This window comes from Trachypithecus francoisi, unplaced genomic scaffold, assembly GCF_009764315.1.
Source record: "Trachypithecus francoisi isolate TF-2019V2 unplaced genomic scaffold, Tfra_2.0 Lachesis_group18, whole genome shotgun sequence".
Lineage (NCBI taxonomy): Eukaryota > Metazoa > Chordata > Mammalia > Primates > Cercopithecidae > Trachypithecus > Trachypithecus francoisi.
Window position 1 is genome coordinate 70,528,946 of NW_022681463.1, and position 288,358 is coordinate 70,817,303.

General features: G+C 40.8%; 1 protein-coding gene and 1 pseudogene across 4 annotated transcripts; both read right to left on the reverse strand.

The window, feature by feature from the left end:
- Positions 1-16,022: 16,022 nt before the first annotated feature.
- Positions 16,023-226,576, reverse strand: LRCH1 (leucine rich repeats and calponin homology domain containing 1). Of its 4 annotated transcripts, none has more exons than XM_033176922.1 (20): positions 226,207-226,576; positions 126,993-127,137; positions 108,768-108,894; positions 96,355-96,460; positions 92,002-92,138; positions 90,064-90,191; positions 88,855-88,918; positions 78,944-79,049; positions 76,568-76,692; positions 72,204-72,271; positions 69,996-70,082; positions 66,115-66,204; positions 65,968-66,004; positions 59,137-59,190; positions 58,380-58,452; positions 55,304-55,408; positions 47,135-47,244; positions 40,613-40,750; positions 35,338-35,415; positions 16,023-18,549 (listed from the first exon to the last, which is right to left on the reverse strand). In XM_033176922.1, exons 1-20 carry the CDS (start codon positions 226,541-226,543, stop codon positions 18,439-18,441), a joined length of 2,226 nt encoding a protein of 741 aa, XP_033032813.1. In that variant the 5' UTR covers positions 226,544-226,576; the 3' UTR covers positions 16,023-18,438. The 4 variants fall into 4 exon arrangements, with proteins under 4 accessions (XP_033032813.1, XP_033032815.1, XP_033032812.1 ...); XM_033176921.1 differs by lacking the exon at positions 16,023-18,549 and adding an exon at positions 25,264-27,413; XM_033176924.1 differs by lacking the exon at positions 55,304-55,408.
- A 46,436-nt stretch (positions 226,577-273,012) lies between these two features.
- On the reverse strand, positions 273,013-273,331 carry LOC117063448 (annotated as a pseudogene).
- Between the last annotated feature and the right edge of the window lie 15,027 nt (positions 273,332-288,358).

Below are 288,358 nucleotides of genomic sequence, written 5' to 3' on the forward strand. Positions count from 1 at the left end.
GCATGGTAAATGCAAAACATTTAAATATTCATTAAGTAATTGCTGATGAAATAGCTAATGTTGGTAAAGAGAAAGACCTTTAGTTAAAACACAGAAATGACTGTTGAGGATAATAAACCAATACATGTGAGCTTGCCTTTTTGTGCTGCAAATGCTGGCCTGGGGAGGGATGAGTCCTTATCAATGCCTAAATGTAACATAAGTTTCCCCAACTAGAAAGAGTTCAATCTCAGTGTCTCTTATATTGTAAGGTTCCATCTCAGTGACCTAGGTTATTAATAATAAATAACCTAAACATTAACTCCCAATGCATGTTTAGAGTGTTTCTAGAAGTCACCTGACAATCAGGTATAAAAGGAGGTAAAGGAATCTGACATTTCCTGGGTTATGTTCAATGTAAAACCCTTGTGAAGATTATGTTCTTGAAGAAACATAATACTGTAAAACTACTACCATCAAGAGTGAAAGGACAAGCCACAAAGTAGATGCAGATGCTTGCAGTACATATATCTGACAAATAACTTGTATCTAGAATGCATGAAGAACCCTCACAAATTCTTAAAAACATAAAATTTGGCAAAAAAAAATTTGTACTTAACAAAATAGGACAAGTATAGCTAAATGCATGAAAATGTGCTTAATAAGACTGGGGAACTATGAATAAAAACTACAATGAAATGAAACTACACACCTACCTGAATGGCTAAAGTTCAGAAAATGGAAAATCCCACATGTTGATAAGGATACATGGTGACCTGAATTATACCGCTAATAAGGTGCACACTGGCAGGGTCCGCCAAAGTCTAGTTTAACCTTAGCAAACTGCTAAGGTCTAGTGAGGCTTCAGACCCTACTTGGCACATCTCCTATAACCTTTAAATGCATGTTTCTGTACTTAACAGGAACATTATGGTTATATGAGAATATTTAGAGCAACACCATTCATGATAGCCAAAATCTAGAAATAACCTGAATGTCCATCTATAACAGAATTAGTACAATTGGAGCATATTCATACAATGGAATATTCTACATGAATAAAATGAACACTATACCTGTATGCAGCAACATGGATGGGGTCTCAGCCATAATCTGAAGTGAAAGAATCCTGACACCAAATTATGTGCTATATAAATAACTTGGTGCCATTTTGTATCAGATTCTAGGCCAGGCAAAATTGATTCATATTGAAGTCAGGAGGTGTTACACATAGCAAGGCAATGGAGGGGGCTGGTGGGGGCCATTCTGAGGGAGAGGCAATTGGAGCATGGCAGGAGAGAGTACTAGTGATGCTATCTTTCTTCATCCAGTTGCTTGCTACATGAGCATGTCCACTGAAAATTCATCAGGCCATGCACGTAAAATTTATAAACTTTTTAATATGTGTTATAGTTCAATAAAGTTTACATTAAAAGTATATTAAGTAGTTACGCTGTGAAGATCATAAATATACTACTGCATGAAGAATGTAAAAACCCTGATGTTATTACAAACAATACTTATCTTGGGGAATACAATTTTCAGTGGCTGCATCATTTATCAATTCAAGTAATATTGTATCTCAAACCACTTAGAAGTGAAGGTGATGTGAAAAGTTGCTGCAAAAAGTGGCTGTAGGCTGAGCACGGTGGCTCACATCTGTTATCCCAGCACTTTGGCAAGCCAAGGTGGGTGGATCACTTGAGGTCAGGAGTTTGAGACCTGCGCAGCCAACATGGCAAAACCCTGTCTCTAATAAAAATACAAAAATTAGCCGGGTGTGGTGGCAGGCGCCTGTAATCCCAGCTACTCAGGAGACTGAGGCAGGAGAATCGTTTGAACTTGGGAGGCAAAGGTTGCAGTGAGCTGGGATCGCACCACTGCACTCCAGCCTGGGCAACGAAGTGAGACTCTATCCCCCTCCCCCCACCAAAAAAATGGCTGTAGTGATGTTAGTGATATTAACGATGCAAATGAGTTAAGATAAAACCATGTCATAAAATCTTACAACAGAATATTTAATATTTCCAAGCTGACATCTCTCAAATATTTTTAAAGTATACATATAAAAACTGTGACAAGTAGGCATGAATTATATATTTTAAAATGTATAAATGTATTCGAATTAGTCAAACTTTTGGATGTTATCATTAGAAAAATGCAGATCCAGACCAGGTGCTGTGACTCACACCTGTAATCCCAGCACTTTGGGAGGCCGAGGTAGGCAGATCACAAGGTCAGGAGTTTGAGACCAGCCTGGCCAACATGGTGAAACCCCATCTCTACTAAAAATACAAAAATTAGCCTGGCATGGTGGCAGGTGCCTGTAATCTCAACTACTCGGGAGGCTGAGGCAGAAGAATCGCTTGAACCCAGGAGGCAGAGGTTGCAGTGAGCTGAGATCGTGCCACTACACTCCAACCTGGGCGACACGGCGAGACTCCATCTCAAAAAAAAAAAAAGAAAAGAAAAAAGAAAAAGAAAAAGAAAAATACAGATCCTCTCATGTTCAAGGTTGTCTTGTATTTAGGTACACTGGGTATATATAGTATGTAACAGATTACATTGTTTTATCAAACTTCTGAAATGAAAGCCACTTTAAAACAGCCAGATTTTTTTTTTAAGCTTTCATTTTTGAAGCCTAGTCTCCAATAATCTGAAGAATTGGGGGTTCGGATGAAGAAACGAAATGTCACCGTTGGTGTTCCAGTGATGGAGATAGCAACAGCAGTAGCTAAGAAGACACTGGCAGAGGTTACCGGGGGGAGAGTGGGGGGCAAGTAAAGATGCAGCAGTGGCCACAGCAGCACAGGGGACCGGGACATAAGAAGCATCCACTTCAGTTGAGATGGAGGACGAAGTGTTAGAACCAGTAAGAGTTTCGTAAAGTGGCTAGAAATAATATATCTCAAAATTAGTAATTTTTCTATAAGTCTATGTTTAACAAAAATTATTTTTAAATGATCCTATTCACAGCAGCAACAAAAAACTACCTAGAAAGAATTCAAACGAGAATTGTGTAAGACCTCTAGTAAATAAAGCAAGTCTTAAACAAATGGAAAGCAGTATCATATTAATGGAAGAAAACTCTCAATATTGTAAGGCTACAAACGTACCCTACATTAATCTACAAATGCGATATAATCTTAATCAAAATCTCAAAGTTGTTCATGGAACTTGACGGGCTAATTATAAAATTTATATGGAAGAATATGCCAAGACAGCTTGAGAGAGAACAAATTGCTCTGCCAGTTGTCAAGACAGATTATAAGGCTGTGATAATTAAAACTGGTTTGGACTCAGAAGAGTTCAATCCATCAGAAAAGTCCTGCCACAGACCCACACAGAAATTTGGTGTATGTTAATGGCAATGTCTCAAATCAGTGAGGAAAGCATGGGTCTTTCTGTAAATGGTGCTTCCAAATTATTTCTCGGCAGCTTTGTGGAGAAAGATATACAAAAGGAGGCCTGTGTAAAGGCGTGCATTGCAGGCTTGTTTGTAATAAATATGAAAACAACCCCAAACATTTAAGAATAAAAGTAAGTTGGTGAAAAAAATCACATAATTTGACACTGTTTACATTTTCACAAGCCATAAAAACAATATGTATTTTTCTATAGGTACAAATATATTTCATGGGAAAAGTTCTGAATGGAAATAATGAGTTACTTCTGGGAAAGAGGAGGAGGGCACCAGAGTTGAGAATAACAGCCAGAAAATCTTTATTTTTGGTGGATGATATCATTTTTACAGAAAAAGTTATTCATGTATATTTTCAGTTGTAAAATGTTAATTTTAAACACTAATGTTTATTTAGTAAGTGTTGAAAATCGGAAAGAACAGTGCTTACACTCATCTGTGCCAAGGTCCAGAAACACATCTTCATGCTTCTTACTTTGTTTGTATTTCTGAGAACTTAAGTTCTGGTTCAAAAACACATTGGAATTAAAAAAAAAAAAAAATAGAATTAACATAGCTTACTGTGTGAATAATGAGACTTTCAGGAGAAGAAAGCCTTGTAAGGTCCTGCCTCCCAAAGGTACTTCAGAAAGGTCATTGCATCTTTCAAAGGCCAATTCCTCACTGGAAAGCAGAGTAAATAAACAAAAACTCCTACACTAACTCCCAGGGCTGTGTAGCATGACAAGATACCCATATGAAATCTCTGTCATCTTATCCAGATGTTAGTGACTAGATGCATTCGGGCCACTGAACTTCAAAGTGACCCATGCCGTCCTTCAGGAGTGTGCAAGACCATCCAATGGACTGGATTAGAGCTTCTGTCTATATTTACTTTTATTTCATCCTCTCATGTTAAAATTTCTATTTTTGTGCATGTCTTATAATATACATAGCATATTGGGATGCTAATGTATACAATTATAAATTAAAAGTCATATATTATGGGCGTGTGTGGCAAATGTGCCTCCCAAATTTCTTTTTAAACTTACTTTTTAAACCACAACTTTTTTTTTTTTTTTGAAACAGAGTCTCGCTCTGTCGCCCAGGCTGGGGTGCAGTGGCCGGATCGCAGCTCACTGCAATCTCCGCCTCCCGGGTTCACGCCATTCTCCTGCCTCAGCCTCCCGAGTAGCTGAGACTACAGGCGCCTGCCACCTTGCCCGGCTAGTTTTTTTTTGTATTTTTTAGTAGAGACGGGGTTTCACCATGTTAGCCAGGATGGAACCACAACTTTTTGAGTAAGCAGAGACAACATTGTGAGCACCAACACACAGAATATCTATTGCGCTATTAAGTTTCTACTCTGCCAGTACCAAGAATGGTTGGCTATAGAAATAAATATTTTCCTCAAAGAGAGAACATAGTTTGTAAGTTTCTCATCCTTTCATAGCCCTGCTAGTCCAAGAGAAAATGTCTTTTGGTCATCAGAGATTTTTTTTTTTAATTAAAGGAATCCATACTCTTGTATTTGGCTCAACTCTGGGACTCCAATCCGTGACCAGTGAATTTTCGATTTTATTTGTGTCTCTTTGGCACCAAGTGGCAGCCTCTGTCTCTAACACCACTTAATGAGCTTCACTTTCTGGTGGTAGTACATAAAGAAAATAGAGTCCTAGCACTTTCTTTTTTGGATGATAATGGTATACTCAATTAGCCAAATAAAGTAACATTTTCATCTTATTGGGCTTATTGGAAAAATTCAAACATCCCTAAAAATGAGGCATGGGGCTGGAAAATGGGTGAGGCAAGAGACTTTTTTTTTTTCCAATTTATCCCAGATATTATTTCAAGCATTCTGGTTTTGCAGTGTATGATTGTGTGTGTGTGTGTGCATTTAAATCCTGCATTTAGAGTTGTAATATTGACCCTAGGCTGTTCAGGTGGTTGATTGAAGGCAGATTGCCTTATTGGTCATTACTGGTTCAATGGGATTAATATTCCTGAAAGAGGAAAGCCTTTTCTTTTTGGGGCTCTTCTGAAAACATCTGAGTAAAAACACTGCCACCCAGTGTTTCTTTTTGGAGAAGTACAATAAATATACCATGCACGCTTAAAAAGTTTTCTAAAAAGGATGAAGAGTATATCACCCATTTTCTTAGTTATATTCAAATAAGGCCTGACAGACTACAGAACATACCCTGCTTTAAATGTAAAACAGTCTGGGCTCAGTGGCCCCCAACTGCAATCCCAGCACTTTGGGAGACTGAGGCAGGAGGGTTGCTTAAACAGGAATTTGAGACCAGCCAGGGTAACAGTGAGACACTGTCTCTACAAAAAATAGAAAAAAAAAATTAGCTGGGTATGGTGGCGTGTGCCTATAGTCCCAGCTACCTAGGAGGTTGAGGTGGGAGGACTGCTTGAGCCCAGGAGGTCAAGGCTGCAGTGAGCCACAATTGCACAACGGCACTCCAGCCTGGGTAACAGAAAAAGACCCTGTTTCAAAAATAAAAATCAAATATTCCAGCCCATATCATGCTACATAATGCAGAGAGGCTATCCCAGATGTTGGAATGACTGATTTTCAAGCATGAATTCTAAGACAATCCTGCAAATATTCCAGACTTATGTAGTCATTCTGACCTGGATCATGGCAAAAAGACCAGGCTAAGGGCTTTGTCACCATTTGAATCCTTCCTCAACCTTTCTGCCGCAGTCACAGTCGTTCTCATCCAGCCCTCAAGAAGTGCTCTCTAGGCCGGGCACCGTGGTTCACACCCATAATCCCAGCACTTTGGGAGGCCAAGGCAGGTGGATCACTTGAGGTCAGGAGTTCGAGACCAGCCTGGCCAACACTGTGAAATCCCGTCTCCACTAAAAATACAAAAATTAGCTGGGCATGGGGGTGAACGTCTGTAATCCCAGCTACTGGGGAGGCTGAGGCAGGAGAATCACTTGAACCCAGGAGGCAGAAGTTGCAGTGAGCTGAGATCGCACCAGCCTGAGCAACAGAGCAAGGCTCCAACTCAAAAAAAAAAACCAAAAAAAGTGTTCTCCAGTACAGTTCAAAGCAGCCTTAGGTAGCAGCTCCCTCTTACAGGGTCCACATCTGGAGAAACCTGTCCTCCCGCCTGGTCTCTTTGCCCTGCCACCCCATAGGCGGTGCATTTGTCCACCTCTCCTCTTCTACCCTCCTCATTCCCAGGGGAGGGGAAGGTGGGCAAATGCAGAGCATTCCAACATCTTTCTCTGAAAGTTTCTGGCCTCCTCACCTCTTCTTGTATTTTTCATAGAGCCTGTTGGACAGAAGTGGGATTTGCACCCTCTTTGCGATGAACAAGCACCTTGTTTTGGAAGGTGGTGGAACAGAGCGCCTATTATTTTGGGACCTCTGCTATAACCATAACATCGTTTTACACACATAAGTAAAAGAGAGCTAATGGCAGTAGGACCTACATCCCAGGGTCATAGAGGATCAAATGAAATAACCCAAATAAAGCCTTGAGCTATTTACTCATCTTTTTTTAGTTATTAGATATTTGGTCAGTGATGTGGTAAATAGAGCAAGAGGTTACAGCATCATCGTTAAAAGTGTGGGCTCCAAGACAAACTCCAGGAGTTGAATCCCAACTATGCCACTTAGTATTCATGACATCTTGAACAACTGACCTCCCTGTGCGATGGGGATGATTGTAGATGCTATCTCACAGGGTTGTTGTAAGAGTTACAGGCATTGCTACCTGTACACCTCCTGAACAGTGCCAATTAGGTAGTAGCCACTCGTATGACTCAGGGTTCTCCAGAGAAACAAGATCAATAGGATATATATATAGAGAGAGAGAGAGAGAGATGGATGACAGGGGATTTGTTAGACAGATTGGCTCGTGTGACTGTGGAGGCTGAGGAGTTCCACAATATGCCATCTGAGAGCTGGAGAACCAGAGGAGCTGGTAGTGTGGCTCAATCCAAGTCTGAAGGTCTGAGAAGCAGGGAAGCCAATGGTGTCGCTCTCAGTCAGACGCCAGAGACTGGGAACCTGGGGGACTGCAGGTGCAAGTCTTGGGGTCCAATTGTAATGTAGCTCCTATTGTCATTTTCTCTCTTTTACTTCTGTGTGGAAAAGGATGTTATGTTGGGTCTCCTTCTATCCTAGTTCTAGCAGGGGGCTGGAGAACTTGGAGTTCTGGAGAACAGGAGAAGCGGGTGCCCCAGCTTCAGGAGAAACAGAGAATCCACCTTTCCTCTGCCTTTCTGTTCTATCTGAGCCCTCAGTCGGTTGGGTGGTGCCCGCCCTCATTGGTGAGAGCAGGTTTTATTTACTCAGTTCACTGACCCAAAGGCCAGTCTCCTCCTGGAAACGCCCTCACAGACGCACCCAGAGCTGACGCCTTACCAGTTATCTGGGCCTCTCTTCATCGAGTCAAGTTAACACCTAAAATCAACCATCACACCCTTTGATAAGCATTGGGTATTGTATTTAGTTTTCTTCATCACTTATATCCATGACTTCCCTTATTTAGATTCTTATAAGAAAAATGAAGTATTGTGGGGTCTTTTCATGCTCTTTCCCCATTGAAATTAGTATTTGTCTAATATGAGCTCGATAAAAGAGGTTTGTTGAGAAATGAACATTAAAATGCAGACACAGATTATTTTTTCAGGGGTACCAAGGTGGAAGACATAATCTGGAGGGGATGGGAAAAAAACTCACCAAAAAGGAGACATTGTCTTGAAGGCCAGGTAGCACTTCATGAAGTCAAGTAGAGGTGAGTGGGTATTCCAAGCAGCAGGCATAGCACAGGGAACAAAGACATGGGAGCACCTGGAAAGAGGAGCCTGCAGTGGCTGCAGCAGAGGGTGTTAGCAGTAGAACAGGAACAGTCTGGGAAGGGCAAGCATGGCACCAAAATCACTTGTGTGAGTAATAGTAAAGTGCTGAATATGTTTCCAGTAGGAAAGAGACATGATAAGACTTGCTTTTGCCTCTCTCCTTCCTTCCTTCCTTCCTTCCTTCCTTCCTTCCTTCCTTCCCTCCTTCCCTCCCTCCCTCCCTCCCTCCCTCCCTCCCTCCCTCCTTCCTTCCTTCCTTCCTTCCTTCCTTCCTTCCTTCCTTCGAGTCTTGCTCTGTCACCCAGGCTGGACTGCAGTGGCACGATCTCGGCTCACTGCAAGCTCCGCCTCCCAGGTTCACGCCATTCTCCTGCCTCAGTCTCCCGAGTAGCTGGGACTACAGGCACCCGCCACCACGCCCGGGTAGTTTTCTGTATATTTAGTAGAGACGGGGTTTCACCATGTTAACCAGGATGGTCTCGATCTCCTGACCTTGTGATCCACCCGCCTTGGCCTCCCGAAGTGCTGGGGTTACAGGCGTGAGCCACCGCGCCCGAACAAGACTTGCTTTTTCTAAATATTGTAGCAGCAGAGAAGGGAGAAAGAAGAGGAGGGAGACAAGGTGACAAACGAGTCATTGACTACTTACCCAGGGTGAGCCGATGAGGGCAGGCACTAAGGTAGCAGGGAGGAAGAGGAGATGCTGGGGCTGAGAGATATTTCTGAGGGAGGATCCACGGGGCTTAGTGACGGACTGGAAAGGACAGGAACACATCAGTGATCATCCTGACAGGCATCCTGATAGATCAACCTGATAGGTTGGGGAAGTTCTCCTGGATGATATCCTGCAGAGTGTTTTCCAGCTTGGTTCCATTCTCCCCGTCACTTTCAGGTACACCAATCAGACGTAGATTTGGTCTTTTCACATAGTCCCATATTTCTTGGAGGCTTTGTTGGTTTCTTTTTACTCTTTTTTTCTCTAAATTTCTCTTCTCGCTTCATTTCATTCAATTGATCTTCAATCACTGATACCCTTTCTTCCAGTTGATTGAATTGGCTACTGAAGCTTGTGCATTCATCATGCAGTTCTTGCACCATAGTTTTCAGCCTGGCCAGCATTTTCTTTCTATTTTTGTTTTGTTTTGCTTTTCAGCAATCCCTACCCTAAATTAGACATTAATATCATTAACGTATAGCCAATGTTTGTTTGGATATGCACACAGTTACACGTTTATCTTTTGGCCACTGATTTTTTTTTTGGGGGGGGGGTAGGGTTAGAACTTCCTTCTCCCTGAAATACATCATTCAGTGAAAGTGTGTTGATAGTGAATTAAGTTTTTGTCTCAAAATATTAAGTAATTTTCTCTCAGTTCTTTCTTTTCTTTCTCTTTTTTTCTTTCTTTCTTTTCTTTCCTTTCCTTTCTTCTTTCTCCTTCCTTCTTTTTCTTTCCCCTTCCTTTCTTCCTCCCTCCCTCTCTCTCTTTCCTTTTCTCCTTCCTTCCTTCTTTCTTCTCTTTCATTTCTTCTTTCTTTCTTTCCCTTCCTTCCTTTTCTTTCTTCCCTTTCTTTCCTTTTTTCTTTTTCTTTCTCCTTCCTTCCTTCCTCCCTCCTCCCTCTTTCTTTCCTTCTTTATTTTCTTCCTTCCTTTCCTTTTCTTCCCTTTTTTCTTTTCCTTCTTTCTTCTTTCTTTCTCCTTCCTTCCATCCTCCCTCCCTCTCTCTCCTTTCTTTCCTTTTTTTTTTTTTTTTTTTTTTTGAGACGGAGTCTTGCTCTGTCGCCCAGGCTGGAGTGCAGTGGCCTGATCTCCACTCACTGCAAGCTCCGCCTCCCAGGTTCACGCCATTCTCCTGCCTCAGCCTCCCGAGTAGCTGGGACTACAGGTGCCCGCCACAGCGCCCGGCTAATTTTTGTATTTTTGGTAGAGACGGGGTTTCATCGTGTTAGTCAGGATGGTCTCGATCTCCTGACCTCGTGATCCACCTGTCTCAGCCTCCCAAAGTGCTGAGATTACAGGCGTGAGCCACCGCGCCCGGCTCCTTCTTTCTTTTTTCCTTCCTTCCTTCTTCTTTTTCATTCTTTTTCTCTTTCTGTTCTTTTTTTTCTTTCTTTTCTTTCTTTCTTTCCTTTCGAGACTGAGTCTCACTGTATCACCCAAGCTTGAGTGCAGTGGCACAATCTCAGCTCACTGCAACTCCTGCGCCAGGGTTCAAGTGATTCTCTTTCCTCAGCCTCCCAAGTAGCTGAGATTACAGGTGCACGCCACCACACCCGGCTAATTTTTGTATTTTTAGTAGAGACAGGGTTTCACCATCTTGGCCAGGCTAGTCTCAAACTCCTGACCTTTAGTGATCCACCTGCCTTGGTCTCCCAAAGTGCTGGGAGTATAGGTGTGAGCCACCACTCCAGGCTTCTCTCAGCACTTTAAACAGATTATCATTGATAGGCTTCTGATTGTACTGCTGAGAGATCTGCTGCCGTACTTTTTTCCCCCATAGGTAATCTGTCCTTGCTTTTAGAATTGTCTTTATCTGCAGTTTTAGCTCCCTCTTTAGAGACTGTAGGGCGTTCCCTAATTTTCTTATGATAAACAAAACATTAAAATAAGCATGTATTTTATTACACATTTCTAGGCGTGTTGTTGAGGGAAGTTTTCTTTGTGTGTGTGTGTGTAAATACGTCAGTTCTCTCTTGGGAGCTTGGCTGGGATACCTCTGTGGTATGAGACATACTGTGCCACTTCCCAGAGCTTTCTGCAGGGTGGGGCTTCAGTCACTCCCTGTGGAGCTGGTTTAGGAACACACCCTCTACTGGTCATCTTCTCTTTCCTGTAGTACCTCCTCACTCCACTGCTGGCTCCCAGTGCCCCTCAAAGACCTAAGGGCCCATGTCTTTATTTTAGGTCTGTATACTTGTAAAGGAAGCCTCTAAAATACTCTGTCAGTGCCTTTCCAGGGAACTCCACCTTTCCCTATAGTAAACAATACTACCCAGTGGGGGATTGGGGGTTTGCAGGGAATTTATAAAATCTAATATTAACAAGAAAAAAGGTCAATATGTAAAGTTGTAGTATGTAAAAATATATAAGATGTCTCAAAGAAAATATCTCAAAGCTTTAATCATTCCCTATAAGGTGGAATTCTGGACAATTTTCCCCAACTTCTTTTATACCTGCCAAAGTTACTATATTAAGCATGCATCACTTTGATAAACAGGGATAAGATTCCAAGATAAAAAAACAATATAGTAATATTGAATTAAATTCAAGGAGAGAAATGGCATTGAAAGTAGAGGCTGCAACTAGAAAATCTAGAAGAAATGGATAATTTCCTGGACACTTACACTCTCCCAAGACTAAACCAGGAAGAAGTTGAATCCCTGAATAGACCAATAGCAGGCTCTGAAATTGAGGCAACAATTAATAGCCTACCCACCAAAAAAAGTCCAGGACCAGATGGATTCACAGCTGAATTCTACCAGAGGTACAAGGAGGAGCTGGTACCAGTCCTTCTGAAACTATTCCAATCAACAGAAAAAGAGGGAATCCTCCCTAACTCATTTTATGAGGCCAACATCATCCTGATACCAAAGCCTGGCAGAGACACAACAAAAAAAGAGAATTTTAGACCAATATCCCTGATGAACATCGATGCAAAAATTCTCAATAAAATACTGGCAAACCAGATTCAGCAGCACATCAAAAAGCTTATCCACCATGATCAAGTGGGCTTCATCCCTGGGATGCAAGGCTGGTTCAACATTCGCAAATCAATAAACGTAATCCAGCATATAAACAGAACCAAAGACAAGAACCACATGATTATCTCAATAGATGCAGAAAAGGCTTTTGACAAAATTCAACAGCCCTTTATGCTAAAAACGCTCAATAAATTCGGTATTGATGGAACGTACCTCAAAATAATAAGAGCTATTTATGACAAACCCACAGCTAATATCATACTGAATGGGCAAAAACTGGAAAAATTCCCTTTGAAAACTGGCACAAGACAGGGATGCCCTCTCTCACCACTCCTATTCAACATAGTGTTGGAAGTTCTGGCTAGGGCAATCAGGCAAGAGAAAGAAATCAAGGGTATCCAGTTAGGAAAAGAAGAAGTCAAATTGTCCCTGTTTGCAGATGACATGATTGTATATTTAGAAAACCCCATTGTCTCAGCCCAAAATCTCCTTAAGCTGATAAACAACTTCAGCAAAGTCTCAGGATACAAAATTAATGTGCAAAAATCACAAGCATTCTTATACACCAGTAACAGACAAGCAGAGAGCCAAATCAGGAATGAACTTCCATTCACAATTGCTTCAAAGAGAATAAAATACCTAGGAATCCAGCTTACAAGGGATGTAAAGGACCTCTTCAAGGAGAACTACAAACCACTGCTCAGTGAAATCAAAGAGGACACAAACAAATGGAAGAACATACCATGCTCATGGATAGGAAGAATCAATATCGTGAAAATGGCCATACTGCCCAAGGTGATTTATAGATTCAATGCCATCCCCATCAAGCTACCAATGACTTTCTTCACAGAATTCGAAAAAACTGCTTTAAAGTTCATATGGAACCAAAAAAGAGCCTGCATTGCCAAGACAATCCTAAGTCAAAAGGACAAAGCTGGAAGCGTCACGCTACCTGACTTCAAACTATACTACAAGGCTACAGTAACCAAAACAGCATGGTACTGGTACCAAAACAGAGCTATAGACCAATGGAACAGAACAGAGTCCTCAGAAATAATACCATACATCTACAGCCATCTGATCTTTGACAAACCTGAGAGAAACAAGAAATGGGGAAAGGATTCCCTATTTAATAAATGGTGCTGGGAAAATTGGCTAGCCATAAGTAGAAAGCTGAAACTGGATCCTTTCCTTACCCCTTATACGAAGATTAATTCAAGATGGATTAGAGACTTAAATGTTAGACCTAATACCATAAAAACCCTAGAAGAAAATCTAGGTAGTACCATTCAGGACATAGGCATGGGCAAGGACTTCATGTCTAAAACACCAAAAGCAACGGCAGCAAAAGCCAAAATTGACAAATGGGATCTCATTAAACTAAAGAGCTTTTGCACAGCTAAAGAAACTACCATCAGAGTGAACAGGCAACCTACAGAATGGGAGAAAATTTTTGCAACCTACTCATCTGACAAAGGGCTAATATCCAGAATCTACAAAGAACTCAAACAAATATACAAGAAAAAAACAAACAACCCCATCAAAAAGTGGGGAAAGGATATGAACAGACATTTCTCAAAAGAAGACATCCGTACAGCCAACAGACACGTGAAAAAATGCTCATCATCACTCGCCATCAGAGAAATGCAAATCAAAACCACAATGAGATACCATCTCACACCAGTTAGAATGGCAATCATTAAGAAGTCAGGAAACAACAGGTGTTGGAGAGGATGTGGAGAAATAGGAACACTTTTACACTGTTGGTGGGATTGTAAACTAGTTCAACCATTATGAAAAACAGTATGGCGATTCCTCAAGGATCTAGAACTAGATGTACCATATGACCCAGCCGTCCCACTACTGGGTATATACCCAAAGGATTATAAATTACTCTACTACAAAGACACATGCACACGTATGTTTATTGCGGCACTATTCACAATAGCAAAGACTTGGAATCAACCCAAATGTCCATCTGTGACAGACTGGATTAAGAAAATGTGGCACATATATACCATGGAATACTATGCAGCCATAAAAAAGGATGAGCTTGCGTCCTTTGTAGGGACATGGATGCAGCTGGAAACCATCATTCTTAGCAAACTATCACAAGAACAGAAAACCAAACACCGTATGTTCTCACTCATAGGTGGGAACTGAACAATGAGATCACTTGGACTCGGGAAGGGGAACATCACACACCAGGGCCTATCATGGGGAGGGGGGAGGAGGGAGGGATTGCATTGGGGAGTTATACATGATATAAATGACGAATTGATGGGTGCTGACGAGTTGATGGGTGCAGCACACCAACATGGCATAAGTATACATATGTAACAAACCTGCACGTTATGCACATGTACCCTAGAACTTAAAGTATAATTAAAAAAAAAAAAAAGAAAGTAGACGCTGCTTCTTCAGTAAATCCCTTTTATCCTGCTTTGTGGTTTGGCCTTGATACGTTTTAGCATTCAAACTAGTCCAGACAGACTCGGTTGATCAGGTTTTAGCATGTGAATGTGCTTGCTTTTCTAGGTTTAAACATTCTAATAATTGCCCAGGAATTTTTTTTGACTTTAGGAACTTCAATTGAGTCAACTCTGCTGGGAAGTCCTTCTGTGCAGTGAGGGTACAGACCTGACCTAGCTGATCCTCTACCAGGTGGGCAGCGCTATGTGTGGGCCACAAACTCTTGTGGTATATGAGGCAGGAATAGTTCCTACTCCTAGGAGTATGTGGTGTTAAGTGGACAGTCCCTTGGTGTCCACTACAAATCTCTTCCTTACAGGGTTATGTAAGTTTTTGAGTTAATGTACGTAAAGTTTAATTCACCTCTTCAGTGGACACTGCTGCACTGTTCTAGGCATTGGCGAATCAGCAAAGAACAAAACAGACAAGCAGCCTTGTTCTAATGGGGCACACAGTTGAGATATAACACTTGACCCACAGTAGCTACTCAATAAATTACACATCTCCCTGTTGCTCCAGCAAGTTTAAGATGGAAAGTGTCTGTGAAGAGCTGGACTTCTGTAATATGTAGAAGGACAACTAAGATTTTGGGATTTGGCACAGTTGCAGCACCTCAAAGGAAAACACCATGAGCTATGTATAGAGTGTCCTAACTCAATAAGAGAGGATCTTAAATGCAACAACGGCCCTGACACTGCTCCCTAAAGGCCCTGCTCAGGCTAGCGGTATCTGGTCTGTGTATATTTTATGTGGGGTGGGATGAGAACATGGAAATGATCTGTTACTATTTTCACTTGAATTTCTCAAGGCAGCTGCTCTCTACCCAAGGTAGGCTAGCCATGTAGGGAAAACAAGACTGGCCCAGATCTAGTGGTGTAATTGAGGCTACCACTTCATTCTCTGGGTGTCAGATATCACAGTTGAGAAGGGAGGCCCAGATTCTGTGGTTTTTACAACATGGGCCAACGAATCTTAAGTGTTCTCAAATATGCCCAAAAAACAGGTAGTCATCACCTGAACCCCAAATCCATCATAGCAAATTTGCTACTCCTGTTATAAGTTTTAGTTTAGGAGGAAAATGAAAAGAGTATCGTGAGGGGTGTGTGTGTGTATCGACAGATAGCTGGAGTCATTCTTCTGATAGCTATACATGAATATACAGTCATGTATCACATACCACCACTTTGGTCAATGATGAACTAAATATACAACAGTGGTCTCCTAAGATTATATAATACCATATTTTTACTGTACCTTTCCTATGCTCAACTATGTTTAGATACACAAATACTAACCATTGTGTTACAACAGCCTACATTATTCAGTATAGTATCATGCTGCACAGGTTTGTGTCCTGGGAGCAACAGGCCACATAGCCTAGGTGTGTGGTGGGCTATACTACTAAGTGTGTAAATACACTCTATGATGTTTGCACAATGATGGAATCACCTAATGACACATTTATCAGATTGTTGTCACATGATGCATTACTATATATTCTTTCTCCATACACACATACATACATATAACATATACATATGTGCACATATACATATATATACATTACATGATTTTGTGTGTGTGTGTGTGTGTGTGTGTGTGACCAGGGTCAACCTTTTTGATGGGTAAGTCAATCACAAAGTGGTTTGTACAAATCTGAAGTTTTAATGGCTGTTAAATAATAAAGGAAGGATATTTGTACTATATACATTCTGTCCACTGATGGTACTGTCGGCTGGCCATGCATTTTATTGCACATATAAACAGTGTACAAGGATCTTAAAGACGTCTTAGCCATACACGGACTGCATTTAAAAGAAAAAAAAGCAATTTTACAGAAGACTGAAGCCATTTACATTACACAGCCAACTTCAAGAAAATAATAAAAATTAATATCAAAAGAAATACTTTAATTTTGAAAAAAAGTCTCTCGAAACAATGATTACAGAGCTTCATGCCACCATATATACACGTAAAAAAATATTTCAGGACCCCGCATTCTGAATGCCCGTGAAGGTGCAGCAGGCTAAATTCCTACTTATATAGTCAACTTTTGAATGTTGCTTAAATTGTATACACTCTTTGTCCAAAATGTTTCTTTACATCATTATGCTATTTGACAAAACAGGTATTTGTGCAGTACAGAAAAATACTAAAATACATTTTAAGTTAGGTTAAAGTGCACAGTACATCTGATAGGAAATAACTGCTAGCTGCCAATCCAAATTTCTGTTTTCAGAAACCTCCCCCCATCTTCCCAAGAGCAGAGGGCAGCCGTTGTCTTGGTTGATGTTGGTCTGTGCTGACTGCACACTGAATCGTCCTCCTGGTGGTGTCTTTTCTCTTGCGTCCCCCTCTACATTTGTCTTACAAACTGTGGCTGCTGCTGCTCTAAAAACTTCTAATGGCTTTTCAAGGAGGTGAAAGTGCAGTCAGCATTCGCAAGACTTAGAAAGGTTAATTACTGGGACAGCTGTGATTGCAGCGTGAGTGCGCATGTCTGGAACTGCCTGCAGAAGGCTGCCATGTTCTGTGAAGCCATCTGTGAATCTCTGAGAGCAGCATGGGTTCCATTCCTTGGCTGGTTCTTCTCTAGTCCTATTTTGTTGCACTTGCTCCCTCCTCAGCCACTCAGCCTCACAAACTCCACTTACTGCACCCTCCCCTTAGCCTGCCTTGGTGGTACTGCCCACAGGCTCACAATGACTCACTTCTGAGGTTTCACACCAGAGACTGTGAATCTTGCAGGATTTTACAGACTACTTGGAAAACCACCAACCACCAAATTAAAATAAAATAAGCACATCTCAAAATCATTTCCTCTTTTAAAACTGGCAGTTGTAAGAAGTGCTGGTTTCCTGATTCAGGTCCTATGTGCCTTAAGTAATTTCTGATACTCAGTCGAAGCTTCCCTTCAAATCCTTTTTGGTTCAACAATCAACTTTTTATCATCTCCACTTTCCTATACCATTTCTTCATTATCTACCTTTGGTGCAAAGCTCTCTTTAATGTAACCCAAGTTACAGTGCAAAAGTATACTTCAAGACACATGATGCTAACACTTATTTCTTTGTGTTAAAACGTGAATGTTTTGTGCATAGCAAAAGAAGTATGAATCCAAAAAATAATTGTTCACATTTTATCTTCAAGTTTAATATGTCTTTTTTTTTTTTCCATCACAGCTATTTACAAATAACTTTGGGGTGCTCTCTTGATTTTAGTCAGTTTGTTATACTGGGGGAAGAGGGCTGCTGGAATGTAGGAAACTGGATGGAATGCAGAAATATAAATAAGACCAACGTTCCACAAACCAAAGTGTCAATACTGCATCCCCAGAAAAGTTGTGTCCCAAAAGCACCTGTTTTTTGCTTTTTTTTTTTCTTGGAATCATATACACCAGAAACATGATTACTGAGACCTAAACTACCGCACACCAAAGAGGATAGAAAATAACTCAATATTTATAATATTAAAATAAAGTGTTTAACCACAAAAAAGCAGTAATAAAATAGTTTCCTAATTTACAATTTGCATCCAAAGGATGAATAACAACTCACTAATAAATAATATTTATATAAATATTTTGTATGTCGAAAATAGTTTTTTAAAAGGCAATGGTCTCAAGAAACTTCTTGAAAAATTTGGTGGTGAAAAACCTGATTGTGCCCCCCTCCCCCCTCGACTAAATACATGATGAGTTTGGTTTTAATAAAATGAATGCATCTTGCTGCAAAACGGTTGTGCTTGGCATTTTGGTAATGGCAGTTGGTGAGTGTGGAAAGGATGAAGGAGGGTGGAAAAGGCATTGATGTGCTGCTCAGTTTTTTCTTTTTCTCCAGCTCCCTCTCTGGTTTCAAGATAAATACCTGTCAAGTCTTAAAGTCGGAGGTCGGCTCTGAAAGGTAGAAAATCCTCCCTTAGACTGAAAATTGTTTCAATGTAACTGGAGTCAGTGAAGTGACAGGCAGTGGGTGGCAGAGAGGGTTAAACAGGTGCCTGGAGCAGAGTTCAGGATCCTGGATGAGAGCAGAGTCTGAGCCCCCAGTGGAGAACGGGTAGTTTCATGTGAATAGAGCCTTCGTTATGGTGATGTCTAGTAATGCTTGAATGGTAATGCCCACTTTGACCAGGCCTTTTTCTTCAAGAATGTGGTGGGGTAGACATAGCTTTTCCTAAAAGGAAAAAGAATAAAACATCAATGTTTAGATGACAGTACTCTCATCATAAAATCCTGCTACATCATTGATGAAAGTTAGGCTGAACACTCTGTAGTATGCCTGTTTGATCACCTAAGCCAAGTTCCTTCCTTTGCTTTCAACCCACTGCAAAGACCTTCTCTATGTTTGCAGAGAAAATGATTTTTCACACATGCAGATTGTTTCAAAAAGGCTCCTAATCACCATGAAGTCTGCAGATCTAAATATTTAAGAAAGCTTTACACTAAATAACTTGAGCTAGAGTCAGAGAACACACATCAAGAATATAATAGCTTCTATTCTTATAAAGCAAAATTGCAAATAGCCCCTGACACATTTTAAAGGCACTCAAATATTCATTTGTATCGACCACACATTGTTATACTGACCATAGACCTTCATTTAGTTCATTTTACTTCCTGTGACCTCTGAAATCCAGGCAAGTGGGTAGACTGGCAGCCTTTCTTCGTGGTTTATGAACAGTCTTTATAAATTGGTAATTATAACTACAGTCCCTTTCAAGACTCTTTCATAAAACTGTCAAAAGCACAAATGTCCTGCTACTCTCTCATGTTGCATTTTTGCTCTTGGGAAATGTCCAGGACATACTATTTAAGAAAAACAATATGCGTGAGTCACTTCTTCTGTGTAGAGCCTTTCATGCTCCACAAACCAGTTTACAGAATAACACAATGAAGTAATTTTCCACCATTGTTACTTCACCCTGGTCTGATATCATTCAAGGGAGCTTCTTCCAGGGTGTGTCTCCTTGGCTGGGAAAAGACACCACAGCAAATATTCTCTTATCTGCTTGAGGACAGTGTGTTTTCCACAGCCCAATGTTTGCTTTTTCTTTTTTCTTTTGACAGGTAAAAAAAAAAAAAATGCATTTATTTATGGTGTCCAACATGATATTTTGATAAAAGTATACATTGTGGAATGGCTAAGTCAAGCTAATTATCATATCCATTCTCTCAGATACTTATTTTTTTGGTAAGAACACTTAAAATCGAGTCTGTTCTCAATTTTCAAGTACAAAATACATTATGATGAACTATAGTCACCATTTTGTATCCTTTGACCAATATCTTCCTATCCCAACCTCCCTACCCAACCCCTGGTAACCACCATTCTCCTCTCTGCTTTTGTGAATTCAACTGTTTTAGATTCCACATATTAGTGAGGTCATGCAGTATTTGTCCTTCAGTGCCTGGCTTATTTTACTTAGCATAATATCCTCTAGGTTCATCTATGTTGTTGCAAATGACAGGATTTCCTTCTTTTTAAGGCTGAGTGGCGCTGTTTCGAAGGAGAATTTCAGTGGGATCTGCATCCAGCCCTAGGTGATGGACTCATTGTTCAGCAGGAAGCCAATTGGTGTGCTCTGCAAGGAAGGGCTTCCTTTCACGTGACGCTTGCTTGAGGAACCAGATCTTCTTGCTGCCTCAATGCACAACTCTCCAAAAATTACCACAGACACAGGCACTCTGGGCTTTAAAGACTTTCAAAGGACATGCCATGACATCTCCAATAACTTGTTCCACTGTCTCAAATGTCAGTGGGTCTCACTCTCTCACCATCTTACTTCCCTACCTTGTAGCAAATTCAGAGAACCTCAGACTTTAACCTAGGCCTTAACAGATGGCCCCATGTCAACAGAAGACAGTTGATTCTTTAAACAACAATTTTAACCGTGATTTCATGTCACTGCTGTGTATCAAACTAGGATTATCTTGTCAATGGCATATCAGGTGAGCATGCAAGTTCATGCTGCCTGGCAATTTATTAGCCAAGTATCAACCTGAGAAAGGATGGGGGAGTTCTGACTGAGTTGTGAGCTGTGAGCCAGGCTGTTAATGATGGTGCCTCCTTTTGTGACATGGTGAGGGATGTCTGTGGCCAGATGACAGTGTCCAGCCTCCCCTGGCACCATCTCCCATGGGCTTGTGAAATCACTTGAATCTGGCATTTCATTGTTAAGGCAGGTTCCCAAGGGCAACGACATGTCTTCCTCATTCTATTGGCTCTGACAGCACCCAAGTCAACATCTGGCTTTGCAGGAAATTGTAAATGGCTGTTAAGTACAGTTAAGCTCCTGGTACCAGGTATTACTTGGGAAAAGTAAGTCTTCACTTCATACCATATGTTAAAATCAATTTGAAATGAAATAAAGAGTTGGATGTTAAAAAAAAAAAAAAACTACAACACCCCTCCCAATAACATAAAGATGAATATTTAGTACTTTTTTCTGATAAATGGATGGGGAAGGATTTTCTAAGCTAAAAAAAGCATTATGAAAAAGTCACAAAGGAAAAGAGCAAAATAATTGATTACCTAAATATTTCAAGTTTCCATGTGTTAAAAAAAGAAACCTGATTAATGAGAAGATAAGTAACACTTAAAAAAAAAGTGTTTGCATCAAATTACAAAGGAAACAATGTGCGTGGTGGCTCATGCCTGTAATCTAAGTACTTTGGGAGGCTGAGGCTGGAAGATCACTTGAGGCCAAGAGTTCAAGACTAACCTGGTCAACATAGTGAGATCCCCATTTTTTCAAAACAAAGAAAATCAACTGGGCATGGTGGTGTGCACCTGTGGTCCCAGCTACTTGGGAGGCTGAGGTGGGAGGATCATTTGAGCCCAGGAATTTGAGGCTGTAGTGAGCTATGAGTGTGCCACTGCACTCCAGCCAGGGCAATAGAGCCTTGCCCCATCTCAAAAAAAAAAAAAATTACAAAGCATTTTATATGACACATAAGCTCAACAAATCAGCAGGAAAAACACTAAGAAATTAATAGACCACTGGGCAAGGAATGTGAATAGAAATTTTTGAATGAGGGATTTGCTTCAGGCAATGTAGCAAGACATTTTGCTTTTCAACCTCAGCGTTTAGTTATGTGTAGTCTAGAATGTGCCTGAATTCTAGCACTAGTATTTCCATAGAGCCTAATTTCTGTGAACAACACAGCTTATATGGAGCAAGGTGTCCTATCCTATATCCTGAAAAGACAGTGGCATGTGTCCTCCAATGAGGCACTGACCCCAGTGCCTGATGAGCAGTGGCTCCAGTGGCCTGCAGGGTTCAGAGCTGAGGGCCATGCGAGGGAAAGGCTGGGGGCTCCACAGAAACAGGGATGGAGAGGTATCGAGGCCCCAGCCTCCTGCCAATAGGACATTTGGACACTTCACAGACTGAGTTAGGTGAAGGGCACCCTCTTTCCCAGGCCCTTGTTTTTTCAAGCAGTGTTTCTCGCCTTCACGGTCTCCACATTCCAAGCCAGGTGCAGAGTCCAAGATCCTCCCTCCTGCTTGTATGGCTAGTGATGAGGAGTAAACAGAAGACATAAAAAGATAGTCCTCGAATTCTTCCTGCCTCTTTTCAGATCTCCTGAGGAAGCCCAGAAGTGCCCTCAGATTACTTTGCTGAGGTTGAAGGAATGTAAGAAGACTTGCACAGCAAAATAGAAACCTTATACAAGCAAGGCCGTTCTGGTTATTCTATTACAGGATTGGAATGAAGACTCTGGTGGGAATTACACCTTGAGGTGCTGGCTGGAAGGATGGCCAAGGGGAGGCTTCCAACCAGGAGGCGTCCCAAGAAGGGGTCAGGGCCATTGCCATCACACCAGCCAGGACACTGCATCTCCCAGAGTGGGGATCCTTGAAGTGTGCACAGAAGCTGGAATTAGGAAGGAATCATGGTAGGTTTACAGCTGGATGAGAAATGACTCAGAAGAGAAGGGCCCTCTAAGGATCAGGCAGGTAAAGTGGCCCTTTCAGCCGGCCCCTTGTTCATAACGGACTTACAGCAGAGACAGCTGTACCTTTAGATTGACTTGAAATGAATTTAAGTTGCACTGTTATAGGATCCCAGAGATTTTTGTGGAGAACATGACTGCAGACTTTTAGTTTGCCCATGAACTTTTTTTGTTGGGTTTCTTTTTAAAGTACCAAGCAGAGTCATGAAGTAGTCTCCTGCATAAAAATAATGCTTCTGACCACCTTTGAAGAACTCATGCTTCAAGTTACTTCTCCAATGGTAGAATCTATTAGGTTCACCCATATTGCCTCATCCACCCTTCTGAGCCACAGCAAAAGAAGTTGGAAAAGACAACAAGCCATAAAGACTAAACGTTAACTTTCAAAAACTTCTGGGCTACCTCCTACATGCCTGGCACCAACACTACAGATTTGCATTGGTGATTTCTTTATGATAACCCTGCAAGACAGACATTAATATCTCCATTTCACTGATGAGAAAACTAAGACAGAGACAGAGTTCAAGTAACTTTTTGACATTAAACAGCTGGTAAGTCCTGGAACCAGGGTTTGAACCACATGTATCTTAGAGCCAGGGCTCTTTCCATAACACTATGCCTCTTCCCATAAATCCCTTACTTAATGGGTGAATATGTTAGGTCTGTGGTCATGATATAGGAAGAGGTCCCATGGCCCCTGGAGTGTTTTGATGGCAAGTCCCATCAACTTCAATGTCAGGTGGGACCAACGAATCCTCAATTTAGTGTCAGGGTTAGCTCTGCCACTCAGCTCATCTTATCCTGGCAGAAAACACCTGGTGGGAACAGGATGAGCTGTCACTGCCTGGCTCTCCTCCTTCTATAGTTTCTTATGATCCTAAGGAGATACACACTTACTTCTAAGCCAGCCACTAGCCTAAAATGGCATCATCCCACCAGCATATTTCATTTTCTTCAGGCTCCTTCTTATATATAAAGTCCTGGCACTACATTGTTTGAGCCTTAAAACTATCTGTGCGTTACTTTAATGTATGAGAGCTTTAAGTTCCTGCATCAGTTTCTTCAGTGTGAAATGCAGACCATCCAACATCTTACAGAGATTTCTTGTTGCTCCTCCCTGGATTATTTACTTTGCAACCATGCTACCGTCTAGTCCATCCTCTCCCTAGAAAACTTCATTCTCTACACACACATATGCCTCAACCCTAGTCCCTCTCCCCTCCCCATTCCACCTGGCTATTCCTACAACTTCACTAAGTCTCGGTGGAAACACCAGCATCCCAGGGTGTGTTCATGGTCCCCTATTCCCCATCAGGGTCAGGTCTCTCTTCCAGAATCCTGTACCTGTTCCACCACAGGTCCTTATCACCTGAATTCCTCTTTACTTGTCTAAGGACCCACTAGATCAAGGGTTAGCAAACTATGGCCTGCAGGCTAATCCAGCCCGCAGCCAGTTTTTGTAAATAAAGTTTTATTGGCACACAGTCACACCCATTTTTGATGTATCGTCTACGGCTGCATTTATGGTACACAAGCAGAACTGGGTAATCCCAACAGAATCTGCATGGCTCAAAAAGCCTAAAATGTTTCCTCTAGGCCCTTTACGAAACAAGCTTGGAGACTCCTTGTATAGCCTCTAAGCTTTTTGAGGACCAGGTTATGTGTCCCGGTAACTTTTTTATCCCCAGGGCCTTGCAGAGATTGCTCATTCAGTATTTATGGAATGAATGAATGAACACAAAAATGAACAAAGTTGCAGTCAAAAGCCAGGAAACTAGACTCTGACCATCTTAAAGAAGAAAAAAAGGGCACATTCTATATACCAAATTGATTGTTTATTGAGAACTAATTTTGAAATATGCAGCCTAATTTTTAAAAATCAAGTCTTCTGAAATAAAATCATATTAAAGTATTTGTCACCTAATCCAAAACAACTTTCAGTTTCCTAAAATTTTAAAATATCATCCCTACTTTTTCCCCATAGGCAAAGGCAAAAATCTCTTTGTCCTTATGACTCATTCAGGCATCTACATGGGTTTTTGAGAGAGAACCCAGCTCACCACGCACTAGTTTTAATTTCTTACAAACAAATAGCAGCAGGCTATCAAGTGCCTTTATTTATCTCTCTCATTGATGAAATTTATACTCAATTGCCATACATTGTAGTTCTGCAGGGCCCCTTTCCACCAGCCCCATTTCGTAAGTGTCTCCCCCTAAAAATAACAAACCAGAAATCCACAAATAGAAAAGATGATTAGAAATTAGGTGTCACACATTTTGGAAATTCTCACATTGAGTGGAGAGTTGCCACCAGTTGGAGAAACTGGAGAAAGAGAATACAACTGGCTATTTCAAAAACAAAATATAAATAGACACTTGGCTCCTTTTATCTGACATTGGAAGGGAATACTGAAAAAATGGTCTTTCTTGTGAGGAGGAGATTTAGTAAGCACAGTAAACCACTCAATGACATCCCTACTTCTCAGACTCTAAGGAGGTCAGCCAGGTATCCCCAGTGAAGCTGCAAGGGCAGGCATCTGCAGGCATCCAGTTAGCATATGGGCTGGTGCACGGGTACCTTGGAGAAAAACCACAGAGAAGCTTAATATTCTGATTAGAAATTAATGGTTTGGCAATGGACAGAACAGTTCATTCAAATTTTTGCCTAAAGGACTAAATTAATTGTGTTCTGCTAGTTACCATACTACTAATGAAAAAATATCATCCAATAAATCCCAAGAAGTGCAGCGCATTAGAGTACAGACAAATTAATGACACAAAAAAATCAAAGTGTGTCCAAAGAATACTTTGGATGCCAGAATTAAAATATAAACATCTTTTAATTTGTCTTTAACATGTTTTAATTGAACTGTCAACACTGAAAATTAAATTAAATCTACTCTTACATGACTGTCCTACTCAGTTTTTGTTGATATTATTTTAAGGTGGCAACCCAGTAATTTTTTTTTTTTTCCCATTTTCTCACCAGAAAGAAGGGAAAAACCACCACAGTGGTGACCATTAAAGAGAAGCCTCAATGCACTGCAGAGCTGGATGGGAATTCTGAGAGCTCATGAATACATGTATCAATGGGCTGATAAAAACTTGGAATAATCACCCACAATGTGTTTATTAGGCAATTTATGGCTCAGGGTGCTCATTAGACATTGTACAAAGGGATTTTATTGTGTTACAGATTGAAGAGTACAAGATAGCACCAAAAGTAATTCAGTACATCTGTGGGTTATTCATATACAACTGAGGTTAATTAGATAACTTCCACATACCCTGTATTTCACCAATCAACACAAAGTCAGCAGGAAAAAAAACACTCACATAACTCAAGATATTGTCATGTAAGGAATGTTTCCTTTTAGCAAATCTGATCTGACTTAGTAGCAAGGAATCTTTATAAATATATTCTTCTAACTATGTGGGTCTTCTATATTTTCAAGTCCCCTGGATTCATGAAAATGTTCAGAAAAATAAGATTTTCTTCTTAGTAGCCATCTATGAGGGCTGTTTGCATCTTAATAAACTAGAAATTTATCTTGAGGAAGCGAAGTCCATCATCTCCCCAAACTAAGAAACAGGATTTGGCAAACAGCATGTAAAATAAGGAGGCTGCCTTGACGTTGGAACAAGGCCCTCTCATATTATACAAAGATACCCCTGAATCCAGGGACATTCTGGCTAAGATAAAATCCTTTTTTTCCTTTTAAATGCAAACTGATCACATTGCTCCAAATGCAGATATAGTTACTATATAATCCTTTGAGCTGAGTTAAAAATAAAGCAGTCTGCTAGTCAAATGTCAGTGAAAATCAAGGCTCAATGAACATTTCAAATAATCAGAGAAACTACCTTCTTCTAAAATGAGAGCAATCTTCTTCTCGACTCCTGCCGTCATAACCCCAGCCCCAGGACCAAGAATGTTCCAAGGCTCATGGCTTTATTTGAAAATGAATAGAGTCGAATCTGTCACATTCTGGACCGGCAGTTATTATGTGATGTGGAAAAAAGCAACAATCCGTTCCATTGTTCAAAAATAGAAATCTCTCTGGAAAACGCTTTTCTAGGAGCCTCAAGAAAAGACCTAACAAGGAGTTAAGCAGCAAAAAACTGGTGTTTAAGTGGCTCCTCCACATGAGGCTCTAACAGCAACGACACCACCTTCCCCAGAGTGGGCTCTTCTGCGCAGGGCAGAGGGGCTTGCCAGGGTGGAAGTTGGTGGCGACACTGCCCAGTGCCCTTCGCGGCTCCTTTTTTAGGAAATTAGGAGGAATCCAATCGAATGGCAATCAAGACAGTGTGTGTGCTTGTAGACGTCCAAATAGTATTTCCAACTTGGACAATAGTGGTATTATTAAAGCTTTGTATAGATCGAGTTGGGCCAAAATGTTAGTTTTCTGTCTGCCTTGCAAGGTGGCCCCTATACAGCTCAACGGCCCAGACCTGAATTAGAATTCTAGTTCAATACTGACCCAGAGGAAAGACTTCCATATGCTAAAACCCTGTCCTCAACACTCCTGTCTGGAATCCTCCTCCCCTCTGCCCAGGGCAGCAGCTCACCGGGAGAGAGAGGAGGAACTGTGTGGCACTGCTGCTGGCACTATGTGAATGAGGAAGCATGCGGTGTGCATATACTCTGCAGTCGTCACTGTTTTTCAGTAAGTGAGAGGAATTATACTCAACTGTATTCTACAAAGTTTGTGCTTCTGGAAAATCTGATTTGGTAACGTTCAGCTTCAAACCTCGAGAGACTACTGAAGACATGACAGGGATGGAAGTTTGCAAGGCAAAGGATCAAAGGGAGGAAGGACCCTGCAAAGGTTGAGGGCGACAGAGAACAGCGTTTGGATGCACGTGCAGACGTTATGCGGACAGAGCATTCCAGTGGTAAGTGATATAGACCAGCACTATAAAGAGAATATGGACAAGACAGAAGCCTATAAGGTCCCTGGAGCGGAGGGCAGAAGTTGGTGGTGGGGCTTTCTCCCCGAGTGCCAGCAGAGTGTCAACAGTCTTTCGAATGTGACGAAAATCCAACTGCAGGATGTCATACGGAGAGCAGAGGTCAGCCTATTCCGAGGGCAGCCATTAGAACAGAAAGAGACAGTGCATACAATTAAAAATACACGGAGGAACAGCTAGAAAGAAGCACACATTTTTGGTTACTAGCAAATGGCAGGAGTAACCCCTTATTTCAAGCAGGTAAGACCCTTTCATCATCAAAGATTTTTAAATCCATTATAATAGGAGAATAGTAGAATACCTATTTTGTGCCAATGGGTCAAAGAAATCCTTCACCCACAATCTGGCCACAGAGGAACGGCATATTCTGCAATTTACACATCATTCTGCCATTCACAGTTTTTTTTTTTTTTTTTTTTTGAGACGGAGTCTCGCTCTGTCGCCCAGGCTGGAGTGCAGTGGCCGGATCTCAGCTCACTGCAAGCTCCGCCTCCTGGGTTTACGCCATTCTCCTGCCTCAGCCTCCCGAGTAGCTGGGACTACAGGCGCCGCCACCTCGCCCGGCTAGTTTTTGTATTTTTTAGTAGAGATGGGGTTTCACCGTGTTAGCCAGGATGGTCTCGATCTCCTGACCTCGTGATCCACCCGTCTCGGCCTCCCAAAGTGCTGGGATTACAGGCTTGAGCCACCGCGCCCGGCCCACACAGTTTTTAATAGTCAAAGGATCATGTGCTCACCAGTGGCATAAAAATAAGAGATTTTCACTTAGGACATTTAAACTTAACCTTACTAAAGGAAAAACTATAAAGCTGACAATGTAATCCCCATCCTTCCTCTTCATTCTCTTAGTGCATCTTTTACCCTGGTCTATGTAGACTTGGATATAAAGTAGTTCTCTCTGAAAGTTAACAGACACATTTAATTTTTTTTTCATTTTACGCTTGTTGATAAACTCTGGGGAATGCTAGCTCTAAGTATGTCCCTACATGTGTCAGAAAGTACATTACATTTCATATTTTTGCAACAACACATTAACCAAAAGTCTAGGGAAGGCTTCTTGGATGTGTAGTGAGAGTACAGAGTAAAAGTACACCCCTACATGGAGTTATTATGTAAACTGCTTCACTACTAAACAGGTTTATTGGGGCAGGGGGAGTAGACCTCTGTGTTTTATCTACTCAACAGTCACCATGTAAGGAAGCAGAACACCTATTTCTCAGCTAACTGCAAACTAAGAGGCTCAGTTTTCTGCATTGACTTTCAGCAGCCTATTGCTGTCAGAAAGCAAACAATTGTCTCATATGCTAAATTCCTGAACCAGAAATGACCATAGTTTAAAATTAACAGGAATTATAATTGATATATTAGCAAGAAAGAAAAGCTGTGGTTTTGTTTTCAAATTAAACAAAGATTGAAAATATGTGTGATCTATTTCATAAATGCAATTTTATTTACAAATTGGGTGAGGCATTTAAGACAAATGTTACATATATTTTACATACTTTGCTACAATTTTGTTCTCTATTTTGGCCTGACTGCTAAGAAGCTATACATCATGGAGCAACTGAAAGATATTTCTAAGTTAGAAGTTTTGCCTCACTTGTGTCTGAAGTTAGCTCGATACCCTCAGTTAAGTAGGAATACTACAAAATTAGGTTGGTTGAATAAGATTAAAAACATTCTAATTTTCTTTTATTAATGAAGTTAGAGATACTCTTAACAAAATATTTTTAAGATGAATAAATCATGTTATATGTATTCAGATGTTGCATCTTTTCTCAGTGGATCTGGAGAAATCAAGCTATCACTGTTAGAGTTCTCCCAAGAATGAAAACAGCTACACATAAATTGGATTTCACTGGGAGACAGATGCTGCTCATGGATTAATAGATGAGGAAACATCTAAGAAAAGTTTTCTATTGCAATAAGAATTTTCTATTGCAATGTTGAGCTTGACCAGGGAAATCCAAGCAAAGCAGTCATAAGACAGAAGGCTGATAGGCGAACTGAAATGTGATTTTCACAAAACTAGTATTTTCATGTTAAAAGCAGACGATTCTGTCTTCAGCAAGTATTTCAATCCATTTCCCAGAACTCTAAGGAGCATGTCTGGTCTGCTCTCTGGCAGCACCATCAGACAACTAGAGTCAGATCAACTTTGCAGTTTTCAGTGTACACTCCTCATGGGGGCAGGCAACACACACCATTGTTCTCATACAGGAAAAAATTTCGTGATGCCACAGACTCTGGGCTTAATTAAAGTGGGTGAGACCTAGAGTGACAGCCTATAGTGGTTAATTTAAATTAAATCACAATCTCTAAAGAAAAAGGAATGGATCTAAGACTGTCAGGTAGGTAAAAATCGGAAGCACCATGATGAATGTGTGTAGTGTGAGCTGCTGTGGCCATCTGAGAACTGCTCTCTGATTCAACCCTATGTCACACAGCCAACACTCACATTTCAGCCCTTGAAATGGCGCCATGAAGCAAACCTGGGCTGAAATTCCTAATTTCTGACCTGGGAGGTTCTGCCCTTTGTGCTTTCCAAAATTTAGCCTTACTGAGAGGGACGCAGAGATTATACTTTATTTCTTTATGAAAATTAAAATTGGAAAATGCTAAAAAGAAAGGAAATTTAAAGAGGCAAAATTTCACCATGTGTTTACAGAGCATTTGTAATCACTGCAAGGCATTTATAAAACACAGTTAATTCACTAGAGTCCCCAGAGGCAAGTGTGGATGCTAGTGCCCTAATTATAGTAAACAAAAGTCACAATCAACAAAGGTTAAGAAATTCACTTAGGTTGCACACAACCAGAGTGTGTGGCTGACATTACTACTGGATCAGGTTCCCCAAATGCTATGGACACAAAGAGAAATGTAGATAGATCAGGCAGTTCAGGGTGTACTACAGTCTAAATTCTAAGGGCTAAACATATCTAGGCAGAAGTTTTATTTAAAACTTTGGAATGTACTTTACTAATATAATTTTAATATAAAAAGTCAATATGCTTACAAAGTATTTTTTAATCTAAAATATCTTAATACAAGAATGTTCATCATCATTCTGCAATATTTAAAGCCATAATTCAGCAATGAGGTATAATTTGGCAGGCAGAGGAGAGAGGTGGGGAAGGATTTCCAGTCTTCTCCAAATATATGACAACTAATTGCCAGTTTTATGGACTTAGAGAAAGCTAAATAGGAATAGCTTAGAAATCAGTTGCACCCTTTATAGCTAGAAAAGAGCCAGATTGGCTGTTTTCAATAAATTATGAATTTAAAAGTTGATGTTAATAAAACAATAAACCTGTCTGATTATTCACCCTTAGAATTAACCAACATAAATGGAAAATTAAAATAAATCTAGTAATAAGAATCTCATCCTTCCACAAAGTGTAGTTATGATTTAAATTAACACTAAAGTCATTGACTTGGGGAAGAAAAAGAGGTGTAAGGCTCAGAGAAGATAAGGGACCCATTTCTCTTATTCTTAAGATTAAAACAAAAACACAGTAGCTTCCATGTATAGATTGCCTTTCAAAAACAAAAACCTCAATCAGTGGTATGTGTAATTTCCTAAACCCTCACAACAGGTGTAAAGTGGGAACGGTATTACGACTTTCATATATAAAACCTTTAACACAAAAAATGCAAATATGAAAGTTACAAAAGATAAGGAAAACTCAGCCATAATTCCACTTACATTGACACAATCATCATTAGCATCTGAATGTACTTTAGGGTTTTAAAACTCCCTTTGGCTGACGCAGAAGCTCAAGGATGCCAAGTGACCTGCCCTTGTGCATGTGGAATGAAAACTTTCTGCTTCCTCCAGCACTCTGAGCTGCCCAGATAGGCAGGAAGGAGCCCTAAGCTGTCAAGGAGTCTACCACTGTCAGTTGAGTTGCTGCCTTTAATCTTCTTCTCTATCTTTTCTCTGGAAACAGTAAAGAAGATGAAAGGCTGAACATATACACAACAGAGTACATTTCTATTCTAACTCCCCTCATCTAAAGAGGGCAAGTCTGTTAAATTAAGGACCTCAAGCCTGACAGAAGTTTGAGACCAAAGTTACCTATGTAACACGGAGTAGAAAAATTTCCCTGGTGAACCAAATACATCTCTATTTCCTAATTTTTTGATGCTTCATAAATTAGATTTCTCTCAACCTGAGAGAATACTAATCAGAGCCCTAAAATATCCCTAAATTTGGATCCATTTGAAAACCTCCAACAGTCAACCATGAACTGTACCAACGATGAACATGTAGCCAATCTGCTACATAGAGGTTAGAGGTCAGGAATCTCCAAGAGCACTCAGAAAAGTCAAAGGAAGCCCCAGTGTGTCCATTAAGAGCCTCAGGGGGTCAAGGCCTAATTGGAGTCAGATTCTTAGGTGATGCAAAAAAGATATCCCAAAGAATTTGGAAGCCCACCAAGGCCTGTCTTCAAGACCAAGTTGATGCTTGCACTAGAGGTCGAAGACAGCTGCAGAGTCTGACCACTAAGCATCAACACCACAAAGAGATGTGGGATGGTATGTAATGCCGCTTATAATCCTGAATGTAGCCAATGTGAAAATGTTGCATTTACGCCTCAGCCACACCAGAACTACTGTCTTCTACCCTGTTGTAAAAAGTGGGCTTAAAATACCACCAAGGGCTGGGCACAGTGGCTCATGTCCATAATCCCAACATTTTGGGAGGCAAAGGTGGGAGGGTGTCTTGAGCCTAGGAGTTCGAGACCAGCTTGAGTAACATAGTGAGACCTCGTCTTAAAAAATCATAATACATTTTTTAAAATGTCATGGAGGGATAGTCTTACCCATCAACCTTTACGATTTATTCAGTGAATTTAGATAGTATACTGCCTAACCTGCATAGATACATTTCCTGGATATTAGAGAAACTACAGAGTGGTTCCAGCTGCGGAAGTACAGAGAAGTGTGTCATGAACCATGACCCACCCTGGAGCAAATGCCTGGGACTGTGTTTATGGGGACTTCTAAAGAAAATCATTTATTATTCTTTCCATCCCATTTTCTTACTTTACATGTAATAGTTTAACTAAATCTGCTCAGCTACTGTATTCCATCTATATGAACGTGAAAAGATTATACAAACTGCTGACCATGACTTTGGTTTGTAGTTTCAAACTGTGATTTTATTACATAGGACAACAAGTTTTAGGCTTAAGAACACAGCTGTGACTTTTCAGTATCTACAGGATGATTTATCATCGTCAATTAGATATTTAGCTTCTAAAATGCAGAACTCAAGATCTCTGTGGCTTGTGTGTGGTTAGATAAGTTATAGAGAAGTAGAAAAAGCTGGCAAATTAGAGGGAGGTAACAACACTGACTACTAGGAAATCAATGAGTATTTTATTTCTCAAATATTAAGCTTGATGCAACAAGAAAAAGTAATGATATGGGTCCTCTTTTTTTTTAGGTCTTTAAAAATGTCTTTTAAAATGTCTAATTGTAGATGGAGAATTTCTGCAAGTGGTCTCGTGATATAATGATCTTTTTAGTGTAAATCATCAATTATACTGTGCCACATACACACTCAGACATCATTCCCTCCTAGGTAGTGAAGGAAGTATAAATATCTAAGGTGGGGTGGGGAAGTCATTTGGTCCCTCAACTTAGTGTCGTATTTCTAAGGTAAAAACATTTCACGTACTCTATGAGATGAAAACATGTTGTTTTGAGTATACAGGAAAATGCCAATTGCCTTGCAATAGGAATTTCTGATTTGTTACTAAATATTCTTTACTTACTTTAACATTCTCATTAAACAAGTTCAACTGTTAATACACTTTTTGTCTAGTAGCAGTGAATTTAAATTCTAGTCACCAGTAAAATGCTATTGGATTATCCATCAGGATAGATATATATGTGTACACACACACACAGCAAACTTGAAAATCACCTTGGCCAGGCGCGGTGGCCCATGCCTGTAATCCTAGCATTTTGGGAGGCTGAGGCAGGCGGATCACCTGAGGTCGGGAGTTCGCAACCAGCCTGGCCAACATAGTAAACTCTGTCTCTACTAAAAATACAAAAATATAGCCGGGCATGGTAGTGCACACTTGTAATCCCAGCTAGCCAGGAGGCTGGGTCAGGAGAATCGCTTGAACCCGGGAAGTGGAGGTTGCAGTGAGCCAAGATCGTGCCACTGCACTCCTCCAGCCTGGCCAGGCGACAGAGTGAGACTCTGTCTCAAAAAAAAAAAAAAGTAAAAGAAAAAAAAGAAAAAGAAAAAAAAGAAAATCACCTCAAGCCTTAAAAATAATTCCAAAAATATACTAAATGATACTAAACATAGTTAAATGGGACACTGCCAGAAAAAGATCACTTACTGCCTTCTTGGGAGTTATAAATTGTACATTAGTGCCAGGGGCATCTTGAGAAATGATGATAAATTTTGCTCTGGATTTTTATGGTAATTTAATTTCCTTTTCTCCACTTTAAAAGGAAATCTTAATTACCAATCTTTACTCACAATAATTGGTTAAGCGCATTTCCATTTTATTTTATATTACTGTAAGCCAAAAAAAAATTGATGAGATTTAAAAACCACAGGGGGTTAGGTCATAACCTAATGACCTAAAGCACTGATGAGGTGCTTTCTAGCACAGACATGAATAATTTATCATCTGAAGCTTGCCTGAGAGTTTTGATTCACACATGGGAAATTTTACTAGCCCATGACAGAATCGAATCATTAGAAAAGGTATGCAAGTGCGTTCACATACATATTCAAAGCCAAGAAATGTATAGGCAATATTAAAATGTACACACACAACAGACACGCAGATTATAACATTGCTGAAAGCAGAATAGATCACAAAGACAGTCCATTATATAAAATTCACACTCTTTATAAAATAAATTTGTAAGCTTCCTTGTATTGCTATAGCTCTGACTTAGACATGTTTTAAATAATGCTCTTCCTCAAATAAGATGAGAAGCCTACCACTATCCCCCACCTCTGAATCCCACCAAGCTGAAAGAAAGGAAGAAAGGACAAAAAAAGGAAGGAATGATGGAGAGAGAAAGGGAAAGGGAAAAAAGCCTTATGCCAATCTCAGTAATTCCTATCACTGAGTAGAATTATATTGAAATATAATTCTTTATATACTCAAAAACAGTATCTCGTGTATTTTTTAAATTGCTTTATCCCTGGGATATTAAGAAAGAAGAAACCATAAGAAATAAACTTCTATCAATTTCTGTTTATCACAATAAGGATAAACTTCTCAATTTATAAAGCTACTCCATATTCTGAGTGGATTACTTCATGTCTGCCTAAGAAATCAGTTTATGTTGCTAAAAGCAAAGTCTTTAACAGCCCGCAGCCATCTGCCTGAGGCTGAGGCTGGGTCTGAGGTCGGAGAGAGAAAAAATAGCAAACTACATGTAATTGAACTGCCTATTGGGCTCAAAGCAAACTGAAGACAAAAATGAAATGCAAATAATTAACAAACCGTAAAGCAACACACAAACACTGCTATCATTAATGAAAATGATTAGTACTAATAACAATAACCATAATATTTCCAATGTTGATTTTTTTAATCCACATATGGAAAATACAGCTACAGGGAATGATAATCAACAATCAGTAGGTCTTTGCTTAAGAGCCTGGGATAAGAAAACCATCAGCTCCAAAATTCTACTCTATGAAACCTGAGAGAAGATTCACTTGCAGCCTCAGCAACTTCTGTCCTTAAGAGAATCAAGCGGATTAAAAATTTTTTTTCAAGTCTGAAATTTCACACTTACTTCAAAATCTTACATTATTTTACTTTCTCCTCAGAATTGAACATATTGCATAGTCATTTTAATTTCAGTGCAATAGAGTAATTTAGATTAAAAGTTTATATAATTTATTCAATATTATTTCTCAAGAAAGGTTGAGACAAAAAGGCAAGTGCAAAGCTTTGCATCGATTCAATGGTTCAAATTCATATATTAAATAAAATTTTTACTAGAACACAGTTATATGAAGTAAGTTTGATTTTACCTCTGGTACTCCTAATTTTCGGCATGCTTCCAGAAAGTTTTCCACATTTCTTCTGCATTTGGCCATGCTAAGTTTGGGCTATAAATGCAAATATACAGAAATAATGTATTATTAAAAGAGAAACCATTTTGATAACATGTTAAATTTTAAACTTTCTAAATGGCACAAGCAATACATGTTTATTGGAGAAAAAGAAGATAACACATAAGCAAATAGAAGAAAACAAAATATCACCCAGAAACATCCATCTTAGATTAAAAACTGTTGATATTTTAGATTATATTCTTCCAGACATTGTGTTCATATATGCATACATATACATATATGCCTGTGTATATATAGATGTATGTATATTATGTATATACACTGATGCATATGTATGCAAAATTTTCTGCATACATATGTATATATGTGTATGTTTATACTGTTTATATATATGCACATACACACGTATATATAGTTTTTATGGGATCATACTGTTGTGTAACCTGTTTTAGTTTGCCTGAAGCACACCATAAACATCACCTTCTCCATCAACAAATATATTTGTATATAAAGGGTTTAAATTCACTAGACCAATTAACCTCCTTCCCACCAAAGCCATGGATATAGAGGCAATATCACGGTAAACGCCACTGAAAATGGTGGATGCTCAGGACTTAACCAAAAGCTTCTCACAATTGTATTAACCTTGGCCTCTGAGGTATGGGGTGGGTAACAGGCACATTTCACATATATACTACACTTTTTTACATGGTATGTTTTGAACACTTTGCTGCTAAATTGTAATATTCCTCTACTATTTTCCTTAGGAAAGAAAGCAAGAAGCATGACTGATTCCAACAGGGTAGGCAGAGGAGCCACAGTGATAAAGACTGGCCTCATCCTGCTAATGTGAGAATGACGGGATTCATTCCATCTTACAGGAGCACAAAGCAACTATCCCCAAAATCTAATTGTACATCATTTACTCAATACAAAAAGAAAAGCCCTGCTAAAACAGAAAGCAAGCCTGTTGTCCTGTGAAACAATGTAAGTTGAAAGCTAAACAAATATTCTCCATCTTGATTAGGGAGGAAGTCACGTCCCTCACATGGGTCCTGCAAAGTCGCCAGCAGCTGCTTGGCTGGTTTTGCCCAACCCCTGGCATGTCTCAGGACAAGGCCACTGCATGAAGCCTTGTGCAAACAGAAGGAGCAGACCTGAGGAACACGACATGAAGATAACAGAATGGTCATGGACCTGGCACATAAGGTACCAAGAGGCATTTCATCATGCCGAGACCCCAGCGTTTGTCTCTGATTGTTTGGGCCCGTTATCTTCCTTCATTTACTTAGGATTTAGGTGAGTCTTTTCTGAAACTCCAAAGATGCCCAACATCATTCCAAATACTTAGGTCAGCCCCAAAGAAGTTAACGGAGACTGTGTTTCAAGCTACAGAAAGATAATTCTCCCTCTTTGGGAGTGAGGGAGGGCGTCTTCGAAGACTGTTGCCTAGCTTCAGGTAGAAAAGTACCTGTGACAAACGCAATGGTTAAAGCTTCAACCTCACCACTGGTCCAATAATGAAAAATTACACCAATTTTACCAATTGGAATGCCAATATTTTGCTTATCAAATTGTCAGAGACTGAAAAAAATTATTTTTCTAAGGAACGGTCTTTAAGCATATTGACAATGATAGTGATTTTGTTCACTACTATATTCCCTCAGTTTGGCATAAAAAATGGACAACATTAGTTTCACGAACGAAGAATTAGAATGCTTTTGTTGGCCGGGCGCAGTGGCTCAAGCCTGTAATCCCAGCACTTTGGGAGGCCGAGACGGGCGGATCACGAGGTCAGGAGGTCGAGACCATCCTGGCTAACATGGTGAAACCCCGTCTCTACTAAAAAAAATACAAAAAACTAGCCGGGCGAGGTGGCGGGCACCTGTAGTCCCAGCTACTCGGGAGGCTGAGGCAGGAGAATGGCGTAAACCCCGGAGGTGGAGCTTGCAGTGAGCTGAGATCCAGCCACTGCACTCCAGCCTGGGCGACAGAGCGAGACTCCGTCTCAAAAAAAAAAAAAAAAAAAAAGAATGCTTTTGTTGGTGATAATACTGGTAGAAAAGATGCTCTCATCCACTCCTGCTGGCAGACACAGTTGCATTTATTGCTTTACTACATACGGGTCAGACACCAAACTTGGTGCTAAAGATACAACTGTGAAGCCAAAGACAAAATCTCCAGGCTCACTTACCTCTAGAGCAGCTGGAAATATTAGGAAGCTAAAGGAAAGTACAGTATAATACAGGATAGTTCTTAATTGTGATGGGGTAGGCGTGACGGAAAATGAATAAAGGAAGAAACCCAGTCCTAAGGGGTTAAGAATGGTTTGTTTTCTGGATGCTGAAATACAGAAGGAAAGGGAGCTAGAGATGCTGAACAACCAAGGAGATCTGGGGGGCAGGTGGGACGTGGCTTTCTAGGCATAGGGAGCTGCCTGTGCTGAGCCTGGGGCGAACAGCAACGGCACAGAAGAAAGAAGGAAAGCAGGTTCCACGGCTACAGCATGGCTGGGCCTGGTCCAAAAGGGCATCAAGATGCTTGGTGAAGAATTTTTGATAATTGGACATTTAGAAGTGGATATTTAGAAAACAAACTGCATTTCTAAAAAGGAAAACTACAATACAATAAAATAGGCTAAAATATGTTATAGTTAGTAAATTAGGCATTTATGAAGAATTTTAGGCTGGGCACTGTGGCTCACACCTATAATCCTAGCATTTTGGGAGGCTGAGGGGGGGCAGATCACTTGAGGTCAGGAGTTCGAGACTAGCCTGGCCAATATGGTGAAAACCCATTTCTACTAAAAATACAAAAATTAGCTGGGCGTGGTGATGGGCACCTGTAATCCCAGCTACTCAAGAGGCTGAGGCATGCCTGAACCCCGGGGGCAGAGGTTGCAGTGAGCCAAGATCATGCCACTGCACTCCTGCCTGGGCAACAGAGGAGACTCCATCTCCAAAAAAAAAAAAAAAAGAGAATTTTAATGACATGGGGAAATATTTAGGTTTCAATAATACATTTTAAAAATTAATAGACTATACGAGAAGCTCACAATTTAAAAAAACAACTTAATTTTACCCCCCCCCCAAAAAAAAGGCTTCTAGTAAAGAAGACATAATGGCAAAAGCAACAGTGATTGGTTTTGGGTAGGAAAATAAAGAATGATTGTTTTCTTTTGCTTTCCTTTATTTTCTCTTTTTCACAAGTCACTCATTGTTTCCTATTACTTGTTTAATTTTAAAATTTTTATTTAAAAAAAGCAAAAAGGTGAAAACCAAAAGATTTCTAAAACAATGTAGCATTTTTCCTGAAGATAAAGGTAAATGGGTACACAATTCATAATGTCCTCTTACATCTTGTAAAACGATCATTATACATTGAAATTGCAGGCTCAGGTCTGTTGTGTCTGTCTCATAATTTGGGAAAAATTATTGAGAATCTGGCCCAAGGCTCAGACGACTTTATGGCAGTTTGGACCTCATTTGTAAAAGATACTGGAGGGTTTCATATTGGATCATGGAACAGAATTTATTGTCCTACATGAAGGCTGCTAGAGGTAGATTTGAAAAAGAAGATAAATTGGTCTTTTTGTCCCCACTATGTTTCTGAGGCTAAAAAAGTGATTGAACCTTTGAAAGAAAAAATATCTTCAATATGATAGATAAGAAACTAAGATGAAATAAGGTCATTGGCTAATTTTTCCTTCTGTCAAGAGAAAAGAAATCATGCCACTGTGAGGCACTCCTGGGGACGGGAGAGGGCAGAGGAGCTTCACGTGAGCTTCAGCCCAACACACTAAGCCTCTGACATTTTATGAACATTGCACTTTTAGGGGGCTCCAAATTTCGAAAACTTGCCATACAAACACTAATGATAATAATGGCTTACATACATGTGTATATTACATCAAGTATCTTATTTCATACTTGCAAGAACATTTCCATTATAGAGAAGAGCAAATCAAGTTCAAGAGAGGATTGCCCAAAGTTGCATAGCCTTTAGAATTTTAATCCAAACCTTACATTCTTAACCTCTAAATTCTTCTGCCTCTCCTAACAAACAGCAAAAAGGGTGAGCAGAGATTCTTTTTTCTCTATTTGTATAAATCCTGTGTAGGTTTCAAGGACAAGTTTATCTGTGATTCCTCCACTTTCATCTGAACAACCATAAAACTGACTCTTTGGCTCTCTTCTAGTTCAAAACATGCTGTGATATCTAGGAAGAGAACCCTGAGTGCAGGCTCTATCTCCTCTACAGCAGAGATGAGGATTTAGGGGGCATTAAGGAGTCTCATTCATGTTCCCCTCCCCACTATGTCCCCCGCATCACCAATGAGTCCTTGAGTGCAGGGACTGATCAAGAAATTGTTGAAGTCATGACTGCTAACCAACCCCTTGACAGGTTATTCATAATATTTTTTATAGAACTCACATCTTTTCAGGGCTATCCTAAAATCCTCAATGACGAATAGAGGAAAAAGATTCAATTTAGAAGAGAAGTTACCAACTAAAAGAAGCTTTCTGAAAGACTTGTCACTGTTTAAATAACCCCTTGGGAAAAAGAAATTTTTATGTTCCTATAGTCTTAAAGTTAGCACCTTGATCAGTCAATCATTAATTTCTTTTTCTTTATTTTTTTTATTTTTCTTTTGAGACAGGGTCTCACTCTGTCTCCAGGCTGGATTGAAGTGGCACAATCATGGCTCACTACAGCCTTGAACTTCTGGGCTCAAGCAATCCTCCCACCTCAGTCTCCCGAGTTGCTGGGACCACAGGTGGGTGCCACCATATCCAGCTAACTTTTGTATTTTTCATATTTTTGTATTGTGTAGTTTTCTATTTTTTTCCAGAGGCAGAACCCCGTCTTTACAAAAAAATACAACTCCTGAGCACAAGTGATCCACCTACCTTGGCCTCCCAAAGTGCTGGGTTTACAGGCGTAAGCCACCATGCCCGCCCAGTAAGTTATTTAAAGTGATTTGCTTGATATTGAAATAAAATTGTTTCTGTCATTTATATATTTATTTTAAAATAGTCTCTCATTTTACAGTGAAAATGTTGCTTCATTCAGAGCCACTCTTTCACTCCTTTTCCGCCTTATAATGGTTTGGGGCCCAACGGAAAAGATTTGAGCAAGGTCCTACTGACACCATTGACATCCTAAACCAACAACAGTGACCCCTAAAAGTCTGTTTTATATCAGTTAGTTTCCCTTTGGTGTTACTTACAACTGCTGGTGACGGGACATGGATGCTTGCAACCGACCGTGGGCGGATGTGGTTGACCAGATGGCAGAGGACAACACCATCCATGAGTGCTGCCCCCAGGTCTTCATGTAGACTGACCTTCAATCTCATCTCAATGCTCTGTTGGGGAAATCAGAAGGAAGTCAGTTGCTATGAACACTGAGGTAACTGTGGGTAAAATACATTCATGGGTATTTATGAACTGAGGCACTAATTTCATTATGGGAAATTAGGATAACAATACCTAGAAAACAATGACATTATTTAACTGTTTCCAAACAGTATCAAAATCCCTCTTTATAAAAACAAATATAGGTGAGTGTAAACTTTTTAATAAACGGAATGAATGGAATAATGGAATCACTTTTTGAGTGTGATAAATAAAAACCAAATCTGACTGGTTCAGGCAGTCTGCATGGGGCAGAAGAGGGATTAAGAAATGTTTTTCTCTGGCTAGCCACTGCGCCTGGCCAGAGAAAAACATTTCTTAATCCCTCTTCTGCCCCATGCAGGGATTACAGGCCCAGTGGCCAAAGTGCCTGTAATCCCAGCACTTTGGGAGGGCAGATCACCTGAGGTCAGGAGTTCAAGGCCAGCTGGCCAACATGGTGAAACCCTGTCTCTACTAAAAACACAAAAATTAGCCAGGCATGGTGGCAGGTGCCTGTAATCACAGCTACTTGGGAGGCTGAGGCAGGAGAATCACTTGAACCCGGGAGGCGGAGGTTGCAGTGAGATAAGATCACGCCACTGCAGTCTAGCCTGGACAACAGAAAAAAAAAATGCTTTTCTCTTGGACAAGGCGTGGTGGTTCACGCCTGTAACCCCAACAGTTTGAGAGGCCGAGGTGGGCGGATCCCTGAGCTCAGGAGTTTGAGACCAGCCTGGGCAGCACGGCGAGACCCTGTCTCTACCAAAAATACAAAAAATTAGCAGGGCGGAGTTATGTGCACGTGTGGTCCCAGCTACTTGGGGGACTGAGGTGGGAGGATGTCTTGAGTCCAGGAGGTGGAGGCTGCAGTGAGCCAAGATCATGCCTTGGCACTCCAACCTGGTTGACAGAGTGAGATCCTGTCTCAAAAAAAAAAAAAAAAGAAAAGAAAGAAAGAAACGCTTTTCTTTTCTCTTAGACTATTTTTAATTGATAAATCCATTTTTGTTTTTTTTTGTTTTTTTTTGTTTTTTTTGAGACGGAGTCTCGCTCTGTCGCCCGGACTGGAGTGCAGTGGCCAGATCTCAGCTCACTGCAAGCTCTGCCTCCTGGGTTTACGCCATTCTCCTGCCTCAGCCTCCCGAGTAGCTGGGACTACAGGCGCCAGCCACCTCGCCTGGCTAGTTTTTGTATTTTTAGTAGAGACGGGGTTTCAGCGTATTAGCCAGGATGGTCTCGATCTCCTGACCTCGTGATCCGCCCGTCTCGGCCTCCCAAAGTGCTGGGATTACAGGCTTGAGCCACCGCGCCCGGCCTTTTGTTCTTCTTTTAAAAAATTTAACTTTTGGTTTTTGAGATAATTCTAGATTCATACGCAATTGTAAGAACTAATACAGAGAGGTTCCATGTACCCTTTGCCCAATTTCCTTCAATAGTAACAACTTTCAAAATAACCAGAATATTGACATTGACAAAGTCAAGATGCACAAACATTCCCACCAGCACAAAGATCCCTCGTGTTGCCCTTTTATTGACACATCCTCCTAGCTACTCGGAAGGCTGAGGCAGGAGAATCGCTTGAACCCAGGAGGCAGAGGTTGCAGTGAGTCAAGATTGCGCCACCGCACTCCAGCCTGGATGATAAAGCAACACTCTGTCTCAAAAAAGAAAATAAATTATAGACACATCCCCTTCCTTCCCACCCCGAAGTTCCTCTTCTACCTTGATCCTATTCTCCTTTCCTTCTGGGCCTCCCATGACATGAATGCTGGATCATTTATTACACTTCCACAGGTCTCGAGGCTCTCCGTCCACTGATTTTTCAATCTGTTTTCTCTCTGTTGTTCAGATTAGATGATTTCTGTTGTTCTCTCTTCTAGTTTCATTCCAGTGCTTTCCTTTATCATCTCCATTCTGCTGTGGAGCCCATCCACTGGGCTTTTTATTTTCAATAATGTATTTTTTAGCTCTCAATTTCCATTTGGTTTTTCTTTATGTCTTCTATGTATTTGCGGAGATTTTCTAGTTCTCTGCTGGGGTATTCTTTTCCTTTCCTTTGACCATGTGCATCGTTGTTCATTGAAGCATTTTCATCATGGCTGGTTTAAAAATATCTGTCGGCCGGCGGGGTGGCTCAAACCTGTAATCCCAGCACTTTGGGAGGCCGAGACGGGTGGATCACGAGGTCAGGAGATCCAGACCATCCTGGCCTACACGGTGAAACTCCGTCTCTACTAAAAAATACAAAAAACTAGCCGGGCGAGATGGCAGGCGCCTGTAGTCCCAGCTACTCGGGAGGCTGAGGCAGGGGAATGGCGTAAACCCGGAAGGCGGAGCTTGCAGTGAGCCGAGATCGCGCCACTGCACTCCAGCCTGGGCGACAGAGCGAGACTCCGTCTCAAAAAATAAAATAAAATAAAACAAAAATATCTGTCAAATAGTTCTAACATCTCTGCTGTGTTAGTGATGTCAGCTGTAGATTGTTTGAGATCTTCCTCGTCCTTGGAATGATGAGGGATTTGCAACGGAAACCTGGATATTTTTGTATTATGAGACTCTGGATCCTATTTAAATGTTTTAGTTGTTTTTTTTTTTTTTTTTGACACTGCTCTAGCAGGGGAAGGTGGCTGCTGCCACCTTGTTACTGCCAGGTGAATGTAGGCATCTGGGTTTCCCACTGGGTGTCAACTGGCCAGGGAGTAGGGGTAGGGGAAGGTGCCTCCTTACTGCTGAGTGGATGTGGGAATCCAGGATTCCCATGTGGTCTCTACTGAAACTCTGGGAGCAGATGAGCTTCCTTACTGACCAGTGGGGATGAAATTTCTGGCTCCTGGCTTGGTCTTCTCTGACACCATCCCAGCAAGGGGAGAAGTCTCACCTGACTCAGCCCTTGCTGGTGTGGGTGATGGGGGGACCACAGTATTTCCTGTGGTGTTCAGCTGCAGCAGCACATTTACGGTCTAAAACTTTTCTGTCTTGCTGGGCTGTCCCTTTCCTGGTTATTTGGTTAGAGAAAGTCGGCTTTTATGGTTGTTTTTCTAAAGTCTGTGCCCATTACTGTTTCTGGGTTCTCAGCGACTTCAGCTCCAAGCCTGGATACATGAGGCAAAAAGAAAGTCCCCTAGAGCTCACCACTATGGCGTCCCTCAAGTCTCAAGGACCCTAATCAGTCTGTCTTCTCTTTACCTTCCAGAATGTTCTTATGTTTGTTTCATTTATGTCTAGGGGTTTTAGGTGTACTTAGTGGGAAAAATAGGGAAAAGTATGCCTACTCCATCCTCTTCGAAGCAGAAGGAGACAAATCAATTTTCAGACCTTAACTAGGCCTTTTGCAACAAAAACTCCTCTTTTTTTTAAATTATACTTTAAGTTGTAGGGTACATGTGCACAACCTGCAGGTTTGTTACATATGTATACATGTGCCATGTTGGTGTGCTGTACCCATTAACTTGTCATTTACATTAGATATATCTCCTAATGCTATCCCTCCCCACTTCCCCCACCCCACGACAGGCCCCATTGTGTGATGTTCGCCTTCCTGTGTCCAAGTGTTCTCATTGTTCTGGATAACAGCCTATGAAACGATGACTTGATTTGGTGATTTTAATAAATGAAAACTTGAAAACAGTGCATGTAATAGTGTTATATAAATTTCTTTCAGAAGTGTCCTGTGTGTGGACAATTTTTTTAGGTACTCTTTCAGGCTCTAATTTTATATCACTAAATTAAGCCATAAAATGATCACTATGACCCATGCTTAAGATAAAATTGTAAGATATCACTCCCTACGGGGCATATCTCAGCTTCTGATCTTATTTGCATAGATTTTATAAAGTTCACCTTCCCAGTTTACATTACATCCAGATGGTCCCGGCAAATGACAGAGGTTTGACTTTCTCTTTGTGTTTGCTGAATCACCCCAGTGGCTTCAAGTGGTGGTAAGAGTTTTTTTGTTTTCTTTTTAAAATTACTTCCTCCTGACTCTTTGCTAAACCATATAAAAAGTATCATCTGCTCTAACAAAGAGGCTGACCTATCCCAATTTAATTTAATCTGAATTTTGTTTCTAGGGCTCACTGCTCATTTGTAGAACTCATCGCTCTCTGAAACTGTGTGTTTATTTGGTTCTGTCTTATTTACTGTCTCTCCCCAGTAGATTATAAGCTTTGGAACAGCAGAGACCTTTTTGTTCTCTCCTACATCCATTACCTAGAATACAGCCTGGTAGAGAGTGACAGTCAATACATATTTTGCTAATGAAAGAAGATTTAACATCGAATCTACCTCCTCCAAGAATCTTTCTTTCTTTTTTGAAAAAATTTATTTTAGATTCAGGGGGTACATGTGCAGGTCTGTTACATGGGTGTATTGTGTGATATTGAGGTTTAGGCTTCTAATAATCCTGTCACCTAAGCAGTGAACATAGTACCCAATAGGTAGTTTTTCAACCCTCACCCCCTGTCTCTCCCCTTTTGGAATTCCCAGAGTTTATTGTTTCCATCTTTGTGTCCATGGATACCCAGTGTTTAACTCCCCCTTATAAATGAGAACGTGGTCTTTGGTTTTCTGTTTCTGTATTAATTTGCTTAAAGTGGCCTCCAGTTGCATCCATGTTGCTACAAAGGACATGATTTCGTTCTTTTTTATGGCTGTGTAGTATTGCATGGTGTATATGTACCACATTTTCTTTATCCAATCCACTGTTGATGGGAGCCTGAGTTGATCCCACGTCTTTGTTTCTGTGAATAGTGCTGTGATGGACATATGAGTGCAGGTGTCTTTTTGGTAGAACAATGTATTTTTCTCTGGGTATATACCCAGTCAACGGGATTGCAGCACTGAATGGTTGTTCTACTATTAGTCAAGAAGCTTTCTTAGACTCTTTTAGTTCATAGTTATGACACTTCTTTTTGAACATTAAAAACTCATGCAGCAATTCATAATGTGCTGTCTTCAATAGCTATTACCAATATTTTCTTCCTTGGTGATTGACTCCTATACTGTTATTTAACCTTCCATATATTTAGGTATGATCTTCCTAACCTGACAAAAAGACCATGCAGGTAGACAAATACCTACAGAGTGCCCACTGGGAACTAAGAAATATGACAAGGAATAAGACAGCCATGGTCCCCGCCATCTCCAAGTTTAAGCTTCAGTGACACCCAGCACAAGACTTCCTCTTTGGTAGAAACTCAAATGATTTGCCTATTAGAAAACTGAGTTAAAATCTCTGGTCGGTTTGGGGTATAAAGTGAGGATAACTATAAACATTTTTAAATTAATGTAATACTGCCGGGCACAGTGGCATGTGCCTATAATTTATGCCAAGCTACTTGGGAGGCTGAGGCCAGAGGATTACTTCAGCCCAAAAGTTCAAGGCTGCAGTGAGCTATGATCATACCATTGGACTCTAGTCTGGGCAACAGAGAGAGGCCCTGTCTCTTAAAAATTAAAAATTGGGTTGGGTGCGGTAGCTCATGCCTGTAATCCCAACACTTTTCTACTAAAAATACAAAAAATTAGCTGAGTGTGGTGGTGCACACCTGTAATCTCAATTATTCAGGAGGCTGAGGTGGGAGGATTGCTTGAGCCCAGAAAGCACAGGTTGCAGTGAGCCGAGATCATGCGACTGCACTCCAGCCTGGGTGACAGAGTGAGACTTTGTCTCAAAAAAATACACAAATAAAAATAAAAAATGAAAATTAATTTAATATTATTAAGTAAATAAATGACAGGGCATTAAACTATGCCTGAATTGAAATAGTGCCAGCATTTATATGTATGTATATATTTTTTATTTACTACTATCTCATATATTCCTCACAAAACTCCACTAAGGTCAATTGGAACCATTCTTTTTTTTTCTCTAAGAGACAAGGTCTCACTGTTGTCACCCAGGTTGAACTGAAGTGGTACAATCATAAATCACTGCAGCCTCCCATTTCTGGGCTCAACAGATCCTCTCACCTCAGCCTCCTGAGTAGCTGGGATTACAGGCATATGCCACCACGCCCAGCTAATTTTTGTATTTTTAGTAGAGATGGGGTTCACCATGTTGCCCATACTGGTCTCGAACTCCTGGACTTAAGTGATTAGCCTACCTTCACCTTCCAAAGTTCTGCAATTACAGGCATGAGACAATGTGCCTGGCCAAACCATTTTTTTTAGTACATAAAGAAACAGACTCAGCATGGTTAAGTGGCTTGCCCGACATCCAGCAGTCAGTAAATGACCTGGCTAGATTTGAAATTAGGACTGCTTGCAATGTTTCAAAGTCTATTTCTTAAAAATATAGAATGTTGCTTAAATTCTGAAAATTCTCCTTCAGTCACATAACATTTCTTGGGTACCTCACGAAGTTGTTCCACCAGCTCTTTCTCTTCTCTCATCTGCTCCATTTTCCTCCGGATTGTAAACTGTGGGTCTATAGATTCCAAATTTCTCTGAGGTCTTAGAAACACTATAATAGAAAGGGAAAAATGCCTTCATGTAGTGCCTTGTCACATAGGGCTATTCATATTAAAATCAAACAGTATTTTAATTTATCCAAAATAATTCATTTACCACTCAAAGAAACAAAGAAATTCCAAATCCACAAGAAAAGCCTGGCTCAAGTATTTTAAAAGAGACTACATTTTAAATTATACTAGGTTGAGTGGACTAACAAGCTGTATTTTTTGGTGATAATAAACTGAATCCAGGGCAAGGTCTGGGTCATTGGGACCGTTCCAAGTCGCTGATCTGACAGATGTCCTACTTCACTCATCTTCCCACTGTTTTCATTCTAAGTTTTTATTTATACTCAATCCTTTCATTAAATTCAGATAATTTATTTCAAATAAGGCTCTAGAATTGTTGTACGTATTTAAAAAAGCACAAGTTAATGTTTTTGTTGGCATCAAGTTTTTCATAAGCCTGAGTTAAGAACTAAGTGATGATTACATATTTGAGGGTGCGGTGGAAAAATTCTGCCTTCTAGACTGTCACTGACAGACTATCTAAAAAGTCAGCTCTTTGGAGACGAGGAAGGACTCCTTTTAGGAAGCCTGTCAAGATGAGAAGTAGCTGAAGAGCTCATCGTTGGCTTCAGGTTCTTGAAGTTACAACCTCCAAGAACAGTAACAGCGATGCTCCCTCTGAAATGAGCTGAGGAAACACATGCCCTTCGCTCTGAAGGAAAACATCTTGTAGACACCGATCAAGAAGGTAAACCATGTGCTATGTATTGGAGAATGACTACAGCAAGAGTTTTAATTAATTTTTTAATGATCCAAAGCCCAGGGCAGATTTAAACTTGAATTTTTTTCTTCCTAGAGATTTTTATCCTTGCACATAAGACGGAAGAAAGAGCTGTTCAGAGCCTTGGTTCCCCCATCCCATAGACTTTCAGATTGAGGTAGGGAGGGAAAGTCTCTTAGAAAATTCTGGGCAGAGAACTCCAATGTTAGAAATCCATACCACATAGAAGGCTGCACGGCGTACTGCAATTGCAGAAGTTTCAATCATGATCATTTGAACGATGCTGAATAAGAAAGAACGTGTAATTTTTATTCTACCCTGACATACATTTCCTGTGGACCACTTTAGAAACTATTTCAATATTTCAGATTCCTAGAAATTAAATATGATTTACAAATTGAATACTTTGGATACAAAGACTTGAGTCCACTCGGTGTAACCAAAAGTCCTGTGCTCGCCTAACTACAATATTTTAATTTCCATTTGTGCCTTTGAACATGCATTTTCTTTCTCACATCTCAGTATTTTCTTTCTAAATTAGTTCTAAGATACTTGAATTCACATTCTGATGCTCTATGGAAGACGAGAAAGTTGACATATCTGAAATCGTCGACTTAGAGTTAATGGAGAAAGAGGATGATTTAAGGTACACAAGGCCTGTCGCCTTCTGGAATCTCAGAGAGGAGTCAGCTTGTGGCCTGAGGCCTCTGCTGGAAGCCACTGAGGGAAATCACAGGCAAAGGACACCAAAGGCAGTCACAGGAGGACTGTCACCAAGTCCCACAAAACCCAAACCTCACAGGACGTAGAACCAATTGCCTAAAAAGTAAAGCCAAGGTCAGTAAAAGGACAGAGTGACCAGGCAGGGAAAGATGACAAGTTCACAGAGAAAAGGAACTGAGGAAAACTCTGACAAATTAGGACTCATGGAAGAAACTGGAGAATGCATCACATTTTACACCATTTCAAGCAAAACCAAAACAGAAATATACAAAAAATGTAAAATCTAGAACTAATTTGCACCACCAAATTTACCAAAAAAAGGTCAAGAAATGCAGATACAGTTGGATAATACATATATATGCCAGCAAGGGGCGCCTCAACACCGTTTAAACAAATCAAATGTTTTCTTTGGAGCTGTTATTTTCCTTTGCCTTTTTTCTGGGGGGTAATCTTATCTAATAATATTTTCAATATGTTTTTATTGGCAGATTTCAATCTGAATATGAAACTATCAGGAAGTGAAATGAACCGTGAGCTTTTGTTCAACACCACATTGCCTTATTAGAGCCCTATGTAAGATACCAGGATAACGAGATGGTGTCTGGGTTTTACTTTCCTGGCATCATTTTTAAATTTTGCATTCCTTTGTATCTTAAAAATGTAACATGCATGCATGGGCATTTGCTCTATGAATGTTAAGCAATCAAAAGTGTTTTAAAAACCAACTCAAATGTATTTTTTTTAAATGAACACTTCAAATACACACAAAACTATCAGAAATAATGACTATATCACTATTAGTTTTCTAAATGTATTCATTACTATGACATACAAGAGAGCTTAAGGCAATCTCTTTAGGCTCATAGTAAATCTACCAAGTACAAAAGTGCTTGGTTATTTTGCTGGGTTTGTTACAACAGAATAGCTTTACTGGAACCATTAAAGTACCTCTGATTAAATTACCTACAGTTTTTTCTTTTCTTTCAAGTCCTATTTAATAAATCCAGTGACCAGCCTGGGTCCAGGCTTCAGGAAATTGATCTACAAAAGAATTATTCTGCTTTTCCTTAATTTCTTTTTTTTTTTTTTTTTTTTTGAGACCGAGTCTCGCTCTGTCGCCCAGGCTGGAGTGCAGTGGCAGGATCTCAGCTCACTGCAAACTCTGCCTCCCGGGTTCCCGCCATTCTTCTGCCTCAGCCTCCCGAGTAGCTGGGACTACAGGCGCCCACCACCTCGCCCGGCTAGTTTTTTGTATTTTTTAGTAGAGACGGGGTTTTATTGGGTTAACCAGGATGGTCTCGATCTCCTGACCTCGTGATCCGCCCGTCTCGGCCTCCCAAAGTGCTGGGATTACAGGCTTGAGCCACCGCGCCCGGCCACCTTAATTTCATATCACTAAATTTCAAGAGCTCCTTTACTTAATCCAGAGGAATAAAAGTTTAACTTGAGGTCATGAGACAATATTAAGAAGCAGCCCCCACTATGAGCAAATCTTTTCAAGTAAAATGCTCCTGTGACTGCTGAAGTGTAAATAAGAAAAAAGATGGGTGAGAGAGCAGAGTGAGTGTGTGTTATGAGTGTGTTGAAAGAGATGAAGAGGTGGTGATTGGTTTTGGGGGGTGGGGGGGCGGGTGGAGGGACACAGTCTCACTCTGTTGCCCAGGCTGGAGTGCAGTGGTACGATCTCAGCTCACTGCAACCTCAACCACCTGGCTCACGTGATTCTCCCATCTCAGTCTCCTGAGTAGCTGGGACCACAGGCCTACACCACCATGCCTGGCTAAGTTTTGTGTTTTTAGTAGAGGTGGAGTTTTGCCATGTTGCCCAGGCTGGTCTGGAACTCCTGGACTCAAGTGACCTACCTGCCTCAGACTCCCAAAGTGCTGGGATTATAGGTGTGAGCCACGGCACCTGGCCAAGGTAGGCAATTTAAGATGAAGGAAAAAAATAAGTTCTGCTTAAATTAAGCCTATAGTTTAATTTACTGTATGTTGTATAAATAACATTTATTTTTATTTTGTTTTGAGATGGAGTCTCACTCTGTCGCCCAGGCTGGAGTGCAGTGGCATGATCTCAGCTCGCTGCAAACTCCGCCTCACAGGTTCAAGCGATTCTCCTGCCTCAACTCCCCAAATAGCTGGGATTACAGGTGCCCGCTACCACGCCTGGCTAAATTTTGTATTTTTAGTAGAGACAGGGTTTCACCATGTTGACCAGGCTGGTCTTGAACTCCTGACCTCAAGTGACCCACCTGCCTCAGCCTCCCAAAGTCCTGGGAATTCAGGCATGAGCCACTGCATCCAGCATAAATAACATTTAAAGAACAGAAAAGATTTGCACATATACGTAATTTATTTAGCAGAAGAGATTAAGCATGGAATCTGCAGGGTATAATGAAATGCTTATGTAGAATATCAAATTCATCCTCACAGATATCGGTCAGATTCCACTGATCTTTCCATTATTTTCTGCCTTTTCCTTCACTCTTTTCCCCATCCTCATCTCTGAGCTGGGAGTAGTAATCTCTGTCTTCTGTGAGCATATAAAATTATTTTATCTGTGTCTCTCCCATGGCACTCACCACTTTCTGTCTTACAATAGAGTGATATTTTGCTCCATTATGGATCTGTAAACGTTTATGTCTGTTTCCAACTTGTACCCTCTACTCCTGCCCCACAAAGCAGTGAGTGGGGCAGAATGAGTTTGTTGAATGAGTAAACGAAACAAGTGTTTCAAACACTCCCTCATTTAAAGCTCAGTCTATTTGGAGAGTGTCCTTGCAAAGATTATTCTATCCCGATAATCAGTCACCCGAGGTTTTCCTCTTATGAATAATCTCCTAAACTTAGTTTCCAGGTCTGAATGCATTAGACTCTGAAATAAATGTTACATGAAAGCAGAGAGATTTTGGCTGTCTCTTTCAGAGCTGCATCCATAGTGATGAGCATCGTGCGTAGCACATAATAGGCACTCAGCAGATATTTAAGGATGTGTACAAGAAACCATTTACGTACTTGTGAGAACATCTTTGAGTTAAGCAAACAAAGAAAGCCCTGTGCTCTAAAAATTGCCGAAATGCACTTTCTCATTTAATTATTGCATGAAATGCACTCTTCATATAAGAAATACTTATACCTAAATTTAACTCAATGAGAGGAGATTCCTTCTCTGTGGAAACATGAAGTTTTAAAATTTAGCTCTCAACTTTTCTTTGGAAGTTAAGAACCTGAACTGGACATGATTTTTAAGATAGACAAACTCAAAGGCAGCAATATCTTGGCTTTGAAAAAATATCACGAACTTTAGATCCAGGCTACTATGAATCAGAATTCTCACTAGCTGATTCATTCATTCCCTTCTGGTGCCTAAAATTGAACCGGACACATTCTGTGTCCTCAAAATGCTCACATTTCTTCTCTATGGTCTTAGACAATTTACTTAACCCAGTGACTTTCAACCTGACTTGAACACCACATAACATCACATAAGAAGTAAAACAAATGACCAGTGCTTAGACTCAATGCTATACCAAATAAATTAGCATTTCTGACTACGAGGCCTAAGTGGCTATAGTTTTACAAAACGCCCAGGTGATTCTAATATAAAACCAGAGTCGAGAGCCACTAAAATGCCTCTTATATCCTCAGTTTCTTCATTTTTCTAATGGGAAAAATAATACCTATAGTGCAAGATTACTGTAAAAAATTAAGGAAAATATCTGCAAATTGGTACAAGATACATGGTTACTTCAGACACGAATGTAAACTGGTCCATTCATCCATTCTCTGGTGATAAAGATTAATTTTCAATAAGTATAAAGTAGCACCTACAAATTCACTGCAAATGAAAGAGCAAAAATTACCCCAAAGAAGACAGATATGGTTTTTAACTTCAAAGTGAAGTGAAGAGGAAAGATTCAATAAGAGGACACAGAGCAGTGGGAAAAGCAGAAGTTAAACCATCAGGTTAAAAACAGAGGTTAAAGCTGTCCCATCCAGCTCCGGGGGTGCCCAGACAACCCTACAGACAAACTTCCACATCCTCCTTCATCCACCTCATGGGGCAGAACTTTGAGGACTTGGAGAACTCAAACTCTCAAGGACCTTCTACCCAGGTTGCCAATTTAAAAATATCTGTTTGAAGAATAAGTTTTAGAGAAATGGGGAATTTAAAATGAGATAGAATGGGAATAAAATATTTGAAAGAATTTAAATAAAAGGATAATTTTATATAAAGCAAGACAGTGAGCAAGGTTAAAAAAAGGATAACTTTACCAAAAATAATAACTAAAAAGTATAAATAAAAGTCAAGTTACATTATGTTAGGTTGAGCTGGTAATAAGATGATGTTTATTTATAAAGGTTATTTACAAAGATAGCAGCCAATATTGAATAATGGAGAAAATATGAGGAAACAAAACTGATGTAATCAGCTTTGAAATGCCAAGAGAGGCCCCTGAGTAGGATCTTCTGCTTAAGAGGAACCAGTAAGAACAACATAAAAAGTAATCTGTGTTCCTTTCCCAACATTAGCTCATAGACTTGTGAACATACAGTGCAGCTTCTTTAACTAAAAAAAAAAAAAAGCATTAGAAAATGTATTCAATCACAGGTCAAAGTTAAGAACAAAGAGAATGAAGATAAACATAAAAGTCAGATCTGGGAAGCTAAACAAATATTTGTAAAGACTATTGCTGTACAGAAAATTTTCTGTTGCTCAGGGCATAATAGAGACAAACTGCAAATACGAAAAAATGACAATCTTCAAACATCTGACATGATCGACTGAATCATGAGTATTGAAAATGATGGCTTTATTATTATTGCGGTACAGCATAACAGCTGCATGTGAATTCCTGGAATTTTTACTCATAGAAAAAATAATTTAATAACTATTACAAGGTTATTTTATTTTTAGAAAGACTTCTACAATGACTATTTTCTACGGAAATTTAAGGATTTTTAATCAAATGAAGGCAGCCTGAATGTAGACGCAACAGAGATGATTCCAGAGTTAGGAACCCTGGTGCGGCTTCACCTCCACCTCAACCCCACAGTGTGACCCAGGCGGCTCACCTCACCTTTCTGGTTTTAGCCTGTTCATCTATAAAGACAGTAATTCTACTGCTACATAAGAAGTCTAATTGTTTCCCAGCTTTTAAAAATAAAAAGTCCTTTGGTTTCAGATATCATTCCTAAGGAAATACCAAACCACACATAAATCTTTCATTCTAGGCTTTATTTCCTTTAAATAACATTAGGCCCATAAATAGCTATACTTTCTGAAAAACAAAAATGCCTCCCCTCCATTAGAAAAAAACTTAAGTAAAGAAAAAGTTTATCAAGAAAGTTTCCATTTAGCCCTCTTCAACTTCCAAAATTTAAAACCGGATGGTATTATAAGGAGGGCCATTTGTTTCATAACTCTTGTTTTTTAATCCTATTTATTTTCAGTTTAAAAATTTAGAAATCTATGAAATATTAAATTCCTTTTATAACTACTCTGCCAAAGTATACATTGTCCTTCTCCATAAGGAAATTGTAGAAGCATTTTTGGTTGAATTTTAACCAGAAATCACAGCAAGTGTCTTAAATATATATATATTTCTAGGTATTACATATAACATACTTAGATGAAAAGAGAAATATTATCAGAAAACGTATCTTCCCATTGTATCTGCATTGTGGCTATACCCTGTACCTCACTACTCTTCCCTATAAATCACATTCTCTGTTTCATTTAAATTGACTGCAATCATTTTGTATTCTGAAGTAAAATGTTTAAAATTTGAAGATTTCAAAAACTAGAATGAAATTAGACTAGAATGGAGATGAAGATATATGTGGCATGTAGATCTAAATAATTATATTTTATTATAATCTCTTAGGCTACATAAGATTTAAAATTAAAAGATATCCACATGAATACTAGCTGAGTATCCTCGATTTTTTATTTACACATTTGATTCTCCGGCCAAGTTACTATCCTTGAATGTCAAAAAGATGAACTTATACTCAAGAAGGTATCAAAAGTCAAAACATGCCAATAATTTGGAAAAAAGAAGGCAAATGATTTATCTTCATTTTTAGAAATTTCTCCACATTAACATTATTTTCAATGTAATACTCTAGGATCAGCCATGCTACATTTTAATTACCTTAGATTACACAGTAAGCATAAATAATAAAATATCACACTCTAAAACCATTTAGTTCAGATGCAGGAACAAGCAAAGATAAATCCAAATGTGCAAACCCCAAATCTTTGTAAACAAGCAAACAAACCAAAAAACCCAAGCAGAAAAGGGTAGAGAAGAAAGTATTATAATGCCTACCCCAAATCCAGAATAGTCAAGTTAACTAAACTGGAGTTTGACAAACCGCTAGAGAACAATCCACATGCACTTTTCTGGACTTTACTTTCCAGGCTTATACATTATTTCTCGTACCAAGCATGCAGGTCAATATACGCTATCTTCAGCTGCACAGAGATGAATGTTCAGTATACGCATTGGCTTATTAATGAGAACATTGGAGAATAGGTACAAAGCCACCTACCATTGTCACTGTCTCCTTCAGATGGAACACTGTAGCTAGAGCTGTCCCATGTCTGTGCCTGTGTAAGTGTGTTGAAGGAGATAGGAGGAAGAATGAGGGCTGGGTCTGCAGGGGAGCCAGAGAGCCAGTCCGCGTACAGTTGCACAAGGACCAGGAAAAACCAAAGGGGCAGCAGCATTTCACAAATGGCATAGGGTTTGCATGGAAATGAAGAGTGGATTTCATTTATATGGGGTTTAATTTCAAATGCACAATATAGGAGAATGAAAGATGGTGCATGGAATAAAAAGAATGATAAAAACTGAGTGTTAGTACCCATCAATCATACACTTTGCATGCAGTTCATATTGTTAATCTTAACAGTTCTGCAAGCCCACAGACTTAAGAGGACTAATGAATCAGGTCAGAGGAAAGAAAGGGTACCCAAAGGTTAGGTAGATAAAAAGGCAAAAGACCTGCCAGATACCTTTCTCAAAGACTTTCTAAAAAACTAACAAAATGCGATTCACACACAAAAATATTGGTGACATAGAATAAAACTTAATATGTGTAAATATATCCATTATTTAGAAATAAAACTATTATAGAATCGTCATTTACCATTAGTGATTTTTTTTCTGCAAAGCAATGTCAACTTTCTTTTTAAAGACATCTGTAGGTCTATTGGCATGCTTTATAGATAGCTGAATCTAGCTAATTCTTTTCTCAATCCTGGACATACCTCTCAATACTGTTTTCAATATTGCTCAGTTAAAAAACAAAAGACAAAAAATGTTGGAGACTAGTACAGTCTATTTAACAACACATCCAATTAACCAACAGAGATCAATCAATTTCAAGAACTTCTGAGTTGGTCACTTATGAAATGATAACAACTCTTATTTTTGCACTAAATATCCATATGGCAATTTCATATTTAGGAAATATCTATATTATTTTTTATTCAATCATAAGGCAGGGTCAGTAAAATAAAGGGATATAGTTCTAGACATAAATATTTGGGTATGTGCAGTTGTCTTCGTTTGGGAGGAAAACCCAGAAAGAAATGAAAGAAACTGTCAAACTGTCAGCCTACTCTAAGTTCTTATTTCAACTTGCTAATTTAAGCAGTCTGGTTTTATTTATAACACAGAATCACATAAATCCACATACTTTCAAAATAAAAATCAATTGGCTTTAAGCATTCTAAAGCTACTCGATCAAAAATGGTTTCTATCTTTTAAAACTATATGCTTTCCAGTTAAGATTACTGTATATATTACTTTCCAGAAAATGTGAAAAATACATTTAAGCATATATACTATAATATTTTAAAATTATTAAATCAAATGAAAAAAATCTCCGTACATAATGCAACTTTTATAAAGTTCCAACATGTCACTTGATGATCCTGAAGATAAATAGCATTATTTACAGCAACCAAACTCCATAGAGCTTTCAACAACAAGAACAATTTCCACATTGGTTAGTCAGCATTATAGAAAGGCTGGAAGCTTGAAGAGGAAATTAACTTTGCTTTCTGCTATTCAAAATAAAAGCTCCATTTATTTTTCACTGCTACAAAGAATGTGAAATGGTTTAACAGCCCTAGTACAATGTAAACCCGAACTGTAATAAGTTCAGTTTGGACTCTATAAAAAGAATAAAAAAGTCACCAAAATAATTCTACAATTCCAAGTTATATATTCAACAGAATATTATTCTCTGAAGATCCATTCAATTTTGATTCGCTCAATTATACCATACTTTTAAATTGTGTAAAACTGACTGTGAGGATTAGGAGATAGTCTGCAGCTCAACATGAGGTCCTCAGTGCGTAAAGTCAGTCTCCTGGCGGGTCGTCACTGAAGGCACAGATGCGGTGTGCCTGGACTCACCTCCATTCCTCCCAGGACACACCTGAGACCATGGAAATGAAAACCCAGCCAAGGGCCTCCGCCCAGAACTGATCACATTTGCTTAGTTCCAAACATGAGAAGACCAGCCATTTGAGTTTTATTTCATGTAAAATTTGGCTCTCCATAAAACACTCACTAACCCTTGTCACAGTCAAGCACTTTCTCAAATGGCTTTTTTTCCTACGGCCTATTCAAACTGCCAGGAAACCATTACACCTGGCCGATTGTCACCCATCAATCAACCTGCCCCAAGAATGAAAAACATTTCCTTTATTAAAGAATCATCTTTGTTTTTCCTATGGGTGCCTTTTTGCAAAATATACACATGTATAACCTCTACTGTTGTCAAAATGCTTTGCTGGAGAATTCAAGAACATCTGAGTTCTCTACCAGCTTTAAGAGCTGTCTGAATTCTTTATTAGCACTTGCTTAAAAGCATGAGTAATAAGTGTAGACTAAATACCAAAGAGTCAAAAACATTAAAACAAAGAAAGACCTAAAAGAAGGAAGATTAGCAACAGAACTTCAAATAATTGGAGAAATCAGAAGAATCCATTTTTTCTATACAGAGTGCTTTCTTTTCAAAAGCAACCATTATTTTGTACATTGCTATAATTTACTTTTGTGAATAAACTAATAACAAACTAAAATAAAATTGGTAATATAAGCAGAATGCTTTCTCAAAAGACTTTTTAAAAAGTAACTCCTGACCACTCATGCAAGCCTTGAAATGACCACTCTGTTATGTGAGTAAACACACAGAACCTACCAGACTCAGAAAGCAAATGAGGATGTCTCAGAAAGGAGTCACTTTTCCAGAGGCAGGCTGCCCCTTAACTCAGCCGAGCACCAGGAACCACTGGGGCCAAAGGGCAGCTATTTTATCTTCCTTAGGTAAAAAAAAATCAATAGAGTATTTCGTCCCCGCTTACAAGCTCCCACCTTTTTTTTCTTTGCTCTGATTCAAACGAAGATAGGTTATCCACTACTGAGAACACAGACTTAGCTGATTCACTGAAAACAAAGCTACAAACTCTGGCCTCCCCTAGCTGTAGATGCCAGCATTTCAGCTCAGCAGAACTGACAACGATGTGCACATTGATAATGTATACACTTAAAAGGCTCAAGAGAAAGCAATGAGTTACTTAGTGTAAGAATGGGCTGAGGTTTTCATTTACCTGATCGAGGCTTCAGGCCAAATGGAGTTGTGTTGTTTGTGGTAGGAGAGACTGCAGGGGAGTTCTCTCTAATCTGTGGTATTGGAAGGAGAGGAAATTAGGAAAAAAATAAAAGAAAAAAAGAATAAAACAGAAGAAGAACTACGTATGGTTTTCTATGTTCAAGGATTGTAACAAAACTAACTCCCTTTTCACATTTGCTGCTGTGTGATGAAGTCCTGGCTTAAAAAAAATAAATCACCTTGTAAAGATGTTAAGTGGCATAATCAACAGAATGTTGTTTTAGAGTGACCCACTCAATTTGTTTTGCCCATTTTAAGAACATTTTACAATTATGTGACACTGGCAATCCTCTTGCACAGGTGTGTGCGTGGGTGCATGCACACACACACATATATCCACTTACATTCAAAAGAGGGCACATCTGATGAGGAAACAGATAAGACTGAACTCAGTAATACTGAATCACACACTGAATCATTTATGGAGAACAAGACATTCTAAATGTTGCCTATTTAAGTGATCTTCATTCTTGTAAAGATGTTCCCACATTTGGTTTTTAAAAATATATCTCATAAAAATAAATACTTAATTATGAATAGGACCAGATAAAGCTATGATAGCCAATGAGAGTTAGACAGATTCCCCTGAAGACTCAATTAATTAATCACGTCTTAGATTATATATTTCTGTAAAAGATATTCCAATCCAGCCATCAAGAAACACCTCACCTTCCATGAATCTTCAAGAAACTTACCTCATTTGGAGAATACTGGCTCCCATTACTCTGTAATGTTAGATCACTTTGCACCTTAAAAAAGAAGAAAAAAGCATGGTATGTTCCATTAGACTGCGAGACTGTTGAGGCAAGAACTGCATCTTTCTTACTGCCATCATGTCCCCAGTCCATGGGTACACAATGTATATCTGTTGAATTAGTTAGTGTGTTCAGTAGCTAGGTAGACCATACTCCTATGTTCTGAAAACATGCAGCTGTATTCATAGAAAAATACATCTAAAGTATTATACAAACTAAGATAAAGAATTTCCCAGAGCAAGGAGTTCACTCCAAAATATCTGTGGATGTCAGCTTACCTTGCTAGGTGACCAAGCTGCCTGCTGGTTCCCATCCTCATTTTAATTATGGTTTTTAGAAATGGCTCAAGGTAGTACTTCCTAAATATGCAGAATCACATTGGGAGCATTCAATAAATACACGTCTAGACCCCAAATTAACTGGGCAAATCTCATGTTGTCAGTTCAACATCAGATTACTTTGGCAACTACTGGTTAAGAGAAAAAATTATAAATTTTTTTTCTGTCATAAAATGTGCAGGATTTATAACTGGTCGTGGAGAAAAGTCAGATGACATCCTGATTTCCAGCAGGAATGACTGGGTAGATGGTAGCATCACTGAATACCACAGAGAATACAGGAGCAGTTTAAGAAGAAATTGATAGTTATCAGTTTAGCTATGTAGAGAAAGAGAAATTTGTGGGGCATGGAGATAAAATCTGACTACTGGGGTATGGGGGGAACTTGAGGCATGAGCTACAGGTTTTGAAGTCATTATTATATATGGGGTGCCTGAGTCCACAAGGTGACCAGATGGTCCAGAGAGACAGTGTAGAAGTTGAGGAACAGTGGCTAAGAGCAAAATCTTATAAAACCAGCATGAAAGGGACACATAGAAACAAGTGGCCCACAAGGGACACACTCTAGTTTCTTACCCAGATCTGCCTTCTTTATAAGGTAGTCAAGAACCCCCTGATCCTCCCTGATAAAAAATTGGGTGTTAGCTTATATAAACACCTTCATATATGCCACCAAATTATTGTACATTTAAGATGCCTGTTCCTATTCACTGTTGAGGAGTGCTATTTACAAACCTTCCCACCTTTGACACAAATCCAAGAGGAAACCATACTTTTAGAATAAAATGTCACCTGCTAACAAGTAACTTCAGGTTTGATTCTTTCTATAAGCTCTTTCCTCTAGTTTGCCCTATCATCTCCCAGACTCTTCCCCGTTCGATATTATTTATGTATGAGCCATGCAATTTGCAATTCTTCCTGCATGGATGACAGTGCCACCCACACTTGATGTGGACAGTCACCTAAAGTATGTTTAAAGTCAGATCACGTGATGTGCCACCAATTACAAACTGCTTCATAATCTCGGCCTCCCTTTTCCGTGTGGCTCACACAGAGCTGATTCCCCACAGCCACGTTGTCTTGCTCAACATGGCCTCCTGGCTACAGGGCCAAACACCAAAATGCCCAAAGTCTAAGTTTACTTTCCACTCCTTAAACTCTACCCCTTCCCCAGTGTCCCTGAGCACCTAAAACAAGCTCAGGACTGCAGACCATCTTATTTCTTCTGTAAATTTTTCAACATCTAAATCTTCTTACTCCCACATTTAAAAGAAAGTAATTAAAGTGAGGGCAACTTCACAGCCTTCATCTTCCAGTCCTTTACACAAAAACAAGGCCGAATCTAGCACAGGCACTCAACAAATACTGGCGAATTAATACAAGGCTATGATGAAAGATGTTACTTTCTGCTTGAGACAGAAGAAAGAATATAAAAAAACCATATCATAAGTAAAGATCATATTTTAGCTCTACATAATCCTTATCACTGGCCCTGTGAATTCACCACTCTCTTTTCTTTTCCTTGTGACTTCCTTTTTCCATCAAAGCCAGCTATTCCCCCTCCCTTTTTAAAATCATAGAGATGTGTCTCCCAAGGACAGATAATTGACCTACAGAAGGAAAACAAGGAGTGAGAATTCCTTATGCCAAATACTCCTCCTTCAACCAAAAAAGAAAAGAAAAAAAAACCTTATGTTAAAATAACACAAAACATTGTAAGTTGGAGATAGAATAAAAGTATCTTTTTTTTTTTTTTGAGGTTTTCTGTCCTCGAGGGACTCCCGAAATCATGGACACAGGTATATATGCATTTTTAAAACTATGAGAGTGAAAGTTCAGACATTTTAAGTAGCATGCTAAAATAAAGGTGCTAAGGAAGCTTGGACCTGGTACATTCTGTGAGTACAGAGGAGTAATACAATCTGCCCAAATAGAGCAGAAAATTCACTCTGGAGGCAAGGGTGCAGTAGCTGGCTGGGAGGCCCTCATAGCACTGAGCACAGAGCCTATGCAGAGCTGTAGCTCGACACCTATGGGCTTAATGGCCTTGGCTGATGGAACAAACAGACTCATCATTAGAGGGAAAGCTGGGCTGGCCCAACTGACCAAATGATTGATATATGACTTGGAAGTCAAGTTTCCTACTTTAGGAGGATATTAGGCTTTTCCACATAATATAATGGTAGCAAGCATGGTTAAACTTCAGGAAAAACCCATGAAGTTTTATGAGCATGTGGAAAAGTGTCAGATGATTTTCAAGTTAGACAAGCACAAGGAAATGAATTTAGAGGAACTTAATATACACCTTACCTAAACAATAGAGTGTTTGCAGCTATCAGTTAAGACCCAGAGATCTGTACATCAAATAAGCAGGACACTGAAATTTTGCTTACCAAAGCCTAATCCTTATCATTTAATTTCCTATCTCTTTCTCTTTCTTCTTCCCTCCCTTCCAGGAATCCTCACTAACTACTCACTGAGTTCCAGGTACAGCTGGGTCCCACTTCGAGTGAGAATGCTAAGTGTTTGTGCTATGCAATGAGAAAGACAAACAACAGGAGAAATAAAGAGGAGATCAATAAGTAGAAATCCATTCTGAAAATCTAGAACTGACTGCAAAGATATAGTTCACCTTTGCTGATGGGAAAATGGGAGGAAGCTCTACATAAAACAGTCTTGGGCTGATATTAAGGAAATGTGACATTTAAACATTCTTTCCCAAAACACCAAAATGTTTAATATCAGTAGCAATTTCTAATAACCATTGGAATTGGGTGGTTAGTAAATCAGTGCATGTATTGGTATTAGATTAAAAGATGGGATGAGACTAGGTGCGGTGGCTCATGCCTGTAACCCCAGCACTTTGGGAGGCTGAGGCAGGTGGATCACCTGAGGTCAGGAGTTTGAGACCAGCCTGGCCAACATGACGAAACTCTGTCTCTACTAAAAGCACAAAAATTAGCCGGGCATGGTGGCAGGCGCCTGTAATCCCAGCTACTCAGGAGGCTGAGGCAGGAGAATTGCTTGAACCTGGTAAGTGGAGGTTGCAGTGAGCTGAGATTGTGCCACTGCATTCAACCTGGGCAACAAGAACGAGACTCTGTCTCAAAAAAAAAAAAAAAAATTACAATAAATTTAAAAGAAGATGGGATGAAAACTAGACCTAGACAAAACTATGAACTGGGCTCAGTCTATATTTAGTATATACCCATCCCTTATTCCTTCCATACCCATTCACATTATTGGAAGCATTGCTCATGCACACATAAGTATCATGGCTGCTCCTCTTCTGCCAAGATCTGCTCTGAAGAAAAGGTTTGATGCAATCAGGCACCTCTAAGGTCTGTAAGCATGACAAGACTTAGTGTTGCCACTAGTCTACAGCATGAAGACGCAATATACTGCAGCAGGAAAGCAGGGCCAAGCCTTTTACATGTAAGTGACCTGGCCAGTCACTTGATCTTGAGCTTCAAATCCTGCATCGCCACTCAGGTGTGATAACTCCCACTTTTCGCTTATACCTTACCTAGAATGTAAACTCGTAAGTGTAGGAGCCCTGTGTCTTTAATGCTACTTTCTCAGTGTCCAGCGTGGTGCTTGAGACACGGGAGGCAATCGACGAATATTTGTTGAAGAAATGAAATAACGGTAACTTATGTAATATACAAGGCACATGGTCTGGCATGTAGCAATACTTCCTTTTTTTAAAAAAAGTCAGGAATTATACATTTTAGAAGACAAAATTATTGGAATGGCCATCCAATTGTGTATTAAAAATGTACGGGATATATCTTTATTCTAGAAGTTTTGTGTCTTTCTTGTGCTCCTGAAATCATGTAAACAGGTGGCCATCTATTTTACTAGAGTCAAAAGTGGGTCTGCAGCTGGATGCTAAGATGGTCTTGAACTATCTCATCACAGACTGCTTGTTAGCTGCAATGAAAAAATAAAACAGCAATTACACAGTGGAGAAATGGAGTCATATCTTGATTGGGTGATCAAATTAACATCACCAAAGACGGACAGATGGATCTAGTGTGGCACCAAATGTAATGCCCTGAGATGGTCACAACATTACCTGTGCAGTATTCTAAATCAGAATGCAGAAGTTCAAACTAATCATGAGGAAACATTAAGACAGACACAAAATGAGGAACATTATATTAAAAAGGAGGAGGTTTGTGTTCCTCAAAATTTCCAGGCCATAAAAATCAAAGAAAGGTCATGGAAATGTTCCAGATAAAAGAAGGTTATAGACACTTGACAATAAAATGCAGTACCTGCAACTAGATTGGATCTTACACTGAAAGGAAAAAAATGCTCTGAAGAGCATCATTAGATCAACTGACAAATTTGGAGGATGGATGATAGATTAGATGAAAATATGTTATCAACATGAATTTATGAAGATGATAACTGAAATTGTGTAAGATAAAAATCCATATTCATAGAAAATACACACTAAAATGATTAGGGATAAAGGACTACGGTATGTGAAACTTACTTTCAGAAAAAGAATCGTGTGTGTTTCAGAAAAAGAACTGTGTGTATAGAGAGAGAGAGAGAGAACAAATATAACAAATGTGATAAAATGTTAATAGTAAATCTAATTTTACAAGATTATTTTTGCAAGCTTTTGTAGAACATTGCAAATTTTTTTTACAATCTTTAATAAGTTTAAAATTATTTTCACTTGATTACAGGTGGCTCACACCTGTAATCCCAGCACTTTGAGAGGTTGAGGAGGAAGGATCGCTTGAAACCAGCAGTTTGAGACTAACCTGGGCAACAAAGCGAGATCTTATCTCTACAAAAAAATAAAATTTAATTTAAAAAATTATTTCCAGATAAGAAGCTAAAAAAGAGGTTAAGTCTGCACAGAACCAAAATCAACCTCAAAGGAAGAACTTGATGAAATGGGTTCAGGGGAGACTGCAAATAAAAGACTTCCAATGTCCCACTATCAGGTAATTCAATGATGCCTCTACCCAGGGAAGAAGTGGTACAGTAATTCTGTTTAAAGACCACACCAATAACAATAATAGAGAAGCAAGCTAATAACTAACATTTAGGTACTCTGTATTAGGTGACATTTTCTGAATCAAAATTCCTAATTCGATCTTTACAATAGGTATTATGATCCCAGTTACAGTAATGAATGTTGAGAGAGGTTAATTAAGTTCCCCACAGTTAGCCAGTCTTTGAGATGGGACTGACACCTAATATAATTCCAAGTCACTGCACTTAACAATGAAACCACACTCTCTAGCAACATGGCTCTTCCTTTTATAGTGACACTTTCTTTTTCCTTATTTCTTTAACACAGAGACAAAGTTAAGAGTGTGAAACCACTTTACTATAATACATGTGCAAACCCCTCAGTGGGGCATCAACTGTTGGTACAAAATCTTGGTACCTAAATTAGCCATCCTAAATCCATTCAGGAAACGGGTTGTAACCTATGTTCCACTCCCAGATCGCCAGCCCAAACTTATCTCTCTCTGACTGGGGTTTTGAGACATTCTAAGACATTTGAGACATTCTAAGCTCATCTCTAGTTTTATGTCAAAACTGCTTTCTTTACAGCCACCCACATTTTACTCCATGTAACTCTACCGAACCCATCCTTAACCTGTCTTCAAATATCCCCACCAGTTTCTCTTTATGATATTCTTTTAATCCTCCTCGACATTCCCAAATCATTTTTTTTTTTTTTTTTTTTTTTGAGACGGAGTCTTGCTCTGTTGCCGGGGCTAGAGTGCAGTGGCCGGATCTCAGCTCGCTGCAAGCTCCGCCTCCCGGGTTTAAGCCATTCTCCTGCCTCAGCCTCCAGAGTAGCTGGGGCTACAGGCGCCCGCCACCTCGCCCGGCTTGTTTTTTTTTTTTTTGTATTTTTAGTAGAGACGGAGTTTCACCGTGTTAGCCAGGATGGTCTCGATCTCCTGACCTCGTGATCCGCCCGTCTCGGCCTCCCAAAGTGCTGGGATTACAGGCTTGAGCCACCGCGCCCGGCCTTTATTCTTATCTTTCAGGTGTTTTCTAGCTAATTTCCATCTGGCCAATTCCCAGATTTTTTCGTGGCTCTAAAATCTACATTGAATGGTCCTCCTCCAGGTTCCGACACACAGGCAGATTCCCTATGTACTTTAGTTGCCATCGCTTGACTCAGCAAGATGATCTGAGGTAAAAAAATCTACAGAATCTAATAGAAATAGTCAACTCTCATCTTTAACAGAGGGTGAGGTATAGTAGAAAAGCAGAACTAAAGAGGCAAACGTACAAACAAGTTGAAAAATGTGTCCCGAACAAATCTGAATATTGGCCTCATTAATAAAGATGTTTCACTCCCTGACAAATCTTTACATAATGTGGTGGCCACTATTCCACGGCAAAATATTGCACAGAGTTCTGGTGAATCCACCAGCAGCCTTACCTCACACACCGGAGATGTTTCCAGCTGTATTTGACCACTGTGGGAACAAGGAAAGAAAAAAAAAGATATAAAGTGAAATTTAAAGCATAAAAATGTCAATGTATTATAAAAAGAGAAAATATAATTTGTTATAAAAGGTAAGCATACTTCAGTGCAGAATCTTGTAATTCTAAGGCTTCTGCTGATGCCATAGGATATAGGTTTAAAACACTTATCTCTGTAATATCTGTGCTCAATCTAAACAGTAGGAAAAAAAGATATTAGTAAATTTATTAAACTTTTATTTTTAATAAATTCTATTGGTCTTATTCAGTTCAAATTTTTAATTTACTAAAAAGTTATGTTTATCTTTAGGATTAAGTGAGGAAAAGTCTACGATGGAAATTTCAAAGTGCATGATATTTTCCCACCATATGCCAAAATACAATATTCCACCTGCTACTGGTAATACAATCCAACTTGTTTGTAATATAATAGTAATTTCTAATAAAATCAAATTTTTCAGAGGTAGTATAGCATATACTTAATTTTATTTTAGAACGTTACGAATTTACAGAAGCAAGTCAAGTTGCTGAGAGTATTATAGTGTATGTACCATTGGCATTTGGTTTTAATAGGGAGATATACATTGTATCTCTCACTTAAAAAAATCACAAGCAATTTGATACGCATTTTTACTTCTGAAATAGTCTCACATAGTTTCTAAATTTCTGCTATTTTAAGACATGAAGTTTTTTTTTTCTTAAAGACCTATAAAGCCAGGAATTTCTGTAAGTTATAGAAAAGTTATAAAGTCATTTTAAACAGGGGTGAGTTTATATTATAGAGGCCTGTGAAAATGTTGCCGAACTAACAATCAGAAGGCCTTGAGAGAAGAAGCCAAGATAAAGAGAGCAGCAATGGCCAACTACATTTTCTGACACATAAAAGGTAAACTTTTAAAATTTAATCCTATAATCAATGGCTTCACTACAAGAGAAAAACATTCCTGGATCTATGAAATGTGAGATCAAAGAAAAAACACAATGTGTATGTAAACGTTTTTATTACTAATATTCAGTCCCAAAGCAGTTAGAAATAAATGACATGTTGAAGTGTCCTTTCTGTATCAGAAACAAAACCAGGGCTCTTCATGACTATGATACTGGCTCACAGAAATACTGTAAAATTAGATGTCATATTACAAAAATTATTTCAGGATACATAACAATGATCTAAAGCAGCCAAAGTAGTGGATTATTTTAGAAAGACAATGAAATTCACACAAAATTTTACAACATAATATTTTAAAATAGTGCTCCATAAAGATGCGAATCAAGTATCACTTGGAAGGTTAGTTGGGACTGTTTTCTTCCACTATCTTAATATATTTCCTTCCATCTTATTTCCTTCTTAAAATCCATCTTAATATATTTCCTTCCAGTTTTTCTAAATTTCCTGCACAACTGGTACCTAATTCTATCTATATAATTGGGATCAAACATTGTGCGTTTTTACATACTTTTACAAAGTTATACACTTTTTTAAAAGTATAAAAGCCTTCTATGATATCACTAGAAACTTTAAAAAACATTATATTGGCCATATCACATTCCATCTTATCAATGAGTATAATATACTTAAAGTATCCCCAAATTGTTAGATAATTTCTTGTTCCAAATATTTGCTATTAAAAATACCTATCCCTCATTCTCTACCGCAAATTGTTCATGTCTTCTTGTTTCTTAGGATAAGTTCTTAGATTTGACTCCAAAGTTTTATATAGGTTTCCAGACTTGGTTACATACTAAGTTACTTCTGGAACGGTTTTGCCAATTTACTTCTCTACCAGCAGTTTATGTATTATTTCAAATCCTCATAACCCTAAAAGGTAGGTACTTGTCACCCCATCTTATAGATAAGAAATGGGATGCAGAGAAGTCATATAACTTACCCAAGTTAACTGATGCTGCAGCTATGTTTAAAAAGTTTCTAGCTAATTCAAAGTCTGTTCTTTCCACAAGCCACCCTACTTCCTGATTCATTATCATGAATACATACACACGTACACATGCCTACATGTACTTGCATGTATGAACAACCATACACATGAATGCATACACATAAACACACATCCTTTCACTAACTGCCCTGGCTCAGGATGTAGAATTCAGCTCTTTGAACATACCTTGATTAGGTGCCTATGCCATGAGCCAACTATAAGGGAGAATTAACATGAATAATCATGTTTAAACACCATCATTGCCTCCCTCTAAATATAAAATAAAATCTCAGCTCCTTAACAGCATCCAAAGCCGTTGCCTGCATCATTCTACACTGTCTCTGGTGATTCTCAGTCCTGGCTGCTCATCAGAAGCACTGGCTGACTCCAGTCCCCAAAGGAAGTACCTGGTGTCTGTTCTGAAAAAGTTCCTCAAGTGATACTGCAGCACACTAGGATGGAGAGCCTCTGTTCTGCCTGAGATTTCCCCGACCTGGCTCCATTCATTCTGACCTTCATGTCTTTACCTAGGCTTTTCATTCAATCCAGAATTTCTCTTTATCTTGAAACTGGCAGTCATTAAAGGTCCAGGCCATTATCCTATCCTTCAGGAAGACCAGTCCACCCATCTCCCCTTTTCCTGAGGTTGGGCACTTGCTCAAATCTATCATTTTTATCTCCACTTGAAGCAACTGAATCAATTACAGTTATTTATTTATTTATTTTTTATTATTATTTTTTTCAGACACAGTTTCACTCTGTCACCCAGGCTGGAGTGTGGTGGTGCGATCTTGGCTCGCTGCAACCTCTGCCTCCTGGACTCAAGTGATTCTCCCACTTCAGCCTCTTGAAGTAGCTGGGATTACAGGTGCGCGCCACCATGCCCAGCTAATTTCTGTATTATTAGTAGAGACAGGGTTTCACCATGTTGGCCAGGCTGGTCTCGAACTCCTGGCCTCAAGTGTTCTGCCTGCCTTGGCCTTCCAAAGTGCCAGGATCACAGGCGTGAGCCACCGTGTCTGGCCCAATTACACTTATAAATAACTGCTCAAGGCAATCTCTATCTATTCTAGTTTAAATTCTCAGAAGGCAAGAGCTGTGTCTTGTCCATCTTTGCATCCCCCAAGGTACACACTGCAGATCTTCCCATACTCCAAGCACTCAATCAATGTCTGCAGAATTGAAATGCTTTTCAAATCAATTGCAAAGGATTTCCAGTTGTACTAAACTGATCTGCCACTATTCTTTCAGGGCCAGAAATCATAGGTGGTATATTCTCATTAGCATTCTGGGATACACTAACCACCGTTTTCATAAATTTGCAGAACCCAGCTGGGATTGCTGCAGTGTGATTCCCATGTTCATCGTATAGTAAGACCACATCAGTTTACCAAGTCCTCTAATTCTCTAGAGATCATGAAGTTATTACCTGATAAATGAAACCTGCTATTGTTTAGCTGAAAAATATTTTGTCCATGGGAATTCCATTACCATTAGTTAAGAAAAAGAAAAATATTATCCACATATCCACTGCATGTGGTACCTATTATTGATCAAGGCAAATTCAGATTTAAAAATTATCCTGTATCCCAAATCTTTAGAAATATATTCTTCAGTTAACATATATTTGGCACTACCCCAGATAAATATACTACTACTTGATATACCAATTCTTTCCTTTTTGGAAAACGTTTTCTTTGTATTTTTTATAAATCAGGGGTTTAAACTTTAAGCAATATAAAATATGTACTTTTACCATATTTTTGTTTTCTAAGAATTATACCAAAAATTCCCATATGAATTTCATGAGGGATGAATGAACTCAATAAAGGGTGGTGAAAGGAGAAATTGATCTCACTCTCTCCAGAAGTTTGACTCTTTTACTTTTGCATCTTGGGAAAACAGGCAATAAACATGACTTTTCTTTGTTAGTAGCTGGACTGGGCCAAAATTATTTGTGTAGGTATTTTAGGAATGTAGACAATGTACTCAATACATTAGTATGCATTATTTACACACGAAACCTGGACCGAGGAGACATACATACCCATTGGGATCTTGCAGCAAATCTACCGCTTCTCTCAGCTGCTCGATCATTGCTATATCCATGTCCTGATCTTTGGATGAACTTATTCTGTAACATGAAACCAAGCATAAGAATGAAAATGATCAGCCAGGCATGGTGGCTCACACCTGTAATCCCAGCACTTTGGGAGGCCGAGGCAGGTGGAACACGAGGTCAGGAGATCGAGACCATCCTGGCTAACACGGTAAAACCCTGTCTCTACCAAAATTACAAAAAATTAGCTGGGCATGGTGGCGGGCGCCTGTAGTCCCAGGTACTCGGGAGGCTGAGGCGAATGGCGTGAACCCGGGAGGCGGAGCTTGCAGTGAGCCGAGATCGTGCCACTGCACTCCAGCCTGGGCGACAGAGTGAGACTCCGCCTCAAAAAAAAAAAGAAAAAAGAATGAAAATGATCAATACAACATGAATATCATCTAATTTCTTAAAAAGCAAACTTATAAAAATCCATCTAACATATAAAAATGATTTTGACAGATTCAGTGCTATGGTGAACATGTGTTTGTACCTTGTGGGGTGGGATGCCAGAGCATGGTGCAAAGAGCCCCTGAGTAGGGGAAGCCCAGCTCTGCTGCAAAGCAGCTCACATAAGATGTTTATGCCTGTGCACCCCTAACGGCTCCTGTGCACAGTCAGGCAATGGCCTAGATGAGAGGCTCTCACAGTTGTGCTTTACTGGGTTCTAGGAGGGTTCATGAGGGGGATCAGATGGATGAGTCTGTACTACTTCTGGGCCTTCCAACTCCCGTTCAACCAGTTTGATTACTTTAATGCATATAGGGTTTCAGTGTGGGACAGTGGTTCTCAGTCCAAACTCTAGATGCAGCAAAATCATCTGTGGAGCTTAAAAACCATGCCAGGCCCTATACGTCCAAGTGGGTCTGACTAGGGGTTCAGGATTTTATAAAGCTCTACAGATAATCCTGGTTTACAGCCAGGGTTGAAAGCACTACGTATAAGATTGAGAATGGAGTTTCCAAAACTGTATATAGTTTAAAAACAGCTGCCTCTTTCCCTATGCTTCTCTGATTGTATAACCAAGTTAGGCCTCCGTGGCTCTCAGTAGCATATCCAGTGAGTAGCTGGTAATACAGACAGTGACCAGAGAGGAACTTCCCAATGTTTTTAAAGGGCAAGAGAAATTTGATCATAGCAAGCCCTTCCTGCTACAGAATGTAAGTCAATGACTTTCTGTAAGGAGAAAAGTTTTAACAATGGGATAAATCCTCACTAAGAAGAAAAACCCTACAAGGTATGATGGAGTCCACACCTGCCTCCCAGATGATAGAAATAAAAATCCTGGGAACAAAAACTATACTCTATACCACATAGTCCAAACTCGATTTCCCTGGACACGGTTCATTGTCTGATGGGATCACACACCCCCTCCCCTGTAAATCTTGCTAAATAAATATGTATACATATTTAATTATAATGTATTTAATTATAATATATAATATATATTTAATTATAACATATAAATAATATAAATAAATATGTATACATATTTATTTAGCAAGTAGAGTAGAAGGATTATCTGTCTGGTACAAGATTCCTTGGGTTCAAATGCTGGCCCTCTGTGACCCTGCAGCAAGATAATCAATCTCTCTGTGCCTCAGTTTTGTCATCTGTGAAATGGGGGACAAGAACAGAACTTATCTGTTGGGAGTGTTGTAAAGATGAAATGAGTTAAGGCCTGTGAAGTATTTAGGACAATGCCTGGCACATGATGTTGAATAAATGCTAGCCCTGGCAGTTGGAAGTCTTGGGACCAGAAGTCTATGGTGTTCTCAGATCTTGAAGGTGATGACTTGGGGTAAAGAAGGAGATCAGAGCTACAGGTCACTTCAGGTCCAGCTGTTGGCTTCTTCAGGCAATTGTATAGACAGGAGAACCTCCCATCTAGAAATTCTAGCTAATTCTCTGAATCACATGACTACCCACAGCCTCAAAACAAATAAGACTCAAGGCCAAGGAAGAGGTTTGTACTGCCCAATATCATGACAAAAAGCATCGGACAGAGAAAAACTGGTAACTTCTTATCAATATTGTAAGAATATTAGTGTGCCCACAGAAAAGCAGGTCAAAATTCTATCACAACAGAACTGCCAGTCTGCTTGCAAAGTGGATTTTAGAGTGATGATGGCTCCTCACCGAGGCCTTGGTACTCACATGCCCTCGGTTTGCCAGTGTACATCCTCTTCTATCCGTAACAGCTCTTCACAGCCTTCTGTCCTTACCTGTGGACAAAACAGACAGGGTTCCTGAAAACCACTGGCTACTCCTCAGTAGTCAGGAGCCAAAACCTGCCCAGCCCATGTTTATAACAGTGTTCTTCACAACAGCCAAAAGCTGGAAACAAGCCGAACAGCCATCTATGGAGGGATGGATAAACAAAATCTGGTACGTACATGCACTAGAATGTCACTCAGTCTTAGAAAGGGGGAAGTTCTCACGCATGCCATACACACAGATAACCCTTGAGGACATTATGCTACGTATAATAAGCCAGTCACAAAAACACAAATACTATACTGATTACACTTATATGAGGTGCACACAGTAATCAAATTCATCCAGACAGAGAGTAGAATGCTTGCTGCCAGGGGCTGCCAGGAGGGAACGAGGGACTTGTTATTTAAAGGGTACACAGGGTCAGTTTTCTAGATGAGAAGAGTTCTGGAGATAGGCTGCACAACGTGAATGTAGTTAAAACACTCTGAACTACATGTACATTTAAAAAATGGCTAAGGTGGTACATTTTGGAAGTATTTTCCCATAATTAAACATTTTTTAATTTAAAAAAATGTGGCCCAGGACCATAGCATCTGTTAACTTATCATCAGAAATTTAAAGCTTCACCAGATTTTCTGTTGCCCTTTTAGTGCCTCCTTGTATTGTGAGATCCCTCTCCTGGGCTTGTGGGTCACCTGTGAAGACGCATTCTAGGGTTTGTGACAGCAGGGATGTGTGTGTGTGAGTGTGCACGCATATGTGTGCAGTGGGGAAAAGAGAAAGTACAAAATTCTTAACAGAAAAGTGCTTCCAATTGCATCTAATAGTTTTCATGTATACAACATCCAGAATTCACTCAAATGTTCTCCCTGCACCGTCACCCCACTTTTTCCCAAAGCGGCACTAGTGGCACTGGCTATTTAGAAAGGCAAGTCCCACCGTGAGCCTTCCACAGGCCTCCTTGCACGTTCATCTCTGACACAGAGAAACGCTGCTTTAACCCAGCTGATGGCTAGAACGAAAGCCAACCTGAACAGGGCCACATTTTCCTGGCTAGGAGAGAACACCAGCCAAAAGGACCATTATTGGTGTCAAGGTTCTGGCATATCATTAACTAACTCGGGACTAGCCAGTCCTCCAGATGTGTTGTCAGGACAAGACTTTTCCCGAAGACATGGCTAGCTGCCCAATGCTGGACTCTGACTGGGAACACACTTGGACTTTTTCTATGGTGTTTACACTTTTCACGTACAATACAGTCAGTGCACAAATGACTGTGCCACTCTCCACACTCCAAATGACAGAAAAATTCATGGGTAAAATATACTACCAGAAATGACCACGACATGTTCTTATTTTGTTTTGTTGGGTTTCAACCATAGGAGCAATGGGTATTTCTTTTTAATTTTTTGTTTCAAAACTCTAAGTAGCCAATAGTATAAAATGTCTCTTTTTTCATTAGGCAAAATAGGCTTACTGGGTTGTTTTTGCTAAGTTAAATGGTTATACAGTTGATCCTCATTATCTGTGGATTCTGCATTTGTGAGTTTGCCTGTTCACTAACATGTATTTTTAGTCCCAAAACCAGTATTCGTGGCGCTCTGGAGGTCATCTGCAGACATCTGCAGAGTGGTAAAAAATTTGAATCCCAGGACATGTATGTTCCCAGATGAGGTGGAACAAGGTGACACTCTGCCTTCTTCTTTCGGCTCTCTTACTGTAAATAAGTGTCCTTTTTCACAGTCTAGTTAGTGCCATGTTTTCACACTGTTGTGTTTTTTGTTGGTGATTTCACTTTAAAATAGCCCCAAACATAGTGCTGAAGTGCTGCCTCGTGTTCAGAAGCCCAAGGAAGTTGTGATGTCCCTTACAGAGGACAATACATGTGTTAGATAAGCTTCCTTCAGGCATGAGTTACAGTGCTGCTGGTTGTAATGTTCATCAAACAATATATGTTAAATAAGGTATCGTTGCAATGTTCATCAAAACAATATGTATTAAATAAGATATCTTTAAACAGAAATACACACCAAAATCAAGGTTATGTGTTGATCGGCTGACAAAAACGTAGTGACCAGAGGCTTGCAGGAACGCAGCCCTCTATTTCCCCAATGAGTGATGGCTCAGTATTGGATAATTCAATATGCACAGTGATGTCATACAATACAACTGCTGTGAATAATGAAAATTGACTGTGGTTGCAAAGGTCCAAGATGCTTATTCCGTAAAGAAAACAGGATTATGCAAAGCACAGAACTCTGTTTTTTTGAGAAAGGGTCTCATTCTTTCACCCAGGTTGGAGTGCAGTGGTGCAATCATGGCTCACTGAAGACTCACTCTCCCAAGCTCAAGTGATCTTCCCTCCTCAGCGTCCTGAGTAGCTGAGACTCAAGGAGCACACCACCACATCCAGCTAGTTTTTGGTTTTTTGTAGAGATGGAGTCTTAGTATGTTGCCCAGGCTGGTCTTGAACTCCTGGGCTCAAGTGATCCTCCTGCCTCAGCCTCCCAAAGTGGGGGATTACAGGTGTGAGCCATTGTGCCAGGCCAAGCACAGGTTGAAAGACTTAAAGTTGATGGATATCGAGCCTAATATGGGCCTGATTTTCAATGCATAATTTTTCCTTAACTTGTTGTAGATGTTGGTTTATTTTATCATTAGCATTTTTCTTTCGATTTTCCAAGAGAAGCATCTTCCAGAAAGCATTTGCCAAGTTGACTTCCACACCCCATCTGCTCCTCTAGTTTCCATCTACAGGATCCATTCTGTACAGCAGCCATTTCCACGAAGTCCTTGAAATCTCTGAATCCAGGGAAATTTGCTTTTCTGAAACAATATGCTTTATTTTTACTAACTGCTTTGTTTCCTCTAGAACTTAAACATGGACATCTTCTTAACACATTCTTCAGGGTTTCCATCTTTACCTTAGATTCTTAAGATGAATGCTTGATGTACTCCAATTTTCGCATTTTCATGGAAGAATCGTCCCACAGAGCTGAGAGATAGGGTCTAAGCTGGGCAAGCCTTGTAGAACCAGGGGCCTGAGAGGAATGTTATTATATTTGTACTTTAGAAAAATGTTTGGTGGCAGAATATAAAGAGAGAGAGAGAGTGTGTGTGTGTGTGTGTGTGTGTGTGTACACACATGCATGCATACACAGGGGGTGCAGCATTGGGTAAGAAGTGGAGTGGGTGGGGTGGTGCCTGAAGTAATCAAAGTGAGAAACTATGAGGCTCAAATGAAGCAATGTCAATGGAGACAGGGGACAGAAACAAGGCAATGGGTGTGACCTATTTTAAAACAAGGATGTATGGATTAATGACATTAAATACAGAGAGTAAAGAGTTAAGGCTCTGTGTTTTATCCTTCTATACAACTTCTGTAATCTAGAAACATATGTCAGGTTCATCATTTTTATCTTGAGGCCATAAACATGTCCTGAACACACCAAGGTCTCCTACAGTGTAAAATTCAGCTGTTTTCCTCTCCATTTCCTTGAAGGTGATGCCCAGAGATGTTCATTTAGGCTGGTTCCAGCCATCAGGACACAATGCTCAGAAAATAAGGATGAGTACTTAGGGATCCCATTCTTGGCTTCAGCATAATAACTCAGAAGTTACCTCAGAGTCACAATGAATCTAAATTTTACAAAAACAATAATCTTTATGATTCTTGGGCGCCACAACCTGAACCAAAAGGGCTGACAGAAACATACCAAGCACCTACTCATGTTGTGAAGTGGAACCTTCACTATCTGCTTCAGTAAAGCGCTAGTTTTTCTGTCCTCCCTGTGTTGCTACTAAGATGAAGGTTTTCCTGACAACTCGGCAACTTCACCTGCCCTTTCAATGCCTCAGGACACCTACAAAAGTTCAGGAATAAGTGTCCTCAGAGAGATCTTTCCAAGAAGGAAAGACATTCATTTCTCAATTTTGAAAGTCTCTACTTTTGTCTTTATACTACAAATATATCCCAAGAAAAGGATTTACCTAGAACATGTTGAAAAGAATGTGAAACTATTTCAGCTTTTACTGCATGGTAATAGTCACACTAATGAGCTTGCCAATTTGTACGATGCACTGAGTAGTGGAAGGAAAATCAGATCCATAAACAGACAAATGGAGAGGCACACAGGACATCAGCAAATAGACAGGCTGAGCGCTGAGATGTTTGGAAGGCTTCAGACAGGGTGCAGCAAGCTGGACGTTGAAGGGGATGGATTGGCAACCTTGAACATAAATTGTAAGGTGCCAAACAGAAGGAAATGAGTAAAAAACGTAGTTGATCCCGAAAATCTTGCCTTATAGTTCATAAATTCCGAATGGAGACCATCTGCTCTATCAGTAAACTGGTCTCTTTCTTCTCCTGAGTTGGTGCTGTCACCCAACAGGGAAGGCTCCGGTTGAAATTCCTGATGAAATTCCCCTGTTAGGAAAATATAGAGAGAAACAGAAAGCATGACTTCTTGAACAGAAGAGCAAAACACAGCTCATCTTCAAATATCATCTAGTCACTACAAGTCTTCTGTGTTCCCCATGAAGAAGGTATACGAAAAACCCAAGTTTTCTCTTCCCTGTAGGGAGGAAAAAATAAAAGTAAAATAACCCCAGAAAGCCCCAAACTGAACTTAAAAAGTCAAGGCCTCTCTGGGCTTAGTTCCCTATGAGAAAAATAAGATTTTCTCTTACTTTTTAAGGAATGGAGAAAAGAAAGTATAAAAGAGGGCTTTTTTGCCTTCAGTAATATGTGACTATGTATTTCATATTTAAAATCCAACAAATATTGAGCAGCTACTAAATGGCAGGTATTATGCTAAACATTTTAGGGATTAAAAAATCAGCCAAATCTGACTCCTGTCCTTAAGCAGCAAATAATCTCAAGGAAGAATGTGGGAGGGGAACTAGGCAAGAGCTCCAAATCATAACAGCAAAAGAAGTGTCTATGAGAAGGGCCACACAAAGGTGACAGCATGCCCAGATGGGGCACATCCTCCTAGAATGTGTTCCAGGGAAGGTGGGGACACAAAAGGAACACCCTACAGAACTCTTCCAACTGTTCTGAAGATGAAAAATAACCATACTGGGCCACCCTTTAACACTCTGAACCAATGTAATACCCACATCTAGATGACAGGCGGAAGACCCACTGGTAACAAATTATGTAATTCTTTTATTTGAAAAATGCGCCTAAAATACCACCTCCTATGGTGCATAATATTACTAAGTTTATATGAATTAATAAAGTGGCAGTTATATTTGTATATAAAGCATACAGCTATGTTTTTAGACAACATATGGTTCCCACAATAATCTCAGGTAAACGGAAATGCTAAACTTAAAAACCTAAGCATAAGAAGTGAAAGCAAACACTAAGGTTTGAGTGAACTTAAATAGCTCTATCACTCATAAGAGCATATTCCAACATTTATGAGCAGATCTGTATATTAATCCAGTTCTACACTATTCATACATTGTGAAATAGTCTCTGCCACAAATGAGTAAAACTAAATGTTTGTATTTTCCTTAAAAGTCATTGGGAAACAGGGGCAATAAAAAAAATTGCCATAATGTTACCCAATGAGGGCTTCTAACCAAGATATGAAATGTCTTAAAAGGATCTTAAAGGCACAGAAGATACAGTGTTTAGTGGTCATTTGATGACTATTAAAGAGCCACAGAATTTTCGAGCTACACTGGACCTTTGATATTACCTAATCCAATCATCTCATTTACAGGTAAGGGAATCAAGGTCACGTGACTGGGCCAAAGTCTTTTTGAACACACACCTCAACTACATTTCCCACCCTCACATGCAGTGCGATGTGGCCATGGGATGAAGTCTAGCTTATCAGTGATGGGCACTCCTTCCAGGCCCAGTCCATAAAAACCTCCCATGAGCAAACCTCCATGCTCCTCTTCTGGTTTAAAACAGATGGACATGAAAGTTTTGGAAGCCCTGTGTTAAAGATGGAGTCATGGTATGAAAGGAGCTTGGGTCCTTAAATCAACACTCAGAGGGGAGTTGTCTGTCGATCACTAACTCCATCTGAACTTAATTTGGACTGTGTTGAGCCACGGAGATTTGGGAATCTTCTATTTTACAGCAGCTAGAGTTTTCCTAACTAATATATCTATCACATCAATATTTTCTTTCCAAGAATGGATTTTAAAAATTAGCCGAGCATGGTGGCAGGTGCCTATAACCCCAGCTACTCAGGAGGCTGAGGCAGGAGGATCGCTTGAACCTGGGAGGCAGAGGTTGTGGTGAGCCAAGATCACGCCACTGCACTCCAGCCTGGGTGACAGAGTGAGACCCCGTGTCAAAAAAAAAAAAAGAAAAAAAAGAAAAAAAAGAATTTTATCTAAGTCTTCAGAATGAGACTAGTTCTACTATGTACTGTAGTAAGTAGACTACACACACATCAGCTGTGTGACCAATGGCAAGTTACTTAAACTCCCTAAGCCTTGGTTTTCTCACCTATAAAATGGAGATGATTAGAGTATCCATCTTAGACTCTTCAATTTTAAATGAGATCAACTTCCCAGATGAACAGAGTGCCTGGTACATAGGAAATACTCTAGAAAGATTATCACTGCCCTATCTGTGCACAGGTTATTTTAAATATAACATTTGAAACTGAAAAGCAAGCACTCTCTCCACATTTTCATTCTCAGACCTTTAACGGGGCTAAGGCGGTGGCACGAGTCCTCCTTGATGATCTGTTCTTCTTCCATGATATTCGACATTGGCACATTGAGGCTAACAGTGTCTTCGTCAGAAGGCTAAAAAGATACAGTGCACTGTTTAACTCAAGAGAAGTGTTATCAATGTAGATAAGGAGAATGCTATGTAATAAAACAGCATCCTGTGATTCTCACAAACATCATATTGAATATAAGTTGCCAGATACAAAGGTCAATTCCACTTACGTAAGTTCAAAAAATGCAAAACTAATCCATGGTATTTAAAATTAGGATAGAAGTTGTTCTTGGGGTCAGGGTGGGGCTTTCTAGGGTGCTGGTAAAGTTCTGTTTGTTGAACTGGCAGCTGGTTATACGGGTGTGTTCGCATTGTGAAAATTAATGGAGCCAACACTTACGGCCTTCTCTGTGTTCTCTTCTGCTTTAAGCTGAAATCTTGTCCGGTACTGCTATATGGTTTGGATGTATGTCCCCTCCAAATCTCACATTGAAATGTGATCCCCAATGCTGGAGGTGGGGCCTGGTGGGAGGTCTTTGGGTCATGGGGGTGGATACCTCAGGAAGGGCCTGTGCTGCTCTTGCTATGCGTTCACGTGAGATCTGGTTGTTTAAAAGTGCACAGCACCGGCCAGGTGCAGTGGCTCATGCCTGTAATCCTAGCACTTTGGGAGGCTGAGGCCAGTGGATCACAAGGTCAAGAAATCGAGACCATTCCGGCCAACATGGTGAAACCCCATCTCTACTAAAAATACAAAAATTAGCTGGGCATGGTGGCACGCACCTGTAGTCCTAGCTACTTGGGAGGCTGAGACAGGAGAATCGCTTGAACCCAGGAGGCAGAGATTGCAGTGAGACGAGATCACGCCACTGCACTCCAGCCTGGCAAGAGAGCAAGACTCCGTCCAAAAAAAAAAATAGTGCATGGCATCTCTCCCAACCATGCTGCTCTCTTGCTTCAGCTGTCACCATGTGACAGGAGGCACTCCCTTCACCTTCAACCCTGACTTCTGAGGCCCTTGCCAGAAGCAGTTTCTGGTCACATGCTCTCTGTACAGCCTGAAGAACTGTGAGCCAATTACACCTCTTTTCTTTATAAATTACCAACCCTCTGGTATTTCTTTATAGCAACACAAGAATGAATTAATACAGTCTTAGTTCTCTTTTTTAGGCTGAGGAAGCTGCATCACATATATAAAAGTGCTAAAGAGAAGATGGCCGGATAGGAACAGCTCCAGTCTCCAACTCCCAGCATGAGCGACACAGAAGACTGGTGATTTCTGCATTTTCAACTGAGGTACTGGGGTCATCTCACTAGGGAGTGCCGGACAATCGGTGCTGGTCAGCTGCTGCAGCCTGACCAGCGAGAGCTGAAGCAGGGCGAGGCATCGCCTCACCTGGGAAGCGCAAGGGGGAAGGGAATCCCTTGTCCTAGCCAGGGGAACTGAGACACACAACACCTGGAAAATCGGGTAACTCCCACCCCAATACTGCGCTTTAAGCAAACGGGCACACCAGGAGAATATATCCCACACCTGGCCGGGAGGGTCCCACGCCCACGTAGCCTCCCTCATTGCTGGCACAGCAGTCTGCGATCTAACCACAAGGCAGCAGCGAGGCTGGGGGAGGGGCGCCCGCCATTGCTGAGGCTTAAGTAGGTAAACAAAGCCGCTGGGAAGCTCGAACTGGGTGGAGCTCACAGCAGCTCAAGGAAACCTGCCTGTCTCTGTAGACTCCACCTCTGGGGACAGGGCACAGTTAACAACAACAACAACAAAAGCAGCAGAAACCTTTGCAGACGCAAACGACTCTGTCTGACAGCTTTGGAGAGAGCAGTGGATCTCCCAACACGGAGGCTGAGATCTGAGAAGGGACAGACTGCCTGCTCAAGTGGGTCCCTGACCCCTGAGTAGCCTAACTGGGAGACATCCCCCACTAGGGGCAGTCTGACACCTCACACCTCACAGGGTGGAGTACACCCCTGAGAGGAAGCTTCCAAAGTAAGAATCAGACAGGTACACTCGCGGTTCAGCAATATTCTATCTTCTGCAACCTCTGCTGCTGATACCCAGGCAAACAGGGTCTGGAGTGGACCTCAAACAATCTCCAACAGACCTAGAGCTGAGGGTCCTGACTATTAGAAGGAAAACTATCAAACAGGAAGGACACCTATACCAAAACCCCATCAGTACGTCACCATCATCAAAGACCAGAGGCAGATAAAACCACAAAGATGGGGAAAAAGCAGGGCAGAAAAGCTGGAAATTCAAAAAATAAGAGCGCATCTCCCTCTGCAAAGGAGCGCAGCCCATCGCGAGCAACAGATCAAAGCTGGTCAGAGAATGACTTTGACGAGATGAGAGAAGAAGGCTTCAGTCCATCAAACTTCTCAGAGCTAAAGGAGGAATTATGTACCCAGCACAAAGAAACTAAAAATCTTGAAAAAAGAGTGGAAGAATTGACAGCTAGACTAATTAATGCAGAGAAGGTCATAAACGAAATGACAGAGATGAAAACCATGATACGAGAAATACGTGACAAATGCACAAGCTTCAGTAACCGACTTGATCAACTGGAAGAAAGAGTATCAGTGATTGAGGATCAAATGAATGAAATGAAGCGAGAAGAGAAACCAAAAGAAAAAAGAAGAAAAAGAAATGAACAAAGCCTGCAAGAAGTATGGGATTATGTAAAAAGACCAAATCTACGTCTGATTGGGGTGCCTGAAAGTGAGGGGGAAAATGGAACCAAGTTGGAAAACACTCTTCAGGATATCATCTAGGAGAACTTCCCCAACCTAGTAGGGCAGGCCAACATTCAAATTCAGGAAATACAGAGAACGCCACAAGATACTCCTCCAGAAGAGCAACTCCAAGACACATAATTGCCAGATTCACCAAAGTTGAAATGAAGGAAAAAATCTTAAGGGCAGCCAGAGAGAATGGTCGGGTTACTCACAAAGGGAAGCCCATCAGACTAACAGCAGATCTCTCGGCAGAAACTCTACAAGCCAGAAGAGAGTGGGGGCCAATATTCAACGCTCTTAAAGAAAAGAATTTTCAACCCAGAATTTCATATCCACCAAACTAAGTTTCATCAGTGAAGGAGAAATAAAATCCTTTACAGATAAGCAAATGCTTAGAGATTTTGTCACCACCAGGCCTGCCTTACAAGAGACCCCGAAGGAAGCCCTAAACATGGAAAGGAACAACTGGTACCAGCCTTGCAAAAAATGCCAAAATGTAAAGACCATCGAGGCTAGGAAGAAACTGCATCAACTAACGAGCAAAATAACCAGTTAATATCATAATGGCTGGATCAAGGTCACACATACAATATTAACCTTAAATGTAAATGGACTAAATGCTCCAATTAAAAGACACAGACTGGCAAACTGGATAAAGAGTCAAGACCCATCAGTCTGCTGTATTCAGGAGACCCATCTCACATGCAGAGACATACATAGGCTCAAAATAAAGGGATGGAGGAAGATCTACCAAGCAAATGGAGAACAAAAAAAAGCAGGGGTTGCAATCCTAGTCTCTGATAAAACAGACTTTAAACCCACAAAGATCAAAAGAGACAAAGAAGGCCATTACATAATGGTAAAGGGATCAATTCAACAGGAAGAGCTAACTCTCCTAAATATATATGCATCTAATATAGGAGCACCCAGATTCATAAAGCAAGTCCTTAGAGACTTACAAAGAGACTTAGACTCCCATACAATAATAATGGGAGACTTCAACACTCCACTGTCAACATTAGACAGATCAACGAGACAGAAAAGTTAACAAGGATATCCAGGAATTGAACTCATCTCTGCACCAAGCGGACCTAATAGACATCTATAGAACTCTCCACCCCAAATCAACAGAATATACATTCTTCTCAGCACCACATCGCACTTATTCCAAAATTGACCACATCATTGGAAGTCAAGCACTCCTCAGCAAATGTAAAGACAGAAATTATAACAAACTGTCTCTCAGACCACAGTGCAATCAAACTAGAACTCAGGACTAAGAAACTCAATCAAAATCGCTCAACTACATGGAACTGAACAACCTGCTCCTGAATGACTACTGGGTACATAACGAAATGAAGGCAGAAATAAAGATGTTCTTTGAAACCAATAAGAACAAAGACACAACATACCAGAATCTCTGGGACACATTTAAGCAGTGTGTAGAGGGAAATTTATAGCACTAAATGCCCACAAGAGAAAGCAGGAAAGATCTAAAATTGACACTCTAACATCACAGTTAAAAGAACCAGAGAGGCAAGAGCAAACACATTCAAAAGCTAGCAGAGGCAAGAATAACTAAGATCAGAGCAGAACTGAAGGAGATAGAGACACAAAAAACCCTCCAAAAAATCAATGAATCCAGGAGTTGGTTTTTTGAAAAGATCAACAAAATTGACAGACCGCTAGCAAGACTAATAAAGAAGAAAAGAGAGAAGAATCAAATAGACGCAATAAAAAATGATAAAGGGGATATCACCACCGACCCCACAGAAATACAAACTACCATCAGAGAATACTATAAACACCTCTACGCAAATCAACTAGAAAATCTAGAAGAAATGGATAATTTCCTGGACACTTACACTCTCCCAAGACTAAACCAGGAAGAAGTTGAATCCCTGAATAGACCAATAGCAGGCTCTGAAATTGAGGCAATAATTAATAGCCTACCAACCAAAAAAAGTCCAGAACCAGATGGATTCACAGCTGAATTCTACCAGAGGTACAAGGAGGAGCTGGTACCAGTCCTTCTGAAACTATTCCAACAATTGAAAAAGAGGGAATCCTCCCTAACTCATTTTATGAGGCCAACATCATCCTGATACCAAAGCCTGGCAGAGACACAACAAAAAAAGAGAATTTTAGACCAATATCCCTGATGAACATCGATGCAAAAATCCTCAATAAAATACTGGCAAACCAGATTCAGCAGCACATCAAAAAGCTTACCCACCATGATCAAGTGGGCTTCATCCCTGGGATGCAAGGCTGGTTCAACATTTGCGAATCAATAAACGTAATCCAGCATATAAACAGAACCAAAGACAAGAACCCCATGATTATCTCAATAGATGCAGAAAAGGCTTTTGACAAAATTCAACAGCCCTTCATGCTAAAAACGCTCAATAAATTCGGTATTGAGGGAACATACCTCAAAATAATAAGAGCTATTTATGACAAACCCACAGCCAATATCATACTGAATGGGCAAAAACTGGAAAAATTCCCTTTGAAAACTGGCACAAGACAGGGATGCCCTCTCTCACCACTCCTATTCAACATAGTCTTGGAAGTTCTGGCTAGGGTAATCAAGCAAGAGAAAAAAATCAAGTGTATTCAGTTAGGAAAAGAAGAACTCAAACTGTCCCTGTCTGCAGATGACATGATTGTATATTTAGAAAACCCCATTGTCTCAGCCCAAAATCTCCTTAAGCTGATAAACAACTTCAGCAAAGTCTCAGGATACAAAATTAATATGCAAAAATCACAAGCATTCTTATACACCAGTAACAGACAAACAGAGACCCAAATCAGGAATGAACTTCCATTCACCATTGCTTCAAAGAAATAAAATACCTAGAATCCAACTTACAAGGGATGTAAAGAACCTCTTCAAGGAGAACTACAAACCACTGCTCAGTGAAATCAAAGAGGACACAAACAAATGGAAGAACATACCATGCTCATGGATAGGAAGAATCAATCGTGAAAATGGCCATACTGCCCAAGGTGATTTATAGATTCAATGCCATCCCCATCAAGCTACCAATGACTTTCTTCACAGAATTGGAAAAAACTGCTTTAAAGTTCATATGGAACCAAAAAGAGCCCGCATTGCCAAGACAATCCTAAGTCAAAAGGACAAAGCTGGAGGCGTCACGCTACCTGACTTCAAACTATACTACAAGGCTACAGTAACCAAAAAAGCATGGTACTGGTACCAAAACAGAGATATAGAACAATGGAACAGAACAGAGTCCTCAGAAATAATACCACACATCTACAGCCATCTGATCTTTGACAAACCTGAGAGAAACAAGAAATGGGGAAAGGATTCCCTATTTAATAAATGGTGCTGGGAAAATTGGCTAGCCATAAGTAGAAAGCTGAAACTGGATCCTTTCCTTACTCCTTATACGAAGATTAATTCAAGATGGATTAGAGACTTAAATGTTAGACCTAATACCATAAAAACCCTAGAAGAAAATCTAGGTAATACCATTCAGTACATAGGCATGGGCAAGGACTTCATGTCTAAAACACCAAAAGCAACGGCAGCAAAAGCCAAAATTGACAAATGGGATCTAATTAAACTTAAGAGCTTCTGCACAGCAAAAGAAACTACCATCAGAGTGAACAGGCAACCTACAGAATGGGAGAAAATTTTTGCAATCTACTCATCTGTCAAAGGGCTAATATCCAGAATCTACAAAGAACTCAAACAAATATACAAGAAAAAAACAAACAACTCCATCAAAAAGTGGGGAAAGGATATGAACAGACATTTCTCAAAAGAAGACATTCATACAGCCAACAGACACATGAAAAAATGTTCATCATCACTCGCCATCAGAGAAATGCAAATCAAAACCACAATGAGGTACCATCTCACACCAGTGAGAATGGCAGTCATTAAAAAGTCAGGAAACAACAGGTGTTGGAGAGGGTGTGGAGAAATAGGAACACTTTTACACTGTTGGTGGGATTGAAAACTAGTTCAACCATTATGGAAAACAGTATGGCAATTCCTCAAGGATCTAGAACTAGATGTACCGTATGACCCAGCCATCCCACTACTGGGTATATACACCCAAAGGATTATAAATCATGCTGCTATAAAGACACATGCACACGTATGTTTATTGTGGCACTATTCACAATAGCAAAGACTTGGAATCAACCCAAATGTCCATCTGTGACAGACTGGATTAAGAAAATGTGGCACATATACACCATGGAATACTATGCAGCCATCAAAAAGGATGAGTTTGCATCCTTTGTAGGGACATGGATGCAGCTGGAAACCATCATTCTTAGCAAACTATCACAAGAACAGAAAACCAAACACTGCATGTTTTCACTCATAGGTGGGAACTGAACAATGAGATCACTTGGACTCGGGAAGGGGAACATCACACACCGGGGCCTATCATGGGGAGGGGGGAGGGATTGCATTGGGAGTTATACCTGATATAAATGATGAATTGATGGGTGCTGACGAGTTGATGGGTGCAGCACACCAACATGGCACAAGTATACATATGTAACAAACCTCCACATTATGTACATGTACCCTAGAACTTAAAGTATAATAAAAAAATAAAAATAAAAATAAAAATGTAAGAACCAAAAAAATAAAAAATAAAAAAAAAATAAAAGTGCTAAAGAACTGTAGTAGTTAAAAAGAACTGCTCTGTGTGATTTTTGGAGTAAAGCTTTGGCTTCATAATTGGATTAGTTTTCTCTGAGGGTTTCCTTTCCCACAGTAGCTGATGACGTTTATTCAGAAAACCTATGATCCTGAAATATGGAGCCTGGTTTATTTTCCTCTGTCTCCATTTTACTGTTGCTACTTAGGGAATAGCTTTCCAAATCTCAAAAATCAGGAACCTCCATAAAACACATTTCCGGAGATCATGGCTTGCTCCGAAATTCTTGAGGTATGGTTTTCAGAGTCTGTCCTTGTTTACTTATGGACATATGTACAGATTGTTTAGAAACTGGCAGAAATCAGGCATGCATTTCATTCATTCAACAAATATTCATAGAGTTCCACACTTTCTTTCCTGTTTATCTTGATAAAAAGATGTTTTTAATTTCTCAGTGACAAATGCTAAATCAATCAATGACAGCAGCCAAAGAAAAAGAACGAGGTGTGATCCCTGAACCCCAAAATGTGATCTAAATGGGAAGTAACATCACCTGACCATAGATGGTAAAATCTTTGCCAAACCAAGTGAAAATAGGAAGCTATGTAAGATAATTCAGAAAGCTTATCATTCTAAAAAATAAATTTCTTGGAGGTGTACTTAGGAAAGGAGGCTGTAATATATGACAAGGAAAGGCCAATTGGAAGATGTGTGCATTTTATCCTGTTGTATACAATATTTTCTGTATTCCTTTCTCTTTCTACCCACCTCTCATCTTTTTTTTTTTTTTTTTGAGATGGAGTCTCGCTCTGTCGCCCAGGCTGGAGCGCAGTTGCCAGATCTCAGCTCACTGCAAGCTCTGCCTCCCAGGTTTACGCCATTCTCCTGCCTCAGCCTCCCGAGTAGCTGGGACTACAGGCGCCCGCCACCTCGCCCGGCTAGTTTTTTGTATTTTTTAGTAGAGACGGGGTTTCACCGTGTTAGCCAGGATGGTCTTGACCTCCTGACCTCGTGATCCGCCCGTCTCGGCCTCACAAAGTGCTGGGATTACAGGCTTGAGCCACCGAGCCCGGCCTACCCACCTCTCATCTTAAAAATTTAGCAAAATTCCAAAGATATGCATCTAATTAAAAGGCACTGAATAAATCATTGGGCTCGTTTTAGAATGATATTAGCATCCTACTTATGCTTAAGTGAGAATAAAAGGATAATGAAGTTCTTTATGTAATGTTTTATTAATGAGTTTAATTAGCCTTAGAAGAGAAAAAGCAGGGTCTGTTTAATTTAACAGAAAATATGCTTAGGGTGAGTAATTTCTGAAACAATGGTCCATTTGCGAGGATTTAGAAGTTGAAGAGGATGAATTAAAATGCAACTAAAGCAATGTGTTTAGTATCCCCTCTCCCACTGAAGCACAGTAATGTGCCTTCCTATGGGTTATTTTCTTTATTGACACTGGCCTTCTCTGCCTACTAACTCTTCTTCCTTTCAAAATGTTCTACATTAGAAGGATTTTTAAAGATAAAGAATCCCACTTTTTAATATACTGCTATATAGAGCATTTTGTGAAAAATAAATTCAAATACCTTAGCTACCTATTAAAATTCAAAGACTTGAGGAGAACTGGAGAAAGGTTTTTTCCTGGAGTCATACATTGAAAAAATGTGAGTTTCTTTGATGGGATAATTGGCCTATTAACTGCAATTTCAAAGAATATTATAATGTTTCAAAACTCAGTAACTACAGAAAGTAACTTCCCTCAAAAAAAAGAAGAGCACCTGATACTTTTCCTACCACTCCTTTCTAGATGGCTGAGGCCAAGAAGCTCCATTTAATGGTACGTTAGTGTTAGATTTTGGGGACTCTAATAGACTACATGTGAGATAATAAATCAGTTATCAAAGCATTATTTATAACCACTACAGGAAGCTCTAATGTGTGAGGCCTGTTAGCTTACAAGTAACCAAACTTTTATCCAATTAACTGAACAGAACAGAACACAATCTAAGAGTTTGAGGAAAATAAACATTGTTATAAAAACTATAGCTACTCATAAATGCATTTCCTGTGGGTCAATTACTAACACAAAATGTACAGTTGATTCCTTAACATTTATGCATATGTATAACAATGTTTTTCTAAATTACTCTATTACTGAAAAATAAGCATATTTATAAAAGTGCTTCACGAGCACTTGCATACTACTTAGCCACTTTGTAATATTTATTGAGCACTCAATAATATTTTAGATAATGTGTAGCAGAGGAAGATACAGACTCTACTGGAGGCATTTACAAAATAATTAAAGATGTAGAATAAGCTAACAACAGCTAATATTTATACAACACTTTGAGGATTTCAAATCGCTTTTACGAATATCACACACTCTCATACAAATGAATCAATGCCTTTTAACAGAAAGGAGTTCAATGAACTCCTGGGAGATATGTCTAGAAGTATAGAAGGAAAAGAATCTGATCACTAACTTTACCTCGGTGGCAGATAATCGCTTATCTCCATTGTCACTTCCAACTCCCGAATCAGAATCCTTCTTGCTGAGATAGATGCCATCAATATTGAATTCATTTAAAAAAAGATTAAAATCACAAAGTTCACACCAAGATACAGCAATTTATATTATAATAATAATTTTGCTATGCAAATGTTTATTATTACTGTAAGGCAACAAATCAGTCTAGTATTAAAGAATATTAAGACATGAACCTAATGAAAATCAGACAGTAGCACAGTCTAAACATAGTATAAGATAAAATTCTTTGTGTTCAGGGTTTCATGGATTTATGTTCTAATCAAGTGGCTTGCTCTTAGATGTTACGGTGTTTCTTAAAAATAGTTACCAATGTTCTTATTTTACTGAATCTAGCAAACCACATAACTGCCTTTACCCCTTAGGTTATGAAATGTGATTACTTTCAATCATTCTGTAAATTTTTATCCAGGGATTAAGTACATAAAACAGTGGATACATATTTTAAGCATTATATAAAAGTAACATTAAGGTAGTCAGAAATTTTACATTTACTTATGTAGCAAAAAGTGAAGGAAAAGATTTCTGCATTGAAGGCTTCTTAAAAAGAACCTGCATTTCTGTAACTGCGATCAGTGTGGGAACGTTGTTTTTTGGAAGCTCAAGGCTTGATTTATGCCACAAGAAGCTCTAGGATGTGTGAAAAGGTTCTAACATTTCCATTTGAAACAGGAAGTGGTAAAAAAACTACACATACTGTATTTTTAAAAGACCAAAACTAAAGCTTTCATTTTTTTCTTAATGTTGTTCTGGAGGCATATTCAACATTAATAATTGCTAAAACGCCATGTCTGGGCTCAATATAGTTATTATGATAAGTAAAAAAAATCCACATTTGTATTCTAGATCTTATTTATAAGTATATACCCACTTACACAGGAAGAACTGATTATCGATTAGGAGACAGTAGATGATATTTGAGATATACCAAAATATTCTCAATAGCATCAGTTTTTGCTTTCATGTCCCAATAGTTTCTCAACTTCTTGTTTTAAACACAAATTAGGTGAGTAAAGCAAATCGTTTTGTTTTGCTTTGTTCTCTGCAGACACCATGGTGACTTAAAACAAACAGACTTTTGAAGTCAGCTACCTGGAGCGCCTTGGCCTAGGCAAATTTTAAACGGGGGCTTTGAATGAGGGCATGACTCACCTGTCTTCCACGTGCTGGTGTAAATGTGGCCTCTCCATGGTGTGGAGATAAAGGGAGTCAGCTGTCTTAATCTGGCATGCTTGTATGCTCAGATACTTAAATATGTGAACTTTGCCCTTTGTGCAAATCTATGAAGAAATTAATAGTAATCATACTCATTTTTCAATGACAAAACAAAATTTAAGTATCAAATCCTTACTCTGTTTATTTCAATTTTCCCGATTTCATTTCAAGTAACACCCTACCAATGTACACTAAATCCGTCCTTAGAATTTTGGGAATCATTCCCTCCAAATTCTACTTTGAACAGAAAACCATGCTTAAGTAAATTTCCCATTTTTTCTTGCACTAAACTATAAAAGTCTAACAAAAATGTATTCAAGTATATACAGTATAAAAAGTATAAAGTCAGATGACTAGCCTGGTGAAATTCCAATTACAAAAGAGGAGAAAAGCACAATTATTTTCGAGCCCGTAGAAAACAATTTGGAGCCTAAAAATAATTGTAGATTTAAGAAGCTGTTAAATTATTTAAAAAGAAAATAAACTTCAAAATATTTACATGGTTAAGCATCTGAAAGCATAGTACTTCATTTTTCTCTCATGCAGTTTAATATCTGAGCTTGAGACCTGTCGCTAAATAATCAATAACCATGTTTAAATTCCATTTTCCAGCTAACATTCAAATAAGGAATATATGGCTGGGAGCAGTGGCTCACGCCTGTAATCCCAGCACTTTGGGAGGCCAAGGTGGGCGGATCTCTGGAGGTCAGGAATTCGAGAGCAGCCTGGCCAACATGGTGAAACCTCATCTCTACTAAAAATAAAAAAATTATCCAGGTGTGGTGGCAGGCACCTGTAGTCCCAGCTACTCAGGAGGCTGAGGCAGGTGAATCGCTTGATCCCAGCAGGTAGAGGCTACAGTGAGCCGAGATCGCGCCACTGCACCCAGCCTGGGCGACAGAGCGAGACTCTGTCTCCAAAAAAAAAAAAAAAAAAAAAAAAAAAAAAAAAAAAAATCAATCAGTGTACTCCATGAAAAAAATTCAAATAAAATGATAAATAATAAGACATTTAATTCTGGAGTTGGAGTGATTAGCATAGTCAGCCAAGTGCTGGTAAATAGATTTGATGCAGCAGAAGACAATTTATTGTTTCTCACATTCACTCAAGGGTTACCTGTGACTGTTTATAATCAAGTTTTATTCAGTATTATTCTCTTCAGCTGAGAATCAGAAAACTGGCCTTCGGAGAGCTGCTTAAGCACTATTGATAGCACTGGGAATCAGAAAACAATATCCCAAAATGAAGGCCTCAGAAGCAAAAGTTTTTCTCTGACCTCTCCTGCCCTCCTGCCTCTCGGTGCCATTCTCCCAAGGAAGGCAGCCTTAGAAATTTGAATCCCTCTTCCCCAAAGCTGGTCATAGAAACCAGAACCCCTTTAAAACCTCAAAATATTACTTGAACTTTCCCTCTGCCTTTCTGTGTAAAAACTGGCCATAAAGAAATTATCTGACCTCTCTTGTTTGACAGTAGGCCAGTAAGAACCCCCATTCCAAAGAGGGTCCCGCCCCACACCCAGAAAGGAGGAATGATCCTCAGAGAGCCCAAGAAGAATCCAGAGAGACAGGCCCTGCTGGGTTTCCTCACTCAGTCTATTAACATGAGATCATACTCTTTGTCCAGTCATATTTCTACATGGCTGTCCACACTTTGTAAGCATAAAAATGGACAATTTTCCCTGTATCTTTGGGTCTTCACTCTGGAGGCTTCCATGTACATGTTAATAAATTTTGCATGCCTTTTCTCCAATTAATCTGCCACTTGCCAGTGATGAGTGATTTTCAGCAAACTTTCAGAGGGTGAAGGGGAAATTTTCCCTTGGTCCCTATAACAGCACATCCCATGGGGCATTGGCTTTGCTGCAAGACCCCTCACCTGTGCTGGAGGAGACTGCAGAGGATTATTCTCAAGTAGCAACACTTGCAGCTGCTTCATCTCTCTAAAACAAATTGGAATCACGAGCACTTTGTTGCAGGAAAAGTCAAACTTTACCAAGGGAAGATCTACTAGTTCTAAAATAATAGAAAAAAGAAAAAAAGAAAGAAAAAACCTTAGAAAGCAATCAGATTAATGGCTGATCATTCAAAAATTAATGTTCTGCTTCTCAGGAAAAATATAATGGAGTATAATCAAAAGCAAGTTTTACATTAGGAATACATGGTGTGTGTATACAACATTTTACCAAAAGAGGGAAAAATCTTTCATTGTGTGCCCCGAAGTTTTAAATTGTTGTTAGTTCTGATAAAAACTGGAAACACTTGACATTTACAATATCTATTGTTTAAAAAGACTTTTTTTTTCAGCAAAAGAATCACGCAAGCCACATCACACAGGACATGTTTATGTTTTAACTTCAAACTGTTTCCCAGTAGCATTTGCTAGTCCATGAGTAATATGTTAATGACAGAATATTCTTATCTAATCAATGTATCTGGGCTGGCATTATCCCAGAACTAGCTACACTAAATATATTCATGAGTTTTTCCAACCACATTTAAAAAAATAAATGTTATCCAATTCAGAATTTTCCGACAGGCCCTGTAATTCTGGTATGATAAGACTTTATTCCACAGCTTTTAAAAAGTCTTCTGTAGCTCGACTCAGAAGACAGAACATTACATTTAGCTTAAAATCCCCACCCAGTGGCACAGTAAACACTCAGTAATTTCAAGCATTCAAAGTGACATTGGCAGCTGCTAGGAATAAAGTCAAATATATGCCATAGAGCAAAGAGGCTAAGCCATGCCAGACAACTCGGGCGATGCAGGCAAGCCACTGAGATCTCTGTGTGTGGGGCTATGAAGGGTTCACTTCAGAACGAGGCCTCGGAACTTTTGTTATGGGATCTGTTAAGGACTCAAGGAGTTCTAAAGTGGAAGAAGGGCAAGAATTAGACAAAGAAGAGTAACTCAAGGCACTGACCTGGAGTAAAAATTCACACTATTTCTCCTCTACCCCTACACTGCTCTTCAGTTTTCACTTTACTCAGTTACGTTATGTCAAATTCCAGCAGGAAAAGATTGTAGTAACCAGTACCTCTCTCAGAATGTGAAGCACTCTGGGAATGTAAGGGACTGTCCTTGGTTCATACCTTAGTGAATTACTTTGTCTTAAAGAAAGGAGGAATGGAACTAAAATTCTAGAGAGGAGGCAGAAGAGCATCTAAGGCCACAGATTCCAAACTCAGGTCCATGACAGGTGGGCTGTGCAGGAGAAACTCAGGAAGTGTATTTTTGAAAGAATACAGATCCCTGGACCTGAAGCCAAGGGATCTGTATTTTTTAAATTGCCCTGAGTCGTTAGTTCATTGCTCAAACCCAGCTTGCCTCCCCTCTGGCAGGATGAGGGATTGACCTCAGGCCACACTGGTCCTGGAGGACACTGGAATCATGAAGTCAAAGGATAGGAAAAGCAAGATCCCCTTTCACCTCACAGCTTGTTTGTAAGATGGTTAAGAATTATGAAGACTCCGTGATAAGAGGAACACCTCCTAGCGGTTACCCCTGGCAATATCAGCCTATCTCCGAGATGGTTAACTAAAGTTAGGTTAGCAAATCACTGGAAAAATTTAACTGGACTCTGGATCTTTAGCAATTCTTTGCCACTTAAAATGAAGACTCTTAAGACTAGAGGGCCAAGTTCATGGAGAACACAGCAGAAGAAAACTTACAGGTAAATAAACTAAGTAATGGTTTTATAATGACCATTTCTTTTCTAGTTCCAGTTTGGAACACAATTGCCATCATAGTTCAGGAAAACAAGAACCAGACAGTTTCACAACAATAAAATGAAGGAGAAAATGATAATTTTGCAACGCCAGTCCAGGAAAAGTAAAACAATGTGGAGTAGGAAAAGGGAGTAAGAAAAAAAGAAGCAGAAGAACAAATCCCACTCTCTCTCCCCACTGCTAAGAGAGGCAATGAATGGCTATTTTAATCCTCTGTTCATTCTAGTTCTAGAAAGAATAAAATATGGTCTTCTTATTGCAGTTGTTGTAGTAAAACCACGACAAAATTGATATGAGTAATTAGACCACAATTTTGTTTTGGTTTTTTTAATCCTCAAATTGAAAGCATACGAGGAAGGGTATCTAAAGAGGAAAAACATATAAGTAAACAGGGAAAGTCTTCACAGTCACTTACTGAAAGTGTTTTCAATGGTCTTTTATCAATAGAGTTCTCCAGAGTGAAGCAAAAAGGAACTTGATACTCAGGAAATTATTCTTTTAAAAAAATTTCCAGTAAACTGAAGTTTTAGTTTTGAGTATATTTTTAAAATATCAAACCTGAGAAAACATAATTATGGAATAACTGATCTTTTTAAGGGAAAGGAATGCTTTTAAGGTAAAAAAAAAAAAAATGAGGAATCAGTGAGAGACAAAAATCTAGATTTTGTGAATATACTTTCTTTCCACGTTTCCAAACTATGACAGGCATTTGCAAAATGATCACATTAATTTTTCCTTTTGAAAATGAGAGTTCAATTATTTCTGACATTTTCACAATAATTAACATGAGAGCTTAAGTTAACGTGGAAGTTTTCTTTAACTCACAAAAGGTTGTATGCATATAAATTTGCTGTTAATAAGCTTTCCTTTTGTGTTTGCTTAAACCAAATACAAGTTTTGTATATCCAAAAAATGAGACTGTACTAGGACAAAATGAAAATCAGTATTTTTAAACCAAGTCATCTCAAGTACTCAAGTAAAAAATGCTGAGTTTCTAATTCTGCTTCTCTAAAATGCTAGTCAGTCTGAGGAAGGTGAAAGATGGCAAACGGACCTGAACCTTCCATCTACAAAGCACATTACATTTTCCAAAGTTCCTTCCCTTTCATGAGATCCATTCTCTTGTCTTATTATGAAGCATTTCAAGCCAAAGATCAAGATGCAGAGACAGGATAATTAAAATGAGGCATCCATAAATTGCTCCATTCATGTCAGATTAACCAAATGCTGTTTCCAAATACTACAGGGTTTTGCTTTGAGAATTATTTTTAAATACATGTTTGAAATCGGCTAAGTCTAGAGACTTTAAACAAAAACAATGGAAATCAATGTAATCTCTGAAAACCAGAGTATGCTTTGGAGAAAGCATTCAGGGTTCCAGGACTCATCCGTTCATTCCTGATCCAGGTCCAAACCCAAACATGAAATGCAGAGCCACTACCCCCTATGAGGCTGCTTTCATGCTCTAGATGGTATGCAATTTCTGAATAAATACATACATCTTCCTTGAACTCTACACACTATCGGACAGACATACTATGGAAGCCCACAGCTGCAGAGCAGGGCTGTCTGAGGTCTCGGCGTTCATGCGGGGTGCTTGGGAGCCACGTCTCAATGGTGAGGTTCTGCAGCCACCACTGGTGAAACTTACCGAGACCACCAGTGAGACATTAGTCCAAGTATCACTCCAGCAGAGGCAGCACCCTCACCTCAGAAAAGATTCTAGACACTGGGAGTTCCCAACCAGTGCTCCCAGAGCCCCAAGGCTAGAAATCCTGACAGACACGATCTGTAGAACAAAGCATGTCCCCAAAATTTCACATTCCAAAACGTCACACACCCATATTCAAAACAATTCATGTCACCCCCTGCAATGGGCTGGCTTGAGTCCTTCCAAAATTCATATGTTGAAGTCCTAACCTCATTACCTCAGAATGTGACTGCATTTGGAGATAGGGTCTTTAAAAGGGTAATTAAGTTAAAATAAGGTCATGAGGGCAGCTCTAATCCTTGGTGTCCTTGTAAGAAGAGATGAGGACAGACATGCACAGAGGGGAGATGATATGAAGACCCAGAGAGAGGATATCACCCACAAGCCAAGCTGAGAGGCCTCAGAAGGAACCAACCCTGCTGGCACCTTGATCCCGGCATCCAGCCTCCAAAATTGTGAGAAGATGAAGTTCTGTTATTTAAGCCACCCCAGCTGTGGTTCTTTGTTATAGTAGCCCCAGCAAACTAATACACCCAGGTCCACCCCCGTGCCCCACAGCATTACCTAGGGGAATAATTTTGTTACCATAGCCCTTGACTAAAATCACAGCCTGAACATCACTTTTTTGTTATCTGCATGTGCAATTCAAATCCTAATTATTAGCAGTAGGCATACACACACATACACACACACACACGAAAAGATCCACCCTCTTCACAAAAGTAAATCCCCCCAAAAATAAAATAGTGAAAGTCTCCCATTTTCTTCATTTTCCCTCTTTCTTTTTTACCTTGTGGTAAAACTTTAAGGTAATTTCTTCTGACATTCAGTTCTCGTAGAGATTTCAACTGACCTATCTGCTGGGGCAACGCTGTGATCTCGTTGCAGCTGACATCCTGTACCAAAAGCAGAGAGAGAAATAATAAACATCTTTTTCCAGGAAATCAAGCATCTCATGTGAAATCTCCTTAAGGAATTTAAATATTTGGAAAACTACACAGGTACACTTTCATATTCATCTCCAGGTCCCTAGCATTAAGACTCAGCACAGAGAAGAAAAAGTTGAACGTTTTAAACTCCCTCAGAGGAGAGAAAAATGGAGAAAGGGTGGACATTAGTAGCATTCGGCAGCCGCTTCACCAGCCTCTGGCCTGCCACTTTGACATGCTTTGATTTTACTGAATTCTCACAACAAACCCACTGGGCAATATTACTAGCCTAATATTTACAAATCAAAAAGTGGGGCTCTGAAAAATTTAGCCAGTCGCCCAAAGCATGCAAGTGCCAGAGTTAACACTAGAAATGAATTAACAGCTCACGGTTGAGCCACTGTCCCCCCGTGCCTCTAAATAGAAGACTACAATGCATCTTATTTTACCAAACTCTCACATTTTGCAGTGAAAAACTAGGATATTAATGCCCTCTTTGGATGTACTATTTATTTAAAATGGAGTTCTTCACCACAGGCTAGAAACCTTACAGCTGACCACCTTGCCATACATTTCACAAGCAATTCTCGTCTTTGCTTTAGGAAGCAAGTACGCAATGAAGCCTTGATTGGAACCCCCTCTTGACACGTGCGAAATGGAGGCCTTGACATTTATAATCTTCTACATCCTTAGGATCTCTCTGAATCCCACTCTTCCTCTTGGCTCTGGGAGTTGTGCTGGGCTCTTCACTCCCCCACCCACCCCCAGCTACTCCTACAGTCAGACCAGTGCTCTCTCTTATAGCTGGGTGCCATCATGATCTCCTGACTGGTTTCCATACATCAGTCTTTGCCTTGGATGCATCCTTCACAGAGCGGCCACAGTGCAAATGCCATCATGCTGTTCACCAGTTTAAACACTTGTGGAGGCTCCTCAACAACTATAAAGTCCAAACTGGGCAGTAAGGCCAGTGTCTATGATGAGGTCTGTCCATTTCTCCAGCACCATTTCTCTGAATGTCCCTCCTCATAACCTACACTCAAGCAATGTTACTGCTTCTGGCAGTTTTCAGTATTTCATAATTCCCAAACTCGTTCATGCTCCTTCCCTGCCTGATATGCCAGTCCCCAGTATTGTCCTCTTGTCCCACTGACACAGTTTTAAAGACTTCATTCAAGCCTCAACCTCTTTCATGTCTTTCATGAAATCTTTCACGAGGCTTCCCCCAGCTCTCCCACTCTGATCTAATGCCCAGGGAGACGCCACTTCTTCCTGTGTGGTCCTTTAGATAGCGTGTCACTGTAAGTCATTTGCTCACGGGTTTATATTCCCCTTTAAGCCTATGAGCTCCTGGGTGGGAGGGACCATGTCTTATTCATTCCATCCTCCCAGTGCCAGGTAGAGTGCCAAGTAAGGGATCAATAAATGTTGGATGAAACTTCTAAAATCCACTTATGGTGACACTCCATAATACTGTGGCTCCTTTTCCAGAACCCTAGGACCCAGGATGCTCCAACATACACACTAAATCCCATGCAGGTCCCACTTGGCATCACAGAACTAAAGATATAAATGATTCCAGTGAGATCAAGGCCTTAAATATCCCACTTTACTTTTGAAACTGCAAAAGCTCTCCCCTTTCACCATAGAAGGCAGCAAAGCCTCGTTTCAGAAATCTGTTTCACTTTCATTCAAATAAGATGAACTCATCATCGACCAATCCAGTGAACACCCCCAGGCTCCACATTTAGACCAGGCTGTCCACAACACAGTTGATCCCTGCCCTCTAACCTGGTCTCATCGAAAAGGCTTCAGGTAATCTATCCACCTGTCCTCGTTAGGACGATGCTCAATGTATATCACCCGATGAAGAGGAACGGTATCACTCCTGCTAAAAAGGAATGAAGCTGTCCTCTATAAAGGTTGAGTGTGCACAGTGCAGACACCTCACCAAGCTTCTCTGTACAGCAGTCTGATGCGGGAGGTAGGGTGACATGGGCTGAGAGCACCACGTGTTCAGCGGCATCAGCCCCAACCACTGTTGCTGTATCCCTCCTGGCCCAGAAAAGTCACACACAAGTTTGAGAACAACACTTCTCGTGTTTAAAACGAAAACAGAAACAAATTTCACAAGCACATCTGCAGAGACAAAAACATCAAAGGAAGTAATTACAGAATTAGGAGGTCCAGAGATTGTGTTCAGTCACTCTCAGCCCCTCGCTGAGTCAGTAAATCGCCCTGCCTTTCGGAATGCATTTCCACACAGGAGAAGAGAACAGTGAAATGCCATCTTTTCCCAATTACTGGGGCCTTTGCTCAGTCACAGGAGCCAACAATCAAATCCTTTCAATGAAAGCTTTCTTTGCCTTAACTAAGTTACAAATAAGCAAAAGGTGCCATTCCATCCTAATTTAAGAGTCCTCACACAAATACCACACAGGTGAGTCCTAGAAATGCAGGAAATCAAATCCTTCTATGGAACTCATGACCAGATACAATCACTTTGGTGATGTTGTTGGCAGGAGAAGTGGGCGTGCTTGTGGGGAAGAATTAGAAGGAATGATTTTCCATCTCTAGAGAAAATGGATGTTACTGGCATCTAAAACAAGTTTTTTTAAGTCTTGTGAGTGACAGTGCGAGAAAGATCTTTATATAAATTATGGAAATCACCGATTTTCAATATGAAACTGACAATTTCCAGAAGCTTCAAAGACATAATTTTTTAAAACAATCTTTCTCTTAATAAATAAGGAGGGAGGAGAGGAAAGGAAAAAGATAACAGATATATTTAAGTAGCACGTTATTCACAGCATGAGATGAAACTAAGCCTTATTCCATTTTTTAATGTGAACTATACTCACCTTGCTCTTTGCTGGTCATGCTTGAGTTAGCCAGGAAATCAAAATATGCTGTTTCTCTAAACGTAAGGTGATTTTTTTCCACTGTATGTTTCTAACATAATCGCTTTATTAAAAAAAATCAACTCCCCCTAGCGATATTTGAAAACTTAGTTAGCACTAGGGAAAATGGTCACTCAATTTACTTCAAAAAACTTCATGTAATGATAAATACAAGTTTTTTTCCTTCTGACTGACAGGACAGGACATCTGTAGACAATTCAAAACACAAAGTCCAATTGTCCATTCACATTTTGGAGGTTATATGGTGAAGGTCAAATTATTCTAATAGTACTCTGCACTGTTGTCAATTACTTCCCGTCTGATAAAATAATGGGGGGAAAATGCCCAAGCAGATTTAGCACGCAAGACAACATTTCACTATTGTGCAATCAATATTGTAGAAAATAATGCAAAACTCTATTCCCACAAGTCATTGAATCTTGCCACATTTTAAAGAGGTGATAAATTCATCACAAAAATAAAACCCCATGGGTCACTGTCTTAATTAGCTGGGGGATAAGGAAGAAGAAACAGGAGATAATAGTCTAGGTGTTTGAGGATAAAATATATCCGTTTTGAAAATGTAAAAGCAATATTTCTAGAATGGCCTTGTTCTCTAGAACGCTTTTGTTCAAATTCAGCCTAACATAAGGTATGAGTTTTATAGACTGATTTAAAGAAGATACGATTTAGGAAAATGAATGTAAATAAAAACAACACTAATGCCTCACACTTCTGCAATTAGTAAGAATTTATCAGGTTATAAATTCCAGATTCAGTTACTTATTAAAATAGTCAAATGAATCCTTTCTGAATTTTCTATTAGCCCTCAGCTATGTCTTAGAGAATGATTCCAAACTTCAGTGAAATCATAGTACCCTACAGTTAGTACTCTAATACCACATACACGTAGGCAGATCAGAAAGAATCATGAGCATGTTATAAATATTTACTGAATTTATTCTTTTTGATACAGAAACAAATCTAATTATAGTAATATAAATATTCAAGCTTAAGTTTTTTATAGACCAGCCAGTCCAACTTTGTCATTTAGATAAAAAACAAAAGAGAGAATTTGCACTGTGACTTAACACATACTGATTTTCCACAGGTCATCATGTTTTTAGGTAACCAAAAAAAAAACTTTAGAAATAAGATTCTCTCCTCATCACAATAAAAAGAGTCTCTAGGAGTATTCAAACCATGTTGGAGATTAATATATTTTTGTTACTAAGTGCTCGTTGCTAACTGACCTTCAGAATGCAAAAATAACAAGGATTTAAATTAGCAGAATAAATTCAGGGATTATTAAACTAGGTTATGTTCACTTTCAGAAAGTAATATTGTAAAAAAGACTAGACGTTTTTGGTCTTTTGTTTGTTTGTTTTTGTTTTTTTGTTTTGTTTTTTGAGACACTGTCTTGCTCTGTTGCCCAGACTGGAGTGTGATGGCGTGATCTTGGCTCACTGCAAACCTCTGCCTCCTGGGTTCAAGCGATTCTCCCACCTCAGCCTCCCAGCTAGCTGAGATTACAGGTGTGTGCCACCACACCTGGTTAATTTTTTTTTTTTTTTTTTTTTGTATTTTTAGTAGAGACGGGATTTCACCATGTTGGCCCGGCTGGTCTAAAACTCCTGACCTCAAGTGATCCACCCACTCTGGCCTCCCAAAGTGCTGGGATTACAGGTGTGAGCCACCATGCCTGGCTGACTAGAAGTATTTTTTTTAAGGAACGATGCCTAGTGAAAACCAACATAGGCCGGGCACATTGTTTCATACCTATAATCCCAGCACTTTGGAAGGCCGAGGTAGGCAGATTGCTTGAGCTCTGGAGTTTTAGACCAGCCTAGAGAACATAAGGAAACCCTTACTCTACAAAAAGATGTTAAAAAATTAGTCGGGCATAGTGGCATGCACCTGTGGTTTCAGCTACTCGGGAGGCTATGGTGGGAGGATTGCTTGAGCCCGAGAGGTCAAGGCTGCAGTGAGCTGTGACCATGGCACTGCATTCCAACCTGGGTGACAGAGTAAGACCCTGTCTCAAAACAAAAAGAAAAAAGAAAGAAAAAAAAAAACATAGATACTGTGTCAAGACGATCTTGGTTAGAGAATTGTTCCAGTAAGACCAGGCCACACACTGGAACTGCAGGTGGTATTTGTACAAGTGACCTTGCTCTGATACTTAGGTTGAAAAACAGATATGTAACTAAATGGGAAATGTCAGTTTTGATTTCTTAATAGTAAAAACCCTCAATGCCTGTGGTCAGAACTCACTGTCTTTTTTTTTTTTTTTTTTTTTTCCCGACATGGAGTCTCTGTCGCCTAGGCTGGAGTGCAGCGGCACAATCTTGGCTCACTGCAACCTCCGCCTCCCGGGTTCAAGTCATTCTCCTCCCTCAGCCTCCTGAGTATCTGGGATTACAGGTGCACACCACCATGCCCAACTAATTTTTGTATTTTTAGTAGAGGTGGGGTTTTACCATGCTGGTCAGGCTGGTCTCGAACTCCTGACCTTGTGATCTGCCTGCCTCAGCCTCCCAAAGTGCTGGGATTACAGGTGTGAGCCACTGCATCTGGCCAGAACTCCCTGTCTTAAAAAGAAAATACATTCATTTAAACTTGAAACTTTCTCAAGAAAGCTCTGGGATGACAAATTATCACCTTTCAACACCAGTGTCTTTTTCCAGAGCAAAACTTTGTTGCACAATTCTCCTAAATTTACAAACACACGGCCTACCCCACTGCTCTTCAGAAGAAAGGCAGAAATGGAAGCACAGAGGGGCTTGAGCAAGCCCTGGGTTTCCAATCATCGCATAGAAACCAGAGGTTAGGAGGCGTCTCCAGAGACCATGAATGGACAAACAGCATGGCGAGCACGTGAATTTATGCCTCTGCCGTTATCTCCCTCAGAGACTGGAACGCTGCCCATGTAAATAATGAAGAAGGGATTTTCCTCAGCACCTGCTCAGTAATCAATCTTTGAATCCAAACTCTCCACACAACCAAACATTTCATGAAAAAAGAATAAAAAATAGCATATCCAATCAAGGCCAGGAAATGCATCTTCCAACTAGTCATTTCGTGAGCCAGGCCTTGTGAGGTTTTTGATCAGAAAAGCAAGCATTAAATCTGTGATACTGTGTTCTCTTATGTGAAGGTAAGAGCTAGAAGACACGATTTTCACACACTGCGTGACTTCAGAGAGGACAGAACTGAGAAAAAAAAACATCTCTGGACCACAACATGTCACCATATACAGGGAACCAATGAGAAAACTCTCAGATCTTTGGCAAATGCCCCATAAAAGGCTCTCTCTTTTATTGTGTTCTAACAGTGTGTTTGTTTTTACAGCTGCCTGTTAATTATAACAAATGGCATTTATACAGCATCTCTTAACAAATATACCTCATCCATCAGGCATGGTTTAGCAGTAAAAGAACCATGTTTTCAACATGTTAACAAGGTTTTAATGAGTAAAATGAGATCCAGCCAACACAAGTCTACAGACCCCTTCCCTGACTCTTGCTTCCACAGTAACAAAACATTAGTGAGACATTGACCATTTGTACCAAACCGTTTTTTTAGTAACATTTTCTTCCCACAACTTTAATGGAAAAACCACCAGGAGTTAAACCAGGGAACTCCAAAGAGAAAAATCACGGCCCCACTCCATGAGGGGCTTACAGTTTAGGTGAAGAGATAGTGCTGTATTGTGGTGAGGATGCTGATTAAAAAACCTGGTTTTGACTCCAGCTCTACCTCTTCATATCCTTGTGGCTTTGGTGAAGCAATTCTAAAATTGAAACTTATTTGTAAAATTTAAACATGATACCTACCTTGCTGGCTTATTTTCAAGACTATACGAAATAATACATGTATACCTAGCAGAGTGCCTGGTATACAGCAGATGCTCAGTAATGTGAACGCTTTATCTCTTCCCTTTAGAGAAAGCACAGGCAGATAAGACGTACCAAGCAACACATTCATACTGCTACAGCAGTGAGGCAACAGAGCATATAGAAGTCATTCAGAGCAGCCAAGGAGATCAGAAAGTTCCACATCATTCCCATCTGAAATGACCCTGGAGGGGCCAGCTCCACGGAGCTAAGATTCCATAAGTTTTCCTGCACCTGCAACAATGTGGAAATACACCCTGGCCACTCTTGTTGAGTCAGCAAAAGGACATCTCAGTAGTGTCTCTTTGTGGCTTCTTCATGGGACATTCCCTGCACAGTCTCAAATGGCAGGACAAGGCAATGACTGAATGGGAATGCATTTTTAAAAAATCTTATATAACTCTAATGTATTTAAAAAGATAAGACATCATTTTCCAACTCCAATTCCTTTCACAAAGTAGAAAGGACAACTGTTTTCTTGTCAATGGCTAAAGTTTTTTTATTTTTTATTATTTTGTTGTTTGTTTTTAAGTGACTGCTGACTCTGGAATATTCACTCACACTTAGAAGAAAAGAGAGTTCACAATTCTGGCCGAGCATGGTGGCTCAAGCCTTAATCCCAATACTTTGGGAGGCCAAGGTGGGTGGTTCACTTGAGGTCAGGAGTTTGAGAGCAGCCTGGCTAACATAGCAAAACCCCATCTCTACTAAAAATACAAAAAGTTAGCTGGGTGCAGTGGTACGCGTCTATATTCCCAGCTACTCGGGAGGCTGAGGCAGGAGAATTGCTTGAACCCGGGAGGCAGAGCCTGCAGTGAGCCAAGATTGTGCCACTGCACTCTAGCCTGGGCGACACAGCAACACTCCATCTCAAAATAATAATAATAATAATAATAGTAATTCCATTTGGAATACTCTGAGTCTGATGTGAACAATTTAAAAACATTTCTTCTAAAATAGTTAACAAACAATGCTTGGAACCTAATAAGCTGAGACACTGTCTCAGCGCTGAAGCACTAGGTGGCTTCAAGTATTCTGAATGCTTGGAGGGCTCCCAAATCTTGTAACAAGCTGGTTAATTTGTGACTACAAAACAGAAGCCTCCCATGGCAATTCTAGAATTACTTCTGCCCCTCCAGGGAATTTTTTTCCCCCAATTCATAGCTTAAAATAATATGATATGGTTACCTATAGTAACACTACTATTTTAAGCAAAAAGATATGAAAGATAAGTGAGAATGGATGGAAAATAATCTTTTTTTAGACTGTGACCTTAAGCAAGACCACTCCCTCTTTGTGGTTAAATAATGACCACTTATTAAATTTTTACCAACTTCATAAGTAAATACCGTTTTTCCCAAAGATCACGCTTGCTCACACACAGGGTCAGGAGAGCGGAAAGAGCACAGGCGACAGAGCTGCCATATCCAGAAGGGTGGCCACTGAACGCCAGAAATGTGGCCAGTCCAATCTGTGATGTGCTTTCAGAGTTACGTACACACTAGATTTCAAGGACTTAGCATGAAGAAAAGCATCTAAAATATCTCCTTAATTTTTTTTATATTATACAGGTGACGAAGTAATAATATTTTGGTTATTTTAGGTTAAATAAATATTATTACAATTAATGTCACTTGCTTCTTTTTTGTAAATGTATCTACCAGTACTTTTAAAATCACATTTATTGCTTACATTATATTTCCACAGGACTGTGCTGGGTGAGGATGCTTCAGCTTATGTTACAATTTAGCTACAGAGGGGTGACCTTCCATATGTCATGCACTGGCTTTCTGCCTCGGTTTTCTTCATTCATAAGATGTCAAGCGTTTGGACTAAATGCCTTTTACAATCCCCTATCGCTCTAAGATCCTAGAGCTTGTGGGTTCAACAGTTATTGCTGGTGGAGAAAAGACATCAGAACCAGGTGAAGACAGTCCTGTAACTAGGATGTAGGGCCGCCCTCGTTAGAGCTGGGCCCAGGACAGGGTGCCCAAGAAAAGCACGGGGTGTCCCTTAGAGTCATCCAACAGCCAGTGTGTCCTGACGCTGGAGACAAGGCTGTTTACACATGTCAGCCCTGCAGCTGAGGAAGGGTATTTGAGGAAAGCCCTGCTCTGGTACAGGGCTGACTCTCAGGCTCAGCACATGTGCCACCTGCTAACAGATGAGCTAGCTGACACAGCTCTAGAGCACAGCTGATGGATGGCATGCGGTGTCACTTACACTCAAGGTTCATGGGACAGCACATATCAGCGCCAAAAAGTTCCAGAAGATTGATCTCACCCATGTGCCACCTATCTGCATGGGAACTCAAATAATGAAAAAAAAAAAATCAACTTGTCAGCTTTATTCATAATTGGCAAAACTTGCAAGCCACCAAGATGTCCCTGAGGAGGTGAGAAGATAAACTGTGCAGGCAGTGGAATATTATTCAGCACTGAAAAAAATGAGCTGTCAAGCCATGGAAAAACATGGAGGAAACTTAAATGCATATTCCTAAGTGAAAGAAGCCAATCTGAAAAGGCTCCATACTGTATGGTTCCAACTAGATGACATTCTGGAAAAGGCAAAACCATGGAGATAGTAAAGATCAGTGGTTTCCAGGGTTAAGGAAGAGGGAGGGATGACACAGAGGATTTGGAGGGTAGTGAGAGACACATGTCATTCTACATTTACCCAAACAGATAGAATGTACAACACCAAGAGTGAACACTAACGTAAGCTATGGACTTTGGGTGACATTGATGTGTTGGGATAGGTTCACATATTGTAACAAATGTACCACTCTGGTGGGGAATGTTGATGACAGGGAGACTGTGCATGTGTGGGAGTAGAGGGTATGTGGGATATCTTTGTACCTTCTTCTCAATTTTGCTGTGAACCTAAACCTGCTCTTATAAATAAAGTCTGTTTTTTTTTTAAAAAAAATTGTTATTCATATTGTATTTGCAAGTCCTAACCCAAATTTTAGCAATGATGGATTTTGTGGCTATCAGATACCTAAAAGCAGCATTAAAAGAAAAAGCAGCAGCATATGACCATCACTTTCATCCAAAGCTGTCATCTAGGAAATTTTTGTTTCCTTGAACCAGTTAAAATGGCACCTTCTGAGTTATGTGGACAACAAGACTGAGTCTTCCTGCCCCCACAACCCCATCCAGGCCCAGCACCTGAGGGTCTTCACAATCTCCTCCAGACATCTTTCCAGGCTCACCTTCCACCATTCAACAGTAACATTCAGCAAACATCTGCTGGGTGCCTATCAGGTGCCAGGCACCTGGGATACAATGGCAAGTAAGCAGCTTTCAGGGTGTGGGGGGAGCTGGCACAGAGAAAGCCAAGTAAGGAAACAACCGTGATGCTATGAAAATTCAGTAATAAGTACGGAGTGCTTGCCTCAGGAGCACCTAACTCAGGCTTGGAGGATCTGGGAAGGCTTTTTGGATGAAGTGAGATCTAACTTGGCTAAGAACTAACCAAGAAAAGAGTGGGGAAAAAGAAACAGCCCATGATGGAAGCGTGATATGTGCACAAGTCCGAAGTGAAAATGAACAAGGTGCATTCCCAGAAGGTAGGAACTTGGAGAGTGAAGGTGTCAGTGGCAAGAGATGAACCAGAAGATGTGAGCCGGGGGCTGACCACAGAGGGCCTCAAATGCCCTGTGAAGGAGTTGCCTGTGGCCTAAATCTAAGGCAGTGTGTGTGAGGATGGCGTGCCCAGCCCCATTCTATCTACCTAGACTTCAGCAGGATTCAACAGCTTCCCACTCCCAAGCATGACATTGACTTCTAGGATGTACTACTGCCTTTGCACGAGCTGTCCCTTCTCCTTGAATGCTTTCCCTGTCCCTGTCCCTGACTTATTTTTTCCTCCTAGGAAATCCCACATGGGCCTTATTTAAGGGGCCTCTCAAAGGGCTCTTCTTTTCCAAACCTCTCACAACCCGAAGACTGAATTAATTAATCATTCCCTGCCTTGTGCACATGCTTCTTGTAATAGAAACTTTCGGGGATGGGGTGGGGGAGGTGGTGGGCAGTGTCTGCTCAAATGAACATCTGTCTTCTTTCAGAATTACCCCCTGTGGTGGTAGCCCAACATCCACATCTGAGCAGCGCGACCATGTGCCTTGGGCACAGCAGACTAAGTCAGGGGAGAACATCAGGCCAGATCTGCCTCTCACTTAGAACCCAGGGCTGAGGGATGCCAGTAGGTCTCTTGCTACGTACTTTTCCTGGGAGAATATTTAAACTTGGGCAACCTCTGCTGTTGTGTGGAAGAGGAAAAGCTGAGCAGAAAAATGAACCGCTGCCACGGTCCTTCACAACATTCCCATGTCTTGTCCTAGTCACTCGTGATCTGTGACCAAATGTCTTTATAGTAAGTGATCTGATGGACCCCTGTATCCTGTAACCAACCCTGACTTTTGGTGTGAGCTAGTTGGATTGAGTTTTGGACAATGCTATCAAATAATCCATGAAAAAGACACTTTCTATGCCTTTCTATAGCAATATTAAAGACAAAGTTGACACATAGGTGACATGGGTGCCATCACTCTCCTAGACCAATCCCACTACAGACATGACTAAGCAGTCACAGCATTCTCTATCTGGGCCTCACAGGCCAGCACCGTGGTGCTCCAGGTGGATCCAGAGGAGCTGGCACAAAAGACAAAACTTATCCACCATCAGTGTTCTAGAGTGGAATCTACTGGAAGACAGGTACTGTGCCCTTTTCATCATTTAATCCCATCAAGCCCTGTGCCTGACACAAGATCGGGATGGAATAAGCCCAAGCCCTGACTGCTAACTCCTGTTTCTTCCTTCACCTATGTTAGCTCAATGGAAGTTTAGAAAGCATTCATTCTTTCCCAATTTAGAAGAAAGGTAAATAATTAAATGAGTAGTGAAAGAGCTGAAATAGAACAGTGCATCTCAGCTTCACACACATTTATAATCCGTCTCTCCTCGTCTACAGCTTGTTTTCCTTTTCTATCCCTGGGGACACGGTCACATTTTAAACTTACATCGATTTGGGACAATGATTTCTAAAATCTCGACAGAATCAGAGCACCCTGTTCTTTCTGTCTTCTGACTTAATGTTATACCTGCATTAAGTGTGGCCTACTAACTTATTTGTAGATTATTTTGGCAGTTTAGCCACAATTTTTTATAAATTTATATGGAATCTGAAAAAAAAAATCTAACTACAACATGATAGCCCATAAACTTCAGAAACTGCAAATCCTGCAAACTTCAGGAGCTGTAAATTACAGGAAGCCGTTAAATCCCAGGAAATGTGTCTGTTACAGCAAAGTTTCAAAGCTGTTCCTGTCCCCACTTAATGTCTTTATCATATACCTGCCCTCATGCAACAGAGACTCTACCTTGTCCAACTGTCACGAAAAGTTTTTCTGAATACCTTGATAGGCTATGATCAGTCAACCAACAAAAAAGAGCATCTTAAAAATCAGTAACATACCAACTCCATTAACTGTTTGAGCTGGCCTATCTCTTCTGGTAATGATCCAAGTTTGTTGTTACTCGCGATTAAGACTTTGAGAGGCAGACCACACAGGCAGGCAGGCAGGGCGGACAGCTGATTTCGACTGCAAAGACAATGCAACAAGAACACACGTAAACAGAAAGGCCACTTCATACTGTCTGTGAATCTGTTTTTAACAAGAAAGGAAAAAGGAGTGATCTGAGAAGACATTTTACAGATACAAAAAGTCCAATATACTTTCTGTATATGTGATAACTCAAATGACAAGTATGTAAGAAAACAAGATACGGTGTTTTTTTGTTTGTTTCTGTTTTAAAGAAGGGTATGGGCAGTTCTGAAAGAGACAACTTTCTTCAACACAAGGAATACCATTAAAGTCCCCTCTCCCCCACCCCCCCAACACTCCCACTCCCTCAGTCCCCCACCCCCTTCTCCACCCCCCCTACTCCCTCAGTCCCCCACCCCCTTCTCCACCCCCATCCCACCATCACTTAGAAGCTGAGCCCTTGGCCAGCCAGGAGGCAGATGGAGAGCACATCCTGCACAACCAATAGCAACGGGAAGCTGGTGCCAACTGCCCTCTCCTGACAATGTGTGCAGGAAACTCAGCTGGACCAAAGCAACCAGCACCACACAGGCATCATTTCATCCACTGCAGTAGGGATGGGAAAGATAATTTTGCTGCAACTCAAAAAACCACCAGGCTCATTTCCAACATTTTGACACAGCTTCCTTTTGTTAAAACAAGGGTTGCTACAGTTAAAGTCTGTTTTGGTATCTGCAAGAGAGCTAATTAAAAGAAAAAGAAAGAAAAGTTGCTCTTCTGGCAAACTGGAACTGCAGCCCAGAAGGGTTCAGTTCCACAGAGTAGCCAAAAAAGTCTAAGTTGATGTCTCGTCTCTGCTCTACAAGAAAAGGGTCTCTACCCAGAAGTTTCTGAACTTTCTATCATCAATGCTTAGTTTTCATGGACATGGAAAATATTGGATAAATAAAATCTACGAATCATCCTTATTATATGTCAGCCATTTATTCCAATTTCCTCACCCACAAAAAGCCCCTTTTTCCTGTTACCAAGTAAAAAGACAGATGGTTTTCAGTTTCCCTTTCTCTCTCTGCCCTTCTGGTGCTGAAGCCAACGACTACAGAGTGAAACATCTAAAAATCTGTATGTCATTCAGTGCAACTATTTAATGAAACTGCTGTGTGTTTGTGCACACATGCATAAAGTTTCAGAAGTTGTGTTCTTGTGTGAGTGTATTTATAGACATGCATGTATCTGTGTATGTGAGGTGGAGAGACAGACAGAATGGAAATACACCAAAATACTCTCAGTACTCCTCTTGGGGTACAGGTACAATGGATGGTTTTATTTCCATTATTATACTTTGATGTATTTTCCAAACTTCCTACAAGTGCTTTTATCATCAGGAAAGAAACATCATTAGAAAATGATAAATGTGACCTGGATATGTGTTACATGAGTGCTCCTATTTGTGAAAATTCTTTGAGATGTATACTTACGATCTGTGCATTTTTCTGAATATATGTCACTCTTCCATTAGAAGTTTGACTCCCCCCCTTTTGAGGGGGCAGGAATCTGGTTAACTGAAGGGCATCTCTACCTGATGGGCTCAAAAAAAGCAGGTGCTGTGCTGTGGAAAGAACCTTTCTAATCTGAGCACGGCCTTGTCAACACCTTGATATCTCTCCTGCTTTAGGCACTCAATTACCCATGTAACTATGTTTTAGCAAGAAAAGATACAGTCATATCTTCTCTCCATTGTGCAGATCCATGGAAAAAGCTATTTCCAGAAACAGGCAGATTTTTCTCTAAGAGGGTCCAGCAGAAGGAGGGAGGAGACTGAGAGCCCTCCTGGTAGGTTCCTGGCTTGCAACAGACCAGCCAGCTCTTCACTTTCCCTGGTTAGCAGGATTGGACCAAGGGAATAAGGGCAATGGGCCCGCACTGGCACTCTCTCCTGGTCTCTGGGGGTGGTGGAAGGGAGGAGCTAGGGCCAGCAGCCTGCCTTTCTGCCTCTCACGGCCCTCCCAGGGCTCTCTCTCACCAGCAGGGGCTCAGTGGGACTCTTTCGGCTGGAGGAGGGGGTCTTCCTGTTACCCTGCTGTGAGGGCTTTTTTCAAGCTCCAAAAAAGGCTCCTCTGGAAAAAAGAACTCGGTTTATTAAAAGGTTGCAAGTAAATAATTTGAAATGTAATTTGTGGTTGTGAAATATTTGTTAATATGCAATTTTCTAAAGTGAGGATCGGCAGATGAAAAATGGCAATAAGATAAGTCTGTTAATGTGGAGCCATACATAAACTTCCTTTTGCAGAGGGGTAATGAGAACAAAGATCAATATTTTCAAGAAAGTTCTACATTCCTATTTTTGGCAGAGTTAACAATTACAAGTTCAGATCTTTCTTATGTTTCTTTGCCTGGAAATTCAGTGTTACCCTCTTTGAGTTGTCTGTCTCACTAATTGGTGCAGGGATCTAACCAGATTAGCAGACATGGAATCGGGAGAGTCATGCATCATACTACTCTAAGAAATACAAAGAAAGCTCTGCTCATTCAGATGTGTGAGTATTTGAGATTACATAGGTTTATTCTCACTGGAAATCTTCCAGGGTGGGTACTTACTTAAAATAAAATAAAATTTAGGCTTATGAAAACATTCATAGTCTCTTTGATGGGAATGGATGCTTTTTACACTAAAAGCTGCTGATGGAATGGCCTATCTCAAATTCATGTTCCATACATTTCTTGTTTACACTGTAGTTAATCATCTGTAGACTTACCAATTCACCATGCCAAGAATTTAGTCATCATACAGCATGCCACAGACCTGGGGCACATTTCTTTGACTTCATCCATCTGTTCCCTCTACTTCAGATATTTTATCACAGGATGTTCCTGTATTAGTTGTAATTTCCCCAACAGAAAAAGGGAATACACATGCACACAAAAACCCATTTGCTCTCCAGCAAATATTTAGACAGGAGAGGAAAAGCTGCATTCCCTTTAATCCTCTACCCACTAGCAACCACAGCAGCAGCCTCAGCTTTTTGAAACCACTCGTCTGGCAGCAATTTTTCTCCAGCAAGTAAGTGCCTCAGGCCACAATCCACTATCGTACAACCCTGGTCTTCTGTAGCTTTGGTGCTATAAACAGGCCCTATGCTGAAAGAACGTTTGAAAATAAGGCCATATTGTATCTAACAAGCTACATCACCAGAGCCAAGTCTACACCCCACCCCTGCCCCAAACCTGTCTCTTGTCACTGTCCCTGCAGAGTCTGGGTTGAAGATCAGGGTGGGGAGGAAAGAGAAAGAGAGGGAAGGCAGTGGGCTTTTACCAGATCCATGTTATTGTGAATGTTTCATCTTCCATTTTTTTCAGTTAAATGACTTCCTGCTAGATTCATTTGTCTATTTCATCATTTCAAGATGAAATAAGGCAGCTCAATATAATCTAAACATTCTTGGCAGCCTAAATTTGCAGGATACATTTATCTTGGCTTCAAGTACCACTATCCCTCACTTAACTCCTAAATTAAGGAATTTACAAACCAAATCACTTTTTCTGGTTTTACTTTTAGAGTATTATTTTGATGTATTTTGACTATGGCACTTATTGATGTCCACAATTTGAGTCTCAATCTTAGTATCTGATATTATTTATTATTGGTTTATCAAAAGGTTATTTTCCTTAAGATATGTGATTATAAAGACATGCTATGTTCTTACAGGTGATTTTATTAACAGAGCATAATATCTACATTTTTAAATTCTACTGGAATATACCTCTGTATTTTCAGTGAATGGGTTCACTTAACAGAATACAGAAAATTATTTTCACTTAGAAAATAATTTATAGAAAAATTTATATAACAAATTTACTCAATTGACTGCTTGGTGTGGCAGAAAAGTCACCAATTATAAAAACCTTTCAGACTGTCAAGAGAATGCCCCTCCCAGACTACGCCAATTTTTAAGCAAGAAATAAAGAAAGGCCACCAGTTGTGAAATTATAAGACCTGGGTTCAAATACCATAGAGATGATTTGCCACAAATCAGGTAAATCATTTAATCTCTCTGGTTTTCTCAGCTATAAAACAGAAACGGTAAGACCTATCTAACATGACATTATAGATGTGAAAGTGCTTAGCCCAACACCACATCCATATATAAAAATTAAACCTCACCCAGCCACTAATGTGGCAAAGCAGCGACGAGGTGACCAGAAAGAGCATAGGTGTGCTCAGCTCTATTGTACAGTCACATGTTGCTTCATGACAACGACACCTGCTTTAAAATGCTTCATTATGCCATTGTGTTATTGTGTGACCATCACAGAGAGTACTTACATAAACCTAGGTGTCTAGCCTACTCCATTGCTAGGCTCTATGGTATAGCCCATTGCTCCTAGGTTACAAACCTGTACAACAGGTTACTGTACTGAATATTGTAGGCAACTGTCACACAGTGTTAAGTATTTTTGTCTCTAAACACATCTAAACATAGAAAGCGTAATGTGTTACACTCAGATGTTAAGATGTGGCTACAACGCCTATGTCACTAGGCCATAGGAATTCTTCAACTCCATTATAATCTACACCACTGTCATATGTGGTCCATCGTTGACCGAAATGTCATTATGTGGTGCATGACTCATTTATTAATTTTACTTATTGTATATACTAATAGCTAAAATTTCAGCCACTTTTAAAATATGGTTTAATGATTCCCTCATTGAAAACATATACCAATTAAAAATAAAGATGATTGCTCAGACACGCCAGGGTGAACCAGGCTGGGCTATAAAATTTCAGGCCCAAACAAACCATGTACCTAATTCCAATCTGGATAACCAAGACTACAAGATATAATCCTACAAATGACATTTTCTCTCATCCTTCCTAAGTCCAGGATCCTGCCATTTCGCTGGAAAAGCATGAATATCCAGGGGTTGCAATCTCTGTTTACTACTTGCTTTCAAATTAGTAATGGAATTATTGACGTAAAGTCATCAACCATCACAGAACTATTAAGGAAATGACACAGGCCTGAATCTAGAGAGTCACAGAGAAAGCTGGGCAGGTTTCACAGCGTGGATACTCTGGGCTTACCCAATACTGAGTCTCAGCAAGGGAAGTGAGCTAGTCAGGATCCAGTCGTTGTTGGTTTGAATATTATTGTCTGTGCTTGGCACTTGACCTACAGTAAACAGCAATTATTTTACTTTAGCCTAGTAAGTTTCCTTTTCACAGGATACCTCACCTAATTTTGTTTTTATGCTCTTTTATGAATACCCTGTTAGCTTCTCATTAAAGGAGTAACTTTTTGCTGTTTTGCATATGACACCTGACTGTTGTCTTTAGGGGCACACAGTAGTGAACAATATCCATAGAGAACCATTTCCTTTCTCCTGCTTGTTCCATTCTGAAAAATCCACCACGCCAAAATGTTTCACCCTTGTTTCCCCTAATGACTGAGTGCTTCCCCTTCATTGTCTGCCCTCCCCCTACATCCCACCATCATTAATTACATGTCGGAGACAATGAGCAACAACAACAACAAAAGCTTTGCTTTGAGTTGCCTGGTGACCACGGTCAACTGTAATTTGATGCTATAAAGCTAAAAATCAAATAGAGACTATCTTTACGCTTAAATGTAAAGCTAAAAAATAACATTTGACATTAATTTTTCGGACAGAGATGTATTATTATTATCTTATATATTTATATTTTACATAGACTCTTAATTAAATAATATACATTAAATCTGGGAGCCTATGTTTAAATCTAACTTTGAAAGCAATTATGCTAACTACAACCTGACTGTGGCAATCACTTGAAGACTTACAATGTTTTCAGACTAGAAAAACAGAATCATCATTTCAATTGAATCTGAAACCAGTCTTGAAAGCTACACCAATCAATTTCACACTCCATACACATAAAAGCCATGTTTTGAGAAGGTAAAGGATTAACTTTAGAAAAGAGAACTGCAAGAAAAGCAAGAAAACAAAACAGTGTCTAAAGTGAGTCTGAATTCAGGCAAATTTCTGCAACCGTCATTTATTTCACTGTGCATACCTGCACCATATTTGGCCTCGTGCAACTGAACTGGTTTCCCACAATAACAGCCTATCTCCTCGTGAGTATAAACAAACCACTGCTCAAAATATTCCTTTATATATATATGTGTGTGTGTGTGTGTGTGTGTGTGTATATATATATATATATATATATCTCCCCAACGGTCAGCAACCAATGTAAGCTACCAATGTTTACAGTTAGATTTCAAAGGGCAGTTTTGATAACTCGCTCTATCTTAATTATTTTCTCTCCTTTCTTCTAAGAGTTTTTCAATTCCAAAAGATCAAGGCCTATTTTGTGCTGTAAAAACTATTGCTTTAAATTTCCTCTATTTTAAAATGGAATTGAACGCTCAAAATCAATTGAGCTTTCAAAAAAAGTGCGTTTTGGATGTTCAAAGAGAACTCAGTATCTAATACCAGCAAAAATATTAATTTTTCTTTTTATTTATTTATTTATTTATTTATTTTTTGAGACGGAGTCTTGCTCTGCCGCCCAGGCTGGAGTGCAGTGGCCGGATCTCAGCTCACTGCAAGCTCCGCCTCCCGGGTTCACGCCATTCTCCTGTCTCAGCCTCCCGAGTAGCTGTGGCTCAAGCCTGTAATCCCAGCACTTTGGGAGGCCGAGACGGGCGGATCACGAGGTCAGGAGATCGAGACCATCCTGGCTAATACGGTGAAACCCTGTCTCTAATAGAAAATACAAAAAACTAGCCGGGCGACGAGGCGGGCGCCTGTAGTCCCAGCAAAAATATTAATTTTTCAAACACTTTTAGAGGCGACAGTGTAGACGTGGGGTTTTAAGTATTACAACTTGTAGCCGCCTAAGCTCTGGGTCTTGAAAAATACCACTGTGCAGATCATTGCTCCTGGCACACAGGAAACTGTCACTAAATGACTAGGAAAAATACATGGGCAGTGGAGAGAACTCTCCCACTTTTCGGAACTATGTTCCAGATGGAATCAACCCTAGTTTCCTACTATCAGGAAGGTATTCCTACTTTGCTTCTCTTCCTACCACCTCCCAAAGCCTAGAAAACATATACATTTTCAAGTGATTCTCCTGCCTCAGCCTCCTGAGTAGCTGGGATTACAGGTGCACACCACCACGCCTGGCTAATTTTTGTACTTTTAGCAGAGATGAGGCTTTACCACGTTGGTCAGGCTAGTCTCAAACTCCTGACCTCGTGATCTGCCCACCTCAACCTCCCAAAGTGCTGGAATTACAGGCCTGAGCCACAGTGCCTGGCCAAAAATATATATTTTTTACTTTAACATCTTTCCCCCATAAAAAAGGAAAGGGATACTGATACTGACTTAGGTGAGCACAGTCTACTGAGATCAATTTTTACCCAGGGACATTAAGGTAATAAAAATATTCATAATAAAACTTAAGATGCCTGAATATTGCCATTTACCATTTGAAGACGCGTTCCTCTCCATTTATTTCAAGAAATGTTTGAATGTGTAACATAGATTAATATGCGTGGATATTAGTGTATGTACATCCTTTTTTCCTACGCATCCCTCCAAAGAAATGAATCTTCAGAGAGCTTCTATTGCATAACTTGAAAACTACTAATAACTAGATTCTTCTTTACTGTTCTAATATTTTTACACAAAGAGGTTACTCTTTGCCAACAATACTAAAAAATCCACTTACTTTACTCAAATACTAGCTCTTTTGCCACTATGTTTCTTAACCTGTATAGCAATTTGCATGATGACACAGCATGCCACAAAATTTAATTCAACAAATCAACAAATATTCCTTGGCTATTATGTATAAGGTACTGTGTTGGCGCTAAGACAAGTATTTGATTTATATTCACAACCATCTTGTAATATAAGTACTATGACCTCCCACTTTTCAGACACAAAAACTGACATTCAGAAAATTTAAATAATTCATTCTAAGCTGCCTGGCTAGTGAGTGTCTCTGTGTTCAGGTTTGAAACCGGGTGGGTCAGGCTTTAGATCAAAGTCTGTGGTCTCCCCTCTACACAGCACACAGCCTTTTCTCATTTACTCTGGAATAAAAAGTATAGGTAAACCAGGAAAACAGTGGAAGGAGGGCACAGAATTCCAAGCAGCAGGCAGTGAGATACGGAACTAGTAGTTAATGATTGATTTATGTAAAAATGAATAGAGGAAAGGGGTCAAAGTTCATTTCTGAGATTTTTTGACCTGGGGTGCTGGAGAAAAACAGTAGGAGCATGAACAGAAGCAAGGATCGAAGATACACTAATTTGGAAAAGAAGAAAATGGGCTTAGTCTAACACATACTGGAATTTGAAGGTCAGTAGGACATCTAAGAGGAACTGAATATTAGGGAACTGGGGAAATGAGGGCTAGTGCTCAACTGAGTCAAAGGGATAAAGAATATATTTGAGACACAAGAGGCATAAGGTCTTGGAGAGAAATTTAAGACCAAAGCTTTGGGGCATTCTAGCAGTCAGTTGCAGAAAGAGAAATAATATCCAGATACTGTAATAGAGAAGAAACAGGAAGAAGTAGAAAAGTGACCAGGGAAGCATGTGACCAAAGACAACAGAGGAAGGCGCTATCGTGTCAAATACTGAAAAGTCGATTATTTTCTACACCTGCTGAGTTCCTGCTCTGTCCAAGACCCTGTTCTAAGCTCTGAGAAAATACAAAATGTGTGTAAATCCTAAGACTTTATGTCTAACATGACTAGTCAACTTCTCTCCAATGATATCACCTACATCCTACCTGAACATTGATCATGTATTTTAAAAGTGCTGTGGCAGCAGATATTTCCTTCTGGGATCCTAAAAATCGAAGTTAAAAAACTTAGTGACTCCTAAGGAATACAGAAAGTGAGACTTCCTTTACCGATCTTATCATGCAAGGGGGAATGAAAGGACTCCAGGCTGGTCCTAAGAATTCTGTAAACAACTGCTTGCAGATTTTTGGCACCGTGATCAAATGTTCAAAGGTTGCCTCTGCTGAAAATCCCAGGCTGTTCTCTCCTCCTGGTACTGAGGTCACAACGGTCTGGTTCTGGGACTAATTTAGTTGAGGGGCCACACCTCATAACAGTTTACTTAAATACCCTGAAGGTCACCCATTCAAATTATTGATTGAACAAAAGTAAATGAACTGCCCTAAAACACTAGCTACTGCTTCAGCCCCACCCCCCACAGCCACCCACACACAAACAAGCTCTCCCAGTTCTTAGGACACACGATCTGAAAGGAAACATTTCACCATCCCCACTGAATATCACTGCTGATATTCTTTTCATTCTTTTTGGTTTTTGCTACCTACAGATCTGTTCAAATAGTTCATGAAGGTGTACAATTCTTGTATGTGGTGATAAGAATCTGAAGTATTTGGGCTGGGCGCAGTGGTTCACGGTTATAATCCCAGCACTTTGGGAGGCTGAGGCGGGCAGATCATCTGGGGTCCGGAATTTGAGAACAGCCTGGCCAAAATGGTGAAACCCCTTCTCTACTAAAAATACAAAAATTAGCCGGGCGTGGTGACGCACGCCTGTAATCCCAGCTACTCGGGAGGCCGAGGCAGGAGAATTGCTTGAACTGGGGAAGTGGAGGCTGCAATGAGCTAAGATCACGCCACTGCACTCCAGCCTGGGTGACAGAAGGAGACTCGACATGTCTTGATAAATAAATAAATCTGAAGTATTCAGAGTATCAGAAAAAAATTGTGAACAATTTTGCAACAGGCAAAAAGAGTACCAGGTGCCTTGTCTAACGTACCTTTCCAGGTTATCTCTGCCTGCAGACCTGCAGATGCAAAATGTGTTACGATGGAGGTAATGTGAAGCCCCAAATTAAAATGTTAAATTTGCTGTACTTACTATAACCTTGCATACCAAACTCAGAAAACATATATTGTTTTCAAGCATATGTAGAATATTTACAAAATTAACTATACACAGCAAAACTTGACCAATCTAAATGAATCTATTTCAAACAGAAAATATTCTCTGACACAATATAACTAAATTAAGAGTAAACTTTTAGAGATAACTTTAAAAACTGTTCTATAAATATTTAGCCCAGGTGTGGTGGCTCACGCCTGTAATCCAAGCACTTTGGGAGTCGGAGGTGGGTGGATCACTTGTGTCCAGGAGTTTGAGACCAGCCTAGGCCACAGAGTGAGACTCCATCTCTATAAAAAAATGTAAAAATTAGGTTGACATGGTGGTGCATGCCTGTAGTCCCAGCTACTGGGGAGGCTAAGGTGGGAAGATAGGTTAAGCCTTGAAAGTCAAGGCTGTGGGGGGCCATAATCGCACCACTGCACTCCAGCCTGGGCGATGGAGCAAGACCCTGCCCCCCACCAAAAATGAAAATAAAAAAGAAATTTAACACTCACAAACCACAGAAGTAATACCGGAAAGTAGAAAAGACTGGGAGTGATTAAAAACGACTGCACAGCAAAACTTTTAGGAGTCAGTTAAAGCACTATACAGAGGAAAACTGTGGACTTAAATGCTCCTGTAAGAAAAGAAAAAATCACTAGAAATCAATGAGCAAAACATCTAAAATCAAAAGCTAAGTTTAAAAAAAGTTATTAAAACACACCATCTTCTATAAAAGTGGATAAAGAATGTACAAATTTATAGTATTAGAAATAAAAATGAGAACCAATTATAGCTACAGTAGAAATTTTAAAAATACAAAGGCCTTCTTTGTTTAAATACTTAATTTGTTCCCTTGGAAAATCCCTAATATCTATTTTCACAATTATAAAACTGTCCTAAGGAGCATGGAATGCAATAGAGATCATGTTCAACAAGATAACAGAGGTGAAAGTGCTTAGTGACCTATAAATGTCAAAGAAATATATCCCATTCATTTCTATTAATTACGAAATAGTGTAGCCTAGGGATAAACCACTTTCTGATATCCTATCTAAAGTTAAGCGTTGTTGAAGGGCTCAGATTTGATAGTGTGATGGTTAAATCTTAAATCCTATTTAGCTATTAAGAAGTAGTGGTGGCTGGGCATGGTGGCTCACATCTGTAAATTCTAACACCTTGGGAGGCCAAGGCGGGCAGATTACTTGACCTCAGGAGTTCGAAACCAGCCTGGACAACATAGCAAAATTCCATCTCTACAAAAACAAACAAAAAACACACAAAAAATTAGCTGGGCACGGTGGTGCACGTCTGTAGTCCCAGCTACTAGTGAGGCTGACATGGAAGGGTCACCTGAGCCCAGGGAGGTCGAGGCTGCAGTAAGCTGTGATCACACCACTGCACTCTAGCCTGAGCAACAGAGCAAGACCCTGTCTTGAAAGAAAGGAAGGAAGGGAGGGAGGGAGGGAGGGAGGGAGGAAGCGGGGAAGTGGTGGTGGTGATGATCCCCGAAATTCACACCTTTCATATATGTATGTTCTTTTTTTAAAAAAAAATTCTCTCTTCTTCTCTACTGCACTTGTTATAGGACTTGGTAAAGTGCAGTGTTCTTAGAGGATATATAGTAAGTTGATTATTGATGAAATGGCAATGTTTCACAGTGCTTTTTATCTGTCTCGTTAGACAAATAAATGCAATTTGGAACTTGTTCATTTACGGCTGGCAGAATAAACTTTGACAACAATATAAACAAAAAAAATATACAATGGAATTAGGAGTGGGTATTTACCTCAGTTCCAGAGCACTAACCTGCTGCACAAAGTCTTAACAACTCTATTAAGATCAGAAACAGAACTGAAAACAAAACCAACAAATTCTGACAGTACTCTAGTTATCAAAGTCATAAAATCCCTTTTGTGTCGCTCTGTTCTTTTTTTCAATGCACACACTGATCTGAAACAACAGCTATGATCTGGTGATATGTAATAATGGGAAAATCCTCTTTGGAAGTTATGCCAAGTATGAACTATCCTAAAAGGAATGGAATCTGATAAGAAACAGTCAATCATTCATGCATTCACACTTCATAAAGCCTGTCAGCTACCAATGGCAACGGACATAATTTTACAGGCACAATAATTTATAAACACATTAATAATTTTAGGGACCACTGGCTACCGGTTCCACCTTGATAACAGATGCTCAATGAGCACTAGAAAAGGCAAAGCTTAAACTCCACGTGGTTGGCCATGCACATGCACTGGATGACTCCAGTGGCCCCTTCCAACTCTGCTATCCTATGAAAAATGTTTTCAAATTTTAAGTCAGTTCACTTTCAAACTCCAGTTCAGTTCACTTTCAAACTCCAATTCAGTTCACTGTGTTTTTGGTGTCTTTCTGCTGAGCTGTCATTTCACAAAACAAAACCTGGCTACCAAAGACCAGCTCGAAAATATACATGAATATATACACTAAAGTTTTCTCATTTTCCCTTTGAATAAGGTAAGATCTTCATGAAAGAATGTGGGATACACATTTGTATTGAATGGAACAAAATTCCTCCTCCTTTCCAGTTTAGGAAAACACCATCAATTTTTTCATTTTTTTAGAGAGAAGAAACACCATCCTACAATTGAGACTTTCTTTAGATTGTCAGTGCAGGGAGAGAAGACATTTCTTCTACAAGTAAGAACAAATGTAGTTAAATTTAATTTTTAGTTCACAACAAAAAAATACAAAGTCTGTGTTTTCTAAGGCAACCCTAGCATGCAAGACGCTTGTCCCAATCCAAGATGACTCCTCAGTGTGACTCCCAAAGGAATGTGGGGATACTGGTTATAGGACCATCAGGAAGCTGGCTCTTTCTGCACATTGTTCAGCAGCCAAAAAGAATGCCAGGCTGCAGAAAAAGCAGCCAAAACAGATTCCTTTTATGGTGTGATAACATTTTGTTCAAGAGACCGCCCTGTTCTTTACAGGCAATGCTTCAGAACCCACTCCTAGTAGGTGGGGAGAGGTTGGGACTTCTAATGAATATAGCAGGCCTAGCCGGGTGTATTTCACCCTAGAAAAGTAACAGCACTCACCGAGAGTTCTGGAAGCAATATGATCAAATACTATACAGAACTTTCATTTCTTGGCAGCCGCTACCCGTGAGATGAGACTTTTTAACCAAGGTCCCTATTCTTAGATTCATAACACTCCTACTATTGCCAAGAGTTTTGCTAGTCTGGGTTATTTTATTTTCCTACGGTACATTTTCTTCATGAGGCTCATCAACAACAACCTCTCCAGCATCTTAAAATAGATTTTTAACTTTGTGAGGCTTTCCTGTGTAATTCAGGTTCAAAGTGTTGGTTCCTCTATAGGAACAAGTCTTGCTTAATCATTTTTATTGTTCTTGGCCACATTTCTTGGATTAAGACACTTTATAACAGGAAAAGACACAGTGGCACATATACTAAACTAACATAACCTTTTGTTGTGAACACCAAGAGGCAAAGATTAAAAGCCCAGATCCTTCAAACACAGGCTACATAAACAGCAATAAATTAATATTTTCTACAAACATAACATTTCTATCACGTGAGAAAATGTGAAAAATATGTAAGTGTTTTTAACTGCACTTCACAGTAAGGATTTTTTTCATGTGCTAACTAAATTTATCTCTAGTTTAGGACTAGAGGTTGTTGGCACCAAGCGGCCTTTTGACATTTAAAGACAACCTATTAGCCAAAAAGCTGGTTAGGCAGTGACATATCACCACCACCACCACCATCATCGTCATCATCATTATCATCACCATCACTATCACCATCAAATATTTATGGCTATTTCCTCAGCTGAAATACACAATATACTCCAGAGGTGTAATCAATTTTGAATGGTTCCTATGAATTCAAAGTAGCTTCATATGACATCTCTCCTACTTTGGAATATACAAAATTAGTAATTTCTACATGTAATTTACTGAGAGGAGAAAAAAATCTAAATAGAGTGAGATCATGTTGATTTTAAGTATAGACAGACAAAATCTGTGAAAATTTGAAAAGCAGCTTCTTTGCACTATTTTATCTAACAAGTCTTTCTTCTCAGTTAATAGATATAAGAGGAAAATTTCTAAGTGCTACAGAAAAGAAAGTATTTTAGGGTACTTGTTTATAAAATCAGACAAACTTACCTATTTGTTAAAGCTCTTTCAGATCATACCATACTTGATATCGTCTACCTTAAGTGTGAGCTCAAAAGTAATTTACAGTTTATTTAATTTTAAGAAATTCACACCGACTTCCCCATACATCAAAATTAATGATAATGTCCTGCATTGATTATATATTTCTTTCTTGGCTATATAAGTTTTGTTCTTTGGCATGCTATCCCATTCATAACTACTGCAGAAAAAAACACTAGATTAGCTCTTCTACAAAGCAGTGTGTTTACAGCATCCTAAGTCTCTGTGTACTTTTCAAGCGAGGGGATTGGCAGTCTCTCCCCAAAGGCCAAAAGTCAACGAAGTCCACTACGTCCCTTCACCATACCCAACAAATACACATTTTATTTTGCTAACTTAATAATATCCAGGAGGAGCAGAAAAGACATGAAAAGGCCACAGTGGCTAACCCTGGTTGTTGTGGAGGAGACATCACGTCGTGATCACACACAGGCACAATATTCTGAGTTCCTCCTGCTTACCAGGCTTGGGGATGGCTGGGAGTGGGGTGGCAGTCTGTGGACAGGAAGAACTCACACAGACAACACTATCATGTGGATGATACTATTCAACATCTGAGAAGACTTCAAAACAATTTTATTAGATGACACTGGTATTTTCTAGATACAATTATGTATTTGGAAGTAAACAAATGTGGCAGTCACTGTTTCAGATACTAATAAATCTTTTAGGCAAACGCTATATTGCCTTCAACATCAAATCACTCCCAAACTGATAAATATCTCAATTTCAAGGGTCCAATTCCTAGAAGACATGTTTCAACTATACCCAGTAATCAAATAGGAATTAAAGGCCTTGTAATTGAATAACACAAGAGGACCAGCTTCCTGATTACTTTAAAGATTATTCTCATTAATATTTTTATTTTATTTTATTTTATTTATTTATTTATTTATTTCGAGATAAGGTCTCATTCTGTTGCCCAGGCTGGAATGCAGTAGCACAATCATGGCTCACTGTAGCTTCAACCTCCCAGACCCTCTCACCTCGGCCTCCCGGGTAGCTTGGGACTACAGGCAGACACGCCAGCACGCCTGGCTAATTTTTGTATTTTTGTTTTAGTAGAGATGGGTTTCAACATGTTGCCCAGGCTGGTCTTGAACTCCTGGGCTCAAGGGATCTGCCTGCCTCGGCCTCCCAAAGTGCTGGGATTACAGGGGTAAGCCACTGCGCCCAGCCTACTACTTTATGTTATACATTTATACTCAAGTAAAAAATTTTATAGGAAGTTTTAAAAATAATTTTGTGTGTGTGTGTGTGTGTGTGTGTATATGTATGTATATATAGTATTTGGCTTTCAAAAAGTTTAGAGGATAGCCACCCATTTTTCTTATATCTTTATACAATACCTCTAAGAGGTAAGCTTTTTCTCATATTTTCTCTATTTGTCAAATTCCTTCAAAGAGTACATGATTCAATATGGGAGAACAGGTCTCAGACATGGTATTATTAAAAGTAGCAGAAGTGGACAAAGAAAAACAGAACAAAAACAGAATGACCCACGTACGTGGGAGAAAACAGATGCAACCATGAAGCTAAAAATTACAGACTGAAAACAATATTTAAAGAGTTAGATGCTTAACAGCCTCTTTCTATATTCTTTTTCCTTTCCATTACCAGGAATTCATCACAAAACACTGCTTATAACATACCACAGAGTCCTCTTCAGCCATCATCAGTTTCAATGAATTCTCCATCTCTGGCTTAAAACATCCTCAGATCCATACTCCAATGTATACTTCCTACCCATTTGAAGACAGCAATAATCTATTCTCAATTAGGTGTGACATGGAAACCAAAACCATTTTACTAATGTTCTAAAAATACAATATACATTTTAAGATTACATTATCTGGTATGATTAGCATTTTAAAATCCCTATCATCGTAAAAGTAAAATGTCATCTATACCCAAAAGTTTCTCAATGAACATGGACTAAATACAACAATGCAAAGTTAAATATATAGACTTACTGCATCCAGGACTACTAGCAGTGAAAATGTCACAGCAGGACAGGAGTAGGTAAGTAAACTGCACATGCTTTCCCCTGTATATGTTGGAATTAGAGTACAGATGTCTTAGGGAGATACTGATCCAAATTCTATAGACACCTATGCTTGCTGCACCAGGAAATTCCAAGGTTATTAACACCCTACTACGTCAGAAACAGCAAGAAAATTCAAAATGGTCAGATAAGTCAGAAATCTGCAGAAGTGAAGATTAGATACATGAGCCTCCAGATGATCCTAACAGTAACCTACACCTTATTAACCAAAAAGAAGTTAAGGCTACTTAAAAAACTGCTAGGATTTTTTTCAACTCTGATAAAAAAACAAAGGCACTTGGCCAGGCACGGTGGCTCACGTCTGTAATCCCAGCACTTTGGGAGGCCGAGGCAGGCAGATCATGAGGTCAGGAGATTGAGACCATCCTGGCCAACACGGTGAAACTCTGTCTCTACTAAAAATACAAAAAATTAGCAGACGTGGTGGCAGGCACCTGTAGTCCCAGCTACTTGGTAGGCTGAGGCAGGAGAATGGTGTGAACCCAGGAGGCGGAGCTTGCAGTGAGCCAAGATCACACCACTGCACTCCAGCCTGGGTGACAGAGTGAGACTCCATCTCAAAAAAAAAAAAAAAGCACTTCTACAGAAATGCAACGGAAACTCTTTATTTTATTTTATTTTATTTTTTTTGACATGGAGTTTTGCTCTTGTCTCCCAGGCTGGAGTGCAATAGCACGATCTCTGCTCACTGCAACCTCCACCTCCCAGGTTCAAGCGATTCTCCTGCCTCAGCCTCCTGAATAGTTGGGACTACAGGCATGCGCCACCATGTCCAGCTAATTTTGTATTTTTAGTAGAGATGCGGTTCCACCATGTTGGCCAGGCTGGTCTCAAACTCCTGACCTCAGGTGATCCACCCGTCTCAGCCTCCCAAAGTGCTGGGATTACAGGCAGGAGCCACCACACCTGGCCAGAAACTCATTTTTGACTGCAAGGAAAACAAGAGAAAACCAGTAATTTTCGGTAGCCAACTAAATCAAAACAAAAATCAAAACTAAATCAAAACTAAAAAACCACTGACATTATACCTGGTTCGTTGAACTTTCTGAACTTTGATGTCAGGTATATCTGTTACTCAACACAAGCCTTGCTCCCCTTTCACACCAACATGACACAACTGACATGAGAAAAGGCTACATTCAGGCTTGCAATTGGGGATCTTGTATTCACAGTAAAGATAGATTTGATAAAACAGCTTCTCTCCCTCTCCTGACATCCCAGATATGGGGAAAGGATTTAGAATTTGACCAGAGCACCTAGCTGCAAAGTCTAAAACCAAGGCCTTAAAATAACCGATTTTCTTAACATCAGAGCTACTCGGGGGCATTAATACATGATACCATGTTGTACATAATCAATTAATGCACATTACTAAACCATGCTCAGCAAACACTGACCTAAGTTAGTGGGATGGAAAGATAGATAGCAAACTTTATATCTGGCTAGAGTTGTTCAGTGCTCCTCAACTTTCTTAAGAAGGCTTAAAGTGAATGGGCTCAATTAGTACTAGGTAGCAAAGCCCAATGCTATCAATAATTGCCAAAGTTCACCCAGGCTTTCTCTCTTTTTTTTTTTTTTTTTTTGATCCTTGTCTGTCCCAACAACCAACTCTTTTTCACTTCCTTTATACTTCCTCCTCCAAAATCCACATGAATACTTGAAGACAACATAATTACAACCTTACAAATACCAAGTAGACAAAGAGAATAAATGATATAAATCATTTTTTTAAAAAATACCTTGTCATATTGACATTCAGGGAAGTCTTGCACCAAAAGCAGTATTAACAACATTACAAATTTTTAGAAAAGTTATTATTTAAAACATCTTTGTGGGATCTACATCAAAGGAAAATCAAGAATTGCAAAGAAGGAAAAAAATGGATAGAAATGAAAGCATAAGTTTTTTATTTCTTTCATTGAATTTGATTACAACTTTTATGTTTAACCTACCTCAAGTTCAGGTAAGTCAGCATCTGGAGATTAATGATGGCTTCAGGAATGACTCTGATACAGTTGTGATACAAATTAAGAATTTCCAGTGATACAAAATGGCACAATTCCATTGGAACTTCAACCAGTCTGTTTTTAGATAAATCTATAAGAAAAGGAGAGAATATTTTCTCAATAAAATTTGAACAAAATCAATATACTTGTATTAACCACAGTTTTTCTTAACATTATACATTTTGACCAACATTATCATTTTTTTTTGCACCTCTGTTACTACAGCATTGTGATTTCTATTTCCCTTTTCTATTTCCTTGCCAAATTCTGGAACATGTGGGATTTGGAAAAGCAAAAATACCACTAAAACTTTTTAGCTCTCTAAAGAACTTTTTACTGTATCTAAAAATTATTTTATTTACAACTCATTCTACCAGACAAGTATGGAAAATGCTATCCTTGAACATATCGGAATACATATATATTTACCAAAATTATTAATTCAAGTTTGCTTTTTTTTTTTTTTTTTTTTTTTGAGACAGGATCTCACTTGGTTGCCTGGACTGGACTGCAGTAGCATGATTTCAGCTCACTGCAATCTCAACCTCCCGGGCTCAGGTGATCCTCCCACCTCAGCCTCCCGAGCAGCTGGGACTACAGACATGCACCATCACGCCTGGCTAATTTTTGTAGGAACATGTCTTTTACATCCTTTATAAAAGAACACATAACAGACAATAACCAAGTATTTTATTCACGAGAATTACTGAGAGCTTATAAGACTGAGATAAATTGTGTCTATTAAGAACTGATTCTATGAAGCATAATCAGCAGTAAAACTGGACACCACTGGGCAAATGTACCAAAGAAAGCAATCATAGTCCCCAGAACAGTGTAACCATACAGTATGGCCTACAGTATTACCATCCCAATGATAAAATTATGCAATAGTCCTTAATATCTTAACATCTAAATAGTCTTTAATATCTTAATATCAAAATGAATGAGAGACATGACTGTCAAATTCCATAAAACATAGAATATAAGGAAAGAACCACCACTTTTGAAAACAACTCAACAATAGTAGATAACCTCACCCTGTATCAGGAGGGACTCAAACAGTAACTGAAGATTATCAGTAAATACGTAACATATACTTAAGGAACCATACTTTAGCCAAAGAAAACACAGCAAATGTAAATATGTCAATATCACAGATTAAATAGATGTTAAAGAGCCACCTTCCCTCCAATAAATAAATACACAAATAAGCAAAATCAGGACTAGTTAGCTTCAGAGGGACAATTCTAACAAACTTTTAAGGAATAATTTTGAGAATGATGGTTTCCAGCTTCATCCATGTCCCTGCAAAGGACATGAAATCACCCTTTTTTATGGGAGCATAGGGAATACAAAGATCTTATACTATCAAAACAATTCACCTTATAAACAGACCAAAGTAAAATAGTATATGATTATCTTCAAGGATATGTAAAAGGCATTTGGTAGAGTACAATATTTATTTTTAAACAACCTTATAAGGGATATTTTATATATTTTACACACACCAGCAAAATGACACAAAAGAAGACATATAATTTATGATAATAGCAAAAGGGCAAAATCCTCAGCAAATCTTAAGGAATATGCAAAATTTATACGACAAAAACTTTAAAATGCTACTAAGGCAAAATTTTAAAAGGTGATGACAATTATCTCAATTATATCTGTATAATTTAAGGCACTTCCAATTTAAACAAAAAAATACTTCCAGAATTTAAAAAAATGTGTTGGTGTTATTATACAAGTTGATTCTAAAGATCTCACGGTAAAATAATGTGAACATAGTAAAGTATTTCTCAACAAAGAAGAGCCCTGAGAGGATGAGCTCTCCTGGATATTAAAAACACATCATAAAGCAATGTGGTGGATAGATGGGAAGGTCAATGGCATGAATTACTAAGATGGGAAACGGGTCAAGAGACATACATATGGAAATCAAGGCCATGGACCTGACTGGTAGAGGTCTGCACAGCAGAAGGTGAGCATCAGGCTGGCAAGTGAAACTTCATATGTATTTACAGCCACTCCCCACTGCTCACATTACCGCCTGAGGTCTGCCTCCTGTCAGATCATCTCGGGCATTGATTCTCATAGGAGCACAAACCCTACCGTGAACTGTGCATGCAAGAGACCTAGGTTGCGTGCTCCTTGTTAGAATCTAATGCCTGATGATCTGTCACTATCTCCCATCCCCCTCAGATGGGACCGTCTAGAGCAGGAAAACAAGGCCGCTGATTCTATATTATGGTGTAATATAATTATTTCATTATATATTACAATGTAGTAATAACAGAAATAAAGTGCACAATAAAGTAATGCACTTGAGTTATCCCGAAACCATCCCCCACTCCGGTCTGGGGAAAAATTGTCTTCCACAAAACCGGTCCCTGGTGCCAAAAAGGTTGGGGACCACTGAAGTATGTAATAAAGGTGGCATTTCAAATCAACAGGCAAAAGACACAAGGCCAGTAGTTTGAGAAAACTGAATAGCCATCTAATATGAACAACAACAACAAAAAAGATGACTACCTATCTCGTACCTTTTATCTCAATAAAGTCTAGATGAATGAGAGATCTGTGAAAAGCCGGAACAGCACCAGGACAGCATGGGTTGTGTTTATGATCTCAGAATGGGGAAGGCTTTGTATGAATAGTATAAAGTGAGAGTGCCAAATTCAACACACACACAAAAGTATGGCATTTTAAATCAAAATCTTCACCATAAACATTTATGACAATCAAGGAATAGGGGAGGATGGAAAGTTCTACAATTCATAAACCCAATAGGCAAATTTTTTATATACAGAAAGAGTTTCTACAGTTGACAGAAATAAGACAAATCGTAAACAAGAAAAGAAAAATAGATATGAACAGATGGCTCACAGAAAATGATACACGAACGGCTCTTAAGCATATGAAAAAAGGATCAACCACACTCAAATTAGAGTGACACAAATTACAACTACATGGGATAGTATTTTTCATCTATTAGAATGGTGAATATAAAAAAATCTGATAAACACATTGTAATACTGAGGCCATGGTGATGTGAACGAAGAACATTTTTCAGTAATATCTGTAAATATTACAAATGCACATACACTTTAACCTAGCAGTCTTTCTTATCTACAGATATTCTTATACATATGCAAATGACCTATTTTTTTTTTAGCATGGTTCCTTTTTTTTCTTTTTTTTTTTTTTTTTTTTGAGATAGAGTCTCATTCTGTCACCCAGGCTGGCATGCAGTGGTGTGATCTCAGCTCACTACAGCCTCTGCCTTCTGAGTTCAAGAAATTCTCCTGCCTTAGCCTCCTGAGTAGCTGGGATTATAGGCATACACCACCACGTCCAGCTAATTTTTGTATTTTTAGTACAGATGGGGTTTCACCATGTTGGCCAGGCTGGTCTTAAACCCTAGACCTCAGGTGATCTGCCCACCTTGGCCTCCCAAAGTGCTGGGATTACAGGCGTGAGCCACCACGCCTGGCCAGTATGCTTTCAAAGAGCAAAAGATGGAAAGCAAATAAAATACAGGACTGGTTAAGTATTAATATACCATTAACAAACATCACAAATATGCTAAAATTAAATCAATTGATATTAATATAATATTAATTCTATTTTGTGTGATGGAATGTAATATTAAACATTATATTCCATAATGGAATACTAATACTATGCAGCCACAAAAATGAATGAAGCAGCTCTATATGTGCTGATACAAAACAAACTTCAAAATAGATTCTAAATGTTTAAAAAAAAAAAAACAGTTGCAGGACAGTGCATATAGTGTTTCTGGGTTTTAATGAATATTTACATAATTATTTAAATATAAGTAGATTACGTCCAGAAAGCTACACAAGGAACTGTTTAAAGTGGTTGTTTCTGGAGAAAGGATCTCTGGCTAGGCAGACAGGAGTGAATGGGAGGAAGACTTCTCACTGTAGATACTTCTGTGTCTTTAGAAATATCACTGCATTGCTTATTTGATTGTGATATGTAATATATACACAATATGATAACATATGTAATTGTGTGTATGTGTGTATACATATCTCTGTCTCATTCGCCCATCAGCATTCTTATTCTTTCTCTGCACAAAGAATTTCGTTTCACTTAAAAAGAATTAAGAGGCCAGGGCAAACTGTGAATTTCCTCATATTAAATTAAGGAAAATATTGAAGCAAGCCTCCTTTCACGAATGTTTAGAATCTAAATAGAAAAGAATGCCAGAAGTCACTTGCGTTCTTTCTTTTTGAAACACTTTACTAGCCGTAGTGATCTTGATGTGCTACACGGCTGGAAATTTGCCCAGGAAACTTGTATGTTATCGTTTCCTTCAGGTTCAAATCAAAGGAAGTTCCACTGAGGGTCCAGTTTACATTCCAAACTTTACCTTTCCTGAGAATGGCTAGGACTATACTATCTAATTGAATGAAAAAGATATAGAATATATGCGTGTAGAATATTTCAAGAACTACTTTAGGTAATGAGAGTGTTTCTGTGATTTCAGTGTCACTAATGTTTCTTTAAGCAAGAAGAAAATAGTATTTTTGTAGAAATACTGTCACATAGCTACGAACCTTTTAAAGGACAACGAGGCATAAAATTAATAATAGAAACCACTCTAACCTGAGAGCAGAAGACTAGTTCTAAATCTACAACCACCTGAAATGTTTGAGAAAGTTGCTCAATTTTCTAGGCCTCTGTTTCTGAATAGGTAATACTGAAGTATATAAAACTAGATGAGTTCTAACATTCTTTTCAGAGCTAAGATTTATGTGAATAAGTCAAATGTATTCTGAATTCAAATATTTTAAGTCAAAAATATTCAAAATCCAAGAAATTTTGTTTCATCATCATAATTATTAGCAGCAGTTAAATATCACAAGAAGTTACAAAATACAAACCCACCAATACTGTAATTAAATATTGGCATATTATGTTAATAAATTTCACATTTCACTGTAGAATATATATTCCATCATATAATCTGAATTTTAAAAGTGTTCTGTTTTCAAACTTGGGAAAAATGTAATGGTAAGACAAGTAAGTTACAAAATGACTTACAAATTCAGCTAATATTCAATTCTGGGCTAAACTTACTAATGGCATCATTAATAACCATTTGCTAAAAATGTGCTAGAATACTGCACTAATTAGCGTATCGGTCTGGTATTTTCATTACTATTTACAATGCAGATTATATTTGCTCTCCCCTCTTCTTATCTTTTCCTCCATAATCTCCAGTTTTGAGGGGAAACTCTGGCATTTTTTCTTCCAAGTAATTTCTTCTCTGGCTGTCTGACTGTATCCCAGAAGCCGCTGTGCTAAGGGCTGGTGAGAGCCTCTCAAGGGATGAGATTAGTCCTGCTAGCTGAAAGGAAAAGGAGGTTTACCTGATACAGCCTACATTTTCCCATTATTTTAAGTTGTGTCTGATCTCTTTTAAATCTTGTTTTTAATTATGCTATTCTATATGTACTTTTTTAGGATTCCTTTCTGAAAGGAGCCAGGCTACACATTACACATTCATAAAGTTATAAGGTAATAGTGGGCTTCTGCCATGCCCAGGTCTACAATGCTGGACAAACAGGCAGAACAACTGTCCACCGAGTTAGTGACAGTTCACCTATGCAATGGGTCCCCTGTTGTCTTGGGTTTGTGTTACAATTTCTACATTAACAAGGATGAAACTATATTATAAAATCTACACACAGCTTAGACACTTTCACTGGCTATACAAAAACAGTTCCCCAGATCAGCATTGCCCAAGTTACAACAAAACAGAAAAACAGAAAAACAAAAGCTTTCCTTTTTTCTTTGTTTAGTTTCATTCACTCCGTGCTGAATTAGGTATGCATCCTCAATGTACACTAAGGATGGAGTATCTACGGAAATGGAAAACCACTTCAGGCCTACTTTCAAGAGTTTAAATTTTGAAAAGTAAGATGAGGCAAACCAGAATGAAACATAAGGCAGGATGCCCTAATTGCGCTTTTAAAATGGTACAAATAAAGAGCTAGGCATTTGGGAGAAGGTAGATGAATGACAGTTGGCAAAGTCTGTCATGCATTGACCAATTCAAGCCCGACACTGGAGCTTCACATCTGGCACTTCATTTAAACCACTGCATGTAGCAGCAGTAGCCCCACCAACCTAAAGATGACAAAACTAAGGCTCTGAAAGCTTCTGTCACTTATGTGCCTAACGCCAAAGATGGACAGAGCTCCCCACACAAGACCACTCTTTCTCCATGGAATAATGCCAAGCAAGACCAGCTTTATTATCAGGAGGATACAGCAATTAAATCTTCACTGCACTTTTATGTGCCCAAAATTCAACCACAATAAAGTCAACATGGTCTTCGTATAAGCCCGGAAGGTAAGAAAGTGATGAAAATCATGGATGAAAAAGGAAAGTACTGAAAAAAATAGGTCGGCTGATGGGCTTAACTCAAGAAGTAACAACATGAAGCTTGGCTTGAATTGCTAATTGTATTAACCTTACATAAACACTATTTTGATGAATAGGCTTCCAAATATATGACTTGCTTTTTCTCTGAGTATCATTTAATCCTCAACTTTGTTAACAGAAGAGAGGAAGAGGGTGCAAAAAAAAATGGGCATGTTTGCTTTTTGATGCTTTGCTTAGGCTGATATGGAAATCATCTTGTGTCTTTGAGAACCCACCATGGGGAAGACACCTAGAAGGGAAGTGGAAGTGAGTCTGGATCAAGATGTTTTGACTCTGATAATCCAGAATAGATAATCTCTTTACAAATAGTGGGAGTGAAAGATATACATACATGTTCAAAATTTTTTCTGTCCTGATAACCAAGAAATAAAACGTCTGGTCCCTCTTTAAAGAGGAGAGAAAAAGAGAGAAAGGAAGGAATGAATCTAGGACTTAGTTGAATTAAAGACATGAGAGGGCAGTCCGTTCATGGTTCACAGAGATATGAGCATTCCTAACTCTGCCTTTGAAAGGGCAGAGCCATGCCGGAAGCACCACTAACAATGACAGATACATCAAAGTGTGAGTAATGAAGGTTCTCCCACTCAGGAAAGACAGAAAGAATAAGAACTCATAGATAACAGGAAAATGTTAAAAAGGCAATTGGTATCTTTGTCTTCAACGGCAACCAAATAAGAGGGGGCAAATGGGCAAGGGGCTGTGAAAGGTGGTAGGGTCTGAGTGACAGAAAGACAAGTAAGCTTTTAAAAGTTAGAGATACATGCTGATAAAGAATTTGTGTTTGTCTTTGTTATTTATTGCTCTAATTCTATTATCAATATGCTTGTATAGAGGTGTTAGTGAATCGGCTTATGAGCTATTTCCCTAAACAAAATATGCGTGTATTGTTTCTCAATCTTGTTGGCACACTGCAATCACTTGGAGAGTTTTTTTAACATCTGAAAGCCTGGGGTTCGTAGCCAGAAACTTGGACATGAGGATTCCTGAGATGTCCAGCTGATTTCCAGTGTGCTATGGGAAAGCCAGGTGAACAGATGACACAACCTACTTCTGCTTTCTCTACCTAAACCAAACCTCCACAGATGTTGCTGTCCTAAGAGCAGAGGTAGTTCCCAGAAAGGGTGTGGTTTGGATACCAGGCTAGTACCTGAGAAATAACCTAATTTGGGAAAGAAAATCTTAGCCAATCCGGAATTAAGCATTGCTAGGTTAGATTCTTACTCTGAACTCCTCAGTTTCTGATACAATCAGAGCAACAAGAATCTGACTTGGAATACGGAGTTTTGCAATTTTGAGTTGTCCATGATTACAGAAAATTTGTGGGGTTTTTTTTCCTCATGTAATCCTCATCACAACCTAGTGAGGCAGGTGCTGTTATGATTCCTAATCACATGCAGGCACTAAAGACCAGAGAGGTTAGGTAACTTGCCCAAGGACACAGAGTCAGTCAGTGGCAGAGCCAAGAACTAATCCAGTTTTGTGTGACACCAAAGTCCTGTCTTGAATCTACTGATTCTGCCTCATAGAACTGCATACAGGCAACATCAGTTGTTCATATGGGTATAGCTTGTAAAACAAACAAAACAATGACTGACCCATTTCAGGTGCCTGGTCACCAGGCATCAAAAAGATTCTATAGCTCTGTACTAAAAGTAAGTGACCTCTGGCCAGGTCCCTAATATTTTCTCCAGAAAGAAGAGCACATGTCTTTAGTGCCACGTATCCTCCATCCAGCCCATGATGGGCATTGTCCTTTCCTGCTGGAATCCCAGCCTGGGTCTGGCTCTGCAATGCGGAGCTGGGCCGCCACAGCTCTATCTGTGCAAACATACCTAGGCAGCAAACCGGAACCCCAGAACCACGTCCTCCCCACGTCCACCTCTTAATGGAAGCATTCACATGAAAGCCGAACAGCCAGAAATAAAACAATAAGAGTCACCGCTGCCAAGATAAGCTTTGCAAATCCCTAAAATAAAGTAGCCAGATGAATAAAAATAAGCAGGGTAGGGTAGAAAAACAGTCAATGGAATCTGGTGTGCAGTCAGCACGATTGGAAGGACAGTGTTGTTTTTGTATGAAAAAGGAAAGTGGTGTCTCAGGAGGATCTGGACAAGTTCTCCACTCTCCAGCAACAACATCCTGAGTTATCAGCCACCACAGCCATCGAGTAGCCGTGCTGAGAACCATCAAGCAGCGGTGCTGACAGACCAGGACAGCTGGGAACCTCATTTGCAACATCTTGTTTTATGGTCCGAAGAGAAGATCTCATCTTGAAAGTCGAAATCCATACCAGTTCCACAGAGGAAGACCAAATGACACCATAAACATGTTATCGTGGAAATCTAATTTCAGAATCTTAGCACACATCATGATGTCTCAATAACTGGTTAAAAGGTGAATCTGTCACTTATTCGTCTAAAGCCCTGGCCCACCACAAAAGTGCATGGAATCTGCTGTTTTCCCAGTACTGAGGGGGCTGCTCTGTTATCTCCACCCTCTTGCTGCTCTTCCTGGGACCACTGCCTTGGTGGAGATAGTCCTTGGTAGAGATAAGATCTAGGGTCATCTGCCCTCCTTGGACAATCCATCCCTATCTTCACCTAGGCAGGCAAGGGTCTCTCTAGAAGAATCTCAGCTACATCTTTCTATCCATCCTGAAATTCCTGTCTCAGCTCTGCAACGTCTTCGGTGTCTGACCTTCACTTCCCACTCCTCTAGACACCCCACCCAGCCCCATGACTCAGCACCCATGGGGCACACATTCAGAACTGCCCTGCAGTAAGGGAGTGCTACCCAGCCAATGAAGCAGAACCCATGGGCTGACTCACCCCTGTCTCTGCAGACAAAACAACCCGATGCTTCCAGGGTTAAATGGGCAGAAATATTAAGCAGTTCCTTACAAGTTTTGAGTGAGTAAAGATCTCAGCCTGCATCTCTTAAGAGATCAACAAAGAAGTGAGGTCAAACAACAGAAATGTGATCAACCATTCTCCAATATGAACCACGAGGTCCTCCCTGATCACCTCCTTAAAACTTCTTTCGTGACCATCTTAAACTTCTTCCTCTGTTCTACATTTTCTTTTTATCTTAGCACATAAATAACCTTCCAATATAGCAATGCAATTTAGTCATGTAGACAGATGTGAATTTTCTCTTTTCTCCTCCTAGAATGTAAGCTCCATGAAGATTAGGATCTTTGCTCATTGTTGTACAGTAAAAGCTTAACAAATATTCATTGAATTGAATACTTACTACTAAAAGTAAGTGAGCTCTGACCGGGTCCCTAATATTTTCTCCAGAACAAAGAGCCTATGTCTTCAGCGTCATGTTTCCACCTAGCCCAAGATGGGCACTGTCCTTTCTTGCTGGAAACCCAGCCTGGTTCCAGGTCCTCAGGTCAGACAGCTTGAGTTCAAATTCTGGTCCCACCACTTAGCTGCATGAACTTGGAAGTAATTATTTAATTTCTCTATGCCTCAATTTCTGCATCTATAATATGAGGACATTAATAGTCCTGGTTTCATTGAATTAGTGAAAGGATTGAATGGGATGATACATATAAAGCCCTTAGAGCAGTGCCTGCCACAGAGTGAAGCACTCTAAGAACAACCACTATCATTATTATGATAGCTATTACTGGGTTCCATGAGACACAAACAAATAAATAATACTTCTGTACAATAAGTGAAACATCTGTAAGTTAGTTTGAAGGTTTCTCTTTCCACTAAATTAGTGCTCAACTTACCTAACAGTTCTCTCTAGCTCCATTCAATGATCAATGTATCTATTCCCTCACTCATCACAGTGCCAGTTGTATGTGTTTGGTTCATTTGCACCTTGTAAACATTAGGAAGAAGAAGTGAAATGATGCATGCAAAGCAGTTAGCAGTGTCTGGAGTTCAACAAATGACAGTTGAAAAATGAAATGTAACTAGGACACCAGGTCTCATGTGACACTCTCCGAGTACAGGAAGGGAGACACACAGCTCATGACTTAAATTCTAGAGAGAAGTGTGGGAATAAGCATGAGTACAGATTACTGCAGGGACACGGCTCCCCAAGGGTGCAGAAGAAGAGCCCAAAGAGCTTCCTGGCAAGTACAACACTGCTTGGGACTCTGCTCAGGACAGGGGTCCTGAGACCCTGGGCAGCGAACAGGGGTCTGTGGCGGACCATCTTCCTGGCTGAGCAGGCTAGCAGCAGTCATGCAGATAGCATGAGAGGAAGGCAGGAGACTAGGGATTCTCTGGGGTGTGAGAGGGAGGGCAGAGGTCTCAGAAACTTTCCATTGTGAGGCTTTAGAGCTCAAATGGCCCTTTGCTAAATCACATGATTAAGTATTTGAAGTGTAACAAATACCTTGTTGCCTGACTAAAGCTGAGCAGCTGGTAACAGTCTCTTACCAGCCAGTCCACAGATAGTTAGTCTCTGTGGTACCATAATTCGAAGAAAACTAGTTACTAGTTAAGATATCTGACAACTGCCGCAAGGTGAGTAATCTGGGAAATGCAAAGAAAATGAATCCCAAGGATGCTAAGGAACATTGACCTTCTGCATGCTCAAATTTACACTACCCTGGGATCAGAGGAGAGAGTGGACTTCTCTCTACAGGGAGATAGAAAAAAGGCAGAGAAGAAGGCTCCGTGGACTCTACGGCTGCTGCTTTGCTGGTATGTTACCATCATTTCAGGATTAGACTCAAGAATGAAACAAGGCACTGCTGTGAGCTGCTAATTACATAAATATTGAAACTCTCAACCATAAAAGAAATGTTCATTGCTGGAAAAAAGAAAGCCTTTTATATAAAAATGACCAAACCAGAAAGGTTTTTTTCCAGGATTTTTATCTTTGCTGGAAGCTTTTGAAGTCAAATATACCGTGAAACAGTCTATTACACGTCAGTTAACAGTCTACTAATTCTGTTAATCCTCAATTTCTTAGATTTTCTTTTATTAAATACTTCACAAATAACAAATAAAAATATAAGGAAAGCCAAAACTACCCACGCCCCTTGCAAAGGTAAAGAGGATCTAGAGGTTTTGTAGTATACGCAACACGTTCACATATGTGATTGATTAGATGTCTCCTATTTCAAAAACCCTTTTAGTGGCATATCAAACTTTTTTTAATTTTAATACTATGTGTAGTAAATAATCTTAGGCATGAGGCCATGTAAGATCTTCAGTTAGCAAAGATAAAATTATTGTCCCTCTAGGAGACTTGCTAATTTGGGATGGAAATGTATCGGTATATTTTTAAAGACTTCCAAGATAAAGAAATGAATCCTCCTTTTTGCGTGAAGTAAATTATAGTTCCACTAAGCAAGATAACCACTACTCAGGTTTTTCAAATACTTATGTTAAATATAAAGTAGAATGAAGGCAATAGGCATCATTTTGAAGAAGAAATCATGCAGAATTCAAAATTTATACCATATGGTATTAATTACATCAGTAACTGTTTAATTTCAAATGAGGTAAAAATTCAAAAGCTATTCAAAGGTTCCGTGCCAGTTTTAACATATTGCTGAAGAAGTCAAAGGAGGAATCATTGCCACAAGTTTTATCCAAAAAAAGTAACCCTCAAAGATATTGCCAGTGACATTTTTAAGTAAATATAATTCAGAAAATTCAAAGCTACTGTAATATATTTAATGTCCCATAAGAAAATAAATTTTATATGAATTGATTTGCAAATCCATAGTAATTTTCTTGTATGTAATACAAATACTATAGTTGTCATAAATATTTTATATGTATTAACATGTCCACAGCAACCTAAATTACAATTTCATCTATATGTCCTTCTTGGAAACCAGATATCGTTTGGAGCAATGTTTAACTCAGCTTTGCTCTCTTTTGGATAAAATAAGAACTTGCAATTTCAAACAAAGCCTATAGTTTAGGAGGCTGAAGTGGGCAATTACACTTTTCTGTTTTGTGAAAGCCTCTTCTCTATAGTCATTCAAGGAATACTTGTTGTGTACCTACTATGCGCCAGCAATAGTTCTAAGCAGTGGGCGAACCCAGCAAACACTGGCGAAGAACTCCTGCTCTCCAGAACTCACCCTCCAGTGGGGTGACACAAACACAGATGACAAGTAAAATGCATGGCATGTTACAGGGTGGTAAGTGCTAGAAAGAAAAATAAAGAAGAAAAAAGAACTAGGAAGTGCGGGAGAGGCGTGGCATCTTTAAACAGGGTGGCCCGTGACGTCTGAGTGCAGAGCTGACGGACATAAGAGAGGAAGGCACAGGATCCTTGAGGGCTTAGCCTCTCCCCAGGCGGACTGCGAGCAGAAAAGCCCTAAGGTAGCAGCAGGGTGGCATATTGCAGGGACACCAGGGAAGGCTGTGTGACTCCAGCGAGGGAACAAGGGTGAGAAAATCAGAAAGAGAGGCCAATGAAGTCGTGGGGTAGGCAATCACATAGTGCTTTCGGCCATTGTAAAAGTCTGCCATTTCCTGGCCATTGGACTGCTTGGAGTAGAGGGTGGCTCACATTTTCACAGGCTCTTCTCGCTAGATTTGTGTTTGGAATCTAGGGCAGACAGGGAGGCCAGGGAGGAGGTGACAACCCAAGCAATGTAAGAAGGCGGTTAGACCTGAGTGGCAGAGTGGAAGTGACAAGAAGTGGTCACATTCAGGTTGTATCTTTTGAAAGTAAAGCCAACCGTATTTGCTGATTGGATGGAGGTTTGAGAGAAAAACAGTAGTCAATTAGGACTCCCAATTTTGGCCTCAGAAAATGGAAGAATGGAGTTGCCATCCTCAGATGTGGAAGCCTATAGCAGATATTATGGGGCAGGTCAAGAGTCACTCTGGAGATGCAAATGTTGAGACACCTATTAGATATGCAGGTAAGGAAGTGTTCACAGCTGGATCTTGGGGACAAATGTTGGGAACTATTAGGAGTAAAAATGGCATGGCAAGAATACTCTAAAGTGGAGTGAGTGAAGATTAGAGAAGAGGGCCATGCAGTCAGCCCTGGGACATCCCAACCTTTAGAGGCAAGAAGAAGAAGAAGACTAAGAGGGAGTGGTCTGTGAGGAAGGAGGAAAACACAGGCCAACAAGGTCCCTGGAAACCAAGTGAAGACAGTGTTTCAAGGAGGAGGGAGCGCTCCACTGTGCCTATGGCTGCTGCCGGGTCAGATCAGCCAAAGACTGAGAAATGACTGTCAAATCCAGCAAGTGGAGGCCACAGGTGACCCTGAGAAAAGCAGTGGAGGGGGAATGTAGGAGCAAAAGCCTAATGAAGGGGGGTTCAGGAGAGAATGGAAGATTACCCAGAGTAGTCAAATTCACAGACATAGAAGGTATAAAGGTGGTTGCCAGGGGCTTGGAGGAGGGAAAAATGAGGAGTTAATGTTTAATGGGTACAGAATTTCAGTTTTGCAAAATGAAAACATTCTGCAGATTGGTGGCTCAATAATGTGAATGTACCTGACATTACTGAATTGCACACTTAAGAATGGTTGAGATGGGCCAGGCGCAGTGGCTCACGCTTGTAATCCTGGCACTTTGGGAGACTGAGGCGGTGGATCACTTGAGGTCAGGAGTTCAAGACCAGCCTGGCCAAAATGGTGAAACCCCGTCTCCACAAAAATACAAAAAAAATTAGCCAGGCGTGTGGCACATGCCTGTAATTCCAGCTACTCGCGAGGCTGAGGCAGAAGAATCACTTGAACCCAGGAGGCGGAGGTTACAGTGAGCCGAGATCATGCCATTGCACTCCAGCCTGGGTGACAAAGCGAGACTTCATCTCAAAATTAAAAAAAAAAAAAGGGTGAGATGGTAAGTTGGATGTTGTATATATTTTACCAAAATTAAAAGCTTTAAAAACTTTGCAAAGAGAGACTGAAAAAAGAGGAATAAGTTATGAGTTTAGGCAAGTCAAGGTAAAAGAGAGCAGATAAATGGAATGGAAGCTGAAGAGGGGCATGGGATGAGGGGAAGAAATCCGCATGTTTGTATGCTGATGGGGAATAGCTTGGTGGACAGCAGAAAACTGACGATTCAGAAGAGGAAGAGAAAACTGATGGAGTGATGTTCTTAAAAAGGTGGGAGGGGACGGGATCTTTCAAGTGGAGGGTGTGGCCTTCCCAGGCGCACCAACAATTCCTCCACGGCAAGGGAGACTAGCCAACCAATGCAGACAACTGAGAAGCTGTGGTGGCAGGTACACAGGGTAGCTCTTTCTGAATGCCTGAAAGCCCAGTTAGCTGAGAGGCAGGGACAGAGAAATGTTAAAGGTTTAAGTGCAGGAGAAAGTATGAAGTCGTGAACAGACTGTGCGAAAGTCTCTGCAGAAGAGAAAGGCAGTGTCAGTGCTGGGTGGCTGTAAAGCCCCTTGAGTTAGCGGATATGAATTGAAAGTAAGGCCTCTGGGATGGCCACAGTGCATACAGACGCCTCACTGAAATACATATAATTCACTGGGTTCACTTGGTTATGTTCAGCCTTGTTACCTTTGCCTATAAAAATCCCAATCTTTATGGAGAGAATAATAACTTTTTTAAACTACTGGTTTATATTCTGCAGCTCTGGTCCCAGAGCACGTATCTAACTGGTAAGGGTCAAGAGAAGTCACTACCTGTAAGCGTGCTCATCAGAAAGTCACAAAGCCTGAAGCGAGGCTCACACTGGCTACGTGGTACCTTCCCAACCCTTCCCACTCCAGGAAAAACCACCCACACGTTCGCTCACTCACTCAATCATTTATGGATGTTTGCTATAAATGAGACATACCATGCTAGATATTAGAGACAGACATGGATAAGACTCAATTCACAACCTCAAGTAACTCAGACTCTGGCAGGAGAGTGGGGAGACAGGTAAACAAGAGAAAATGTATGAAGAGTTAGATTTACATTTAGCAGAACAGTTAGATCTCAACTCTGCAAAGGTTGAGAAAGGCTTCAAAGAGGCATTGAGCTGTAAGCTGAGTCTCTGGATAAGTATTTGGAAGACTGCCAGGAAGGAGTGGAAAATTCACTCCAGATTACCAGGCACAGCCTGGATGAGGAAGGGAGGAAGGGAAGAGCTCTTTGAGAACTGTGACTGGCATTATGGCTGAGGCACATGGGACTGATGGTCAGTAGGGATCCATGAAGCCAGCTCTAGAGGCCATGATTACAAAGATCCAGGTGAGAAATGAGGAAGGCCTAAAATAAGGTGAAGATGGGTGGCACAGAAAGGAGGAATGGCCAGGCAAGACATTTGTGAGGTAGAATTGGCAGAGCTTCGTGTTCCCTTAAACATTGAAAGTGAGGCGAAAGGAAGAGCTGGCGGCATCTGGGGGTTTCTGATGTGGATGAATGACTGGAAACGTGCTAGTTGCTCAAAAGAAATGCAGAAAAAGAAACAGGTTTGGAGGTGATGATGGGAGAGGACAGTCACGATCAGTTTAGACTTTCATGCCTTGACTTAGGGGATCTACAGAGCAACCAAGTAGAGAGTATAATGACCACTAGATTGTGGGTCTGGAGCCCATGAGAAATGTCTTGGCTAAAATGCGGGCTTGGGAGATGCATATAAATAGTGACCACATGTGATGTCACCCTGGAAAAATGTGAAAAATGAGGAAAGAAAATGAGCTAGGAAAAGAATCTTCCAGTAGCTGCTACCATGAGGCCAATGCCTGTCTCTTTCCCCTCACAACTTCATGAAATGTGAAGGCTTGGCTCTATGGGCCATGGGCTAGGGCAGGAAGTCCTAAACCAAAATATAGTTTTATTTCCACTATAGCACTCTGCCCCAAGTGTTTATTACGCAATTCAATAATGATGACGGCATTCTGCCGATAGCCTGACTGTGTATAATACAGGGACAGAATTTAATTGCTACATTATCACTCACTTTTTAGGAACCAACATGATCCATGCTTTAGAAATCAATATTCTTTTGTTATATTTAGGGTCACTATCAATTCTCAAAACAACAAAAATATTGTAGGCTAAACTACTATGCTGATTGAGAAGTTAGACTCCTTCCAGAAATAATTCCTTGGGTAATGTCTTTTCCTTAGCCCAAAAATATAAAACAAAGAGTGAACTGTCTACAAAGTGCCTGATTTTCCAGTTTTTAAAGTTCACATTTAGCTAGGGCAGCACTGATAAGAAAGACATTTTTTGTGATGGTGGCTGAATATAGTATATTCCATTGTGGAAACATGAATTTTAAGGCTAGAAATAGTTGATTCATTTCAGAGGATTTCTGCAGTCTTTTTTACAGATCTATTTGGAGCTTTTTGCTGAATTAAAAAGTAATGAAGTTGTTCACAATAAAATAGAAATCATTTCATATTACTATTTACCGGAAGCTACAACAGAAATAGTTTATCTAAATAATTCAAGGAAATATATTTAAAGGGTATATTATTTTCAAACATATCATTTCCAAAAGACTTAAATGTAGACAAAATGCTTATTCCCTTGAGACTTCTCTTTTTCCTCTCATTTTGATCACACAATTTACACATCTAGAATTCATGAATAACAATTGTTGCTCACATTTTTTTTAAAACAAGGGTTTTCTCAAAAGCTCTGAAAAGAGATACTGTTTATAGAATATATTCAGAAGTCTACCCTCTTCAAGCCTCTTTCATTATGCTTTGAACTTGAAGAGTAACTAGGTTTTCTCTTTTCATTATCAATTGCCTTGCAAACAATTTGAAATATAAATCTGTTAGAAAATCCCTTTTTCTCCCCTGAAGATCAAACTGTGTACTGGTCTCATGCTAAAGAAGACACAAAAATGATGAAAAAATTATCCAGTGTTACCAGTGAGAATTCTCGAGGTCTCCAATATGATTCAACAGGCAATAACTGTGACCACACAGGCATATGTATGGGACAGAGATATGGCACCAGGCTCAAAAATGCTTCTTAACTAGCAAATGGGGGATTGCCAGTACCACAAATCCTCATGGCCACCAACTATTATTAAGCACTTATTTTGTCCTGTACACATCAAGTGTTTCCTATGAATTAAGTCTTTTTTTTTTTTTTTTTTTGAGATAGATTCTCGCTCTGTCACCCAGGCTGGAGTACAGTGGCACAATCTTAGCTCACTGCAACCTCTACCTCCCAGGTTCAAACAATTCTGCTGCCTCAGCCTCCTGAGTAGCTGGGACTACAGGCATGCACCACCATACCCAGCTAATTTTTTGTATTTTTAGTAGAGACAGGGTTTCACCATGTTGGCCAGGCCGGTCTCAAACTCCTAACCTCAAGTGATCCACCTGCCCTGGCCTCCCAAAGTGCTGGAATTACAAGTGTGAGCCACCACGCCCGGCCTGAATTTAGTCTTAATCTCATAACAATTTAATGGGAGTATTATTCCCACTTGCAGAAGAGGAAATGGAGACACAGAAAGGTAAAATAATTTGACCTCTAACATAGCTAAAAAGTGGACAAGTCGTGAATGTATTTCGTGCCACACTGATTTGTACATCCAAATTAAAATGGTTAAAATGATAAATCTTATGTATATTTTATCACGATAAAAAAATCACTAAAAATTATTATTTAAAAAGAATCAACAGCTAGATCCAAACATGACTCCCTATATCAAACTAAATTCCAGGTATGTTAAGAATTTAACAGTTAAAAAAAAAAATAAAAATTACTAGAAAAAAAAAAGTAGAAAAGCTGAGATTCAAACTCAAGTTCTGTAGCTTCAAAGTCCATGCTACATACTAACGGTCTTCCACAAATTGCTATTTTATGGGTAAAAACTACCCAAAGTGCTATTTTATAGACCTGCCTCATTACCATCAAACTAAGTTTCTAAGTCAATAGTGCTTCATGGCTTGCTGGGAAATATACAATGCATTGAGCATGTCTGGCTGCTGAACATGTGAGGGACAAGTTTGGAAGCCACCAAAAAAGCCTCAAAACTGCAACCAGTTGATTCGTTGTAAAGAGACAGTCACTCTCAATAAGCAATGAGACAGCATGGCAAGTGCACTGAGAACCTACTTTTGGAACCTGTAGTTTGAGGGAAATGTCTGCTATGGAAAGGAGGCAGAAAATAATCACACTCGTGTTTTAAGAAACCATATGCATACAGCAGAGAACAAACAAAATTACAGTTTTCCAAAATACCTCAGAGTTGAAAGCTTGCAAAAAGCCTCAAGTCTTTACTGCAGATCTAAAATAGAGTTCAGACAGGAAGGGGTGGGGAGGGGGCAGATCCCAATCTTGAGGTCTCCAGACAAAAAGATTCCCAGATCTAGGGAGCACGTATCTCCCCGAAGGCAGAACCAGAAGCAAGCCAGTGTGGGACTGCAAAAATCAAAGTGAAAACCAGATCTTCCCAAAAGCCTGCACTTACACAGCAAAGAGTTTAAAAATGCCTCACAAACAGGACTGCCCACCTTGTTTATTTTACTGTCTTTCATACATTAAGTTAATTGGTGTTTTCTCACCATTGTTCTGGATATCAGTTTAACTGCATTTTACAACGGAAGGAAAGCCAAAATGTACCTCTCCCCATGCATTCAAATCCTCAAGGCTCAGTATAATTTCCATTTAACAAACACTGCAGTCTTTTCCCAGTCCCAGTGTCTTAAGCCACACAAAAGCTTGGCAGAGAGCTGAAAGAGAAACAGAACTGACTGCTTGGTACGGCTCTTATCAAATGGAGGAACTTCAAATAAAAGGTAAAGGTACCTCGGATTCTTAAATAACCGGTCAGGCTAAAATAAGAAGACATATATCTTTAGACAACCCTGATTTGTGAGAGCTTAAGTCCACCATTGCTACATCTAAATAATGAATATCACTCTTTGATTCTCTGAGTTTGCTGTGGAAGTAGTAATAATAAATAGTGATAACCTTCCATAATTTTGGAACCTAAGATCACAAAGAGAATGCCCATTTTTATAACTTAGAATCAACTGTCACAGGAAGGAAGAGAAAAATATTCTGCCCCATCCATCTGCTGTTCCACCCACTGATTATGCCTCAGGGACCCAAATCCTAGATGAGCTCTGAGACTTTCCATATGGCCATTATCATCAATTTTCAATGAGCATGCATTGCGTGTGTGGCAAGAATATAGCAAAAAGAAAACTAAAGTCAATCAGTTGCCCTGTGGTTCCAAGAATGAGGTCCATTGACATCAAAATTGTTAGACTCACAAGCCCTAAGGAATCACTCTGTAATTTTCCCTTGCCCAGAATTCTCCCTGAGCCTCATTTTCCTTCCCTGCCTTCAGCTTTCCATTTTCACTTACTTTAATCCTGTTCGTTCTTTAAAGACCTTCTGGATTACCGCCCACGGGAGACCCCTGCTCCAGTCAGCTACAAGAGATGTCTACCTTTTCTAACTCTGTCTGGAGGGTGGACCTGGTTTGGGCTCCTACTCATTTAGCCCGGATATTGTGGTTCATGTCCATTCAAGGTTATTGGCATGAAGGAAGCAAATCTCTCAAGTTACTCATAGGAAGTGACATCGGACATAATACCAACCTGCATTGCTGGCTCCTCATTTGTGTTCCTGCTCCTATTCTCCCCCATTTCCCAGTCTTTCTGACCCATTCCCATAGGCTCAGAAACACACAGTTTCCCCAGCGGCAGAACCAGAGAGCCCTCCACAAAGTCTGGAGTTCCACTGAGCACCCATCACATGGGCCCTGAGGATGCTGGGGCTTGGTGAAGACAGAATCAAAGGCTGAGTTACAAGGGGCTCCAGCCAATGGCTCATTGGCAGTGTTAACCAGCTGCTCTGCATCATTTTCAAGCCTTTCATGGACTATGCAATTAGCGGTATTCATTGTGCTTATTTTATTTTTGATTGGCACACAAGAACATAAATACACATAATAATACACATAAATAAAGTGTATTTCCATCAGACTACTATGGAAAAGCTAAAAATAAAAATAACAGGTGAGATTTATAAATAAAAAACAGAAGTGGACTACAAACCCTGAGAAGACAATCAGTGTTCTTCAGTACTGTTTATTAACTGCAGAAAGGTGTCTTTTTCCCCCATAGAGGCCTCTATGCTGGTTTTATCAGTTTACTACTCTGCTCACCGATTTTGCCCCTAGGAAGCCCTGGAACTTTGCCATTGGGGTTTTCAAATGTTTTCTACAGCTTGCTAGGAACATGGCATTAAAGTTCTTGGGAGAGGCCCTCTGAGATACCTTTATTTAATTTGTGGAGTTCAGGGAGACTTGGCAGACCACTGTCAAATTCAGAATGAATAATATATTTAAAAATACTGTTAAAACTTACTATATGGATAAACCAATGGGTACATTCCATGATGTTTAGCAGCCGTAGTAGGGCTGGATGTTTTCTGTTCAGCTACAAGACATGTTTCTATACTGTGAATTTGACCGGTCATAGCGGATTGACGATGCCATAACTCGGGAGTTGGTTCATCCACGATTTGTCCCCACACATTACTGTTTTATATCTCCAAGTAACAGAAGCTGGATGCAAAATTCATAGTGAAGCTGAACAGAGCACCCCACACTGCACCAAGGTCCACTCTAACTGCTCCTGTCACGGTCTGAGCCTGCTGGGCCTTGTGTCTTTTTTTTTTTTTTTTGAGACGGAGTCTTGCTCTGTCACCCAGGCTGGAGTGCAGTGGCCGGATCTCAGCTCACTGCAAGCTCCGCCTCCCGGGTTCACGCCATTCTCCCGCCTCAGCCTCCGGAGTAGCTGGGACTACAGGCGCCCGCCACCTCGCCCGGCTAGTTTTTTTTTTGCATTTTTTGTAGAGACGGGGTTTCACCGTGTTAGCCAGGATGGTCTCGATCTCCTGACCTCGTGATCCACCCGTCTCGGCCTCCCAAAGTGCTGGGATTACAGGCTTGAGCCACCGCGCCCGGCCTTTTTTTTTTTTTTTTGAAACAGAGTCTCGCTCTGTCACCCAGGCTGGAGTGCAGTGGCGTGATCTCGGCTCACTGCAACCTCCGCCTCCCAGGTTCAAGCGATTCTCCTGCCTCAGCCTCCTGAGTAGATGGGACTACAGGTGTGCACCACCACACCACACCCAGCTAATTTTTGTGTACTTTTAGTAGAGACAGGATTTCACCATATTTGCCAGGCTGAATAGACTGCTAAGGGTCAGGTCTCAAACTCCTGACCTCGCAGTCTGCCCACCTCAGCCTCCCAAAATGCTGAGATTACAGGCATGAACCATGGCGCCCAGCTGGCCTTGTGTCTTAGATGTACCTTGTGCATGATTCTCTTTGCATGATCTCATGCAAAGGTCTTGGTTTGTTTTGTTCTTGTCTCCCAACACTCACCAGCCTCATATTCTTCCTTACATCCCCTTCCATCAAGCAGCCCCACATATTTTCATGAGTTAAGTCATATTTACTGAAGTGTATCTGTATATAGTAGGAATGTAGTATGTCTTCTGAACTGTGCTCCTGTTTCATGATGGTTTTCATTGTTTTTGTTAGTTCTGTGCTTGCAAAGCAGCATAGATTTAGAGTGGTTGGTCCCAACTTAATATTTCCCATAAGCCAGACTGCCCCAAAACAGTATTTCCCATTAGCCAGATTATTCTGAATGTATGATTTTGTAGAACATGAGGTTTCCAGGAGTATGTATATTGAATTATAGCAGAGACACCTGTAATGGTAATACAGGTCATGAAAACTGAGAAAAAGTAGACAATAATGTGGATGACTCAGAGGAATTACATGGATCCAAAAGTATAAATAAAAAGAAAAGCTTAAAAAGAAGGAAGTCTATTCAGCCCTTCGAAATATGCCATTGTTTTAAGTGACCAACAACCAAGAACCATATCTAGGTAGGAACAGTGTTGCCAGACTCCAGTGGGAAAAGGACCCTGAACCCAGCATCCTTGTTGATCTTTGCCATATGTGTGTGTGCACGCACGCACTAAGGTAGGTGGACCAGGGCTGAGAGGGAGGAAGAAGAGGAGGGAAAGAGCAGGAAAACAGTAGGGCAGGCAGTGACATAATGATACAACAGAGCACTGGACAACATCCCCAACTCTGCCTCTAGTGAGTTTGCATAATTCATTTAACTTCTCTGTGCCTCATTTTTTTATCTGTCAAATTAAAATCTGGCCATATTTAAAACTCCATGATACTCTAAGTCAAAGGGTTAGAAACAGAACCACTCCTTTGTACTTAGTTCCCAGGAAGATGGGTAATTTAGCTTGTATCACTTTTACATTTACAAATACCAGCATACATAGAATCACACAGATGCTTAAGCCCCAAATGTTATTTACCAAAGTGTGGGCTTAATAACATTTGGGGCTTAAGCATTGTGTGATTACATGTCTATCAAATTTTGTGTATATACATGTACTCTAAAACACTGGTCAATTATCTTTCCAATTGGTCTAGAAAACCAGTAAGATTATTCCTAGTACATCTATGTGTAAATGACAGGACCAAAATGCAAACTTGAGTCCAGCAAATTCCAAATTTCTTTCCATTTCACTATGCTGTCTAAATAAAAGATGTAGGAGACATTTGAAAACACCCAACCATTCCTCAAACATTAATTTGAGGACTACTCATAAAGAAATTAAAGGAGATTAACACTACCTGGTGTTCAACTCATTTATAATAAAACAGGAAGTCAGGATATTATGAACCTTTTCATTTTGCTGTTTTTTTAAAAATCGTGCATAAACCTATTGATAAGGATGGTTAGTGAAAGAAAACAAAGAAAATATCAATGGTTATGTATTTGATGTATTACCATATGTCCTCCTTCCTGTCTGGTCCTTAATTTAAAAGTGGAAGAGCAACAAAATTTCAGCAAAAATTGTATTATGCTACCAATACTCATTAGTCGTGTAATACAACCAAGGGACTTGCTTTGGAAAGAGCCATTACCACCCACCTTTGCACAAGAAAAGTGCTAAAACTGATCTGATGAAAATCAAGTCTAATATTACATATTTTACATATGTCATTACCAAGATTCCCAGGCTTAAAATTTAATTACAAAGAAACATAAAAACATAAAGGAAGTGATTTCACACCACAACTCCTTCTATAACACAGAATACTGCTGAATTAAGACCCATACATTAAGTACAATGGAAGATACAAAAATACCCTGTCTGAGTGGCTTAAACAACAAACATCTGGCTGTGTACAGTGGCTCACACCTGTAATCCCAGCACTTTGGGAGGCCCAAGGTGGGTGGTCACTTGATTCCAGGAGTTTGAAACCAACCTGGGCAACATGGGGAGACCCCCTCTCTACAAAAAATACAAAAATAAGCTGGGTGTGGTGGCGCAGGCCTGTGGTCCCAGCTACTTGGGAGGTTGAGGTGGGGGAATCACCTGAGCCCAGGAGGCAGAGGTTGCAGTTACCTGAGATCATGCCACTTTGCTCCAGCCCAGGCAACAGAGAGAGACCCTATCTCAAAACAAACAAACAAACAAAAAAGACCAAAAAAAAAAAAACCCCATACATTTATTTCTCATAGTTCTGGAGGCTGAGGAGTCCAGGCTCAAGGAACAAGCAGATTCTGTGTCTGGTAAGGACCCCACTTTCTGTTTCACAGATGTTTTCTCACTGTGCCCTCACATGGTAGAAGGGGAAAGGAGTTCTCTGGGGTCTCTTTTATAAAGACATCCCATTCATGTGGGTTCCACCCTCATGACCTAATCACCTCCCAAAGGCCTCATCCCCTAATACCATCGCCGTGGGGGCCAGGATTTCAACATATGAATTGGGGTAGGGGGACACAAACAGTCTACAGTATTGTTCTAAGCCACTGTTTTGGGGTGACCTGTTCCACGGCAACAAACAGGTGGAGTACAGAAGTATGCAGAAGATATTAGAAGAGTATGGAAAAGAGTACTGCTAACATGGACCGAGGGCGTTGGGAAAGAAGTAAACACTTAAGCTACCCCTCAACGTGCCAACAGGGCGCCACTAGGCACTCGGGCAAGAGAGGGGGTTAAGAATCCAAACAGATAAAATGGCACAGCTGTAAATGTACATAGGTAGGTATGGTTAATACTCAGCCTCGAGTAGGGATAATGGCAGAAGTAAGGCTGAATAGACTGTTAAGGGTCTCTGTAAATAGAACCCGGGGGCTGTAGGCTACTGAGGGTTTTTAAGTAAGAAAGTTAACAGGAAGAATCTCAATGGAAGGAAGATTACTGGTTACAGTGAATCTGCCTAATACAAAATTTCACTCCACAAGTAAATGTTATTGTAACAAGGGCTAAAATGTATTTTGTAAAAATGGCTAACATATTTGGAGTTGGTGGATTAAGCTCACAATACAGAGATTTTCTCAAGGTGTTAATATGGCTTTTCTTTTTGCTTCATCCTTACTAAAGCAGACTGTGTTACCAGTATAAACAGCTGAATTCTAACTGTGCAAGGAGTCTCCCCATCCCACCTGCCCAGTCTTCCCCTCATCTCAGGACATTTTCGAAACAAAAACCCTCCATACTTCACTGATAGCCTGTAAGACTTTTCAACTCTGTGGATCCCCTAAAATTCTCAGCAAGCTCAAACCACCATTTTAAGAGGCATTCATGTTCTCTCACCCATAAAAAATGAAAGAGCATTCCCTGAAAATGGAATGCAATAGCCCAGTCTTAATGAGTAGGGATGGGTTAGGAAATAAGAGAAACTGAGGACTGCCAAAGTGCTGCCATTCTGAAACGAAGTTAAATGGGCCCTGGCCGATTCCCAAAGTGCTTTCCTTAATAAGGCATGGAACACGTCCCTACTCAAATCCACATCAGTCAAATCAAACACCAGGGAACAAAACAAATGAAGGAAGCTTTTATAATGGAGTGTTCTATTTTGTCCACAAACTTTATAATCTAATATAAATTCAGTCTTGCAGAAAATTTATTGCAAGTTTAAAACAGAGCCTGGATGCAGTGGCTCACACCTATAATCCCAGGACTTTGGGAGGCTGAGGCAGGAGGATCACTTAAGGCCAGGAGTTCAAGACCAGCCTGGGAAATATATAGAAACCTCATCTCTACAAAAAATAGAAAGATTGGCTGGGTGTGGTGGCATGTGTCTATACGTCTAGCTGCTCAGGAGGCTGAGGCAGGAGGATCAATTAAGCCCAGGTGCAGTGAGCTATAACTGCACCACTGTATTCCAGCCTAGGTGACAGAGTGAGACTCTGTCTCTAACAATAAATAGTAAAAAACAGAGATAGGGTACACAAATTATTCTTTGAGTCAAGAAAAGAGAGTGAGGCAGCAGTGGTGGAACAAATGATCAGATTGGCACAATTCCTAAGGAAAGATGACAGATTTAAACATATCCCTAGAGGAAGAGGTTGACTCTGAACAAACAAAAAAGCACCAAAAAAGCGACCCTCCAAGGATGAGTAGACTTTATAAAGGAAGCTAGAGACTGGCCACTTTGCCTTACTGGTACTAAAAATCTAACATTTTATAGATGTTTTATTTAAGACTCTTAAATTAATCATATTTGTGGCTTTCCTTATCCTGCAAAATATTTGCCTTCTCCCCATTACAATCCTTTTATTAAATATTTGTCTTTCCCCACCATTACCATCTCTATGCCAAAGCCCCTACTCAGTCTACACATTCTAATAACCACAAGCATTATCTTTCACTAAGATTGTGCATTATTATTATCATTAAATAAAAAATTGCTCCCAAGATGAGGCAGGATTGCACTAAACACACCAGATGATAGGTCCCCAGCTCATATGGAAACTACAGCCCATCACCAGCTGCTCTCAGTGGAAGGATAATGTAAAGCTCAGCCTGAAACCACTTGCCCAATTATAGTGCATGCAAATGACAGACTGGCATCTTTTAACTACACTAAAAGCTTCCAGCCCAGCTTACTCTGGGACACGTGCCAGTGGGATGAGCTATTACACCGCGGGTCTCTCCCCAAATGCTATTTTCCCAAAAGGCTTCAGCTCAGTAAACTCTGAGCAGTACGACGCAACAGCAAAGCTGCTCTACTGAAATTACTAATTTCAAACTCTTTAAAGAAGCTGAAGCAGGCCGGGCGCGGTGGCTCAAGCCTGTAATCCCAGCACTTTGGGAGGCCGAGACGGGCGGATCACGAGGTCAGGAGATCGAGACCATCCTGGCTAACACGGTGAAACCCCGTCTCTACTAAAAATACAAAAAACTAGCTGGGCGAGGTGGCGGGCGCCTGTAGTCCCAGCTGCTCGGGAGGCTGAGGCAGGAGAATGGCGTGAACCCGGGAGGCGGAGCTTGCAGTGAGCTGAGATCCGGCCACTGCACTCCAGTCCAGGCGACAGAGCGAGACACCGCCTCAAAAAAAAAAAAAAAAAAAAAAAGAAGCTGAAGCAAAAAGATAAAACGTCCTAAATGGAAAAGCCAACTTTATTACAGTGCTTCTAACTGTTGCTGGAAAATCCTGAGGGCTGTCAGGTTGTTTGAATTAGCAAGTATATTTTCTTAGCTTTAATTCTTAGCAAAAATTATTTTCAATACATAAATTAGCCCCCAAAAATAGAATTTCTTTTTTCCTGTCACCTTACAGGTTCTCAGTTCCTTAGCAGGTCCCCTTGAATTTATTTAAACAGCAGCATTATTTGAGTGGTGCTAGTTGTACTAAAATAGTGTTACTAGTTTAGGACTGAACTTTCATGGAAGCAGAAAAAGAGTGAGGAAACTTTACTGACACTGGAAATACAAACCACTTGCAAGGGTTCTGCAAGCTAATGCCTGCTTCTAGAGACACTGTCAGGATTTGCACTGATTTTTAATGAGCTTCTACAGGCAATACACTTGCAGATGCTTGCCTGTTAGGAAAGATGCAAATTACACCCATCCAAGCTGAAGTGAATTAAAATGTATTTAACAGTGGAGACTGAACAACGATAGATTGTGTCTTATTTCCTTTGCAGGGTTCCAGTGTCACTAAGTTAATGGTATACTCTATTAACCAGGCAGGTGGTTGGCCAACTGAAATTCAACACAGAATATACAGGATACCTTGCCTCGGGGCGGGGGGGAACCATAGAAATTAGTGGGCTTATTTGGATAAGTGCTTTATTATACAAATGTTTTATCACAAGGCTTCTTTAAATAGCAATTTCTCTTGGCACATTCCATTTATTTCAGTCTATTCGAGACTGATTTACACACAATCTTACATAAACATTTCTATTACATAAGGAAGAATAATGTAATGTTTGTTTTATGTTTGGAGTCCAGTGTCTGGAACACAGACATAATAAACCTGTATCTTATCCATCTTTTAAATCCCTAGCATTTAAGAGTGCAGAGAAAGGACTAGATAAACGTCTGCAGGATTAAGAGATGAAAGCAAACGTCTCAAAACAACACCTCCTCCCACTTGATGACTATTCTTTTTTGTTATAATACAACATACAAAAAATAACAACTGTCTTAAAAATTATTTTTGCTGATTACAATGAAGCTACTAACACTCTTATTATACTGCGCTTTATATAATTGTATGATATCCAGGGTATTACAAAGTGAAATTTACTCAGTTGCAAACGCTGTAAAAGTCTGGTGTAAGATTTTCTTTTAAGAAACCTAGTTGGAGCAATGGGAAACAAGCAATGCAGAACCCCTTCCTGACTTACCTAGACTTTATCAAAGCTTTCCAACTAATGCCTTTCCCCAATCTCTCCCCTTTTCTAATGCCACTACAATTAACTCATTAAGATACAAATGAAAGCCTGTCACTCTCCTGCTCAATAACCTTTTATTGTTTCCTGCAGTCCCAGACTGAAATCTCAACTTGATTATATAGCATTCAAGCACCCTGCACTCAGAACTGAGCTCTAGCAAGTCAGCTGTATTTCCATTCATTTGACAAATGTGCATGGCATTTCCTACCAGACTCTAGGGTTAAGGCACCATTCCTGCCCTTAGGCCACTCACAGCTAAGTGGGAAAGATGGATGTATGAACAGACGCAGAAAATACACTATGGTACCTGCAACACACCTTCCACATGCTGGCAAAAGGCATTCTGCAGGCAGAGAAATATCTGATTCACTGTATTTACGTGATATTGGCAGAACCCATCAGAGAGAGCAAGAGAAATATGAAAGTATCAAAAAATGTGCTCATACACATCCCTACTTTGGGACCCCAAACATCTTGGTTCCAAGGCATAAAACATGAAAAGTAGGGTCTTCTGGGAGGAGGTCAGCTGTGAGCAAGCAAAAGGACTAAGGCCCAGTCCCTATTCTAAGAGCCAACGATGACACCCAAAACAATAGCTTAAACACAGTCAGACTCAATGAATTAGATTACATCTCTTACATAACCCAAGGAAGGTAATAATATGTCCCCCAAAACATTTCAGCATGTGACATAAAGGAGTTAATTATCTTTAGTCAATGATTTACTCAATGTCTCTGTAAAATGAGAAAAGCTATGTTAACTTAGTACAGTCATACCAAAATTCAAATTAAATGCAAAGCATGGGAATGTCCTACTGAAAAAGCAAAAAATATAGTTAGGCCAATAGCAAGTCCCCACGGACTTCAGTTATAGAACTCAACACTGCTTCAGAAAAATGTGGCAGATCATAGCCAGGGCCCTTCTGAACTGCATGGCTCCCATTCTGATTAATGACCTAAACAAAAGTTTTGCAATTATTAAAATACACTCTCCCTTGAACCCCACACCTGTTTCTAGTGGAGAATACTACAGACTTTCATTTTACTCTATACTTTTCATTTTTTTTAGTGAATAATTGAACATAAATGCACACACCATGAAACAGTGGACATAGCATGTCCTCATTAGCATAAAAACAGGAAGAAGGCTGGGCACGGTGGCTCAAGCCTGTAATCCCAGCACTTTGGGAGGCCGAGACGGGCGGATCACGAGGTCGGGAGATCGAGACCATCCTGGCTAACACCGTGAAACTCCGTCTCTACTAAAAAAATACAAAAAAATTAGCTGGGCGAGGTGGCGGGCGCCTACAGTCCCAGCTACTCGGGAGGCTGAGGCAGGAGAATGGCGTGAACCTGGGAGGCGGAGCTTGCAGTGAGCTGAGATCCGGCCACTGCACTCCAGCCTGGGAGACAGAGCAAGACTCCGTCTCAAAAAAAAATAAATAAAAACAGGAAGAAAATAATATGCTTTTTTTTTTTGAGACAGGGTCTCACTGTCACCTAGGCTGGAGTTCAGCGGCACAATCTCAGCTGACTACTACCTCCAGCTCCTGGGCTCCAGTGATCCTCCCACCTCAGCCTCACAAGTAGCTGGGGCTACAGAATAACATGCTTTTGTATTTGTAGTACGCAGAAGGATAAGCAAGAAACTGGTAACGCTGGCTGCTCGGGGAGACGTGAACTGAGTAGCTGGGGATAGGCCTGGAGAGCAGTTTGGACTCTATACCTTTCCAAACTTGCCAAATTTGGAAACATGTAAATGTATTACTGAGTCCAAATATTTTAACAATCAATTACAGATACTAGAATTACATTATCTCCATTCATAATTTAAATTAGTGCTGAACCAAAAGGAAATTAAATGTACCCTTTCCACTGAGCATGTATTTGATCCAAATATTGAAAGAAATAAAATGTAAAATGCAATTCTACATTTTGGAAAATGAGTTACTGGTAGTAATACAAGGACTGAGAAGGTGGGTATAGAATTGAGGACATGCTTCAACATAAGGAGCTATTTTAGCTAAAATTCTAAACACATGAAATCTACCCGGCTCACGATTTACTCCATCTTCCAAAAAACAACAAAGTAATAGCAGTAATCAAAGTAATGCAGTCCAACAGCCCCTTCAACCAAGTGTTCACCTTCCCTTCTGATTCCAAACACTGAACTTCATATGTGATTTCTTTCTAAGCATATGATTACCCTGACAATGATTTCTGTAATGAAGTATCTTCTCTTTGTAAACTGCTACCATCTCTCTTTGCCTCTGTCCTGCATTCTGGCCCTCCTTTTGAGACTATTTTACTGAATAATTCACTCCTTCATGGATTTTGTGAAAATTCTTCATCACTGCTTTAAACCTACCTTCTTCAACTAACAGAAATCAGAAGAAAAAATTTTAAATAAGAACATTAGGCCAGGTGTGGTGGCTCACACTTGTAGTCCCAGCATTTTGGGAGGTCAAGGCGGGTGGATCACTTGAGGCCAAGAGTTCGAGACCAGCCTGGCCAACATGGTGAAACCCCATCTCGACTAAAAACACAAAAATTAGCCAGGCGTAGTGGCGGGTACCTGTAGTCCCAGTTACTCAGGGAGGCTGAAGCACGAGAATCACTTGAACCAATGAGGCAGAGGTTGCAGTGAGCTGAGATCGTGCCACTGCACTCCAGCCTGGGTGACAGAGCAAGACTCTGTCTCAAAAACCAAAAAAAAAAAAAAAGAAGAAAAGAAAAAAGAACTTTAGATATGAAGTTAGTCTGAAGTTCCCAAGAATCTGACAGGATTTTTCTAAAAATATTTGTAAACTGTGGCACCATCGCTAGAAAAGTTATTTCAACCTAAGAGGAATTCCCCTCCACTGCTTTCCCATAACAAACCCACATGGGGAAAACACAACTGCGGAAAGACAGAGCAGTAGCAAGGTTCCAAGTGACTAACAGAATTCAACTCCGAGCCTCCAGGGGCAAAACTCAAAAAGAAAATCCAAGTAGTGAGAAAAACAGCTACCAAAAAAAAACAAAAAAAAAACTCTACAAGTTCCTCCAAGTACACTATGTTTTGTAGTGATGGAAGTTGTTCTATCTTTAACTTAGGCCTTAAAGAAATGCCCATTGACAGCCTTCACTGGAGGAATACACTGTAGTGTAACATCCAATTCTCAACGTCATTTTCTAGGTCAATGCAAAAGAATTCTATAAATGAAGAAGGTTCTGTATTTATAAAGTTTTTTGCAGCCACTATTGAGGGAAAAATACCAATGCAAAATTCAGTGCAAGACAGCACAGAAGACAAATTTTTCTACACACCAGGGTTAACTTAAAATTAAAGTAGCTACACTTTCATAAACAGTTATGCCCCACACAACAGAGTCTCCACTAATGATGGACCACGTATGCAGTGGTGGTCGCATAAATGAAGCTGCCCTATGCAGGTGTACCAGTTTTACTTTTTATGCCTTAGTTTTACTGTACCTTTTCTATGTCTAGATATGCTTACATACACAAATACTTACCATTTTTGTCAGGTAATGGGTACTGTCAGGTTAGAAGGAGAGGAAAATTGCCTACAGTATGCAGTATGGTAACATGCTGTGTAGGTTTGTAGACCAGGAGCAATAGGTTACAGCATATACCCTAGATGCGCAGTAGGCCATTTAGGTAAGTCGATGGATGATGTTCACACAACAATGCAATGGCCTAAGGACGTATTTCTCAGAATGTATCCCTGTCGTTAAGTGACACGTGACTGTATAGCTTGTAGAACACACTAAGGGTATCGTTATCAGGGTATACAGCTTATTGAAGATAGGGGCTGTTTCTTATTTATCTCACTGTCCTAGTATCTAGTAATACCTGGTGCTCAGCAAATCCTCAAAACTATTTACTGAATGAATGAACAAATGAACAAAAGTAAAATGAGGAAATGGCACCCTATTATGAGAAAAAAAAAATCTTTTGGGGCCTATCCTGAATGAGAGCTTTTACTGTCCTTCAGGAACATTCTTAAAAATTCTGAGAAGAGTTTTCTCATTCTCTAAGAAGACTCTGAGTAAATATGTTTGAGTCAGATCACTTAACTGCTACACAGAGATTGGATCTGTACCTTTCAAAGACAAGGGTTAGGCAAGGACCAACGACATCCAAAGTCCCTCTAGCGAAGAAAATGATGAGGCCTTCAAGGGACCTGCAGTTGAGACCGAGTCCCTGCGAGAACCTTGTTCATGGTTACAAGGCAGGGGCCCAGTATCTTAGCCTTCCTGGGGGAGCAAATACGAATGTGCAGCTCACATGACCCTTGATGATCTCCTGCTTCAGATATTCAGGCACCAATTTAAAAAACACTGTTGGAAGGGACCACACAGATGTGCCGATATCCTTATTTTACAAAAGGAAAAAGAGAGATTTAGACAAATGAAGCAACTTGCCCACACAGCGAGTCAGTAACTGGTCCAGGATGACAACCAAGTTTTCCTGGCCCCTGATCCAAAGTTGTGTCTAACTCACACTCCTCTGCTCCTCTGCCTGAAATGAACGGCTGACTCCAGGGCTATTCCCATCCAAAGCATCCAAGTATAAACCACCAAAATCACATCTTCAGACCTGACACAGGCTGTCTGACAGTTCTGAGCATTGTCTTATGCCATCTCTAAAAGGCACACAGAGAAAAATGCTTCAGATCAGTTGCCTTCATGCAGAAATAAGAGAGTCATTCTGGGGTGTGTTTTACCAATGATTGTTTACTCCTGTTTTTTTAACACAATACTATTTAAAGTTCTCTGGGAAGAATTTGGAAGTAAGTGACTCAAGACATTACACTTTCATTTTCAGAAACTCTAAATAATAAACATCAGCCTCCACTGCCACCAGGAACTTGTATCTCACTGTGCTGTCAGGCTTATGACCAAGGACTGGGTTGGGGGTGCTGTCAGGTTAAGGGGAGAGGAAAAGTCATCTGTCAGACAAAGGTTCTGTTTAAGCTTATTTTGATAGCAAATAAATTATTTTTATGGCGCCATAGCATAAAAGTCTAGTTTACGGGGCTCTGTTTCTGGTTTCTGCCATTTACTTTCAAGTTTTATTTTAGAAGTTGGTCTTGTGCCCAGGGAAACTCATCTGGGAAGAGAAAGTACTGACTTCAGGGCACAGGTCTTGTATTGTTCCAATTCACTAAATAAAGCCATTTTTCTTATCTGAGAAACTTAAACCCACTCCAGGATATTTTTCTTTTCCCAGTACACAGTTCAGCTGCCAAATGCATTACTGCATCATAATTCTAAGTCCCATGTTTACATTTCTAAGAAACAATGTTTAATTACTCTAGAAGCAAAATATAAGGGAGCTACTCAAATTGTTAACAAATCATAACCACAAGAGCTGCCTTGTACAGGGGTACAAACAGAGAGGAAAGGCAGTAAAGGGACAAGGGCCTATACGACATCTGGTGGCTTCTCTTCCCCAACACTCAAAGCATAATGCTTCCTGGGAAATCTTTCCATCAAACTATTCATAATGACAAGTCATTTTTAAGACCATCCACACAGAGTATCACAGTTGGGCACGTCTGTACATGTCAGAAATATGGGGAGATAATACAACTGAACAATATCCAATCTTGGGGACAAAAACATTATGAAAACACTGGTGCTGAAAACCCTTTTTAGTCTTGGGAAACATGACAAAAGCAGGTCCCGATGCAGATCCGTCATGAATATCTTGATGAGGGAATAGAAGGGAGCTCAAAGCTGGGTTTTAAAAAAGCAAAAATTGCTAGAGTTGCATCTTATGCCACTTAACCACGTGATACGGTTTGGAGGTTTTCTCCCCCTCCAAAGCTCATGTTGAAATGTGATCTCCAATGTTGGAGGTGAGGCCTAGTGGGAGGCGTTTGGGTCACCGGACGGACCCCTCATGAATGGCTTGGTGCTGTCCTTGCCAAAGCAAGTGAGCTCCTACTCTATGAGTTCACATAAGAGCTGGTTGGTTAAAAGAGCATGGCCCCTCCTCCCTTGCTCTCTCTTGCTCCCTCTTTCGCCATGTGTCTTGTCTGCTCCCCCTTAGCCTTCTGCCTTGATTACAAGGTTCCTGAGGCCTCACAAGTAGCAGGGCAGATGCTGGTGCCATGCTTGTGCAGCCTGCAGAACCATGAGCCAATAAAACCTCTTTTCTTTATAAACTACCCAGTCTCAGGTATTCCTTTATTGCAACACAGAACAGACTAACACGTGACAAAATAAACGTTTTTAAGAATAAGACTAAATTGTCAGCAGGAATAACTCAGATTAATTGTTACCTACCTAATTAATTCGTCAGTGAGGACAAAGACCCAGTGATAGCCCTGAAAAAGAATAGCACCTTCCTAACAAAATGTATAAGGTAGGGTGGCCGTGGAATGAGCTCAGAGTCCCAGCTGCCAAAATGTCAGATAGTAATTCTGAAATGGTTTTCTACATTATAATACAATTCCAACAGGATTTTCTGAGTCACTGACTCTTCTCATGGGACAAAATGTTTTGATACTGCACCGTGATATACAATAGAGTAAGTCCTTCTGACGTCATTATTCATCTCAAATGTCATAATACCTTTAATCTGAGTCTGGCGCTCCCCAGCAGAGGGAGTTAACACAAAAATACATAAGGGAATTGAAACAAGGAGAATACACAGCATTCATTTTCAAGTGAAAAACAATGTCAACCAGAAAACCTGATTCATGATAAAAGTCTAGGTGTAATTTGGAAATAGTATTTGCCACTAGAGATCAGGTTTTATTAAAACTTAAAAAAAAACGCTTCCTTAATTGTGCATGCTTTTCCATCTAAGAACAGTTTGTGTTTTTTAATATTTTATGAATCTGACATTTGTTTATTTTCTCCTTATGCGGATTTGTTTGGCAGGTAGTTGTGACTTTATGATTTTGTATCATCTCTAAGTCCTTTTCATATTCTTTCTTCTAATCTTTCTCTAACAGTTTCACCTCCCTGGACTAGACAAAAGACCCCCAGAATTCAGTGATGGCTAACTATCACACTACACGGCCTCAAACGGCACAATCGGGAGGGGTGGGCAAAATCGGGAGATACAGATCAAAGCATACGAAGATGCAGTTATCTTGGATGAAAAAATCTAGAGTACCACACAAGTATTGTCGTTAATAATACTGCATAATATACTGTAAATTTGCTATGAAAGTAGATTTTAGGTACTGTCACCACAAAAAAGGTAACTATATGAAATAATGGATGTGTTAATTTAATTGTAGTAATTACTTCACTAGGAATATGTATATCAAAATATCATGTTGTATATTTTCAATACATACAATTAAAAAAAAAAAAAAAGGCCTATTAACGAAGGCTGCTCCAAGAGATTAAAAGCAACCTGGCTCACCTAAGGAAGTGTAGGAAGTGCTGATGAGGCAAAATAACCTACTAATGTTTTTAATGCTGGAAAGAAGGTGTTTGGATCAGGCCGCTTCAAAAGCCCAAGAGTAGAAGATAAGAATTTAGAGGACATTTAGGAACATACCAGACTTAGAGAATAACTTCTGTGGTCACCCTGTTTATGTTGTATATGTTTGAGTGGTTACAGCTACAAGCTATCAATAACCCTTTTCGAAATGGCTCAAGTCAGGTTCTGCAACACACCAATTAAATCAGAATCTCTGTGAGTAGAGCCCAGGCATCTGGATTTTAAAGCTCCCAGGGTGATTCTAATGCACAACAGGCTAAGAAGTCACAGCTCTGGCCAATCATGCTTTGGGTCTCAGGTCTTAGACCACTCACCAAAAGCACTTGGGAGGCTGAGTCCTGAGCAAAGCTGAGGGTTTATCATTAACGAAGGGAAAGGGAGGGAGGGAGGGAGTTGTTGATGGCTGATGGGGAAGGAACAGAGAGTATAAATACAATTTTAGAAATTCATTTTTTAAAGAAAATTAAAAACCTGGTAATATTTGTTATGGTGATCTGAAATAATAATGTACAAATTACAGGTTTCTGCAGTTTTTCATTTGTTTATAACAAATCACATTATTCATCAATGCATACACACACACACACACACACACACACACACACACATATATGCTAAACTGGGAACACTTACGATTACTTCATCATTTCATTCTGTGACTTCCATAGGTTAAAATGACCATCTTTCTTAAATTTCAGTTCCTAACTAGCCAATATATAAACAATAAAATATGCAGCCTTAAAGATGAGCAAGGAGGTACCATTGTTACTTTCAAAATGATACTGTAATCTGTTTTTTAGAGATCAGCTGCTTAGCCAGCAAGGCATGCATAAGGAGTTGGAAATTTCCTTTTCATAATTTTGTTTTGAAAACACATAAACAAACTCATTCAAAACAAACACTCCCAGCATGCTAGCTATACATTTTCCCCAGAAAATACAAAAGAGAAAACAGAACGGTCCTTGGAGTGGTCTAACTGACCTCATTCTAAGAGAGGTGCTTCAAAATTTAGACATATGAGCCTATCTCTCCAAACAGGCAGGAGATTCAACAAAGCTGTGAGCTCTTTTTATGAATTTGCATTTGGAGCCGATAATAGAATAGGCAAGGTAGGACAGCATTATGTCAAGTCAAGTTACTTCTTGCCTACATATTTAAAACTACAAGAGAAACAACTATTCATAATTATTCTGCTCATTAATATGTTCATACCTTCATGACCATGTATACAAAATATATACATTTTATTGAAGGTATTAACTCTAAAATTCAGTGAACCTAAAGGAACTGCTTGCTCTGTTTTATTTCATTGCATAACTAATAAAGTTTCTTTTATATATATTTAATTTTATTTAATTTTAAGTTCTGGGATACACGTGCAGGACACGCAGGTTTGTTACATAGGTAAATGTGTGCCACGGTGGCCTGCTGCACCTATCAACCAATACATTTTCATTAATATCTTTTACGCATTTTCATCTACCTTTTAGCTATATAACAGGCTGCCAGTTTTGTTTTGCTGAGGGGAAAATGAGGTCCCTTTAACGGCAAAATTTGCCATATCGTTCTTTAATGATAGCGACATTTAGTATGGAAAGAGTATCTACTTTACCTCCTAGTACTGAAAGCCACATACTGACTACCATGGCAAATGATGCCCTAGGATCTTTTCCTCAGTTGGCTCTAGGGCAGTGCCCAACAACAGAAACATTATGTAAGCCACCTATGCAATTTCAAATTTTATAGTAGTCACATTTTAAAGAAGATCACATTATTTTAATAATACATTTTATTTAACCTAATGCGTCAAAAATATCATCTCAACAAACAATCAACATTTTAAAATTACTTATTTTATATGATTCTTTTTTTTTCTTTCCTTTTTTTTTTTTTTTGAGACAGAGTCTCACTCTGTCACCTAAGCTGGAGTACAGTGGTGCGATCTCGGCTCACTACAACTTCCACCACCTGGGTTCAAGCGAGTCTCCTGCCTCAGCCTTCTGAGCAGCTGGGACTACAGGCGCCAGCCACCATGCCCGGCTAATTCTTATATTTTTAGTAGAGACGGGGTTTCGCCATATTGGCCAGGCTGGTCTCAAACTCCTGACCTTGTGATCCGTCCACCTCAGCCTCCCAAAGTGCTGGGATTACAGGCATGAGCCACCATGCCCAACCTATTATTATTTTTAAATATAAAGTCTTGAAATACAGCATGTATTTTACACTTATAGCATATCTCAACTTGGACACCAAAGTTTTATTGGAAATCCTTTATCATAAAATTTAGAGATGAAAAGGTAAGCTCACATATTCGAGTTGTTCCAATCATATACATGGATATCAATTTTAAAGTTCTGATTAAAACTAAATACAATTTACAATTCCATTACTCTGTCACACTACCATCTCTCAAGTGTTTTTGAGCCAAATACGGCTATTGGCTATAGCACCAGGTATCTCAGCTCTAGACTAGGAGAGTATAATGGTGCTTAGACACCACCTGCTGTTGTCCAGAAGAAGTGGTCCATACCCCAGCCAGAAGACCCGGGAAGGAAGCTGAGGAAGGAAGCTGTCATAGCTCAGGCCCAAATAATGCTCACTCCAAAGTGCACGGCTGAGAACAGAGAACCCTCACTAGCATAAATTGATGCTGTTCAGTAAGACCCTTGGAGGATCTGCATGAGGGATCCATCTCATCATGTGACAGCTGCAAAGCTGGTTCTCAGAAGCAAAACCAACTGGGGACACTAGGACTGGAATCTTATCCTAAAGCTTCCTACAGCATGGTGTGATTAACTGAGATGAAAAAAAAAACGAAGGCCCCTAGAACCCAGCACCTCTAGAGCTGTTTCTAACTTTGGTTGTAAATTCCCTCCCAAATAACATTTTAGAGTCACAGTCACCTATTGAATACACATGCTAAGAGGATCAGTGATCATTCCGATAAATTACATTCTGTATCATTTTTCCTAAGCCATTTCCAGTCACTCTTTTTTTTTTTTTTTTTTTGAGACAGAGCCTTGCTCTGTCGCCCAGGCTGTAGTGCAGTGGCGCAATCTCGGCTCACTGCAAGCTCTGCCTCCAGTCACTCTTATAAATGCTGCTTACCTAAATGCCCAGCAGTATAGTGGGTGGTGCAGAACATGTCAGACGGACACATATCTGAAAAGATATTGTGTTATCACATGTTTATAGCTACACAAATTCACAACTGCAAAAATATGGAACCAGCACAAACACCCATCAGTCAACAAGTGGATAAAGAAATAGTGATACATATACATATCACGGAATACTACTCAGCCATATAAGGGAATGAAATAATAGCACTCACAGCAACCTGGATAGAACTAGAGACCATTGTTCTAAGTGAGGTAACTCAGGAAGGAAAAACCAAACATCATACGTTCTCACTTATAAGTGGAAGCTAAGCTATAAGGACACCTATTCCCCCAAAAACCTACTGAAATAAAAAAAAAATAGGAAAAAGATATTGTGTTATCTTTCGGGAGGAAGATTTGGGTGGATAATAAAATGTTACAAGTTTTTAAAGAAAAAATATATAACTATAGCGACCATAATTTTCCCCAAATTAAAAAAAAAGTGAATTATACAGCCTAAAAGAAGCAGAATAAATCAGCACCACCCTAGGAAATCTGCCTTTGAACACAAAACAGTGAGCCAAAAAATGTATACAATCACATACAATTACGTGTTTAAATGCAAGCTAATCTAAATGATTAACTTCCACATATGTTCAAAGGGAGACATCTTTTGGATTATCATTTCAAACTCTCTCCCAAATATTAATAAATCTTCAACAGAATTTAAAGTAAGGTCTAGAAAGTGAGCACTCCATTCCCTTCTCTTTCTTTTCATTTGATTTTGATGGTGAAGCTGATGAACAGTACAAGGACCCAACTGCCGGCCATGAAAAACAGGAGAAAAAGAAAGTGGAGAAACTAGTTCCTGGACACCTTGGATGTCACAACTCAAAAAGTTCAACCTTTTCTTCTTTATTCACATGCTTTCCTTCTATATAGATACTTGTTTAAGGCTTCCAGTGGGGCCCCTTCCCGCCCTTAGGCAGCTGTGTGTGTCTGGCAGCCTCTGAGCCCAGGCTCCATCTGGTCCCCCTCCCTTGTAGGCTCTAACCTCTCTTTCATGGACTTGCCACAGTTTGCTTTAGTTTACAGCTATAGATTTTTAAAATTACTTAATTATTGCCAGTCACTCCCTAGACTGTGGGAGGCGGGGGACACCTCTGTTGTGTTCACCCAGTAAGCATATTTCCTAACACACACACCTTTACTCAGGGAGTGTTTAATAAGTCTTTTGGTTGAATGAATTAGTTTGCTATTTGATTAATAAATTTAAGACCTTTTTTCATTCTGAAATTTTAAAACTCTCTATGAGACCTTCCTTAAATAAAGCTTTCACCTTCTAAAAAATATATCAGTAGCTACGTGTTTATAAAAACGGACACTTGCTTTCCTTGTATCCTCGTTGCCGGCAGTATCAAAATGTAGTTTTTAATCTTAGAGATTATGCAACTGAACAGCAGTGGATATGAGCGGTACACAAGCTTGAAGAAAACTGATGTCCACATCTTGGCAGTGGAACTGTCACCTCCCTAAGAATGAAGAATGTAGATACTGTGTTCAAGGCAACAATCCTGTAACTCTGTCCCAGAACAACATTGCAAAATGGTGAAGGCATATGGGCCTTGTGCTTCACGCCCACATATGGAACAGGTGACAAAGAGGCCGAGCACAGCCGAAGAGACACTGCTTATGACCACTCTGTGCAGAAAATGCTGATCTGCTTTTAAATTGTGTCAACAAGTTAAAGGACATAAATAGCTAAACTTGAAGTCAGTGAGCCTTTGTGGACATTAAGAAAATGCCTGGGCAGAGGCTGCTTGTACGTGGTTCACTCAAGGGTGCCATATAGCTCGGGAGGTCAATTACATGATATCATACACGCTTCCCCTCATGAGATGAGCAAGTGAGGGAAAAGCAAGTTCCTAACAGAGGATTAAATTTTGTTCTGTCCATTTTCTTTAAGGAGAATGTATGCAGTGTGTACTGCAGTAATTTCTAGAGAAATTTAAATTTCTGCAAAGTAACTTATGGAGTTAATTGTCAATTACATGAAAAACAAATCAGTTTTTAGAAACCCACTGCATTATACCAAAATCAGTCCAAGTTAAAAAGTTCACATTATTAACTCTTTTAGCAATAGACAAGCAAAAGTAACTAAATTTTAATGAGATCCTTTTGCAACTAAATTTCATCCTCTTAACTGTAGTAGTAAAAGAGGAAACAGGGTGAAGGAAAAAGGCACAGGTTATACTAAAAACCCTCTAATCTGTAAACTCAGGAAGATTAACTTGGTTTCTTTTCCTGCAGAAGGATGGATAATAAAAGTATGTTTATCAAATACTTGTTATTAAAAGACTGTATGACACTCTACTAAGCATTTACTTCTTTTTTCCAGAAATTACTCCAATTCTGTCTTATGGTCTTTTCCTCACACTGAGTGGAAATACAAGTCAATGTTGCCCCAAATGACACATGGCACTGTCAGTGGAAACTATGATGGGCCACAGAAACACAATGCATATGTCTCTCTTTAATTCCAAAGCAAATCAGCTCTAATGATGACAGTACCATCTTCCGTCTCTGCACCACATCTGGAGGTCACACAAGAACATGTCTGCACTTTTCTGCCCTGTGACTCATGTGAGTGCAAGGGATTGGGAATCAAACCTGAACCTGGACTAAGAGAAATAAATGTTTGGACCCCAAGTTCTGGTAACTCTGGAAAGGCATCTGTGACCTATGATGGCTTTCACAAATCCCTGACTTGCTGGGTCATACCTCAGGGTCAAGGTGCATCCTCCACAGCTCCCGGCCTCCTGTTTTGCTCAGAAGGTGATTCATCACCTGTAAACTCTGGCTACAAACTCATCCTGAGGCCTTCCCACATCCCTCCCTGCCCTCAGTTCTGCTTCATACGAATCAGTAATTATTAACTATATTAGAGATGAACAGCTCCACTAAGCGTTGCAGATCCTTCTCAGGAGCTGAAGTTCTCCATTACAAAGGGAACTGTGCCTCTGCGTCTCCACCCTTCCCTGCTGCACTCCTCACTCGCCAGGAAGTTGCTCACCTGGTTAATAGACGATAAATGACAATCATCTTCCTAAGATGTCTGAGGTCCTCAGATTTTATATTACACTTTCAATGAAACCAATACAAATGTTTAACATGCCAAATATACTATAAAATGAATGTGTGGAAACTGGAAATTTGAAAAAGAGATGAGTAGGGATTGGCTATTTCTCACAAAAAATGTCTGACTCTAACAATATAAATGAACAGAGTTATAGCCAGGTGCACTAGTTCATGCCTGTAATCCCAGCACCTTAGGAGGCTGATGGGGGCAGATCACTTGAGGTCAGGAATTCGAGACCAGCCTGACCAATATGGTGAAACTCCATCTCTACTAAAAATACAAAAATTAGCTGGGCGTGGTGGCGCGTTCCTATAATCCCAGCTACTCGGGGAGGCTGAGGCACAAGAATCACTTGAACCTGGGAGGCAGAGGGTGCAGTGGGCCCAAGATCTTGCCACTGTACTCCAGTCTGGGTGACAGAGTGAGACTCCATCTCAATCAATCAATCAATCAATCAATGAACAGAGTTTTGGTCTCGGCTCCGGGAAAGTAATGGCTGTGTCTTCCATGAGCATCTTTTCAGAGTCTGAAAAGGGTCTAGGGCTGTGCACACTGGAGTACTCAAATAGACTCAGTCAGTGAAAAGTGACTGAAATATGCATTCTTTCTCTCGCCTATGTATTCTTAAGTACAGGTGTGTGTGTGTGTGTGTGTGTGTGTGTGTGTGTGTGTGTTTGCAGAGTAGATGAAGAGTCTTCTTTTGATCACTGAAGAACATATAGAAATCGAATTGTCCTTAGCCTGGCACCATACGTGTACCTCTCTTCTTCCTTCAGGTCAACTCATAGCCCAACAGGAATAAAGGGAACTACACATTTCTAATGCAAGTTATATTCGCTCTTATGGCCACTATAACAAATAACCACAAAGTTGGTGACCTAGAACAACACAAATTTATTATCTGACAGTTCTGGAGGTCAGAAGTCCCAACTGAGTCTCCCTAGACTAAAACTCGGTGACAGCAGAGCTGCGCTCCCTCGGGAGGCTCACATCTCACCTTTTCCAGCTTCAGGGCTGCCCACATTCCTTGGCCGGTGTCCCCACATCACTCCGAACCCTGCTCCTATCCCATCCCCACATCCTCTTCTATAACTGCCTTTCAGAATGTGCCTTATGTGGGGCATACTGGGCAAATCCAAGATAATCAATCCATCTCAAGATCCTTAGCTTAATCACATTTGCAAAGTCCTTTTTGTCATGATAAAGTAACATATTCACAGGTTCCAAAGATTGTGACCTGGACATTTCTGGAGAGGTCATTATTCAATCTACCACACTAATTAAATTACCTTTCATTGTTATCCATAGAGCCCATGATATTTTGAATTTTCATTCAAATAAAAATATAACTTCAGCCTACTTATGGATAACATTAGACAAAAGTCTTTTTGATTCATTATTCTTCATCATATGACCTGAGGAGTATCCTAAGTCCCACTTCTCTGCCTCAGTTACTCCACATCTAAACCATTAGTACCAGAAATGTTAAGTAGGGCATGTCGAATGTAATGCCTTCTAACACTTTAGATATTAAGAGACATTAACATGTATTACACATATTAGCAGTTTCTTACATTCCTGAAATCACTCAGCAGACAGTCTCAACTATCAAGACAAATCTGAAATCCAGCAGGGAAATAGCAATAGCAAATAATCCAGCATAGATGCCCTTCAGCAAATATTTACATTTGGGCACCTACTAAGTGCATGGCTCAGCACTTGACACTGTGGGGAAGATGATATAATAGAGAAATATGCCTAGTAGAAGACAGAAAATGTACACAGAAGAAAAAACAAAGTGGTAAGTGCTATACTGGAAACACACACACAAAGTGCCTCAGAGTCTGAGCTGAAGAAGAGCTGGTGAGAAAAGGCTGTTCAGGCAATGACATCACTGCAAAAGTGGCACTTGGGCTTGGTTTAGGTAGAATTTTGCTACAGAACCTTTCCAATTAACAGAAAGACAATGAAAGTCGGGTGTGGTGGCTCACATCGGTAATCCCAGCACTTTGGGAGGCTGAGGGGAGTGGGTCACCTGAGGTCAGGAGTTCAAGACCAGCCTGACCAACATGGTGAAATCCTGTCTATACTAAAAATACAAAAATTAGCTGGGTGTGGTGGCAGGTGCCTGTGGTCCCAGCTACTCGGGAGGCAGAGGAGGACAATCACTTGAACCCAGAAGGCGGAGGTTGTAGTGAGGCAAGATTGCACCATTGCATTCCAGTCCGGGCTATAGAGCGAGACTCTATCTCATGGGGGAGGGATACCATGAGGGGATATACCTAATGTAAATAACAAGTTAACGGATGCAGCACACCAACATGGCACATGCATGCACAGGTAACAAACCTGCACGTTGTGCACATGTACCCTAGAACTTAAAGTATAATAAAAAATAAATAAATAAATAAAAAGGAGGAGGAGGAAGGGGAGAAGGAGGAGGAGGAGAAAAAGGAGAAGGAGAAGAACAATGAATCACGGGGGCAAGAAGGTCCTCATTCAATCTAATTATCCATCACTTACGCACATGGTATTTCCAAATAAAAGAGCCTTGTTTCTATCTATATAAAGGTCTAGTCTTTGTCTTCAATAATCCCAAATTACAGAAAAGCACCAAAATAAAGTAAAACTTCACCCTAAACCTTCCAGATATCTCTCTTTGACAATACTCACAAAACAGACCCCTTCCAATAGGTTTGTGTAAGAGGTTTTTTTGGTTCACCACAAAATGAGTGGCAGCAAAGTAAGCCTGGGAAGGTGTCCTGCGTTTTCTCAGAATCTGTATTTGGCTATTTGGTATCCATCAATTACAGGGCAAGTTAACAGCCAAGCAGTTTCCATCTCCCCTGTGATCTAGCTGAGCCACCTCCTTATCTAACTCTCAGCTGCTCAGCCCACATTTCCCCTGCCCTAAATCTCTCAGGGCCAGGAACTGACAGGTAAAGACCATCCCAGCCCCTAGCCAAACCCAAGCTGATTCCTCCGGTCTGCCTTGCCTTTTCCACAGAAACCCAGTAAAGGCTCTGGCCTCAGCTTTCCCCGACTCCTGTCTCTTCTTCTTCACCCAAATAGGTGCTTCTCCTCCTGGCCCTGTGTGGCATGGAATGCCCTCTTAGGAAATGTGAGTAATTAAAAAAGAAAAAAACTTCTTTCTGCCAGGTGCTGTGGCTCACACCTGTAATTCCAGCACGCCTGCCGAAGCTGGAGGATCACTTGAGGTCAGGAGTACGAGACCAGCCTGGCCAACATGGTGAAACCCCATCTCTACTAAAAATACAAAAATTGGCCAAGCATAGTGGCCCACACCTGTAATTCCAACTACTCAGGAGGCCGAGGTGGGAGAATCGCGTGAACCTGGGAGACAGAGGCTACAGCAAGCTGAGATCGCGCCACTGTACTCCAGCCTGGGCGACAGAGTGAGACCCTGTCCCAAAAAACAAAACAAAACAAGAAAAAAGAAAACTTCTTTCAATGGCTGGCCTTGTCCCCTCTGTGTCACCATTCAGTCATCTCTGTAAGTTAAAATCCTATGGGTAGGAACAAGACAGAAGGAGGAAAATGCTATAAATATCACCTCTGAAAGTAGCAAAAAGTGACAACTGACAATGAGGAAGGATATCAAAAAGTTCCCCATGCACTCATGAGTTTTGTCATGCGGGAGTGTTAATGTAACTAAGGGCAAGTCCTACAGACTCTAAGTAGCCCAAGGGCACCCATGAATTAAAACCACAATGACCCATGTTCACAAAACGGTGTTGATAATGATGAGACTGAGCAAAGGTCAAACTGTATTCTACATGGTCAAAATAGATGTCAGAAGGTTAAGTACTTCAGAACGACTTACACGATTGAGAAAAGGTCAAACTGTGTTCTACATGGTCAAAATAGATTTCAGAAGGTTAAGTACTTCAGAACGACTTACACACACACACACACACAGGTTAAAATTGGGAGTTTGAGCATTTAAAGGATATTTCAATGACCTGAAACGTTAAATCGTCCTGGGTGCTTTTCCTCAATAGTTGGGGAAAGCTGGGCTCTGGAGTCAGGCAAAACAGGTCCTACTCCCAGCTTCATCACTCACTCACTGTGTGACCTTGGAGAAGTCACTTCATGTCTCTGAGTCTCCATTTCCTCTAATGAGAAAAGAATATTGAACCCGACAATATCTAAGATGTCTTCCAGCTCTGACATCTTATCTTTCACAAGTAATCTGTCATTATTAAACCTAGAATGTCAATTCTAATCACATATTTCACATATTATCACAAATTATAGGTTTGTTTTTACCGCATAACCAGAAATGTAACAATTTTTTTAGAAAGAAAACTGAAAGAGAAAAGAAAACCCAAAGGTCAAAATTATTCAAATCTCTCCTTAGGGAATTTATCTCATGAAGAAATACCCAACTTCTCCCTATCAGGATGTTTTGAAATCCCGGTCAAGAATCCCCAACAAAAATATTTACAAGCACATGAGAAGAAAACACATGCTTATGATTATTTTTATAAAAGAAGAAGAAAAATGAGGTGGAGGAAGGGGAAGGATGGGAAGAAGAAGGACGAATGAGGAGAAGGAGGAGGAGGAGGAAGAGGTGGAGGAGGAGGAAGAGTGCCCTCATCTTCAGGCCTCTAAACAGAAAATAATCCAGAATTTTTTGTGCCTCTGCTCTGGCAGGCCACAAGGAAGTTTTCAAAGTGGATATGGATGGATAAAAGGCACAAGGCTTCTGTAAAATAAATATATAAAGTAGCATGGAAAGAACACATTATTGTTCAATAGTCAGGAAGCTTTGGAGCCCAGCCCAGGAAAACACTCTGTAACCTAAGGTGTGCCCTTCCAAGTCTTAGTCTGTTTATAAAGGACTCAGAGATAATTCCAGACATGTGTGATTTCATGTCAATCCAACTTTCCTTAGAGAAAACATGTTTAAACTCAAAAGAATTAAGATTTGGAAAGGACAGATGACGATTATTTCAATAAACTTTTCAGTACTGCTGCATGCTAAGAAAGCAGATGCCTGCTGGCTGGCCTCTCCACACAAAGGGATTAATGGGTTAATTTCTTGAGGAACTAGCACCATGACATAATTGGCTGTCAATTAGCCAGGCATCAATCAGATGGATTTTTCTCATCTGTCTAAGCTTTTGTTCATTATACCTTAGGCCATATAAAAAATATGGCTGAGAACATTCTCCCATGCCCCAGTTTCTGTCACCAAAGCATTAGGAATAGAAGAGTGTGTGTGTTGTTATGTTGATAATGTCAGTATCAACATGGTCTGTTCCTTACGATAAGGGTTAAAACTCTGTGGATAGTGTTGTGATGAGATAAATGACCTAAAATTACTTATGCTCTACCCTCACCTAGTTCAAAGCATTTCAGAAATACCTGTCAAATTTTTCTGGCATATCTCATTCCTTGGATAATGAGAAAAGAAACAAAAGGATAAACCTTGTAGAACATCAGAAACTGAGGGCAGAACAAGACCAACAAGACCTAAGTTCTGCCTGCTCCACTCCAGATACAATTTCATGTTTATTCCGTATCATAGGGAAGAAAGGCAAACGACTGAAAATTAAAATAACACTATCATTAAGTAACCTGTTCCAGGACTCGGGCCTAGTGTGTTCCTTCAGAATTAACTTATTCCACGGCCTTAAGCCATCCCCATCGTCCTATTCTGAGTGGCTACAGGGAGAAGGCACAGGCCCCAGACCCAGGAAGCAAGACTGCTGTGCTACAGCCACCTCTGTCACCCACAAGAAGCCACCTGAGGCTCTGAGACCTCTCCTCTGGCTACATCCAAGGCCCTCCTCACCATCCCCACCCCAGTTAGGGTTGCCAGATAAAATACAGGATGCCCAGTTAGATCTGAATTTCAGATAATAAACAATCTTTTAGTATAAGTATGTCTCAAATATTGCATGGGACATACATGTAGCAAAACAAAAAAAAGTAGTTATTTATATGAAATTCATGTTTAACTGGGGGTCTTGCATTTTTATTTGCTATATCTGGCAACTCTACCCCCTAATCCTTTCAATACTCCTCCAAAGTATTCTATAATACAAGGAGAAAAATAAATTCTGGCACAAAAACAACTGAGAGGTGCAGAAGAATCAACAAGCTGATTTCAAAAGAAGTTTGGCTGGGCATGGTGGCTCATACCTGTAATGCCAACACTTTAGAAGGCCAATGCAGGAGGATTGCTTGAGGTCAGGAGTTCAAGACCAGTCTGGGCAACATAGTGAGACCCCATCCCTAGAAAAAATAAAAAAGTAGCCAGGTATGGTGGCATGAGCCTATGGTCTCAGTTACTCGGGAGGCTGAAGTGGGAGGATTGCTTGAGCCCAGGAGGTTGAGGCTGCAGTAACCCAAGATCAGTCCCCTGCACTCCAGAACGAGACCCTCATCTCAAAAAAAAAAGTTTAACAATAGCAAAGGCAAATGATTTTAGAGACTACTGTAGTAACCAACAAAAAATAATGTTTGTCACTGAAATTAAATGGTATACCATCATTATTTGAAATAAACAAAAACGTCATTAGCATTCTACAGGACATAACTTCTTCTCACAGTACTCTGAATATTAAAGTATCCAATTAGAAAGGTGAAGGTAAATTTAAAATTGTTTCTAAACAGCATGTTTAAAACTACCAGTGCTTAAAATGGTTTCTAATACTATTGACTCGGTTACCTAGGGTAGTTGTAGTCTTGAAATTTATTGGTGCATTCAGTGTTAGCTCCCCCAGTTGTCCACTTCATTACTGGCTTTAGTGACACATAGGAATTCCCCTAGATTCTTTTCTGTTGTACACAGAATACCTCAGCGACACTAGCTTTGCAAACAACCCATTTGGGTTATGTAAGGAGGGTGGCTGACAGAAAGAGAATGGGGCTGACGAAGATCTCAGGGAAGACTTGAGTCAGGGTCAGGAGGAGGAAACTGGACGGTTTCCCAGCACCTCAGATCCACAGTGCGGCTCTGCTCTCTCCAGGGATCAGACACACCCATGCTCAGAACACAGGGCCACGCCAAGAAGAAATAAACTAGAGGCTCTCCGTATCTCTGCTCCATGCATACAATGAAGAAGAATTAGCCTTCTCCTCCCTAGATCATAGAAACCGCAAGAGGCACAAATTATTTACAGGATGAAGTCACAGGATGCAGATATCTTATTATAAAGATACAGCCATTTATTTGACAAGAAACGAGTTATTTATTTATTTACATTGACTGATTGATTGATTGATTGATTGTCCGGGTCTTGCTCTGTTGCCCAGGCTGGAGCACAGCGGCACCATCATGGCTCACTGCAGCACTGACCTCCAGGGCGCAATCCATCCTCCCACCTCAGCCTCTTCAGTAGCTGGGACTACAGACATACACCACCGCAGCCAGCTAATTTGGAGATTTTTTATAGAGATGGGGTTTTACCATGTCGCCCAAAGTCCTGGGCTCAAGTGATCCACCCAACATGGTCCCCCAAAGTGTAGGGATTACAGGCATGAGCTACCGCACCCAGCCTCCATTTTACTTTAAAGCATCGATGCCCTTCAATTAGGAAATAAGAATAATGCTGAGCACTTTCTGGGTACTAGCCATTGTGCTAAGAGCTTCGCATAAATTTTTCTCAGTCAAGCCTCACCACATCCCTATGAGTTTTTTTAAATCCCCAATTTAACTTCATAGGCTAAATCTGCAAGAAGTTAAATAGCTTTTCCTAGACTACAGACATGGTAAACAGCAGGGGGCTGATTTAGATCCACTGCAGACTGACCCAAAAGCCATGTTCTTCACCCTGAACGGATTACCCATCCCCGATGAAGCATGTGTTCTGGGTGGTAACCATGACACAGTAAGCAGAGGCATAAACTATTCCAGGAAACTCTCTGAAATTTCTCTGGCCTTCAGTTACACCGTGAAGCTACATCATCTTCAAAGATCCTTCTAATGTCCAAAAATCCAAGCTCTATTCAAGCAGAACCAAAAATCCCTCAGGGTCAACTATACATAGTTGCATTTAATCTACTGGACACCTCTGAGGCTTAGAGAAGTTAAGTGGTTTCCTCAAGGTTACCAGGCTACAATGGAAAGAGATGAGATTCAAATTCTGATCTTTCAGATCCATGTCCTGCAAGTCACCTTTAAACCATAGCTGGATCTATGATATTTAATTTATATGACAACGTCGCAAGTCAGTAGACATAAAAACGTTCAGGTTACAAATCCAACTTCAGAACACAAGCTATTAATTCTTAGGTTTATTAAACAAGCTCTTTTCTCCTGATAAAGAGAAAGCAGCTACAAAGTCCGACTCAGAGACTGGATATCAAGAGTTAGGCAGCGGCATGGGTACTATGATACAAGCCCAGCCTATAATCCTAACACCCCAGGCACTGCGACTCCATAACCCCCTACAAAAAGCAGCCCGGTCCTACATGATCATGACTGGGTAAAAAGAAACCCAACAGAGCAGGGCTTGGAAGGTGATTGGGCAGCAGGCCACTTAAACATTGCTATGGAAATATAATTAGACGCATTAACCTAAGACATTCTTCATTTAGGGTTTTGTGATACTTCAGAGGGAGGTGAGCCCCACCTGGATTTAAAAGAATTCGATGAAAAAATTCAGATTACAAGAGGACATTGAACTAACCTCAGGGGACCAGTCACTTACCCTTTAAAAGCACCTACGTATTACCTATGATCAATGAAATAATGCTTAGTCATTCTCCTCTATTCATTAAGACAACTTTTTAAAAAACTTATAATCTATCTTTCCTTCATTTAAAGAACCTTTTCCTGCAATTTGCCTCAAACATAAGTTTTTACACACAACATTCTCTACCCTCTAAGCAAGTTACCCCTCAGGTCATTCCACACAGTCTGCACATCTCTTTCTATATACACTTTGCTGTTTTCTGTAGGGAGAAGAAGAGGGACAGTGAGGAGAGGACCAGAGCCAAGGCTGATGCGTATTCTCCACACACGGCATCATGCTGCGGGCTCTGAGGAGTAAAAAGAAAAACAAACCCGGCCCTGTCCTCAAAGTATACATGAGGAAGGCGATATTGTGCTGGTCTAAGTGACAATGGAGACCAGTGGGCCTGAGCCTTTTAGCGGATCGGGTGGATTGGTTTGTGATTCCCACACTGCTGAGTTCCCCAAAGTATAGATCTGATTCTATGGAACACTGAACCTGCTTGGCAAGCCCCATTTCCCAGGCAGCAGCTGCCTATAAAGGTAAAACTGAATACACAACCAGAGCTAACAGGACTTTGACAATCAAATTGCTTTAAAGCGCTAACAGAATCACATAGCAATAGGCTATCAGTCACGAGCAGAAAAGCTTACTGTCGCTAAAGAGCATGAACGACAAAAAGTTCTGTGACGCCAGTGCTCAGTGTTTGTTAAACTCATGATGAAATCATGGGAGTCATAAAATCAATTCAATGAACGGCACTTTATGTAACTTAAATGGAAACACATATCCTTAGCAGTAACTGTAAACATCTGCAACTTGCAACAAATACGTCAGGTTCTCTGTGTGTGTGTGTGTGTGTGTGTGTGTGTGTGTGCGTGTAAAACTGGTCAGGATGTAAAAAACTGTAAAACATATTTCTTACTGGGTGTCATAATTTTAAAAGTTTGAAAAATACTGTCTTAGGCTCAGTAGTAAATTCAGTTTTGAATAACTGCAGCCAAAGGGAACAGCAATTAGGACCGTGACCCTAGGAAAGGCAAACAAAAATGAATAAAAATAAATACTTCCTTAGAAGGACTGGCCATATGGTTCACAATCTTGACCCTAACTCTGTTATTCTTGGCTTGAAATAATCCAACCATCTGAGAAAACGACTGCAAAACACCTGAAAGATTTCAAGTGCAGGTGTCTGCAAGGCACACACCAAAAAAACAAATAACATCGGATTCTGAAAGACAGGAGGCCACCGTTCCCAAACCATAAAGACATTGTGAGAATAAAAATCTTTATGTCACTATGTTAAACAGCCTGGCTGCGTGTGGTGGCTCACACCTGTAATCCCAGCACTTTGGGAGGCCGAGGTGGGTGGATTACCTGAGGTCAGGAGTTCAAGACCAGCCTGGCCAACATGGTGAAACGCTGTCTCTATTAAAAATACAAAAATTAGCTGGATGCTATTTTTTTAATACAACAAAGCTATTTTTTAAATAAGCTATTTTAAAAAGCTATTTTTAAAATACAAAAATTAGCTGGGTGGCGTGAGCCACCGCAGCCAGCCAAATATCTTTATTTTTGAAAGGGCTAAAGAGTTAACACAGGAGAGGGCTAATACATTTACACTCTACATCTTTTCCAATCCCATTACGTATCTCCATAACAAATAACATGAACTGTCTTCATGGTCATTGATTCATTCATTTAACAAAAATGAATACAGCACCTACTAGGCTGTCGCCACAGTTCTAAGGTAACATAAGGTAAATTGATTCTACATGATTTGTTTCTATCTACACAATTGAGGGGCTAGAAACAAGGAAAATACAAATATTTCTGAAATAAAACTACTATTAATAAATGCTAAGTTTAATAATAAAATACTACTAAGTTTAATAATAAAACTATCATGATGGCCAAAATTTCTTGACATTGTAATAGTTCTTCAACAATATTATTTAGTTATAAATATCAGTCAGCTACCAAAAAAAAAGTAACAAATGTTGGCAAGAATGTGGAGAAATCGGAACCCCTGTGCACTGTGGGTGGGAATGTAAAATGGTGGAACCGCCATGAAAATCATTATGGCAGATCCTTAAAAAATTAAAAATAAAGTTACCATCTGATCCAGCAATTCTACTTCTGGGTATACAAAAAAAAAAAAAAAAAAAGGAAAGCAGGGTCTCAAAGAGCTATTTGCAAACCCACGCTCATGGCAGCATTATTCACAATAGCCAAATGGTGGAAGCAACCCAAATGTTCATTGACATAAGAATGGATAAACAAAATGTGGTGTATACATACAATTAAATATTCATCAGCCTTAAGAAGGAAACAAATTCTGACACCTGCTACGATATGGATGGACCTAAAAGACATTATATAATACTAAGTAAAATTAGCCAATACTAAAAAGACAAATACGCTATGCTTCTATTTATATAAGGTATCTAGGTAGTCAAATTCATAGAGATGGAAAACAGAATGGTGGTTTCCAGGGGCTGAGCTGGAGAGAGGGAGACGAGGAGTCTTTTAAAGGTACAGAGTTTCAGTTTTGCAGATGAAAAGAGCTCTGGAGACTGTGCAACAACGTGAATATGTAACTGCACACTTAAAAACAGTCAAGATGGTAAGTTCTATGTGTATTTTACAATTACAAAAAATACATATCAGACAGTGTTTACCTTCAGGTTTTTTACACCACAGAGTGTTGCCCATGGTTCTGGATGCAGAGAACAACTTCTCAAGGATCCTGTGTAAGTTGAATCCAGGCTTTGCAGCAGCCTAAGCATTTCCCTTACCGAAAGCCCATCCTGGAAGTTCTGACTCGTTAATTCATTGTCTAACCAAATAGCCTTGCAAAACCATTTCCTCAAAACCCAGAGCAAGGCTATTTTGTTTGTGTTTTTTTTTTTTTTTTTTTTTTGTTAGTAGTGAAACTACAAAAGAAAAAGTTATAGAAAGATGGACAACTTTTCCCTTAAGTTTATTGAAGTTAAATTTTTTTACCCTGTAGAATGTGGTCTTGAAATTGAATTGTTTTCTTTTGAACCTATAGAATATCATGCATTACAAATGTAAAAGTTTCTATAAATCTGCAAGTGTCTTTTCCCCCCAGACAAGCAAGTTCCTGTGTTGTCTATTTTTATACCAATTGTACACTAAACTGGGGCACCCTGGCTGCAAGAGGGCCAGACGAAACTGCCCCAGGGCTGCCCAAAAGAGGCCATTTTGCACATAAAGAAATAGTGTTGTTTCTGGAACTTCTGGAGGAAAGAGTACGCTGTATGCCAATTTACTCAGAAAATGCCTCAGAAACCATGGAGTTTAAACTCTATTGTCATTTTATTGGGTGCCTGCCACCATGCCCGACTAATTTTTGCATTTTTAGTAGAGATGGGATTTTATCATGTTGGCCAGACTAGTCTCGAACTCCTTACCTCAGGTGATCCGCCTGCCTCGGCCTCCCACAGTGCTGGGATTACAGATGCGAGCCACCACACTCAGCCCACACAGTGATCCTTATTATTCATGATGGTAGTTCTGTCTATGAAGTTGCCTTGAACACTGCCATAGGAAATACTAATCCTTAGCTTCCAGGGGAAACACAGGGTTAAGTTCCTACAAGCCTCTAGTCACAAAATGTTCATCGACCAATCAACTTACAACCTCACTTTATGTGTGTTTCTGTTTTTAAAAAAAAATGCCTTATTTGATCTAAGTTGTTGGTTCATTGACACTAAACTCACAGCCAGCAGCACTATAGCCCATGCTTGAAGAAAGCTTAGCTAACACATGTATTTTTCCCTATAAGGTACATCACAGCCTTCTTGCACTTAAAAACACTGGACAGGGCCAGGTGTGGTGGCTCACGCCTGTAATCCCAGCACTTTGGGAGGCCAAGACAGGTGGATAACCTGAAGTCAGGAGTTCAAGACCAGCCTGGCCAACATGGTGAAACCCTGTCTCTACTAAAAATAGAAAAATAAGCTGGACGTGGTGGCACATGCCTGTAATCCCAGTTACTTGAGAGGCTGAGGCAGGAGAATTGCTTGAACCTGGAGGCAGAAGTTGCAGTGAGCTGAGACCAAGCCACTGCACTCCAGCCTAGGCGACAAGAGTGAGAATCCAAAAAAAAAAAAACCCACTGGACAGCTCTTCAGCCCTATATTTGGGGAGCCATTTTAAACAGTGAAATCACCACGAAAAAGCACAAAAATGCAAAAGACATGGCACTGAATTGTCTGCATCCAGAACACTTGTTTATAGGATAAGAACTGAGGCAAGAGGGCAGTGTCACCTTGTTTAACCTCCGCTGGGTACGTGTACCTTGAGCTACTCAGATTTTTTTGCTGCTCTGTACATATCGACCAATAACCACAAGGAGCCCTCAAGTGTGGATTTGAGGCTTAGAAATACATTTTAGCAAGTAGGCAAATTTCACAAATACAGAATTCTCAAAGATTGAGGATCAACTGTATTAACCAATTTGGGAATTTTCTTAGACCTAAACTTAGAGTAATAAATACGAAGTCTATTCAGACCTATAGGGGGGAAACTTTTTAAAAGGTCACTTATAAATTCAAAGGCACTGAGCTACATACATGGAGCACTAGTTACTATCTTCCTGGGGGTGAAAGTGTCCTCTTCACTCCCCCAAATTCAGCAGGCAAAATGCTGAGCAAATGGTCGATCATCATGGACCTAGCCATGTTGACTACCAGCATCTACCACCTGGGTAACTTTGCGTGACTTTGATCCAATCACAAGTTGCTCCTCTTCCCATGACTTTCCCACAGTCTCCAAAAGGCGGAGACTTGAAATCCTGAAAATCATTCCCTTTGTCTATTCATGCCTTTAACATGTCATCTGAATGCAGCTTCAAGTTAGAATTCACTGACATTCTTTCACATTCTAACAAAGCTGTCTCTGTCCCAAGATCTCTATTTCATTTCCAGATAAATGCTAAGATAAAATTCAAACTTTTAAAAATGCTCATTTTCCAATTTGCTATTCATAGCAGCATCAAGTGTCTTAAATCAGAAAAATGGAAACATCTGACAGACATACTGCAAGTACAAGATCCTTATAAAGTAACAGATAATTTTTTTTATCTCCTTGGAGAAGTAAAGATGCTTTGATTTATAGTCATGATCAGACTATACCAAAACATGCTGCCTCCTTGAAGCAGGTAATATTTAAGGCTGCAATACCAGCTTTCCTCAGTGTTCATTAGGATCACAGTGTTTCTTCAGAGCTGCAGAAAACATTCAAAATTCACCAGCCCGACACTCTTATGTATTAGAAGAGATAAGCACTCAAGATATGTTCCCAGGGAAAAAAAACATTTTTGATCATGTCAACTCCCTTGTCCATGATAACCATCCAAACCTCAGCTCCTCCTCCTTTCCTTTGAAACTAAAATAGGAAGCACTGGTATGAAAAACTTCTGCTTTTTAAAGTCTCAAAACTAGTTACTTGGATTTAAAAGCCTTTTTGCCTGTTTACAACTAAAAACATTTTTAAGTATTCATTCAAGTTATGACATGATATGTTTAATTTTAAAGACACAGCTGCCATTCTTCATTACTTCCTCTACCTTTAACATCCCTTTCTTACATAAAATATTCAAAAACAAATGCGAGGCCGTGTTTTGGATTTCATGTGGCCGTTTCGCTCTGTGGCCGCTGCCAGCAGAACTCCACATCTAGAACAACGAGTATGTGCCTAAGGCCTTTCCTGTTCTTTTTGTTTCCTTGAGTCTATTCCTGTCAGGTGCAAGCACTCCAGAAATGTCCAGTTATGACATAGGAACTCACACTGAGTCATAGCTGGAACTCATCTCTTCTGAGTTCACAATTAAAAACAAATGAAATCTAAAATTACATTGAAAACATAAAGGTAGATGAAGTTTAAAGTGCAGATGTGGCTTCAGCCCCAGCTGGATATGCTCAGGGGGGAACAGATGTCAGTAATAAACCTAGGAGAGCTACAAAAGTTAGCTTATATCCATCACCAAGTGAAAAATGCTGACGTACATATAAAACCGTGCCCTGCCTGCTTTCCTACCCAGTCTGAGTGTGCAATATGGAAACAACCTGGAAAGGAACCCAGAAACCCTGTGGAGATGCAGAGTAGGTCTGCACATCAGCAGTGAGGAAGTCACTTACCGCATGGCCAGGGTAGGCTGGCCATGCGGCACCATCAGGAAAGGTGGTTTCTTCTAACAGTTGGCACCCGGCCTATGCATCCTCTTAGTTGACCAAAGAAAGAAAACACGGAATCCGTGGTTACATTCATTCAAGTCTGCCACAGGAGAACAGGATTCTTGATGGGGTCTGGGGAGATGATAGAACAAAACTATAAATGACCAGGAATGGAATAAAATTAAACCTAAAGTGACCAGGGCAAAAGCAAACCTAGGAATGATCATCATGGTATTAATAATTACATACAGACTATAAACTCAGAAGAAGCTAGGAGAACACCCAGAGCCTGAAAGTTAGAGAAGGTTATAGCTGCTGTACTCTTTAGATGAAGTCTATTTATGAGACTTTCTTTATATAGCCTGTATAGTTACATAAACTAGAGTCAATCAGGTTTTTCTAAACTGCACTCTTGTTACTAGATCTTATTACAGTCTTCGTATTTCAGAGCTAGATTAAAAAAAAAAAAACTCATTTAGCCATATGTTTTATATGGAAAGCACTAACCATACACTTCGAAAATAAGGGTGACTTTCTTTTTCATATTTTGCAGCCAGGATATTTTATTCACCAAAATTAAACAAAGCAGTCACTTATGAAGTCATATGAACTAATTCAGCCCCGTCAAATTGAGAAACTCTAAATATTAAATTCTACTGTACAATCTCAGCTGGAAGTCATCTCTCTCTCCACCAACCTTCCAGGGCACTTGGCACCTATCCTATAATGCAAACATTCTGTGTAGCTCAAGGAGGTGGCCTGATTTGGCCCATTCAACAGTGGCTAGAGGTCTAAGCCTCTTTGCTTCCGCAGGGAGACAAAGAAAAATCATTTATTATTTTGCAAAGATCCCTCCATTGAATTTTCTTGGGGTCAACAGCCCTTAGCAGAAAACGAGTATTCCACACTTGTTCTCTAAGGTTCTAGAAGGTTCTTACAAACCTCATCAGCAAATAGTATTTTTTATATAACTTGCTATTAGCCTGGAAATGTACTACAGTCTCTGCTTATTTTCTTCAGTTGTTAAGTATGTACTTTTTTTTTCACTGAGAGTAAAAGAGGAATCCAGGCAAAATAGTAAGAACATAGGTAAGAAATGGAAAGACCATAAATGTCTTGACTTGTTTTCTGGACTCAGACTGCCTGGGCTTAGCTGCCTACAATGCCACTCCCTGGCTCTCTGATCTTGGGCAAGTTACTTAACCTCTCTGTGCTTCAGTGAGAATAATACCAGTCGCTAGGGCTGTTGTGAGATTTAAGTGGGTCAACCAAATATGTAAAACACTTAAAGTTGTTCCTGTCCCATAGTAAATACTATATGAGGGCTAGCCATTAGTTATTTACTATTAATTATTATTATTTACATGACAATATAAATAAATGGAGTGGGTAATCCCAAATCCTGTATCACTTGAAGATGTAATACTTGATCCATACTTACTGGCTCTCTGTTCTTGGCAAGTGACTTAACCTCCCAGGCACCTGGTACCCACCTCTCAGGGAACCTGGTATCTCTCCTATGATGCAAACATTCTCCAGCTCAAGGAGACGGCCTGATTAGGTGCGTTCAACAGTGGCTACAGACCTAAGACTCTATCAACTGAAAATTAGTTTTATAGAGGAAATGATACCCAATAAAAGGACACAGGAAAGAAAAGTTCACTTTTTCTTCTGCATCATTATTTGTGGTCCAACTTCACCAAAGCGACCACAACAGACAAACAATGAAATCAGATCAGAGTGAGTTTAGAATTCAGAAGAGCAGAAGAAACTGATAGAGATTGGGAGTCTCCCTGGAATGGATGTAGTGGTAGCACCAGCCTCACCAGGGCCTGGAGATTAGAAGGATAGATCCCACCTGGGCCAGCCTACTGGCAAGCAGCTGGAATGAAGGGGCATGCTGCAAACACACAGACCTGCCTCCGGTTAACTAGGCAGCCACTCTCGTCAACACACAGAACAAATTTACTCAAAACACAGCCTCACTATTTGAGACTGTGGTTTATTCAGATCACATCAGATCATGGTGACGTTTCACTAAAGTCACTTTGATTTCTCCTGGTTCTAAAATTCAGTGACTCTCTGTGTAGACTCTGATTACTGCCTTTGTATTCTCTAGCATGACCCAATCAGCTACTAGGTATTGGGATTCCTAGAAATGTTTGAAGAATGGCATGTTCCAGTTAACCACTGACTAGAAAAACCAAATTTGTCTAGTCAATTCAGGATTCAGATCTCAAATGGACCAAAAAAAAAAAAAAAGGAAAGAAAGAAAAAACCTCTTAAGGAAAAACATTTTTTTATTTCAAGTATTGTTGAAAACTGTTTGAAAATACACTGATGAACTTTGGTATTGAGTGGATGGAAGTACTGAAGATTGCTTAATACTTTTTGATGACTCAAAGCCTAAACTTCCATAGGGTTTCAAAAGAGCTATAAATACAGAGCTAGCAATCCAAAGGAGGATATTACTCCCAGTTTAAAGGGAAGCAGGAAAGGCTACAATGGGGCAGAGGCTGGGACTGTGTCCTGAGGGGACACAGGGATTTGAACAGGTGGAGACTGTAGAGGGAAGGGACACAGGAGGGCAGAAGGTAAGGAAGGGACTTTTAGGTAGAGAAACCACACAAACTTACAGAAGCCATAAACCCCAAATCATGGTCTACATTGATTTTTTAATACCAATACGAGAATGAAGGGATCTATCAGTCTAAAGAGGCAAGACGGGGCCAGAACCCACAACAAACTAAGGAGTTTTGCCCATAAGCAGCCAGGAATCACCAAACATTCTTCAGTTTAAAGAACAGAGACTGGGAAGAGGATGACACGATCAAATGAGTGATTAGGCATGATAGAGCTAGCAGAAATGTAAATGAAGTGGATAACACTAAGTACCATTTAAAACATACTTTTTAAGTGCTTCACATATTTTACCAATTTAATCTCATTTTACAGATAAGAAATTGAGACCAAGGAATTAAACAGGTTTTTCCAGATCAGTGACTCCAGGATTCTTTAATAATGGCCATAGAGAACCAGTGGAGAAAACCTTGTTTTCTGTAAAGGACTTAGCACCATGTGTGGGACAGAGGAAATGCTCATATAATTGTTAGTTCCCTTACTTGCCCTTGCCTATTATGGGTTGGAAAGGAGAAATCCAGGAGCTAAAAGGTCAGGAATGCCACAGTGGCATATTTCACTGGGGCACTAATACAGGCCTTACATTTTCGGGGGCCATAGGCAGTTACCTTGGGATGTCGTCTCCTGAAAATTGCTGCCTATAAGCTGTGGCTGACTCTGACTCAGGAATACTCCTGTTTTGAACAAAAATGATCAATCCAAAGTCAGGAGACCATGATTCCTCATTAATGGGGTCCTCCACGAGGTGACGTACTTTAAAAAGCTACCCAACTGTTCCTTCCAGTGGAAAGATGGTAGGGGCTCAGCATTGCAATGCTATGTTCAAAATGAGGACTTGAGCTACAGAATGTGTTGCTGGATGAGAAGTTTTGCCTATTCTGACAGTTTTAAAACAATACTCTATTTTTCATTCCAATACCATATGATACTAGGGAAGCCTTGAAAACCAGAAACATTTTTCACCCAAGTCCACGGCAAAGTTCAAGAATGACTCCACGGCTAATACTTAGGTTGCAAATAGATAAATGAGCTCCTCTCGAATCCAATGAATTGAATTGAAAAATAAAACTATAATTACAGTAGGAAGAGTGCAACAAAAGATGAAAACCCAGGCTCCATGCCCTTATTCTTCTTTTGTTCAAAACACCGTTATTGGTTTCAAATATTCTTGTCTGTTAACAGGGGTTAATATCTTATTTGCCTAAAGGCAAGAGGCTTGATCTGATGGTTTTCTGGAGCTCCTTCCTGGTCTAAGAATTCTAATCTAATTTGGTTTTGCTAAACCGAGAGCTCTCTCTAAAATCATGACTTTTGTCTTAACTGCCTGCAGGAACCTGGGGGTTACCCTCAAGCTCCCACTGAATAAATGATACCTAAAGTAAATGCTGAAAACTGCCGTTCCTATTTATGAAGTGCTTATTCAGAATAATATTTCTTTTTTCTTCAAATTTGGTTAAAGGAGCCATTCCATTATGCTTTTTCATAAAGGAATCACATTGAAGTCATAAAAATGTTACTGGAATCATTTTCATTCCAACAAATTAGATATTAATGAAGGTTTATCCTTACAATTGAAGAAAGGAACTAATTCATTAGGAAAATGAGTAACACACATACATGCTCATCAAGGGACCCTAAAAGAAGTACTTTCGTATGAAAGATGTGTTTTTATATCCTAAAATTATTTCCAGCATTTGGTATGGAGCCAAGGCAATTCAGTAACTTTGCCATTTATAGCAAAGTTTAGGCCAAGTTGCAGGGCACACAAAAAAGTATACTTGCTTGACAATTTAAGTCCACAGGGCCAATCTGAATGTCCAGGCAGGAAGGGACTTTGTCTAACCGATATTCTGAGCTTTTTGAAAGTGAAGGAGAGTCCCTATATTTCCACAGGTGTATGGCTCGCAGAGCACTTACACGGGGGAAAAAAAAAAAGCCATAAGCAATGAAAAATTAAGTTTAGAGAAGACACATTTTAAGACAGCTCCTAAAAGGGAAATCCAAAAGATAAAGAAAAAGGATAGTCATTGATAATACAGACCTATCTTCTCACTTCATTTGGGAATATATGAAGGGAGTGAAAGTAGCTAAACTAGGGAAGAGAGAAGGTGAATCCACTCACCGTTTGAGACAATACCTGCCGGCCAAGCATGGACAATTCAGTTGTTGATTCAGAAAATTCCTTTCCCCATTAAATTTAAGATGAGATTTTTATTTTATTTTATTTTATTTTTTATTTTTTATTTTATTTTATTATTTTATTTTATTTTATTTTATTTTAGAGATAGGGTCTTGCTCTGTCACCTAGGCTGGAGTGTAGTGCTGGAATCATGGCTCACTGCAGCCTCAAACTCCTGGGCTCAAGTGATCCTCCTGCCTTTGCCCCGCAAAGTGCTGAGATTACAGGTGAGCCACCATGCCTGGCCAAGAAGAGAGTTTTAAATGTTAATAAATTGGCCTGTGATAACACTGAACTATACTGGGTTTCAAGAAATCACAGAAAAAGCAACACCTCCCTGCTGTCAGCAGCTCACAGAATGGTGGGCTAGACATAAACGTATACAAGGAAATTGCCAGGTTGTAAGAAAATGTCCTATTAGTGGCACATACTCATGGCCATGGAAGAACAAAGAAGAGGAGATAGAAAGAGATGGGGTGAAGGGGGGAGGACAGGAAACCCAGTCAACTTTTAGTTCATGTCTTTTTAAATAAGGAAGAGACTCTAATCAGAAGTTGACAAGTATCACCTTCCAATATTGTGACTTTCTCAATATCATAGAGGACAGAGTTTTAAGGAAAATCACTCTGCAAAGATGACAATGACTTTTTCTTAGTCTCCTCTACCTCATCTTTCCAAAAAAGATTAATTGAACTAATAAACTCCAAACTTCTGGCGTAACTTCCAATTTACAGGAAATCATGAATGAGAGAAACTGAATGTCCTCAACAGGAAACAATCAGGCACATCCTCCATGTGGGATGTCCTCCAAGGCAAGTGGCCTGGTCTCTTTCTAAAGTCAATGTCAAAAAAAAAAAAAAATTCCGGACATAGTGGCTCATACCTGTAATCCCAGCACTTTGGGAGAGCAAGGCCAGTGGATCACCCGATGTCAGGAGCTCGAGACCAGCCTGACCAACGTGGTAAAACCCTGTCTCTACTAAAAATACAAAAATTAGCCGGGCGTGGTGGTGGGTACCAGTAATCCCAGCTACTCGTAAGGCTGAGACAGGAGAATGGAACCCAGGAAGCAGAGGAGCTAATACAGCACCATTGCACTCCAGCCTGGGTAACAAAAGCAAAACTCCATCTCAAAAAAAAAAAAAAAAAAAAAAAATGAGAGAAGTGTTCTAGATGCTAAATTAAACATAAAAGAGTTTAGGACTATAACACGAATTGCAATACATACACACTGTGTATCTCTGAATTTAGGGAAAAAATAAATAGTCATAAAAGACAATTTGGAGACAACTGAATAAATTTAAACACGGACTGCATGCCACATATAATGAGAAAATTATCGTTAATTTTTCATATTTTGAAATGTTAGCGTCTTTACGTAGGACAATGCCCTTATTATTAGGAGACAGATGTTCAAGAACTTAGGCCAGGCACAGTGGCTCACGCTTATAATCTGAATACTTGGGAGGCTGAGGCAGGAGGATCACTTGAGTCTGAAACCAGCCTGGGCAACATGGTAAGACTTGTCTCGATAAAAATAAAATAAAAATTAGCCAGGTGTGGTGGCATGTGCCCGTAGTTCCAGCTACTTGGGAGGCTGAGGTGGGATGATTAATTGAGCCCATTAGTTTGAGGCTGCAGTGAGCTACGATTGCACCACTGCCCTCCAGCCTGGGTGACGCAGTGAGACCCTGCCTTAAGGAAAAAAAAAAAAGCATGTAGAAGGTAAGCATCATGACATCTGCTTACCCCAATTAACCTCCAACTGTTCAGCAAAAAACATATATATATACACACATCCACATACCTTCACACACACACATATACACACACACAACTAGATAAAGCAAATGCAGGCCGGGCACAGTGGCTCACACCTATAATCCCAACACTTTGGGAGGCCGAAGCAGGCAGATCACCTGAGATCAGGAGTTCGAGACCAGCTTGGCCAACGTGGCGAAACCGTGTCTCTACTAAATATACAAAAAAATTAGCTGGATGTGGTGGCTGGCACCTGTATTCCCAGCTACTCGGGAGGCTGAGGCAGGAGAATCACTTGAACCCAGGAGGCAGGGGTTGCAGTAAGCTGAGATGACGCCACTGCACTCCAGCCTGGGTGATAGAGCGAGATGACTCTGTCTCAAAAAAAAAAAAAAAAAGAGAGAGAGAATGAGAAACTAAATATAGCACCATGTTAATCAATTTAGGTACTAAATACACAGATGTGCTACATAAATTCTTCAATTTTTCCACGTTTAACATTTTATACAATAAAAAGCTGGAGGAGGGGATGAAATGCTAAGACCTTAAACATATAAAAAGAAAGTAAGAACTTCTACAAGGAAATTTTAAAAAGTAAACAAGGAAAGTTATGCCGTATTTATCATGTAAGTAGCAAAGACATCTAATCAGGCTAATAGGTTACTTATTTGTCTCTGAAAATGGCTACCACTTTCAGTATCTCAGATTTGTAGGGGTTTTCTAGTATAATCTATCCCAGATTTACTATGTAAATAGAAAATATTTTATGACTTCAGATGAGAGCGAAACTATATGCTTCTGCTTTTCATGCTTTGGTGCACAGCATGTTGTAGATATAAATGACTCCAAGATAAGTCCGTCAGGAAAGATCAAATAACTCGGTGTTTTTACAATTCTGTCAGAGATATATGATGGGATTTACCCATTAGAGAGAGAAATACAGCCTAGAGTTTGAACATTCCTCTGATTTTTCTCATATTAAATTATATTTAAATTTCCCATAATGCTAATAGTCTTAGCCCCAGCATCCCTTACATACTCTGTGGTACCACAATGAAATGGAAATCGTAAGAATAATTTCAGCCATTGGGAGGAGAATGCAGAGATTATTAATTTCATACACTGTGTATAATCAGAAGTGATATATGAATTTTCACTGTTTCTCACAGCTCCTCTAACCCATGCTAAATAAGATTATAATTTCAAGTCTATATCACCACAGATGTTAAGAAGAATAGATTTATTTCAGCTTTTCACCAACAAAACCAGAGCAGGGGCATTTAATGAAGTTCATCTCCAAAGTTTATTATAAAACAACAGCAGTAACAACAAGCTACTCTGTAATTTGTCTCTAAGTCCTAACTAACCATGACCATTAAAAGAAGCATTTACTAAAAAGAGACTTGTTCATCGATTCAGGACAATTGAATTTTTCCTGACTCAAACACTTCCTCTTAGGCATCCACAATTATGTTCCAGTACTCTAAGAGTACTCTTAGTAAGAAACTCTATTAAGTTTTTTCTGAGACTTTCTTCTTTCACAGACACGTAGCGTTATCAAAAGTGTCCTGAAAGGCTGTCTAATCTGCCTTAATTTGTCAGTGCCAAAAATCAGTTCCCAGGCCTCAACATTTTTCACTTAATCAGTACTATTGTTTGCACACTCTACTTGTAATGCAACTTATCAGGCTCTTGCAGATCGCATACAACATATGTCATTCCATTGGCTGAAGAAAGCGTGCCACCTATACAGTCAAAGACAAAGAGGGCACCTAAGGCCCTCTCTCCACTCTTCTCTAGAATCAGGGCTAACGGAAGTAAGAGATTTCACTCTGAACAAGTAGTGTCTGTAGGGTGCTATTTTTAGATCATTTACAACTCAAGCAACTTGGATTGGTAAAAAAGGTCCAGATTTATTAAGTCTCTTCTAGTATTTGTCATGAGCTAGTTGATCCTTAGCAAACCATACAGCATCTCCAGGGTCTAAGCCAGAAGCCGCTCCTGAGGTCATGTAACGGCCAACTTCTTTTCCTGATTAAGACCCAGTGAGATTCACTGTCTCTGCTGCTAAAACTAAGACAAAATCCTGGGTGAAATGAACCACATCTGTGCAAAAGTCTAATAAACTTTCCTGCTTGGAAAGAACCAACGCCAGAGAAAGCTGCTTATGCCAGAAAAATACAGCCACACATCCCAGGACCTGATCCTGGCCCCTAACCTTCACTGTTAAAGCTACAGTATCATTCCTTAACCCAGGGAGGGAACTCAATAAACATTAACTGAAGCTGGGCATGGTGGCTCACGCCTGTAATCCCAGCACTTTGAGAGGCTGAGGCCAGCGGATTGCTTTGAGCTCAGGAGTTTGGGACCAGCCTGGGCAACATGGCAAAACCCCATCCCTACTAAAAATACAAAAATCAGCTGGACGTTGGTGGCCGGTGCCTATAGTCCCAGCTTTTCAGGTGGCTGAGGTAGGAGGATCCCTTGAGCCTGGGGAAGTGGAAGCTGCAGTGAGCTAAGATTGCACCACTGCACTCCAGCCTGAGTGACAGAGGGAGACCCTGTCTCAAAAAACAAAAACAAAAACCTAACTGAATGAAGAAATGAACAATGCTCCCCTCAGCCTTGCTATGACTGTTTTTGGCTGCCAACCGCATGTGACAGGCAACCTCTGACCCCACATGTGGCCTTCTGTGAGACCTTCCTGGGCAACAACTATCATGCTAAATTCAGGAAAATGCGCCACCTCTGTGGTCAGACCCACTGATCCTGCCCCCTGCCTGTCATCCTTTCTTCTTCTCTCTCTTTCTTTTTACAATCATTTACTTTGTGTCATCCAGGCGTTAACTCTTTCTAGATGCTAGACTGGCAATAAACGTGTTCCATTGCCATGTTCTTGGGGTTGGAAGCTGTGAAAAGAATGCATGGGGCTTTTAAGGTTATAAAACTCAAAACAAATTTTAAAATAAAACAAAAGTAAAACCAATTTTAATGTGCATTTTTCCCCAATATTCATGACTGAGAACTGGGAAATTACAAAACAGGGAAAACTCTAAAAATAGACATCTGCAAAAATCACGCCCAAATCTGAATACATGGCTTAGATTTTAAAAGGAAAAAAAATTACAAAGACTTAAAGCACAGTCTTTGTGGTTTGTTCCTTCAGCTGGAAAGGATTTCTTAGTACCGTAATTATATTTATTACATCAATAGCTGAGGAAGGCGGGGGTGGGCGGGAGGAATGACAACGTTCATTCTTAACTCCAGCAAATCCAGTTACATCCAAAAAGATCGAGAGATGTAATCTAAAGAATGAAAATTACTTGAGTGAGCCACACATAGTTACGTAAAGCACATTCAGAACAACTAGTTTCGGATCACACTAATTTCTACAAAATTGGTGCAGGTTATAGAAATGCACTCTTATGAGTAGCAGAATTGTAAGGACCTAATACTTTTAAAACATCTTAACAAGTAGACTCAAAATGTTTTGAAATATAGGTAAGAAATTCTACCAAATTGTTCCTACTCATTTCTAAAGACTTATTAAACATGAGAAAGACATCTGTTCATTTTCAAAGTTGGAAATGTTTCCAGTTACCTATGAAAAATGCAGTTCTTTAAAGAACTACTTCTCAATGTCACTATTACCCCATAAACTTCCCTTTACTTTCCAGTAGTGAAGCAAGTTGAGAATTCTCTGCTCTTTCACTGCTTAGTTGTGCAAAAGTAGTTTGAGGAAGGAACTTCTACAGCAGACCAAAATACACTTCTCCATCAGTTCCCAATCGGCATACAAATTCCATCCATATTTTACATATAGCCTCATCTCAGGAAGATCCACTTTTTTTTTTTTCGTAACAAATGCTGCTTTATAAAACATTATTAATAGATTCCATGTGAGTTTTGACTATAAAACTGTCATCAGACTGAAATGGCCATGTTTAAATTAAGAAACAAAAAATGATTAAGTTCAGAGCACGTAAGAGGAAATCAAAGGGACAAAACCTTAAGGGACAAAAGCAACGCAGGTACAGATAAAGAGCCTAAGAAGAAAAACACGGAGCGCAGAGACCATCACAGGCTCCGACAGGAGCTGAGGGGGCTCTGCATCATCAAGGGAAAAGAAGGCGCCTGCATCTTTGCAACATCAGCATCACAAGCTACGCAACCCAGACTCAGGCCTACAGGTCTACTTGCCATGTGATAACAGGAAAAATAGTTAACTTTGATGTCTTCTCTCTTCAAATTGTAATGTGCACACAGATCACCCGAAATCTTGTTAAAATACAGACTCTGATTCATGAGGTCTTGGGTGAGGCCTGAGAGCCTGCATTTCCCACCAGCTCCAGGTGATGCCAGTGCTGCTGGTGCATGGACCGTAATTTGGGTAGCGAGCTCTCAAATCACATGTGAAAACACTGGGGTAAGGTTGCACGCTATGAGAAACAATGACGCTGTATGTGTAAAGTACTTTCGATTTCCTGGGAGAAAGCCACCATGGACTAAAATTAGAATCACCCCAGTGGTGAACTGAACAGGACTATAATTGAAGTATCATAATTTTCCTATGTCTTTGAGTACAAATCCCATTGCCTAGAATTTCAGAGTTTAAAGCAAGTTAAAGTTTTCAGTTTTTAACCACTGCCTATAAAATATCACCTCTAAAACATATCGAGAAAATATTATTCTGTAAGAAGGAAAAACATGTGAAAAGTAAGTTTCCTGACCTCGAGGAGTTTAAAATCTAGCTGACTAAAGAAAGCAAAATTTCTTGGCTAGGTGCAGTGGCTCACGCCTGTAATCCCAGCTACTTGGGAGGCTGAGGCAGGAGAACTGCTTGAACCTGAGAGGCAGAGGTTGCAGTGAGTGGAGATTGCACCACTGCACTCCAGCCTAGGAGACAGAGTGACACTCTGTCTCAAAAAAAAAAAAAAAAAGGAAAGAAAGAAAAGAAAAATTCCTCAGTTGAAACAATAGCAAACAACACAAACACAAATAAATGATTGTATTCAAAACTTTGTAGTAATCTGGTCAGATTAAATCACATTGATAACATTTACTCTATGCAACAGAAGAAAAACCTAGAGAAGTTAGTTCCTTTCAATTGCCTAGAATCTAAAAATTAGATATCCTGTCCAGAGGTGAGTACTGACATTAGCACAGGCAGCCAGGAATCTGAAGCTATCTTTGGAGCCATATGTTCACAGAGTGGTTTCTGAGTTAGGAGCTTTCCAAGTTAAAGAGCAGGAGAATAGGTGTGCCTCAGAAGGAGAACAAAATTACACTATGACATACCCAATCAAGACCTCTAGTGCAGGAAGTAGATCATTGACTTAATTTATCAAGAAAGACATTTTGGTACAATGAGCCTCATTCTTTTCAATTTGGCCAGTAATCTCATGGGCTATATTTCTTTAGCACTCAAAAGCAAACAGAATATTAGTGCTTTCAGCAGTGCCTGAGGATGGGCATGAGATTATAGCAAATTTCACCTGAAACTTTAAAAAAGAAAAGCTGGAATCGACTTGTCTTGGTAACTGTCAAAATTAAGCATTTAATGTTAGAACTGACAAACTTACAAAAGATAAAAAGGTTTTGTGTGTTATGATCAGTCCTTAGAGAATCTGTGGCAGAATATTTCTTGAGATTGCAATATATAAAAACTGGATGGTCTCTGGCATTAACATGGATTTCTTGGGAACACATTTTTCAGAAATGTATTCTTTTCCTGCCTCCACCCTTGACCATATATAGAACTGCCGTTTGTTTTCTTACTGAGAGAGCAAGTCTTTGTGGTGCAAGGTGCTACCAGATTTAGAGTAGAAGCCTTTTATTCCTGGGCCCAGTAACCTCTGTGGAGAGCTTGGTAGCAGTTAACTGTTTAGCTCCATCAAAAGCAATATGTGGCTGGGCACGATGGTGCACACCTTTAATCCCAGCACTTTGGAAGGCCAAGGCAAGCAGATGGCTTGATCTGAAAAGTTCGAGACCAGCCTAGGCAACATGGTGAGACCCTCATCTCTACTAAAAATACAAAAAAAAATTTAAAAAGCTGGGCATGGTGGTGCATGCCTGTGGTCCCAGCTACTGAGGAGGCTAAGGTGGAAGGATCACCTGAGCCTGGGAGGTTGAGGCTGCAGTGAGCTAAGGTTGTGTCACTGCACTCCAGCTGGGAGCAACAGAATGAGATCCTGTGTCAAAAAAAAAAAAAAAAAATTCTGTTCACCTCTTCATTAAGACATTCAAGGAACTCAAAAGCAACCATGGAGCATCTCTTATTGATCTCAGCCACTGGGGAGATGAAATGACGCAAAAAAAAAGATGAGAGCAACAGTTGTTCTTCCATTGGTAGGAGTGACTGGTAACAAAGTTCCTTTGTGTCTTTCGATGTGCTCAGATTTTTTAAAGTATATTTTTATCCTTCCTTTTTTAAACAGTCCTACTGCAACAGCAATCAGGTTTTTTAAACTGTCAAGATCATGAAATGAGTAGATTTCAGTTATGACCTTCATTTTCTTTTCTTTTCTTTTTATCTATTTGTTTATTTATTTATTTGAGATGGAGTTTCTCTCTGTTGCCCAGGCTGGAGTGCTGTGGCATAATTTCGACTCACTGCCAGCTCTGCCTCTTGGGTACAAGCAATTCTCTTGCCTCAGCCTCCCAAGTAGCTGGAATTACAGGCACCCGCAACCACGCCCGGCTAATTTTTGAATTTTTAGTACAGACAGGGTTTCGCCATATTGGCCAGGGTGGTCTAAAACTCCTGACCTCAAGTGATCCACCTGTCTCGGTCTCCCAAAGACTTCATTTTCCTAAATTAATTTTCAAAAATTCTTTTTTATTGCAAGGATGATTAATTATGGAATGGGGGGACAAAAAAAAACAGGAACACGTGGGCTTGAGGAGGTGGAATATTAATGGCAGTAGGTGGAATATTCTGAAGGTCAAAGTCACCTTTGTTGTGACTTTTGTCCCGCCTTTTCTCAGTTCAATATAAAGTGGCGAAGGACATTAACTGGAGTCAAACTGCTTGGGTTCAACCCCTGATAGGTCCACCTCTCAAATGAAAAATTACTTACACATTTGTGTTCCAGATTCCTCACATCTAACACGGGAATGAGAATGTCACACCTTTGCCTTATAGAGTTCTCGTGAGACTTAGATGAAGTAATAAATTGAATGTGCTTGGAACCATGCATGGTCCAGCATGGTCCACTGTACATGTTCACTGGACGCTAGCTATTCTTACTGCACCTCTCTCTTTCAATTCCCACCTTTGAATCTTTTCTGTCCTACTTCCTTTATTCTAACCTATCAGTTCTTTGGTGGTTGTTTTGAATTTATTTCTGTCCCGGGCCTTCCCACCTAGCCTCACTTGAAGCCTTTTCCTAAGACTGCTCCAGGCTCAGTCAACACCATACTGCAACTGCACACAGAGGTCTAGGGGGCTGAGGTGAGAGAGAGGAGGCAAAAGCTCTCCTGCTGCAGAGGCTTCACCCAGGCAATGAAAGAAATGAGATTGAAGGAGCAAAGGAAAACCACACCTGCAAAGTTCCAAATGACACGATGCACTGGACACATGAACCTGCTTTCTGGTACACAGGGACTGTGTTTTACCTTATTTCATTAACCAAGGTAATGCTAGGTCCATTGGTGAGGCAGTCTAGAAGCTTACCCAGTGATACATCCATTAACAAAGAATAATTTCCAGCTACACACTTCAAATCCAAAATGTTATTGAAATACAATTATAACCACTACTAGTATTTTAATGACATTTTGGATTTGAAGAACAACACAGGCAAGAGCTCAGCCTTTGTGCATAAGCCCCTTTTCCTAGAACTGTATTAGAACCAACCCAGCACTGATAATTATATAATTTGTACCAATTTCTCTTTGGGCTGTGTTCCTCTTTGTTCCAAAAGCTCAGTCCCTTTGATATCCCTGCAACACATTTAAGCATTTCCACTTGGTCCACTCCATGTCAGACATGTCTTGCAAGTGACAGGTTTCTCCACTACGTCTTTGCTAATTAATCTACAGAACAAGAATGGCAAAAAGGGAAGGGACTTTCTTTTTGTTCTCACAAAAGAGTTTATCATACAAGCCCTGCTACAAAAGGTGAATCAACTGGTGGCTTGCAAGTCTTAAAGATTTGTTCCAGGTCAAAAAGTAAGTGTCCCCAATTCCCATGTTAAGGCTATTGGAGCAGAAAGCAGCGTGCATGACCCCCAAACGGTAGCATTATAAGAAAACATGGGTTCCTTTGTTTCCCTGCAGTTTTGCTGCAGTCGTTTCAACTGCACTGCTGGGTAAGATGCATAACGCCAATTACCCTTTGGATAATTTCATTCCCTCATTATCGCACATAGGATTCTAGTGAGGAAGTAATGAGAGAAAGGCCCTCCAAGAAAAAGTCAAATAACTCTCTTCGCTATCTTAGAATTTCAGATATAGGCAACAGTCAGGTTATAATTTGGTGACAAGAGATACGATCAGTTTTAGAACTCCTTCATTGAAAATAGTTCCACCAAGCTTTCTCAGAGCTAGCTTATTATCCAAAAATGAGTTTAACAGAACTTATTTAAAAATTAGAGGCAGTAGGAGGAGGACCTGGGAGAGGAACAAATGTTATAAACGGGTCTTGGGCTAGAAAACTCAAAAGAAATGTTCATGCCAAAATGCTCCTAGGGGTTCCCTTGCACATTCCACTTGACTGAGAGGTTTTACTTCTTCACGAGCCACTTTCTAAACCTGGCTTTTTCAGGTACAGACTGCAAGCCTTCTCAAGTTACTCTGAAGCTCCATGAAATTAACAATGTTACAGGCTAAGGTTAAGATCAGCCAACTCATGCTTTGACATTTTAAATTGTCAGATGACAAACAATTTGACAGATGCTTCTGAAACAAGATTTTTGTTGAAACAAGATTTTTGTTCAATTATTCAGATGTTCACATTACTCAGGTACATCAAGAACAAAGTAATCGGACGCCTTCCCATGATTTTACAGAAAGACAAACTCTGAAATGTATACACAAGGTGGCAAAAAGCCAAAAAGTAATTCAGGAAAGATACTAAAGATTATCCACTCTTGTTGTGATTATTGAGGTGTTATTCACATTATCAGATTGAGTGTTAAACTCCGAAAAAGGAGCTGGTGACCCCATTCCTCAAGTCAGCTGAAGAAATCATTAATGTAGGGAAAATAATCTTTTCTTTTTTGCCACCAACTGCAAATTTGGCATATACGGTCAAAAAGAAAAGAAAAGAAATTCCAAGAAAGAAAAAATAACTGTAGGCAAAAAGACACAATAATTTCAACCTGTCTTCTATTGGCAGCTTATTCCATGGAGTTCTGAGATGGTACACTTTTCATAATGATTAATATCTCTCTGAAGAGTTGGAAAAATAAACACTGATGTTTGCTGACAGAGCCGGGGTTAAACGGTGTTCTGTGGGTCCACGTCAGGTGGCAATCCAGTGCAACCTTCTGCACATAATCAGATGCCCTCCACAGTCAAGCATAGTAAGGGCACTCCTGCTTGAACGAGGGACTGGACCAGGGTTCCGAAAGAAGCATTCCTTTGGAATATTTTGGTTTTAGTCCAAGGGCTACATACAAATTCTTGAGAACGCAGCCCTTTCCCTGCACACAGCGAGCCCCTCTACTTCACTCCCACCACCCACACACCAGAGAGAAACAGCCCAGTGTTCTTCATGAGGGAGTGAATTTTGTCAGCCTTAGGTCTTCTCTGAAGAGTTGAGAGGTTGCAGTCTGGCTGTACCAGTGAACAACATAAATAAAGGTTAAGAGAATGCCTCTCCCCTCAACCCCAGGAGGGCCCCCCAGGGCGTGCTTCCCTGTCCTTTCTGGCACCAAGACCACACACCCTGTACATCCCCCTCCCACAATGTAAGCATCTGACTGCATAATTCAAATGTCTCCAAATCCAAGCTAGCAACAGTTGTTTCTGCACCAGCTCTCAGGGACTGCCCCCAGTCGCTAAGCTGTTTCAGTTCTCAAGGGAGTCCAAAAGACCAGCATATTATTTTTAGAGGGGATAAGGGAATTGAAAAACAGAAATAGGTTACTCTTAAGGAGAAGAACATGGTTACTTCTGGCTGAAATGCTGGTTCTTACCATCCAGCAAGGCACTTAGAATGCACGCGATTGTTAAATAGACAAGACAAAGACTTACTGTCTGTACATTACCAGGCTCCAGCCTTCATATTTTCCTCCGAATTTTAATGAGATCCTCCAGCTGCTATTAATGTGTCATCCTTTTGCTTCTGTGATGCACTAAAAGCAGCAATGTTTATATAAGGTGGCACCCAAGCCCAAGAACGGATGGGGAAGCAGGGCCATTGTCTGCATGGGAAGCTTCTAAGGCTGGGCAGTGGTATTAAGCCATGGAGGCTTTCACTATGCAGGCGCCACAAAGCACGCATCCTTTCTGCTCTTCCAAATTAAACACAGACGGCCACAGTTCCATTTGATTTTTAAAGCTAACCGCAGCCAGGAGATTTGAAATGAAGGCTTCCTTTCCACACCTAATGCATCTCACTGTTGGAGGAGGAGGGGCAGGGATGGGGGAGGAGGTGCCACATGTGCCTGTGATTATAAGGGAGCAAATAAAGACACTAAGTTTTTCTCTAAGCCTAAGGCAGAGGCTCAATCTCTGGAAACTAAAACCAAAGCTGACGGAGATTCCCTTTATTGGGCACCACTGCCCTTCCACATCCCCCATGGCTATGCCACAGGAGCAGAACCAAGGAGAGGCTCCCAGCTCTTGTTCTCTAGCAATTGTAAATAACAGTAGACTGGAGGGTGGGGAGAACTCCTTAAAACCACCACTGGAAATCAGTCCCAAAATAACGATTTCCTTCTCCTTCCTTCCTTTCTTGCTGTTTCTTGTCTGCTTATGTCTTATAGTTACCAAGAAGCAGCATTTTGCAATAAGAAACTCAATACCTTCTCTCACTCATGCTACCAAAAAAAGGCTAGTTGCCGGTGCTTCCAGCTATCAGAATTCATTCATTTCATTCATTCCTTCTTTCAACACTATATCCATCCTGTATAACCCTCCACCCTTTTGAGTATAGGTGGGACCTGTGAATATAATGGGATATCATTCCAATTATTGTGTCATCTTAAATGGCAAAGGGATTTTGCAAATGTAATTAAGGTTAATCAACTGACTTTGAGTGGTCCTGAGTGGGCCTGACCTAATTAGGTGATGCTATTAAAAGACAAACTGGGGGTCAGATGCAGTGGTTCATACCTGTAATTCCAGCACTTTGGGAGGCCGAGGCGGGTGGATCACTTGAGCTCAGGGGTTCCAGACCAGCCTGGCCAACATGATGAAACCCCGTCTCTACTAAAAAATACAAAAATTAGGCCGGGCGCGGTGGCTCACGCCTGTAATCCCAGCACTCTGGGAGGCCGAGGCGGGTGGATCACGAGGTCAGGAGATCGGGACCATCCTGGCTAACACAGTGAAACCCCGTCTCTACTAAAAATACAAAAAAATTAGCCAGACGTGCTGGCAGGTGCCTGTAGTCCCAGCTACTCGGGAGACTGACGCAGGAGAATAGCGCAAACCCGGGAGGCGGAGCTTGCAGTGAGCCGAGATCTCGCCACTGCACTCCAGCCTGGGCGACAGAGCGAGACTCCGTTTCAAAAAAAAAGAAAAAATACAAAAATTAGCCGGGCATGGTGGCGTATGCTTGTAATCCCAGCTACTTGGGAGTCTGAGGTGGGAGGATCATTTGAACTCTGAAGGTGGAGGTTGCAGTGAGTCAAGATGGCGCCACTACACTCAGCCTGGGCAACAAGAATGAAACTCCGTCTCAAAAAATAATAATTAAATTAAATTAAATTAAAAGAAAAGAAGGACTGGGGCCCACCCTCAAGTCAGAGACCTTTTCCTGCTGGCCTGGAGGAAAAAAAGGCCACCATGACTTCCACAATCACAAGGGACTGAATCCTGCCAACAACCTCGAGAGCCTGGAAAAGGACTCCAAGCTTCAGATGAGAGAAGCCTCAGCCAGTTCCTTGACTACAGCCTCGTGAGACCTAGGGCAGAGAATCCAGCCAAACTGTGTCTGGACTCCTGACCCGTAGAAACTGTACAATAATAAATATGCATTATTTTAAGCCACCAAATTCGGGGCAATTTCTTATGAAGAAATGAAAAACTAATACAAATGCCAACATAGTCCTAGCACTGTAATGGAATGCTGGAGACTGTAAACAGAGAAGTGGAATACAGTAAGGTGAATAATGATAAAGGGTAAATACAAAATTCTACTGAACCTCAGAAGGGAGCCTCTAATCCTGGCTGGGCCAAGTTGAGAATATTGAAAGGAAAGAAGCACGGCTCTCCAGTGTTACAAAGGACACCAAAGGAGACGACATGTAAAGCTCAGAGCTCTAATCAACAACAGCTATGTGAACATGTTGCGATAGCCTTCCTCAGTCTCAGAATGGTCTCAAAATATACACAGATCATCGGCATAGAGAGCGCAATTATTTCTGCTGAGTTCAGCAGCAACTGACAACTTCACTCAGGACTCCCAGTTATCAGAAGCCAAGGCATTTAAATGGTTTCACTTGGGAATTCTAACAAGTTTTCCCCCAACAACCTTAAGTCTACGGAAAAAAATTAGAACAAGACATTCTTATTTAGGGCCTGCCTAAAGGGAGCACGAGTATTAAAATACGCTGCCGTGCATGAGAACCTTGCTGAAAGTGCCTTTGAGTTTCTTGTTTCTCTGGCTTAGGAGGCTGCCCCATAAGTTACATGAACACAAGGCTCATAGCAAATGTCTAATCCAGCTGGCTTTCTCCTGGTCGCCAGCAAGCCTCAAGCCTGCCACTTTCTTTGGCCATAATCAGCATGTGCTTAAAGAATGCTGACTAATTCCAACGTTTGTCCAGGCAGGACACAGGGAGGTAAATCCACTGCCAAAAATAAAAATGCATTCCACAGTCGAATAGTAGGTCACTCTGAGATGATGTACTATTTGATACCGCTCCTGCCAATCCTGTGCTGCCGTTACTCATGCTCATTCTCTGTCCCTCTGGACTTCTCAATGGATCCTCTTCACTCAAGGACTCAGGAGCCTGCTTCACTCTCTCATTTCAGCCAAAAAGAGCTTCATACATGCATTTCAGGAAAAATTTACAGAGAGAGAAAGAAAACATGACTTACCTAACTATAAATTAAGCAATGGTTTATCCATCATTCAGTTCCATTTAAATCCATCCCACGAGCACACACTGATCTCTGTTTTCAAGGCATTGTCCAAAGTTGAGGAAGTGTTGCTGACATCTAGCCAACACAAGAAGCTGACAAGCAACAGCACTTTGCAATGCTTTGAAAACCCCTTCCGGAGGATTTTTGCAAGTAGGAATGAGACCACTACTCGCCACAACACACACACACACACACACACACACACACGCACACAAATATTCATGCACAGCTTTTTTCAGTTATGCTGCAGAGCAATGTGTCCTTCAACTTAGAGAATCATTTGTGTTCACAACACATGAATGAGAAAGCCCTCCCATGCCCAGTTCTATTGCCAGAGCCACAAGGTTGCGAGAAGAGCTCTTTATTTAGATAACACACACGCATCTTGTGGTTCTGTGATTCTAAGCCATATGATAGGCTACCTCCATCAATGTTTGGGGTGCCCAGCTGAGCTTAAACTCTACTCCTAAAAATAATAATAATAATACGATCCTTTGTGCTGGTGATGATAGAGGGGACCAGCAGCATTGCCTCCTATCCAGAAGTTCCCTGCTCCTGTGGTCAGAGTCATTGACAATGTAGAACAGGAATGAAAGGAAGACTGGACCCTCATGAGGATTTTTACCTATTAAAAGATGATGGTTCTTGTCCAGCAGGTATATTTTGGTTTGAACTTTTCATCTATCCCACTATCTACTGACTAAATGGATTGCAAACTTTTATTCCAATATTCCAGAATGTAATTACAGATATTTCATGTAAACCTCATCCAAAGACTAAACAGAATATTTATTATTACCACTGCCAAAAAGGATTTTGCTGTCTGATTTCATCCAAACAGACAAGGAAAAGATTAAGAAAAAGCAATAAATAGCCCATACACCAAAATGAAGGGGAAAAAACAAAAACAAAAACAAAAACCTACACACAAGTAAATTCCAGGCATCCAAAAATAAACAAGTGCTTCATAATCATTTTTAAGTTACATGTGTTGACTTTTAAAAAAACCTTTTAAATGATTAAAATGTGTTTACCTTCCTTTTAGAAATTTTAGAACATGCATATAATAGTTTATATGTTTGAAGAGGGAATAATTTAGAAGGAAATGCTTTAAAAAGTGGGGAAAGGGGATCTACAAATAATTAAGTCTTCAAATGGATAAAGAAAAAAAGTGGTCTTGTTTACCAGTCCACCACCCAATTTAGTTGGAAAATGGCGCTTCTTCCTTGATGCCATCCAGCATGGTGTCCCCATTCTTCCCTTGCATTGACACTTAGCACCTTTGGTCATTATAGATCTCTAGGTTTCTCCTTCACTTGACTAGCTGGAAGCTCTAAAATGCAGGCAGCACCGCTTGTTTTGTATTTTTTAATGTTAATTTTTTACTTTTTAATTTTTGTGGGCACATAGTAGGTATATATACATATTTATGGGGTACATGAGATATTTTGATACAGGTATGCAATAATCACATCAGGGTAAATGAATATCCATCACCTCAAGCATTTATCCTTCGTGTTACAAACAATCCAATTATACTCTTTTGGTTACTTTAACATGTACAATTAAATTATTATTAACTATATGGCCGGGCACGGTGGCTCACGCCTGTAATCACAGCACTTTGGGAGGCCGAGGCAGGTGGATCACCTGAGGTCAGGAGCTCGAGACCAGCCTGGCCAACATGGTGAAACCCCGTCTCTACTAAAAATACAAAAATCAGCCGGGCACGATAGTGTGCGCCTGTAATCACAGCTACTTGGGAGGCTGAGGTGAGAGAATTGCTTAAACCAGGCAGGCAGAGGTTGTGGTAAGCTGAGATCGTGCCACTAGCATTCCAGCCTGGGCAACAGAGTTAAGACTCCATCTCAAAAAAATATATATATATACATATATATAATTATTATTATTACTATTGACTATAGTCATCCTGTTGTGCTATCAGATACTAGATCTTATTCATTCGTTCTATTTTTCATACCTATTAACCATCCCTACCTCCTTCCCATCCCTCCATTTCCCATCCTCTTGTAACCAACATTCTACTCTCTATGTCTATGTCCATGAGTTCAACTGTTTTCATTTGTAGCTCCTACAAATAAGTGAGAACATGCGAAGTCTGTCTTTTTGTTCCTGGCTTATTTCACTTAATATAATGATGTCCAGTTCTATCTATGTGGTTGCAAATGACAAGATCTCATTCTTTTTCATGGCTGAATAGTACTCCATTGTGCATATGTACCACATTTTCTTTATCCATTCATCTGTTGATGGACACTTAGGTTGCTTTCAAATCTTAGCTACAGTCAACAGTGCTGCAACAAACATGGGGGTGCAGATACCTCTTTGCTGTACTGATTTCCTTTCCTTTGGGTATATATCCAGCAGGCACCAAGTTTTGTTCACTCCTGTCTAGGAGGCACCCAGCATAGAGTCTGGCCTTCATGCATTCCATTCATTCATCTAGCCATGTATTCACTTACTCAGCTCAAATATTTACTAAGCTGCTACCATGGGCAGACACTGTCCTAGGAACCAAGGATAGTAGTTACATGAGAAAAGAGAAAACAAGGTTTCTCTCAGCATTTAATGATGGACAGGGAGAGTGACAATAAGGAAGGAAACGAATAAGTCAGAAAACAAATAAGAGTTAAAATGTATTGAGTGTCTCTCAGATGCCAGGCATTGCCCTGCACTCCTTGCATTTTCAATTCCCCACAGCCCTCTGTGGCAGGTGCCATTATCATTTCTCTTTTATAAATGAGGAAACTAGAGCAGAGACAGGTTATGGAACTTACCCAAGGTCACTGGGCTAGTAGATGGAGGAGTAGTTCACCCAGACTACGTGGTTACAAGCTACTGAGCACGCTGCTATCCTTGTCACATACAGTAACAGGCCATGGAAAGGGATGGGCTCATGGGCAAGCTACTCACACTAGATAATAAATATTTGCTGGATGGATGAATGAATAAAAAAATAAGATAGCACCGCTTAAGTTTACGAAATGTGGCTGTGAATATAGAACTTAAAAAAAGCTTTTTAAAGTCTTTGCAATGTTTGCTTACCTCCTTTTGCCCACAATTGTGCACTACCCTCTTATTCTATCTCCCACATGACTGCACAAGTTAGGGAGATTTTGTTGAGTTGTTTTTTTTGTTTTTTTTTATTCGGTCAATATAATGAAAACAGTCGTTATAAGTAGCTTCTTTCAAACTATACCCCTGTCCACTCTGAAGTATTCATATTGCTATGCAGAATTTGCTTTTAGATCACTCTGTTCTCCAACTGGCATCTATGTATCTTTCTTTTCACTATCTATTTTACCTTTTACTAAAAGCTGACACCATGCCATATATATAATAGGCTGTGGTCCAAATTCAAGTCACCGAGCTTAAAGTAGTGTTGCAGTAAGTCTCAGGATGGCTCAAATAAGATGATAAACATATTTGGTCTGGGGATTATAACTTCAGACCCCCAGGCCTGTTTCTCAGGCAGCCTGGCAAAGAGAATCAAAGCCCTCCCCACAAAGAGCAGCAAGCTCCAGTCTGGGAAGGACAGCAGGGTCAGGGAGTCCCCAGGCATGGCCTGCAATGGGGGTACAAGGAGGAAGAGGAGTGCAGGGAGTGGCCTCAGCCCTGTGCTGGCAGACCAAGGGAACAACAGAAAGACAGCTGTATCCGACAAGAGATATGTTCCCAGAGTAGTGACAGAGACAGATGCACATCCCCAGCAGGGATGACAATTGGGAGCAGTGAGAAGACCCCCTCCTCTCCAAAAATAGCTCCCCGTCTCTGGGCATCACAGTTCAAAAAAACAGCCACTGCCTGCCTGCCTCTCTTTCTCTCTCTCTCCCTCTCTCTCCCTCCCTCCCTCCCGCTCTTTCTCTCTCTCTCTCTCTCACACACACACACACTCCAAGTGCCACATACTTAGAATCTGTTATTTTAGTCATCACAGCATCACAGCAACTCCATAAGTGTTATTACTCTCACTTACTTTACAGATGAGAAATGAGAAGTTCAGAGAGGTGCATGAATTGCCTAAAGTCACCCAACTGCTAAGTGACAGAGCCAGAATTTGACCTTGATCTGTTGGACTCCAAGACCATTACCTAAACAGCTGTGATGGTTCTAAACCTCATGGATGGTCACAGCAAGAAAGACATGGGAGCCAGCGAACAAAGGCATGGTGACTTGAGCAGTTGGGCATTTCATCATTCTGGGAGCGTGTTCATAGCACACACAATTCCAGGAAGCTCCATAGCCCTTGGAAATGATATGCCTAGCCCACTTCAAGAAAACCCGGTGTGCATCGGGGTCTATCATGGGGAGGGGGGAGGGGGGAGGGGGGAGAGATTGCATTGGGAGTTATACCTGATATAAATGACGAATTGATGGGTGCTGATGAGTTGATGGGTGCAGCACACCAACATGGCACAAGTATTCATATGTAACAAACCTGCACGTTATGCACATGTACCCTAGAACTTAAAGTATAATAAAAAAAAAAAAAAAAAAGAAAGAAAACCCGGTGTGCAAAGCTAGCATTTCTCCAGTTTCTGAGAGCACAAAAAGCAACGGATGGAAGGCAGAGTTGGTGCTCGTCACCACTTGAATCTCTGGCACTCATGCTCATGTGCATCACTGCGAATACCACTGACAACTGTTCTCTTGGCACACAGCACACTCAATGGAAACACTACTGATCAAACAAAAGTGGAGGACATATTCCAAGGCCCAGGAACTGCACCTGATGCAGACCCATCCTCCCTCGTGCTGGATGACTCCCACACACAGCTGAGATGCACGAGATGCACGAGATGCTGGCGCAGTTAATGGAGATGTGTTTTGATCACCAAAAGTCTAACCTATTGTAACAATTGTTAGAACACAAAGGAGTTCCTTTTTTATAGGTTTGAGTTTTTTAATACTTAGTTACAATGAAGGGTAAGCTCTAGGGTGAATTTCAGTGCTCTGCAGATCCACCAATGGAAGGGCCCAGGGCAACCGACCATTACCTTTTACTTCTTTTTACTTCTATGCCTGAGAAAGGCAGTAAAAGAAAGGAGCAGTGAAGCTACCTGACTGGAGACAGCTAACCACACAGCAATTTGAAAATGTGAATGGGAATACTAAGTCATCTTCTCCTGTCTTTTAATTTTAGACACTCCTCTACTACAGTAAAGGTATAATCCCTCAAGTAAATCTCTCAAAAGATAAGAAATTCTGTGACTGCCATTCTGTTCATGTATCTGTCTCATCTCACCTTTGCTTTTACATTGTCTCTTCTAAAAATCCAACATTCTTTATTTATGGTTCTCCTCTTCCCTACTGGAATATGTGTGATATGTTCATGCTTCTAACAGAATAAAAGGAACTTTTTTGTTGTTTTTTAATCAACCTATAACTAATTGAAAAGTTTCACTAATATCCACCTCTATGCTAGGCCCTGCAGAGAATAAGAAAAAGAAATAAAGAAAGTGTTCCTCATGCACATAGTGGAGCATCTCTAGGGGCAGAAAGACCTGGTTTAATTTTTATCTCTCCACTAATCAGCACTGTGACCTTGAACAAATTATGTAAACAGAGCCTCCATTTTTTAGAGATCTAATTCTCAGTTTTTTGGAGATCTGATTCTTAGCACATGATAAGGACCCTGTGAGATAATAAGCTAAACCATCTCAGTGCCAAGCCATAGCAAAGGCACAGTGAATGTCAGTTTCCTTTCATTTTCTACTCTCCTCAAGGCACTTGCAAGGAGTCAGCAAAGAGCAGTCAAACTCAAGTCAAACCGAATCCCAGTCTTGCCGCTTAGTAGCCATGTGATCTCAGGCCTTTCTCTCTGAGCCTCGATTTTCCAATCTGTCAGATGGGAAGAAAATGTGTACTTACCTCCTAAGATTGCTCTGAGAATTAGCTGAGGGAAGCCACATAAAGTGGAGAACACAATATCTGACTCAATAAATGAAGCTATTATCATTCTTACTAGAGAAAAAAGACATGAAATTAAAGAACAGTTAAGGACCAACTCAATCATTACAAACTCTGTTTTAGATAAAAAGACGAGGAGAGTTGCAGAGAGGGAGGCTGGCATTTGGGGCATCCTAGAAGAGGCAGGAATTAAAATTTTGAGATGACTGCTTGACAGGGACTGGAAAGCTGGGGTCTGTTGTTGTTTTGTTTTGTTTATTTTATTTGGCAAGTGCCATGAAGGCAGAAAAGGTACAATCGAAGGCAAAGCGGAGGCCTTAACCTGGAACATATGGGAACACTAATGGAAAAGGCAGCTGGAGCCACATAGGCCCTTGAGGGGAGAGAGAGGAAAACCCGGCAGGATAAGCAGGGTGGCGCCAGATACCAGAGGCCCTGTGGATCTGCTGCTAGGCAGCTGAGCCTCTGTGGGCAGGCAGGAGAGAGCCACAGGAGGGGTCTGGGCAGGGAGTATGCAGGATCACGGTGATTTAGGAAATTTGGAAGTGATACGCCGCATGGTCCCGGTGCTACAGGATACAACCAGGGGAGCCAGCCAAGTACTTCACTTTCCCCAGCAAAGGGCAGTTCTCTACATTAACAATGTACTTAGATCACTGAGGCTTAAACCCTGACTCCTAATTCTCCTAGTTGCTTTTGCACGAGGATCTTAGGCAAGCTTCTTAACATCTATAGGCCTCAATTCTGCACATAAGGAAATTTAAGGGAAATGATACCTATTATTAGGCTCAGAGGAAAAATAAGATTGTGTCTGCAAAGTGTCTGACATCCAGTAGGTGCACAACAAATGCTTTCAACTTTGGACTCCATTAGCCAACTTCATCCCAGTGATCCCAGAAAACTTGGTTCAGCAACAGTTTTTTCTATCACTAAAATAAAATGCCATTTGTTAAATACAGAATTAGAATAGTTTATGAGTAAGACTATGTAAAGAGGGTTAACAAGATGTTTCGAAATAAGGAAAATAAAGATTAAAGAACGCCCACTAAAATAGAAATATCAGTGTTCTAATAGGAGGCATTGATTTAGCAATAAAGCCTCAGTTATTCTGTGTTTTAAAACAGCTTGTCAGTCAGGAATCGGCACCATGCAGAAAGCTAAAAAGGTATTGGAAATGTTCTTCTTTTTAAGTTGGATAGTGGGTACACAGGTAAATTTTTAGTCTACTGTATCAAGGTATGATTTACATACAGTAAAATGCACCCTAAGTGCAGAGTTCACTGAGCTCTGACAAATGCATACATCTATGTTCTCACCGTTCTAAGACATAGAATGTTTCCATCCTCTCTGCACCCCTTCCCAGGCGATCACGTTTCTATATGCTTCTGTCACTATGCCTGTTTTATCATCATTATTTAAATCACGTCTACATAGGGTATGGACTCCTTTCTATGTATGCAGTATTTCATAATTTTTAAATTGATGCTGTATTTTACCAGCTAAAATGAAAAAGAAATGCCAAAGACTTTACTGAGAGGGTTTCTTGGCATTAAAGTTAAAAAGAGAAACCAGCCAAGCATTGTAATTCCTTCAAAGGACGGCAGTATGGGTAGCTGGTGAAATGACCAGGATAAGCTGGACCAATTCTGGATTCAATCTGACACAACTAGACATGGGTAGGTAAGTCACTTCACTTGTCTCCATTTCGCTTTATTCTTAAAAGGTGTCATCCACCACATCCCATGTGCATGGGGTGACCATATAACTTATCTAAATCATGCTGTGCTAAAAGAGGGTGCTATTAATTAGCACAGGATGAGAGTTATAAACTCAGACTGTCCCTGGTAATCCTGGATTTAGGATGGTGCCACTTATAAGCACCCTCTGAGAGCACCTCTTATGATGTTCCCAGTGATCTATTATGTTCTCTAAAGAAAAGAGTGTTGCACAGACTTATGTCCAAAAGCCTTTTTTTATCCAAAGGTGATGGGGCTCATCCAATCCAATCTACCATGCAGTATTAAAAGATAACAGACAGACTGCCCAAGGAGAGAAGGGGTCTGAGACACAGAAACACAAGAAAGCACACACATGGAAACTATGGAACCACTTGAGAAAGACCAAGGCTGCCTGATGATGAAAGCACTTAGCTGAGTTATACTGTCTTTGTCACTCGGCCTCCTAAGAGGCGGGCATTAGGCGCTCTATCAGGACACATTATCTCAGAACTCCCATGGTGCAAATTTCATACTGAGATACCATGTCTTCATTAACATACTGATTCCAAGGACTTAGCCTGTGCAGGGGAGGATGAGGCAAAAGCAAGCCTTCACAGCTGCCGAGTGAATTGTTTAAAATCTATCAGATTTCGGCACATTTGTACTTACAAAGTTACAGCATAGCACCTTTTACAGTACTGTATAGATACGAGAAAGCCTTCATTGTAAATATCTGAAACCACAGCTAAGAGTTAATTACAAGCCTATAACCAATGGAATGACTGCTACAACTAAAATTAACTTGGACTTATCTAGGCTTTCTAAAACACCAGGAAAAAAAAAAAAACACACACACACACAAAATTGCCTAAAAATTGCATGCAGAGATTATCATCATCCCCTCCAAGGGAACTGCACAAAGAGAGATCTATTTGCCCTCAATTGCACAGATTCCTTTAAGTTGGATTTGATTTGCATACACTCAAAAAAATCTTTTTTAGCCATAATCTTACACTGTACTATTTAATCTATAAAATTGTAGATGTAATTAATGTATAGAAAGATCTTCATTACAAAATAAAACATATTTTCATATGTCAAATTGACGATTCTTATTACATAATAAAACAGTCTTTGGAATGTAAACATTTGTATTCTATAGGTAATGTTCTAGAAAGTAAACTTGGTCTTGCACTCGATGAAATTCATTCATTTCTCATTGGAGGGAAAGTAAATATCAGTAAACTGTTTACAGAAAATATCAGTAAACTGTTCAATTAGGTCATACGTTACAAAGTCTAACAAGAAAAGTTTATACCAAAGCTGAAAACCCAAATGTGTATCCACATTTTTTAATAACAGACACCTTGAAGAATTTTTAAAACTAGGAATTGTGACTTGCTTTAAAACACAATTCTCTTAGAAATGGAGCTGATAGCTGGTCATCACAAACAAGTGAGGATTAGGGCTGAAACTCCCCATGCATATACTTGGGATCTCTGAGCTCACTTTCGGATCAGTGGGAGAAATCACATTAGTCAGGAATCTGGATCCTACTCGGGGATGAACTCCAAAATCTCTGTGTCGCCCCAAGGACCATCTGTAGAAATGCCGTAGGCTTGATTCTCATCTGCAAAATCTCCTTCTCTGGTCTCTTCTCCAGCTCTAAATATTCAGTGACACTAAAATAGAGGAGGATCCTGCACTTCTTCAACAACTGTTCGGGTTCCAATTTCGGCTCCGTCTTTACTGGCTTACAAATATACTCTGCCTAACTTATGGTAAGTCTCCTTCTCAGTAACAATGATCCTCCCAGCCTCACAAGGGTGTTCTGAGAACTGAACGAGGAACATTCCGAAAGACCCTGGACCCAGACATGAGTCTGCCCTGACAAACATTATTCCCCCTTCCGAGTTACCATATCAGTATCCTCAGGGAGATGCTGAAGCTATCACAAGGTTCTTAGTGAAATACCTTCTGACTGAAGTTCAAAATAAATGCTGGATGCCAGTAAAAGAGTGAGGGGCAAAAAGATAACAATTGAATCTACTAGATATTTATTTCTAAAGCTCAGCCTCCCGGTAACCACTTCCTCACTTCTAGTAGAAGTGTTTGCTATTCATCTTCAGAGCATGTCAAGAACATAAAATTATTCACAAAGTGTTTTTTGCCAAGAACATGAAGAGACTGTCAATGGTTTTTTGTTTGTTTGTTTGCTTGTTTTTTAACTTGGAAGAGTTTCTAAATCCATGACAAGACTTCCGTAGAGGCTGAAGACAGGCACCCCAGACCCTCCTCTGAGGCCCCAGCCACCACTTCCTCAGCCCTCCAATCTGGAGGCCAAAACAAGAGCTGGCCCCAGCACCCTTCACCCGAATACATAATGTGGCACAGGAGCAGGTTCCCCATTCTCTACTGTGAGAATCCCGAATGCACTCTTCTCTGCCAGGCTCAGTCCCCTCAAGGCTCCTCTGGCCCAGAAGTTATTATTATTATTAATAATAATATTATTATTTTGGAGACAGACCCTCATACTGTCACCCATGCTGGAGTGCAATGAGATGATCTCAGCTCACTGCAACCTCCGCCTCTGGGTTCAAGCGATTCTCCTGCCTCAGCCTCCCGAGTAGCTGGGATTACAGGCACCCGCCACCACGCCTGGCTAATTTTTGTATTTTTAGTAGAGACAGCATTTCAACATGTTGACCAGGCTGGTCTCGAACTCCTGACCTCAAGTGATTTACCTACTTTGGCCTCCCAAACTGCTAGGATTACAGGCCTGAGTCACTGCACCCGGCCCCAGTAGCAATTAAATCAAACCTAAGAACGACATTGAATTGAGGAATAAAAACAGCATGAAAACCCAGATGTGGTCTTGTCTCAGCTGCTAACTAGCAGCATAACCCAAGGAAAGTCATTTCACCATCCAGCCTCAGTTTCCCCCCATGCAATACGGAATAATGAATACCACCCACGCTACCATCCTCTCACGACTGCCAAAAGGATATCAATAACATGCACACACACTGAAAGCATGTACACCCAAGCTTGCTGGATATTGAAGTTATTTTATTAATGTCACAGTATTTCTAGGAATTTAGTCTTTCTGTGCCTTATAACATTGAATCTCTTTTCTAAAGATATCGAATAATCATAATGGCAAAATCAGTGCCAGGCACTGATCTAAGCACTTGATATATGTATTCATTTGTTCCTCACAATAATTCTATAATTATTATCCCCATTTTATGATGAGGAATCCAAGACTCAGGGAAGCAAAGTAGTAGCCATGTCCTGGCACAGCAGGGACAAGGACCCAGCCACAGTTTGTGCTTTAGCCTGTATGTTAATGATAGGCTGACAGCTTCCAATTATTTACTTGACTGAAGAAGACTATGTCACACAGCCCCCATGGAAATTCTGGACAGAAAGTGACAGGTTTTCTAGTAGTCACTCACTCTTCGCCAGCCCTGAGCCCTGCTCCCGTACTATACATTAACCCGCGAATCAAGACAACCACTCACGGGATAAAGAGCATTTTCACTTCTAACAAATTACAAATCTGATGTTCAGAAAAGTCCACTAACTTGCCTCCAACTCCAAAATTAGTAAGTTGGGGAGATAATATAGAAGAAATATAAAAATTAAATAGAGAAGTGTCTAAATTCCTGCACACCTCCCTCAGATGAGTGGCTCCCAGGCCCACTCCTCCCTGGCCCGGTGGCCTTCCTGAGGTCCAAGTGGATCCCTGACTTACGCCAATCCTTGTTTCCCAGCCGCTGCCCTCCCTGACCAAGGGGTCTGGGAGAGGTGTGGGGAACCTCCGACCCCTGGCCAGAATGGCCAGAGGGGAGAGAATTATTTTCAAGAGGCAGAGGCCTTACTCACAGCCTGATGCCAAGCTCTCCAGATTCGGGATTTCACGTTGGAACTGGGGTTGCCGTTTTCCAAAGAAACAATAAGAAACCACCATTAATAGGAAGGCCCATGTCTGCCAGGGTTAAACAGGCCTTCGTGGGTTGGCGGGAGAACCAAATCACAGGTTACTACCTTGTTTTTATAGGAAAATGCATGCCAAGTTGTGAAACAAAGCCTTGCTAGGAGAGGCTGACGGCCCCCCATTTGTGAGTCAGGGGCTGCTCAGCACACTCGTTTAGTATGTGGAGTCCAGTTGACAAGAGGCCCATGCATGTCCCCCAAACTACAGTCAAATCCTACACTAACACGTCTCATTTGTAACTAGCTTTAACTTGATCTTATTCTCCCCAGCTTTGGACCATCTGTTATTAAAAGTTTCAAAGCATTTGTTCTTTGGGAGGCCCACAACCTGGCTGGTTTGGGTGGGTTTGACCTGAGAACCCTATGGATGAGGGAAGGCCTTCCCTTCATCCCAGTGTCACCTCCTGGCTCCACAAAAACAACCCCTTGATGTGAGGCTGGGAGACTCTGCCCTGGCTCTGTGTACCCTTGGCCAAATGATTATACTCTCTGGGCCTTGGGGTCAAGGGAGAGAGATGAATGGATGGTTTCCACATTTCTAATCACCCTCTTCAGGCTGCAATAGAAAGGCATTGCTTGGAGTCATTGAGCCCCTTCTCTAGTTAAAACAGACCACGTAGCAAGCATTAAATATGAGGTGAAACATCTATTACATACATTTCATACACATATTTTCATATAAAGCACTTGGAGCGATACCTGACATAGAATAACTCTTTGCTAATGTTAACTGTTGTTATTATTACCAATGTCCTCATAAAGCTCTACTAGGTACATGCTATTATTATCCCCATTTGACAGGTGAGGAAACCGATGCATAGGGTTTAGGTCATCTGGCCAAAGTGACACAGTTTATAAGCGACAAGGCCAAGATTTGAACCCAGGTCTTTGAAGCTCAGGAAACCCCATTTTTAATCACTCAGCTGTACTTAAAAAAAAGAAAAAGGAAGAAAGTCCATTTAGCTAAGGGCTGAAAGGCTTTAGTGAAATAATACTTGTTAACCAGAGTACTATAAGGGTAAGGGACTTTCAGATACATAATTTATTGAATCCTCATCCAATTCAGACTAGGTGGAACTATGCCTTTATATTTTTGGCTATGCTTCTTACATGATAAGTGCTCAAAAGATGTTAATTTTTCATTTGCTAATTTCAAGCGATATTTGATATTATAAAACACCTGCCCATCTCCCTCAGAATTCACTATAACTCATTGGATTTTAGATGTAACATTGCTTATCAAACACTTGCAAATGTTGGTGAGAAGTGACCCCACCTTAGCTAAAAAAAAGTGTGACTCTAGGGACCCACCAACCACCAAAAAGATTCTAAATCTATGAGAGATGGAGGAGGGGTCCAGACGAGCCGGAGTCATCCATTTGTAAGTGTACATGTGGCTCTTTCCCGGTTTTACAGCACATTCGAGAGCCCAGGAGCATTACCGGGACTCTCACCATGGGCGCAGGCATAGCTAGCAAGTGCAGGGCTAGATTCCAAGGACAGGCCAGATTCCAACAAACAGACCTGTCCTGAGCCTCCTGCAAGAGCAGCATTGAGGGCAGCCTCACACAAGTCCAAGATCAGTTTACACAGGCTGGGGGAGGAACTGCAGCTACCACCTACAGCAGGGGTGAGTCGGTGGGTGTTATGGGCTGAATTATGACCCCCAAAAGTAATGGAAGCACTAAACCCTAGCACCTCAGAATGTGACTGTATTTAGAGACAAAGTCTTTAAAGAAGTAATGATTACATGAGGTCCTATGGGAGGGTCCCAATCCAATCTGGCTGATGTCCCTATAAGAAGAGGAAATTTGGGCTCACGAAGGGACAACAAGGATTTGTGCATAAAAAGGAATGGCCTGTGAAGACCCAGGAAGACAACCTCCATCTGTAAGCCAAGAGAGAGGCCTCAGGGGAATCAAACCTGCCAGCACCTTGATCTTGGACTTCCAGCCTCCAGAACTATGGGAAAATTAATTTCTGTGTCTAAGCCACCCAGTCCGAGGAATTTTGTCACGGCGCCCCTAGCAGGCTAATACAGTGGATGACACTGAGAAAAGATGCTGTATGAGAAAAATCAGGTCTCACAGGAAAATCTGAGCAGATCAGTCAACTACGTACAAGTAGCGGATAGCTTCAGGGTAGATCCAGGATGATGGATGAAAAATGCAGAGACCAAGTGTAGGAAAGAGGAAAGGGAGCAGTCCATCAATGTTTTTCTAGCATTTTCTGTACTAGGCATGGAAGGCATACAAAAATCAGGAAAAGTCCTGTCTAGCTAAATCTCACAGGCCAGTGAAGGAGCAAAAAGGTTAAACATAGGGAAAGCATCAGAGGAAGGCAATAAAACAAAAAATGCCATAAGGAAATAATGCAAAGATGGCTTCAGGTCCTGTATGATTCAGTGCTGAGATCTGCAAGAATGGGCTGATAGGGAGCCTGTTTGTTTCGAGCAGACTTGGGGCCCGGATGAAATGAGAATGGGGTCAGCAGAATCCTACAGAATGGGGAGGAGAAGGGACATGAGGTAAATAACTCAGAAAAGCAAAATGAAGGCAATCTAGAGGAAGAGCAAGCCAGGCAATGTGTTGATGGTGCTGTCTTTGAATTGCCATCATTGCCTGCAGAGATAAAGTGAGTTAAATCAGCGCTAAGCTGACTGAACCAGATCAGAAATACTGATGCTACTCCTCATGCTGTATGGCATAAACATCAAAAATAGGGAAGAATAACAGAGGAACACATCGTGTGCCAAAGCTATACATACCACACTGCAGGGGTCAGCTGTCAAAAGCAAGTCCCCATGGGAAGCCAGAAGATTAGAAACACTAAGATGCGGGCCGCTTTCTGCCCATTTGGCAAGAAGAGTAGAGAGGAAATTCAAGACACTGAGCTGGAGGGCTCCTGCCCGGTTTCATCCCACACCTGTGTTAGGTTCCCACCCCCAGCAGAGGGACTGAGGGAAAAAAGCAAACAGCAGAGGGAAGAAAAGTAAACATCCAGGAAGATCCCAAAATCAAATAACCTTCCCCTGATGACTTCAAAATGTTCCGTAAGAATTTTAGGTGCAGTCAGTTGAGCTGCCTTGGTACCAGCATCATACTAACACAGAAGCAATCATTTCTTCCCAAGGAAAATAGGAAGTATTTCTGTTATGCAAATCAAACATATTGTTCTTTTTTCCCCGCAGCTAAATCCTCCTTTATGGCCACCGAAGGAGGATACGGTCAGGAAAAACAATGAACAGAAACCTGACTATAAAAGCATTTCCCTTCTATTGCATGGCTGGAATAAGCAAGGGAAGCCACATTCGCACAGTTCGTCAACTTTCTATTCATGTAAACAATCTCACTTTATTTTTGAATTACTTTATGGGAGGAGATGGTTTCCAAATGTACTATTTCTTGCTGCAGAATATGGAAGCAGTATCACTAAACCCTTAAATTAGGACGAAGAATAACACAGGCATATTTCATGTTTGAGTCTATGTTAGAACGCCTGGTTTTCCTAAATTAAGTCTTACTTGGAATCCTGAACTTTCTTTACTTTTTTTCTTTTCTTACTATCTGAAAAATCATGACAAAATTCTGATGCAAAAAAAACTTTCATGCAACAAAAGACTAGTAGCAATAACAAAAGCAAGGCTTCCTACGAGTTGGGCATTAAAAAAGATTCCTCACTATGGAAAAATAGTTGGGTTTTGTGCCTTACATCCTTGATGTGTTTATAATAGATTATAATCTTATAAGTTGAAATAATCACTGCAATTAACACCAAATTATCTTAATTCTAACAACTCACACAATCACTGAAATGGTTCATAAACTGGTGGAATTGCCATATCTAAGCTCAGGCCAATATCCAAGACAGAAGTTTTCCAAAAAGCCCAAGAAATTCTGAAAAGTAGCCTCACAAACAGGGTTTTCTGAGGCTTAGACAAAAATTCTAGTTACCCATGGTCTGACTGACAAACCTATAACCACCTTATATGGAGTTAATAACAGCATTTCTGCTATTTACATTACCAAGGCTTTGAAAAAGCACATGCAATACCACACCTGAAGGGAAATTACGGGCAGATGTTAAGAGTAAGTAAATGCTATCCAGTTGAAATATAAAAAGTCCTTAGATAGATATATATAGACAGATAGACATATACAGATATATAGAGATAGATAGATAGATAGATAGATAGATAGACAGACAGATAGACAGACAGAGATAGATAGATAGATACGGGGCAACAGAAATGTATACACAAAAGAGGGAAATAGCTTATGTGTAAAGAAGCAATGATGAAGTTCAATAATATAATAGAAAAAGCCTATGTACATATACCAGATGGACAGCATGGGCAAAAGGAATTTGACTCCTGAATTGATCGACGTCAGCATGGATTTCAAAAGGCGTCTACCCTTTAAATGTTTATTCCAAAGAATTATTATGCCATGCCACAGGAAATTTCAGTTCATTACAGTAACACAAACACACACAAGTCTTAGTCAATAATTTAAATAAAAATTTTTAAATGACAGGGTGTGCTAATTTGTGGCCTAATATCAAACACCCACCAAAAATCAAATCAGATGTTTCAGTGACTGACAAACTCTCCAGGAGAGTCATTTCAGTGACGAAGGTCAAACCTTGGGCTGTTCCTTTATAAACTGGCACAGACCAAAAATTCCCAGAGGTTCCCTGGCCTATAATTGTATGCTATTATTCTAGAAGCACGATCAGTATGTCCTTGCCTTTTCAAGAAAGCAGCCTGTAATGCAAGCAATAAGAATAGCATGTAGGTTTGCAGAGACTTGTTTTTGGCATATACCACAGATATGTGGAGAGCCCACCTACGTGATTCAGAACCACTATAGGTATTGTCTGAGATGTTCTAAAATCTTTTATTTGATGTTGGAATGTATCTATACCTTAACCGGGAAGAAAAAATGATAGTAATAGGGCAGAAAAGGTTATGAATCATAGTTTATGAATGGAAGAATATTTAGAATACATATAATAAAGGCATTTATCTGATAGTAACTACCACAAAAAGAGACAGGTATGTTAAAAACTACCAAATTGAATTCAACAGCAGAATGATAATTAAAAACTAGATATAACAATAAAATGTATATAACTATACATTTTAAGGAAACACATGTGATTTCAAAAATTGTATTATATTTATAATGAAACATTGATGGCCAAAATTATGAAATAAAGTTAAGTTGTTGAAAATGATTATATTTCATTATCAGGTCTTCTGTAAATTCCAACGACTAAAGAGTGCTAACATCCCAAGGACTCCATGGCTCTAGGATGGGAATAGGGTGTGGAAGTCAGCCTTCAAGAGATAAACCCACCCACAAATCTCAGAGAAGATCCTTTGAATCTGTACAGACAATTGAGAGAGCCAGCTCACACAGAGCCAGGGTGTTATTCCCACAGGCTGACAAATCCTAGGCTTCAGCCATTTCCAGAGTCCTCAATTAAAGGGTCATAAGAACCCTGTAGTCTTAACTCCACTATAAGGTAGGAGTTGGGTAGAAGAATATGACCAGAAAGACAGGCTTAAATGCCCTCTGTGTTTCTTTTATTCACAGAATCTTAGACTGCCAGGTTCATCTGATTGTTTGTTTGAGACAGAGTCTCGTTCTGTTGCCCAGGCTGGAGTGCAGTGGCATGGCTTCAGCTCACAGCAACCTCCCAGGTTCAAGCAATTCTCATGCCTCAGCCTCCCAAGTAACTGGGATTATAGGCACCCAGCTTTTTTTTTTTTTGGTAGACACAGGGTTTCACTGTGTTGGCCAGGCTGGTCTTGAACTCCTGGCCTTAAGTGATCCACCCGCCTCAGCCTCCCAAAATGCTGGGATTACAGGTGTGAGTCACCACAACCAGCCAACTGTCAGGTTCTTACTCCACATCTTGGAATCATCCTTCCAATCACAGAATATTCATAGGCACTTCTATCTAAATCCTATCCATCCTAGGAAATCTGATCCAAATCCCACCTCTGCTATCAAAGTCTTTTCTAAGCATCCTCATGAAAATGACCTTTTCCTCTGAATTCTACACGCAACATCCATCAGTGCTACTTGGCACCTCACCTTGACCTGCCTTGGGCCTCAGCGGCTTCCTGGAACTGTTACTTAACATCTTACGGATTCCTGTATTGTCTTCTACTTTGCATCTCCTACAGAACTCTGCCTCGCACATAAATGGGTATTTTTAATGGTGCACTTCAATATTCTTCCCTGAGTAAGCTCTTTGTTTCCCATATAGTCTTTGTTTTTTGTTTGTTTGTTTTTTAAGGCAGGGTCTCACTCTGTCGCTTAGGCTGGAGTGCAGTGGTGCGATCACGGCTTTCGCTGTAGCCTCAACCTATGGGCTTCCCACCTCAGCCGTCCATATAGCTGGAACTACAGGCATGCGCCACCACACCCAGCTAATTTTTTAATTTATTTACTTATTTATTTATTCATTTTTTGAGACAGAGTCTCCCTCTGTCGCCCAGGATGGCATGCAGTGGTGCGACCTCAGCTCACTGCAACCTCCGCCTCCCGGGTTCAAGCGATTCTCCCACCTCAGCCTCCTGAGTAGCTGAGATTACAGGCATGCGCCACCATGCCTGGCTAATTTTTGTATTTTCAGTAGAGACGAGGTTTTACCATGTTGGTCAGGCTGGTCTCAAACTCCTGACCTCAGGTGATCCACCCACCTCGGCCTTCCAACGTGCAGGAATTACAGATGTGAGCCAGCACGCCCGGCCTAATTTTTTATTTTTTGTAGAGACGGGGTCTCACTATGTTGCCCAGACCGGTCTCAAACTCCTGGGGTCAAGTAGTCCTTCCACCTAAGCCTCCCAAAGTGCTAGGATTACAGGAGTGAGCCACAGCGCCTGGCCCAAAGTCTTTCTTGCTTAGAGCCAACTCAAAATGATACTAGCAATGAAACATTCCCTTCTCTCCTTAACAAGACTAACTTTCAACAATTGTCCTGCATGTCAAGTCTAAGGGCTTCTTTTTCATTTTCTAGAACCTCCTGCAATCATCCTGAGGCAGACACTTTCTTTTCTTACTCCTCTTTTCAATTCACTTTCAATTGTACAAAATACCCTTTTGAACTTCTTCATCCAAAATGACACTACTTAATAAATCAGCACCAAAAAGTTTACTTTACTCATGTGCAAATTTGTGTACTTCTTTTTCTTTGGCCCAACTGTATGCTTCAGATTATATGCATTACTAGTCATCATTTATGCTCTTGCTACAAGCCACCTCAAGTTGATACAAAGCAATCTCTGTATTTATAAAACAAAGATATTACATCTATCCTATAACTTATCCTACTTATCCTGCAAAATCAATTTATTCGTGTATCTCCCCATTCTCCAACTAGAATGAACTCCATGAGAAGGGATACTGGGGATTCTCTTTTGCACACTGTTGTGTCCCCAGTGCCTAGATCAGCGGCCAGCACTTAGTAGGGCTCCACACATTCTGGTGGAATCAATGCTGGTTGAATGAATTTCCAGGAAGCCTCCCACATTCTACCTCTCAACCCCTTCCCTCTGCTTGATGAGAATATGGTCAAGAACATGAATTAACGTGAGGCCATCAGGGTTCCAGTCACTGGTTGACCATCTCAGTAGAGGTATAATCTTCAGCATACTACCTGACTTCTCTCTGTCTCAATCTTCCCATGTGTAAATGAGGGTACAACTGGGCTCCTAGTGGGGACTAAGATCACACAGGTAACGCATAGAGAGGCGCACCCAGTGCTGATAGTGGCTCTTCTGTTTTGTCCCTTTCCATCAGTGACACCTGTGTCACTGCATTTCGTGGATCAGTCTCTCCCCGTTTTATCTATTAAAAGACTAGACACTGACAACAAAACTTATTTTGATTCAAATAGAAGTAAATTAATAGGCTCAAAATGAGAGCTTGGATTTTTTTCCTATCAATAAAGTATATGCACTTGAGTGACAGCTTAGACATCTATTCTACGTTTTTGTTTATGTATGTAGCCTATCCACTCTGTTCAGATAGGCTACATTGCCCAGGAGTGCAGTTCTGCACAGGTGGCTGCCAGAAGCCTGACTTTTTACAAGGTGCAAACCAAATGGCCTGTATTATACAACAAAACAGTGAGAAAAAGCTTGCTCCACCACTCCTTGACTTAGAAAATGTATGAAAAAAAATACAATTTGCCTCTTAGGCCTTTAAGGATCTTCATATGCCATTCTAATTTTTTTTTTTTTTTTTTTTTTGAGACAGAGTCTCGCTCTGTCACCCAGGCTGGAGTGCAGTGGCCGGATCTCAGCTCACTGCAAGCTCTGCCTTCCGAGTTCACACCATTCTCCTGCCTCAGCCTCCCAAGTAGCTGGGATTACAGGTGCCCGCCACCTCGCCTGGCTAATTTTTTTTTTGTATTTTTAGTAAAGACAGGGTTTCACCGTGTTAGCCAGGATGGTCTCGATCTCCTGACCTCATGATCCGCTCGTCTCGGCCTCCCAAAGTGCTGGGATTACAGGCTTGAGCCACTGTGCCCAGCCATGCCATTCTAATTTTAAGAGATATTCTTAAAGTAAATATAAGTCAAGGAGAAACCACTATCTTTATTTTAAATGTTACTACTCAAACTTTCAACTCTACTAGAACTCTTACATGTTGGCTGTGTCAACACTGTGTACACTGGAGGTAACTTTAACTCTTTATTTTGCTTTTTGGTCTTTCAAATAAGAAACTGTGCTCAATTAAATATATCTTTAGAACAAAGAATACCTGTGGTTTACACCTGGCTTTTGACCTGAAGCAAGGACGTTTTGCAGAAGCAAATATTTAATACATTTGGGTATTCTAATTTCATGTAAAATAACTAGCTACAATGAATACTTTTCTGATGGGGTTAAGTTTCTACAAACATAGGTTATATCCCTCCACTCCTCTTCCCCCAAATGATATTGTATTTTTGGATGAGGAATTAACATAAAGCCTCTGAATTTTAACCAGCTAGATTTTCCTGAGCACAAAACATGTGCAAGTGAGCTCATAAATAAAAACCTGCAAAACTCACAACTTAAGCTTGTCATAAACAAGCAAAGAGGAGAACAAGAACACTTTTCAGCATCCACTTCACATGGCAAGGTCTTAGCTAAAAGATGTGGTCCCTGCTTTTAAAAGCACTGGTCTTCTCACAGAAATGCCAACACAGAAGACGCATCAAGTTCACCTACCTTTGTAAATAATCCTTAGCATAACTGAAGTAGAACAACTACGAAACCCCCTTACTGAACTACACAAACCTATTATTATTGGTCATGCCAGCTCTATTTTCTGCAGATAAATCTAACCACTGCATAGCTAGCTCACGGTACACTCTATAGCAGAAGGGAAGTAAAATTTAATGTATTTTTTTAAGTTAATGGTTCAGGCAATTCTTGGAATAACTTCCACTTGAGAATATGTAACTAAGATGTCTTATTGAAAGAGACTCCCCAGCTGTTGACAGCTCATCTTTGGAAATTCCCTCTTTTTTGCCGATTCCTGACTATCCCTAAATCCAAATTACAAAGTTTAATGACCCTGGAGAGCCATCTTTGCCTCTAGTGAACTCAGAATTCTATCTTAATACTCATTAAAGCTCTAGATAAATGTTTACTGAATTAAAGGGGGGAAAAGAACTGGAAACCTAGCCTCCAAAAACCCACCGCCTGCTCCCTTGCCCACTACAAGATTAAACTGGGTGCTCCAGTGCTGAGAGTCAACCATCCAAGACCCAGGGGGTCTGACCCTGGGCCATGAGGCGATGACAGCCAAGAGGTCTGGGAAGCGGCTCCAAAACGGAGCACCCACTACCCTGGGAAATGTTGGGCGCTTGCTATGACACAAACCCTCCCCCAGGGAGCGGAACCGGATGGTCGGAAATCAAGTCAGTTCTGTATAGACCCTAAGGCCCCAATCCCATTCCACCACCCTCCTTCCTGTTTATAGATTCCGCTCCTGCAACTCCAACTACCAAAGAGAAAGCAGACGTTTTAGAAGTATGTAACACATGACGTAACTTGAAAAAGTTATGCTGCTTATTGGCGCGAGTTACAACTTGCCGGGCTCACACAGGAAAACAGGCTCACGTTAATTACTTTGCTTTTAATATGCCATGCCTTCCTTTCCCGGGGCCCCCACAAAGGTTGGGTAACTGAGAACCAGGTACCCTCGGTGGCAGGACCCAAACTGTGGGGGCGGTGAGCGAAAGGCGAGGAAGGAAGAGAGCCGAGCGCTTCCGAAGCGGCAGCCGATTCGGATTCACTACAAGCCCGGCGGCTCTTTTCCCGCACAGGCGCAGGAAGAGGAAGCCTGGGCACCTCTCAGGAGGCACCGAGTTGCCCGATAGCTGGGCGATGTCGCCGAGGGGGCTCGCGACACTGCGCCGATGCCCCTGGCTCGGCCGAGGGCGTGCCACCTTTGTCTGGGTTTCCCCACCAGGATGGGCGATGCCTCAAAGACGGCTTGAACTGCTTGGAGGCGCCGAGGCCGCTGTCCGCGCTCGAGTTCCCAGCCCTGCGCGGGGCCGAGGAAGCCGACGCGGCCGCCTGAAACCTCCCACTTACACTGCGCGCACTTGGCGCGCCTGCAAGTCTCAGCCCCGCTGCTGCTTCCCCGGCGCGCCAGCCACAGGGTGGAGAGCGGGAGACCCCTGGCTCGTAGGCGCAGAGGCCCGGCGCACCCCTGCCCTCCTGGCACTGCACCGCCGGACGAGGAAGGGCCCCCATACCCTCTCCAGGGCCCGCTTCTTCCGCGCCCACGCGAGTCCCCTCTTCGGGAGACAACGGGCTGATGGAACCCCCCTCCCCCAGCAAGACGAGATCTCCGACTGTCCACCGCGTTAGGGAACGCACGACAGACACCCAGACAGCACCCACACCCCTGCCCGCCCCCTCGGCCCTCACTCACCTGCCTGCACAGTGTCCGAGAGGTCGTGCCCGGGGGCTGCGGTACGGGGAAATTCCTTCAATTTCCTGGAGCTCAGGTTCAATCCCCCGGAGTTGGCCGCCTCCTCAAGCGCGCGCTCCAGACCCCGGTTCAAGGGCAGGTTAAAGCCCCCGCTGCCGCCGCCGCCACCACCCGCCCCGCCAGGGACGCCGGTTCCTCCGTGGTGCTGATGGTGATGGTGGTGGTGGTGGTGGTGGTGGTGGTGGTGGGGATGGTGGTGGGGATGATGAAGTGGGTGCAGAGTAGCTACCGAAAGGGCCGGGACGAAAGGTTGGGGTTCGCTTCCCGGCGTCGCCATCTTCTCCCGGGCCCCCCCACCCCGCCCCGCCGCTCCTGCGGGGGGGTCACAGCGTTCCCCGCGAGGGGAAAACGGCAGCTCGGGCTGAGTGCCGCAGTGCTCCACGGAAAGGCGCTGGAAGGAGGGGAGGAGGGTGTGGGCAGGCGCGTAGAATGAGGGGCGGGCGGGGAGGCGGCCGTGGCAGCTCGGTCTTGAAGGTTTCCTGTCCCCGGGAAGCTAAGGACTGCGGCGGCGGCGGCGGCGGCAGCGGCAGCGGCAGCGGCAGCGCGCATGTGTCTCCTCCCGCCCCTGCGCCCTCCTCCCGGCTGCTCTGCCCTCCTCCGCCGTCTGCTCTCTCCTCCTCCTTCCCCCACGCAGTCTGTCCCGCCCGAGCCTTCCTCCGCGCCTATTCCGCCGGCCTCCGCCGCCCGGCCGCGATCCGCCGCGCAATCGGGGTACAGGGCGGGGCTGGACGTCTGCTCCGGGGCAACTCAGGCGCCGAACCTCTCTCTGGGCGTCCTTTTGCCGCTCAGGAGGCTTTAGGGGACTGGAGGTTGCCGGGGTAGGGGGGTGATCTGAGAACACGGATAAAACGGCGGGAGGCAATGAATGGGATTTGAAGTACAGCGAGGTTTGGGAAAGGAGAGGGATCTCTCAATTCTGCGAGTTATTCTGGCTGTTTAACCCAGAGATTCCCCAAGAGGTAGTTTCACTATGGGGTCATCCCTGCAGATGCCCCTGGCATTTGGGCACTTACGATGAACCAGGCGCTGGTTTAGAACCAGGCGCTGGTTTAGGGAGCCTATGTAAGTTATCTCATTAATCCAGGGACCCCAGGAGGGCAAAAATGGTTCCCCTCAGTCTACAGAGGAAGTTAAGAAATGTATCTAAGGTCACCCCTGCAGTTAGAGGGGCGCTAGATTCGAGCTAGTGGCCCTCAGAATCTAGGGTTGCCCTCCTTCACAGTGTACCCTTGGGCCAGACGCCAGCGCCAAGGGACGAATACGAATGGGACAGAGTGTTTGCTAAGCGGCAGAAGAAAGCTACAGATATAGGAAAGAAAAACTCAAAATGAGGGCAGTGTTTATGGGGGACAGAAGACATTGTCATAGGAGAAAGATGAACCGGCTCCCCGAAATTGGGTGGTACCACGAGAGGCTAGAAAGCCAGTGACCCCAACCACCAAATCAGTCACAGCTCGAGTCTGAGCTGAAAGAACCATCGAAGTGTCCTTGTGCCCTTCTTCCCGCTTTGGGGCATGGAAACGAACATGTCCGCTTGCAAGTGAATTCACATTCTGCCATCAGCCACCCAGGGGCACCCAGGCCGATGCTAGCACACCAGGGGCGACAGAGAACATCTGACACCCTAAGGGCAGATCAGCTGGAAGATTAATAAAGTACCATTCCTTTCCTGAAGTTAAAGCTTCATGTCCAACTTTCCAGGGCCTTTATTTTGGCTCTATTCTTAAGGCTTGATTGTCCCCTATGAGCGACTTGCTTTGAGGAAAATGAGTCAGGGATGGGGGTCGGGGGGAGGCGGCGTGTCAAGCACGAAAGCAATGCAACCCTTGGAGTCGGGGAGCTAGTCTTTTAAGTGGTAATGCAGAATTGTGATGGCCTGGGCAACAGGCTGAAACTGGTGACTTCACGGACTCGCCACTTAAGTATGGTATGATCTGTGTCACTGGAATTGACTGCACAGATAGTCGCCCTTAATTCCTACGAGATTCTTGGCCCTGAGCAAAGAAAGCATTCTAATCTGCTCGGAGGAGACACGCGCCACCTGCTGGTATCCTCCCGCAAACCTCCCCTCTCACATGCCATTCGCCGCAGCCTTCCAGGCTTTTATTTTTTTTTTTTTTTTTTTTTTTTTTTTCCTTTTTTTCTTTTTTATTATACTTTAAGTTCTAGGGTACATGTGCATAACGTTTATATCATGTATAACTCCCCAATGCAATCCCTCCCTCCTCCCCCCTCCCCATGATAGGCCCCAGTGTGTGATGTTCCCCTTCCCGAGTCCAAGTGATCTCATTGTTCAGTTCCCACCTATGAGTGAGAACATGCGGTGTTTGGTTTTCTCTTCTTGTGATAGTTTGCTAAGAATGATGGTTTCCAGCTGCATCCATGTCCCTACAAAGGACGCAAACTCATCCTTTTTGATGGCTGCATAGTATTCCATGGTGTATATGTGCCACATTTTCTTAATCCAGTCTGTCACAGATGGACATTTGGGTTGATCAGCCTTCCAGGCTTTTAAAAGCCAGGCTTCAACATTCATAACAATAATGACAATAATAATAAATGAAAGTATACTTTCATCACAAAAAAGTAACCAAATTTCCACTTTCCTCGAGGGAGAGGAGCAGAGAAAAACAAACTCCAGTGAAAAACAGAAACACAGAAAAAAAAATCCAATTAAAAGAATCTTCAGCTGAAATGAGGTGGTAGTCTGTGTGATCGGCAGCCAGCACATGACTTGGGACGCCTTCTGGCTGACTGCAAATCTACTTCAGACTAAGAGTCGCTATGACGCATCATAGGAAGCATAAATTTTTTTTTAAAAGACCACAAATTCTTCTTTAAAGAAAATAATGGATTGAATATGAGCTCACGATTTGCTTTTTAACAAATGATCAGTGCCTCTGTTGGATTGACCCAGTGATTGTGGTTTGTTTACCCATCTACGGATTACTAAACTGTAAATTCCATGAAATAGGGACCTATTTTTTGCAGCTCTCTCCCCATACCTCAGAATTGAGAGGAGTACTTTGTATATAATGAGTGCACAATTAATATTATTAATCAATTAAGTATTGCATAATAGACCATGTGTTTAACAGGTTTGCCACTTGTTGATATGTCCTTTTTTGTTTGTATAAATTTATGGGGTAATTGTTGATACATCTTTAAAGTTTCAAATGATTTCCCTGAATGAAGGAGTTTTTTCTTAAAATGGGGGAGAGTACCTGACCCTTGAAAATGATCTTGATTATTTCTAAATATTCAAGAAACTCGACAAGCCATTTCCCCTTGCTGTCTTGCTTCTTCCCTGTTTCTTCAAGAAGATGGACATCTCTCTTTTGTTTAATACCTTGCTTACTTTTTCTGAAAACAGTATCCTTTTTCTATTAAGGGCAGGAATCAGGCCCTTTTTTAAAAATCCACTGCCTAGAAGATTCAACAAATAATGTTGTCTGGGCTGAGACATTTGATGTGACTAATAACATCAACATGAATTTCTCTGAAGATAAATAATATGTGTTTCAAGATTTTTCTATGTGAATCAACTAGTTGATGAAAAAATGACCCTGATAAAAGGAGAAAAAAATAGGACAATGTCCTGAGTTTTTCATAAACCTGAATGTATTTAATTTCAAGAATTATATATAATTGTGAGGCTGTGCCTTTACTATTTTTTTTTTTCTGCTGAAAAAAAAAAAACCCAAAACAATGGTAACAATAAATTGTAGTGTTTTTAAGTATCCTTTTTCAAAAAAATAACAAAAGGAGGTTACTAAAGTCAGTTACCAATTATTTTAATGTATATATCTCTGAAATCAAAAACTCTGAGAACTACTGTACTTGCTGAGACCCTTGGTTTTCTTAAAAGGGAGTTAGTCAGACATAAGTCCAGTCACCTGCCTTCAAGTATTTTCTGAAGCTGTGCTCACACCAACTACAATTTAATGTGATGCTTACATATCTTTGGGGGAGTGTTGGTTTGTGTCTTCATTCCTGCCTCGGTTCTCATTCTAGAACTGACCGTAAGTCTGAAAAGAAGATGTCTGCCTTTACTTTCTTCTTCCACTTTTTTTTCTTTTTTTTTTTAGATGGAGTCTCACTGTAACCTCCGCCTCCCATGTTCAAGGGATTCTCCCGCCTCAGCCTCCCAAGTAGTTGGGACTACAGGAGCCCGCCACCATGCCTAGTTAATTTTTTTTTTTTTTAAGTAGAGATGCGGGTTCAACACATTAGCCAGGCTGGTTTCAAACCCCTGACTTCAGGTGATCCACCCACCTCAGCCTCCCCAAAGCGCTGGGATTATAGGAATGAGCCACTGCGCCTGGCCCCTTTACATTTTATTTATTTATTTATTTATTTATTTATTTATTTATTTATGGGACGGGGTCTTGCTCTGTCGGCCTGGCTGGAGTGCAGTGGTGCAATCCCGGCTCACTGCAACCTCCGCCTCCCAGGTTCAAGCAATTCTCCTGTCTCAGCCTCCTAAGTAGTTGGGACTACAGGTGCACACCACCACACCCGGCTAATTTTTGTGTTTTAGTAGAGACGGGGTTTCACCATATTGGTCAGGCTGGTCTTACATTCCTGACCTCAGGTGATCCACCGGCCTCGGCCTCCCAAAGTACTGGGATTACAGGCATGAGCCTCTGCACCCAGCCCCTTTACATTTTTAAAGACTTCATAGCTAACTACTGTCCAGATCCAGTGTTTTTTTACACTCTGTGCCCCAAACTCCCCAACAAAAAACCTCAATCCCCTCATAGAGGCTCATGCTTCCTTCTCTTGGAGCAAAGAAGCGTAGCTTCTAGCCTCTGGCCACTTTATTTCCCTGTTTTCTCCCACATTAAAGTGGAGTTCTGGCTCCTAGACCAGGGAGACTTTATTTAAGTACTCCTTTCTATAGCAGTTCCTGCGGAATAAAGAAACTATAGAATCTATGCCTCAAGATAGGATTCTCAGAGAAGCTGGCTTCTTGACCATTCTCTGAATGACAATAGGGGAGCAGTCTGTGATAAATCAATAATCTATACTTTAGTCCTTGTTCTATCTTCATAAATATAATAGGATTTTGAAAAAACCTGAGGAAAATTTGGTTTGGACCACGGTGGATTAGAAGCCGATTGTAATGAAAAGAATATTTTGGTAGCTCAAAAATGGAAAACCAAACATCATAAGTTCTCCCTTATAAGTGGGAGCCAAGCTATGAGGATGCAAAGGGATAAGAATGATACAATGGCTGGGCATGGTGGTTCACGCCCATAATCCCAGCACACTGGGAGGCCGAAGTGGGAGATCGCCAGAGTCCCAGCTTCGGGGAGCCTGAGGCACGAGAATCACTTGAAATGGGAGACGGAGGTTGCAGTGAGCTGAGATTGCACCCCTGCACTCCAGCCTGGGCGATGGAGTGAGACTCTGTCTAAAATAAAGAAAAACCAGAATGATACGTGGACTTGGGGGACTTGGGGGAAAGGGTGGGAAGGGGTGAGGGAGAAAGGACTGCACGTTGGGTCCAGTGTACACTGCTCAGGTGATGGGTGCATCAGAATCTCAGAGATCACTACTAAAGAACTTATTCAGGTAACCGGCACCACCTGTTCCCCAAAAGCCTATTGAAATAAAAATAATAATAATAAAAGAATATTTTGGCTTAAGGAGGTTGAGATCTCCTTAAATAAGTTGTAAGGAAAAAAATCAGTGAGTAGTAGCAAACCCTCTGGTTCCTGCCAGAGGGTTGAAAGGGGCTTCCGGGTGAGTTCACTAGAAAATAAGGACCAAAAGGCATCAGCTAATAAGACTTTAACTTATAAAGAAATAGATTTTTAGGCCAGGTGCAGTGGCTCACATCTGTAATCCCAGCACTTTGGGAGGCTGAGGCAGGCAGATTCACAAGATCAGGAGATCAAGACCATCCTGGCTAACACGGAGAAACCCCGTCTCTACTAAGATATAAAAAATTAGCCGGGCATGGTGGCGTGTGCCTGTAGTCCCAGCTACTCGGGAGGCTGAGGCAGGGGAATTGCTTGAACCCGGGAAGCAGAAGTCGCAGTGAGCCAAGATTGTGCTACTGCACTCCAACCTGGCACCAGAGCAAGACTCCGTCTCAAAAAAAAAAAAAAAATGAAATAGACTTTTAAATACCTGGCTTTTAAAAAATGCGAATGTAAATGTTAGATAACAGATAATACTAAAAAATAGCCTTACTGCGACTGGTTCGCCTAAATGTTTCACCAGTTCATTATATTATGTTATTGGTTTGTAACATAGGGATATTGTATTATTGGTTTGTAATATGTTGAATACGTGAATTTAGAGGAACCAGTTATTTGTTTATTAATACAGTCATGCCTCCCTTAACAATGGGGATATATTCTGACAAATACATTTCAGGTGACTCCCTTGTTGTGTGAACATCATAGAGTATACTTACACAAACCTAAATGGTATATCCTATTACGCACCTGGGCTATGTATGGTATAGCCTATTGCAGCTAGCCTGTACAGCATGTTACTATACTGAATACTGTAGGCAATTGTAACACTGTGGTAAGCATGCATTTGCTTATCTAAACATATCTAAATATAGAAAAAGTACAGTAAAAAATTGGTATCATACCCTTATGGGACCATCATTCCATATAGTCTGTCACTGACCAAAATGTCATTATGCGTTGCATGACCGTGCATCATTTAACTTGCGTGAATAAACTGAAGCGGCATTATCCAGTGTGTGTGCCTCTGAACCTTAGTTCTTTAGGCTGCTAACAGGCACTATGCATACAATTTTTTTTGCCGAATACGTTTGGGAGACAAAGGGTTAATTTAAAAGTTTAGAAGTTGTTTTACTATCAGAATTCTCTGAATCCTTGATATGCTTATTTACATTGTGAACATGGAAGAAGGAAAGACGATTCACTGCAGTTTTCTCCTATATACTTGACCAATAAATCTCATCTTGCAAGACTGTTATCCATGGCTGACACTTGGAGAAACCCTGGACTGGGGTAATCTCTCTCTTGGATGTGTCATCTTTCAATCACTGATTATATTGCAGTTCAACTGATGAAAATGTACCTCCAAATCAATATTTAAGTACCTCTTCAGGCCTGTTGTTCATTAGGTGGACTTTAAAAGAACAAAAAAGTCTTCCTATTTGTATTTAAGGTACTTCGCATCAAACTAAAACAGTACTTTGCATGTTCCCCAGAGGCCTTTTTTAAGACTCTTGATATCATTACAGGGATATTTTCCAAACCTAAGGCTGTCATTAGGGGCTAGTCAGAGGCTCCCAGAGTGGTGGTTCTCTCCAGATTTAGCAGAAAATGCCCTCTGGCTACAATGGCATTAAGCTTCCCATACCCAGATGCTGTCACTATTCACATACACAGCGTTTAAACTTTAGCTGTCTGAAGCCCCAAGTTATTTCTCAAATCCTGCCAGTGCGACATTTAAAGAGAGGTCCTACCTGGACGTAGGAAATCAGGCTGGACAATGAAGCAATAGTGCGGAAGCAAAGGAACATGGTCATCTCATTCTATCTGTTGGCAAATCAGGTCAACAGGTAGCACAACCCACCACAGTTCAGAACTAAAACCAGTTAGGACTTTCTTCGATTTCTGGCTGCTGCAGAGAGAGTAAAGCCAGAATTAGTGCGGTCGGGATAAAGGACTGACCAGAAAGGAAGTTGACCCCAGTGACGGTGAACAGTGTTGGAATACCTCATGATACCCACAGGGGAGTGTTACCTGCAGGTCTGATCACAGCCGCTGGAGTCCCAGATAACTCTTCTAAGAGCAAGGATCGGCCGGGCGCGGTGGCTCACGCCTGTAATCTCAGCACTTTGGGAGGCCGAGGCGGGCGGATCACGAGGTCAGGAGATAGACACCATCCTGGCTAACATGGTGAAACCCCGTCTCTACTACAAAATACAAAAAAATTAGCCGGGCATGGTGGCGGGCGCCTGTAGTCCCAGCTACTCTGGAGGCTGAGGCAGTAGAATGGCGTGAACCCGGGAGGCGGAGCTTGCAGTGAGCCGAGATGGCGCCACCGCACTCCAGCCTGGGCCATAAAGCAAGACTCCGTCTCAAAAAAAAAAAAAAAAAAAAGGCAAGATTCGTCTCAGATTATGCAAGTTGAAGCAAATCATAAATCAGTGCCTGGGGGATGTATGGCACAGCCCACAATGGGAGAATGCCCAGGAGGTAAACAAGACCCTAGTCCAACTTGCTAGGATTCAAGACAGGGCCCCAGGCATCATGGTGAGCCATAGTCCCATCAGGAAGCAATTGTCTAGCACAGGAAGTCTCTGCAAGGAGGGACAAGAAACTACCAGGAAAGAAAACTGGTAGAATGGGATGAGAGAAAGACTTCTCCTTCTCTGATACCTTTTTGTTCAGTTTTACCTTGTGCATCTATAATTAACCAGTATAATAATAAAGCAGTTAATTAATTACATTTTTAAAATACTAACTCAGAAGACTGAGCTTGCAGCAATAGTCAGTGAAGTCATGGGTGAGTCCCAAGGAAGATGTAAATGAAATGATACTCTGCAGGATGAATTGGAATTGAAGAAACAAGCCAGAATAGTGCTAACAGGGATATGAGGTGTGCAAAGGGTGCTTGGACTAGGATGAGGCACAGGGCATGCAGAAGGATGGATGGACAAGAAGTTTTTGAAAGGAAAGACAACAGAGTCAGCATTCAACAAAGATTTGCTGAACTGCTTCTAACTCACAGGCAATGTTTGGTGCTGGAGTTGCAACAGAGGAAGTTCTGTCCTTGTCCTGCAATAATAGTAAATGCAAGACACAAAGACTTGGGGGACACAGAAAATCCTCTGTCTTTGAGAGAGTAGTTCCAGGACAGTTTATCAACATCCAAACTGCAGAGGTAAGGAGAAGCCAAAAAAAGTAGAAAGAGTAGGTATAAGTTACTTACTCGAAGTGTTTGGGGGCTAGAGGAAAGAAAAAGATTAATAGTTGACTAAAAAGCAAATAAAGCAGAGAAAACAGGTTTAGTTTTTAAGATGGGGAAAATTTGAGAAGATTTGAAAGGAGAAAAAGAAAGAAAAGGCCTGTGGAGAAGGTAAGATTGGGGAGTCCAGGAAGAGAAAGTGGGATAAGGATGGACTGGACACTCACAGGTAAGACATCCAGGGAAAGAAAGGAGATGAGAAGGATTCAGGTGCCCCCTCTGATCCTGGATTTAAAAGATCAGGAGACCTGAGTAAGAACACTAATATGCCAAAGCAACAATTCAGACACTTTAGAGACTGTATGCTGATGGGCCAAGTATCTGAATATATCCCATCTGCTAAGAGCAGAACAGGAGGTTAGCAGTGAGAAGGGAGATTTGTGAACAATTCACACCAGAAACTACAGATCAGGTGCCTGTTGTACTCAGAAATATTTGATCTTTAGTTTTCAGCCCTAATTAGTATATTAACCTGTCCCTGAATTATTGATGCTGTTTTTCCTCTTCAGTGTGCCTATTTGCTCATAATACTTCTATCGACTGCAAAACTAAATACTCCTCTAAAACATATAACTTGGTGCTTAAGATAGAAAAATTAACTGGCTCCTAGTAAGAGACCAGTTGTCTCCAAATACCTTTCTGTAGACAGAGACACACCAGAGTTCAGATACAGCCTGTCGGCTCCTTGGCCAGGGAGGCCTCAGGAATCTAGCCCAGCTTCCCCATACTACAGATTGGGAAACTGGAATAAATGCATGAAGGTGAATTACCCAATGTCATGCAGCTGGCCAGTGCAAAATGTTGCTTAAAACTCAAATGTCTGTTTCCTATACCGTGTTTTTTCTTTGTCCCTCTTAGTGGGAATAGAAGTCACCAATTATGTCACTACCTGCCATGCTTGGGGATCTGCTTGTGTCCTTCCATCAGTGGTTCATTTGCTTTCACTCTGAGTGTAGCTGGTTAAAGAGCTGTGCTCTAGAGTGCTGGCATACAGGGCTGATGCTGGGTAAGAACTGTGGTCAGAGCTGGTCCAAGGAACATGAGATGCTCTGACTAGTTGTCTCTGGGACAGGACAGGCCTTGTACCCTGGACAAGCTGAGAGGCAATGTGGATACCCAAAGTCCAGGCATAATACAAGGCCATGATTACCTGGTCTGCTTTATGTAATGACCTTTCAGGATCTTTTCTGCCATAATCAGAAAGGCTGGGTTCCCTGAACCTCTAGACCAGTAGCTGCAGAATATTTTGGGGGAGTGACAAATCCTTTGAAGATTTTTGACAAGAGATATAGCCTCTCCCCAGAAAAATTAATGCTATATCCTACACATACTGTTTTTTATACAATTTCAAAGGTATTAGAGACTCTCTGAACCCTCTAGGGCTGGTCAAGCATCATATAATCAACTCTGACTCTGAACAAATCTTCCCTGTTGAAAAAACATCTTGAGAGAAGTAGTTAGTTTAGTTAGTTCCATGAGACTATCTCAGAAAATATTCTACGTTTTACTTACAACAAGTTGTTTTCTCCTAAACCTCTGATATTTCCTTTGGGCACAGAAGGAATTGTGTGATGTTAGAATTGTCTTCCAGCACATGCGTAGCGGTTGGGGTTAGTTGAGGTGGTGCTGATGAGGAAAGGTCATCCGTGCTGACCCCAGGCCCATCTTTACCATTTAAACTCCCCTTTCAGCCTCCATGGCTACGCACTACTTGCCTTGATCCTCACCCAGCCTCTTCTGATCGCCTCCCACGGCCAGGTTAGATTATTCATGTGTGCTCAGGCCGTTTCCAGTGTTTCTGCCATCTGGCTAATGATGGGACACCATATGTCAACAGCAGGGAATGGCCACCCACCTACGGGTTGGGGCACAGGCCTGCCCTCATGAACAGCACGGCTGCCCAGTGTGTGGCTCACTTCCTAATGACACAAGGCATCCCTTGCATGAGTCTGCAAGTAGGACACTGAGTTCCTTTTACTCTGGGCTAAGTTTGTGGCAAATGGCATAAATGTGTTTGGGTAACATTTAAGTCATCCATCACCTTCCATATACCTAGAATTTAGAGTAGCTCAAGTTGTTTCAACATAGGAATAGATATTATCTAATTAAACAACCCATTACTCCTTTAAGTTAAAAATCAGGAGGCCAAGGCTTTACTATTGAGTTTATTGGCTACATTAACTGGATTTTCACTCAGCACCATCCCCCAGGGGCTCCAGATTGCTCAGTGAGTTGGGGAGGAGGGGAAAGAAATTTGTGAAGCCTGATGTCGGAAAACCACATTAGATACCTGTAACAGAAGCAGGGCTTTCTGTTTTCACACTTCGTTAGATGGGAAACTGGTAAGCGTGTAGATTACCTTGTGTGGTTGGCACTGAAGTGTGTAAATATGGGGATGGGAGTGAGAGATGGGAGAACCTTAAATTTCAGATCCCCCAGACGGTGGATGGTAGCCTCATAATCTGATATGAGAGAGTCACACATCTTTCAGGTCCTTGCTACGTATTATGTTACCCTGTTTTTCACTCACCATTTCAAATTATATGTGCCTTTTTTGTAAACGGGACTGTTTGGATCCAGATGGCTGCATTAAGCAATATCTGTTTCACTTTATCATATTTGAAAGTCCAAGAGATGGTCTAGGCTTATGGTTTTCTAAAAATGAGGCCAGGCTCTTATTTGCTTCTCCTTTCAAACTTCCTTTTATTTTAAAAAATAATTGGAATGCAAATAAGAGATATTAAATGCAGGGCTCTTAATAATTGACTCTTCTTTTAGTCATTAACTATGGAATTAAGTAGGCAAACAAATATGTGTTCCGCATTCATTAGCCCACCCCTGCATAACTTCAGGGAGCTAAGAGGAAAACCGAGAGGGCTTTTATACATGGGGGAAAATGGAATGTGTAGCTGCCATCTGACCTAGTCCAGTTAGTGAGAAGAGTAGATCTGGCATTAACTTAAAATATATTTTTGTGAATTGTCATTTACATGCAAATTTTCTTTTTGACCTTACCCTTGGTGTTTCCTTCAAATGAGTAAAATAATAAGCTTTTATAAACTGCATGATTTCATAAGATCACAAAAGTTCAGTAGAATAATGCATGCTATAGTTATTTCTTAACTACTGTGCTAATTAGAGTTCTTGAAGGCCAAGGTCATTTAAATACTATGTGTAATGGAAGGATAATTGAACTGGGAATGAGGAAGATACAGCCCTATTTCCAGCAAGGCCACCAGCCAGCTGTGTTACTGTGGCTAAGTTATTTAGATTATTTGGAGCTCAATGTCCACATTTGTCAAATAAAGGGAGTGAGTAGTGTGTGCCTAAAATCTCTTTTTTCTCTGAGATTTCATAACTTTCAAAATTACAGTTTGATCAACGATGTCAACTTTCTGCTCTACCAAACACATTTTGACAGTACTTCTCACCCAGAGAAAGGTGTATTTCTAATGCGTCCCCTGCCAAGTCAGAGTAGGAAAAATTACGTATGGCCTAAAGCTGGCAGTAGAGAAAACCAGTAGCCTGAATAATCCACAAAACAAGTAATAATCTGTCATACAATCAGCTGTGTGAAATACTGCAAGCAAATTCAGTTGTAAAATTCTTAGGCATGCTGCTATTGTATATTCCCTATACTCCCCCCTCTAATAATACCTTGTTTATATTGCATTGATGAGCAGAGACTTAATTTTGCAGGAAAAGGAACAAAAAATGTACAGAGGGAAATGAGAAGTGATGAAGGTGTAGCATCAGAAAAGGAATTGAGAGAAGGACTCTCCCAACCATCAATCTCAAGGACAACTAGTCAGCCAAGTGGGTTTAGGGGAAGTACAGAGGGGTGGGGATTTTCCTGCTGCTTGATATGCTGTTGCTGTGGACACCTAAGGAATCGTGATAGTGAAGTAACACTAACATTTGTTTGTTTTTGTTTTTGTTTGAGACGAAGTCTTACTCTGTCACTCAGGCTGGAGTGCAGTGGTGTGACCTCGGCTCACTGCAAACTCTGCCTCCCAGGTTCAAGCGATTCTCCTGCCTCAACCTCCCAAGTAGCTACGATCACAGGCGCCTGCCACCACAGCTGATTTTTGTATTTTTAGCAGAGACAGGGTTTCACTATGTTGGCCAGGCTGGTCTTGACCTCAAGTGATCTGCCCGCCTGGGTCTCCCAAAGTGCTGGGGTTACAGGTGTGAGCCACCACGCCCATCCTAACATTTGTTTCTGCTTATATTGACATACACATACAAAATACATTCTGCTAAAAGATTGTTTTACAGGTAAAATTATGACTCTCATACACATATGAAATAAACACATAGGCTGGGCGCAGTGGCTCATGCCTGTAATCTCAGCACTTTGGGAGGTGAGGAGGGTGGATCACCTGAGGTCAGGAGTTCAAGACCAGCCTGACCAACATAGCAAAACTCCGTCTCAAAAAATAGCTAGGTGGGGTGATAGACACCTGTAATCTCAGCTACTCTGGAGGCTGAGGAACCAGAACAGCTTAAACCTGGGAGGCGGAGGTTGCAGTGAGCCAAGATTGAGCCACTGCACTCCAGCCTGGGCAACAGAGTGAGATTCTGCCTCCAAAAAAAAAAGGAAAAAATATGAAATAAACGCCTGTCAAGGAATTTATTTAACTCATTAATTAATGAGTGAAGCCAATAAGATATGTCAGCCTGTTCAAAGGAAAATTCAAATTAACATACACATGTATAGGCAGATAAGGAATGCTGACATGAAATCACAAATAGATACAAAAAGCAGTCTATCTACAGGGCAATAATCAATTGCCCTTCACCAGACACAAATAATTTGCAGTTCTATGGACAAGAGTCATCTACATTATTATTAGTTGTCTACCATTTACAGAGTTGTAAAATAGCCCAAGAAAATGAAAGGGAGAGGTAACTCAGAAGGGTACACTAGACAGGACACTCAGTAATCCTTTTCTTTTTTTATCCCCCTCCTTCAAAGTTTTTCACAATTTTTCCTGACAATTCACTTTGAGGGAATGTAATATGGTGGAGGGGAACAAACAGGATATGGCAACGGGCAGCCCTAGATTTTTGTCACCTCAAGCTATATATATATATATTTTTTTTTTTTTTTTTTGAGACTGAGTTTCATTCTGTTGCCCAGGCTGGAGTACAGTGGCGTGATCTTGGCTTACTGCAACCTCCACCTCCCAGGTTCAAGCAATTCTCCTGCCTCAGCCTCCCGAGTAGCTGGGATTACAGGCACCCACCACCACAACTGGCTAATTTTTGTATTTTTAGTAGAGACAGGGTTTCACCATGTTGGCCAGGCTGGTCATGAACCCCTGACAAGTGATCTGCTCACCCTGGCCTCCCGACGTGCTGATATTACAGGTGTGAACCACCGCACCCCGCCTCAAACAATATATTAATATTTGACTTTTCTGAGTCTGTTTCCTTAGATGTAAAATGAGGATGATAATACCCACCTTTCCAAGTTGTCATGAAAGATAAATAAGATAAACATATAAAGGAATGTTAAATGTTTGGCATAGTGCTGAATAAGGGGCAGTATTTATTTGGCAGTAATACTTACACAGAAAAGTCCAGAGCATACCTAAGAATAATGTAGCTTTACTTTTGAAGAAATATGACTTTCTGTGATCCAAGAACAGTACAGAGAAAAGTGCTTTATAATTTATAAAATCCTGTGTGGAAAAAAAAGGTAGTTCGTTGCTGGTGGGAATGCAAAATACCACACCACTTTGGAAGACAATTTGGCAGTTATGCAAAACTAAACATACTTCCACCATATGATTCAGTGATCCCACTACTTGGTATTTACCCAAATGAGCTGAAAACTGTGTCCACACAAAAACCTACACACAAATGTTTATAGCAGCTTTATTCACAATTGCTAAAATCAGAAAGTAACCAAGATGTCCTTCAAAAGGTGGACGGATAAAACAATTGTGGTACATTCAGACAGTGGAATATTATTCAGCTATATAAAGAAATGAGCTATCAAGCCACAGAAAGACATGGAGGAACCTTAAACACCCATTGCAAAGCGAAAGAAGCCAATCTGAAAAGGTTATATACCATATGATTCCAACTACATGACATTCTAGAAAATGCATGGAAACAGTGAAGATCAGTGGTTGCCAGAGGTTTGGGGGAAGGAAGGGGGAATTGGTGGAACATGGGGGAGTTTTAGAGCAGTGAAATTATTCTGTGTAATACTACAATGGTGGATACATGTCATTATACATTTGTCAAAACCCATAGAATGTACAAGATCAAGAGTGAACCCTAATGTAAACCATAGACTTTACTATATCAGTATTGGCTTATCAATTATAACAAATGTACTACACCAATGCAAGATGTTGATAATAGGGGAAATTGGGAGTTGGGGGATGAAGGGGTTTGTGGGAATTCCCTGTGCTCTTCACTCAATTTTTCAAGTGGGTTTTTTTGTGTTTTTTTTGAGATGGAGTCTTGCTCTGTCACCCAGGCTGGAGTGCAGGGGCATGATCTCGGCTCACTGTAAGCTCTGCCTCCCAGGTTCACACCATTCTCCTGCCTCAGCCTTCCGAGTAGCTGGGATTACATGCATGTGCCACCATGCCCGGCATTTTTTTTTTTTTTTTTTTTTGTATTTTTAGTAGACACAGGGTTTCACCGTGTTAGCCAGGATGGTCTCAATCTCCTGACCTCATGATCCACCCGCCTCGGCCTCCCAAAGTGCTGGGACTACAGACATGAGCCACTGTGCCCAGCCATTCTCCACTCAATTTTTCTGTAAATCTAAAACTTTTTTAAAAAGACGTAAATTAATTTTTTAAAATTAATTATTTCCATTACTGGCTGTATGATCTAGAGCAAGATCTTTAAGTTCTCTAAGCCTTAATTTTCTTTTCTTTTCTTTTTTTTTTGAGAGGGAGTCTCGCTTTGTCATCCAGGCTGGAGTGCAGTGGCACAATCTCGGCTCACTGCAACCTCCGCCTCCTGGGCTCAAGCAATTCTCCTGCCTAAACCTCCTGAGTAGCTGGGACTACAGGCGCCTGCCACCACACCCAGCTAATTCTTTGTATTTTTAGTAGAGACGGGTTTCACCGTCTTAGCCAAGATGGTCTCAATCTCCTGACCTTGTAATCCACCCACCTCGGCCTCCCAAAGTGCTGGGATTACAGGCGTGAGCCACTGGGACTGGCCTCTTAATTTTCTTATCTACAAAATGAACATAAATGTAGAGTTGGGACTCAGAAAAAAAATACCCCAAAATGAAGGCCTCAGAAACAAAAGTTGTCCTCTGATCTCTTCTGCCCTCCTATCTCTCAGTCCCAGTCTCCCCTGAGGCCAGCCATAGAAACTCAAATCCTTCTTCCCCAAAGCAGGTCATAGAAACCAGAATCTCTTTTCCTCAAAGTCAGCCATAAAACCTAAAAATGTTACTCTAACTTCCCTTCTCTCTGCCTTTTCTGTGTAAAAACTGGCCATAAAGAAATATCTGGGCCTACCACGGTGGCTACACCTGTAATCCCAGCACTTTGGGAGGCCGAGGCAGGCGGATCACATGAGACCAGAAGTTCGAGACCAGCCTGGCCAACATGGCGAAACCCTGTCTCTACTAAAAATACAAAAAAGTAGCCAGGCATGGTGGCATGCACTTGTAGTTCCAGGTGCTTGGGAGGCTGAGGCACAAGAACTGCTTGCACCTGGGAGACAGAGGTTGCCATGAGTCAAGATTGTGTCACTGCACTCCAGCCTGGACAACAGAGTGAGATTCCATATCAAAAAGAAAGAGGCCGGGCGCGGTGGCTCAAGCCTGTAATCCCAACACTTTGGGAGGCCGAGATGGGCGGATCACGAGGTCAGGAGATCGAGACCATCCTGGCTAACATGGTGAAACCCCGTCTCTACTAAAAAAAATACAAAAAACTAGCCGGGCGAGGTGGCGGGCGCCTGTAATCCCAGCTACTCCAGAGGCTGAGGTAGGAGAATGGCCGAGATCGCACCACTGCCCTCCAGCCTGGGCGACAGAGCGAGACTTCATAAAAAAAAAAAAAAAAGAGAGAGAGAGGGAGGGAGGGGGGGGAGAGAGAGAAGAGAGAGAAGGCAGGAAGGCAAGAAAAAAAGAGAGAGAGAGCAAGAACCAGAAAGAAAGAGAGAGAAAGAAAGAAAGAAGAAAGAAAAGAAAGGAAGGAAGAAGAAAGAAAAGAAAGGAAGGAAGAAGAAGGAAGGAAGGAAGGAGAAGAGAAAGAAGAAGGCAGGAAGGCAAAAAGACAGCGAAAGAGAGAGAAGAAGGAAAGAAAGAAAAAGAAGAAAGAAGAAGGAAGGAAGTGAAGGAAGGAAAGAAAGAAGAAAAAAAGAAAGAAAGAAAAGAACGAAGAGAAGGAAGGAAGGAAAGAAAAAGAAAGAAAAGAAGGAAAGAAAGATAGATCTGGCCTCCCTTATTTTGACAGTAGGTCGTAAGACTCCCACTCCAAAAAGGGTCCTGCCCCACACCCAGAAGGAAGGAATGCTGCTCAGAGAGGCCAGGAAGAATCCAGACAGACAGGCCTTGCTGGGTTTCCCCACTCAGTCTATTAGCATTAGATCATACCCTTTTGCCCAATCATATTTCCACAGGGCTGTCTATACTTTGTTAAACCTAAGCATAAAAATGAACAACTTCTACTGTATCTTTGGATCTTCATTCTGAAGGCTGTCATATACATGTTAGTAAATGCGCATGCCTTTTCTCCTGCTCTTGTCAGTGAGTTTAATCTGCTCTTGTCAGTGAGTTTCAGAAATCTTCAGAGAGCAAAGGAGAAGTTTTCCCTTGGCCCCTACAGCAGGATCTTCCCTGGCAGCATTGTGGGAATGAGGGCTCTAGCTCGGGGCCTGGCAGCACCGATATTAGCAGGTGTACCCAATATATCTGTTCAAATGTGGAGCATTTCCAGGTCAGTTAGTAAATAGCCACCCAGAACATATTCTCCACACAGACATTTATGCCATCTGTCCAACCCCTCCCCCTAGATTCCTCCTGCTTCCTCAGGGTCAGCAAATAAAGGATTAGCCCTGGCACAGCAGAGGACCTCAGCTGTCCTATTGGAGCTAAGGCTGGTGGCAATTCTGATTGGCCAGTGCCTGTGCCATACTGTTTGTTAAATGTTTGTAATATCATCCCCATACCAAAGAAGAGTAAGCCCTTGAGGAGCATTAGTTGTTGTTGCTAGCAGAGCTTTCTATTGTTTAGATTTTATGCTTTAAGCACAGTATTGCTTTTATCAAAAATGTCAATAGCATACGGCTATACATATGTTTTAAAGGCATTTTTTTAACTATGGAAAAACTCTATATCCAGAGTGGAAGGTTTTTATGCCAGGGTGAAGTCTGGACTCAAAATGTATGCTGCAGAAATGTAACTGCAGGAGAATGAAAAGCAAGGCAGTCAACTGATGTAATCATGTTACATCATTGTTTTATCCTTAGCGTAACATTAAAGTGTTACCGGGCAATCACTGGAAATTTGAATCTTGGTGATACACTGATATAAATGAACAGCACCGTATCTAATTTGGATGCCTATTCCTGTTAAATAGAAATCGGATGCTGCCTCACCAAGAAATAATTAAAGAGACTTATTAAAGCTTGGACTTCCAAGAAAAAAATGAAGAGAGGTTACCATTATCTGGGGAATTTGATGATCTAAACTAGATTATCCAAGAGTTGGGGAACATGCTTTCTTTCCTTAAGAACAGTTCATAAATTTAGGCCATGTTTTTGAGTTATCCAGTAACTTCACTGGTTCCCTTTCCCACTGTCTGTGCTGAACTCCAGGAAGGAGTGTAGGGAAGTGAGCGCCGGACGATAATATCAGCAACTTTACATGACTACCCATGCCAGCATTATGGTAATCAAAGTTCTCTCTTCATCCCTAGAAACTAGTGAGAGGAGAGTCTTTTTGGTTAGATCGGCAGAGAATAATCTACCACAGAGATCAATCCAACTGAATTAGCTCCTCCATCCTAGTAGAAGAGGTCTAGAATTAGGAGGAACCCCACTGAGAGAATCTTTACAAGGTAGTTCATCCAGTAGCCCCGTTTAAATGCACCTGGTTATATGTGATGTTCTCACTGTTCCCATATAGCCATTGCCAAGAAGTGTCATCTCCAACTCACACGTGTGTACCACATCTGTCAGACAGAGAAATGTAGCTTCCATTCACTCCTGTTCTCAAACCTGCTTTCAGAAACCCACAAAGGAATATGACAGAGCAAAGGACTCTTCAGGAACACCATCTATTCTTATGCAGAGACTGGCACAGTTTCCGGAGTAGGGTGGGAGGAATAAAGGGAGTGCTTTTTTCATTGGTTTTACATTTGGAGAAGGCCGGAAAGAAACACAGAGCTGTAGACTTAGGAGAAACTGAGAACACCATCACACAATTGCTGTCTTTCTAAGGTGTCCCCACCTATGCCACAGGCCCCACTTTCACTGTGGTCCAGCTTTCATCCCTGATCCACGGTTCGCCTGGGCCCACACTGGATTCTCTCCTTTCATTCTCTCATGACCCTCACTCAGGGTACCATCAGGGAGTTTTCTTCTCCTAGTTTTGAGTCTGGCCACTGACACACATTCCTGAATAGGAAGACTGTCCTCTAGGATAATGTTTAAGTTTGTTTTGCTTCTCTGTCTTGAATTGCAAGCACTGTCTATCCTTTTCTAATATGTCTGTGACTACGCCACTGTGGAAAAAGACTTGGTTCTGATATAAATTTTTTTTTTTTTTTTTTTTGAGACGGAGTCTGGCTCTGTTGCCCAGGCTGGAGTGCAGTGGCCGGATCTCAGCTCACTGCAAGCTCCGCCTCCTGGGTTTACACCATTCTCCTGCCTCAGCCTCCCGAGTAGCTGGGACTACAGGCGCCCGCCACCTCGCCCAGCTAGTTTTTGTATTTTTTAGTAGAGATGGGGTTTCACCGTGTTAGCCAGGATGGTCTCGATCTCCTGACCTCGTGATCCGCCTGTCTTGGCCTCCCAAAGTGCTGGGATTACAGGCTTGAGCCACCGCGCCCGGCCATTTTTTTTTTGAGACAGGTCTTGCTCTGTTGCTCAAGCTGGAGTGTAGTGGTGCTATCAGATCACCTCTCACTGCAGCCTCGGCCTCCCCAGCCCAGGAGATTCTCCCACCTGAGCCTTCCAAGTAGCTGGGACCACAGGCACGTGCCACCACACCCAGCTAGTTTTTGTATTTTTTTGTAAAGACAAGGCCTCTCCATTTTGCCCAGGCTTGTCTCCAACTCCTGGGTTCAAATGATCCTCCCATCTCAGCCTCACAAAGTGCTGGGATTACAGGCGTGAGCCACTGTGCTTAGCCCTGTTCAGACATAATTTTAAATTATGAAATAAAGTCAACAAAAGCATTGTCTATGACACAGTCACAGCTTTCTGTGGAGGTATGCCTGCTAGTTTGGTGTGTATTTGGTCACGTGACTTACCAAAGGCAACCAAGGGGACCTGAGAAACAGATAAAACCTCCAGGGCCTGCTGACTGTTTAAGGTAAGTGCCAGCCCATTGGTGGGTGACCTCTCACCAAAACCACATCAACAGAGGCTATTTGCGGGTGACTTACCCATTAAGGGGTCAATCTTTGCTCTACTATCCGATTGTTTTAAATGCAGTTTAATATCTTACAGGAGTCATCACTCTTCATTACTCTCTCTTTTGTTAAATTTTCTTTGGTATCTTTATCTGCTGATTCTTCCAAATATCCTTGAAAATAAGTTTGTTCTCTCCTCTTCCCAGAATATTTGCTAATTTTAAAGGGGAAAACCCCACATCTTTACAATGAAGAGATCTGGCTATCACCATCTCAACCATGTAGCAAATTGTAGAGCAGCCTGAATGACACGCCTCTGCAAGCGATATAGTGTAAAATATGTAACATGACCTGGGAAGTGTTCTTGATAAAAACATTTAACCCAAACCTAATCAAGCCTTTTTAGGAGACAGAGACTAGAAGAGCAAGTTAAAGTACGTTATGAAGAGCTCATCAAACACAACCAGGATAGGGAACAAAGGATTGGCCTGATCATTTCAAAAGATTGAAATTATCTTTTAATTTAAAAAAATGTATAATAACAAAATTATTTTCAAAAAGCCAAAGACCTGAAAAATAAGGTAGAAGGACTTTATAAGAAAAGAGGCTACGCCGGGCACGTTGGCTCACGCCTGTAATCCCAGCACTTTGGGAGGCAGAGGCGGGCAGCTTACTTCAGGTCAGGGGTTTGAAACCAGCCTGGCCAACATGGTGAAATCTCATCTCTACTAAAAACACAAAAATTAGCCAGGCATGGAAGCAGACACCCATAATCCTAGCTACTGTGGAGACTGAGGCAGGAGAATTGCTTGAAACCAGGAGGCAGAGGTTGCAGTGAGCCAAGATCGTGCCATTGCACTCCAGTCTGGGCAACAGAGCAAAACTCCATCTCCAAAAAAAAAAAAAAAAAGAAAAGAAAAGAAAAGAAGCTAAAGAGAAATAATAACTAAATATAAGTTGTCACCCTTGATTAGATTCTGATTTGAGGGGAAAAAGAGTAACAAAAACAACGCTAAAAACAATTAAGAAATGTAAATACATAATAAATATCAATAGCTATTGTTCATTTACTTAGACATAATCACGTTACTATAGTTATGCAGGAAAATGTCCTTATTTTGCAGAGATGCATATTGAAATATTGAATGGTAAAGTGTAATGCTGTCTGCAACTCAGTTTCATATGATTCAGCAACAATGCAGAAAAACACAATAAAAGTAATTATTTTATATATATGGTATTTCTGTATATTGTTATATGTATAGTGGATATATATGTATATACATAGGTACATATAATCATACACACAGAAACACCTATATGCATGAACAGGCAACTATGAACAATTGTTGTGGTGGACACATTGGTGTTCATTGTATTATTTTTTCCAACTTTTCTGTTTGTTTAAAAACTTTTCATGGCTGGGTACAGTGGCTCATGCCTGTAATCCCAACAGTTTGGGAGGTCGAGGTGGGTGGATCACCTGAGGTCGGGAGTTTGAAGCCAGCCTGGCAAACATGGTGAAACCCTGTCTCTACTAAATATTAAAAAAAAAAAAAAAAAAAAAAAAAAAATTAGCCGGGCATGGCGGCTCATTCTTCTAATCCCAGCTACTGAGATGCTTGTAATCCAGCTGAGGCAGGAGAATCGCTGGAACCCCAGAAACAGAGGTTGCAGTGATCCGAGATCATGCCATTGCACTCCAGCCTGGGCGACAAGAGTGAAACTGCGTCTCAAAAAAAATAAAAATTGTTATAATAAAATGTTGAAGGTAAAAAGAAGTTTCCAAAATAATTTGTTGAGATTTTTATTTGAACTGCATTAAAAAAATAAGTTAACTGGAAATAATTAACATGCCTATAAAATTGTTTCTTTCCATCAGCGTGTTTATTTATTCAAGTATTCTTTTATATCTCTTAATAAATTATTTTTAGTTTTTTGCAATAATGGGTACCATATTCATAAGGTTGATAGTAAAAATAATGAAAATAATTTACTTTGCAAACAGACACTGTTTTTTGCTTACTCATTTACAGTTGTACCACAGAGGCTAGAGCTAAAGGAAAACTTCAAGGTCTATCTTATTATGACTAAAGTATTTCCAACTTGTGCTGTCCATAATACCTTGTAGCCAGAACTACTTTATATGTTCGATGGGATGGAAAAGAAAAAGAGATCCCAAACTCCACACAGCTGTCATCTTCCAAGCACGTATTTTCTTGGGAACTTGGTATCATGTTTTACAGAAGCCTACTTACTTGGCCGGTTCTCTCAAATCCTTGGTGTGCATTTGGGGTTTAAAAGGAGTTGATCGTACCCATCTTCTCTTCCAGATTCTGAGCCAATCCAAAACAGACAGAAGAAGCCAGATGTAGATGTAATACAACATCAGCTTGGTTTAAGGTAAAGTTGGTGGGTTAGAGAATGCAGCTTGACTCCAGCCTCCACCAGAGCTTCCTGTTCTCCCTGACCAACTAGCCAGTCAAAAATTGAATAGCAGAGGACTCAGGTGAAAAACCTCTCTGGTGAGCTTACCCAGGTAGAGGAGGAAGTAGGGAAGAGACCTTCTCTGCTTGCTGGCAGAAAGAGAGACCGAAGAGGGCACACGGCTGAGCCATAATCAAACCATTCTCATAGATCTCTCCCTTGCAATGAAGAGTGAGGGAGAGTGGATGTGTCCACCCAGTACTTCATCAACAGGCAGAAGCATCTTCTGGAGAGGCAAGGAGTTTCCACTCCACAGGATTCATTCCTGTGCTTTCCTTCCTGCCTGATTTGTTCCCTAGCAGATGGACTGTGGACCTCCATGAGATGGAAATTCTTAAAGAGGGAAAACTTGTTAGATGAACTACGTATAATATAAAGGCTTAATGTGGAGCCGAAATAAAATCAAGCCATTTTTTAATGTACCTGACATGATTAGAAGGTTAATTACCTACATCGTTGCCTTTTTATTCAAGGCTGCTTGTAAAGTTAACACAGAGAAATATAATGATTCAGAAAAGCCAGGAAGTGAGGCTTCAGTTTTTCCTCTGATAATCTCACTGAAATATTAGCTGACTGTTTTCCCTAGGTTTCAGCTAAAATGTAATTAAATGGGTAATCATTGTGATGAAAGCCAGGCAAGTAAAATGAATATCACATGAATAGGACTGAGAACTTAAAATAGCATGAGACAATTCAAACACATTTTTATCTTGAAATATTCTCTCTCTTTCTCTCTCTCTCTCTCTTCCCCTATCTTTATTTTAGGAAGAGGAGAGCTGTGCATGGGAAATAGCACATACAACAGGGGAAGGGTTTACCCAGCATATTAGATTAGGTCCAAGGAACAACACAACTATGAAAATACAGCTCTGAGTACTTAAAACCACTGATTAAACCTTGGATGAAATGAATCCACAGATGATTCATCAAAGAGCCCAACTTTTACAAGAGTCTGAAAGAATAAATATTGTAGAGCTGAATCAGTTAGGGATTTTAAACACTCACCAAGAAAAAGATTTAAGCACATTCATAACATCTGATGACTGTAATGTAATAGCAAAATTTTTGTGATGGTTATTTTTATGTGTCAACTTGACTGGGTCACAAGATGGCCAGACATTTGGGCTAACATTATTCTGGGTGTGTCTGTGAGGTTGTTTCTGGATGAGATTAACATCTGAATGGGTAGACTAAGTACAGCATATTGCCCTCCACAATGTGGGTGGGCTTTATACAAGCTGTTGAAAGTCCAAATAAAACAGAAAGGCTGATTCTCCCTTGGGTAAGAGAGAATTTCCTCCTGCCTAACTGTCTTGAGCTGCGACATCAGTATTTGCCTGCCTTGAGACTCAAATTGAAACATCGGCTCTTTCTGGGTCTTGGGGCTGCTGGTCTTCAGACTGGAACTATGTAATCAGCCCTCCTGGTTCTCAGGCCTTCAGACTCAGACTGGAACTACACCGTCAGCTCTCCGACGTCTCCAGCTTGCCAAATACACATCTTGTCAGCCTCCACAATCATGTAAACTGATTTCTTATGGCAAATCTATCTCTGTTCATCTATAGATATAGATATGGACGGAGACATATACAAATCCTATTGGTTCTACTTCCCTGGAGAACCTTGACTATTACTGGTTTACATTGATATTTGTGTTCAGTAAGACTCTATTGGTGACAAGTGACAAACTACCTCCCATAAATGGATATTCTGGAGGTGGGTGGCTTAGTTTTACCCCTGGCTTCATACAGTGGTTCAGATGATGACACTGAATCCATTTTCCTGCTCTCTCCATTTCTCAATTCTGCTTTCTTTGGGTTGACTCCATTCTTGCACAGGCTTTTCTCTGTTGGTCACAACATGAATCGTCTAGATTCTCATTCAGGGAAATAAGATGCCCTCGCCTGAAGCAAAAGGTTTCATTTTATCTCAGTAGTTCTGATGAGTCACATGTGATATTGTTGAAAACGCATGGCCCTGAGCACCTTGCAAGTACCTGCTGAGTGTGCCAGGCTGCAGGCCCTATCCCCCTCTTGATACTGAGGAGCTCTGTAGCTCCTCACATAGGCAATTGAGCAGGTCAAGGCAACAACTGGACTGCAGCCTGCATGGTGCTGGGGTTGGGGAGGAGGGGAGACTGACTTATTTATTGGTGGCTGAAATGTTCCCTGCTTGCTCAATATGTACTGAGTCCTCAGCCCTGAGTTCCCTCCTGCAACACATCGCACGGTATGAGCAGATGCTATCTGATCCTCTGTGTCACCCGATGGAGTTGGAGCTTGAGGAACTAGCACAAATATACTGACATTTTGGCTCCTACTTTTGCTGTACTACATTTTGTGTGTTTGTCTCTGTCAGGGAGTCTTACATCATCTGTCAGCATCCCTGAAATGGTGGCAGACCAAATTGTTACCTTGCAAGGAGGGTAACATCTCAGACTTTTCATAGCTCTTGAGAGATACACTGATTGACTTAAGCCATCCCTTGCTCCAACTTAATTCAAATGGGAATTGAGAATCCCTTTCTCAATTCGTTAAGAAGCAGGGGAGGTGGTCCTGCAGAAGAGGATTTACAGATCCCAGAGGAAGGGCAAATAGAAGGTAAGCAGGGGGAAAAAATGGGAATTATGCCAATTTGGCATGACCCTCACGTGACCTACCTGTTAAAGACGCAATACCTCTTAATCCAATTCCACACTCGGGCAATTCCACTTTCAGTTGTGTTTGCTGGGCCCAGGACCTCATGAAGACTAATAGAATTCCTCAGGACTCAGGCAAAGTGCCAAGGATCCCATGGCCACCACCGATCATCTAGGAGAAAAACTCCTATGATGAGGCTGAAAACTTAATTTCTTACTTTCATTTTATTTATTTATTTATTTATTTGAGACAGGGTTTCGCTCTGTCACCCAGGCTGGAGTGCAGTGGTGCAATCTCGGTTCACTGCAACCTCTACCTTCCAGGTTCAAGTGATTCTCCTGCCTCAGCCTCCCAAGTAGCTGGGATTACAGGCGCACACCACCAAGCCCGGCTATTTTTTTTTTTTTTTTTTTTTTAGTAGAGATGGGGTTTCACCACGTTTGCCAGGCTGATCTCAAACTCCTGAACTCAGGTGATCCACCCTCCTCAGTCTCCCAAAGTGCAGGGATTACAGGTGTGAGCCACCGTGCCCGGCCTAAAAATATGATTTTAATTACAGACAACATTTATAGAAGTTAAACTAGAAGCAAAAATATTTCACCCAATCCCACCTCCTCCAAGCAACAAAAGTGATTTTGTTTGAATCCTCTTCTAGTTCTTTTGCATATGCATACATGTTGCTTATGAAATTATAGTAGAATTATAACTTGTTAATATTCTTGTCAATAATTATTATTAGTTACTACTTAATACTGTTAGTGTATTTAACCTGTATCACAGATATTTCCCCATAGTATTTTTGTTGATTATTTTCATTTTAATTAGTGCAAAAAATGCAATGCCAAAATATAAGTAGTTACGGTCGTCCCTCCTTATCCACGGTTTTGCTTTCTGCAGCTTCAGTTACCTGCCGCCAACCACTGTCCAAAAATAGGTGAGAAAAGTACAATAAGATATTCTGAGAGAGGCCGGGCACAGTGGCTCACGCCTGTAATCCCAACACTTTGGGAGTGGGAGACCGAGACAGGTGGATCATGAGGTCAGGAGTTCAAGACCAGCCTGGCCAAGATGGTGAAATGCCGTCTCTACTAAAAATACAAAAATTAGTCGGGCATGGTGGCAGGTGCCTGTAATCCCAGCTACTCAGGAGGCTGTGGCAAGAGAATCGCTTGAACTCAGAGGGCGGAGGTTGCAGTGAGCCGAGATTGGGCCAGTGCACTCCAGTCTAGGCAAGAGAGTGAGACTCCATCTCAAAAAAAAAAAAAAAAAAAAAAAGAAAAGATATTCTGAGAGAAAGAGCCCACATTCACGTAACTTTGATCATAGTATTAGGTTGGCGCAAATGTAATCACGGTTTTTGCCATTGAAAGTAATGGCAAAAGCCACGATTATGTTTGCGCCAACCTAATCTATTGTTGTAATTATTCTATTTTATTACTGTTTTTGTTAATCTCTTACTATGCATAATTTATAAATTAAATTTTGTTACATGGTTGTATGTATAGGAGTAAACCTAGCATCTGTAGGGTTTGGTACTATCTGTGGTTTCAAGCATTCATTGGGAATCCTGGAACATATCTCCCATGGATAAGGGAGATCTATGGTATACACAACTTATTTACCAATTCCTTCTAAATAGGTACATCAGTTATGTTCCATATTCCCCATAAAATAGGACAAGTAAATAACATTTGTATAACTTTAGGCTTTCCTTACTTTATTCCATGTGATTCTGGAAACTCAGTGGAGATAGCTTTGGGTTTTTCCCCCTTTTTACAGTTGAGAAAAGAGAGGCTCGGAGAGAGTGAGCAAGCCACAGCATGGTGACCTGAGCCCAGTGTTTCCGGTGCTTCTAGATTCCACTCACTTTGCATATGTTGGTGCTACAGACTTTTACTTTTAGAACCTGACTGCCCAGTAACTGCTACCAGTGACCCAAGTGTCTATGTCAATAAGCAGGGCTCTCTGGCTTTAAGAGTAAAGGAACTGCACAGGTATCTACCTGGGTTAATTTGAAGAATCTGTAGCAGGCTTTTATGCCTGTAAATATCTCATCCATCAGGGTCTGTAATTCCTCCCTTTAAAAGGCATGTCTCTGAGTTTTGGTGACCTTTTGGTCTTTAAAAGGTCCTTATTAAAATCTCTAGGTTATTGAGAAGGGTGACTGTATAAGCAAGGTTTTGTTAACCCCAGTAATAGGATTATTTCCACTGCTTGATATTAGTGGCCTAAGCAGACAGCCGTTTTTTGTTTCCTCAGCACCCCCAGCCTCATATCGTGGAATTGCCTCTTCCTCCCAATGACATAGTCGTTTTGAAGGCAGTCATGTTAAAATCATGTGATCACTGGTGGTGATCTTTCTCGTGTCAGAATTGAGTCAGTTGAGACCTTTCCTGAGACTTTGTAATTGAGACACAGAGATAAAATGCTTTCTCTTTCTCTCTCACTCATTAAAGGGCAATTTCACAGTCCATACGGAGCACAAAAGCAGAAACTCTGCACCCAGTGAATTGTGAAGATGAGAATTGAACCTGTCCTAAGAAAACTGCAAAGGCACAAATTTAGGACATTTCAAAGGCTGTGGTAGTATCAAATAAATGTTAGTAATTGCTCACATATCACCATAACCTGTGAACATTTAATTTATCATTTATCCAATAAACTCTTATTGAGAGGCTCTTGTGCCATGCCCTGGAGACACAGATGAAGTCATCCCTTTCTCATGAAGCTCGCAGGCTGGTGAGAGAGCCAGAAAGCAAACGAATTAGTTCAAAGCACATGCACAGCCCACTGAGGATGATAAATGTGTTAGGTACTATAACCAAGGAAAGCACGGTTATGAAAGACAAGAGTGAGTGAGAGGTCAGGTGGACTTTAGGGAGGAGTGAACTTTTGAGGGGTTCCTGCTGACTGAGGGTGAATTTTCCCATGGGAAGATGCTGGATGTGTAGACTGTGAGTCTGGCATATACAATGGTCCCTGTAAGGAGAGGAGGATGTGCAAGCGTAGGGTGTGCAAGGGTAGGGAGAAGTAAAAGAGTGTGGTGCTCGGGGATGTGCCTTACAGTCTGCAGAGTTGAATCGCAGGGCTCATGGCAGGGAATAGGAAGCACAAAGACAGGAAGACCCAGGATGGGCCTCATGATCTGGACTAGTGGAGTCTGTGCTGTGTGTGAGGGCAATTACTTTGAAAGCAAAGAGGTGCAGGCAGAGAATGAGGGGTCATGTGCACAGGTTCTAAGGCAATACAGCCCTAATCCCCTGTAGCTGTGTGCCCTCAGCAAGTGGGTGCAGGTGCCCCTTTCTACACTGCAATTCCCTTGTCTCCAAATTAGCACTCAGGCAGTATGAGTGCACACAAAATCACACACACCAAAATCCTCAGGCCCCAAAAGGTTTCTTGAGAGAATTGAATGCCATGTGTTTAAAGCACTTAACACAGAGCCTGACAAATGTACTGACAGCTTACTATAGGATAAATACTGTTAATAATTTGAGTAGCAGTGGGTTGATGTGCGCAAGAGGAAGTAAAGAAGCTTAGGGTGTGTCTAGGATCAACCAAGGAGGAAAAAACTATCACATTCCCTGGAGAGAAAGCTTAGAGATCCTGTTCATTGGAGAACACTTTGAATACAGATGCTCCTCAACTTATGATGAGATTATGTCCTGATAAACCCACTGTAAGTTGAATATATAGTTAAACTGAAAATGCATTTAATACATCTAACCTATCGAATATCATAGCTTAGCCTAGCTTACCTTAAACCTGATCAGAACACATAGGTTACCCCACAGTTGGGCAAAATCATATAACACAAAACCTATTTTATAATAAAGTATTGAATATCTCATATAATTTAATGAATACTATGCTGAAATGAAAAACAGAATGGTGTATGGGTGCCCGAGGTATGTTTCTACTAAATGCATGTCACTTTCGCATCATTGCAAAGTTGAAAAACCATAGGTCAAGCCATCAAAAGTCGGGGACTGTCTGTACTCCTTGCTAATTATCTGGAAAATGTGTTTCTAGGTAGCTGGGTATGAAGAAAAAAACAATTAGGAAAAACTTCAGTGAAATACTTTTCATTGAATATTCTGGGTAGAACACAGGATAGAAAACCAAAGACATCAGCCTGGGCAACATGGCAAAATCCTGTCTCTATTTAAAACAAAAAAAAATAGCTGGGTATGGTGGCACGCACCTGTAGTCCCAGCTATTGAGGAGGCTGAAGTGGGAGGATCGCTCGAGCCTGAAGGTCGAGGCTGCAAGTAAGCTGTGATTATACCACTGAGCTGGAGCCTGTGCTATAAAATGAGGCCCTATCTGAAAAAAACTAACAAAAAAAAAAAAAAGAAAAGAAAACCAAAGACAGTGTAAAGGAAGTTAAGATACATCTTGCTCACATTGCTTTGGCTTCAATTACACAAGGGAAAAGCCAAGATTTTCTTTTTTCTCTCATAACCCAACAGAAGATCATGTTAGCCTTTGATGCAGATGTGTTTAGCTGATTAAAGAGTTTGCAAAATGTGGGGACTTTTTCACTTTGTCTTATTTGCAGACAACCTGGAAAGAAGATTTTTGCACTGGAAAGTAGTGTGGGAACTTTTGTTGTGGGATACTTTCTAGAAGCTGAAATATTAAATCCATTCACTTATAAGCAAACACAGTATCTACAAGATGCCAAAACATCCAAGCATGTGTTCATCAATTAGATGACAGAGGGATATTTGGCCAATGAATCAAAGTTTTGTTTTACATGATGCCAAACATCTGGATATTTGGAAGCAGGTGTTTGGCGTCTTGTGGGCTAAATAAAAGCACTATTGTACCACTGTGGCCTGAGGTTGCCTTCTGTCCGATCTGCTCACTGTCACTAAGATCCAGTCCCAAGAACGCTGTTGACCACACAGGGCCAGTACTGGTTTGGGTCAAGATCAGGCAGTAAAATTGATGGAAACAGAATTGCTCACTGGGATGCAGGCCTGAGGGGTAGGCATGGAACAGCTTTGTTAAGGAAACCAAACATCCTAAATGCAAGAGTTCATGAGATCACAGTGCCCTGGAATAAGACAGGAAGTAGTGTGGAAATCAGGGTCAGAGGGGCACCTCCTCAGACAAAGGCACTAGAGGAAGGAGGCTGCATCGGGAGCTCACACTTGACTGCATTTTTATTCTTCACTGAGTCAACAGCATGGTGTAGTAGAAAGCACAGGACCAAGATGTAAAGGACCTGAGCTCTGCTCCAGGCTCCACCACCAGGTTGCACATGACCATGAGCAAATACAAACGCTCTGAAACTTGACAATGTGTTTTTCTTTCTTTTTTTTTTTTTTAGATGGTGTCTTGTTCTGTCTCCCAAGCTGGAGTGCAGTGGCATGAGCACGGCTTACTGTAGCCTCAATCTCCCAGGCTCAAGCAATCCTCCCACCTCAGCCTTCATAGTAGCTGGGACTACAGGTGTACATCACCATGCCAAGCTAATTTTTTGCATTTTTTGTAGAGATGGGGCCTTACCATGTTGCCTAGGCTGGTCTCGAACTTCTGGGTGCAAGTGATTTGCCAGCCTTGGCCTCCCAGAGTTCTGGAATGACAAGCATGAGCCGCCACACCCAGCCAACTCAGCATTCTAATAGGTAAAATAGAGAGTGTCATAACTATCTCTCAGAGCTGCCGAGAAGCTTGAATGAGATTATTGACATGCTTTTTAAATGGCAAAATGATATCAAATGTAAATTATCATTAATAGTTCTTATATTCCCACTTTCTGATATGTAAAATTGAAATGATGAACTAATACAATTATGGGGAGACTACAGAAAGGATGTTTCAGAGAGTTCTTGGTGAGAACGGGTTGTCTTGAAAGGTACTGGGAAACCTTAGTGGAGAAAAGCTTGAGGATTAGAGAAAAACAGAGGTGGGTTTGAACTCCAGCTTCAGTGAAGTTTAGCAGTGGATCTTTGAGTGAGTTACTTTTTTATGCTTTGGTTGCCTGATTTGTAAAGGGAACTAATAATAGCAGCTACCTCAGAGAGTTGTTGAGGGTTAAGGAAACAATGCCAGCAAAGTATCATAGGCGGCTCACAGCAAATGCAAAGGCGCTGCTGGTATTACGATGAGTGAGCCTCCTGTCATTGAAAGGGTTCAGGCAGAGGTGGAATCTCACACCCTCCAAGGGTTTGATGGTGTATGAGGTCGTTTAACAAAATGATTCCCAAACTTCCTTCAAATTCAAAATTTCTGTGAGTTTCTCACATAAAAACACAATTATGGGAAATAAACAAGAAATGAATTTGATCCTTGGAAAAGATCATTTCACTTGTGTGCAAAATGAGAAACTATATACGAATGTAACCTCAAAAACTATCTTCCAAAGCTATGTCTTTTTACTGGCACTGAATCCAGCCTATTATTTAGCAAAGCCCAACACAAACAACTAGTGAGCTTGTTCACAACGCCCTGGACTTTGAAGTGTCAAGATTTCAACTTCTCCTGCTCTTGTTCGGTTGGCTCCAGTACAAGATAAGGGACCAGAGGATCTTGTTGGCAAGTTAAAGAATGAAAACAGTAACAGCAGTTATCAATGTAACTGTGCCATTAGTCCCAGCTGAAGTTGTAATTGCTGGCAGACAGATAAAGTTCTTTGGGGGCAGAGCTATCAATGTTTCTCACTTTAAAAAAAAAACACTATTCTTCCTATTAAACTCATCTTTTAGGAGAGAGGAAAGACAGTTCAGCTTTGGACACTGAGCCAAGAGGAAGTGCAACCCAGCTTTGGACGTTTAACCTTTATTGAATTGGAGAGAGAAAAATTCTCACTAGCAAATGTAAATTTCTCTTTGTTAGAGGTAAAGTAAACTGAAAACCTCAAAAAAAAATAACTTTTAAATATTTTTCTTCGTGTATTCTTGGCTTCACATTCATTTTTTGAGCACTAACTATGTGCTCAGCACATTGCTAAGCCTTTTGCATGCTCTGCTGGGCATTCTCCATTTGCCGTTCCAGATCGACTTTTTCTCCTGGTCTGGCACAAGCTGACCTTTCATGGATGACATCATTTGAGTGCCACTGACTGGTTCATAGCTGAGCATGACTACTGGGAGGCAACAGTTAGAAGGACAAGAGGCAAAAGAGGCTGGTTTATTCATCCCCAGCCTGAGCTTCAGGTACTGAAAATTCAGGATCTGTATTAGGCTGTTAGTAACCCTGGGGTAGCTTATGACCCCTGTGGCTTCCCTTAACCCTGCTCACGCTTTTATAACTAATCTTGGCCCTTTAGAATGTACAGATGGCCCTTTAGAATGTACCATCTGTTTTTGGGTTTTTTTTGTTTTTTGTTTTTTTTTCTGGAAACTGACTGATGCACGTGATTATTTCTGATGGACTCTAACCAGAAATGACATAGTCACTTTGAGGCCAAAGTAGTAAAAAGCTAGTGTGGTTCCTCCATTTGTCAGGAAGCAAAAGCCTCTTAGATGTTAGAGTTGCCATTTGGAAGAGGCCCAGGTCCTTGATAACTTTTGGAGGAAAGCCACCTTTTCCTCCCACCCTCAACTGTGACATAAGCAAGAAGTAAATTTTTGTCAGATTAAGCCATTGAAATATTGGAATTCACTTGTTAATGCAGCAAAGCCTATCTTATCCTGACTAATTCTCTGATTTAATTTAATCCTTATAACCTCCTTCCGAAGTAGATGCTTACATTAACCCTCATTTTATAGATGAGAAAACTGAGATGCAGAGAACTTAAGTAACTTGCAACCAGACCAGAAGGAAGAGAATTGTGCTCAAACTCAGGTCTTTCTGACACTAAAGTCCAAACTCTTAACAGAAGATAGCATGGTTTTCCCCTACACCACACTCTTTTATGTGGACTTGCTGTCAGTGAATCTTGCAAATGGCATGAGACCAGGACAGGCATACTGGTCAGGCAAAGCAGTTGATCCAGCAAATGTTTACAGGGCTGTCCTAAAGCCTGGAAACTCATGACTAGCCCCGTAATATACTTGCTTAGCTTCCTGACCCGGAAAAGAGGGATATAGGATTTGCTTTCTTGCCTAAAGCTTATGACATTATCCCTGTGTGAGTACCATATTTTTCCATTTTCCTCTGATATAAAAACAGTCCTTCTCGGCTGGGCACAGTAGCTCACACCTGTAATCCCAGCACACTGGGAGGCCAAGGTGGGTGGATCACCTGAAGTCAGGAGTTTGAGACCAGTCTGACCAATATGGTGAAACCCCGTCTCTACTAAAAACATAAAAAATTAGCTGGACGTGGTGGCAGGCAAACCTGTAATCCCAGCTCCTCCGGAGGCTGGGGCAGGAGAATCACTTGAACCCGGGAGGCAGAGGTTGCAATGAGCTGAGATCACACCACTGCCACTCCAGTCTGGGTGACAAGAGTGAAACTCTGTCTCAAAGAGGAGGAGGAGGAGGAGAGGAGGAGGAGGAGGAGGAGGAGAAGAAGAAGAAGAAGGAGAAGAAGGAGAAGAAGGAGAAGAAGGAGAAGAAGAAAGGAAAGAAAAGAAAACAGCACTTCTCTCTTTGTTGAGCCTGTTGAGTACATTTCTTTAGAGAGACTAGGGGCTCATTTATAACTATTTATTTTAAAAATAAATATGACTCAGTACACTTCATGCTACTGTATTGTAGATTTTAAAATGGTAAGAATGGTAAATTTTAAGTTATGCGTATTTTACAATAGACTCTTCTGTTCAATCTTAGCTTTTGATTGATTAAGGTACAGAATTGTACCTTGTCATAGATTATTTGCTTAGGAAAATACATGTCCTGTGCATTTTCAAGGTTTCATTATCAGCTGGAGGAAACAGGCTTTGTCATTTGCAGGAAAAAATTATTGACTCGGTCAGATCAGTTCCTTGCATTCAACAATAATGACTGTTTTTTCTGTTACCAAAGGAAATTCAGCTACACTGTGACTTCTGAAATGTTGTGCATAGGAAGGAAAAGCCAAAGGGTGCTTGGTGGCCCCAGCCGGAAATGTGACCTATTGAGCTTTCCTAAGGCAATGAGGTCAGAGAAGTCCTTTATCCTCCTAAGCTGGATGTACTAAGCCTTAGAAGTTTGCACTCTACGGTTTTGTTGAGGATGAACTGGAAGGCTCAAATTCTGACTCAAATGCTCTGTACACTTTGCCATAATCTTTTTGTACTGGCTGCTTGAACTGAGCTTTCAATGGATCTGGAGTAGGACTTTATGTATGGAAACCATCCTATCCTATTTATATTTCCTTTGACATGATGATGGTTCTTGGAATAGAATGCAGGAATTTACTTTGGAAAGGCCAACAGCCCTATTTCGAATAGTGTCTGAACCAATACACATTTGCCTAGAATCCTTTAAAGAATGGACATGTTGGGTAAAGTGGGAGTTTGTGGTCAGAGTCTCTGTGTGGTGTCCAAAGATAAAATACACAGGGAAGGAGACTAGACTGAGGTGGCTTCCACATCTACGATTCACTCTCCATTTGGTCTGTCCTTGCCTCGGTGGTCAATGTGTCCAACAGACCATGCCAAAGGGTTGCCTTTTCCCCACTTCATCCTCAGGGATGACATGTTTTAAAATATTCATGTATCTCTATCAAGAGGATGAGAACTGTCAAGCCAGTATGAACCTCCTATTGTACAGCCTATGAGCTACTTATCCTCCACCTACCAACCCCAATTCACTTCACACCCTTTTCTGCCCTGCTCTGTTCCCCAGGAACCCCACATGTATTACATCATGGGACTCCCTTGCAGGCAAATTTGGCCAACCTTATGCTTCATTGAGGGAAGAATGAGGTCATGGTACTTGTCACCAAGCACCTGCCTCCAAGGATTTCCTCCAATGTGGCTTCAGCACCTGTTGTGTGGTCCCCCCAGATGGCCCCAGGTTTCACCAGGTTCCCATCCCTTCAGACCCAGATGTGGGAATGACTTGCTGCTGTGCTTGTCCCTATATGTTTCTAGACCTGCTTTGGGTCTCTTAAGCCTGCCTGTGGAAATAGTTTTGTCCTTCAAATCTCTAAGTCTCGAGAGAGGCATGCTCTCTGCAGCCTGCAGAGGCCTTGGCTAAGGGGTTCTAGTTCCAATGAGCCCTTGCCTTTTTGGGTCAAAGTTCTTGATGCCATGAAGTTGTAACTGTAAAACTTGGAGACTTATAGAGCCTTGGGCCACTTTTAATGTTTTAATATTGACAGTCCTATAGTTTGTGGCAAAGAAATTTTACCCTGAAATAGATTATCTAACCCCTTGCTACCCAAAGTATGGCCCGTAGACCAGCAGCATTGCCCTTGCCTGGGAAATGCAGATACTGAGGTTCCACCTCAGACCTACTAAGCCAGAGTCTGCATTTTAACAAGATTCCAGGCCACTAAGATGTACAAGATGCACATTAACATTCTTTTTTTTCTTTTTTCTTTACTTTTTTGCTTTTTGTTTTGTTTTTTTGAGATGGAGTCTCATTTTGTTGCCAAGATGGGGTGCAGTGGCACGATCTCGGCTCACTGCAACCTTCGCTTCACAGGTTCAAGTGATTTTCCTGCCTCAGCTTCCCGAGTAAGCTGGAACTACAGGCGCATGCCACCACGCCCAGCTAATTTTTTTATTTTTAGTAAAGACAGGGTTTTGCCATGTTTGCCAGGCTGGTCTCGAACTCCTGACCTCAGGTGATCCGCCCTGGCCTCCCAAAGTGCTGGAATTACAGGCATGGGCCACCGCGCCCGGCCAAGAGGCACATTATTATTTAAGAAGTACTCGTGAAATCCACAGATTACTGAGATCATTGAATGTTACTCCACGGGAGGATCCTAGCTCTGAAAGGGCTATTTCATCAGGAAGGTGGGGCATTTTGTGAAGTAGCCCAATGATTGCTTTCTGTACTCCAGGCGGATAAGAGCAGAAAAAATTGGGTTTGTATCCCCTTTTAACACTCTTTCCCCTCAGATATCTCAAGTAATCCTATTCTGTTTTCCTTCTTTAGCCCCTAATTCTTAAAAAAAAAAAAAAAAAAACTGAAAAAGTCATTCACTCTATAGTACAAATTAGTGGGAAGATCCATTTTTTGTTCAATCAAAACCAAATATTATCATTATTTTTTTCAAAATGGTGTCTTGCTCTGCCGCCCAGGTTGGAGCTCAGGGGCATGATCTCAGCTCACTGCAACCTCTGCCTCCTGGGTTCAAGCAATTCTTCTTCCTCAGCCTCCCAAGTAGCTGAGATTACAGGCACATGCCACCAGGCATGGCTAATTTTTTTTGAATTTTAGTAGAGATGGGGTTTCACCATGTTGGCCAACCTGGTCTTGAACTCTTGACCTCGTGATCCACCCACCTCGTCCTCCCAAAGTACTGGGATTACAGGTGTGAACCACTGGGCCCGGCCCAAAACCAAACATTATTTAAGTGTCTATTATACACCAAACAGTACTATACAGCAAGAGATGATAAACTAGCAGTGGAAAAAGAGAAAAGTGGTGGGAAGAATCAAGAAATATTTAAAAAGGGAATTTGCCAGAATTTGGTAACTGGTGACACGATACTAGGGTAGAAGTCGGGCTGGAAGGAAAGTGTAGAGATGAGATATTTTCTGAATCTTTAGTCTGTGTGGTTGGTGTTGGCAGTGATGCTGATAACATGAGATAAGAAAGACGAAAGGAGAAGAAGCAAGTTTGAGAAAATGACATACTGAACTAGACATTTAATGGGCATCTAGATGTATGAACTGAAGCTTAGAAAATTAATAAAAATGCGGAAGTAACCAGGAAAGATATGATTGATCCAGAGCTGCAGTGGTGGGGGGAGAGTGAGTGGTTTGTTCCTCTAAGTTTAAGCATATACTCAAGGAAAATGCCCTCCTAATGATCTGCAAGTTTGAGAAATCTCAGGTCAACTCTGCACCCTGTTTATCCCCCCTTGGAGCAGGTCCCAGGCACTCAATGCTCTTATTATGCTGGGGCGCTTCCTCCCCCTGCACTGCCTCTCGAGGATCCTCCCTCCTGCCAGGATGAGACGGGGATGTGATTGCTCCAGCTTCCCATTCCTTGACATTCCTGGGCACAGCACATACAACTTTGGTTTTTCACATGAATCCTTATAGGAAACAAGAGGACAAGAAATGATAGAGCAAGAACCAAAGCAGTCTCTTGTGCAGTATTTCTATTAGGAGTAATTAGATCTTCTGAACAACTCAGCTTGGCACTTTTCCTGGACACCAAAAGTGCCACTTGGGAATTAAATGGGAACGGAAACATGTTGACTGACTCTATTGAGGGTAAATACAAAGGAAATCCTAATAATGAAAATGATGTTATGTGTTTTCTTCCAGGATTAATAGGTTGCTGGGGTTTTTTTTTCTTCTTCTTCTTCTTCTTCTTTTAGATTTGTTTAGTTTTGGGGTTTTTTTCCCCTGTATTCTTACTCACTTTTCTCTGGGGACCAAACCTCAGCTATTATATAGAATCCCATGGATTCAGATTTCAACCTGTGAGGTCTCTTCATTGCTTTGGAGAATGAAATCAGAGACTCCAACCTTAGGCATTCTGAATGCTAAGGCAGCAGAACTCGAATGAATTCCAAATGCTGCCCTGTGCGTGATGAATAACAATTCCTTACACTAAACCAGATTTAGGATTTACGTGACATTTTGTGCTGATAAATGAAATGCCACTAACTGGGCAAATGGCTTGTGGGTTCTCTACTTTTTTCTCAAATAATATCAGTGTTCATTTTTCTCTTCTTTTTGACAAAGGAAAAACTTGACCATCAGGCCTGCGGTATTAAGCTGGTGCAAAATATTTTCTATATGTGCTGCCGAAGCGAGCACAGCCCTTTAGTTTTACTCTTTAGCCTGCCTTAGAAGACTGTGTGTAGCACAAAGTAAAGCTGGTAATTTTTTTCAGCAAAATTCAGTAGTAAAAAGACTAATCTGGACCACAGGTTACTTCAATTAGCAATCTTTTACCCTCAATTGCCAGACTTCCAGGTGAAAGTCATGTATCTTGAATTTATCAGAGTAGTTTGTTGTTGGAATATGACCTTGGTTTGGGAGATGACTTCAGGAAAAATCTTTTGAATTGGTCAAATTAGAGGCAAACATTGCCTGTTACATTTGATTGCTAGAAATAACTGGTGGATTTTCTTGTAGCAGCACAAGTTAGTGCAATTTCCTTCCATGTTTCTTTCAATAACATCCTTTGACATCTATGATAGACACATATTATGCTTGGTGTGGAGAGATTCTCACCCTTGGGAAATATAGATTCTTAGCAGGAGACAGATATATAGTGATGGTAACAGTATGATGAGTGATGTAAAAGAATTACATGAAAAGGGCCATGGGGGCATGAATTAGAGAAGTTGTCGTTTTGTGAGGAGATGATATGAGTAGTAAAGTTGTTTCACAGTGGAGGTGACAATGAAGCAGGGAGTGAAAGAATGAGCAGGACTGTGGGAGTTGGGATGGGGAGGGAAAGACTCACAGGGAACAGAGCAAGAAAAGCATGGGTTTAACGCAAGTGTGTGGCTCGGCCCATGTATGTAATTATAACACTTTGGGAGGTTGAGGCGGGTGGATTGCTTGAGCCAAGGAGTTTGAGACCAGCATGGGCAACATGATGAAACCCTGTCTCTACTAAAAAAATTATTAAAAAACACAACGATAAGGTAAGTGTGTATGGTGTATGGTTAGGGTAGGGGGTGTATGGATGTATGAAAGGGAAGGCATAGGAGGACTGGGACCAGACTGTAATTGTCTTGTTGATCAAGCCAAGAAGTTTAGATGTTATCTTAGAGGTAGTCATAAGCCACTAAGTGGATGTTAAGCAGGTAAGTAATGCCTCATTTTCAAGAAAACATCCAGAACTTCTGTTATTAAGAGAAGAAAATCCCCATAGGATCTTAATCTCTGAGGTTCACCTTCCCTTTTGAGTGAGTCCCCAGTGGTCAATACCAATATTTTAGGCAAATCTCAGAGATCTCTAGACCAAGCTGGAGAGAGGGCTCTTCCAATGATTCAGTGATTCTCTAAGCTCTGACAAGGACATTAAACAAGATTATAATTCAATGATTAACTGAATCAAAAGAACATTCAACAAGATATTACTAAACTCTCATTCTACAGAAATAAACAAAAGATAGAATAATCCAGTTTATAAATGGGACTTACTTTCAGGATGTGCAGGTTTGGCCCCATCCTGTACAATGTCTGTTGTTTTTGGGTGTGGACAAGAAGCGCACCAATATACTTCTGCGCGGATGTACTTTTGTGAATGGGGGTGAAGCATGGAGAGACTAGAGACGAGGAGAAATGTTAAGCGGGTACTTCATGGCCCAGGAGTTGGATGTATTGCCTTTGTGCAACTTCCAACCAAGATAACAATGTCTGTGCTGTGTAACCCTGTTCTCAGCCACAGTGCACTGTTTTAGGGGAATACTTCTCATCAAAGTAAACCAGATTCCTTTACTTGAAAATTTGAAACTTGGAAGAGTCACAAAGACTGAAGATCCTTTGAGCTAGTTCGGTAATAGCAGCTTTAGAGAGATGCCGCCGAGCTCCTTGAGGCTGTTGTGCTTTCTGCCCTCTGAAGTCTTGAGTGTTAATTTCTTCCTAAGCTTCAATTAGAAGCATTAGTGTCCTTAGTAAAACCTTAAGCAATTAATTAATTTTTATGAGTGAGCAGTAGAAGACCCTAGACAAATCTGTGAAGTACAACGATATACATATAGACCGATGGAATCGAATGGAGAGTCCAGAAATAAATTCTCACATTTACAGTCAATTGATTTTCAACAAAGATGCTAAGCCAGTAAAATAGGGCAAAGAATAGTCTTTCCAGCAAATGGTTCTGAGCTAAGTGAATTTCTACATGCAAAAGAATGAAGCTGCACACCTACCTCACATCACAGAGAAAAATTAATTCAAAATTGATCAAAAACCTAAATGTAAGAGCTAAAATTATAAATATCTTAGAAGAAAGCCTAGGCATAAAATGTTGTGGTTTTGAATTAGGTGATTGTTTCTTAAATATAAAACTAAAAGCATAAGCATCAGAATAAAAACAGATAAACTGGACACCAACAAAATTAAAAAATTTGTTTCAAAGGACACCATCAAGAAAGTGAAAAGACAACTTATAAAATAGGAGAAAGTTTTTGAAGATCACATATAAGAAATACATATTTAGAATATATAAAGAACTCTTACAACTCAATAATAAAAAGCCAAAGTATCCTACTTAAAATGGGCAAGAGATTTGAATAGACATCCCCCAAACAAGATGTGCAAATGGCCAATATACACACAAAAAGATGTACAAAAGATGATTATTAATCATCAGGGAAATATAAATCAAATTAACAATGAGATCCCACTGCACACCCCATGGAATAATATAATCAAAAAGAAACTAATAGATGTCGGCAAGGATGTGGAGAAATCAGAACCCTCCTACGCTGCTGGTGGGCACAGACAATGGTGCAGTCACTTTGGGAAACAGGCTGGCAGTTTCTCAAAAGTCTAAACATAGAGTTACCATATGCTCCTATAATTCTTCTCCTAGGTATATATCCAACAGAAATGAAAACATGCGTCCATGCAGAAAATTATACATGAATGTTCATAGCAGCATTATTAATAATAGCCAAAAAGTAGGAACAACCCAGATGTCCATCAAGTGAAGAATGGATGAATAAAATGTGGTATATCCACATGATACAATATTATCTGGCAATAAAAAGAAATTATGTACTAGTACATACTACAACATGAATGAACCCTAAAAACATTATGCTAAGTAAAAGAAGCCAATCACAAAACACGACGTGTTATATGATTCCATTTCTTTCGAATGATCATAAAAGGCAAATCTATAGAGACAGAAAGTAGATCAGTGGTTGCTTCGGGCTGAGGGGAAGAGGAGAGAGAAGTGTGCTGGGAGGAACTGGGTAGTGACTGCAAGTAGATTTCTTTTTGCAGTGTTGAAAATGTTTTAAAATTGATTGTGGTGATGGTTTCCCCTATCTTGAATGTACTAAAAAACACTGAGCTGGTTTACATGGGTGAATTTTATGAAGTGCAAATTATACATCAATAATGCTGTTATTTTTTTTTAAAGAATCTATAGAGAAGTGGCTATCAAAACGTCTTCATGAACTTCTCAGCAAGTCGGGGTGTTCAGCAGGGATTCTGCTGGGGTTCACGGCTCATGCTTATTATTTAGGAATCTGGGATGTGGTGACAGTCACTGTATTGCCATCCCATGTGGCACCTCTAGGATTGCTTTCACGGCAGTTATGTGTCTCCTGATCCCGGGGCCTCAGACCTCCAGGGAATAGATAGATGCTGGCCCTGAACCTGAGACCCAGGTGCTAGGAGAATTCTTGGATTCAGCATCTGGTGAAGTTTCATTTGGCCTTTGACCTCAGCAGCTGGAGTCTAATATTCTTCACGCAGAAAATAAATCAGTGCACTCTAGCTTTGATACGACGATCAAGGCAGAACAACATTACCATCTGAGGCTGGTGCTATCTGCCATTAATCAGAATAAATCAGAATACCCAAGATAGACCTCTGTAGGGCCTACGCTGTCAAATTAATGAATAGGAAACATAAAAATCACGTTTGCAGACCTAGCGTATGTAGTCTGAAAACACAGTCATGCCGTTCAGACCATATAATTCTCCATTAATATTCTAAAGAAGAGATCTTCAAAATGGAATGTGCTCACCCCAAAGGGGCCACAGACAATCTACTGGGGTACAAGCAGACTGTATCAGAATTTCTGTGTATTCCTTATTTCATCTTTTTAAGTTTATATTTTTGTTTCTGTTTTTAATATACATAATACTTTAGTAGAACTGTACATGTGCATTGCTTATAAGTGGATAAATTAATATAAATGAAGGTGTTAAACCTTTTCATTGATAGTTGCTTGCAATTTTAATAAATGTCCAAGAGACTGCTGCTCAAAGGATGTTTTGGCTGCTAGAGAAGGGTGGAAATGGACTTAAATGATATCTTGATTTACCTTGGAGAGCTAGCCCAAAACAAAAAACTAGTCAAGCATACCTGTTTGCAAAGAAAGATCTATTTTTTAGTGTGAATTGGACTTAGAGACCAAATCTCTAGAGTTCAATTGTCTTCCCACAATGGATGGGGGTAAGCCCTAAGTGGCCAGCCCTGCTTGGCTTTCTAAACTCCTTACCCCTATTCTCTACCAATTGAGCAATTAGACCTCTAGCTATAGGTTCAACCCTGCCCTCGCCCGAAAGTTCTACTCTGACTTTAAACAGGTGGATTTAACGTGCTCTAGATCAATGTTCTTGGCCAAGTATTCACTCTTGTTGCTAGTCCCACTTCCGGTCACATCCTCAGTTCTGAGAACTGAGCTAGTGTATTGATCCTGAGACATATTACCAATCAACACCTTGGTTGTGGTAGTTGAATCCTCTTTTGTTCCCTGTGTCTACCTACTACTCAGTGCTACAAGGATGAGGACCACCAATCCTCATATTCTCTAGGTATGTAATTAGGGTCTGGGTACTTGCTGACAAATTTTCAGTGTGTTGGGTTCTTGGAATGTTTACATGTAGATAACAAAATGAAGTTATGCATGATCATCTAAGGTACCCTTGTACCTAATTATTAACATCATTAGCAACCAGAAGGAATGTTCATGATCAGCATATAAATGTCTTTAACGAACAAAACTCATTGTTCTAAGAAAACAAAGCTGTTGCACAACACCAGTCCCCTTTAAATGTCAAATAAAATCAATGAAACTTTTGTGTGTATCCAATCCCTAGCCCATAGATAGCACTAAGCTGCTAAGATCACCTTTGAAAACTGGGCACTGGTTAGAATGGGGAGAAATTCAGCTGTGGTCAAATAGACTCCCTGAACTTTGGACACCTGTAGATTCGATGGTGTCCCATGTCCAGTTCCTTCTGGGTGGATCCTCAAAAACTGCCTCTATAAATGAATTCACTCCAATTTCCATTACCAATGTTTTTCTCTGCTTCTTAACTATTTTCATTTTTCTTATACTCTCCAGATTTAGAAAAATTATCTTTAAGAAATACACTTGAGTTACCAAAAGGCATTCTGAAGAGAATACAGATTTTACTTATATGTCCTGGCTCTCATTTAACTCCTTCATAGCCTGAGCACATGACTCTTCACTGGGTTCATGGTTGAGTAAGAGAACTAGATTTTGAAAATTCTAGTTCAGGTGGAGTCCTGTTGATGGAGAAGCATTCCACCTCATGTAGTCACTTCTTTCAGAGAGGTTGACTTGATCACTGATTACCTAATGGCCAGGCAGCTCCTGAAGGTGTTGTCCAGGAGTTACTACACCCTGTAGAGTTACTTCATCTGTCAGTTTCCTCATGTCTTAAATTGCTATAATTATCTACCTCCCAGGATGATTGCTGGAGTAAAGAGTAAGTGTTACAATGACTACAAAACAGTCTTACTTCCCAGGTGTCATAGCAGCTAATGCAACACCTGTCAAGCTCTTCAAACTATTCATAGAATATTTCATGTGAATATTTATCCATACTGTTTTTATCTGACTATATAGGATAAAATTTCTTCTTGATGTCTACGTGTATTAGGCAGTTCTTGCATTGCTATAAAGAAAGAGGTAATTTCTGCAGCTGGGTAGTTTACAAGGAAAAGAGGTCTAATTGGCTCACAGTTCTACAGGCTATACAGGAAGCATGATGCCAGCATCTACTTCTGGTGAGGGCCTCGGAAAACTTTCAATCATGGTGGCAGGTGAAGGGGAGCCAGTGTGTCACATGGCAAGATGGAGCAAGAGAGTGATACGGGGAAAGTGTCACACACTTTTAAACAAGTGGATCTCGTGAGAAATCATTCGCTATTGTGAGGACAGAACCAAGGAGATAGTGCTAAACCAGTCATGACAAATCCACCCCCACAACCCCGACCAGGGCCCACTTCTAACATGTTGATTACCTTTCAACATGAGATTTGGGCAGGACAAATGGCCAAACCATATCACCAACTTAAATTACTCTCCTAGTCTATCGCCGCTGGCTAACAGTGCTTACCGTCACCGAGACCACACTTTCCAGTGCATAGAAACTGAACTGCGGCTTTCTCCAAAGTTTGCCTTATGATAAGTAACCCTTGAATCAGAAAGAGATCATTTAAATGGCATAATGTTTTCTATTTTATTATTGACACTTCACCTTTCGGAGCATAAACTTTATTAGTTGCCTTTGATGAACAGTAAAACTAACAGGAATGTTAATGGAAAGATTTGAAATTTTGAGAAAATAAACTAAAATAAAAAAAGTAGAGTAAAACTGTTAGGGTGGTCCAAAAATAATTGCAGTTTTTACCAACTTCAGGGGGCCATAACGTTGACTTACCTGGAGTTGAATTACCTGGAGGTTTGCCTTCTGGCTAGATAAGCTTTGGAAAGTTGTATGATCCCTCCAAGCTTCATTTCCTTATCTGTAAGGTGGATGTATGAGTTAGGGAAAGTAAATCTGCTACTGCAAAGAGACCTACAAATACTTAGAGTATAAGCATACTCTTATAAGAAATTAAAATACTGGCCAAGAGCAGTGGCTCATGCCTGTAATCCCAGCACTTTCGGAGGCCAAGGCCGGTGGATCACTTCAACTCGGGAGTTCGAGACCAGCCTGGGCAATATGGTGAACTCTCATCTCCACAAAAAATACAAAAACTAGCCGGGCATGGTGGCACATGCCTGTACTCCCAGCTACTTGGGAGACTGAGGTAGGAGGGTCACTTGAGACTGGGAGGTTGAGGCTGCAGTGAGCCATAATCACACCACTGCACTGTAGCCTATAGAGTAATAGAGTGAGACTCTATTTCAAACAAAAAAAGAAAGAAAGAAAAATACTTAAATAAGCTTGTATATAAGAATATAAAAGAAATAAATATAAATATAAAAGAAATAAAAATAAATAAGTTTTTTTTTTTTTGGCAATAATAAAATTTGAAACTCATATATGGTGCTGGGGGGAGGGGGCAGCAATGATTTCTCTCACCAACTCACCACACAGGACAGCAAAGGGGTGAAAAGAGGCTGAAGAAGGAAAAGCCCGAAAACTTTGAGATCAGCAGAGGGAGCCAAGGATCAAAAAATAGGAGATGCTGAAGCTGCGATGACCAGCATCATTTTCTTAAGAGAACATTCAAGGATCTGTCACGACGGCTGGGCTTTCATTGGGTGTTAAGTCTACAAACAGCACCTTCAATTGAAACTACCAATTAAAGTTCTTAAGATTTAGGAAGTGGTGGAGCTTGGAAAGTTGTGAGACTACAAAATTCCTGAAAGTCCATTAGAAAAGCCACAGGATGGAAAAAAAAAAAAAAGGCCACAAAGAAGGCTTCAGAGGTCCCTGCTGGTCCAGAGACAGATACCTGTAGTGTCCAGTATTGCAGTGAACGTGATCTGCTTTCAAAAGCAGAGGGTTTAAGGGGAGGGTAGGTGGGACTGGTGGAGGCAAAGGCTCTCCCTGTCCCCACCTCAGTTTTAGGCAGGGCTTTTAATTTAACTCAAGGGCATCTCTCAACTTGGAGAATAATTCAGCCCTCAACAGCACTTCAAATGGGCTGTGGCTTTGCAGCGTGGTAGCAAGAATGTTTAATATATAGTAGATAAAAATTTCATCCAAAAAATTAAAATATTTTTGCAACCCCCTCCAACACCAATTCCTTTTCTAAAGTTAACCTATCACTTATGCTGTCAATACTCGACCATGTACTTAATTGGAAACCCAGATCCAAAAGACTGAAACTGAATCTTCACGCCAAAATGGAAACAAAATAAAATGAATAACTTGGGGTTTATGGCATATAGTTTAGGTAAACACACATACCAGGAGAAAGGGGAAGAGGAAATGGAGGTGTTGAAGCAAAGCTGAGTGTCAGAATACATTCAGTCCGGGCAGATGTGTATACAGCGTGTAGTGGAACATCAGGAAAAGCTCCATATGGATTCATGTGCATATGTCTGGGGGCACCAGATCCCCCCATGGCAGATCCAAGAACAGGGAACCGAGGGAGGAGGCCATTCCTGTCATTCCAGTTTTAGAAGCTCCACATCGAAGACGAGAGTAGCATGTGGTGGGATGATGCCTGGGTGCCCAGTGGTATCGTAGGCATAATCTGGAGGTATAGTGAGTTTGTCTCTCTGACCCACACTCTTCTGAGCAACCCCTTCTTCCCAGCCTCAGATCACCTCCTGCTTGCTTAGCATAAACTTAGAGAGCTTGTTTCTGTTCCGAGGAGAATCCATTTTCTTTCCATCTTGAAGCATCGCGGTATAGTGCACCACGCAGGTCTGGCTGCGCTTCGGGAAGGTGCGCCCCATCTCCGGGGTAGATGGTTTCCACCTGCACTCCCGCGGCGGTGGTGGACTCTGGGCCGGCGGGCGGTGCGATCCTAAATAAGTATTTTTAAAGTAACTATGATAAGTAACACTGGAATCAGAAAGAGATCACTTAAATGACAAAATGTTTTCTATTTTATTATCGACACTTCACTTTTCGGAACATAAACCTTATTAGTTGCCTTTGATGAACAGTAAAACTAAAAAGAAAGTTAATGGAAAGATTTGAAATTCTGAAAAAAGGAACTAAAATAAAAGAGAAAACTATTAGGTTGGTGCCACCGTGCCCGGCTAATTTTTGTATTTTTTGTAGAGGTGAGATTTCACCATATTGCCCAGGCTGGTCTCAAACTCCTGAGCTCAAGTGATCCACTGGCCTCAGCCTCCCAAACTGCTGGGTTAACAGGCATGAGCCTGTATTTTGATCACACATAATAATTCCTAGGTGAGTATTCATGGCTAGGCAGCTTTGTGCTGCACAATAATTTAAGGATCCAGTATCATATTAAATCTCACACAACCCCATGAGGGTGTCTGCTAAAATTCATTCTTCTTTTTTCTTAGGCACGAGGCTGACCATCTATGCTGTGTTTCCTACTTTGTAACATGAAGTGGCAAAGAACTACTCCAACACAGTCTTGAAAACAAACTGTGGGGCAAAATTCAACATTTTTGATTACAGAAAAATTAAAATTTTTTGTGACTGTGCGTAAGAACCCCAGGTGACATAGAGAGACCATGGGTAGATGCTCTCAGGCCCACCTGAACTCACAGTCTCAGCACCAGCCATCCCTTTCCAGACACAGACATGTGCATGAAGAAGCCACCCCGAAGTGGCTCCTCCAGCTCCTGCAACTTGGTAGATGCCACAGGGATCGTTACTAACCACCCAGCTGAGCCCTTCCTGAATTCCTGATGCACAAAATATAAGAAAAACAAAATACAAGTCCTAGGTTTCAGAATAGGGTTTAAGACAAAGCCTAAGCTGAAAACACAGATCCGAGGCTCACAGCCATGCAAGCAATGATCAGAAAGCCCTGGAATACTTTTGCAGCAAAGATTATGTCATTTGCAATAAAGACAGTTCTACTTTTATTTAAAACAAACAAGCAGAAGAAGAAGAAAAGCCCTGGAAATACAGACTATCACCCATGGATGGAGAGTAGGAACTAATAGGGGCCAGGACACCAATACTTGTGGGGTGTCTGAGGAGGAGGCATCGGCCAAGAAGACTGGGAAGAAACACAGAGAGTCAGGAGGAGACAGATAATAACAATCGCTTTATTGACTTATTTTCACTAGTTTAACTCTCAGAAGATTACCTGAAACTCTAAATTCACTCAAATCAATGTATTTATTCAAACGATATAGAAGGTATGTGAGGCATTTGTTAAAAACTTGGGGTGTTACCTAGCCGAGTGTGGTAGCTCACATCTGTAATCCCAGGACTTTGGGAAGTCAAGTTGGGCCAATCACTTGAGGTCGAGAGTTCGAGACCAGCCTGGCCAACATGGTGAAACCCTATCTCTACAAAAAAATAAAAATTAGCTGGGCATGGTGGTGCATGCCTGCAGTCCCAGCTACTCAGGAGGGTGAGGCAGAAGAATCACTTGAACCCAGGAGGCAGAGTTTGCAGTGAGTCAAGATTGTACCACTGCACTCCAGCCTGGGTGACTCAAAAAAAAGATCTTAGAGTGTTACAGGCAGACCAGACCTAGTACTCCAGGTCTTTGCAATGTGACTTGAGCAATTACATCATGTGTTTGAATCTCAGGTGTTCTTTTTTTTTTCTTCAAGGTATACAGTAAAATACATGAATATTCACCCTTTTTTAGTGTGTAGTCCTGCGTATGTTGTCAAAGTCATATCATTGTGACTACCACTAAAACCCGGTGTCCCCTTGAAATTGACCCCTCCCCACCACAGTTACCTGTTTTCTGTCCCTACAGTTTTGCCTTTCCAAGAATATCATATAAATGGAAGAACACAGAATGTACTCTTTTTTGGTCTAGATTATTTCGCTAGCACAATGCCCTGAGATTCATCCACACTGTTGCGTGTGTTACCAACTCATTCTTTTTCACTACTGAGTAGTCTATTGAATGAATACTTCTTGCCATAAGAAACCCAGGTCATAGGAAGAGACGATGGGTAGATGTTGTGATATCCAGTCATGGATATTTATGGTATAGTGTAGCTTGTTTACTCACTGAGAGGAATTTGTGTCATTTTCTGTTTTGGGTAATTACAAATAAAGTTACTACAAATATTTGCATACAGGTTTTTATGTCAACATAATTTTTCATTTTATTGTTCGACAGTTAGGAGTGAGAGTGTTAGGTCATATGTAGGTGTATATTTAACTTTATAAGAAAATGCCCAATTATTTTCTAAAGTGGCTCTACCATTTTGTATCCCCACCAGCAACTTGTGAGAAAGCTAGTAACTCCTTGCCTGGACTTGGTATTGTCAGGTTATTGATTTTGTTTTAGCCATCCTAGTAGGTATGTCTCTCAATGTGGTTTTAATGTGTATTTTTCTAATATCTAATGGTATTAGGAATGATCACCTTTTCAGACACTTATTTACCATTCATCACAAATTGTCCAAGTATTTTCTCTATTTTAAAAATGTTGTTTGTTTTCCTACTATTGAGTTTTGAGAGTTCTTTATATAGTCTGGATACGTGTCTTGTATCAGGTAGGTAATTTGCAAATATTTTCTCTTGCTCTGACTTGCCTTTTAATTCTCTTAATAGCTCTTTCAGAAAACAGAGGTTCTTAATTTTGATAAAGTCTAATGTGTCTTTTTTCTATAGAAAGTGTCCTTTGAGGCCGGGCGCGGTGGCTCAAGCCTGTAATCCCAGCACTTTGGGAGGCTGAGATGGGCGGATCACGAGGTCAGGAGATCAAGACCATCCTGGCGAACACGGTGAAACCCCGTCTCTACTAAAAAAAAATTACAAAAAAAAACTAGCCGGGCGAGGTGGCAGGCGCCTGTAATCCCAGCTACTCGGGAGGCTGAGGCAGGAGAATGGCATGAACCCGGGAGGCGGAGCTTGCAGTGAGCTGAGATCTGGCCACTGCACTCCAGCCTGGGCGACAGAGCGAGACTCTGTCTCAAAAAAAGAAAAAGAAAGTGGCGGGCGCCTGTAGTCCCAGCTACTCGGGAGGCTGAGGCAGGAGAATGGCGTAAACCCAGGAGGCGGAGCTTGCAGTGAGCTGAGATCCGGCCACTGCACTCCAGCCTGGGCGGCAGAGCGAGACTCCGTCTCAAAAAAAAAAAAAAAAAAAAAAAAAAGAAAGTGTCCTTTGTGTAATTTCTAAAATATCCATTTGTAATCCAGGTCACACAGATTTTTCTCCTATGTTTACTTTTAGAAGTTTTAGTGTTTTAGATTTAGATGTATGATACTCTTGGAGTTAATTTCTGGAGCAGGTTTCGTGTTTTTGCATATAGATGTGTATATGTTTCAACACATTTGTTGAAAAGACCGTTATTTCTCCAGTGAATTGCCTTTCCATCTTTGTCAAAAAAAATCAATAGACCATATATGTATGGGTCTATTTTTGGATTCGGCTCTATTGTTCTACATGTATATTCTTTCTCCAAAACCAAACTGTCTTGACTACTGTAGCTCTACATTAAATATTAAATCAGATAGTAAGAGTTCCCCTCATAATTTTTTTACTGTGTATTTTGATCACAATGAAGCTAAGGGATGGTAGAATAACAATTATGCTAACAAAATCAATTAACTCAAATTAGAGAAAATCAATAGAATGATAATTAACCTTTCATTCTAAACTCTGACATGGATAGAACACGTTTCTTCTAAGTTGGAATATGATGAATACATATCTGTAGCAAATACAAGTCTTTTTTTATAATACATAATATGTACAAAACAATTTTAAAATAAAAAACACAGCTATTGGCTTTATAATGCAATTTCCACTCTCTATTCAATTGCATCTCTAGAATTCCCACAACTTACCATTATAATTTCCTTAAGACATAGCAGGATTTACACTAAGTGGTACTTGTATGCTCTTGCTGACATAGTCCACTGTGATTTCAAACAGCATAAACAGAAAAACAAGATAAATAAACAGAAATCATAATTTTTTTTTCTTTTTTGAAGTGGAGTTTTGCTTGTTTCCCAAGCTGTGAGTGCAATGGTTTGATCTTGGCTCACTGCAGTCTCCACCTCGTAGGTTCAAGTGATTCTCCTGCCTCAGCCTCCCAAGTAGCTGGGATTACAGGCGTGCGCCATCACTCCCGGCTAATATTTTGTGTTTTTAGTAGAAACAGGGTTTCACCATGTTAGCCAGGCTGCTCTTGAACTCCTGACCTCAGGTGATCCACCCGCCTCAGCCTCCCAAAGTGCTGGGACTACAGGTGTGAGCCACCATGCCCGGCCCGTGAAATATTAATTACTCCAACTTTTACTTTTCCATGGCAGCATTACTGCTTCATTATTATTCCTAGGCTGAAAAGAGATAATGTAAAAGCCTGAAGTCAACCTCAGGCTACTTTATTTATTTGAGATGGAGTCTTGCTCTGTTGCCCAGGCTGGTGTGCAATGGTGCACTCTCAGCTCACTGCAACCTCTGCCTCCTGGGTTCAAGTGATTCTCCTGCCTCAGTTTCCCGAGTAGCTGGGATTACAGGCACCTGCCACCATGCCTGGCTATTTTTTTTTTTTTTTTGTAAAGACAGGGTTTCACCGCGCTGAGCAGGCTGGTCCCCAACTCCTGACCTCAGGTGACCTTGGCCTCCCAAAGTGCTAGGATTGTAGGCATGAGCCACCATGCCCAGCCCAGCAATTTTAATAACCTACACACATTCAGTTACATTCAGTTTTTTTTTTTTTTGAGACGGAGTCTCGCTCTGTCGCCCAGGCTGGAGTGCAGTGGCCGGACCTCAGCTCACTGCAAGCTCCGCCTCCCGGGTTTACGCCATTCTCTCGCCTCAGCCTCCCGAGTAGCTGGGACTACAGGCGCCCGCCATCTCGCCCAGCTAATTTTTTGTATTTTTTTAGTAGAGACGGGGTTTCACCGTGTTCGCCAGGATGGTCTCGATCTCCTGACCTCGTGATCCGCCCGTCTCGGCCTCCCAAAGTGCTGGGATTACAGGCTTGAGCCACCGCGCCCGGCCACATTCAGTTTTTAAATAAAATCTGCAACAAAGGGATGAAGGCAGATGGAACTCTCAGTAGCTGTGTTCTTTTTTTCCTTTTTTTTTTTTGAGATGGAGTCTCGCTCTTGTCGCCCAGGCTAAAGGGTAATCACATGATCTCGGCTCACTGCAACAACTGCCTCCAGGGTACAAGCAATTCTCCTGCCTTAGCCTCCTGAGCAGCTGGGATTACAGGTGCCTGCCACCACTCTGGCTAATTTTTGTATTTTTAGTAGACATTGGGTTTCACCATGTTGGCCAGGCTGGTCTTGAACTCCTGACTTCAGGTGATCTGCCCACCTTGGTCCCCCAAAGTGCTGGGATTATAGGCATGAGCCACCACGCCCGGCCTCAGCTGCTGTGCCCTTATCATCCTCCTGCCTATCTACTGTCCTGACTTTAACCAGCAGCCTGTTGGGAAGTGAAAATAGTTCAAGCCCATGGACCATCAAGCCAGTGACTCTCAGTTTGCTTTCTGTGACAAAGCAATAATAATAATATTAACCATACAGAGTAGTTAAAAATACTAAGTGAGGCCGGGCGCGGTGGCTCAAGCCTGTAATCCCAGCACTTTGGGAGGCTGAGACGGGTGGATCACGAGGTCAGGAGATCGAGACCATCCTGGCTAATACGGTGAAACCCCGTCTCTACTAAAAAAATACAAAAAACTAGCCGGGCGCGGTGGCGGGCACCTGTAGTCCCAGCTACTCCGGAGGCTGAGGCAGGAGAATGGCGGGAACCCGGGAGGCGGAGCTTGCAGTGAGCTGAGATCCGGCCACTGCACTCCAGCCTGGGCGACAGAGCGAGATTCCGTCTCAAAAAATAAATAAATAAAATAAAAATTCTAAGTGAAATTACATATATATGGTACCTAGCACCACGATCAATATATATAAAAACTCAATAAGTTGTAGTACCATTACTGGCTATTTTGTGAGAGGCAGCTTATAGTTCTCTCTATTGACCCCGGTCGTGACGGCTGACTCTAGGAAACTTGACAGTGGGGATGAGCAAAGACCTGTTGACCTCGGAGGAAGAGAGGCCCATGAGGGAGCCAAAGACAGAAATGTGAGAGAGGGGAGATCCTTGAAAAGGCTCAGGGGGAAAGAGATGACAGGCAGATAATAAATGAATAGGTAAAGAAAAGATAGAAAGTCTTTTCAGGTGTCTGGTTAATCCCTAATTGGTCTTCTTCCACCTGCTGCCAACCTTGTTAAGAACCAGAGTGCCTCTTTGGAGGACTCCAATATAAACCGCTCACACCAAAAGAGGTAGTGGGAAAAGTAGAATTTCCTGAGTGTTTCGTAAGGCAGGTAGAGAAAAGGGAGGAATCACACTCCTCTAAGCACACAATGTCACCAGTTCTCAGATGATGATTTTCTCAGTGACCAGCTCTCTCAGGCTCCTCCTTACGTTGTGTTCTGCCACAAGGCACTCAGCTTCTCTTCAACAGCTCCCCAAAATTCAGTGGTTTAACCTGCCATTTAAGGACAAGACTCAATAGTTTCTTTCCATCCACATTCCCAATCTGAGCCACTTACCCAGGTAAGGTAGTTCTGCCAACCACATACCAAACTCTCTGAGAAGGTCTCAGAAACACATTTTTCTCCATTTTTTCCATTTTATTCCAAAAGGGAGGCAGAAAAAGGAGAAAAACTGGAAGGCTTGCATGCTTAAAGAAATGACAGTTCAAAATAGGCTAAACTTGAAAATACTTAGTGGCAAAAGCAGAGGGAGAAAGAAAGAGAGAACCAGCTACATGGGACCCCGGAGACCCTCTTTCTCCCAGAAAGAGGAGCTCACCCAAGCTCAGCTTCCTACTGGACAATGGTTTCATCCACACCCCCAGTTGCCGTGTGTGTGTGTGTGTGTGTGTATAGTTAAAATATCCATGGGTCTTGGGTCCCAGCTGCTCCAAGTCCCCCATGGCAGAGGCTCTGGTGTTCTGAGACAAGTTTGTACACAGTTGGCCATTGCAGTCTAAGTGTTGATAAGGCCACTTCATCACATTTGTCCTATAAGAACACAGACACAAAGGGGAAAAGTCCCTTCCCTGAAAAGGACCCATGGCCTTGCACACCTCTCCAGGTGTGGACCCATCCAGGGACAGTGGATAGACTGGGGAGCCATAGTCACCTCTGCCTCCCTGCACTGAGTAAAGGCTTTTCCTGATCGCGTATCATGTGACATTGTAGAATTTGTCCTGACCCTCCTTGTATAACTCAAGGCAGCCAGAAAGGGACCCTCTTGACATGAGGGCCATTATCTCAAAAAATCTGATAGAATTATATTTAGCTAAGATAAATCTGTACAAGCAATTACTTAATAAATTACCTTTCTGATTATATATTTGAAATATATTTTGAAACAAGAAAATAATAGAAGGGAAAAAATGAGAATCATCCAACTAGTTCAATTAGCTTGAAGGAGTATTTATTGAGTTGTTAATTTGTGCTGTATTATCATTGGATTTTTTTTTTTTTTTTTTTTTTTAGACAAGAGTCTTGCTCTGTCGCCCAGGCTGGAGTGCAGTGGCACGATCTCGGCTCACTGCAAGCTCCGCCTCTCGGGTTCACGCCATTCTCCTGCCTCAGCCTCCTGAGTAGCTGGGACCACAGGCGCCCGCCACCGCGCCCAGCTATTTTTTTGTATTTTTAGTAGAGATGGGGTTTCACCGTGTTAGCCAGGATGGTCTGGATCTCCTGACCTTGTGATCCGCCCGCCTCAGCCTCCCAAAGTGCTGGGATTACAGGCATGAGCCACCTCGCCCAGCCTATCATTGGATTTTTATCTTTTATTTTGTATTATTATTTTACAGATTGGGTCTTGTTATCTTGCCCAGGCTGGTCGCAAACTCCTGGCCTCAAACAGTCTTCCCACCTCGATCTCCCGAAGTGCTGGGAGTATAGACTTGAGGCACCATGCGTGGACACTTTTATTTTGATTCTAGAGGTGGCTGAGTCTTTGTGTTACTTGGCTTAAAGGCCAAAGCAAAGGTTTTTTGGAGGCCAGGCGCATTGGCTCTTGCCTGTAATCCCAGCACTTTGGGAGGCCTAGGCAGGTAGATCACCTGAGGTCAGGAGTTCAAGACCAGGCTGGGCCAACATGGTGAAACCCTATCTTTACTAAAAATAAATAAATTAGCCAGTCGTGCTGGCTCACGCCTGTAGTCCCAGCTACTCAGGAGACTGAGGCATGAGAATTGCTTGAACCTAGGAGGTAGAGGTTGCAGTGAGCTGAGATCATGCACTCCAGCCTGGGCAACAGAGTAAGACTCAGTCTCAAAAAAAAAAAGGTGTATTGGAGATAATTCCATCACCATTATCACCTTCCTGGTATTTGCTCTGCAAAGCCTAAAGGGGATTCTACTGTATTTTCCTAGAAAGGGAAGAGTGAGTACCTTGGAAGTGGTAGGTTGTAGAAACTGTGCTAACAGAGTGGGGAGAAGGCTTTTGCAAGTCTGTAACATGGACCGTCGGAAAGTATTGGTGACCTGAGCTCCCATCCCTGTAGGAGGTGACTGGGCTTTAGAAGGAAATGTCTGGTTGGAACACTAAGGGTGGGTAGGCACTCTACCCTGGGGCTCTTTGCTCCTGACCAAGACACTATGATCAAGTTTGCAAAGAATGATCAGAGTGACCCACCTTCAAGGGACTTGGACAAAGGACCTTGCACCAGCACTGTGTATGGACTAAAGATCGAGGACCCCCTTCTTAAAAGTCACTCAGGGAGGGAGGAGATTATCAACAAGACCAAGACTAAATTTCTTGCCTCCCTTGTGCACCCAGGGTCAGAGTTTACTTGGCTTCAGAAAAATACGTGTCCAGTATCCTCAAGTTTGTCAAGTAAAGTTCATACAACCTGCATCACCGTAATACAGAAGATCAAACTTAGCTTTGAGATGAGAGACATAATGATTTCTCTAAAGCTCGTGATACTTATGGGCAGAGACCACTGGTTTTTTTTCTATAGCATGCTGCCTCTCTTATTGTATTTGCTTAGAGATTAGTAAGCTAAGAGAAAAAACATCCAATCCTAAAAACGTTTAATAATAATTATAACAATAACACAACAACAATAACAATGCCATCATGCCAAGGGTTTTACCTTTTTTATCCTCGTTTTTTTTTTTTTTTCATTTAATTTTTGTTGAGACAGGGTCTTTCTCTGTCACCCAGGCTGGAGTGTAGTGGTGTGATCATGGCTCACTGCAGCCTCAAACTCCCTGGCTCAAGCCATCCTCCCTGCTCTGCCTCCTGAGTTGCTAGGACCACAGGTGTGTGCCACCACGCCCAGCTAGATTTATTTATTTATTTTTTTATTTATTTTAGAGATAGAGCCTTGCTATGTTGCCCAGGCTAGTCTGGAACTCCTGGACCCAAGCAATCCTACTGCCTCAGCCTCCCAAAGTGCTGGGTTACAGGTGTGAGTCACTGTGCCCAGTTCATACTTATTGTTTAATTATTTGTACTTTTCTGGCTCACACCTGTAATTCTGCACTCTGAGAGGTTGAGGAGGGCAGATCACTTGAGGTCAGGAGTTGGAGACCAGCGTGGCCAACATGGCGAAACTCTGTCTCTATAATCATGCAAAAATTAGCTGAGCATGGTGGCACACCTGTACTTTCAGCTACTTGGGAGGCTGAGACATGAGAATCTCTTGAATCTGGGAGGCAGAGGTTGCAGTGAGCCGAGATCACAGCACTGCACTCCAGCCTGGGTGATGGAGTGAGACTCTGTCTCAAAAAAAAAAAAGTACTTATCATTTTATTCTTATAAAATCCTGTAATACAGATAATATTATTATCTCCATCTCACAGAAAACTGAACCTCAAAAAATTTAACTAGCAGGCCCAAAGCTACATATCTAGGAAAGGTTGAATTGGGGTTTAAACCCAGATTCCAGAGCCTGCACACCCATCTAACCAACACACAATTTCTGGAGCACTTGACCACAAAATTGGCCTTCAAGAAAAAAGGACAAAAGTCTTGCCATCTGTTTTCTATTCAACCAGCCTGATTTATTTTAAGCTTTATGTATTGTGAGTGTGTTAATATGAAATTCTACTTTTCTCGTCTATTTCAATTCGGGGAAAACTCGAGCCTTCTATCAATGGTGTCCTTTAATCTTAATGGGAAATTCTTTAGCCTAGCAGTGAACCATGCCCAGATCCCAAATCTACTTTTTACTTTATACTTGTAGAAAGTTTTCAAGCACAGCAGGGAATTAGGCATTGTTAACTTCCAAGACAGTCTCACATTTGAGGCACTTTGAAAATGAAACCATATTATTTTATTGTGAGTAGGTTTGGCAAATGTTCTCAAAGTCAATATATTCCTTGTCTGGTTTCCAACAGCGATGCTTTGAGCCAATGGTCACCTACATACCTCTAGTCTACATTTGAGTAAGGTATAAAATTCTATTTGAACAAACTGGCTTTTTGTTTCTTCTTCTTCCAGAAGTCTAATTCCTCGCAACCACATCACTGACCAATTTCACGTGGTAGTAATTAAGACCACATTTTCCATACTTGATTTTCTGGTCGGTGATAAACTGCATGAATGGAGAATTCAAGTTCTGAATACCCTGAACACACAGCTCTTTTTTGCTCCTGGCATCTTATTTTGCTGCTTTCTCAGGTAAAGAAGGGAAAGTACTGTATCTTTATTTTCTTGGTCTTCCCTGTTCAGGACACTTGGATAATGAAATATTTCATTAATATTGGTAAAGAGACAAGATTAATTACCTCGGCCTCCCGAGGTAATTACCTCCCAATTAATATGAGGTAAAGAGACAAGATTCCTGCTCAACAAATAAGAAGGAAGGGCCATTTCATGAGTAGTTGTTATGGTCTGAATGTGTCCCTCTAAAATTCATGTTAAAATGCTAATCCCCAAGGTAATGATTTTAGGAGATGGGAAATTTGGGGGGGGTGATTAGGTGCCCAAACCCTCTTTAATGGGATTAGTGCCATTACAAAAGAGGCCCCAGAGACCTCATTTGCCCCTTTTACCGTGTGAGGACACAGCTGGAAAACACCTTCATGGAATGAGGAAATGGGCCCTTATCAGATACCAAATCTGCTGGCACCTTGATCTTGGATTCTCAGCCTCCAGAACTGTAAGAAAGAAATTTCTGTGGTATGTCAGCCACCTAGGTTATGGTATTTTGTTATAGCAGACCAAAGGACTAAGACACTAGGAGTTAAAGCATAGCTTGTGAAAGGAAGCCGCTGCCCCAGCAGACGTAGCAAGGCCCTCTGAACACTGAGTTCTAAACTGGCTGTCCTGGATCCGGAGAGAAGAAAAGGGAGCAAGTTTGCTCTTCTAGGGCTCTCCTTCCTCCCATTATGTGATTGGTGGGATCTGAAACAGCCATTTCAAAATGACCTTGCCATATGCATACAATGGAATATTATTCAACCATAAAAGGAAGAACATGTGGACACAACCCACAACATGGATCAACCTTGAAGACATTATGCTAAGTGAAATAAGCTAGACACAAAAGGACAACTACTCTATGACTCCGCTTATTGAGGAACTTAGGGTAGTCAAATTCATAGAGACATAGAAAGCAGAATGGTGTCTGTCAGGGGCTGAGGGGTGGGGGAATATGAAGTTATAATTTCAGTTTGGGGTGATAGAAAGCTCTGGAGATGGATGAGGGTGATGACTGCACAACAGTGTGATAGTACTTAATGTTACTGAATTGTACACTTAAGGTGGTTTAAATGGTAAATTTTACATTATGTATATTTCACCACAATAAAAAAAAGAGACTTTGCCTGAAATTGAAATGGCCAATTTTATGTTGAAGCTAGAAAGTCTCACTCACAGATTGGAGGGAAGATGGTGTCAATTCAGAGGTGAGTAAACTGAGCTCCAGGAGGTGAAGCTCACAGCCAGAGGCCCAGCCAGGACTAACACCTAAGCTCCTTAAGCTCCCAGGCCATTGCTCCTCCCGTAACAGCATTAACAGCCCAGGTTTCATGGGAGATACATAAGTTACACAGCCACAGCCATTCTCTGGTGTTCCTACAACATTAAAATGCCTTGCTTAGATCAGTGACCACTTTTGTCTGTTTGTTTAGCTGCTTGACTCCCCAACCCCCTACTCACAATAAGCTCCTTGATCACAAGATCCATGTCTCTGGTTTTTTTTTTTTTTTTTTTTTTTTTGAGACAGAGTATCACTCTGTTGCCAGGCTGGAGTACAATGGCACAATCTTGGCTCACTGCAACCTCTGCCTCCCGGGTTCAAGCAATTCTCTTGCCTCAGCCTCCTGAGTAGCTGGGATTACAGGCATGCACCGCCACATGTGGCTAATTTTTTATATTTTCAGTAGAGATGGAGTGTCACCATATTGGCCATCCTGGTCTCGAACTCCTGGCCTCAGGTGATCCACCCGCCTCGGCCTCCCAAAGTGCTGGGATTATAGGCATGAACCACCACACCTGACCAAGATCCATGCCTTTTTATCCTTGTATTTCAACACCTAGCAACTCGCCCAGCATATCACCAAACCTGGAGAAATATTGTTAAATGAATAAACAGGCTGGGTCCAGTGGCTCACACCTGTATTCCTAGGACTTTGGGAGGCCGAGGTAGGCGGATCACATGAGGTAGGCAGTTCGAGACCAGTCTGGCTAACATGGTGAAACCCCGTCTCTACTAAAAATACAAAAATTAGCTGGATGTGGTGGCACATGCCTGTAATCCCAGCTACTTGAGAGGCTGAGGCACAAGAATTGCTTAAACTGGGGAGGCAGAGGTTGCAGTGAGCCAAGATGGAGCCACTGCACTCCAGCCTGGGCAACAGAGTAAGAATCAATGTCAAATAAATAAATAAATAAATGAACAAACCACCTATCATCAATTATAGGGTACTCAGCCTTGAAGACAAGTATCAGGAAGAGGATGGTTCATTATCTTATTTGTCAGTCCTTGAATATTGGGTGGGAATCCAATTGCAAAGAAAATATTGTATCATTTTGTTTTCTTGTTTTTAAACACAGATTTGGAGTTTGAAGAATAAATCAATATTCACATTCATGCAAAGTAATATAAAGATATGCATCTAATTTTATTAGGGAACAAAGACAAACAATAACAACTTGTTCCTTTGGCCACTTCTTCATTTTGTACTTTGCAATGCCCAGATGCTGGTTTCTCAGCTGGAAAGATGAAGTTTGGTGCCCTCTTGTGGTCTTCCATTTTTTAAAAGAGAAATGCAAGAAGTTTTGTCCCCGGAAATTTGGATCCAGGAAATAGCATCTTGCTTCTCTCTGGAGGAAAACTGTTTCCTTGAGACTCACTGCTTCTGATACTAACAATGCTTTTAAACAATTTTAAATCAGAGTATCCTACCTGCCAAAGATGTAGTCAGGGTGGTTGTGACGTCCTTGTTAGTAACCCGGGAATGTACTTTGAGTCCTGCGGAGCTGCTCTAAAGAAAGAGAATTAACATAGATGAGATCAGAATTAAAACCCTTTTATAATTCCATAGTGCTAGCAGATCACACCCATGTGTCATATAAGGACCTTCATGATCCAACCCACAAATCTGACTTCATTATCCTCTCTCTCATATCCTCCTCATCTTCATGTCCCCTTGGTTAAAAACAATTGTCTATTTCTCTCTTGCTGCCTCTACCTCCTCCCAATCTCTATAACAGCTGACAACTGATTTTACTTCGCTTTGCATTTATCTGAGTCTGTCATTAATGGTTGTGCTTTTGAGCACAGAGTTTTGGTCTTGAGGAAGTAACTACATGTTCCCAGTCACCCAATGTTTAGCACAGAGGTGCAGTAAATGTTGATTTAATTACTATAAACTGAAAAGCAGAGTAGAAAATCATATGGAAGCAAAGAACAGTGAAAAACTAGTAGTTGTCTCCAAGGACTCCAAGATTCTTCTCCCTTTTGCACTGTGTGTGTGAGACGTGTTATTTGGTACAGAGACTATAAAGGCAGCATCACCTCCATGAAGTCAGCAGATCCCCTAAACCAAAAGGAGATAAAAAGATACATTTTCCATGGCCACTGTATGTTTTTTAGAATGCTTTAGTAAGCCAAACTAACCCCTTCATGTAGTGGAAAGCTAGAGAGCTGAAAGCATTGTGATAGTCCTCCCATATAAATATATGAGGATGATAGGACTCAGTGTATTGATAAAGAAATGAGCTCAGAGAGATGTTGCTTGCCCTAAGCCACACAACCCAAAAATGATGGCACGAGGACCAGAATGTGGGCCCCCAACTCCAGTCCCATCCACTGTTCATCATGTGGTTCAGTACTTCCTCTGGGCAGGGAGCTCTACTCCTGCCCTGGACGTGTGGGCTCTCAGTGCACACACATACACAGCATATTTCAGTAAATACATACAACAGGAAACCCTCGCTAACCAGGCTTCCTCACCTCCAGTTTCCAACTAAATCAAAACAAAACAAACAAAACAAAAACAACCCCATGCCATGAAAACAAATGAACAAAACCACTAACCACACTCCCAGGGGCCCAGTAGAGTAGCAAGAGTGCTCTGGAGGAATCTGGAGACTTGAGGGTACATGGGAATCCATGCTCTGCCATGCAGTTCACTCCTCTCTGCCTTCATTTCCTCATATACAAAATAGGTAAGAAATTGTGTGTAGTGGCCAGGAGCGGTGGCTCACGCCTGTAATCCCAGCACTTTGGGAAGCTAAGACGGGCAGATCACTTGAGGTCAGGAGTTTGAGAGCAGCCTGGCCAACGTGGTGAAACCCCATCTTTACTAAAAATACAAAAATTAGCTGAGCATGGTGGTGCTTACCTGTAATCCCAGCTACTTGGGAGGCTGAGGCAGGAGAATTGCT

Coding starts and splice junctions, on each gene's coding strand:
- LRCH1 (XM_033176921.1), bottom strand. CDS start 226,543: ATGGCGACGCCGGGAAGCGAACCCCAACCTTTCGTCCCGGCCCTTTCG. Junction 79,050..88,854: donor AGCGATTATCTGCCACCGAG/GTAAAGTTAGTG, acceptor GTATCTTTTTAG/CCTTCTGACGAAGACACTGT. Junction 76,693..78,943: donor CCGCCTTAGCCCCGTTAAAG/GTCTGAGAATGA, acceptor TTTTCCTAACAG/GGGAATTTCATCAGGAATTT.